This window comes from Oryctolagus cuniculus, chromosome 11 (assembly GCF_964237555.1).
Source record: "Oryctolagus cuniculus chromosome 11, mOryCun1.1, whole genome shotgun sequence".
Classification (NCBI taxonomy): domain Eukaryota; kingdom Metazoa; phylum Chordata; class Mammalia; order Lagomorpha; family Leporidae; genus Oryctolagus; species Oryctolagus cuniculus.
Window position 1 is genome coordinate 115158709 of NC_091442.1, and position 273587 is coordinate 115432295.

Sequence of the window (273587 nt, forward strand, 5' to 3'; positions counted from 1 at the left end):
CTTGGGCCATCCTCCACTGCACTCCCGGGCCACAGCAGAGAGCTGGCCTGGAAGAGGGGCAACCAGGACAGAATCCGGCGCCCCGACTGGGACTAGAACCCAGTGTGCCGGCGCCACAAGGCGGAGGATTAGCCTATTGAGCCACGGTGCTGGCAATAATTCAAGTATAATTTTTAAGGAGCCTTAAATTTTAAATTTTTTGAAAGATTTATTTGAAAGAGTAACAGAGAAGAGGAGGAGAAAGAGAGTGACAGAGAGAGAGAGAGAGAGAAAGAGAGATCTTCCACCCACTGGTTCACTCCCCAAATGGCCGCAACAGCTAAAGCTGGGCCAGGCTGAGGCCAGGAGCCAGGAGCGGGTCTCCCGTGTTGGTGCAGGGGCCCAAGTACTTGGGCCACCGTCTGCTGCTTTCCCAGGCACATTAGCAGGGAGCTGGACTGGAAGTGGAGCAGCTGGAATTCAAATTGGAGCCTATGTGGGATGGCAGCATTGCAGGTGGCAGCTTAACCCACTACTCCACATTCCTTACTTTGATTCCATACTTGTCCAACAACTTCCTGCATATTCACCTTCAGCTTTATATAAACTTGTCCACCGAGTCAATAGGTTGCTGGTACAGGTCAGTCTTCACATCTGGTCTGTTTGACATTACATTCTGTTTTTCTTTGTTACTGGAATTCTCAGTGGCTTAGTCAGAATGAGAGGCATCTCTTTAGAAGCTAATCAATTGGGGCACTAAACAGCGGAGACCAAGAATGAAGGCCTGACCCGGGGCCATGGAACACCCACCCCACCACATGAGGCCTTGGGAAAAAATCCAACTAAGCCTGCACAGGTTGACACGCCTCTCCCTGTGCCTGCTGCCTTCCCACTGCATAGTCTTAGAAACGTTATTAAGTATTGCAATCTTCTATTGCTATTTCACTTTTCAAGAGTTTACATCTCATGTCCCTGAACACACTGTACATGCCTAGAGATAAACTCTGTCTAACCCCAAAGGGCCCAGCACAGTAGGCAGGGTGGACTGTTCCACTGATGGCTTCAAGGGAACCGTGCTTCCTGGAATTCAAGCACTGTGTTAGCTTTGGCTAATATTTGCTCTCTTGGAACCCAACTACCACGTCAGGAAGCTTGATACAGACTACTTGATCAAGAATCATCCGTCAGAGACAACATGAAGAGAGGTCACACCCTTTCAACCGTCCCTGCCAGGACCCCAGACACACAGGTGAGGCCATCCAGGGCCTCCAGTTAATCCTCTGGCGGAAGGCAGCTGCACGAGCGAGCTGTTTCCGTTCTTCCTAAAGGGATTCCTTTCCAGCGTCTATTAGGATGCGGCGATGGAACTGCTGTAGCACACCGAGGGTGGGAACAGACAGAAGGAAAGGCTCTGGTCCCCTGACGACACCCGGCCTCTGAGCTGACGGCTATGGAGCCGTTGACTTTTGGACTTCCTGTAGGAGGTGACGTATTTCCTTACTCAAGTTACTTTGAGTTGGGTTTTGGTCATTTGCAGCTGAAGGCATTCTAACTAGTATACTCCTCAAGCCTGGTACAAGGGAAAAATCGGAGATGCCTGGCATGGTATCTAATAGGCACTTGATAAATTCAGCTCTGATGAGGAAGTAGAGGAGGCTTTGTGGAAGGAAGGCTGGCTGTTTACCCCCCGACCGTCCTCCAGTCCTCTTTAAGAGCAGAACTCAGGTTTTAGCTGGGAATTGAGCTGCCAGGAACAAAAGACTGTATTTTCCAAACTTCTTTGTGTGTAGGTATGGCCCCTGCGATGGAAGCACAAATGTTGTGTGGGAGGGCTGCTTCCCAGGAGCTGACTCAGATGGAAGGAACTTTTTTTGGCCCTTCTGTCTTTCATCGCTTTTTCTCCCCAGTTAGTTTCTCCGGGTAGAATTCCAGCTGCCATCTTAGGCCGTGGGCTGACCTTGACGATGGAAGTCAGTAGCTAAGGTGGCCAGGAAGACAGAGCCTGGGGTGTGGATGACAAAGCAGAACCTCCACAACAGCTCTGCACTGCCGAGCTTCAGATTTCTTTCCTATGAGAGTAAAATAGACCTCATTTTGGAGTTTTCCCTTCTATCTAGTCAAGTAAAATCCCGATTAATAGTCTCTTTAACAACGTCCATTTTAGCACCTGTGGGCAGGTGTTTGGCCTAGTGGTTAGGATACCAGTTGGGATGCTTGCGTGTAACATCACAGGTTCTAGGTGTGATGCCGACTTTAGCTCTGGGTTTCAGCTTCCTGTTCGTGCAGACCCGGGGAGGCAGTAGGGGTGCCTCAAGTGTTGGGTCCCTGCCACCCACATGGAAAACCTGGACTGAATTCCTGGTTCCTAGTTTCATCCTGTAGCTCCCACCTAGCCACTTCAGGCATCTGGGATGTGACCTAGCAGATGGAAATTCTCTCTCTCAAATAGACAAATTAAACCCTATTAATGAAAACAGATAATATGGATAAATAAAATAATAACAAACTATTAAAGACTGGTATGGAAGAGTACAGAAGAGTATGCATAACAAGGAAGCTCCCACCTGAGTGTTAAGCTAGTCCTTCCAGTCCCCTGAATCAGCACTGGGAGTGACCCCGTCAAAGCCCTGGATGACAGGTAAGAGAATACAACTTGGGCTAACTGAAGCAAGGTAACTTTATCCCAAGGACGTCAGGGGTCACTGGGTAGGTGGGGGCTGGAGAACCAGCCTGGGAATGGACAAGCGTCTGAGCTGCTCTGCAGTCAGTCAGAAGCCTCCAGGCGGGCAGCAGGAACGGCCTGCTCAGGTCAGCGCCGCTGCTGCCCGCCCTGCTGCCCCTGCTGCCCGTGCTGTCACGGCACCTGTGAGCGGCCTCGGACTCACGCTCTCATTCTTGCAGCTGTCACTCAGTGTCCAGTGTCTAGGATCTACTACATGAACTGGGGAACGGGGAGGCGGAAGGGAAACACAGTGCTATTATGGTGGGGAATGTTCACTGTTCAAACAAAGCGTGGACGCCATCGTCCTTCCAGCTGAGAGATGGCCGACTCAGCTCGGCGTCTCAGCTTCACTTCCACTCTCTCCGCTCGTGAAAGGAACCTTTTGGGGCTGGTCTAAGTTATTCTCTACTTTTTATTCTGATTTCCTGATTTTCTGTCCTTGTTTTTTCTTCTCTCTTTCAAAATGATTAAACAAGAAAGTTAGAGCTGGATGCTAGAGATCATCACCTTCAACCTTTTCATTTTCTTTTTTTTTTCTTTCTTTTTTTTTTTTTTTTTTTTTTTTGACAGGCAGAGTGGACAGAGAGAGAGAGAGAAAGGTCTTCCTTTGCCGTTGGTTCACCCTCCAATGGCTGCCGTGGCCGGCGTGCTGCGGCTGGCCCACCGCGCTGATCCGATGGCAGGAGCCAGGTGCTTCTCCTGGTCTCCCATGGGGTGCAGGGCCCAAGCACTTGGGCCATCCTCCACTGCACTCCCTGGCCACAGCAGAGAGCTGGCCTGGAAGAGGGGCAACCGGGACAGAATCCGGTGCCCCGACCGGGACTAGAACCTGGTGTGCTGGCGCCGCAAGGCGGAGGATTAGCCTAGTGAACCGCGGCGCCGGCCCCAACCTTTTCATTTTCTAAATAAAGATTCTGTGTTTCAGTGGCTGGCGCTGTGGCGTAGCAGGTAAAGCTGCTGCCTCCATTGCCAGCATCCCATATGAGCACCAGTTCGAGTCCTGGCTGCTCCACTTCCGATCCACCTCCCTACTAAAACACCTGGGAAAGTAGTGGAAGATGGTTCAAGTCCTCAGGACCCTGTACCTATGTGGGAGGTCTGGGAGAAGCTCCTGGCTCCTGGCTTCTGATGGGCCCAGCTCCTGTCCTTGCGGCCAATTGGGGAGTGAACCAGCAGACGGAGGATCTCTCTGTCTCTCTCCCTCTCTGCCTCTGCCTCTCTGTAACTCTGTCTTTCAAATAAATAAATAAAAAAAAAAAAGATTTTGTGTTTCCTCCATATCTTCAACTTTATCCAGTTTTTGAGTTCAGATTGTGTCTTAAATATCCTGGTATTGGACTCTTGACTGTATTTGATTTTTAAAAAATTTAGAGATACATTTGTTTTATTATTTGAAAGTCAGCATTACAGAGAGAGGGAAAGACAGAAAGAGATCTTTTATCTGCTGGTTCACTCTCCAGATGGCTGCAACAGTGAGGTTGGGCAAGGCCAAAGCCAAGAGCCTAGAACTCCATCCAGAGCTCCCATGTGGGTGGCAGAGGCCCAAGTACTTGGACCATCTTTTGCTGCTTTCCCAGGCACATAACCAGGGAGCTGGATTGGAAGTGGAACAGCCAGGACTCAATCTGCTGTTGATATGGGATGCTGGCGCCGCAGGTGATGGCTTACCTGCTGAGCCACAGTAGCAGCCCCTGTGCCTGATACCTCCTGTCAGGGTTCATTTCCCCCGAATTCAGGTTGAAGTCCTAACCACCCACATAAGGTCAGAATGTGACCTTATTTGAAAATAGGGTTATTGCAGATGTATTTAGTTAAGGTCATTATGGAGCAAGGTGGGCTCCCAACTGAATGTGAATGGTGTCCATATAAAAGGAAAATTGGACACACAGACATGTCCTCAGGGAGAACACCATGTAAAGTGAAGCCAGAGATCAAAGTGAGTCTTCTACAAGCCAAGAAATGACGGACTGCCAGGTACTACCAGAAGCTGGGGGAAGGCTCAGACCCAACTTCTACCTCACAGCCCTCAGAAAGAATGAACCTTGACCTGCAACTCATAGCCCCTGTATCTAGGGGGCAATAAATTTCCATCGTTTAAGTAAGTCACCCAGTTTCTGGTACTTTGTTATGGCAAGCCTAGCAAACTAACACAGTAACCTTCCTAATGTCCTAATCTTTACTTGACACTTTATTACTGTTCATAATCAGACATAATCCCTTCTCACAGGTTAGAGAACTCTGTCAAAGGTCACCTGTGACTCATCCTTGCAACTGTCACTCAATATCCAGTGTCTCCAATATACTACATAAACGGGGATGGTGACTCTAAAAGAAGCCAGAATGCTATTATGATGAAAAAAAGTTAACTGTTCTTTTCTCTCACTATATTCCATTTCACATCAAATCACAGCTTTTTTTTTTTTAATGTCTGTCCATCTCACTGCTACTACCCATCCCGTCCTTTATCGTTTCACAGCTGGAAGTTGCCCTACAGTGTCCCAGTGGTATTTCCTTCATCTATCTTTCCACCTCCCGCTGCCCCACGCCAACCACCTCCAGGGCATCACGGAAGCGTTCCTTTGTCCCGCTGCAAACCTCTCCCGCCCCTCGGCCTGCCTTGAGTCCACCGAAAGCAAGTGATGCTCACGGACCCTATCGCCGGAGCTCGCTTGGAATAAATGTCCTCTGTGGTCTTCATCTGGGTGGCCCTCACTGTCCCGCAGAATGAGTGCTCTGTGAGGAGACTTTGTCTAGTGAACTCCTCACTCCCTGCCATGTCAGCCTGGATCTGCAGACAGCACCTTGGCTCCAGTAAGGGGAGGGCCTGTTGAGAACAATAGCAGCGGCAGAACGAGCAAAGCAGGGACCGGAGTGGTGGGAGGGAAGTCCTGATGTTACCCGAGATCCTGGCTCCCCCTGTGGCTGAGGTCAGCTCTACCTTTCAAGTCTAGGAGCCCAGGAAATCCTTGTCTTGCATTTGCTGGTTTGCGTTTCTGTGGCTTGCAAACAAGAGTGATGGTCAAGAAGCTCGCTCTCTTGAGCACTGCCACCACCTTAGAATGAGGGGCCAGACTGACCTCACCTGGTGGAGAGCAGGACTGGAGAGCCCAGACGCTTCCGACGCAGACACGGCAGAGTGGCTGGGCTCAGGGAGGGTTCCAGCCGTAGCCACATGCCGCGTGGAAGCCAGCCCTCCACACAGGCCTTGGAGTCCTGGCTTCCAACCCTGTTGCCCACCTCTTGTAAATTCTGTGTTGGGGGTATTCAGCTTACTCAGGAATACTTTCTGATTCTCAAGTCTTAGGAATTTCAGGTCTTTGGGAGTCCTAATGTCAAAGGCCCACTTCCTCTCCAGAGAGCCTCATGCCAGGGAATCTCTAAGAGACGTCCAGTGTTTATTGAGGTTTATCAAGGATGACGTCAAAGCTATTTGGATTGTGCATTCCAAAGAAGGATGGTCAGCCAGGTGGCTGCGGGAGAGGCTCCCAGGACAAAGTTCATTCCACCACAGGGCCTAGAGAAGGAGCCACCACATGCCACGGAGGGTCCCCAGGGAAAACACCAAGGGGGTCGCGAGGCAGAAGACTGGGGCAAGGGGAGAGCACGGACCATGGCTTTTGTTAAGGTTTGGAGGGAAAAGCCAGGCAAGGCAAGGCAGGGCAGAGTAACCAGGTTAGGATGGGCCAGTTTGAATGTCTCCGCGGGCTCTAAATTACAGGGGTGGTCCTGGTTGCCTGGAATTAGGTCATAGAATGATTAAGGAGGAATACTGCCCCCTGAGGTGTATGGACCAGATACAGGATGTGACTGTGGACTGGTTAGTTTGCATGTCAAAGGTATGCTCCTGGCTGGCTTTGCAGTCTCTGAGTTGGCTAGTCCCAAATTAAGATTTAAGATTTCAAGACATCAGAATATATATAAGATAAAAAAATGTACAAGGTATCAAGTAACAATGTCTTTCCCTTCCTTAGGAAACCTATGCTTTTATATTTGCACACCCAAAGAAGCCATCTAAGTGATTTTGCAGAATATAGAAATATCTGTTCCTAGATAACTTTATCTCTATTTATTCAGAGAAACAGCTTCTGTGGTTTAAAAAAAGGGAAAAAGAAGGGGAAAAGCTTATTTCCCAGTACTGTGCATTGTGAACACTTCTGCTTGTCAAGTTGGTCTCCTCTGTGTTTCCAAACCCCAGCTTCTGCACCTTTGCACCTGCTGTCTCTGCCAATTTTAGATTTCTACTTTTTCTTAAGGGTCAACCCAGGACCACACTACTAGTCAACTACGTCATCGTTTGCTGTCTTATCTTTATAACTGTTTGTTAGTCTTTTAACTGTGCACCTCCTTGAGGGCAGGAGCCACACCTTCCTTCCCGCTCCTCCTCTTCATCATTTAGCATTTAGCAGCAGCCAAACACCTTCTGTTACAAATGGGACTTCCAATGCTCGGATTTTCATTTAAGTTGATACAACAGAAAACATTAAATCTTTTCGATGTCTGTAAGATTATCATTGTAAACATCATTAGTATTTTAATTTCTAAATAATTTCATCATACATACATTTTGAATACAGATTTTATTTTTAACAATCAGAAAAACAATATTCTTTTACACATTTCTAAAATCACTACTTAGAAATTTTACATTTAAATCAACTTTACTATTTTAAAAAATAGCTTGAATTCTGTATCTAAAACATAAAAATCATGCTTTGTAGCCTAAAAATTTTGTAACTAGATTCTCTTTATTTTCCAAGAGAATATGTGTGTACCAAAAATACATTTTTGGGGGCCGGTGCTATGGCTCAGCGGGTAAAGCCACCACCCAAATCATATGGGATGTCGGTTTGAGACCCGGCTGCTCCACTTCCAATCCAGCTCTCTGCTATGGCCTGGGAAAGCAGTGGAGGGTGGCCCCAGGCCTTGGGCCCCTGCACTCCCATGGGAGACCTGGAAGAAGCTCCAGGCTCCTGGCTTTGGATCAGCCCAGCTTCTGCTGTTGTGGCCATTTGGGGAGTGAACCAACTGATGGAAGACATTTCTCTCTCTCTCTCTCTCTCTCTCTCTCTCTGCCTCTGCCTCTCTGTAACTCTGCCTTTCAAATAAATACAAAATCTTTAAAAAATAAAAAATTACATTTTAAAAAAAGTAATTTCAACTTGTCAAAAAGCCAAATCATTTAAAATTTGGTTTAATTTAATATTTCTTATCTATTGCTATCAAGCTGATTTACAGCTAGATATTGTAAATAAGAAGAGAGTTTTTGGTGTGTGTCCCATGAGCACTCCTCCCTGAAACGTCCCTCCTGCGGAAGGCACCGGCTCTCCACGTTAGTGGTGCTGTACCCCCAGCAGTGTTCCCGGGAACGTCTGCAGGAGCATGGGGCACTGCTGAGTTTTTAGACTGTCCATCTGCTTCGTGGCTTAATTTGAAAAGCGTAAGTGAAGGCAGCAGGTATCTCTTTCTCAACTAGTTTTAAATTTGTGTATGGGTATATATATATATTCATGTATATATATTCAAGTGTATATATTTTAGATGTCATATATAATTCAGAATATATATATACATGCAATGTATAGTTATAAATCAGGAACTTTTAAGATTAATTTAAGATTTAAACCTCTCTTGCTGACTTTCCTTTAAAAAGAAGTGAAGAAAACAAACTCTTATTTCAAGATCTGGAATTCAAGACTGCCTTCCCGTCTCTTGAGCTCCTAATGAGCACTGAGAGGCAATCTGCATCAATTCACCACCTACTCCTTGGCATCCCCAATTCCTCCAGCAGTTATTGCGAAGGTGGCTTCATTTTCAGGCATCTCAGGGCTAACAAAATACAAGGGAACAGAAGTTTATAAAAAGCGCTATTTCTATAAATACTATAATCATGTCACAGGCATCATGCTCCCATCAGTCTGAGTCTCCAGGGACATCTCAGAGCTGGTACAGCTAAATGTGGACTCTATCCCAAGCTTGGAAATAGGCAAAAGGGGTAACCGGGTGTTCTTCAGTGTGGTCTCAGGCGTCACCTCGCAGATCCTTGGGGGCTTCTCTGATTTCACAGCAGTCTTTGTTTCTTTCTTTCTTTCTCTCTAAGATTTATTTATTTATCTGAAGGTCAGATACACAGAGGGAAGAAGAGACAGGCTGGGCCAGACTGAAGCCAGGAGTCAGGGGCTTCTTCCGGGTCTCCCATGTGGGTGCAGGGCCCAAGCACTTGAGCCACCCTCTGCTGCTTTCCCAGGCCATTAGCAGGGAGCTGGATCAGAAGCGGGGCACCCATATGGGATGCCAGCATTGCAGGCAGCAGCTGTACTTGCTACATCACAACTCTGGCCCCTGTTTTTTTTTTTTTTTTTTTTAATTATTTTTGAAAGGGAGAGAGAGAGAGAGGCAGACAGACAGGCAGAGATCTCCCATACACTAGCTCACAATAGCCATGGCTGGAGCAGGCTGAAGCTGGGAGCTGGTGCTCGATCCTTCTCCTGTGCAGGTGCAAGGAACCCAACCACTTGGGCCATCACTTTCTGCCTGTTAAGGTATGCATCAGCAGGAAGCTGGAATCAGGACTGGGGCTGGGCTCTAACCCAGGAGCTGAACTCTGATGTGGAGCTAAGGTCTAGAGAGGATGACATACAGTATACAAATTATCAATGGGACAGACCTATGTCCTAGTGGTTAAGATGCATTCTGGGACACTCACATGCAGTACGAGAGTGCCTGAGCTGAAGTCCCACCTCTGCTAATGCACAGCCTGAGAGGCAGCATTGATGGCTCAAGCCCTGGGCCCCGCCGCCCACATGGGAGACCTGAACTGAGTTACAGGCTCCTGGCTTCAGCCTGGCCCAGACCTAGCTGTTACAGGTATTTGGGAAGCAAACTAGCAGATGAAAGATCTCTCTCTCTCTCTCTCTCTCTCTCTCTCTCTAGTAAATAAAAATAAATAGAAAAATTATAAAAATAATGTGATACCACCATCCCATACGAGCTCCAGTTTGAGTACTGGCTGCTTCACTTCTGATTCAGCTCCCTGCTAATGCTCCTGGTAAAGCAGAAGAAGATGGTCCAACTACTTGGGCCCTGCCACCCACGTGGGAGACCTGGATGGAGTTCCAGGCTCCTGGCTTTGCCTGGCACAGCCCCTGCCATTGTGGCCATTTAGGGAGTGAATGAGTGGATGGAAGGTCTCTCTCTCTCCTTCTCTCTGTAACTCTGCCTTACAAATAAATAAATAAATCTTTTTAAAAAATCATTATCAGGGCCGGTGTTGTGGCATAGTAGGTAAAGCTGCTGCTGCAGCACCAGCATCTTATATGGGCGTCTGTTTGAGTCCTGGCCTCTCCACTGTTGATCCAGGTCCTTGCTAATGTGCCTGGGGAAGCAGCTGAAGATGGCCTAAGTGCTTGAGCCCTGCCACCCATGTGGAAGACCTGGACGAAGCTCCTGGCTTCAGCCTGGTCCAGCTCTGACCATTGCGGCCATTTGGGGAGTGAACCATCGGATGGAAGATCTTCCCCCACCCCATTATTCTTTCAAATAAAAAATCTTTAAAAAAATCATCAATGGGATGAATGTAAGCTCTGTGGGGGCAGGGACTTGTCTTTTTGTTTTATTCACTGCTTTATCTCAAGAACCTGTAACAGCTGATGTACAGTAGGTTTCTCTGTACAAATTTACTAAATTTATACTTCCTAATCAGTAGTTATATACATATATATACACATCTATATGTGTGTGTATATATACATCCATGTGTGTGTGTGTGTGTGTGTGTGTATTTAGGCCTAGAGTGTGAGACCAAAGTCAAGGTCTCTCTGGGTCTGATGGCCATCCTTACATCTGTCTCACTTTCTGGGAAATGTTTAAGAGCATTTTTAGGTAGAGATAGGGAAAACTGAAGTTTTAGTGGAGAAGACACATAAAGCTAATTCTGGCATACATGACATATAAATATCTACACTTTTTATGTCAATTAGAAAAAATATTAAAAAATCAACTGTCATCTGAAAAGCAAATGGAGTTAACCAAGTGAAAAGAAAGGAGACTAAATTCCCAAATGTTGCTCTTCTGTACAACATTTGTACTTAGGACTCTAGTTGGAATTGATGTTTCCTTATCTAGCTGCACTGGGTGCCTTCAAAGGTCGGGGACCATGTCTATGTGTTAACAGAATTCCTGAATCCCTAGTACCTAGCACATAGTAGGGACTTCTCAATCAATTGAAAAAATTGGGAGAGGAATTCAAACAGGTAGCATCTTCCAGTAGAATAATCATAGACTCTCAAGAGACAATTGTTTAATACCATATGTACAAGAATCTGAGGAAGAAAAGGAAAATATTTACCTGTCATAAATCTTGGCAATTCTCAGCTCTCCTCTTCCCTTTCGCAGGCTTATTCTTGTTGTTGAAGCATGAGCCAGAATGTGTCCCCCGATGGGTTTTTTGGGATCTGCCTGAAAGCTGAATTAATGAAACACATCTTCAGGTTCCATGACATTGGCTACACACAGCCACGTCTGCTATCACAATGCAGGCTTTCTGTGGAGGTGACAGGAGATGAGTAGATGCATATTCCAAACAAGCCTGCTCATCTAACATGGAGTAGGATGTTGTCTGGAACTGCTATACACCCCATGACCACCTAGTTCAGGCTTCTGTGATTCTTATGCAAATAGTCCATGTTTTGTTTGACTTTTTTTTTTTTATAATAAGTTAGTATTGAAAAAGCACAGGCGGCCCGCGCCGTGGCTCAATAGGCTAATCCTCCACCTTGCGGCGCCGGCACACCGGGTTCTAGTCCCGGTCGGGGCGCCGGATTCTGTCCCGGTTGCCCCTCTTCCAGGCCAGCTCTCTGCTATGGCCAGGGAGTGCAGTGGAGGATGGCCCAGGTGCTTGGGCCCTGCACCCCATGGGAGACCAGGAAAAAGCACCTGGATCCTGGCTCCTGCCATCGGATCAGCGCGGTGCGCCGGCTGCAGCGGCGGCCATTGGAGGGTGAACCAACGGCAAAGGAAGACCTTTCTCTCTCTGTCTCTCTCTCTCACTGTCCACTCTGCCTGTCAAAAAAAAAAAAAGCACAGGCCTAGACTAATTCTTAAACTTCAGCAAATTTTGTTTTTTTACAAAATGTAAACACTGAATTAATTCATTCATTTATCAAAAATATTTACATACCAGACACTATTCTAGACTAATGAGTAAGAAATACCCAACTTTCTCCATGAAATGGGACAGATTAAGAATTTCTTTCTTGTTCATTAACTGTATATTGGAATCCTTCGATGTTGTGCTGGTTATAAATCTGCAGTGAGAACAATCTTGGAACTATCTTTGTTATGGATAGGCAAAGTCTATTCTAATTTAGATATTGAAAAGATTAGCTCATACAGTGTCTTATGTGGATTCAAAAAATTATGGTGGTAAGGCAGTAAATTGAATCCAGATGCATATTAAAAGGACTATACGCCATGACCATGAAGGATTTATCCCAGGAATGCAAGGGTGGTTCAACATAAATCATAAATGTAATAAACCACATTAACAGAATGAAGAACAAAAGCAACTTGATCATTTGAGCTGGTGCAGAAAACAACCTGGGCTCAGAAGTCATCAATAAAAGGCTACACTCGATCAAAATAAGCTGTACTCAGCATTATGGCTTTATCTCTGAGACACTGTAGTTACAGAGTCAATTCAGCCTGTGCCTGCTCCATCAAAGTGCTCAGGTTCTGGCACTCTAAGCTTGCGGCTTGGTGTCTGAATACGTGGCTGACAGGTATGAGGTTAAATACACGGCTGGGGGCTGATGAAGTTAGACGGTCTCTGGTAAAGGGTTTGCTGAGATAAACTGCTGCTAGATTCAATGGTTCAGAGGTTAGGACTAGAAGATCCCTAGGTTGGATGGGATAGGCTAAGATTTATCAGGTCCACAGAGGAAGAAGAACATACAATTATTTTGTAGTGAATCGCTATCAAAGCAGTAGCAGTCAAGCGGTTAAGACTAACAGTAGTAAGGAAGTTGGAAGGTTGGTTTGCTACACCAGGCAGATGAAGGGGCAGTAAAGCAATAAAGTCATCTCAAGTCATCTCAGTTGGATGAAATGGCTAAGGGGCCAGCGCTGTGGCACAGCAGGTTAACGCCCTGGCCTGAAGCATTGGCATCCCATATGGACACCGGTTCGAGATCTGGCTGCTCCATTTCTGATCCAGCTCTCTGCTATGGCCTGGGAAAGCAGAAGATGGCCCAAGTCCTTGGGCCCCTGCACCCGTGTGGGAGACCCAGAAGAAGCTCCTGGCTCCTGGCTTCGGATTGGCACAGCTCCGGCCATTGAGGCCTTTTGGGGAGTGAACCAGCGGATGGAAGACCTCTCTCTCTCTCTCTGCGTCTCCTCTCTCTGTGTAACTCTGACTTTCAAATAAATAAATAAATACAAAAGAACTATAATTTACTTCATTATTATATTCTTTCTCGATCCATCTCCTATGCCCTATCAATAAGCTCCTTAAGAGCAGGCTACATTGTGTTTTGCTCTGTAGCAACCAGTTATGCCGTGGGTGCTCAAAAATGGCTTTTGAAATTAAAATATGAAGCGACAAAAATTCCAAGGAGACTATTGGGCTGCAGAAAGATAACGCTTTTACAGAAATTATGTAAAAATAAGATTGGACGAGTTGGAAATTTCAATCGAGGAGATAAAGAAGGGGTGGCCATTGTGGTGCAGCAAAGTTAAGCCATTGCTTGCTACACCCCGCAGCCCATATCAGAGTGCCGGTTTTGAGTCTTGGCTACTCTGTGCTGCCAAGCCAGCTTCCTGCTAATGTGCCTGGGAGGCAGCAGGTAACGGCCCTAGTACTTGGGTTCCTGCCACCCACTAGAGATCCAGATGGAGTTCCTGGCTCCCAGCTTCAGACTGGCCCAGCCCTGGCTGTGTTGCAGTCATCTGGGAAGTGAGTTAGCAGACAGATCTCTCTCTCTCTCTCTCTCTCCTTTCTTTCATTGCCTTTCAAATAAATAATTTTTTAAAAAGAGGAGATAAGAAAGGATGGTCAGTTTAACTTAATGGGCAGAGAGACATCAGAGCTCTGTAACTGCTTCTCACAGCGGATCTCTACTACTCGGTGTGCATGGTTAGCTCCATTTTCCCTTTCACAAAACGTCTGTGGTATCTTTGAGTCTTCTCTTCCATCCTTGTCTCCTCACCTCGGATGACATTGCCTGCTGCTTCATACAGAAAACAAGGGTTCTCAGGAAGACGCTCCCCTACGTCCTCCTCTGTCTATCTCCGCCTGCACACTCGTCTGCAGGTATCTTCCTCCTTCCCTCTGAAACCCTTCATATTTCGGGAAGCCGTCTCCTCAAAGCCTTTGCACAAGAGGTCCCTTTGAAACGAAAGCCCTTTCCCTAGCACGTGTTCTTCCACAGCTCCTCGTCCTTCAGGAGACACCTCCCTTGGGACCCTTTGTTCCATCCCCTGATCCTGCCATGGTGCATATTCCTCTATTAAAGCATGCGCCATTTTATTTTTAATTCATGGGTTTCACTCCCTTATTATATGCTAAATCCCTGTTCATCCTGTAACTCTGGTGCCTAGAAAAGTGCTATAACATAGTAGGTCTTCCATAGGATGAATACAGAGAAGCAAACTTTGGATGTCCCTGATCTAGGTCCTCCTGGACACAGATTTGTGACACATCCTTTAAAAAGTTATAATTCAAGGGACTTTTGAAGGCTGTTCTGACAGAAAGGCAAATTTAAAAAGAGACAGACTCCCTTGAATTGAAATATTCTTCCTTCCTTTATAGATAACCTAGGGAAGAGTGGGAAGCTGAAGCTATGATTTTTAGTGCACTGTTGTTAGCTGTTACCAAGGTAACACCCTACGGACAAAGGAGAACAGGTGCCACTGTGTGCCATTGATTACCCTAGTTGAAGAACTGAATGTTAACAATGTCATCCCCGAAAGGATATCCTTTGAATGAACTAAGGGGAAATAAATTACTGGATTTGCAAAAAGGATTGCAGGATTTGCTTAGAAACTTATAGAAGAGACATGGTGGCAGCATGCTGGCATAGCAGGGTAAGCTGCCGCTTACGAAGCTCGTATCCCGTATCTGAGTGCTGGTTTGAGTCCCGGCTGCTCTGCCTCCCAGCCAGCTTCCTGCTACTACACCTGGAAAGGCAGCGGATGTTGAGTCCAGTGCTTGGGCCCCTGCCACCCACGTGGAAGACCCGGATGCAGTTTCCCTTTCCTGGTTTCTTCCTGGTCCAGACCTGTTTGTTGTAGCCATTTGGGAAATGAACTAGTGGATGGAAGCTCGCTCGCACTCTCTCTTTTTCTGTTTCTGTCTCTGTCACTCTGCCTCTCAAATAAATACATAAAGCTTTTTTTTTTCTTAAAAAAAGATGTATTTATTTTACTTGAAAGTCAGCATTACACAGAGAGAGTAGGAGAGACAGAGAGAGAGGTCTTCCATCTGCTGGTTTACTCCCCAGTTGACCGCAACGGCTGGAGCTGTGCCCATCTGAAGCCAGGAGCCAGGAGCCTCCTCCAGTCTGGTTCTCTCATGCAGGTACAGGGGCCCAAATACTTAAATCATCTTCTACTGCTTTCCCAGGCCATAACAGAGAGCTGGATTTGAAGTGGATCAGCCAGGACTTGAACTGGTGCTCATGTGGGATGCCGGCACTGCAGGTGGCAGCTTTACCCACTACACCACAGCGCCAGCCCTATAAAGCTTTTAAGAAAAGATATTATGAGGCTGGCACTGTGGTGCAGTGGCTTAATGCCCTAGCCTGAAGCGCCGGCATCCCATATGGGCGCTGGTTCTAGTCCCGGCTGCTCCACTTCCGATCCAACTCTCTGCTATGGCCTGGGAAAACAGTAGAATATGGCCCAAGTCTTTGGGCCCCCTTGCACCCACGTGGGAGACTGGGAAGAAGCTCCTGGCTCCTGGCTTCAGATCGGTGCAGCTCTGGCTGTCATAGCCAGTTGGGGAGTGAACCATCAGATGGAAGACCTCTCTCTCTCTCTCTCTCTCTCTCTCTGCCTCTCCCCTCTCTGTAACTCTGACTTTCAAATAAATAAATAAATCTTTATAAAAAAAGATATTATGTGGATAAAAAATCCTCAAAACTGACTCATAAACTAAGAGGCTATATTAATCAAAATAGATTAAGTATAACCTATTCTGCAACATAGCATAATAGCTTTAGTTCTGAAATAATATCAAACCAATTTTGTTTGCTTCATCAAGGTATCCAGGATTCTGTATAATATTGAGTGTATGTTATGGCTTTTAACATTTCTTGTAGAGCTCTAACACTTTGATACTTTAACTAAAGATACAGACTTTTCCCTGGAAAGATGCATAAATGCACCCATATAAAATATTTTTTGTGTGGGGCTGGCATTGTGGCAGAGTGGATAAAGCTACCATTCGTGATGCCAGTATCCTATATGGGCACCAGCTCATGTCCCAGATACTCCACTTCTGAGCCAGCTCCCTGATAATGGCCTGGAAAAAGCAGCAGAAGATGCCCAAGTGTCTGGGTCCCTGTCTGGCTTTGGCCTGGCCCAGTGCTGGCTGTTGTGATCATCTAGGGAGTAAACCAGATGGAAGACCTTTCTCTCTGTCTCTCCCTCTCCCTCTGTAACTCTTTCAAATAAATAACAAAAGATTTAAAAAAAAATTCTTTTTCATTGAAAGTAAGTTTACGAGACTCATGACCTCCCTCTGGTGTATGCAAGTATTACTACTAATAATAACCACAACTAAGATTTAGAGTCTTTACTATATGGCCAACATTCTTTTAAGTCATCTAATTATTTCTCTTTGCATGGATTCCATATTTAGTAAATAATTATGGATTAAAATTTGGATTTATACAGAGGCCTATATACAGTGAGGGAATGCACTGGTCACATGGACCTCACATGTAGCTCTATTTTTCATTTTCAATAGACTGATCCTCTGGTTTTTCAGTCTTGTGAGTTTCATTCATGTGAGTCTGCCTCTGAGAGATGGACTGGTTCTCAAAAGGCTGACCAAATCAAATCTTTGCCTGCAGGCTGAGGGTCCTGAGCTGTGGTCAAGTCACTAGTGTAATGGGCACACCCCTGCAAAGCCTTTTGGATGACAGCATGCCAGGCTTTCCCCAAGCAGAAACAGCTCTGATACACTGTATGGTGTGTGAGCTCTGGAATTAGACTTGGGTTCAAATTCTGGCTTGTCAGCTGTGTGATGTCAGGAAAATTGTTTGAACGTCCCAAGTTTCTGTTTGTTCATTGTAGATGGACGACAGTAACTGTGCTTGTCTGGTAGGATAATTGTGAGAATAAAATGAAATAATTTACCTAAGGCATTATCCCAGGGCTACAATTATTATTATTCCTCTGCTTTCCTAATCCTGACTCAAAGGCTTATTACCTACATTTCCTTGGATTAGACACTTACATTTCTGAACCTCAGTTTCTTTCACTGCAAAGTGGAAACAAAAAGACCTTACCTTTTAGGCCTGATGTGAGGATTCAAGATGCTTTTAATATAGCTCTTTGGGAGTCTACTATATGCCAGGAACCACATCTAGTCATTTATGTACATAGCTCTACCCTTACAGTAACCTTGGCACATAAAAGATCCCCAATAAATGATAACTGTTATCACTAAACTAAATGATTCTGTTCAAACAGTTGCCCTTTCGAAGTTTACTTGAACTTCCCAACTTCCAGCAGCTATAACCAAGTCTTGGGGTAAAGTACAAGAAGGTGCAGTCACATTCCACAGCGCTTTAGAGGCCTTTAATTTACTTCTATTTCTGACCAAGTTAAAACAGCATCATCAAACCACCCACAAGCCTCCTTTAGCCTATTCTCTTATTTTCCCTTCTTTCACATTTTCTTCTCTTCCTTCCTCCTTTTCTCAGGAGACCGAGGAGTACAGAGAGGAGGAGGAAGAGTGGTGGGTGGATTTTGGCATAAAAAAGGACAGAGAAAGGTTATTTCATTTCTCTCCCTCTGGTTGAACAGCATACGGCACATTGTTGAAGCTGAGACCCAGAACAGCCTGGGCTGTCTACTTCCACTTAGGATGATGTGCTGATGAAACATAGTTATGGGATGGATGGGAAGAGAGCATGGTGAGACTCACAGAACGTCAGCTTTGAAGTCAAAGATGCCTGGGTTCAAATCCTGACTCCCTCAGTTGTAAGTTGCGTTGTGGGCAAGCACTAAGTTCGCTGAGCCTCTTCTTCCACTGTTACAGTTTAGGAATAATCATAACCCCTGCTTCAAACACTGGTTGCAGTGTGGTGCCTTAGGGGCCTGGGCAAGGGCAAACTTGAAGGACAACAGATACTCCTGATGCTTCCACTTGTAAGGGGTACGGATGGAATTTCTAAGGAAGGACCCATTGAGGAAAGAGAAGCTGATTGAACCTGTCCAACAGTGAGGAGGAGCTTTTGAGATGAGAGCAAGATGGGGAACAAAGAGAACTGTCAAATGTAAGAATTTTAGGGAAAGAGAAGAATTTTTTTTTTTAAGATGTATTTTATTTATTTGAAAGGCAGAATGACAGAGGGAGAGGAAGAGAGAGCGCTTCCATTTGCTGAATCATTCCCCAAATGGCTGTCCATCCAGGTCTCAGGGCCCAAGTACTTAGGCCGATTTCTGCTGCCTTCCCAGGCATATTATCAGGGATCTAAATCAGAAGCAGAGCAGCTGGGATACAAACCAGTGCTCCAATATGGGATGTCAGCATTGCACACAGAGGCTCATCCTCCTGGACCTCAGCACCAGCCTGGAATGCTTTTCAAAAAAATGATATTGGGGCCAGTGTTGTGTTGAAATGGGTAAAGCTGCCACCCACAATGCTGGCATCCCATATGGCCACCAGTTCAAGTCCTGGTTACTCTGTTTCCAATTCAACACCATGTTAATTGCATGGGAAAAGCAGAAGACAACCCTAGTGCTTGGGCCCCTGCTACCCACATTTGAAACCCAGATGAAGCTCCTGGCTCCAGGCTTTGGACTGGCCCAGTGCTGGCCGTTGCGGCCATTTAGGGAGTGTACCAGCAGATGGAAGATCTTTCTCCCTCAGCTTCTCTTTAACTCTGACTTTCAAAAAAAATTAATCTTTTAAAAAAGTTATGTTTAATAAGTTTTGCTAAGTAACACTTTATGTCTGCTCCCAAAATATGCAAAAAAAAAAAAAAAACTATACTTTTTTCAACATTTTGAAAATGGAATTCTGAGCTTTTTGTGGGGTGGGGTGCAGCCACATCTGAGATTTGTTTCATAAAAAGCACAAGGAGGCTCCAGGAGGCTGAGTTGCAGCAGATCACATGAGAAGTGTATGAGATGATACATGAAAGTACCTGGTGCGGGCCAACGCCGTGGTGCAGTAGGTTAATCCTCTGCCTGTGGCACCGGCATCCCATATGAGCACCGGTTCTAGTCCCTGCTTCTCTTCTTCCCATCCAGCTCTCTGCTGTGACCTGGGAAAGCAGTAGAAGATGGCCCAAGTCCCTGGGCCGCTGCACCCACATGGGAGACCGGGAAGAAGCTCCTGGCTCCTGGCTTCGGATCGGCGCAGCTCCAGCCGTTGTGGCCATTTGGGGAGTGAACCAATGGACATAAGACCTTTCTCTCTGTCTCTCCCTCTCACTATCTGTAACTCTACCTCTCAAATAAATAAATAAAATCTTAAAAAAAAAAAGAAAGTACCTGATGCATGTTAAGTAAGAAGTAAAAGCTCTCAGTTTTGGAGGGGAAGAATATGAAGGTCAAACAGTTTAAAAGACTTGCATAAGGTCACCGCATTAGTGACTCTGGTTCTGTGTTTCTTCTCGAACCGTATTACCTCTAATTTATGCTAGTGATGTCAAGTCAGTGACATCCTTAAAAAACCAACTGATTGCACATTTATAAGACTGCAAGTGGTCTAAGAAGACTTTTTAAGATTTTATCTATTTATTTGAAATGTAGTTAACAGATACAGAGGGAAAGACAATAGAGAAAGGTCTTCATTTGCTGGTTCACTCCCCAAATGGCCACCACAATGGCCGAAGCAGAATCAATCTGAAGCCCAGAGCCAGGAGCTTTCTCCCAGGGTCCCCATGGGAGGTCAGGGGTCCAAGTACTTGGGACATCTTCCGCTGCATTCCCAGGCCACAAGCAGAGAGGTGGATGGAAGAGGAGCAGCCGGGACACGAACTGGTGCCCACATGTGATGCCAGTGCCACGATCAGAGGCTTAGCCTACTACACCACAGCGCCGGCCCCCTGAAGACTTTTTTTTTTTTAGGAAAACAAATACACAAATGATATAGAGGGCACTATCACAATCTTATTTGTCGCTTTTCTTATTATTTGCCCTAGTGTAGTGCTTGAAAAGCTGATGCTTTGATTTTTATCTGTGGGCCTAGATCATTCCAGTTCTAAACTCCCTATCTGTAAGTCTCATCTAGAGTCTAGGGCTCTGCTGTATCATATGGCAACTCCTTGCCTCTATAATTTTGTTTCTTTTTAATACGATGTGCCATCAAGTAGAATGCATGGGATATAAGCCTCAATTATCGTCAGTGCACTTGGGGACTCATACCAATTATAGTGATATTTCTCTGACAGGCCCCAGGCGAGCTGCAGCTTGGAGTTACTCCACACTGAGAAACAAAGATATTTTCTTTATGGGAGGTTCTCTAATAGCATTTGAAATCCTTTAGTTTAAAACTGTCCTGATTTTTTTTCATCTGGATGTGGCAATTTTTGTGTTTTACAAGAAGACATGTATTTAATTTGTATTGTTATCATTTAATATCCCTCAGAATGTCCTAATTATAGTGAACCTTGTTTCCTTACGACTCAGCCAGGTGGAAGAGATAATGTTGTGAGGCGGATTCGCCCAGTGAACACAGCAGCCTTTGTTCCCTCCGCTTCCTCCCCTAGCTCACTTCGGTATGCATCTCCTCCCTGTTCCAGTGCTCTCTTCGATTATTTGCTTTCTTATTTGCTTTCTGACGTCTCTCTAGTTCTCCTTCCATTGTCTTATGGGGGTTAGTCAAAACGGTTTTACTCTTTTGGAAACTTTCTACAAATATAAGAAAAAGAACCCCTATTTGACCTAATTGCTACCGATGTCTTCTGCCTTCCAACTCTAGAGTGACAGTTTTCACCTCTTCAATGTTCCCTCCCTACACCTGAAGAACAGCATTCTTTTATTTGAATGCAACCCACTTCCTCCCTCTGAGCCAATGAGTCATTTTTTTCTCTTTAAATTGCACCTTAAAAATCTTCCATTTCTCTTCAGTTTAAAATTATTCTCTTTGTGGTGCTTTATGTCCTGTATATGAAAGATACCCCACAAAATGAGGATGGCCTTCCTTGCTCAAGGAGTATACTCCAGACCATATGTGTGACTTACCAAGATTTTACAATTTTGAACCAAACGGACATCATTTTTTTTAATGGAAGGCAATATTTTTGTCTCTTTCATTTGCTAGTGAATTCCCAGAATCTTGACATAGTATATTTTCAATAAATATTTGTTGAATAAATAAATGACTGATTTTCCCCTCCTCAATCTTTTTAACTTAATACCATTGAAATTTCTTCCAATAAAGTAGGAAATACTCATAAAAGTGTTTTGAAATGTGAGAGATATATAATACTGCAGAAGATGCAGCAATACTATTAGGGTTAAGTTTAGAAAATGCTTAAATAAAGAGAGATATTTTATTATAATTTATATAATTTATAGCAGCATACCAAATATCTCTTAATTATATATGTCAGTGACTCATTTTATCTGCCACTATCTGGATGCCTAGGTTTCAATGTATTATCACTCTGTATTGCAAACATCAGGATGATATAATTTAATAAATTATGTATCCAAGAATATTTAATGGATGTTAAAATAAATGAATGAAAGGTATTACAGAACAAGATATTTGCACAGTCTCAAAATATTGCCCCACAAATCATTTATTTAATTACAAAAGAAAATTTTGTAATTCTCTTTGACAATGCAGAAATTCTGTGAATACCATTTCATCACATGATCAAACTTAACAACACTAATAATGGAACAAACTACCATCATGTGCCTCCTGAGATGACAGATTGAGAAGACCATAATATCACTTATGTAGGTTTCCTGCCAAAAATGTTTAACATTTTAAATAATGAGGAGGAAAAATCAAATTGAGAGACATTGCAAAACATTTGGTCTGTTCTTCAAAAATGTCAATGCCATGAAAGTCTAACAAAGGTTGAGGAGCTCTTCTGATGCAAGGAGAATAGAGAGAGATGATAACTACATATAATGCACAATCTGTAACTGATACTAATTTGAAAACAAAGCAAAATAAAAAACTCAACACCATAAAATCACATTGTCAGGAAAGCTGGAGACTCTCGTGTTAGGCAGCACTGTTATGCTGATACTGAACTTCCTGAATGTGGTGATTGTGCTGTGGTTTCACAGGAAAATGTTCTTGTTCTTAAACGAGATACGATGAAGCAGTAAGGGATAAAGTGTTATGATATCTGCAAATAATTTTCAATGGTTTAGGAGAAAATACACCTCTTAAATGGTTCACTACAATATATACATATATATATACATAGTGTGTGTGTGTGTGTGTGTATGGAGAAAGAGGGAGAGACGAAGAGAGAACACAAAGATTTTATATACATACATGCGGGAAGAAAAAAGGGGCAAGCTGTTGCAATTAATGATCCTGGGTGAAGGATATATGGGCATTTATTGCACTACTCTTGCAACTTTTTTTCTGGTTAAAAACTTTCTAGGGGCAGGTGTTTGGCCTACTGGTTAACACAATGATTGGCATGCCCAGACACATGTTGGAGGTGCCTAGGCTTGATTCCTGGTTCCAGCTCCCAATCCCAGCTTCCTGCAAATGTGGACAATGGGAGACAGCAGGTGATATTTCGAGTTGTTGGGTCCCTGATGCCCACAAGAGATACCTGGATTGAATTCCAGCCCCCGTTCTGATCCAGCCCAGTCCTGGCCATTGCAGGCACTTGGGGTATGGAACTGTGGCTTGGGGCTTTCTCGGTTTACCTCTCAAATTGGGAAAAAAAAAACTTTTAAAATAAAAATTGTTTAAAAATTCTTTTTAAAAACATTATTATGAATTCAGGCTTTTTTTTTTTTTTTTTGGTTTATTGACTTCCATAATGCTCAAAACTTTTGACAGTGTCCATAAATGTTTCCTTGAATTTTCTTCTTTTACTATTGTACTTTATCTCTCTTTGTCTTTCTCTTCCCTGATGTCTTTCAAATAGAGCCTTCAATAGTTATGGCATGTGCACAAATACTTGAACAAATTCTGTACGCCTAGTATGGACTGAAGTTCTGTTTCTTCCAACAGGAGAATCCTCTCACTGGGCTTCCTTTATAAAGATACCTCATGTTCACACTGTAGAAAATCTGCTTTTTTTGTTTTGGGCTCACAGCCTATCAGTGCAATAGAAGGCATTGATGTATTTGGAATATAATTTCATTTCCCTAGCGTCCTTTTCTTATTATCCTCCAATATCCTTCAGCTTTAGATTAAAGAAGAGCTCAAAACACTGCTGAAAATGATTTACTTTTTACAGAGGTAGAGAAAATGGACTCTAGATAACAAATAAGTGGTTCAAAGGGTGTTACAAAAAAGCTTGTCAAAAATACACATTAACTTTTTTTTCTTTTTCACAGGCTGAGTTAGACAGTGAGAGACAGAGAGAGAGAGAGAGAGAGAGAGAAAGGTCTTCCTTCTGTTGGTTCACCCCCAAAATGGCCGCCACAGTCGGCATGCTGCGCTGATTCGAAGCCAGGTTCAGGGCCCAAGCACTTGGGCCATCCTCCACAGCCTTCCTGGGTGACAGCAGAGAGCTGGACTGGAAGATGAGCAACCGGGACAGAATCCGGCGCCCCAACCGGGAATAGAACCCAGAGTGCTGGCGCTGCAGGCGGAAGATTAGCCTAGTGAGCCGTGGCAAAGGCCCACATTAACTTTTAACTCAACTTTTCCATAAAATTTTGAAGCCCCTTCACATCTGCAATTATGAAGTGATATGCATGTGTACTAAAATTATGTGTGATAGATCTGTGCACACATCAAGGCTAATTATTTTGAAATTTTTTAATTCAAAAAATTAACTAATTAATTAATTTGAAAGGCAGACAGAGAGGCAGATAGAAATATCCTATCTTATGGTTCACCCTGTAAATGACCACACACAGCCAGGGTTGGGTCAGGTCCAAGCCAGAATCCAATAACTTAATCCAGGTCGCCATGTGGGTAGCAGGGACCCAATCACTTGAGCCATCACCAGCTATCTCCCAGGGGCCACATTAGCAGGAAGTTGGAATTGGGGCAGAGTTGGGACTTGAACCCAGGCACTGCTTTACAGGATATGGATGTCCCAAGCAGAATCTTAACCACTATGCCAAACGCCTACTCCCTGAAATTATTTTCTATTTTACACTCTAACATCTTGATATTAACCACCGTGAAATACAAAAGCAGAATAGGCTTACGTCATAGTCGCTCCCGGATCGGCAGTCATTTGATTGGTCACAAAAACAGCCACGTTGTATTCTGTATCAAAAAAAAAAAAAAAAAAAAAAAAAAGCTAAGAGAAGGGAAATACAAATATAAAACATTCATTGTAGATTTTGGTATTTAGAACATCGTACTATAGATTTATTTTAGAAACAAGATCACATTCCTGTTTTTCTCACTGATAATATAAGTCAACTTATTTAAAGTTATTGTTATTATTTAGGTTAGGATCAGTCTTTTTGGTAAAAAATATGTATTCCCATAAAGGTAATTTTATTTTTTTAAGAAGTATTGCCTCCTGACACTCTGAACGTCTCTGCAAGCACACCTAAAACACAGTCACAGATGCTACTCTGATAGAGCCATTCTATTTTAAAAATCTACCTTCTGAGATTTTTTGGAGTCGTGACAACATCTGGGCCAATTTTTGCTGCCTTTCAGCCAACTCCCCACGACCACTGAAATCCACTCGAAAAAGTGCCATTATTGAATCAATGATCTGCACAGGGTTGATGTAAAAATAAATAAGTTTATGGAATTGGAAGGAAGAAATTAATTTGGATAGGAATCAACAGAACAGTAATATGCTAAAGAGCTCTGTGAGTGAGCAATACTTAGAAGCTTGTACCAATAGCTTGAAGATGCCAGCTTCCTCATGGAACTTTGCAGCTACATAATCAAGTAGCTCCATCTGATGTTCACCTGGTGGGAAATACAGCGAGAAAATGTTCTAAGAGCTAGAAGCAGAGGCTAAGATCACTTATGTCCTTGGGAGCCATGCAAAAGAATCCTGGAAGGATTCTCTTAATGATTTATGACTTTATTAAATATGACAATTTATCAAAAAATGCTACTCTGCCTTTCACAGACAATGAATAAGAAATAATTTGAGGGTATTTTAATATCCAAGAACTTACCAGCTATTAAAATTTGTGGACTGAATTAATTTTATTTTAAAATAAAAAGATAAAAGGACAGTGTCAAAATATTTAGTATAATCAATTAGTAAATCAGTGCTTCCAACCTTATGATAACCCACACACCCAGCTGCATGGGCTCTTACTAGTATATGCACGTGCATAGAGTACGTTGTCCAGCACAGCATCATGGTCCACATTGAAGCGATCAGCAATGTCCCGAAGGCGATCCGGACGACTGCAGCAGCCAAGATTAAGGATTCAATGAGTCAATTGCAGAACAACTTAGACAACAACTACAAAACATCCTACCTTAAGTAAGTAAATTAAAAGAATGGTAAAACAATATACCTGCAGAGATATTCTAGAGGATGCTAATCATTACTTACAGTCTACATTATATTTTATTTTTCATAAATGCCTCAAATTCTCATAGAAATGATAACACTCATAGAAATGATGAGGCAGTAATGAATTTAAATATTAAATTTTGGGGTAGGCATTGTGGTGCACTGGGTTAAACCACCCTTTGGGACACTCACATCACATGTTGGAGTGCCTGGGGTCTAGTTTCATCTCCACTTCAGATCCAGTTTCCTGCTAACATGCCTGGGAGGCAGCATCTGATAGCCCAAGTACTTGGATTCCTGCCACCCATGAGAGAAGACCTGGATGGAGTTCTGGGCCCCTGTCAGCCTGGCCCAGTCTTGGCTGTAATGGGCATTTGAGGAATGAACTAGTGAACTCTCTCGTTTTGTCTATCACTCTGACATCCAAGTAAATAAATAAATAAATAAATAAATAAATAAATTTTAAAATAAATATTGAATTATCAGCAGGCATTTAGCCTAGCAGTTAAGACAAAACCTTTCTCCAGGATTCGATTCCTGGCTCTAGCTCCTGAATCCAACTTCCTACTAATGGAGATCCTAGGAGGAGGCAGTGATGGTGAGTCAAGCAGCCAAGCTCCTGCCGTCCATGTAGGCCCAGACTGAATTCCCAGCTCTCACTGCAGTAACTGGGGAGTGAACCAGTATATGGGATCTCTCTCTAATAAATAATTCAAAAAAAGTTAAATTATCAAATTTTACAATGCATGTAAGCTGGTTGGTATGGCCTATGTAACGTTTTACAAGTGAGGACACTGCCAGAGATTAGGTACATGACCGAAGATTATGCAGCAAGTCAGTTACAAGAGAAAAGCTAGAAACTAAGGTGTGTGAGTCTCTTTTGTTCTCAGTTCTATAAAAAATAGATCTATTCTAGAAATATATCACTGAGTTATAACTCAAGTCATTTTAAAGTGAAATAATTCGCTCTTCACACTTCTCATCTGTTCAGTATGAAATAGTTTAATATATCATTAATCATGTATTGCCAACAAATGATAAATACGACTGCAGGAACTAAAGCATCAAAACAGTAACCTCAAGCGTCCAGAAGGGTTTATCAACCCAGGATTTTGGTTTATATAGCGTTTAAAATCTACTGTCTTTGAGGCAGTCATTGTGGTAGAGTGAGTTAAGCCACCATCTTCAAAGCTAGCATTCCATACAGGCGCTGGTCCAAGTACCAACTGCTCCACTTGTGATCCAGCTCCGTGCTAATGTGCCTGGGAAAGCAGAAGATGGTCCAAGACCTTGGGGCCTACACCCATGTGGGAGACCCAGATGGAGTTCCAGGCTTCTGGCTTTGGCCTGGCTCAGCCCTGGCTGTTCAACCACTTGGGGCATCAATCCAAGTCCATCCTGGATGAAAGAACTCTTTCTTTCCCTTTCCTTGTAGCTCTGCCTTCAAAACAAATACATCTTTTTAAATTTTTTTATTTTTTATTTATTTATTTTTGACAGGCAGAGTGGACAGGGAGAGAGAGAGAGAGAGAGAAAGGTCTTCCTTTTTGCCGTTGGTTCACCCTCCAATTGCCACCGGGGCTGGCGTGCTGCGGCCGGCGCACTGCGCTGATCCGATGGCAGGAGCCAGGTGCTTCTCCTGGTCTCCCATGGGGTGCAGGGCCCAAGCACTTGGGCCATCCTCCACTGCACTCCCTGGCCACAGCAGAGGGCTGGCCTGGAAGAGAGGCAACCGGGACAGAATCCGGCGCCCCAACCGGGACTAGAACCCGGTGTGCCGGCGCCGCTAGGCGGAGGATTAGCCTAGTGAGCCGCGGTGCCGGCCCATCTTTTTAAAATTTTACTTTCTTCTAATTTTATTTCTTTCTAAATTTACTTTCTTCTAATTTTACTTTATTTTAAATTTTACTTTCTAGGGGCCGGTATTGTGGCCCCTGCAGTGCTGGCATCCCATATGAGCGCCATTTCGAGTCCTGGCAGCTACACTTTCAATTTAGCTCTCTGCTATGGCCTGGGAAAGCAGAAGATGGCTCAGGTGCTTGGGCACCTGCATCTATGTGGGAGATCTAGAAGAAGTTCCTAGGTCCTGGCTTCAGATTGGATCAGCCCAGCTCCGGCCATTGCAGCCATTTGGGGAGTGAACCAATGGAAGGAAGACCTCTCTCTCTGTCTCTCTTTCTCTCTCACTGTCTAACTCTATCTGTCAAATTTTTTTTTTAAAGATTTGTTTATTTATTTGAAAGGCAGAATTGCAGAGAGAGAGGGAAAGAGAAAGAGAGAGGGAACTTCCATCCACTGGTTCACTCCCCAAAACGCTGCAATGGCTGGAGCTGGGCCTGACAGAAACCAGGGGCAGGAGTTTCTTCTGGGTCTCCCATGTAGGTGCAGGGTCCCAAGGACTTGGACCATCTTCTGCTGCTTTCCCAGGTGTATTTAGTAGGGAGCTGGATAGGAAGTGGAGCAGCCAAGACCCGAACTGGTACCCATATGGTTTTACATGCTATGCCACAATGCCATTCCCTAATAACTTTTTTTTAAAAGATTTATTTCTTATTTATTTGAAAGGCAGAGTTATAGAGAGGAAGAGACAGAGAGGTCTTCCATCTGCTGGTTCACTTCCCAAGTGGCTGCAAGGGCCAGGGCTGAGCCAGACCAAAGCCAGGAGCCTGGAGCTTCTTCTTGGTCTTCCATGTGGGTACAGGAGCAAAAGCACTTGATTTTTAAAAAGTTTTTTTTACACTAGATTTTTTTTTTTTTTTTTTGGTGGACAGGTCAAGGAAAACAGGAGTTGGAAGAGGCAATGAAAAATGTTTTTCACATCAGTTTCTACAAAGCCTGGATACCATGCGATCAAGGGTATAAAGCCAAGTTTATTCTAAAGGGAAGTTCAGATTAATCTACATTTATTGACTGATAACCATATAGAATTTATTACCATATTAACTAATTATCAAGGCAAAGCATCCTGGAGGATATAAGACAATCTATGGCCTAGGTAAGTTTAAAACATAATTACAGACAAAATAGAAACATGAAAAGAAAGTATCAAAACCCAGCAGCAGACATGGGGACAGCAGAAGAATGAGAACCTTCTGTGGCCATTGCCATGGTTCCTCTGCCCCTCCCATTCTTCTCACTTCCTCTTGCATGCTGTAACTCTCAACTGGTCCTCTCTTTCTTGATAAAATCCAAATTGCCCAAACAGCTAATCTGCAAGAACAATTCCTCCCTGAGAATCTTCCTTAATCAACTATTTCTGAAACTAGCTGAACTCCAACAGAGCCCCCTTCCTAAAGCCCGTTCCAGCCTCCATCCCTGAGTTAGAAGTCTCCTTCAGAGACTTCCTGGGTCAGGAATTTCCCAATACAGTCTTCTTAAAACAGTTCTCTGGTTGGTTGTTTTGCTTTGTTTTCCTACACCAGTAGTTTAGACAGAAAATTCTATAGTAGGTCAAGAAGGACAAGGTTTTCTAAATTAGGTAACCAGAGAAGATCAGAAAAAGCAGGCCTTTAAATGATAGCCTTAAAGGATTTCTGTGACTCAGAAAGATGGGGATAAAAGGAGGAGATACCCAATAGGATGGAAATATCCCATGAAAATGCCCCTATGACCAGTCAAATTAACCTTCAAGTTCATTTGAGATTAGCTTGTGAAAGCAGGTATGGGTATTGTGGTACCATTTGTTAGGCTGCCACTTGCCCACATCTTATATCGGGAGTGCCTCGAATCAGGTCTTGGCTTCCCATCCAGCTTCCTGCTAATGCACTTGGGAGCAGCAGTACTTGATTCCCTACTACCCATGAGGGTGACACAGATGGAGTTCAAGGCTCCTGGCTGTTGCAGGCAATGGGGGAGTGAACAAGTAGAAGATACTGCCTTCTCTCATTCTCTCTCTTCTCGAACAAGTAGAAGATATCGCCTTCTTTCCTTCTCTGTCTCTCTTCTCTCTCTTTACGGAGATGCAAATATATATATATATATATATATATATGAATATTTTAAAGATTTATTTTATTTATTTGAAAGATAGAGTTACAGAGAAAGGTAGAGCCAGAGAAAAAAGTCTTCCATCCATTGGTTCACTCCCCAAAAGGCCACAAAGGTCACGGGCGAGCTGATCTAAAACCAGGACCCAGGAACTTTTTCTGGGTCTCCCATGCGGGTGCAGCGGCCCAAGGACTCCAGCCATCTTCTACTGCTTTCCCAGGCCATAGCAGAGAGCTGGACTGGAAGAGGAGCAGCCGGGACTAGAACTGGCGCCCATATGGGATGCCGGCACTGCAGAACAAAGCTTTAACCCACTGCGTCACAGTGCTGCCCTTGTGTGTGTGTGTATATATATATATATATTTTTTTAATTTTAAATATATATATATTTTAAAAAGAGTGAGAACAAAATAAAGGGATTTTCAGAGGGTTCAAAGTTTGCTATTTAAATTACTTTTCTGAAAGTACCTAAGTACTTACTCCAGTAAAACAAAAATATGGGAAAAGTTTGGGATGCAAGAAATCACCTTAACAAAGAAAACAAATAACTGTTGATGTATTATGTCTTCAAATTTTAATAACAAAGCCTGCTTAAAGGCACCGGGAGCAGATTAGAACAGACTCATCTCCCCCCCCCCCCCTTTTTTTTTTTTTGGCAGGCAGAGTAGACAGTGAGAGAGACAGAGAGGAAGGTCTTCCTTCCGTTCCTTCTGTTGTTTCACTCCCCAAATGGCCGCTACAGCAAGAGCCAGGTGCTTCTCCTGGTCTCCCATGGGGTGCAGGGCCCAAGCACTTGGGCCATCCTCCACTGCCTTCCTGGGCCACAGCAGAGAGCTGGCCTGGAAGAGGAGCAACCGGGACAGAACCCGGCACCCCAACCAGGACTAGAACCCGGGGTACCGGTGCCACAGGTGGAGGATTAGCCTAGTGAGCCACGGCACCAGCCTCCCTTCCTTTTTTTTTTTTTTTTTTTTAAGATTTATTTATTTTTTATTTGAAAGGCAGAGTTACAGAGGAGGAGGAGACCAAGAGAGAGAATCTTCCATCCATTGGTTCACTCCACAAATGACCATAAAGACCATGGCTGGTCCGGGCCAAAGCCAGAGCCAGGAGCTTCTTTAGATCTCCCATATGGGATGCTGGTGTCCCAAGGGGAGGCTTCACCTGCTATGCCACAATGCTGGCCCCATCTCCTTCCTTCTAGAGTGGCAACAGTGAGTGAGCGATGAGTCTGGAGAGATGCAGCCTTGTAAATGGCCTTAAAAACTTGTGTGGGTCTTCCCTATCATTAAGAAGAGATTCTTAGGAGGTAAAGCCGCCACCTGCAGGGCCACTGCCGGTTCAAGTTCCAGCTGCTCCACTTCCGATCCAGCTCTCTGCTGTGGCCTGGGAAAGCAGTGGAAGATGGCCCAAGTCCTTGGGCCCCTGCACCCACATGGGAGACCCAGAAGAAGCTCCTGGCTCCTGGCTTCAAACCAGCCCAGTTCTTGCTGTTGAGGCTATTTGGGGAGTGAACCAGTGGATGGAAGATTTCTCGCTCTCTCTCTGCCTCTGCCTCTCTGTGACTCTGCCTTTCAAATCAATAAATGAGTATTTTTTTTTCTTGAGGCCTGTGCTGTGGTAGAGTGAGTAAAGCTGCTGCCTGCAGTGCCAGCATCCCATATGGGTGCCGGTTCCAGTCCCCAAAGCTCCACTTCTGATCCAATTCTCTGCTATGGCCTGGGAAAGCAGTAGAAGATGGCCCAAGTGATCGGGCCCCTGCACCCCAGTGAGAGACCCAGAAGCTCCTGGCTCCTGATAGGCACAGCTCTGGACATTGTGGCCATCTGGAGAGTGTACCAGCAGAAGGAAGACTTCTCTCTCTCTTTCTGCCTCTGCCTCTCTGTAACTCTACCTTTCAAATAAAATAAATAAGTCTTTTTTTAGAAAAGATAATAAAATGAGTAAGTTATAATTTCCTCTCATGTGTTTGAAATGTCAGTTTTACATCAGACCCATGTAAAGAAGTAAAACTTATTAAATAGAAAGTGATTTAAGAGATTGAAAGTGATTTGAGAGATTGTTTTCCTCTTGATTTTTCTCATGGTTAGCTTATGGGATGATTATAAAAAAAAGATACATTGCAAACAAACTCTTTTGAAGTAACACTACTATATCATACTACCTCTGTACTATATCTGAAATCTGATATTGTTTTGTTCCTTTCTTCAAGGTTAATTTTGTTATTTGTGTTCTTTTTAGCCTCCATGTGAATTTTCAGATTTTTCTGGTTTTATGAAAAGTGCCATTGGTATTTTTGATGAGGATTACACTGATTATTGTGTTAGCAACTTATTTAAATAAAAAGGTTACAAAGTATTTTCTGTATCAATGAAGATAATTTTTCCTCCTGGGTAGCCACTTGCTCCTGGAAGTTGAGCCGTCACTGGGGAGCAATTGAAAATTAATATTAATTAGGATGAATAAATGTTGTACAAATGAATCTATAAATAAACACTATATTTATGTTGGTTGCAATTCTTTAGTAAAGTTAGTGAAGAATCACTGTCCTTTAATTTCTAAACAGCATGACATATTTTCATATTAGTAACCAGTGGTGAAATTATAAGTATTTTGCCAGCATAGTAGTAATTCAACAAAGAATTTCAGTATGTCTCACAATGGGAAATATTCATGAAAGATAGTTCTTCCAAAGAAATGGAGATATAATTTAAATATTCTTAATTTTCTAGAAGAAATAATCACAAATATAATTTATGCTATATAATGCATTTAAGTCACCTTTCAACTAGTGTTTGCCAAAAACTTTAAGTGCATTTATATTTTAGTTAGTAGTAGTTAATACTAAGGAGTTAGTTTACACCAGATACATGTATTATTTCTTTTATTTTTCAAAATAGCCCTAAATTTGGCACTAGGCTTATTGGCACTTACTGGAGAGGTGAAGCAACTTGCCCAGGCTCAGACAGCTATAAATGGCAGAGCCTACACTGGATCACGTATTTTGATTTTATGATCTTTCTTAAGCACTTTGTTAGGCTTAAATAAATTCAGTGCATTTTTGTAAAAGGAGATCTTTTTAAATTTGTCTTAGGAAAATTTGTTTTTAAGTCTCTCTTAGGGCCAACCTTACTCAATGGAAAGTAAAAGATTCTGAGACTGGCATTGTGGCGCAGTGGGTTAAGCTGCTGCCTGCAATGCTGGCATCCCATTTGGGAGATGGTTTGAGTCCCAGCTGCTCGGCTTCCAATCCAGCTTCTTACTAATAAGCCTGGGAAAGCAGCAGAATATGGCCCAGGTATTTGGGCCCTTGTCACCCTGTGGGAGACCCAGTTGGAATTCCAGACTCCTGGCTTCAGCCCAGTACAGTCTCAAGTTCCTGGCTTCAGCCTGGCCCAGCCCTAGCTGCTGCAATCATTTGGGGAGTGAACCAGCAGATAGATGGAAGATCTCTCTCTCTCTCTCTCTCTCTCTCTCTGTAACTCTTTCAAATAAATAAATAAATCTTAAAACAAAAAACCAGTAAAGGATTCTAAGACTCAATAGATTTTTTTTGTCATTCTTGTAGAAAAGATGGAATAGGGACAATTGAGAGAGTGGATACTTCTCCTTGCCAATACACTCCTATGCCCTTTAACCTTCTGTCTATTTCCATGAAGTGTTCATGGGCAGCACATGCACATCACCTCAAGCATCCCCCATTCAAAGACCAGCTCTGGTCTCTGTGTGACCACGGGCAGTTTTTTTAATCTCCCTAAGCTTGTTTCCTTGCAAGTCTGTTCAGACTCCATGAAATTATATGCAGTACCAGACACATAAGGGACTTTTAGTAAACGGTAACTGTGATGAGTTTTGGTGGTGGTGGTGTTGTCATATATCCTTACCGCAGAGGGTATGAGAGAGCTGAGTTTTCCCAGTACGAAATTCTGTGAATTACAGGAAAAAAAATAAAATAAAACCACATACTGTTAATTTTCCAGATATTTTCATGTCATAAAAATGGCCTCAGAATATTACTGTTTTCTTTTCCAACCATCAAATCTCACTCATAAAATATCTCTTCTATCATAAATGGATTCCACATGTATAAATAGCAATAATATAGGGGCTGGTGCGATGGCATAGCCACTGCCTGCAGTGCTGGCATCCCATTTGAGCACTGGTTCGAGTCCCGGCTGCTCCATTTACGGTCCAGCTCTATGCTGTGGCCTGGGAGAGCAGTGGAAGATGACCCAAGTCCTTGGGCCCCTGCACCCACATGGGAGACCCAGAAGAAGCTCCTGACTCCTGGCTTTGGATCTGCGTAGCTGCAGCCATTGCAGTCATCTGGGGAGTGAACCAGTGGATGGAAGACCTCTCTCTCTCTGCCTTTTTTTCTATCTCTGTGCAACTCTGACTTTCAATAAATAAATATTTAAATAAATAAATAGCAATAATATAAAATATTACAGTTTTTTTCCACAGTGCTGTCTTTTAGAATAAAAAATAATCTAAACCAAATTTTCCTTAGGAAGAGCCTGATAAATTAAAGTTTAAGACTCCTGTCATAAGAAAGAAAGCCTGGGCCTCCTCTGAACCGAGATCTTCAGGGGAAGTGGAGGTGCCCTCAAACAGGTGGCGTCACTCAGTACCGCAGAAACAAGTTCTCTCTAGAGGAATCCTGTTCACCTACTGAGGCCCACTCAATGCTCACAGACTGAAACCAGGCAACAGGAGATGGTGTGGTGGTACAGCAAGTGAAACCACTGCTTGTGATGCCGCCTCCCGAATCAGAGTGCCAGATTAGGTACTGTATGCTTCACTTCTGATACCGCTCCCTGCTCATGTGCCTGGAAGAGCAGTGGATGACCTAACTACTTGGGCCACTGCCACCCACATGGCATACCCAGATGCAGTTCCCAGCTCCTGGCTTTGGCCTGGACCAGCCATGGCCATTGCAGCATTTGGGGAGTGAACTAGCAGATAAAAGATCTCTTTTTATCTCTGTCTCTTCCTTTCTGCCACTCTGACTTTCAAATAAAATATTAAAAAAATCAAGCAACAAGCTTACAGCTATCAATAAAGAAGGTAAACCTGTAAGTCAGAGTCAACAGAAATAACAGAAATCAGATTTATTTCCCAACTCAGTAGAAAAAAATAACGACAAAACAGATTTAGTTTTTTATGACTAAGGACAAAGGACAACTAAGACTGAATTGTCAGATGTGGTATAAAATGAAGCTATGCATAAAACTGATTTTTAAAAAATAGAGGATATAGTTAGGGAAGAGAGAAGTTAATCTCTATGTTCCTGGAAGATGCACTGTCTAAACATAAGATTGGCTTCATTATTCAATTATCTTTTTTTTTTAAATATTTGAAATTCAGAGTTATACAGAGAAAGAGAGAGAGAGAGAAAGAGAGAGAGAGAGAAAGAGAGAGAGAGAGAGAGAATGGACTTCTATCCAATGGTTCACTCCCCAGTTGGCCACAACGGCCAAAACTGCGCTGATCCGAAGCCAGGAGCCAGCAGCCAGAAGCCCCCTCCGGGTCTCCCACGTGGGCGCAGGGGCCCAAGGACTTGGGCCATCTTCCACTGCTTTCCCAGGCCACAGCAGAGAGCTGGATTGGAAGTGGAGCAGCCGGGTCTCGAACTGGCGTCCATATGGCATGCCTGCAAGCAGGCCAGGGCATTAACCCACTGTGCCACAGCGCTGGCCCGTCAATTATCTTCTTCTTTTTTTTTTTTTTTTTAATTTATTTTATTTATTTGAAAGACAGAGTTACAGAGAGAGGCAGAGACAGAGACAGAGAGAGGTCTTCCATCCGCTGGTTCACTCTCCAGATGGCTGCAACAGCCCAGAGCTGAGCTGATCTGAATCCAAGAGCCAGGAGCTTCTTCTGGGTCTCCCACGTGGGTGCAGGGGCCCTAGAACTTGATCCATCTTCTACTGCTTTCCTAGGCTATAACAGAGAGCTGGATTGGAAGAGGAGCAGCCAGGACTAGAACCGGTGCCCATATGGGACGCCGGTGCTTCAGGCCAGGGCATTAACCCGCTGTGCCACAGCGCCGGCCCCTCAATTATCTTAAAAGGGGAAAAATTCTATTCTCTTCTATGGGAATCAAAGATAAAAGGATGGGAAATACCAATGAAACCCATCTGTGTGTGTTGGTATGCATTTTCACTGCAGTCCAGAGTGATTCCACAATTACAGTGACTGTATCATAAGTTCCCAAACAGATACCAAACACTATTGATTGTTTCCTTAATTATGTAGATATAATTTCATACAATAAATACTAAGGTTGTACCTACCTCCAAAAGCTTCTGTGATTGCCATGCTTTCAATTCCACCCCCTAGCAACTTACTGGAAATAGAAAGAAAGCATTAGTAACAGGAATCAAAATAGAGATAACAAGAAGGGGGAAAATATTAATATCATTAGTATCCTATCTAACAGTAATTCTAGGTTGGACAAACGGCATTCCTCATGTTCAGATCACAAAGTCTACTGTGAATGGGCAGGTGGATCAACAAAACAACTTGCGGGGCCATACTGTGGCATAGTAGGTGGGCAAAGCCACCATCTGTGATGCCAGCATCCCATACGGGCATGGGTTCATGTCCCAGCTGCTCTGCTTCTGATTCAGCTCCCTGATAATGACCTGGGAAAAGCAGAAGAAAATGGCCCAAGTGATCGGGCCCCCATCACCCATGTGGGACACCAGATTAGGCTCTTGGCTCCTGGCTTCCACCTGGCCTAGTGCAGGCCCTTGCAGTCATCTGGGGAGTAGACCAGTGGATAGATCTCTCTTTGTCTCTCTCTCTCTCTCTGTAAATCTTGCTTTCAAAATAAATAATCTTTAAAAGAAAAAAAAAAAAGCTTATAAGCCCTACTCTTACTTCTGCATGTCAATAGTAAATGGGTTAATAAGGTCCTTATGTCTCACTATGCTTTAGATTGAAATGTAATTTAGCGGGCCAGTGCTGTGGCATAGCAGGTAGAGCCATCGCCTGCAGTGCTGGCATCCCATGTGGGCGCTGGTTCGAGTCCTGGCTGCTCCACTTCTGATCCAGCTCCCTACTAAGTGCACCTGGGAAAGCAGTAGAAGATGGCCCAAGTCCTTGGGCTCCTGCACCCAAGTGGGAGACCTGGAAGAAGCTCCTGGCCCCTGCCTTCAGATCAGTGTAGCTCCGGCTGTTGAGGCCAGTTGGGGAGTGAACCAGCAGATGGAAGACTTCTCTCTCTTTATGTAACTCTGACTTTCAAATAAATAAATAAATCTTAAAAAAAAAAAAAAGAAATGTAATTAGAGGGGCCAGATCTTTGGCATAGTAGGTAAAGCTGCCATCTGCAGTGCTGATTTGAGTCCCAGCTGTTCCACTTCTAATCCAGCTTCCGGCTAATGTGCCTGGGGAAGCAGTAGAAGATGGCCCAAGTGCTTGGGCTCCTGCACACATATGGGAGAACTGGAAGAAACTCCTGGCTCCTGGCTTTGCCTAGCCAAGCCATGGCCATTGCAGCCATTTGGGGGGATAAACCAGTGTATGAAATCTCTCTCTCTCTCTCTCAACATGGTTGGCATATCTTACACAGACCAAATTTTTTAAAAGATTTATTTATTTATTTTAAAGGAAAAGTTAGGCAGAGGCAGAGCGAGAGAGGGAGAAAGGAGGAGAGAGAGAGATAGAGGTCTTTCATCTACTGGTTCACTCTTCAAATGGCCGCAATGGCCTGAGCTGAGCCGATCTGAATCCAGGAGCCAGAAGCTTCTTCTGGGTCTCCCACCCTGGTGCAGGGGCCCAAGGACTTGGGCCACCTTCCACTGCTATCCCAGGCCATAGCAGAGAGCTGGATCAGAAGTGGAGCAGCCAAGACTTGAACTGGCACCCATATGGGATGCTGGCAAGGCAAGCAACAGCTTTACCTGGTATGCCTCAGCACCAGCTCCACAGACCAACTTTATGGACACATGTCAGAATAGAAAATGTTCAGGGGCTGGCACTATGGAACAGCGGGTTAGTGACCAAGTGTTTTAGTGTTTAATGTTCATGATATGAAAAGATATAAAATTAAGTCATGAATTCATTCATTCTTTAATGCAATAAATATTAATTGTGTTAACTGTACTAAAACATAGTAGATACACTTTGAAAATTGTAAAAGCCTGACTTTTGAGATGTGATCACAGAGCAAAGTTTTAAGAGATACAGATAATCCAACAAATTTACATGTACATGCTTTAAGAGAGCAATTTAAATGTAAATTGCACAATGTTAGGTTATCCACAAATGTATTTTAAGGATTTATTTATTTGAAAGGAAGAGTTACAGAGAGGTAGAGGCAGAGAGAGAGGTCTTCCATCCACTGGTTCACTCCCCAAACGGCTGCAAAGGCCTGAGCTGGGCCGATTGAAAGCCAGGAGCCAGAAGCTTCTTCCAGATCTCCCATGCAGTTGCAGGGGCCCAGGCTCTTGGGTCTTCTGCTTCCCCAGGTCATTGCAGAGAGCTGGACTGGAAGTGGAGCAGTGGGGACTCGAACCAGCACCCATATGAGATGCCGACATTGCAGGTGGCAGCTTTACCTGCAACACCACAGCACTGGCCCCACCACAAACTTATTGAGGACTGTAGACTTCAGTGAGGAAAAGAATATTCTAGATGCTGACCTGAATAATTTAAATCTAAAGAACATGGGTTGAGGGGCCGGCGCTGGAGCGCCAGCATCCCATGTGGGCGCTGGTTCTACTACTGGCTGCTCCTCTTCTGATCCAGCTCTCTGCTGTGACCTGGGAAAGCAGTGGAAGATGGCCCAAGTGCTTGGGCCCCTGCACCCAGGTGGGCGACCAGGAAGAAGCTCCTGTCTCCTGGCTTCGGATAGGCGCATCTCCGGCCGTTGCATCCGTCTGGGGAGTGAAACAGCGGATGGAAGACCTCTCTCTCTGTCTCTACCTCTCTCTGTAACTGTGTCTTTCAAACAAATAAAATACATCTTAAAAAAAAAAAATAATAACATGGGCTGAGAGATCACCCCATTTGGAAGGCACGCACTTGGAGATCTTACAGGCCTAGCAAGATTTTAAGAGCTTTTATGTCCCTTCTCAGCTTGAGAAAAATCGCCCTGAAAGGCTATAGCTCTACCAAATCCCAGAAGAAATCTCTGATTGCTATGCAATCTCAATCAATCAAAAAGGTAAACCCAAAATTTAGCTGGAGGGGTACACCAAATTACTTGAAATAACATAATTGTTTATTTTGTGAAACTTGGTAAAATTTAGAATGAAGTGTAGAAATAGTATTTTTAAAATATTCCAGCCGGCACCGTGGCTCACTAGGCTAATCCTCCGCCTTGCAGCGCCGGCACACCGGGTTCTAGTCCCGGTGGCCCCTCTTCCAGGCCAGCTCTCTGCTGTGGCCAGGGAGTGCAGTGGAGGATGGCCCAGGTGCTTGGGCCCTGCACACCATGGGAGACCAGGAAAAGCACCTGGCTCCTGGCTCCTGCCATAGGATCAGCGCGGTGCGCCGGCCGCGGCGGCCATTGGAGGGTGAACCAATGGCAAAGGAAGACCTTTCTCTCTCTCTCTCTCTCACTGTCCACTCTGCCTGTCAAAAAATAAAAATAAAAATAAAAAAATAAAATAAAATATTCCTAGACACATACCAAACCCAAAGATTACTATTTTCATATTAAATTTGGCAATAAGTGATTCATATTTGGTATTTGAGAACACTTTTTTTTTTTAATTTATCTGAAATGCAGAGTTACAGAGAGAGAGAGAGAGAGAGAGAGAGACAGACAGACAGACAGAGAGAGATCTTCCATCCACTGGTTCACTCCCCAAATGGCCTCAACAGCTGGAGCTGGGTCAGGCCAAAACCAGAAGCCAGGAGCTTCATCTGTTTCTCTCACATGGGAGGCAGGGCACCAAATACTTGGGCCATTCTCCACTGCTTTCCCAGGCCACCAGTAGGGAGCTGGATAGGAAGTAGAGCAGCCAGGACATGAACCAGCACCCACACGGGATGCTGGTGTCCTTAGCGACAGCCCCAGTTGCTATGCCACAATGCCAGCCCCAAGGACATTCATAATTTAAGCACATTTTGTCTTCTTATAATAATAGTTAGCCTCTGATAGGTTAAATGATATGTTTATAAATAGTATTTCGACATGTACGAGTACCTAAAACTCACTGTACTTCTAGATTTACTAAAGACATTTAGATATTTGGGAAGATTTTACTTGTTACTAGTTAGACAAATAAGATTTGTAAAGGAAATTGTGAAAATTGCTGGTGCTAAAATAGAGTCACTTATGCTAAACTCTAACAAAACAGAATCAGAGGAGGTCATGAATAAGCAGGCCCGGGGCCAGTGCTGTGGCGTAGCAGGTTAAGCATCCACCTGCGGCGTCCACATCCCACACAGGCGCTGGTTCTAGTCCTGGCTGCTCCACTTCTGATCCCGCTCTCTGCTAATGGTCTGGGAAAGCAGCAGAAGTGCTTGGGCCCCTGCACTTGCACAGGAGACCCGGCAACAGTTCCTGGCTTCAGATCGGCCCAGCTCAGCCCGTTGTGGCCATTTGGGACTGAACCAGTGGATGGAAGATCTTTCTCTCTGTCTCTCCCTCTCTGTAACTGTGCCTCTCAAGTAAATAAATAAAGCTTTAAATTAAAAAAAAAGAGAGAGAAAGAAGTCCTCCTGCAAGGCTTATCATGAGGCATTCCTGCAGGTAGACTGGTAACGATGTATCGATTTAGCTCAAGAACTTCACCAAGATGCAGTATTCCAGATAAGCCGCTTGCACAAGAACACTCGCCTAGAGGATGGTTGTCTCAGCCAATCAGCTAACACCAGTGCCTGTAACGAACTCCTGTAACCTTTGGTCTTTGTAACCCTGTTTTCCAGCAGCTCACAGGGACTTTTTATCTTTTAAAAAAAGTCCCCTTTCCTCTGAGGCTCTGGCTACACGTTATGGCCCAGCATAGCTTGTGTACTCTGTAATTCCAAATGTATTTGTTTATTCTAGAGAGCTGATCTGAGTTTCTTTTCAGGCTAACAAAATAAAATATTCTTAATGTATAAGTGTGATTTAAAATGTTTAAAGGAGTCTAGTTAACCAAATTATAAAAGTCCAATTAAAGATTGGTAGATTTATAAATGGACTTAAAGCTTAAGGGAAAAATGTATAACATTTTAATTAATCAAATAGTAATTTTAAAAACCCAACTTTTGAGTGATCTTTTCTGTATCTGCATCAACGACACTAGAAAATTTACAATGGGGGCCGGCGCTGTGGTGTAGCAGGTAAAGCCGCTGCCTGCAGAGTTGGCATCACATATGGGCGCCAGTTCGAGACCCAGCTGCTCCACTTCCGACTCCACTCTCTGCCATGGCCTGAGAAAGCAGTGGAAGATGGCCCAAGTCCTTGGGCCCCTGCACCTGTGTGAGAAACTGGAAGTTCCTGTCTCCTGGCTTCGGATCAGCTCAGCTCTGGCTGTTGCAACCATTTGGGGAGTGAACCAGTGGATGGAAGACCTCTCTCTCTCTATCTTTCAAATAAATAAATAAATCTTTAAAAACAACAAAAAAGAAAACTTACCATGATAGTAATCAGTTTTTTAGCCTGATAGGTTTTTTTTTTTTTAAGATTTTTTTTTTTTTTTTTTTTTTTTTTGACAGGCAGAGTGGACAGTGAGAGAGAGAGACAGAGAGAGAAAGGTCTTCCTTTTGCCGTTGGTTCACTCTCCAATGGCCGCCGCTGCAGCCGGCGCACCGCGCTGATCCTGGCAGGAGCCAGGAGCCAGGTGCTTTTTCCTGGTCTCCCATGGGGTGCAGGGCCCAAGCACCTGGGCCATCCTCCACTGCACTCCCTGGCCATAGCAGAGAGCTGGCCTGGAAGAGGGGCAACCGGGACAGAATCCGGCGCCCCAACCGGGACTAGAACCCGGTGTGCCGGCGCCGCAAGGTGGAGGATTAGCCTATTGAGCCACGGCGCCGGCTGTTAAGATTTATTTATTTACTTGTAAGACAGAATTACAGAGAGAGGGAAAGACAGAGATCTTCCATTTGCTGGTTCACTCCCCAAATGATCGTAGCTGGTGGAGCTAGGCTGCTCTGAAGCTAGGAGCCAGGAGCTTCTTCTAGTCTCCCACATGTGTGCAGGGGCCCAAACACTTTTGTCATCTTCCGCTGCTTTTCCCAGGCACATTAGCAGGTAGCTGGATGGGAAGTGGAGCAGCTGGGACTTGAACCGATGCCCATATAGGATGCTGGCGCCACAGGTGACAGCTTTACCCACTATACCACAGCACTGGCCCTTCAATGGTTCTTAAGCTACCATGTAGTAGAACAATTGGAGAATATCAAGTTGTCATTTGATCAAATGTTTTGTTGATCCAGCTGATTTTGAAAATTTTACTTTGAGATGTCCCAATAATTCTCCCTTAGTTGTTACTTGAAAAAAAAAAAAAAAAAGGTTCTGTGATTTTAGAAGTCTGAGAGCACGCTGAGTCACACAGGTATTTTTCACTCCAGGACTTTAGAGCCTTTACTCAGCCAGCATGAAGAATACAGAGGAGACTGTATTTCCCAGACTTCTTCCACTCAGTACTTGTTTATTCATTCACTCAACAAACACTGATTACCTGATGTGTGCCAGAGACTGTTTTGTGTACTTGGCAAAGAATAAAAGACAGAAATCTTTCACCCATGGAGCTTTCATTCTACTGGGAGATCAGCCAATAAATGTAAATAAGCAAAATGTGTGGTGTGTCAGATGTTATTAAATGGCATCAATAAAAATAAGACTAGAAAAAGATATAAGAAATACAGCAGATGAAGGTGTGAAGTTTATAATTTCAAGTAAAGTGGTCAGAGTAGACCTCATTAAGAAGTGAATAATAAATATCAAACATAGACAAAACCAGTATAATGAACCATCATGTACCCATCACTTGGTTGCAACTATCAACTCAGGGTCAATCTTTTTTCATATAAACCTCCAGTCATTTCCATCCCTTCCTATACTATTTTAAGTATACATGAGATAACATCTCATTTCATCCTAAATATTTTAGTATGTATGCCTAAAAGACAAGTACTCTTATTTTAATTTTTATTTGAGAGAGTGAAAGTTCCATCTACTGGTTCACTTCTCAAATACCTACATGGTACCAACTGGGGCCAAAGCCAGGAACAGGATCTCAGCCCAGGACTCCAATATGAGTGGCAGGAACCAAATCACTTGAGCCATAACTGTGCCTTCCACAGTCTGCATTAGCAGGAAGCTACAATCAGGAGCAGAGCCAGGTATTACATCAAGGCACTCCTGACCAGCTTCTTAACTGCTAGGTCAAATGACCACTCCAGAGCTCTCATTTTTAACATAATCACACTATAACTACCATACCTAAAAATCAGTAATTCCTCAAACCAACTATCTACTAAGTATTCAGTTTCCCAACTGTGTCATATGTGTTGCTTTTTGTAGGATGTTTGAATCAGAATCCATATAAAATCTATACATTATGATTACATGATATCTTAACTTTCTTTTAATCTATGTATCTTCTTTTTCACTCCATCCCTTGTATTTCCTTGTAATCTGTGTGCTGCATTTTGAAAGAGCAAATAGGAATTGTAAATGGATTATAGTTAGGGTGTGAGGGGAAAGAAAGATGCCACAAATGACGCCGCAGTTTTACATCTGAGGACTGGGAAGGAGTCAGATCTGAGTTGAGGGACCTCTAGGAGGAGCAGATTTAGGGCAAAGATCAGAAGTTTGGTTTTAGACCTGTGAAGTCTGATCTGACCCACAGGCATATCTGACTATGAAATCCTTTTTTCTTGGAGGCCAGGGTTTTGAGGAATACTTTGTGGAGATTGATTTTGTTTTAATTGATCTTGGCAATTAGTAAGGAAAAAAGAAACCCAGATTCTAGTCAATTTGCATTAGGAAGATGATGACTATGTCTTAGAAATAATATGATAGTAAATGAAAAGGAATGTTAAAACTGCTGCTGGGCCGGCGCTGTGGCTCAATAGGCTAATCCTCCGCCTTGCGGCACCAGCACACCAGGTTCTAGTCCCGGTCAGGACACTGGATTCTGTCCTGGTTGCCCCTCTTCCAGTCCAGCTCTCTGCTGTGACCCAGGAGGGCAGTGGAGGATGGCCCAAGTGCGTGGGCTCTGCACCCGCATGGGAGACCAGGAGAAGCACCTGGCTCCTGGCTTCGGATCAGCGTGGTGTGCCGGCTGAAGCGCGCCAGCCACAGTGGCCATTGGAGGGTGAAACAATGGTAAAAAGGAAGACCTGTCTCTCTCTCTCACTGTCCACTCTACCTGTAAAAAAAAAAACAAAAAAAAAAAAAACAAAAAAAAACCTGCTGCTAAAAAACAAACATTGGATCATTGCTTTTTAAAGCATTCAATCTAATAACTATTCTTTAAATGAAACCTAAAAGTAAAAAGAAATGACCCCCATCAAGGGAGAAGGAACGAGAGTGAAAAATTAAACTGATTTCTTAAAGTGGTCTGTAGATTATTACAGGCTGATTCAGGAGCTATTTGTGTTTTGGACCTGAATTTCTTATAAGTAATCTAATCCCATTCCTACAGTCTGGAATTTGCTTCAGTTTGCATTTTCAAAAAAAAAAAAAGAAAAGAAAAAACTAAACTACTTTGAAAGAAGAAGCTATTTCTAGTACTTATAGTAGAAATAACAACCAGTTACAGGAAAAGGAACATGGTATTCCAAAAACTGCTTGATGGTTATAAAAAAAATGTGAGATACACACTCAAACTCCTGGCTCCCAGTGGTGATATGGAAAACCATCTTCCTCTTTTCACTATACTCAAATGCAGTCAAGAATCCTGGTTCCTACAGAAACATAGAAAGGAAAGTACAAAAAATGTGTAAGATGATGGTTTTACTTTCAGAGACTGACAAAAACTATATCCTCAATTGTCAATATGAGTACGGTTCATTTGTCTTTTTTTTATTAATTAGAATTTTTTTATTTGAGAAGCAGAGATACAGAGAGAAACAGACGGACATCTCTCTTCTGCTGGTTCATTCCTCAAATGCTCACAACACCAGGTCTCTCATGTGGATGGCAGGGACTCAATCACTTGAGCCATCACCTGCTGCCTACCAGGGTCTGCAATAGCAAGAAGCTGGAACTGGGAGTAGAGCTGGGACTTGAACCCAGGTACTCTGATACAGATGCAGGTGTACCAAGCAGCATTTAAAAAAAAAAATGGGGGTAGGGGATAGAGATCTTCCGTCTGCTGGTTCACTCCCCAAATGGCCTCAATGGCTGGGGCTGGACTAGGCTGAAGCCAGGAGCCAGGAACACCATTTGGGTCTGCCACATAAGTAGAACATCCACTGCCTTTCCAGGCTCTTTAGTCCCATAGCCAGGACTCTGGTACCTGGATATGGGATGAGGGCATCATATGAGGTATCTAAAGCTGCTACACCACAACACTGTTCCCACAAGCAGCATCTTAACTCCTTTGCCAACAACCCACCTTCATCCGTCTTTGAAGGCAGTATAGCAGGGTCGTGGTTAGGAACACATGCTTTGGAACCATCCTATTGCTCTAATATATAATATAATATTATATTATATATTATATAAAATAATATATTTCTAATACTTATTAGCTGTGTGATGTGGAGTTAAACTACTTAATATTGTATTTCAGCTTCTTCTTTTGGGTTAAATAGAGATACAATAGTATTTCTTAAATAGGATAGCTGTCAAGATTAAAGATATTTACACCATTGATCAGAACATTTTACTGAAGGATTCAGCTGATTTTGTTTAACACCATCTTTTATTTCTAACTGTAGAAATTTCAAGGGGCACAGAAATTCCAGTGTTCACTGTTCACGTGACAAAGTTTCACATGATAGACTACTTATTCGCTGAATTACTGAGCTACAGCTGATGCAGTGGAGAATCTAGTGAAAATGGGCCCTGCTTGGGTCTGCAGTGTGTGTTGTTTGACAGCATCACAGTGGCTCTCAAACTCTGGAGGATTTGGGAGTGGGGGTGGCAGCAAGCCCAGGCCCTATCCTACTTCAGTGACCATCTGTTGGCTGGCTTGCTTGCTTTCTTTTCTCTCTCTTTGATTCTGAAATACACCAGTGTTTAAAACCACTGTCCAATGAAACCAGCTTTCTTCTCTCATTCTTTCTCTCTGTCAATCTCTTTCTCTTTCCTTAAGAATAAACAGCTTTAGATAAGGGAGGATAAGACTCTGGGTGTTTAAATGGTGCTTAAAAAGGAGGGGGAGTCTTTTCTTTGAAAACCAGGTTTAGTTTTAAACCTTTATAGGAGCTATAAAGTAGCGGTTTCCCTAACTCTGGGTGCTGCTCCAGGGATTCCGCAGCCACCCTAGCAGTTGTGGAATTGACCTGTGAGTACACTCAGCTACAGCCACTGAGCCTGATTCAGGGTAGCTCATTTCGGTACTCGCCCAGTTCAGAACTACCTCCACCTGTATCACTCTGTCTTGATTGTCTCTGAAGAAGGAAACCAAATGGTTGTCAATGAAAGCGGCTCTTAGACTTGCTAATGGGATCCTCACACAGACTTGGAGAAATGGAGAGGTTTGTTCTTCTGCAAAGGAGGAGGCTTGCAGACTTCCGTCCTGTGCTTTTTACTGCCAGAGCTGGTACTTTAGTGGTCTCCCAAAGCTCTACACAGGAGCCTGGTCAAAGGCATGTGTGTTTCTGTCTGTCAGCCTAGAGCTGCAGGGCCCCTCACCGTTCATGGGCCCAGCTAGGAGGCAGGGGTTACTTTAGCTCTGCAGCCTCATGGAGCATATTCCTGGTATAATATTTGAGGAGGCCATAAGGATAAGGAAGGTAGAAACAAACAAGTTGAAAAGGAGAAGGAAAGGCAAAGAAAAAGAAGCCAGAGACATAATTTAGAAGGAGACCAAAAGAAAAGCTTCCGTTAAAACAATTACCTTCGTTAATGTTCTAGGTCTCTTAACCTCCACCTCTATCTTTCAGAAATGAATTGCTATTGCTTTGAAACTGAAGTGAGAAAAAGTTCACATGGGGAGACTATGTCGTGAGCTACAGGGACTCAGAGTTCCGACAGCAGTTCCTGGTGTTCTCTTGAGGAAGGCTATGAAGACTCACAGGGTCATTCTAAAGTGGCAAAGAATGGATTTTGCTTACAATCAGTTTGTTGGCTGCCTCTTTAATTTTGTCCACTTTGGCTTCAGAAAGCCCTTTGACATTGGATAGGGCTCTTCTTGTTGTCATTTGTATCCCTTTGATGGTACAGATTCCCACTGACTTTAGTTTCTTAATGTCAGCCACGTTCTGCAAATAAAAGAATGGGCACAGCAGATTGATGAAACGCCAAGCTGAAAGGCTCCCATACTATGTCATGCGCTTTTGTGTCCACCTCCCTCATCAGGATGCCAATTTTATACAAGCAACCAGGTGGAATCCGCCCACCACGTAGCCAAATGTTCTGGAAATATCTAAGTCGAACATACCCAGCAGGTTGCCAAATGTTCTGGCTGTGCCCTGATTTCCCAAGAATGTTACTGAGTCCATGGCAATGTAACGAGGAATTCAAAATAAAAGTCTGTTGGTGGAAAAGCTAACAAATTTATCACACATTTCACCCCCTCAGTTCAGCTCCTTTCTTCTACAGTATTTCATTTCCAACATGTTCTTGTAAAATTTTTTTCATCTGCCCCTGGAGAATGCAAATAACTACATCACCAAAGGACCAGGATTTTCTCTTGTTTCTATTTTCTAAAATCAACTGAAAGAGATTAAATATGAGGGCTTCAAAAGATAATGTCAACAGTTTTACTACTACTTGATTACAGTTGAAATCCATCTAGTTGGCTACTCAAAGTCCAACATCATTTATTCAGTCACCTGGCACACAGGATTACATTTTCCTTTTAAGTTTTATTTATCTGAAAGGCAGAGTTACAGAGATAGAGGGAGAGACAGAGAATCTTCCATCTGCTGCTTCACTCCCCAAGCAGCTGCAACAGGCCGAGCCAGGAGCCTGGAACTCCATTCAAGTCTCGCATGTGGGTGGCAGGGACACCCTTGGGACACCCTCCGCTGCTTTCCCAGGCACACTAGCAGGGAACTGGATTTGAAGTGGAGCAGCCGGGACTCAAACCGGCACCCATATGGGATGCCAGCATCACAGGCAGCAGCTTAACCTGAGGTATCTCAAAGCTGGCCCCAAGAACTACATTTTCTGTTCATGAAAACAGTACATATAAGGAGCTAGGGAATGGGTGCGGAGGGACTTCTGAACACTCGCAATTGATCAGTGGTTCCTACCCAGGGCAATTTTGCCCTCTAAGTTACACTTGACAATGTCTGTAGACATTTTTTGTTGTCACACCTGGAAGGGTACTACTGGCATATGGTGAATAGAGGCCAGGAATATAGCTAAATGCCTGGAATGAACAGGACAGCGCCCCACCCTCACCCCAAGTGTCAGTAAGGCTGATGCGGAGAAAAATGAATTGGATGATTAATATAGCATTGAAAAACTACTTACAATTCCATGCTTCTGTAACAGGTCAATGTCTTGAAACAAAGATTCCTATAGGAGATGGAATAGAAAAAAATTGTTTTAATTTTGCATATCTGTTTCACATGTTTAAAGAGTTAATTCAAAACTATGAGTCACTCCAAAACTGTCTCAAATTCCACATCTCTAGACAGATAAAAGATCAATAATTTTTTTCTAAACACATTGTTACATAATTCAAAGCACCAATATTGAAAGGGCTGGGAAGACAATTACCTTTGTCATAGCCTCCCTAAAACTTTAAAACTGTTACCCAAAGGAGTGGGACAATATTTGACATTTTAAATATGTCTTCTCAACTTTCTTCTCCTGCAGAAGAGTGTGTTACTGGGTACAGTGAACACAGGTACCAGTATGGCCATCCAGTTGTCATTAACATACTCTCATAGCAGTTGCTAAGTAGCTAATCTTAGCACCCCTTGAGAAACAAGTTGTTACATACTTGTAATATATAACTATGTCTTATTTCTGCTCTCAGTTTCTAAAAACAGTAGCTAACAGACAAGGAACTTTTTTGAGCAAGGACTGGATGTCTGCATTCTCATCATACCTCGTCATCTTGCAATCCTGGTTCTTCCAGCACAATCTGATCCTCCTTCATAGTGAAAGGTGAGCAACTAAAAAATAGTCAATTCTGGGAAAATAAGAAATATTGTTTACATAGTCAGATTGGACAGTAAAAAATCCTTTGCCCAGAGGCTGCTTTGATTTTATTTCAAAGTCACCAAGGAGCAGAGAAGCACAGTAAGCACAACATTGTTTGGAAAGGCCGGGCTGGCCTATTTTCTTCCTGCTGGGCACGGGGCATTATTTCTGTTGTGGGTGTGGATGCGAGGGGCGGTGGGGATGAGGTTTATTTTGTTTCTTCTCTTTTTATTTTGTTTCTTCTCCAGTGAATGGAAGCTCTCTTTTTGTTTCTCTTGGCCTTTCAGATAAAGTGAAACTTAAAAAATTTTTTTAAAGATTTTATATTTATTTATTTCAGAGGTAGAGTTAAAGGGAGAGACAAAGTTCTTCCATCCGCAGGTTCACTCCCCATGTGCCCGTAATGGCTGGAGCTGGGCCTATCTGGAGCCAGGAGTTAGGAACATCCTCCAGGTCTCCCACACAGGTGCAGGGGCCCAAGGACTTGGGCCATCCTCCACTGCTTTCCCAGGCCATAGCAGGGAGCTGGATCGGAAGAGGAGCAGCCGGGACTAGAACCAACTCTCATTTGGAATGCAGGCACCACAGGCAGAGGCTTAGACCACTGCACCAAGGTGATGGACCCTCAAAAATATTTTTTTAAAAAATATGGATACCCAGTGTTACATTAGAGCCCATAAAAGTTAAATAGATTAGGGGTCAGCACTATGCCGTAGCTGGTAAAGCCACCACCTGCAGTGCCGGCATCCCATATGGGCACCAGTTTGAGTCCCGGTTGCTCCACTTCCGATCCAGCTCTCTGCTGTGGTCTGGGAAAGCAGTGGAAGATGGCCCAAGTGCTTGGGCCCCTGCACCCACCTGGGAGACCTGGAAGAAGGGCTTGGCTCCTGAGTTCGGATCGGCTCAGCTCCAGCCGTTGCAGCCATCTGGGGAATGAACCAGTGGATGGAAGACCTCTCTCTGTCTCTGCCTCTCTCTGTAACTCTTTCAAATAAATAAATAAATAAATCTTTTTTTTTTTAAGTTAAAGAGTCTTTGATTTAACACGGTAGTTTTTTTTTTTTTAAATCTTAGGAAGCTACAAGACATAACTGTGTCCATTAGAATAAAATATGGCGCAAATGCCCATTCTTTCTGGTCTATTATATTTTCTCACTTAACACCAAAGTCGGGGTGAAGCCGGACAAAGGGGGCGCGTCAAGGCAGAGAGGTGCAGCAGCCACCACGCAGTGCCTGGGAACAGCGGGTTCCATAGAAACTTCTGGAACCCCGTCCCTCGGCTATGGGTGGGATTCCCTCCAATTCCACATCAGCGGACCTCGTGGAGGGAAAATCACTCCACGCACCTGCCCGCACCAGACGGAAAGGCCGTCCCGGTGCTTCTCAAGGAACCGACCTAGCGCCGGGCCGTGGGGCGTGGCGGGGCGGCGGGGACCCTCCTCTCCCCGGGGCGTCCCCCGACCCCCGATGCTCCCGTCACGGGGCGAGACCGCCAGGGTTCCACGCGACTCAAATACGGAGGCGGGAAACGGCTGAGATCCGAGATGCCTTCCGGGCCGCGCACGGAACGCGGGTCTCCGGCCCCGGCCCCGCGACCCACGCGACCCACGCGACACCAGCTCTCGGCGCGCTCTCCCAACGCGGAGGCCCCTCAGAGCCTCACGGCCTCTCCCTTTCGGCCACCCGCTCCGCTCAGACCCACGGTGGCCCCGGACTGTCGAAGCGAATCTCTTACGCCCCCCACTCAGGCTTTCCGGCCCTCAGCTGACAGGATTCTAACGCCGACCCAGAACGCTGAGGTTTGGCGCCAAAACGGGACTCGGGCCGCGGGGCGGGGCGCAGAGGGGGCGGGGCCGGGCCGAAGGGCGGGGCGAGGAAACGGGCGCAGAGGGAGGGGGCGGGCGAGGGCCGAAGGGCGGGGCGAAGTCAAAGGGCGGCCGTGGAAAGCGGCGCAGGGCGAGGGGGCGTGGCGCAGAGCGAGGGGCGGGGCCGAGGGGCGGGGCCCGGCCGAGGGGCGGGCCGTGGAAAGCGGCGCAGGGCGAGGGGGCGTGGCGCAGGGCGAGGGGCGGGGCCCGGCCGAGGGGCGGGCCGTGGGGAGCGGGCAGAGCAAGGGGGCGGAGCTGCGGCCGAGGGGCAGGGAGCCACCGGACCTGGCGCGGGGTGGCCAGCAGCGGGGGCCGCGGGGCGCCGCGCGGGAAGTGTGCTGGGGAGGAGGAGGGTCTCGGGGCGAGGAGAGAGCTGGGGCGGCCCTGGGGCTGGGGGAGACGTCGGAGGGGCGCTGGGCTGGCCGCCCTCGGGGAGGGGAGGGGCGGAAGTGGCTGCCGGAGGCCGGAGACCCGCGGGGCCGCCTTTCCTCCCCGCCAAGGCTGGATTCGCGGTTTTTTTCCACCTTTCACGACGCTGGTTCGGGGCCCGTCCCCACCGCCTCGGAGTCCCCGGTTTCCCTCTCTGGGGCCGACGCTGTCCACTCAGGATGGAGTGTTTCCTCCTGACTGGAAGTTTTTAAGTGGCAGGACGCCCTTGAGGCTGTCGGCGTTGTAGCCCCCTCCCACCGCAGGGGACTGTCCGCCGGAGCCCACCGGAGAGCCTGTCCTCGGTCCGTGAAGGGAGCGCCCCGCGGGAGGGCCGGCTCTGCTCGGGCCCCCTTCCGCAGGCCCAGCAGCTGCGGGGCTGGATGCGGCGAGCAGAGGAGCTGCCAAGAGCGCAGCGAGATGGTGTAGGGAGCTGCACCATATGTGGCTCGGTGTAGTGACAGCTGGGGAGGAGAAGTGTTCATAATATTTGAGGGTTCTGCGCCGTGCGCTAGCGAGGGAAACTGAAGTGAGCTCGGTGCTGACAGATCCACGGGGCGAGGATGGAAATCTGCTCGCTGCGTCGTCTCCGTGGGAGCAGCGGGTTCACACTGACGTTACATGCAACTTTATATATGGCGGGTCGCTGCCCTCTCGATGGCTGTGTGCAACCCTGCCAGTGTTAAAGCAGCAGCCCTCAGGGAGTTACGAAGTGCGCACGAAAGCCTTTCTATTCAAATGAGGACCAGAAAAGCTTAGTCTTTCATATCATGCAAAAATTCTGACTATGATGAAGGTGGCATTTCAAGTCAGCGGGAAAGTGAACTCAGCGAAGTTGGAACCCCATCTGGATGGAAAATAAAAGTAGGGCCGTATTTCACTCCTTATACCAAAATATGTACCACATGGATCCAAAGATTAAATATGAACAGCATCACAAAAATACTAGAAGAAAACACGGGGCAATGTACTAACATTTCAGAATGAGGAAAATATTTTTAAATACCATGCAAAACTCAAAAGTCATAAAAGACTGAAAATATGTCTACATCTAAAAAAATATCCCATGTGGCAAATGCTGTTTTCCTATTCAACATACAGAGCACAGCTAGCCAGATCGTGTCGGTTAGTAACCGGCAATACTCGCACCGTTTGCCCACTTTTTAAAATCCTTCAGGGAGTCCACAGTTTCTCCATAAAAAATTTAAATGTTGTGTCATCTTGATGATATTCTTTATTTCTTTATTTATTTATTTTTTGACAGGCAGAGTGGACAGTGAGAGAGAGAGACAGAGAGAAAGGTCTTCCTTTGCCATTGGTTCACCCTCCAATGGCTGCCACGGCCGGCACGCTGCGGCCGGCGCACCGCGCTGATCCGATGGCAGGAGCCAGGTGCTCCTCCTGGTCTCCCATGGGGTGCAGGGCCCAAGCACCTGGGCCATCCTCCACTGCACTCCTGGGCCACAGCAGAGAGCTGGCCTGGAAGAGGGGCAAACCAGACAGAATCCAGTGCCCTGACCGGGACTAGAACCCGGTGTGCCGGTGCTGCAAGGTGGAGGAATAGCCTAGTGAGCCGCGGCGCCGGCCTTATGATATTCTTAAGACATTAAGAACAGGCGACGGGATTACAATCAAGACCTGAATTTTAAACACTACACTTTACTGCCCCTCTGTGGACAGCCACCTTATAACCGAACCTGAGTAGAATGATTCCAGTGCTATGGACGCCTCTGCCAACAGGTACCCGTGGAGTTTCAGGGCCTTCAACCTGAGAAATGCTTTCGCAGAGAATTCAAGAATGAAGGCTCGTCACAACATAAGACTTTTCACTGGTAGATTTTCCCTGAAACATGTTGAATTCATTCAGAAAAGATTCCTGGATGGCCCGCTGTGTCTCAGGCGTGGTGCTGAGTGCTGGGGGCTGGGGAATCTACAACACGACCCCAGTCCTTGAGGGATCTGGAAGGAGGTGTGTGGGAAGTTCCGGGAAGTAGAGGGAACCCTAGAGAGTGCCTCCCCTGATACACAATAATCAGTTCCCTGTGGATGTTCTCACTTTTTTTTTTTTTTTTTTGACAGGTTATAGACAGTGAGAGAGAGACAGACAGAAAAGTCTTCCTTTCTTTGGTTCACTCCCCAAGTGGCCGCTACAGCCTGTGCTGCACCGATCTGAAGCCAGGAGCCAGGTGCTTCCTCCTGGTCTCCTATGTGGGTACAGAGGCCCAAGCACTTGGGCCATCCTCCACTGCCCTCCTGAGCCACAGGAGAGAGCTGAGTGGAAGAGGAGCAACTGGGACTAGAACTCAGTGCCCATATGGGATGCCGGCGTAGCATGCGGAAGATTAACCAAGTGAGCCTCGGCGCCGGCCCCTGTTCTCACTTTTCTACAGTCGTGGGACCGCGATGCAATAGCAAAGGGAAATGAGAGAGACTGAGTGCTCCAGAGAGATTTAGACACTTACGCGCCTTCTCTGGAGCCATTTGCTTCCATCCTAGAGGAAACAAAACTTAAAAACACACTTACTGGGTTTGGTGCTGTGGCGTAGTGGGTAAAGCCGCTGCCTGCAGTGCCGGCATCCCATATGGGCGCCAGTTCTAGTCCCAGCTGCTCCACTTCCGATCCAGCTCTCTGCTGTGGCCTGAGAAAGCAGTAGACGATGGCCCAAATCCTTGGGCCCTTGAAACCAAGTGGGAGACCCAGAGGAAGCTCCTGGCTTCAGATAGGCTTAGCTGTGGCTATTGGGGAGTGAGCCAGTGGATGGAAGACCTCTCTCTCTGCCTCTCCTCTCTCTGTGTAATTCTGACCTTTAAATAAATAAATCAATCTTTAAAAAAAAAAAAAAAGAAAAGAAAAGAAAAGAAAAACACACCCTCCGCTTGGAGACAGTTGCCGCGATTGTAAAACCTAAGGGCTTTCACTGCGCTCCCTGGAGAGTGTTACAGCGTCACGGTCTCCCCCATCCCTTCCCCGGGGCAGGAGACCAGGCACAGCAGCTGCCCTACCTGAACTGCTAGCCCCGTATTTCAGGGTTCTTTTCCTGTGGTGAAATCTGCCCCTATTGCATCACCTTGTGAGGGATGAGGCTGTGGGGAGCCAGAGCGAAGGTGCTCAGTGACCATTAACTGGTTACTCTCTGATCCAGTGAGAATACGTAATACAGGGGAACTTCAAAGAGTTTGTGAAAAGGGACCTGAAAGATGTTTATTTTCGTGGAAAAACTGAAGTCCTTGCATTAAAAAAAAAAGATTTATGTAGTTGAGCAGCAGAGTTACAGAGAGAGAGGGAGAGGCAGGGAGAGACCTGCTTGTTCACTCCCCAAATGGCCACAGCAGCCAAGGCTGGGCCACGAGGAAGCCAGGAGCTGGGGCCTCCATCCGGGTCTCCCACGTGGGTGCAGGGGACTAAGCACTTGGGCCATCCTCCACTGCTTTTCTAGGCCCATTAGCAGGGAGCTGGATCGGAGCGGAGCAGCCGGGACTGGAATCAGTGCCCATGTGGGATGCTGTAGTTGCTACTGCAGCTTAACCTGCTGCACCAAAACACCAGACTCCATAAGATACATTCTTTCTTTTAATTTAATAATTTTATTTATTTTAAAATATTTTTAAAGATTTATTTATTTGTTTGAAAAGCAGAGTTACAGAGAGGCAGAGAGAGAGAGAGAGAGGTCTTCCATCTGCTGGTTCACTCCCCAAATGGCAACAATGGCTGGAGCTGAGCCCATCTGAAGCCAGGAGCCAGAAACTTCTTCCAGGTCTCCCATGCTGGTGCAGGGGCCCAAGGACTTGGGCCACCCTCCATTGCTTTCCCAGGCCGCAGCAGAGAGCTGGATGGGAAATGGAGCAGCTGGCGCCCATGTGGGATGCCAGCACTGCAGGCGGTGGCCCCTTATGTCCCCATCAGACCAAATGTCCCTGGTTTCTGCCACTTACATCACCTAGGTGTGTGTCACAGTGGTGCCCAGCAGTGAGCACGGGGTTCCAGACGTGATCTGCGCAGTGAAGAGTAATGGGAGGGGCCAGTGCTGTGGCGCAGTGGGTTAAAGCCCTGGCCTGAAGTGCCGGCATACCACATAGGCGCTGGTTCTAGTCCCAGCTGCTCCACTTCCAATCCAGCTCCCTGCTATGGGCTGGGAAAGCAGTGGAAGATGGCCCAAGTCCTTGGGCCCCTACACCCGCGTGGGAGACCTGGAAGAAGCTTCTGGCTCCTGGCTTCAGATTGGCTTAGCTCCACCCGTTGCGGCCATCTGGGGAGTGAACCAACGGATGGAAGACCTCTCTCTCTGTCTCTACCTCTCTCTGTAACTCTGTCTTTCAAATAAATAAAATAAATCTTTAAAAAAAAAAAAGTAATGGGAGAGTGGAGCAGCCGGGACTCGAACTGGAGCCCATATGGGATGCCGGCACTGCATTTACCTGCTACACTACAGTGCCAGCCCCTATAATGACTCTTGAGTCCTTATAAATATTTCATAGTTTTGAAAAATCTTTGATCTTTCAACTAAAAATACCTGGTCAGCTATAAACTTTAATTGGAATCACATAACCAGGCTGTTAAAGCCTTGGGTTTGAGGACACAGGTCAGGATAACAGGGAGTAGAGGGCAAGCATTTGGCCAAGCGTTAAGACGTTTGCATCCCAAATCACCGTGTGGGTTTAAGTCCCACGTCTGGCTCCTGACTCCAGCTTCCTGCGTTCATGACGCAACCTTGAGAGGCAGTGGCGATGGCTCAAGTGGTGGGGTCCCTGCCACCATGGGGGACACCTGGGCTGCATTCCCAATTCCTGGCTTCCACCCCGGCTTCAGCCCCAGCCCATCTACGGCAGGCATGAGGGGAGTGAACCAGTGGGTGGGAACTCTGTCTCTATCAGATTAATTTTAAACAGTTTAAAAAGGAATGAGATCTGCAGCTGGGAACCAAGTAGAGCTCTGGGTGATATTGATGAGAGCAAAACACACTGCACGCACCCGCCGTGTGTCGGACACGGCGCTGAGGGCTTCGCACAAATGATCCGAGGCCAGCACTGTGGCTCGTGGGAAAGCCACCTCCTGCGAGGCCAGCATCCCTCGTGGGCACTGCTTCGTGTCCTGGCTACTCCACTTTTTATCCAGATCTCTGCTAATGGCCTGGGATAAGCAGCAAAAGATGGCCCAATGCTTGGGCTCTTGCCACCCACGTGGGAGACCCAGAAGAAACTCCTGGGTCCTGGCTTCTGGCTTTGACCTGGCTCAGCTCTGGCTGCTGCAGCCATCTGGGGAGTGAAACAGTGGATAGAAGATCTGTCTCTCTCTCTCATTCTCTCTGCCTTTCAAATAAATAAATCTTTTTTAAAGACACAATTGAGGCTGGCGCTGCGGCTCACTAAGCTAATCCTCCGCCTAGCGGTGCTGGCACACCGGGTTCTAGTCCCGGTCGGGGCGCCGGATTCTGTCCCAGTTGCCCCTCTTCCAGGCCAGCTCTCTGCTGTGGCCAGGGAGTACAGTGGAGGATGGCCCAAGTGCTTGGGCCCTGCATCCCATGGGAGACCAGGAGAAGCACCTGGCTCCTGCCATCGGATCAGCGTGGTGTGCTGGCCGCAGCGCGCCGGCCGCGGCAGCCATTGGAGGGTGAACCAACGGCAAAGGAAGACCTTTCTCTCTGTCTCTCTCTCACTGTCCACTCTGCCTGTCAAAAAAAAAAAAAAAAAGAGAGACACAATTGAGTGTATCACAGCTCACGACACCACAAGGTAGGAATTATTATGGCCCTGCTCACACGTGATGGGGCTGAGATGCCACACCTGGTAACTTGCCCGGCTCCCAGCCTGGCTCCCGTGGCCGTGCTCTGGCGGGCCCTGACTTCATTGTCCACTTATCTGCATACGCCTAAGCATACACAGGAGCGGCAGCCAAGCCAGACATCTGCACGCCTCAGTCCTGGGGGGTTCTTTAACCTCCCTGTGTCTTTGTTTCTTTGTCTGAAGACCAAGAATCCTAACAGTACCGAGAGTTGTCGTGAGAATGGAACGGGCTAGGACACATGGACTGGTGGACCGCTGGGTGCAGGATGGATCAAGCGTCGAGAGAGAGGGCAGAGAACACCAGGAGAACCGTGTGAAGGTCTGGTCAGGGTGATGGTGGCCTCAGGTACCAAGGGCCTCCGTGTGAAAACGGGTAACATTGTACTTCACGCAGTTATGGCGAGAAGACAATGAAAGAAGGTTTAGTAAAAGACTTAGGAGTGCCATAGTCAATGCCTTTTTTTTTTTTTTTTGTAATGTATTTTTTTAAAGGCAGAAAAAGAGAGAGAATTCCATTTGCTGATTCTCTCCCCAGGTGCCTGCAACAGCCAGGACTGGGCCAGGCTGAAGCCAGGAACCAAGAACTCCGTCTGGGTGTCCCACATGGGTGGCAGCGGCCCAAGCACTTGGATATCGTCTACTGCCTTCCAGGTGCGTTCGCAGGAAGGTGAGCTGGAAGTGGAGTAGCTGGGACCCTGTATGGGAAGTGAGCGTTCAAAGTGGCGGCCTAACCCACCATGCCACAGTGCCTACCCCGGGATTTTTTTTTAGAATCACGGGTAATTTTGCATATAAATAAAAGCAAAAGAGCAGAATATCTCCATCACCCAGCTTCAAGTTTGCTTCCGCCAGGGTCCAGATAGTATCCACATGCTACAACTGATTGCCGCCTTCTAAGTCTCTTCGGTCTACAGGTTCCCTCTTTTTCCTTTGCAGCGTATATGTTGAAAACACAGTCATTTTCCCCCGGGTTTTGCTGTCTCCTGTTGGTGGGTCTGCTGTGCTCCCCTCCTCTGCCTTTCCTCTGGTGGAGGCCGGAAGTAGAGTCTAGATGGGATTATTCAGTGAGACTGTCTCGTGGGTTTGTTGCTGTCCCTCATTGGGGCCATTTAATCAATGCCTGTATCTTTTAAGGACATCAGCAGACACGGATTCATCGGGGATTATACAACGGTGACATTTAAGTCTATCATTCTTTCATAATAGATGAAGTGTTTCTTTTTGTTTTATTTATTTGAAGGAGAGAGAAAAAGAGAGAGAGATCTTCCATCTGCTGGTTTACTCCCCTGCCGAAGCCAGGAAATTCTTCTGGGTCTCCCGTGTGGGTGGCAGGAGCCCAAACACTTGGGCCATCTGCTGCTGCTTTCCCGGGCACATTAGCAGGGAGCTGGATTGGAAGTGGAGCAGCCAGGAGACAAACCGGTGCCCATATGGGATGCCCGCCTCGTGGACGGCGGCTTTACCTGCTGTGCCACGACGCCAGCCCCCAAGCTGGTGTTTCTGAGGAAGCCTGCTGCATCTGCAGTTTGGTTACCTGGTGATGCCGCTCATGCGGGGATGGAATGACCGGTGCTCAGGCGTCCCCCGCATGGCCAGTGTTCAGGATGACGCGTCGGTTCCCTAGTGTTGTCACTTAGCTTCTTTCAAGGTGACGATGTGAAGTCACAGGAAAAACACGCTGGACGTGCCTCGGTCTGAGGCGATGCTCATTGCTATGGGCACTCAAATGTTCCTAGTACTCATCGTACCTTCTCCAAGCTGGTTTCTGAATCTTGCTGGTGGCTCCTTTGCTTTGCAGCGCGACAAGATGTTCCGGCTTCGACTCACGCGTTCCCTGCCCAGGCCTGGAACCCGTCGTGTCTCCAAGGATCCCTGGTCCTTTCAGTGCAAATCATATTTCTTCTTTTTTAAAAAAAGATTTATTTTGAAAGTCAGAGTTACACAGAGAGAGTAGAGGCAAAGAGAGAGAGAGAGAGAGAGAGAGAGAGAGAGAGAGGTCTTCCATCCGCTGGTTCACTCCCCAGTTGGCTGCAACAGCCGGAGCTGCGCCGATCTGAAGCCAGGAGCTTCTTCCAGGTCTTCCATGTGGGTGCAGGGGCCCAAGCACTTGGGCCATCTTCTGCTGCTTCCCCAGGCCATAGCAGAGAGCTGGATTGGAAGTGGAGCAGCTGGGTCTCTAACTGGCACCCACATGGGATGCCGGTGCTTCAGGCCAGGGCGCTAACCTGCTGCGCCACGGCGCCGGCCCCATATGCAAATCATATTCCAAGACCACAGTCTGGGTCATCGCCACTGAATGAGTCTTTATTTCTTGGTCATTTCAATGAAATATTAGAATATGAGTATTTTTTTAAACAACAGCTTTATTTGGTTACAATTGACATGAGAAACTGCACATGTTTCAAGCGTGCATTTGGGGTGTATAAACCAATGGGCTCTCTCCCATCCTCTCCATCCTCCTCTCCCCTCCCCTCTAGCCATCCTCCATGTCTCCCGCGCAACGCTTCTTTTGTTTTTGAGAGACAGCGTCACATACATCCATGCACAGCTCGCGCCTTCTGGTTCACCTCCCTAAATGTCTGCAACAACCGGGGCGGGGCCGGGCTGGGCCGGGCTGGGTGCTGAGAATCCCGGCCTCCTGTGCGAGTGGCAGCCACCCTGCCTCCCAGCTCCCAGGGTCCCCACTGGTAGGACACGGAATTGGCAGCAGGGCTAGAACTCAAACCTAGGGTGTTTTGTTTGTTTGTTTGTTTAGATTTATTTGACAGAGAGGGAGAGAGGGAGAGAGGGAGAGAGAAGCTTCCACCCTCTGGTTCACTCCTCAAACGCCGTAATGGCTGGGACTACGCCAGGATGAAGCAGGAGCTCAGAACTCCATGCAGGTGGCGGGAGCCCAAGCGCTTGGCCCACGCTCTGCTGCCGTCCCCGGCACGTGATCAGGGAGCTGAACTGGGCTCCAAGATGGGATGCCGGCATCACAAGCAGCGGTTTAGCCCACTGCGCCACACACCGGCTCCTCACATGGACGTACTTTGATGCGGGACGTGGGGTCCCCAACCAGCAGCTTCACCTCTACGCCAAATACCTGTGCCAGCTCCTCGTCCTTAATTTATAGCCAGTTCAGAATGAAGACTGCAGGACTCTAACTGAGCCACTTCCAGTTGCCGTCTGGTTTCCCCTCTTCCACGCAGAGAGCGCTGGTTCTCAGCAACACTGGGAAAGAGAATTGGAGACCGTGCGATTGCTCATTTGCTTTGTCCCACATCACAGTAAATGAGGCTGGCGCCGCGGCTCACTAGGCTAATCCTCCGCCTTGCGGCCCCGGCACACCAGGTTCTAGTCCCGGTCGGGGCGCCGGATTCTGTCCCGGTTGCTCCTCTTCCAGGCCAGCTCTCTGCTGTGGCCAGGGAGTGCAGTGGAGGATGGCCCAGGTGCTTGGGCCCTGCACCCCATGGGAGACCAGGAGAAGCACCTGGCTCCTGCCATCGGATCAGCGCGGTGCGCCGGCCGCAACGCGGCGGCCGCGGCGGCCATTGGAGGGTGAACCAACAGCAAAAGGAAGACCTTTCTCTCTGTCTCTTTCACTGTCCACTCTGCCTGTCAAAAAAAATTACTGCAAATGCTTTAAAAATGTTAGTTCCCTTTGACGTTGAACCCCTCTCCCCTTATAAACGGCAATGAATTCTTCCACAAAAATTCTCCTTCTGATAGATTTACGAAGAGCAAGGCCAGTCTTCCCGTCTTAAACTTCCTGCAAGACCCATGGTTATGAGCCCGCAGTAATTTCCAGAGGGGCGATCCTGGGCCCCACAGCCGTGTCCCGAGAGAGGAGGTAGCACAGCTCCTCCAAGGCCCGGGAGGCCTTCTTTCTGGGCGAGACTGACGGCAGAGGTAGACAGTAACCAGACGTCACACCTCTCGGTGACTGCAACCATATGGGGTGCGGGAAAGGCTGCTGGAGCATGCAGAGGGGCCCCTGGTGCCCTCCTTGCTGGTGGTGTATCAGGGAAGGCTTCCCAGAGGAGGGGACATGGCAAGCGGGGCCCTGGATGAGCAGCAGGAGTTAGTGATGTTGGGAGTTCACAGAGAAGGGGGGAGGGATTTTCAGTACAGAAGCAGTATCAGAAAAAGGGCCCAGAACTAGCAAAGGGCACAGCAGAGCTGCACGAAGAGCTGGCTGTGGCTGGAGTTGTACAGGGAAGGCCGGAGGGTGATGACCTGCGCTGCACGGCGCCTCGGGCCCAGCACGTGCGGCACGTGGCCAGCGCTGAGGAAGACAGCACTTTGCATCCTAATAATATCCAACAGTCACGGCTGTGGCGAGGACCCAGTAACATGCGCCGTGCCGAGGACTCTGCACGAGTGCTTATTCAGTCATCACGCCCTGCCTCCTGAGCCCGCCATCCCGTCTTTGTTCTCAAAAACAAACTCCCACAGCCAGCTACGAAGTCCGAAGTCCCCCATCGGTCACGAAGCCGGACGGGGATTCTGGGCCTGACTCTTGTCATGCCGAGGGCGGAGTTCTTTCCCTAGCCGCCCCCCTCCACCTTCTACCTGGGCAATGTTCTCCAAGACGGTCGCCCAGAGCGATGCTCAGGGTTCAAGTGAAGGTGTCCGCCTGCGGGAGACCCCAAAGTCCCGAGCGCCTGCTTCGTGCCAAGCAGCCAGCCGGTTCCCCAGCCTGGGCCATGTGGGGATTTGGGTAGAGGGAACCAGCAGATGGGAGCTCTCTGTCTGTCTCTCAAATGCATAAATTCATCAGAAAAACAAAAGGACGACAGTGAGCGCAAGCCTGAGCGAGCGAGGCGCATTAATTCCCGCTCACGTGCTGACTCTGGCCCACGGCAGGAGTGACCTTTAATATTCTGTGTGCACAGCCCGGGATCACCGGAATGTGCCCTGGTTGAGGTGATTTTTTTTTGTTGTTGTTGTTTTGCTTTGCTGTTTCTGCTATGGATTAAATCCGACAACACATGTGGGCTTCCCCTTAGGAGTTTCTCCCAGTTTCCGGACACGGAGTCACTCGTGTGAGCTGGCAGGGGAGAGGCTGAGGATGACCGCGTCCTTTTTCTGCACTGCTCTGGGCTTCTTGGTGATCTCCGCCTCTCTGTGAGTGAACACAAGGACACAAACACGATGCATAAACCAGTCTGATCAGGAGAGTGCAGAAGGGACCCCAGGGCCATGCAAACAGCTCAGAAATCAACTGCCCAGAGCGAAGCGCATCAGGGGCTGGGCCGGGACAGCCGTGCGCACTTGCACATCTGAACACATGCAGGGACTTCCACAGCCGAGGGACAGGATGCAGAAGAGCTCTGGCATATATGAGAAAAAAATAAAAGGAACAAAGCAGAAAAAATACAAACAAGTAGACAGACTTAGTTCCCGGGAAGGCGAAAGTTGTATAAGAACAGGAAAATAGGGGCCCATGTTGTGGTGTATTGGGAGTGTTGTGGGAGGCCAGCATCTCATGTGGGTGCTGGTTCGAGTCCTGGCTGCTCCACTTCTGACCCAGCTCTATGCCAATGGCCTGGGAAAGCAGCGGAAAATGGGCCAAGTCCTTGGGCCCCCTGCACCCACGTGGGAGACCTGGATGAAGCTCCTGGCTCCTGGCTTTGGCCTGGCCCAGCCCCAGCCATTGCCTCCATTTGGGGAGTAAACCTTAAGCTGCCACCTGTGTCACCAGCATCCCATATGGGCACTGGTTCAAGTCCTGGCTGCCCTACTTCCCATCCAGCTCCCTGCTAATGCACCTGGGAAAGCAGCAGAAGACAGCCCAAGTAGCTGGGCCCCTGCCACCCACATGGGAGAATGTGGATGAAACTCCGGGCTCCTGGCCTTGGCCTGGCCCCGCGCTGACTGTTGTGACCATTTGGGAAATGAGCCAGCAGATGGAATATCTCTCTCTGTTTCTCTTTCTCTCTCTCTGTAACTCTGCCTTTCAAATAAATAAATCTTTTAAAGAAAAAAGGAGACTAGCCGGCGCCGCGGCTCACTAGGCTAATCCTCCGCCTAGCGGCGCCGGCACACCGGATTCTAGTCCTGGTCGGGGCGCCGGATTCTGTCCCGGTTGCCCCTCTTCCAGGCCAGCCCTCTGCTGTGGCCAGGGAGTGCAGTGGAGGATGGCCCAGGTGCTTGGGCCCTGCACCCCATGGGAGACCAGGAAAAGCACCTGGCTCCTGGCTCCTGCCATCGGATCAGCGCGGTGTGCCGGCCGCAGCGCGCCGGCCGCGGCGGCCATTGGAGGGTGAACCAACGGCAAAGGAAGACCTTTCTCTCTGTCTCTCTCTCTCACTGTCCACTCTGCCTGTCAAAAAAATAAAAAATAAAAAAAAAAAGAAAAAAGGAGAGAAAAATAAACACAGTATACCCCATGGATTAGTTGGCCAGAGTGTTAATGGTATCACAATGCTGATAACAGCCAAAATTACTATATCAATCCATTGCAAGGATGGGAGATGGGACGTGTGTGTGTGTGTGTATGAGAGAGAGAGAGAGGGAGGGAGAGGGGGGAGGAGAGAGCAAGAAGGGGGAGGGAGAGAGAGAGCAGTGGGAGAGAGAGGGAGAGAGTGAGCCTGGAGAGACAGAGATCCCAGTCCTCATCTCTAATGCCTAACACTGAGAAATCGAGAAGTGGCTAGAAAAGCTTGGTATTCAGACATGTCGCTCCCCCTCTTCGTGGAGGAACGACACTAAACCCTGCGCTGTTCTTTTGTCTGCTCGGCCCTCCCCGGGTTTGCTGCTGGTTCTTCCCGGGTTGGCTACTGTCCTTCCACCTCCGTGGAAGGGCGGTTCCCCCTGGCCACTTTCCCCACTTCCGCGGGGGAGCGGCACACCGCCGGCCGGCTCTCTCGGGGGCTGCACAGGTGTTCCCCTTAGATGTTCCTCGTGCATGCCGTCTCTCTCCTCCTTTATAGTCCTCCTCTGCCAATCCCAACTTGGCTGCCCACACACCGAGCACGCTGCTCTCCTCCAATCAGGAGCAAGTCCTACAGTTTATTGGCTGAACTGGAGGCAGCTGTGTAGAAGCTGTTTTCTCCTCTCCCAGCACCATATTGTGGGAGAGCAGATGCATAGAATAAGTCTTAATTCCAGTAACTTAGTCTAGTCCCAGTTGCTCCCCACAAGACACACAGAGAGCAAATCCTCAAACAGTCATTAACGAAGTGGAGAGTTGTTGCTGGGGTCCAGGGGAGCAGTTTTTGGTAACGAGCTTTATAGAACAATTATTTAATAAGCTTTTCTATTACATGTACTCTGCGTCAGGCGCTGTTCCAAGGGCTTTATGAATATCCAGCCAATGCCATCCTCATAACGCCCTGCACTACACCAACTGTTATCGTCCTGCCGTAGAGATAAGGAACGAGAGACACAGAAGGGAAGAGCTAGAGGCTGCGCAGCGAAGCAGGTCGTGGAGATGCTGGGATTAAAGCCCCGGTAGTCTGACCCCAGAGCTGTCTCCATCGACTGCTAAAACACGACATGGATGACGTTAATTAGAGTAAAAACAGAAGGGGCTGTTTGATGCAGTGGTTAAGTGCACAGCTCGGGAGGCCTGTGTGCCATATGCCTGGTTTGAGTCCCTGCTCCTCCATTCTTTTTTTTTTTTTTTTTAAGATTTTATTTATTCATTTGAGTGGCAGAATTACAGACAGAGAGAGGGAGAGACAGAGAGGTCTTCCATCTGCTGGGTCACTCCCCAGATGGCTGCAACAGCCAGGGATGAGCTGATCTAAAGCCAGGAGCCAGGAGCTTCTTCTAGGTCTCCCACACAGGTGCAGGGACCCAAGGACTTGGGCCGTCTTCTACTGCTTTCCCAGGCCATGCAGAGAGCTGGATGGGAAGAGGAGCAGCCGGGACACGAAGCAGTGATCATATGGGATTCCAGCAACGCAAGTGGAGGCTTAGCCTGCTACGCCACAGCGCTGGCCCCCACTCCTCCACTTCCAGTCCAGCTTCCCACTAACGTGCACCCTGGGAGACAGCAGGTGATGGCTCAAGTATTTGAGTCCCTGCCACCCACGTGGGGGACTCGGATGGAGTTCCTGGCTCCTGGATTCAATCTGGCCCATCCCTGGGAAAATGCTGGCACTTGGAGGATGAACCAGCAGATGAAAGATCTCTGTCTCTGTCTACTTTTCAAATAAAATAAAATATTTTAAAAGCCAACCTTCCTGCTGTGGGGCAGGTTTGTGTGTGTGTGTGTGTGTATGTGTGTGTGTTCCAATCCAGCTCTCTGCTGTGGCCTGGGAAAGCAGTGGAGGATGGCCCAAGTGCTTTGGCCCCTGCACCCACGTGGGAGACCTGGAAGAAGCTCCTGGCTCCGTCTTTGGATTGGCCAAGCACTGGCAATTTGGGGAGTGAACCAGCGGATGGAAGACTTTTCTCTCTGTCTCTTCCTCTCTTTCTCTGTAACTCTACCTCTCAAATAAATAAATGAATAAAATCTTTAAAAAAAAAAAAAAGAAGAAGAAGAAGAAGAAGTGGAGCATCCTGGACTCCAAGTGGCACCCACACGGGATGCCGGCACCAAGAAGGCGGCTTCACCCGCTACGCCACAGCGCCGGCCCCTGCATCGGGACTTCTAAAAGCGATACCTGACCATGTGATTCCCTGTGTAACATCTTCCAGGGGCTCCTGGTGACTAGGAAAACACAGGGTGGTGTGGCGTGGCATGGCGTGGAGTGGCGTGGGAACCCCTCCCCAGCTGTGCAGGGAGTGTCTGCAGGCTCACCTCTCCTGGAAGCCCTGGTGCCTGTACCTGACTCCCGGCCACACCTCCTCCGGATCTGGCCTGTGGCGACCCCACTCTGCTCCGCCCACTCTTCCTTTGTGGCCCTGTCCCTGCCAAGCAAACCTTGTCTCCCATGTTCTAGGCTCAGGCCCGGGGCGCCACTCTGTTAGGTGTCTCTACAGGGCACCAGGCTTCTGCCTCTCTCTTGCCACTTGGCCACCAGCATCTCCAGGGCTGGTGACACGTGTGTATTCCCTCTGCCACCCGTGGACACCAGGGGCTGCATCGCACCCACTGTGATTTTCCCAGTGTCTGCGCCGGGGGACTTTTGAACCCTCTTTAAATCCAGGCCCTCTGTGTAAACCCGCGGATAACCCTTGTGGCGTGCGGTGTGCACTTCGATGCGAGGTCCTGGTTGTGGCACGCTCGGCTCAGGGCTGGGCCCAGAGGAGACAGTGGGTATGGAGTCCCGGCTACCATACTGCAGTGTAGTGCTGCTATTTATGTATTTTAAATAAAATAATGAGGGGCAATCAACGCAGGGCCCCGAGCACCTAACTCCCCACTCCTGCCTTCCAGGAACACCTGCTGGGGCGAACGGGGACCCATCCCTCAGCCCTGGGGCAGGACTTCCTGTCCTCACCTGGACTCAGAGAGGTCGCGGACTTGATAGGGGCTCTCCTTCCAGGGCAGGGAGTGCATCGGGCTGTCGAAGTGAGCGGGGAGGAGGGTCAGACTCTGTTCTTCTGCCCTTTCTTGCTCTTTCTTTTCCTTCCTGTGGGGAAAACGAGAGACGTCAACAAAAATCTACTCAGAAATTCAGTGCGCTTCCTTCAGAGAGTTTACTGGAATCGCTATTATTATTGTTTTTGTTATTATTACTATATTTTACTTGAAAGGTAGAGAGACAGAGAGAGTGAGAGCGAGAACGAGAGCGAGGAGAGACCTTCCATCTACTGGTTCACTACCTCAAAGCCAGCAACAGGCTGGGCCAGGCCGAAGCCAGGAGGGAACTCCATCCAGACCTGCCAGGTTGGTGGTAGGGACCCAGGCGCTTGCGCCATCACCGCCGCCTCCTAGGGGGCACAGTGGTGGGAAGCTGCTCTGGAAGCAGAGCCGCTGAGACTTGAACCTGGCTGTCCAGTAAGGAGTCATCTAGTAGCAGTTTAACCACTGCAACCAATGCTCATCCCCTGGAATTTTTAAAAAATTAAAAAAAAAATTTTTTGAGAGGTAGATAGAGAACGCCTCTCCATTGGTGAGCAACGAATAATATCACTGAAGAATTTTTAAAAGAGGGGCCAGAGCTGTGGTGCAGCAGGTACAGCCACTGCCTATGACTCTGGCGCCTCCTACTGGTGCTGGTTCCAGTCCCGGCTGCTCCTCTGCTGATCCAGCTCCCTGCTAATGCACCCAGGAAAGTGGTGGAAGATACTGCAAGTGCTTGGGCCCCTGCACCCGCATGGGAGACTCAGAAGAAGCTCCTGGCTCCTGGCTTCGGATTGGTCCAGCTCCAGCCGTTGCAGCCATTTGGGGAGTGAACCAGTGGATAGAAGACCTCTCTCTCTCTCTAACTCTACTTTTCAATTTAATAAATAAATCTTTTAAAAAATAAGGGTTGGAAGATGAAATATAGGCCGGCGCCGTGGCTCACTAGGCTAATCCTCCGCCTTGCGGTGCCAGCACACCGGGTTCTAGTCCCGGTCGGGGTGCCGGATTCTGTCCCGGTTGCCCCTCTTCCAGGCCAGCTCTCTGCTGTGGCCCAGGAGTGCAGTGGAGGATGGCCCAGGTGCTTGGGCCCTGCACCCCATGGGAGACCAGGAGAAGCACCTGGCTCCTGCCATCGGATCAGCGTGGTGCGCCGGCCACAGCGCGCCGGCCACAGCGGCCATTGGAGGGTGAACCAATGGCAAAGGAAGACCTTTCTCTCTGTCTCTCTCTCTCACTGTCCATTCTGCCTTTCAAAAAAAGAAAAAAAAAAAGATGAAATGTAGACGCTCTCTAGAAAGGAGGACAGAATGACACGTCGTGGGGCGCTGAGGCAGGTCCAGGCTCTCAGCCCGGGGCCTCTTCCTGCTCCTGCTCCCTCCACCACGAGTGGACCCTACCCCAGCTGCAACTCTGGCCTGCGAGAGGCCAGTGGCCACTCTTACACACAGGCCATGAGCAACGCTCCTGCTCCACACAGGCCGGTGTGGACCTCACAGGCTTCCATGCCCGCATTGCCTCCGTCCGCCACAAGTCCACACAGGAGCATGGCCGCAGGGGATGTGTCCCAGGGCCCTGCAGGCGCCCTGGTGGCCCTGAGGCTGGGTCTTCCAGCCGGCGTGCTAGGGGTAGCACCCTGCCAGAGACAGCGCCGTTGTGGTGCAGCTGCCAACTCGGACTGTGTTTTCAGGCTCTGTGCCTCCCACTTTTTTTTTTTTTTTTTTTTTTTTGGACAGGCAGAGTGGACAGTGAGAGAGAGAGACAGAGAGAAAGGTCTTCCTTTGCAGTTGGTTTACCCTCCAATGGCCGCCATGGCCGGCGCACCGCGCTGATCTGAAGGCAGGAGCCAGGTGCTTCTCCTGGTCTCCTATGGGGTGCAGGGCCCAAGCACTTGGGCCATCCTCCACTGCACTCCCTGGCCACAGCAGAGAGCTGGCCTGGAAGAGGGGCAACCGGGACAGAATCCAGCGCCTCGACCGGGAAGAGAACCCAGTGTGCCAGCGCTGCAGGTGGAAGATTAGCCTAGTGAGCTGCGGCGCCGGCCTGCCTCCCACTTTCACGCGTGAATCTTCAGGATGTTATCTGTGAGGCTACGTGGGGAAGGGAACCAGGCCCACAAGCCTGAAGGACTTCCTTGGATATTTTGCACAATACGTTCTTAGGCTTGTGGTCCTTATTCCCAAAGAACACGCTCCGGACCAGAAGAGAAAGCATCGGGTAAGTTTTCAAACATTTTGAGATGACAGTAGAGACCCAGCATACCCAAACTGAGGGAGTGCAGCACCAGCCGGGCTCAGAGGGGCGCTGACAGCTGCGATGCGACATCTGACAAGAAGACCCGAACCATTGCCTGCTCTCTGTGACTGAAGGAGCCAGGAGAGAGGAGTGCAGCAGGGACTGGAAAACAGCACTCAGTGAACGAAACAAAAGGTCGGGGTTTTGAAACCATCAACCAAATTAACAAATCTTCAGGTCAGCTGACTACCAAAAAGGTGCAAGTTGATTCAGAAATGAAAAATATTTATTACCAAAATTACAGAAATAAAAGGAAAAATTCCAGAAGTAAATGATCAAATATGAGAACAAAAAATTGAAATTCTGCATCGACTCATGACAAGAGCACTGAATCAGAAAGCCTGCTGACAAGGGAAGCCCAGACTCCAGGGCGTCACTGAACTCTTCCAGATGCAGGAGAATGAACGGGGCTGGCGCCGTGGTGCAGCAGGTGAAGCTGCGCCTGCAGTGCTGGCATCCCATATGGGCGCTGGTTCGAGTCCCGGCTGCTCCACTTCCAATCCAGTTCTCTGCTACGGCCTGGGAAAGCAGTGGAAGATGGCCCAAGTCCTTGGGCCCCTGCACCTGTGTGGGAGACCCGGAAGAAGCTCCTGGCTCCTGGCTTCAGATCAGCGCAGCTCCAGCCTTTGTAGTCATCTAGGGAGTGAACCAGAGGATAGAAGACTTCTCTCTGTCTCTCTCTGCCTCTGTAACTCTGCCTTTCAAATAAATAAATAAATCTTCTTTTAAAAAAATATGTATTGTGTAAAACAACAAGAAGAGGAAACACCAATTGTTCTCAAACTCTTCTAAGAATCAGAATAGGCAGGAGACCTCCTGACTCACTGGACGTGGCTGGCACTGCTCTAGGACCTCATAGCAGGGAAACAAAAGGAGTGCACAGCTCCCTAAGCTGAGAGGTCTCCCAGCACCAGTAGAACATAGTAGTAAATCACACCTCAGGAAACCAGGAAGACAGACCATGTTTCTGTGTCACTGTTCAGTGACGTACAAAGCCACAGGAATCAGCATGGCATGAGGTTTCTCAGCAGCAAAAGGAGAACACAGGGAAAAAACTGGAAAGTCCTGTGGCAAACTGGATTCTTAGAATTTTATTCCCTCTGAAACATCTCTCATATACTACTCAAGAAAAAAGGCATTTTAGGCATGCAAAGACACACGTTTCCCACAAACCTTTTCTTTGGGACCTACTACAGGATGTGCTCCAGCAAGGTGAGGGAGTAAAACAAGAGGAAGACATGTGGCCTGGGGCTCCACCCAGACAAAGCTGCTGAAGGGAAGACCAGGTGATGGACACGTGACCTGGGACTCCAACCAGACAAAGCTGCTGAAGGGAAGACCAGGTGATGGACACGTGACCTGGGACTCCAACCAGACAAAGCTGCCGAAGGGAAGACCAGGTGATGAACACGTGACCTGGGACTCCAACCAGACAAAGCTGCCGAAGGGAAGACCCAGGAGATGGTGAACAAAGTCCCAAGGTGGGAGCTGGAAGCCAACCTACAGCACAGCAGCCCAGACTGGACGAGGTGGAGGCCTGAGCGGGAGAACCTCATGATGGGGAAGAAAAGAAAAAGAGGGCAGAGGGCGTGTGTTCTCCCTCGTGGTGAAGACGCCAGTTCAGACGCCTGCATCCCATACTGGAGCACTTGGGGTCAGAGTACGTGTGTTCACTACCTGGCTTCAACTCGGTGTCCCAATAACGCAGAGAGCGAGGAGTGATGCCTCAAGTAACTGGGTTCCCGCCACATACACAGAAGATCCACACAGAGATCCCAGCTCCCGCCACGTACACGGGAGATCCACAGAGATCCCAGCTCCTGCCACATACATGGGAGATCCAGAGATCCCAGCTCCCTCCACGTACATGGGAGATCCACAGAGATCCCAGCTCTCACCACGTACACGGGAGATCCACAGAGATCCCAGCTCCCGCCACATACACGGGAGATCCAGAGATCCCAGCTCCCACCACATACACGGGAGATCCACAGAGGTCCCAGCTCCCGCCACATACACGGGAGATCCACACAGAGATTCCAGCTCCCGTCACGTACACAGGAGATCCACAGAGGTCCCAGCTCCCGCCACATACACGGGAGATCCACAGAGATCCCTGCTCCCGCCACGTACACGGGAGATCCACAGAGATCCCTGCTCCCGCCACGTACACAGGAGATCCACAGAGGTCCCAGCTCCCGCCACGTACACGGGAGATCCACACAGAGGTCCCAGCTCCTGCCACATACATGGGAGATCCACAGAGGTCCCAGCTCCTGGCTTCAACCTGGCCCTGTCCTGGCCACAGAGCATTTGGAGAACCATTCACCAGATGCACGCTCTTTCTGTCTCTCAAATAAATAAATAAATAAGAGGAAGGAGTTAATAGACTATCTGATATACTATAATACATGATACACTTGAGTATACGGAAGATAACGCTGCATAGTTTTTGATAGTTCTCAGCAACCTGGGAAAATAATTATCAATAGATGATCTCAAAAATCAAAAAAAAAATCAAGAAGTACTAGGTGAGCACATTATGCAGAACAACAGAGTGAAGTTTCCAGGAAAACAGCTCAAAGGGTCGAAGTTGAACTTCTGCGGCAGCCCAGGGGCTGCTGTGTGGCCTGGGGCTGACTCTGACCCGCAGACGCTACGTGTATTCATCTGACGAAAATGCAGGTCTGCCGCTGCTCCTGCTGAAGCCCCGGATGGCTGCCCACGGGCGGCAGGGGGTGAGCAGGCCAGGCCCCTGCTGCCCCTGCCCTCCCGCGGACTCTTGGACTCTCCCCGCCTGGCCGGGCCCAGCAGGGGTGGAGCGTCCCGTCCTGCCTTCTGCCTGGAACGCCCGCCCTCCTCGCCCCTCCCAGAGAAGTGAGGCCTCCCCGCCCTATTCCCTTCCCAGGTCCCCTCAGGACTCAGGCACCTTGGCCGCAGGTACCTGCGTGTGCGACCCTCCCTCCCCTAGCCCGCAGCCACGAGGGCAAGGTCCACGAAGAGCTGGGCTTCTCTGCCCCTCTGTTTTCTGTTTAGTGAGGGGGGGTGCTGATATCTAACAGTGTCTGCATGAACTACGCATAAATAAAGTAGGCGTGTATTCTCTGGGGCTTCCCGCCCGTCCTAGCCCATGTCAGCGGCTGTGCCCTGTGTCCTCTGGCCACTCACAGCACCGCCCCCTCCCCAGTGCAGAGTTGGTCCAGACAGGCGATGACCCAAGCGAGCCATCAGAGGCTTTAACAAGTCTTGGTTTACAGAAGCGGAGAGAGGATGTCTGACTTCTTTTTGTGTTTGGCACTGTGAGGATAGAGACCTGGGGCTGCCCAGGGCCCTCAGATCAAATAAACCTGGAACTGTGGACCGGAGCCCCTAGATTCTCCATCGGCTTCCGAGGCTTGATGTGGCTTCCGGCCTCTGGGATGAAGAGGGCTGTGAGCTACACAGACCCTCCAGGACGGGGCCGCAAGGGGCCGTGAGCCAGGCGGGCTGTCCAGGACGGGGCCCCAAGGGGTCGTGAGCCAGGCGGGCTGTCCAGGACGGGGCCCCAAGGGGCCGTGAGCCAGGCGGGCTGTCCAGGACGGGGACCCAAGGGGCTGTGAGCCAGGCGGGCTGTCCAGGACGGGGACCCAAGGGGCCGTGAGCCAGGCGGGCTGTCCAGGACGGGGACCCAAGGGGCTGTGAGCCAGGCGGGCTGTCCAGGACGGGGCCCCAAGGGGCCGTGAGCCAGGCGGGCTGTCCAGGACGGGGCCCCAAGGGGCCGTGAGCCAGGCGGGCTGTCCAGGACGGGGACCCAAGGGGCGGTGAGCTAGGCGGGCCATCCAGCAGTGACTGCACCAGCAGCTCTGACCACCATGAAAGAGGTCAAGTGAGGCAGACGAGAACCCAGGGACCTGTCGTGACCCGGTGCCCAGGTTCTCCGACTTCCTGCGTGGCCCACACTTCTGCTCCTCTCGTGGATTCCGTGCGAACAAACCTTAAGAGAAAGGCAGTTTCCGCGTGGTGACTTCCCCCAGGCTTCTTCTCAGGTTGTTCCTCGCTGAAGGACGAGGGCGGGAGGAACCTCTGGCTCGCTTTCTTTTTCTCGGCCGCTCTCTTATTGATGTTCTTCACCTCCCTGGAGAGACCGGGCAGACACGTACGGGAAGGTCAGTCACTCCGACCCCGGGAAGCACTGCCGGCTCCCTCCATACACAGACGGCCAACCCGCGCGGGCTCAGGAATTAGCCGAGCACACGGCAGAGGCCACGGTGACCCCTAGGGCTAGGAAGCGGCCCCTGCATTCCAGAGGCCAAGGCTCAGACTAGGGAGCCCGGGGAGGAGATCCACGCGCACTCGGAGAGGAGGCGGGCTGCACGCTGTGCCCGCGGACGCATCTCAACACCGTGATGCCAGAACCTGCGCCGTGACGAGGCCGGAGTGCCCACAGGCCCAGTGCTCAACAGAGTGCCTGGTACACAGGAAGCGCTCAAAAACCGTCAGTGGCTGCTATGGCCGTAGGAGGAGGTGTCCAGTCAGCGCGTCCACGGGACGTGCAGCGCTCAGCAGGAGCGCCGAGCCGGGGACGCGCAGCACCCAGCAGGAGCGCCGAGCCGGGGACGCGCAGCACCCAGCAGGAGCACCGAGCTGGGACCATGCAGCGCCCGGCAGGAGTGCCGAGCTGGGTGCTGCGTCTGTTGGCCTTTCAGACACGAAGAGACGCTTCCTCAACCTAGCACCAGCTTAGGGCTATTCAAAGTGGACAAAACAGCGACAAAACATTCCAGTGAAGGAAGATGTCGTCATAGGCTTGTCTGCCACTATAAGACAGATGTGAAAAGAACGCCATGGGAGGCAGGTGCTGCAGTGCAGTGGGCTAAGCCTCCGCCTGCAGCGCCGGCATCCCCTGGGGGCGCTGGTTCGAGTCCCTGATGCTCCACTTCTGATGCGGCTCTCTGCTAAGGCCTGGGAAAGCCACGGAAAATGGTCCACGTGCTCGGGCCCCTGCACCCGTGTGGGAGACCTGGAAGAAGCTCCTGGCTCCTGGCTTTGGATCGGCGCAGCTCTGGCCGTTTTGCAGCCATCTGGGGAGTGAACCAGCAGATGGAAGACCTCTCTCTCTGGGTCTACCTCTCTCTGAAACCCTGCCTTTCAAATAAATAAAATAAATCTTAAAAAAAATGCTCGAGCAAGGGCTGGCCCCTCAGGTCCCGTCAGCACCTCAGGAGGTTCTCTCGCAGCGCCTTCAGGTAGCTATCGAAATAGCTCCACTCGCTGCGGTAGAGCCGGTTCAGCTGGCGCATGTTGTCCTTCCGCTTCTGCATGCTGTTCAGGGTCAGGCTGATGAGCTCGGCGTAGGTCAGGGTGGACCCAGTGGCTCTGGCTGTCAAGGAAGAGCCCAGACTGCACCGTGCGGGCTGCATTATTAGTGGCCTGAGCCTAGTGCCTGGGCAGGAAGGAGCCGGGATGGCAGAGAAGGGGACATGCCCTCAGTGTCTGGACAGGGTGCGGGGGATCTGAGCAGGAAATGACCCTCCAGCTCTTAACCGCGGCCAGTGGCCTGCCGGTTCTCCACCGTGGAAGTGCAGTGCTTCTCCGGCCCTGCTGTGGGAAAGGAGGCCCGGGAGGGGCTTCTTCAGCCGCCACCTGGAAGTCTGTGGCCCTGGGGGGGACAGGAGACGGTTCCAAGGTTCCTTCCCTCTTGGGCCCAGTGCCTCCTCCTCCGCCTCAAGGCTGCACGTTGAAGTCTCTCTGCGCCGCCCTCCCCGCTCCTTCTGACTGCACAGGACCTCGGCTACACTCACCACCACCTGCGGGACCGCAGCCAAGACCAAAGGCGTCCTCCACGCCTCTCCCCTCCCACAGCAGGGAGAGTCCCGCCCACGTCAGGGCTGCACACCACTGGACCACAGCGCCCCTGGTTAGGGGTGAGCAGGTTAAGGCACTGAGTGTGAGGCGAAGCTGCGCACGCTCAGCTCCCAAGCTGTGTGTCCCCCACGCAGTTCTTTCCACCGCACCACCCTGCGGCTAGGGCACAGCAAGGCGACGTGCGGGAAAGCCCCTCTACGCCAGGCAGCACTCAGAACTCTGAGTCGTTATCATTCGCATCTTACAGAAAAGGGCGTGTGTGCACTTGGAGATGTGAGGTTCCGCCCTGGGCGGTCACCAGTGCCGAGGAGCTCCGCGCAGCCGTGGAGCGCGGCGGCACCCGCCTCCCCCTGCGGGCCGGCCCTCCGCAGGTACTTCTCCTGTTTTATAGATGACAGACACAGGTGCGACTCATCTAAACTCAGGCCCGTCTGCTTGGGCCAGCACACCAATCTGATGCCGCAGAGTGCAGGTTCTCGCGCCTGGGGGACGCTGTTAGGGCTCAGGACACCAACACACGCCACACTCGCTGCCGGAGCTGTGGGCTTTTTACCAAACCTTTACAATCAGTGGCACTGGGGCCAGAAGTGTGCTGGTGGGCCTGTGTGTGTGTGTGTGTGTGTGGTGCTAGAAACACACACGTGGACACCAAAGCTCCCATCAGTACACACTCTGGGATTGGTGAGCACGCGGGAAGCTTGGTTTTGTTTCACAGAAGTCAGAATCCCTGGTTAGCCCATTCATACTGGAAAATGCACAAAGGGGCATTCGGCTCGCCCAGCGTCTCCCAGCCGGTTCATGCGGCCGGCTCTGGATTTGGGAGCAGGACGAGCAGGACTCTGACATGAGGCCCACAGCAGCGGCCTCCCACGGCGAGCACCCACTCGGTGCCAGGCGCCGTGCTAAAGCCTGGAGCCCTCTCCCCTAGCCTGGCCTCCGGGCTAAGGACACGGCGGCCTGGAGCGACCCAAGGATATGGGAGCAGCGTGGTCCTCTCCCTCCTGACCACCAGCACGTCCATGCCATGCTGCGGCAGCGTGCAGTAGGTCTGCAGGAAGTGCACAACCAGGGGGCTCTTCCCGTACGTGTTGAAGAGGTTCCACGTGAGAGGCGGGCTTCTGCAAGCAGGGTGAGACTGGGGAGGCAACAAAGCAAAGTGTAAGGACACGGCCCCTTTCACAGCACTTACCAGGAAGCAAAGGCGCTGCTGCTGGCAATGCTGACAGCCGCAGCAGAGCGCTGGATCGAGTCCTGCCTGCTCCGCTTCCAACTCAGCTCCCTGCCAATGTGCCTGGGAAGACAGCAGAGGACGGCCCTAGTGCGTGGGCCCCTCTGAGCCACGCAGGAGACCTGGATGGAGTTCCTGGCTCTTGGCTTCCACCTAGCCCAGCCCTGGCCATTGCAACCATCTGGGGAGTAAGCCAGGGGATGAAAGGTCTCTCTCATCTCTCTCTCTCTAAAGATTTATTTATTTATTTATTTGAAAAGCAGTTAGAGAGAGAGAGAGAAGGAGAGACAGAGAGAGAGGTCTTCCATCTGGTGGTTCACTCCCCAAATGGCCTCAACAGCCAGAGCTGGGCTGATCTGAAGCCAGGAGCCAGGAACTTCTTCCTGGTCTCCCATGTGGGTGCAGGGGCCCAAGCACTTGGGCCATCTTCCAGCTTTCCCAAGCGCATTAGCAGGGAGCTGGATCAGAACTGGAGCAGCCAGGACTCGAACCAGCACCCATATGGAATGTCGGCACCATAGGTGGCAGCTTTACCCGCTAAGCCACAGCGCCCCCCCCCACTTTAAATAAATCTTTAATTTTGGGGGAAAGTTTTTTTTATTTATTTGAAGGGCAGAGTGACAGAGGAGGAGGGAGGGAGGAGAGAGAGAGAGAGCAAGAGAGAGCAAGCGAGCGAGAGATTGATATTCCAGATGCTGATTCACTCCCCAAATAGCCACAATGGCCGGGGTGGGTCCAGGCCAAAGCCAGGAGCCAGAAACCCCATCTGGGTCTCCCACGTGGGAGGCAGGGGCCCAGGCACTTGGGCCGTCATCTGCTGTCTTCCCAGGCGCGTTAGGAGGGACCTAGATGGGGAGCGGAGCAGCCTGCACTCAGACTGCTCCACCCAGGATGCCAGCAGCGCTCGCTCGCAGCGAGTTTGACCTGCTGAGCCGCGGTGCAGGCCTCCAAATGGCAATTCTGTACAAAAGAGAAGAAACGAGACGTAAAGGCGCTCGCGTCGCTGCCGCAGGAGCGCCAGTCCTAGGAGCCTCCGAGGGAGCTGCCACAGTCCCAGAGGTGCAGGTCCTAGGCGGGCGCCGCAGACACTCACTGCCCAGGACCTGGCGGACCTGAATGTGCACTGCGAAGGCGCTGATATCTTTACCCAAAGGCACAGGTGTCACTGCCAACATGACAGGAAGCATTCCTAACAGTCAACCTTTAAAAACCGGGGTGCAGAACTAGGTAGATCATTTTACACATGAAGGTCCTTCAAAAAGTTCTCGGAAAATGTAATTAAGGGGCCGGCAGGGTGGCCCAGCAGGGTAAGCCACTGCTTGCAACACCAGCGCCCATGCATCTGGGAGCGCAGTGAAAGACGGCCCAGGAATTTGGGCTCCTGCCACCCTGCGGAGACCTGGATGGCGCAGTGGGCGCCTGGCTTCAGTCTGTCCAGCCCTGGCTGTTGCGGGCACCTGGGGAGTGAATCAGCAGATGTAAAATCTCCCTCTCCCCCTCCTCCTTTCACATAAGTAATTAAGTGTTTTGTTTTGTTTTTATTTGACAGGTAGCATTACAGACAGGGAGAGAGAGAGACAGAGAGAAAGGTCTTCCTTCCGTTGGTTCACCCCCCCAAATGGCCGCTACGGCCGGCGCTGTGCCGATCTGAAGCCAGGAGCCAGGTGCTTCTCCTGGTCTCCCATGGGGTGCAGGGCCCAAGCACTTGGGCCATCCTCCACTGTACTCCCGGGCCACAGCAGAGAGCTGGCCTGGAAGAGGGGCAACCGGCACAGAACCCGGCGCCTGTATGGGATGCCGGTGCCGCAGGCGGAGGATTAACCAAGTGAGCCACGGTGCCGGCGCCAGTAAATAAGTGTTTTTTAAAAATCTTTTAAAAAGTACTTTTTGAAGAAAAATGTTTATTTTGGTGCAAAACCTTTTGAAATCCACATATAGTTTTTTTCATGTGTCTTCCAGGAATTAAAAAAATACTGCTATTTTGAATATAAACAATTCTATGAAATGTCACTTCTTACAAAGATGAATGAGGGACGAAGGACATTTATAAAATTGTTAAAGGAAGGCCGGCGCCGTGGCTCAATAGGCTAATCCTCCACCTTGCGGCGCCGGCACACCGGGTTCTAGTCCCGGTCGGGGCGCCGGATTCTGTCCCGGTTGCCCCTCTTCCAGGCCAGCTCTCTGCTATGGCCAGGGAGTGCAGTGGAGGATGGCCCAGGTGCTTGGGCCCTGCACCCCATGGGAGACCAGGAAAAGCACCTGGCTCCTGGCTCCTGCCATCGGATCAGCGCGGTGCGCCGGCTGGGGCGGCCATTGGAGGGTGAACCAACGGCAAAAGGAAGACCTTTCTCTCTGTCTCTCTCTCTCACTGTCCACTCTGCCTGTCAAAAAATTAAAAAAAAAAAAATTGTTAAAGGGGCTGGCACTGTGGCACCGGGGGTTATGCCGCTGCTCACAACGCTGGCATCCCACACTGTGCCAGTTAAGGGACCTGGCTGCTTTACTTCCTGCTAACACCCCTGGGAAGGCAGCAGAAAATGGCTTGGATCCTGCTACCCATGTGGGAGACCCGGATGGAGGTGGAATTCCTGGCTCCTGGCTTTCCCCTAGCACAGCTCTGACTGTTGTGGCCATTTGGGGGGTGAACCAGTGGATGAAGGATCTCTCTGTCACGCTGCCTTTCAAATATATACTTTTTTTTTTTTACATGGTAACAATATATTCAGGGCTGGTGCTGCGGCTCACTAGGCTAATCTTCCGTCTGTGGTGCCGGCACCCTTGGTTCTAGTCCCGGTTGGGGTGCTGGATTCTGTCCCGGTTGCCCTTCTTCTAGTCCAGCTCTCTGCTGTGGCCCAGGAGGGCAGTGGAGGATGGCCCAAGTGCTTGGTTCCCTGCACCCACATAGGAGACCCAGAAGACACTCCTGGCTCCTGGCTTCAGATTGAAGCAGCTCTGGCCATTGCAGCCAACTGGGGAGTGAACCAGCGATGGAAGACCTCTCTCTCTGCCTCTCCTTCTCTCTGTGTGTAACTCTGACTTTCAAATAAATAAATCTTTTAAAAAAAAAAAAGTCAAAAGATTAAGTAGCGGGACTGGCTCTGTGGCACAGTGGGTAAAGCCGCCACTTGCAGTGCCGGCATCCCACAAGGGAGCTGGTTCGAGTCCTGGCTGTTCCACTTCCAATCCAGCTCCCTGCTGTGGCCTGGGACAGCAATGGAAGACGGCCCCAGTGCTTGGGCCCCTGCACCCACGTGGGAGACCCAGGAGCGGCTCCTGGCTCCTGGCTTCGGATTGGCCCAACTCCAGCTGCTGCGGCCATTTGGGGAGTGAACCAGCGGATAAAAGATCTCTTTCTTTCTCTCTCTCTGCCTCTCAGTAACTGTCTTTCTAATAAATAAATATTTAAAAAAAGATTAGATAGGAGGCATTTTTGCCAAAATATGACCAAAAAAATTGAGCTTCTGTAAACGAATGGCGAGATCAGTGAGAGACTACTAACTCTAGACGGGGAGATATTTCCACTGCTGAGAACAGGGGAGAAACAGAAAGGCACGGAGCAGCGCTCATCGGGGCCCGAAGGCTTGTGAACGCGGAGAGAGTTTTAGCGGCCCCGAGCATTAAAGCGCTCACAGGGGCAGGCGCAGGCACCGTCCACCCAGCCCTGGGGGCCGCGCCCGCTCCCCGGCATGAACCCCGTCCTTCATCTCCTTTCCTCTGTGTTACATGTTTCTCGTTTCCTAAGATCAACAAAACGCCTTGCTCAGGCGACACAGCCGGACGGTGGCAGCACTGGGCTGTGTAGGCGTGTCCGTCCGTCCATCTCTTCCCCCAAGCCCGGCTATTTCTCCGAAGTTTCAGTGCCAAGTGCTGAGGGCAACCAGGCGACGGTTACAAATACGCAGACAGGTCAAAGGTCCGGGAAATCTACAACCTCACTCTTAGTGCCCGCGCTCGGCCTGGCTCCCTGGCCAGCGGGGGCTTTGGGGAGGTCTGCAAACCTCTCACCCTGCTCACAGCCCTCAAGGCCTTTCCCCACCGCTCAGGACTGAAGATGCCACCGGTACAAACCACCACGGCCGCATGGCGGGAGGTGGGGGGAGCAGACAGGTTCCCCAGGGCCAGCCGTGGCTGGGACTGGGGTTCAGGGCTCAGGCTCAGCAAGGCACAGATGCGCGTGCCGGTCTCTGTCCATCACGTACTGGCTGTGTGACCCTCAGCACCGCTTCCCTCGAGGAGGAACGGAGGACAGCGAGAGGCACTGCCTCAGCGACGGTGACAGTGAAGTAAAGCAGAGCTGCGCCCCGGGCTCTGGCACCTGGTGCGGAGCAAGGCTACCGTCGTGCCTCGGGAACCTGGTGGCACCGCCTCGCCCCACTTAACAGAGGAGGAAAGTGAGGCCCAGTGTGCTCTTCGTCACACGCAGGCTCTGAGTTCCAGGCAGGCGACTTAAATCCTGGGGAAATGCAGACATAGCGCTTTGTCCGCGTGCCTGCCTCCTGCAGGAGTTACCACAGGCAGCCTCCTGTGCCACCTGAGTGGGGAACAGCCCGTTCTCACCGACGCCCATGCACAGCGCGAGCCTCCCGCCTCGTCTCCGACCCCTCCTGACTCCCCTCTGCTTCCACATCTCCAAGCACGTTTATTTTTTACATTTATTTCTAAAGATTTATTTTATCTATTTGAAAGGTAGAGTCAGTGAGAGAGAGAGAGAGAGAGAGGGAGAGAGAGAGAGAGAGAGGTCTTCCATCCACTGGTTCACTCCCCAAACAGCCACAACAGCTGGGGCTGGGCCAGGCCAAAGCTGGGAACCAGGAGCCCCTTCCAGGTCTCCCATGTGGGTGGCAGGGACCAAGCACTTGGGCCATCCTCTGCTGCTGCCTTCCCAGGTGCATCAGCAGGGAGCTGGATTGGAAGTGGCGCAGCCGGGACCTGAACCGGTGCCCATACGGGCTGCCGGCACTGCAGGCGGCAGCTGCAGCCCCTCCGCCACAGCGCCGGCCCTTGCTCACCTGTTTAGAAAGCGCGTTCTCGTATTCTCGTGCTTCTGTTACCTTCTTGACTTGCGGTGAGGCTTTCCTTGATTGCAAGATGTGAGGACGATGCTCTGTCAATGTGATAGTAGCAATAATAACAATAATACGATAACAATACATCCCACTGGAGCTTCCCACCTGCGTGAGCAGACCTCCACTTCCTGCCAGAGGGAAAAGGCCCGGATGCACTGAGGCCCTGGCTCACGCTGGAGGAGGCAGCTCTGGGGAATTCACACAGTTTCTCCTGCACTTTAGCCACATTCACACCTGCAGGCCGTGGCTCTCTTCAGGCTCATCCGTCTGCCCACCCCTTGTCCGTCATCCACCCGGCAAATACGTGCTGGGCATCTCTGGGCGTCAGCCCGGGGTGGGTGCAGAAACACTCTCTTCAAGGGACCCACAGTGTAGTGAGGCAGAAACGGCACGGGTGCGACATGCATGCTACAGCGTGGATATCTGTGTGCGTTCCCCAAAAGTCCATGTAGAAGCCTGGTCCCCAGGGTGGCAGGACTGTCACATGGCGGCACCTGGAGGGAGGGCCCTACGGAGTGGGGGACGCCCCTGGAGGAAGTTCTCACTTGACCTGTGGAGTTCTGAGAAGAGGGTTGGCACAAAGCCCGAGTCTGGCCCCCCCACTCTCTCTGCTTCCTGGCTCGCCCTCCACCCTTCCTCCACACACTCTGCCATCCACCATTGCCGTCCGTTGGCACTCACGGAAGCCAAACCAGAGGGGCCACCTGATCTTGACCTTGAAGCTCTAGAATTGTGAGCTAAGAAACCTTTTCTCTTTACAAACTGAGTTCTCACGTGTGTTCTGTTGTAGTAACTGAACGCCAGCCTCTATAATTCAACAACACCGAGTCAGATGCCATGACGGAATTCCCTACAGTAAAGAGTAAGGCAGCGGGGTGCTCAAGTCTTCGGAAATGCTACTCAGGAGTGGGTGTTTGGCCAGTTGAGATGCTGTTAAGGGGCCGGGGTTAAGCCACTGCTTGAAATGCCAGCAACCCATACTGGGGTGCCAGTTGGAGCCCCCAGTACTCTGTCTCCAATCCAGCTCCCTGCTCATGCACCCAGGAAGGAAAGGGGGAGGGGGAGGGGAGGGGAGGGAGGGAGGGGATAGCGAGGGAGAGGGGGGAGGGAGAGAGGGGAGGGGGGAGGGGGATAGCAAGGGAGAGGGAGGGAGGGGGAGGGAGAGAGGGAGAGAGGGGGAGGGGGGAGGGGGATAGCAAGGGAGAGGGAGGGAGGGGGAGGGAGAGAGGGGGAGAGAGAGGGGGGAGGGAGGGGGAGGCAGAGAGGGGGAGAGGGAGAAAAGGAGAGAGAGAGGGGGAGAGGGGGAGAGGGGGAGAGGGAGAGAGGGAGAGAGAGGGAGAAGGAGAGAGGGAGAGGGAGAGAGGGAGAGAGAGAATTCTCTATCTGCTGGTTCACTCCCTGACTGGCACAGGAGCCAGTGCTGGCCCAGGCCGAAGCCAGGAGCTGTGGGTTTGGGGGCCCGGGACTTGCTCTCTCAGGTCCATCAGCAGGAAGCTGGATCAGAAGCGGAGTAGCCAGGACTCGACCTGGTGCTCCAATATGGGATGCCGGCATCACCTGCGGCCCCTCCGAGTTCTTCAAAGCACCTGTGACAGTCACTCTGGGCTGTGGTCTGGGAGCTCCTCCCACGTACACACACACAGCACGGGAAAACGCCCGGCCACCCAGACACCTGCTCGCAAACGCTCACAGCGGCACGGTCCCGACAGTCCCCAAAGGGCAGACACGCATCACGACGTGGAGGGACGGCAGCGCTGAATGCTCGCTGGGCACAGCTCTCCCTTTCAGCCAGTGAACACATCGTCCGGTCTCCCTTGGTACTTCCTCCTCGGCCCATGGGGTCACTGAGTGTGTGTCTGGGGGCTTGAAGAATCCCCCCGATACTCTCCTCCATTTGAACCTGGCTGCACACTTTGGCGAGGAGCCCAGGCTTTCCCTCTTTTCCAACGGCCTTCCTGGGACACGATTCACACACTCACTCCCTCGAGAACACGGACAGCTCACGTTTCCGGGAGAACGACGGCGTGTGCGAAGCCACCCGGGAGGATCCCGCGGCGTGGGCTCCACGGGACGCCGGGAACCACAGGGCCGGACCAAGGGGGCTGATGCCCCTCCCACAGAGAGGCCCTTCCCTGAACAGCTCCTCGAGCAAGCTCCCACACAGCAAGCCAGTATTTCCTCTGTGCAGAGCCAACCTGGAGCCACAACCCGGAGCCGGCACCGTACAATCTGGCCCCGTCCCCGTACCCAGAACCTGCTGGGATCATCCGAACACCATCACCCCAAGCTTCGCCTGTGAGGGCTGTGGCCTCCGCTCCCATCGCCCCCTGCTGCTTCCCGCCGAGGCCCTGGCCGGCCTGCCACGTGTCCCAGTCAAGCCACGGTTGGCTCAGTGCCCCGGGCCCCTCTGTGCTTTCCCTCGCAGGCTCCGGTGCGGATCAGCTTCTGTCTCTGCCAAGCGCTGGCTTCCGGTGGGGGAGAGGGGCGGAGCAGTCATGGCATCTTCCACTTACTTTCCACGCGTGCCGGCCGCCTCTCTCCTCCACGGAAATCAGCGTGGTCCTGAACGTGGCCTCACAAAAATGGAGCTTGTGACAGTGCAAACACAGGCCCAGGTGTAAAGGGGGGGGGGTGCAAATTAGGTGCAAACAGACGTCCCCTCTCGGGAGTGCTAGTACCTCTCCCGGTGTCAGGTGGCCCCGAGCCGCCTCCGGACTTCCGCACGGCCGAGAACGCTTTCTCGGGGGTTGGCTTCGTGTTAGAGAATCGTGGGGGAGAAAACAGAAGAATAAAGTCAGTAAAACGGGCAGTGAGAGGGATACATGCCATTGTCCAAGACGTTCCTCGTTGTTCTTAGCAAAGGGACACGCAGGCGCTCCCGGGGCACTGCAGGGACAGGCAGCAGATACGGAGACCACAGGGGCTGGGACGGAGGCAGACGCGGTGGGTGGGTGGGGGTCCCAGCCGTCGCTCACGACTGGTGATCTGGGGCGAGTCACTGAAGCCGTCTCCTGCCTCCAGCTGCTCGTAGGACTCGGTCAGCCCGCGCACAGAGCATAGTGGGCCTGGGTAGGTGCTCCCTTGCCGTCCCTGATGACGTGACGCTCGCCACACCTCCTTCGGTAAACACCACACCGGGCAAAAGCTCCCAACGTGACCGCCCCCAGACAAACCCTGAAACCTGGTCCTCACTGGAGTAGCCCTCAGCTGAGCGAGGGACAGGACAGGAAACAGATGAAGTCCACCAAGGGGTGAGAAGTATCACCCACGTGGTAGCTTGAGGGGAAGGGTCTTTGAAAAGTTTGTAATCTGAAGAATTACATGTAGATTTCCAAAATGTTTTGCATCAAAATAAATATCTTTTCATGCCTTTTTATTTTATTTTTTGATAGGCAGAGTAGACAGTGAGAGAGAGAGAGACAGAGAAAGGTCTTCCTTTTCTGTTGGTTCACCCCCCAATGGCCGCTGCGGCTGGCACTCTGTGCTGATCCGAAGCCAGGAGCCAGGTGCTTCTCCTGGTCTCCCATGGGGTGCAGGGCCCAAGCACTTGGGCCAGCCTCCACTGCACTCCCTGGCCACAGCAGAGAGCTGGCCTGGAAGAGAGGCAACTGGGACAGAATCCAGCACCCCGACCGGGACTAGAACCCGGGGTGCCGGCGCCGCAGGCGGAGGATTAGCCTAGAGAGCCGCGGCGCCACGCCAGTATGCTGGCTGGAGCAGCTGGGATGTGTCTGCAAGGCGGGGAACGGAGAGGCGGCTACAGGCAGGTCTGCAAGGAGTTCTGAGGTGAAAGGACAGCGGGGATGTTGGCGCAAAGGAAGTCGGCTTGTCCTGTATTATCATTTTAGAAACGTGCTGGAGCTGCATGGTGGGTTAAGCTGCCGCCTTCAACGCCAGCGTCCCGGTGTCCCGAGAATGCGCACTGCTGGTTCCAGTCCCGGCTGCTCCACTTTGAATCCAGCTCCCTGCTAACGCACCTGGGAAAGCAGGGGAGGATGCACCCGTGTGGGAGACCCAGATAAAACTCCTGGCTCCTGGTTTTAACCTGGCCCAGCCCTGGCCGGTGCAGCCACTTGGGGAGTGAATGAGCAGATGGAAGATCTCTCTTTCTGTAACTCTGCCTTCCAAATAAGTAAGTCTTTTTAAAAATGTGTTTGGGACAGAGACAACGAGCTAGGTGAAGGGGACGAGCGAGCAACAGCGCCATCTGCTGGTTCGCTCCCCCGAATGACTGCAATGGCGGGGACTGGGTTGAGCTGAAGCCAGGAGCCAAGAACAGAGTCCAGTTCCCCCACGGACGTGGCAGGACCCCACCTGCTCTGGAGCGGGGCACACCCTGAACTCTGGTACTCAGATGCAGGACACGGACCAGTGTCTTAACCGGCAGGCCAGACACCCGCCCCAGGTTTTCTTTTTAAAGATCAGGGTCGAGGCCGGCGCTGCGGCTCACTAGGCTAATCCTCCGCCTACGGTGCCGGCACCCTGGGTTCTAGTCCTGGTTGGGGCACGGGATTCTGTCCCAGTTGCCCCTCTTCCAGGCCAACTCTCTGCTATGGCCCAGGAGTGCAGTGGAGGATGGCCCAAGTCCTTCGGCCCTGCACCTGGCTCCTGGCTTCAGATCAGTGCATCGGCCATTGGAGGGTGAACCAACAGCAAAAAAGGAAGACCTTTCTCTCTGTCTCTCTCTCTCACTGTCCACTCTGCCTGTCAAAAAAAAAAAAAAAAAAAAAAAAAAAAAAAGGTCAGGGTCGCAAGAGCACCCTGCTCATTGACGGGGCACGGCCGAGTGACGAGTGACGTGACCTGCCTGAGCCATACGGAGGCCAGTAAGAGTCCTGGCTGCTCCACTTCCAATAAATAAAATAGAATATTTTTAAAAATAATAATAATTTCCAGATCTTCAAATCTCCTTCTGCGCTGTTTTCTGAAGGTGAGTGTCCTGAGAGTGAGCAGGTGTTCACGCCAGCCCTTACTCCATTCCACTTCACCCGTCCAGGCCTCCCTGGGTGACTGCTCCAGGGTGAAAACACCCCCACGCTTCACCAAACATGGCAAGGTTGCTCTGACAAGGACATAAGCAGATATGCTACTGGTTAAGAAATGCATTAGAGGGGCTGGCACTGTGGCGTAGTAGGTTAAGCCTCCACCTGCAGTGCCGCCATCCCATATGGGTGCCAGTTTGAGTCCTGGCTGCTCCACTTCCAATCCAGCTCCCTGCTAATGTGCCTGGAAGAGCAGTGGAAGATGGCCCAGGTACTTGGACCCCTGCACCCATGTAGGAGACCCAGAGGAAGCTCCTGGCTCCTAGCTTTAGATCAGCCCAGAACCAATGGATGGAAGATCTCTGTCTATTTTTCCCTCTCTGTAACTGTGCCTCTCAAATGAATAAATAAATCTTTAAAGAAAGAGGAAGGAGAGAGGGAGGAAGGGAGGGAGGAAGGGAGGGGCACATTAGAGGGGCCAGTGCTGTGGCACAGCCCGTTAAGCCGTGTCCTGCATGCTGGCATCCCATATGGGTGCTGATTCAAGTCCTGGCTGCTCTACCTTTTTTTTTTTTTTTTTTGACAGGCATAGTTAGTGAGAGAGAGAGAGAGACAGAGAGAAAGGTCTTCCTTCCGTTGGTTCACCCCCCAAATGGCCACTACGGCCGGTGCGCTGCGCTGATCCGAAGCCAGGAGCCAGGTGCTTCCTCCTGCTCTCCCATGCAGGTGCAGGGCCCAAGCACTTGGGCCATCCTCCACTGCCTTCCCGGGCCACAGCAGAGAGCTGGCCTGAAAGAAGAGCAATCAGGACAGAATCCAGCGCCCCAACCGGGACTAGAACCTGGTGTGCCGGGTACCGCAGGTGGAGGATTAGCCAAGTGAGCCGCATCGCCGGCCCTGGCTGCTCCACTTCTGATCCAGCACTCTGCTTTAGCCTGGGAAAGCAGCAGAAGATGGCCAAGTGCTTGGGCCCCGGTACCCATGTTGGAGACCCGGAAGAAGCTCTGGGCCCCCGGCTTTGGCCTGGCAGCCCTGGCCATTTTGGTTATTTGGGGAGTGAACCAGTGGATGGAAGATCAAGCTCTCTCTCTCCTTCCTCTTCTCTCTATACATCTCTTTCAAAAAATAAAAATATTAACAGCAAGATAAAATTTGAATGTCTTTTTTTCCTATTAATCTGCCTTTTGGGGCCAGCTCTGTGGCACTGGCATCCCATATGGGCACCGGTTTGAGTCCTGGCTGCTCCACTTGCAATTCAGCTCCCTGCTAAAGCACTTGGGAAAGCAGTGGAAGATGGCCCAAGTGCTTGGGCCCCTGCACTTGCGTGGGAGACCCAGAAGCAGCTCCTGGATCCTGGCCTCAGGCTGGCCCAGCCCTGACTGACAGTCATTTGGGGAGTGAAGCAGCATATGGAAGATCTCTTTCTCTGTGTCCCCCGCACCCGTCGTAACTCTGTCTCCTCCGGGTCTCCCATGTGGGTGCAGGGGCCCAAGGACTTGGGCCGTCTTCAACTGCTTTCCCAGGCCATTAACAGGGAGCTAGAGCAGAAGTGGAGCAGCAGGGACTCGAACCAGTGCCCATATGGGATGCCAGCGCCTCAGGCCAGAGCGGTAACGCACTGTGCCACAGCTCCAACACCCACCCTTTTTTAAAATGTCCTTTTTTTTTTTTTTTTTTTTTTTTTTTGACAGGCAGAGTGGACAGTGAGAGAGAGAGACAGAGAGAAAGGTCTTCCTTTTTTGCCGTTGGTTCACCCTCCAATGGCCGCCGTGGCCAGCACACCGCGCTGATCCGAAGGCAGGAGCCAGGTGCTTATCCTGGCCTCCCATGGGGTGCAGGGCCCAAGCACTTGGGCCAGCCTCCACTGCACTCCCTGGCCACAGCAGAGAGCTGGCCTGGAAGAGGGGCAACCGGGACAGAATCCGGCGCCCCGACCGGGACTAGAACCCGGTGTGCCAGCACCGCAAGGCAGAGGATTAGCCTAGTGAGCCGTGGCGCTGCCCTTAAATCTGTCTTTTGCCTGTGTAATGTGCAGGGCCCCAGAGGCTGAGCGAAGAGGACACAGCGAAGATTTTCTCCTCCCCTACAAGAGCCTAAACTGGGAAGGAAGGAGGAGCCTGCACCTCCCAGACAGGGGTTGGCAGCGACTATCAGAGCCCGACAGGCAATCCGTGGCTTTGCAGGTCATAAAGTGTCTGCAAACATCTGCTGCTTCTGCACACAGCCAGTGAATGCCTGGGGCAGTGTGCCAATAAAGCTTTACTTACAAACAGGCAGTGAGGGGCCAGCGCTGTGGTGCAGCGGGTTAACGCCCTGACCTGAAGCACTGGCATCCCATTTGGGTGCTGGTTTGAGAGCAGGCTGCTCCACTTCTGATCCAGCTCTCTGCTGTGGCCTGGAAAAGCAGCAGAAGATGGCCCAAGTCCTTGGGCCTCTGCCACCCATGTGGGAGACCTGGAAGAAGCTCCTGGCTCCTGGCTTCGGATCAGCGCAGCTCTGGCTGAGCAGCCATCTGCAGAGTGAACCAGGGGATGGAAGACCTCTCTCTGTCTCTCTCTGTCTCCCTCCCTCTGCCTCTGCCTCTCTGTAACTCTGCCTTTCAAATCAATAAATAAAACCTTTAAAAATAAAAAAAGAGCGAAAATATAACCTGACATTGATCATTTCATAGAAATATTGACAGGGGTCAGTGCTGTGGCGCTGTGGGGTAAAGCCCCAGCCTGCAGTGCCGGCATCCCATATGGACACCGGTTTGAGTCCCAGCTGCTCCTCTTCCGATCCAGCTCTCTGCCATGGCCTGGGAAAGCAGTGGAAGATGGCCCAACACCTTGGGCCCCTGCACCCACGTGGGAGACCCAGAAGAATCTCCTGGCTCCTGGCTTTGGATCAGCTCAGCTCCAGCTGTTGCAGCCAAGTAGGTAGTGAACCATCGGATGAAAGACCTCTCTCTCTCTCTCTCTCTCTCTCTGCCTCTCCTCTCTCTGTGTAACACTGACTTTCAAATAAATAAATAAATCTTTAAGAAAAAAAAAAGCTGTGACTTGTGGCAATGAGCTCGCTACCAATGAAACCTCTCTGATCTTAGAGTTGAGAAATGCTGACGGTGGCAGCAGTGGTGGGCGTGTACCTGGGCCAAGAGGCCGTCTGTAGGGAGGGAGTGTGCTGTTTGCAGGGACTGGGAGGGCGCCAGAGGGTGGAGGAGGGGCCCTGCGGGTCACCCTACTGGGACGGCAGGAGGAAGCCCTCTGGGGCACCGGAGGCTGGGAGGATGGTGTTCAGGGAGGGGGCGAGGGGGGGAGGGTTGGGGTGCCTGGCTCCTCATTTGAGAAGACTGCAGGGGTCCCCAGGAGCCTGCGAGAGACCAGCGGGTTCCCCTGCAGCAGTGACAGGAGCTCAAGCTGTGGTGGTGGAGGCGGCAGGACCCGGGAAGACCCTGGGAGGGAATAGCACAGGGCACGGGGTGGGGGAGGGGGAGGGGGGGCAGGTGTCAGGGAAGACCGCCCCTGAGGTGTGCCTGGAGGACCACGGAGGCAGAAGACACCAGAGCCCGCCGCCCCGCAGCCTCCAGGGAAAGGCCGGGTCTCTGCCTCTCTCCTCCGGCGCTGCATTCGGGTGGGCGCCCTCGGTGTTCCACTCGACCTGGCGGCCTTCGGGGCACCCATGGGGAAGGTGGCAGGGTGGGGCGGGGGTGCAGGGCGTGTGGGCCCCACGGGGGTCCGGATCGACACCTCCCCACTTACCTGAGGGTACTGGGGTTTTCTGCTCTGGGTTGGCTTCCGGGAAAACAATCTCTTAGAAGTGAAGAAAGAGTACGTTCTTCCTAAGGAACGGGAAAGCTGATCTTCAGTTCCTTCTTGCCGCGGGTCAGTGCCGTGGGGTGGCCAAGACTGGGGACCAGGAGATTTGAGACGCCCTCCCCGTCGGCCAGTCACACGCACCAGCAAGAGGACCACCGAGAACCAGCCTCGGGCAAGCCAGAGCCCCTCCGCAGGCTCCGCCTGCTGGGTGACCCTGGGCACCCTAGCCCGGCTGGCCCTGTTGAGGCACAAGGCTGCTACGTGCCTGGCCGGGCTGATGAGCTAAGGAAAGCAGAGAGCGCACGCAGAACCCTGGGCACCCAACCCACAAAGAAAAAAATCATTTCAGAGAAAAGACAAGCAACTCAGGACCCCGCCAAATGGAAGTAAATAAATAAATGTGGGACGAATGCTTAACTAGAAACGGCGGGGAGTGGGGAGCGGGGGGGGGGGGGGGGCACGCGCGCGCCTCACCCCTCATCAGCCTTTTTCTCTGTAGCATTAACTCCTCTCTGCGGAATCTCTCTGGATCCAGCTCTGAGTAGTTCCAGCCGGCGTAGCCCTGTGGGCAAGGATAGGTGCCTGGGAGGAAATCGAGAGTGGTCATGCACGCTTCGCCCTTCGCCACAGGGAGGGCGCAGAGGCAGACAGAGGCCTGGACGCCATGGTGCAAGACAGGCTGGCCCTCTGGGGACCAGCCCCACCCCATAGCGGCCTTGTGGCCGTGGACGAGGCGCCTCCTCTCCAGGAACCTACTCAGAGCCCACGGCTGTGAAGCTGGGCGACTGTACGCGGGAAGGCAGTGTGGCCTCTGCCCATTGCACCTGCGCCTGCCGGACCAGGGGCTCCCTGAGGGCAGGGGCTGGGGCTGGCACATAACCAACGGGCTCAGCAGGCGCTGGCTCCGGGGCACGTGTCTCCCGGGACGTCTGCGCTCACCTGTGATCCACAGGCTCATCGTGTTGCAGACGCAGGACTTGAACTCGTGCGTGTTGAACCAGGACTGCGGGAAGCAGCAGCAGAAGCTGGTGTACAGCGCTCTGCTCAGGAGCGAGGGCAGCCTCTGCGGGCGGGGCGGGGCAGCGCTCAGCGTCCTGGACACGTCCGCGCCCAGAACACTGTCCCTTCTTTCAGAAAACCCCTCAGCCAGCCGTTCCCGACGAGTGCCTCTGCGTCTCCTTACCCTGCCGGAGGCCACTTCCCCAGGACCGCGCTGGGCGTGGCCAGCGACCTCCTGCCCTCCCTGCCTCTCCTCAGCTCCGTCTGCAGCGTGGCCAAAGCACAGCCACGGCGGTGACGACACATTCGGCCAGTGTGTCCAGCACGGTCTCCCAGAGGTACCGGCAAGCACTATGCACTTTTAAAAACTTATTTGTAAGCTGGCGCCGTGGCTCAATAGGCTAATCCTCCACCTTGCGGCGCCGGCACACCGGGTTCTAGTCCCGGTTGGGGCGCCGGATTCTGTCCTGGTTGTCCCTCTTCCAGGCCAGCTCTCTGTTATGGCCAGGGAGTGCAGTGGAGGATGGCCCAGGTGCTTGGGCCCTGCACCCCATGGGAGACCAGGAAAAGCACCTGGATCCTGGCTCCTGCCATCGGATCAGCGCGGTGCAACGGCTGCAGCAGGCGGCCATTGGAGGGTGAACCAACGGCAAAGGAAGACCTCTCTCTCTCTGTCTCTCTCTCTCACTGTCCACTCTGCCTGTCAAAAAAAAAAAAAAAAAAAAAAAACTTATTTGTAGGCCGGCGCCGCGGCTCACTAGGCTAATCCTCCGCCTAGCGGCGCCGGCACACCGGGTTCTAGTCCCGGTCGGGGCGCCGGATTCTGTCCCGGTTGCCCCTCTTCCAGGCCAGCTCTCTGCTGTGGCCAGGGAGTGCAGTGGAGGATGGCCCAGGTGCTTGGGCCCTGCACCCCATGGGAGACCAGGAGAAGCACCTGGCTCCAGCCATCGGATCAGCGCGGTGTGCTGGCCGCAGCGCGCCAGCCGCGCTGGCCATTGGAGGGTGAACCAACGGAAGGAAGACCTTTCTCTTTGTCTCTCTCTCTCCGTCCACTCTGCCTGTCAAAAAATAAATAAATAAATAATAAAAAAATAAAAATAAAAAAACTTATTTGTAATATTCTGGGAGTTTATTTATTTATTTATTTTGACAGGCAGAGTGGACAGTGAGAGAGAGAGAGAGACAGAAAGGTCTTCCTTTTCCATTGGTTCACCCCCCAGTGGCCGCTGTGGCTGGCTTGCAGTGGCCAGCACACCGCGCTGACCGAAGCCAGGAGCCAGGTGCTTCTCCTGGCCTCCCATGGGGTGCAGGGCCCAAGCACCTGGGCCATCCTCCACTGCACTCCCGGGCCACAGCAGAGAGCTGGCCTGGAAGAGGGGCAACCAGGACAGAATCCGGCGCCCCGACCGGGACTAGAACCCAGTGTGCCGGCGCCACAGGCGGAGGATTAGCCTAGTGAGCTGCGGTGCCGGCCCCAAGAGTTTTTAAAGCATTTTTGATTCACACCAAAAGGAGATGCTGAATTATTATTATTATTATTATTATTATTATTATTTTAGGGCATATTTAAATGTGCCTATTTATTTGAGTCACAGAGAAAGAGACAGGAGACAGACAGATTCCTGGCTGCCGGCTCAGTCCCCAAATACCTGCACCAGCAGAGGCTGGACTGAGAGCGTGGCTAGGAGCTGGAGACGCCAGGTCTCCCTGTGGGAGGCAGGAACCCAGTTCCCTGAGCAGACACTGCTGTTTCCCGGGGCTGCGCTGGCAGGACTGGAGTCAGGAGTCGGCCGGAACCGAGCTCGGGCATTCGGATCTAGGACATGGGCATCTCAGCTGCTGAGCTAAACGCCCACCCCTCATTTGCATTTGAAGAGAGAACCTGTAGATAGAGGAGGAGCTCTCTCTCTCTCTCTCTCTCTCTCTCTCTCTCTCTCTCTGCTGTTCCCTCTCTCTGTAACTCTGCCTTCAAATACAAAAATAAGTACTTAAGGAAAAAAAGTCTTCTACAACTGCATCCCCAGAGGTGACCACTGCTAGGAGTTGGGTAAACAGGGCTCTAGACAGTTTTCCCACTCACAGGCCCGGATGCGTACACATGTATGCATCTATTTCTTGGACGCAGAGTGGTGGAGCTGCTGTATGAACTATCGCCGCATCTTTCCCGGCCCTACACACACAGAGGGCTCTACCACGCCGCCTGTGACGCTGCGCTGCCAGCTGCCACGCGGATCCATCCTAACTCGACTCCTAAGGGAAAGAATGTGTGGGGCGTTCTGGAGTCCGAGTGAAGAGCAACTCAGGGGATCCTTCTCCCAGCAGTGGTGGGCGCTCACTTTCAGCAGCGCCTCTTCGTAGTGGGACCTGGGATGCTGGACGAGCAGGACGGCGTAGCAGCGCGCCGTGCGATCAAACAGCTTGTCCTGGATCTCCTTGTTGGGCTGCCAGGGACAGAGATGGGGCAGGGGTTGCTAAGCCTCCGGGGACACTGAAACAGCCTCAGGGCTGGGGGTCCACCAGGACTCCTATCCCCCCTCTCCCCCTGCCCTCGACCACCCTCAGAGCCCTGCCCAGCTCCTCAAGTTCAGCTGTGTAACAGCGGAAGCACGGGGCAGACGGTGAGAGTGTGGAGGGCGTGGGGTGACAGGTGAGGCCGTAGGGGAGCCCACAGGCTCGGAGGGGCTCGTGAGGCATGTGAGAGAGGCTGGACTTTGTTCCACAGCAAAATGTAACTTAAGCAAGGGGGAGGAAGATCAGCCCTGCATTTACCTGGTACCTTTCATGAAACAGCCACCAGAAGCTGTCCAGCCACATGGCTCTTGGGAGAGGAGAAGAGAGAAACTTCTTTAATTCTTTATCTGAACAGAAAGACTTGAAAAGAAACAAAATTCACATCAATATTCCTTTGGTTCTGGTTCTCCTCCCCCCGCCTCCAGACCACCTTACAATTTCCCCATCTCCAGTATGCACTGCATGGGTCACACGGACCCCCACGGACCCCCGTGGGCCTTGGCAGGCTCCCTTCCCACGACTGCCAATGGACCACACATAGGATTCGCACACAGAACTTATCTATGGGCCACCGTGTGATCGGAACGGCTGCGAATGGGACCCGTGACCAAAGCAGTCAGAGACCACTGCTCTGGCGGAAGGAACTGAGGTTCTGGGGCTCCCCGCTGGGCTCAGGCACACATGAGTGTGTGGCCCAGGCGTGGGAAAGGGGGACAGCTGTGTCCGACCCAAGGCGGGGGGCAGGGCCAGGCGCCCGGCTGGGTGAGCTGCCCGCCCTCTCTCCTTACCTTGCCAGTGATGGGGTTTTTCTCAGCCCGGACCACGTTGCCCACCATGTCGCAGAAGCCCACCCCATTGGGAAGCTCGTTTGGCCTGGCGCTGTCAAAGGCTGGGTACTGGTACAGCTCTGCCAGCAGGTTCTTATCTGCTGTTTTCTGGTGCAGAAAGGGGCCCATCAGTCTGCTGGTTCAAACAACAGGTGAAGACCGCACTCGGCAGTCCCTGTCCCTGGTGCTGAGGGCTGAGGGGGAGGGAGGAGAAAGTGCCATCTGTCCACAGCGGACAGCGATGCTGGACGCTGGTCATCCGCTTCCAGTGACGCTGCGACAGCCGGGCAGAACGCACAGGAAGTAGGCACCCTGACCAAACACTGGGCACGTTTTCTATGTGTCTGTACAGGCTTTGAGTAAACACCTGCAAATACACATAGGAGGGTACTCCAGAACGTTCGTGGAAAATGACGTTAAGAGGGCAAACAAACAAAAAAAAAGATTGAGACCCATGCATAGTTTTCTCATGAAACGCACTTCCACACACTTTCTGAAAACCCCGTGTGTGACTCGGACCGCAGTGTGTCTGAGTATGTGATCTTTCCCGTTCACTGAAGCTGCTACTTTTCACGTAGTCACAGCAGCTCTGAACTGCCATTGAGGAAGGCACACGATCGGCCAGCTCATGGGGAAGGTGTGCTGTCATTCAGTTAGCTGCTCCCTGAGCACTGTCCTTCGTAACTCACAGCCTGCACTTTCCCTCCCCGTTTTGGGTTATTTATTTAGCACGAATGTCTCAAAATTGTAATTTGAATTAAAGAATGTGTCTATCTTTGTGATTCTTCATATATATAATTATTAAAGTGATTTTTAGAGTAAAACTAAAACATGATGACTTACAGAAATGTAAAAGTCAAGCAACATAGACAGCCAACTCATTACCATCACCCGCAGGGAATTCTGGGGGCCATCACTGTGGCATAACCGGTAAAGACACCGCCTGCAGTGCTGGCATCACCTGTGGGCACCGGTTCAAGTCCCAGCTGCTCCTCTTCCCATCTAGCTCTCTGCTATGGCCTGGGAAAGCAGTAGAAGATGGCCCAAGTCCTTGGCCCCCTGCACCTACATGGGAGACCCAGAAGAAGCTCCTGGCTCCTGATTTCGGATCAGCACAGCTCTGGCCGTTGCAGTCATTTGGAGAGTGAAACAATGGAAGGAAGACCTCTCTGTCTCTCCCTCTCACTGTCTGTAACTCTACTTCTCAAATAAATAAATGAAATCTTTGAAATAAAAGGAATTCTGTAGTTTTCCGCCGTGACCACCATCTAGACACCAGGTCCCTTCCTGCCCCGCAGAAGCCGGTCAGACACAGCCTCACCCTTTTCGTCAGGAAAGATCGGGCATTCTTGAGGTCCAGGTCTTTGCAGAAATCCTCCACTTTCCTTTGTCTCTTGCCTGCAGAACGGAGGGAGAGAAATAAGAAATGAGCAGCGCCAGGGTCCGTCCTGGGCTGGGCGGGAACTGTGATGGGGGCTTCGCGCTCTGCCTGGGCTGCCCTGGCCGCTGGGGCTGCGGTCTCCTCCCAGCTGGCTGAGACTCCTCCCTCCAGCTCCGACGGGGCCACTTGCTCCACGGAGCAGCAAGGGCTACACACGCTGTGGCTTTACACTCGGGCCGCCTGCCCCAGGCCTGTGTCAGGGGACGTCGGGAGGACCTGGGGGGACTGGGCACACAGTGCCTGGTGCCGCGTGCCACGCAGTAGGTGGTCTCTGAAAGGTGCTGTCCTTCCTTCCTTCCTTGCTCAACGGCAGGAAGTGAGATTCAAGGCTCTTTTAGAAGAAGCCTTGGACTCCTACCCAATACTAAACAATAATAATGATAATAAAGCAAACACCAAACCCCACTAAAAACCACCGAGGCCATGAGAAAGGAGGTTTGCCTCTGTCTCCTGGGCTGCTGCGCCTTTTCTCTCTTACAGCCTTCTTCTCCAACTCAAATTTCTCAATTGCCTTCAAAAATCGGAAAAAAAAATACACACACAACACAATGAGACATTAGGTCAGGCAGAGGGGCCGGGGACTAAGTCTTTTTCTTCTTGGTGCCTGGAGGCCTCTGGAGCTAAGTCTCTGGCCAGCCTGGCTGCCCCGGCTAGTGGTAGGGCCTGGGGCCATCGGTGTCACGGACACCATCTCCCCGAGTGCCACCAACCCACCCCAGACCCCAGCCTGGCCCTGCCGCGCTGCCCCTCCTCCTGGCCACGTCTCTGAGAAGTGGAGGATTTGCAGCAGGGTTGCAATCATGGCCCTGTGCATCACGATCCCTCTGTAAAAGGCGGCTGGCGACACCTGCCTTCCAGGCCCTTCCAGGGGTCAGAGGTAACGGGATGTGCTGGAAGCGCTGGCACGCAGGAGCTGCTCAGTGCCCCGCAACCGCTGCTGCTGCCCATCGTCTCACCTTGAGCTCCGCAGACGGACTTACCTGGCCTCTGACTCCTCCCCACCCCCTCAACCCCCCACCCCCTGAAAGAGAAAGAAAAAGAGTGTCAGGAACCCCCCAGGGTGCTCTGACTGCGAATCACCCGCCCCAGCACTGGGCACGGATGACGTTAACACAGAGCTAGAATTCTAGGTTCCGGCAACCGAGGGCAAGAACGTGCTACCTGGAAAGCCAAACCGGCACACGTGGAACCATGAGCGCGCTTAGCTGCTGCGCTTAGGGTTCCAACAAGTGAGGTTGGCGTGGCTGGAAGAGTCTCAGAGGACTGCCTGGAGGAGGCGGGGGAGGGGGTGGTAAATGATGAGGGGGTGGTCTCAGCTTGATAAACCACAAATGGACTGGAAGTGGATCATCCAGGTCTCAAACCGGTGCCCACATGGTATACTAGCATGGCAGGCGGTGACTTTACCTGCTATGCCACAGTGCCAACCCCAGGAAGCACATTTTATGAAAAAAGCTAAGCAAGGATTTAAAAATAGTTTTGCATCCAAACAAGCTTAGTTTTGAATTCCATTTTTCCATGGCTGTTTTAGACACATGCTTGTATTTATCAAGATTAAACATTTCACTAGAGAGCTGAATTCTGAAAAAACACTTGTAAATGAATCCCAAGACACATCTCCGGGGATGGGTATTGGTGAGGCAGTGTAGGCGCCACGTGGGACGTCCACGTTCTGTATTTATCTCCCAGTTCCAGCTTCCTGCTCACGGACACCGTGGAAGGCAGCAGCTGATGGCTCGAGTGCTTCAGTCTCTGCCACGCACAGGGGCAGTGGAGACCGCATCGCAGCCCCCGGCTCAGCTCGTCCAGCCCTGGCTGCTGCAAGCATCTTGGGCGTGAACCAGGCAGATGAGAGAACTCTCTTTTTGGTTCTCTGCCTTTTAAGAAAACAGCATAAATAGTTTTTTGGAAACAGACACATATACAAAAATACATGTTCACTGCAACAAAAATACCGTGGAAATACCATGATCAACAAGACACTGTCACGCCGCCGTCTGTGACGCTGGCATTTGAAATCAAGCCACGGCTCCAGTTCTGGCTACTCTGCTTCTGATCCAGCTCCCTGTTAATGCACCCAGGAAAGCAGCAGATGATGATCCAAGTACCTGGGCCCTGGCCACCCGGGGGGGCGGGGGGGACCCGGATGCGGTTCCTGGCTCCTGGCTTTGGCCTGGCCCAGCTCCAGCCATTGTGGCCATTTGGGGAGTGAGCCAGTGGAAGGAAGATTTCTCTCTCTGTCTCTTTCTCTCCTCTCTAGTCTTCAAAAATAGGAAACTGTTCAAAAATAGGAAACTGTTAAATAAATTGTGTCATATCCAAACTAAAGGATATTATGTGTCCATTAAAAGGATGATTTGGGAAAATAGTATCGACTTTGAAAAGAAAAAAATCTCCAAGAGGTATTTACGCTAAAAATAAGGGAATAAATAAGAGAAAAGAAAAGCAGTTTACAAAACAAAATTTATGTATGATCCTGCTTATGGGAAGGAAGGACAGACGGACGGACGGACAACGGCCTGAAGTTGTGAGCCTCGTCCTTCAAATGCAAAGTTCTGATCAGTGGTGACGGCCAGGGCAGGAAACGGGGCTGATCAGGCTGACCTTCACCTTCTACCTACACCCCTGCAGACTGCTTGAATACTTTAGAGTAATGTATCACCCTGTAATGTACGCTTTTAAAAATAAAAGTTTGACTCAAGAGCTGAACTGACCCCAAAAGTCAGTACTGGAAAATCTGGGGTTAGGGTGAAGTGGAACACCAGACGCGGGGGCAGAGGAATGTGGCAGGAAGCAGGATGCCGGGAGACAGCAGGCATTTGGGGCACCTGCATCCCATAATGGGGGGCCTGGGTTTAAGTCCCAGCTCTGCTTTTGATCCCAGCTCCCTGCTAATGAGCAGTCTGGGAGGTAGCAGGTGGGTGCCCGCCACCCACGTGGGAGGCCCCAGCTGAGCTCCTGCCTCCGGGCTTTGGCCTGGCTGGCATTTGGGAAGTGAATCAGCAGATGGGAGCTCTCTGCCTCTCTCTCTCTCACAAGTCAAGTGGGCAACGGTGAGAGGGTTAGGGGTGTAGGAGCTGTGAACTGGCAAGGCAGCGCAGGAGCAGGGCCACAGTGGACCAAAGCAGCAGAGGGAAGTGACGGAAGCCGAAGAGGAGGAGGAGAGCCAGGGAAGACCGGTGGGCCCAAGATCAGGCCAAGGGGCGCCCAGGGAGGGCCTTCCATCTGCACGGGCCACAGATGACCTGGGCTCGCGTCTGGTCTGTGATGAACGTGTGAAACCCACCACGTGTACACCCCTGATGCCAGCTGACCCAGGCAGGCAGATGGGATTAAATCGGTTAGATTTGTGAGCTGGAGACCACGCCTTCACCCTGCTCCCTTTCGTGGTCTCACGCCCCTACCTGACCTCACGAGGACGCCCACCTGCCAGTCAGACTACGTAACCACTCCCTTTTGGTAGTGAAGGAAAGACCAGAGCACAGTGCGCCTGCCCTTGTCCTGGGCCTCCAGGCGTGCAGCCTGCTGCCCACCTGCTCTCTGCTCTGTGTCCTGCCCGCGCTACACTACCTGCAGCTGAACCGAACCGCACGCTTGCTCCACGTGGCTCCCGCCTGCTCTCTTATTTCTAGACTTCTCCCCCTCGATAAAGCCTGCACTTTCCTGCGTATTTCTCTCACTGAATACATGCTAAAAACTGTACCGTGTTGCCTGTTCCATTTATAAGCAGCAGATGTTTAAAATTCTTATCTAAATATACGGCAAGAACCCTCGACGTTTTGAGTCAAGGTCTCCGATTTCACCCCCGGCCCAGGAACGGGGGCGTTCAGTGGGGACTGCAGCAGCGTGGCGGGCCCACGCCCTGAGACGGCGGCCGCTGCCCTTGGCTCCGACTGACGGTGGCCGCCTGGAAAAGCTGGGCCTGGAAGCCTGCTCGGGCCACCTGCTGCAGATCCACGAAAACACGTGGGGGCCCGGCCGTGGCCCTTAGTTCACGGGGTCCCCGGAGAGCAGACTGGAGTCCTCCGCCTCCCCACAGCGCCCGCACTGGGAGGGGGCAGGCAAAGTGGCTGAGCGGCCAGGGCCCGTGGGGCCGCAGCAGTGGGGGAGTGGACCCCAGCAGTGACCTGAGGCTTGGCTGCCATGGCTTTGTCACTCCCGTCTCCACCGTGGCGATTCGTGGAGCTGTGCCTCAGGTCGCTTAAGCACAGTCGACGAGGAGGAGGAGGGCTGGCCGTCAGCCTGGCAGCTGGAACGCCCGTGCTCCGCACCGGAGGGCCTGGCCTAGTCCTGGCTCTGCTCCTGGCTCAGCTTCCTGCCAAAAAGAGCAGGAGAGGTGGCAGTGGTGGCTCAATACTCCCATGGGGGAGGCCTGGACGAGTTCCTGGCTTCAGCCCTGTGCAAGCACTTGGGGAGTGAATCAGTGAATAGGAGCTTCGGCTGTCTCTAGTCCTCTCGCTGTCTCTCAAACGAATACATTTCTTTTAAGATTTTATTTATTTGTTTGTTTGAAAGGTAGGCTTACAGAGAGACGGAGAGACTGAAAGGAAAGTCTTCACTCCTTAAATGGCCACAATGGCCAGGGCTGGGCCAATCCAGAGCCAAGAAGCCAGGAGCTTCTTCCTGTTCTCCCACATGGGTGCAGGGCCCAAGCACTTGGCCATCCTCTCCTGCCTTCCCGGGCCACCGCAGAGAGCTGGCTCAAAAGAGGAGCAGCCGGGACTAGAACCGGCGCCCATATGGGATGCCGGTGCTACAGGCAGAGGCCTCGCCCACCATACCACAGCGCCGGCCCCTCAAATGAATAAATTAAAAAAAAAAAAAAAAGCACACACTTGCCAAAACCCAAGATAGCCAAAAAGGCAGAGGAGCCCCACAGTGTCCTCCCACCCGCGGGAGGGGCACCTCTCGGCTTGCCTGTGACCGTTAGCACTCCTGCCTCCCCGTGAGCCGTGTGCGTGTGTGAATCATCGGCGCTTAGTTCGTTTCACACTACGCTTCGGGCCGCCCGTTCTCGGCTGGCATACAAGGCGCCACTCAGTCCTAGCAATAAGTAAAAAGCTGACCAAACTGGGAAATCCGAGGAGCCAGCAGGAAAGCCCAAGCTGTCCGCTGAAGTGCAGGAGGCTCTGCGTGGACAACACTGAGTCAAAACCCCAAGGGGGCACAACAGTTAACTCCCACGGATCCGACCCCCAAAGTAAAAAGCAGAACTACGTGAAACCCCCAGAGGATGACACGGAGCAAACCCAGGTGAGCCTGGCCCAGGCAATGACTTCTGATCAGCATCAAAGGCACAACCCACGATGGAAGGAATTCATAAACTGGACGGACTCCACTGAACGCAGAACTTGCTGCTCTTCGAAACACACAGTCAAGAGAATGAAGTGGCAAGCCACAGACTAGAAGAAATTATTTGTAAAGCACATGTCCAGGGCTGGCATCGTGGCACAGTCAGTAAAAGCCACTACCTGGGGCCGGTGCTGAGACGTAGTGGGTAAAGCCGTGGCCTGCAGTGCCGGCATCTCATATGGGCGCCAGTTCAAGTCCTGGCTGCTCCACTTCTGATCCACCTCCCTGCTAATGCACCTGGGAAAAGCAGCAGAAGATGGCCCACATCCTTGGGTCCCTGCACCCACATGGGAGACCTGGAGGAAGCTCCTGGCTCCTGGCTTCTGATCGGCTCAGCTCCAGCCGTTGCAACCATTTGGGATGGAAGATCTCTCTCTCTCTCTCTCTCTCTCTCTCTCACACACACACACACACACACACACTCACTCTCTATCTCTGCTTCTCTGTAACTCTGCCTTTCAAATAAATAAATAAATCTTAAAAAAAAAAAAAAAAAAGCCACCACCTGCAATGCTGCTATCCCATATGAGTGCCTGTTCCAGTCCCAGCTGCTCCACTTTCGATCCAGTTCCTTGCTAAAGTGCCTGGGAAAGCAGTAGAAGACGGTCAAGGTTCCTAGGCCCCAGCCAAGCATGGGGGAGACCTGGATGGAGTTGCAGACTCCTGACTTCAGCCTGGCCCCAGCCCGGGCCGTGGTAGCCATTTGAGAAGTGAATCAGCAGATGGAGATCTCCCTCTCAGTGTCCCTCCCTCTTTCTGTAACTCTGCCTTTCAAATAAATAAATAAATCTTAAAAAAAAAAAAAACAAAAAAAAAAAACAAAAAAACACTATCTAGGAAACAACTGTTATCTTAAGTGTACATGCGACCAGTATCGTGGCATAGTAGATTAAGCTGCCTCCTACGGCACTGCCGGATGCTGATTCAAGTCCTGGCTGCTCCAACTCCAATCCAGCTCCCAGCTAATGTATCCGTGAAAGCAGCGGAAGAGGATCCGAGTGCTTGGGCCCCTGCCACTCACGTGGGAAACCCGGATGGAGTCCCAGGCTCCTGGCTTCAGCCTGGCACAGCCCTGGCTGTTGCGGCCATTTGGGGAATGATCCAGCAGATAAGACAGGAAATCTCTCTCTGTGTCTCACCTTCTCTCTCTGTAACTCTTTCTTTCAAATAAATAAAATAAATCTTAAGAGACTAAAACTCAACAATAAGAAAACAATCTGATTTAAAAATAGGCCAAGACCTTCAGGGACATCTCTTTAAAGAAGACAAACAGCTGGCAAACGAGCAGGCGGTGAGATCCCCACAGATGGGCCCCCTCGGAGCGGGGTGTGGACAGTGGAGGAGGCCCCCTGTGCTGGGGGCGGGGCGGGGTGTATAAGGAAACTATACTTTCTGTTCAATTCTGCTAGGAACTTAAAACTGCTGTAGAAAGTAATAAAGTCTATTACTTAAAAAAATTAACTTTGGGTCCAGCACTGTGACACAGCAGGTGCCATCCATAGTGCCGGCATCCCATATGGGCGTGGGTTCAAGTCCCGGCTGCTCCACTTCCAATCCAGCTCCCTGTTAATGTGCCTGAGAGAGCAGTAGAGGATGGCCCAAATCCTTGGGCCCCTGCACCCCACGTGGGAGACCTGGAAGAAGCTCCTGGCTCCTGGCTCTGGCCTGGTCCAGCCCCCACTGTTGCAGCCATTTGGGGAGTGAACCAGAGGACAGATCTCTCTCTCTCTCTCTCTCTCTCTGTAACTCTGCCTTTCAAATAACTACATCTTTTTTTAAAAATTAACTTTGAGACCTCAATTGTGCAAATGTGCTTTTGAACAAACGGAGAGGCCCCCAGGGCACAGCCGCACCCTGAAGAGGCTGGGAGCCTGGCCGGCACGGCTGTGACTCACCAGGCGGCAGGTCAGCAGGCTGGGCAGCAGGGCGACCTCCGCGATCCTTCTGTTCACCTGCTGCATGGAGCCGACCAGGCAGGCTGGGAGGTGTGGGCTGAGGAAACTGCAGTGACGGCGTGCGCGGCGCGGGGCAGCCTGGGGAGGACCCGGCCCCCGCCAGGTCCGCAAACACTCACACTTCCCCATCCTGTTTTAAATGAGCTGCTTTATAAACTGTCAACCCGGGTTGACTGTGCACCACAGACACCTTGGAAAACATAAAAAGGAAAAAAGACCTAATGCCACCACCCTAACAACCGTGCGAAGCTGGAGAGACTTCCTTCCCATGCTTTGGGTCTTTTCATACGAGGGAAAGTTCACAGGAAATGTGCATTCTGAAAAAGCCATGCACGGATTCCAAGTTTTTTGCACCAAAATTAACTCGTCTTTTAACCCTGTTTTGGCATGAACTTCTGGAAGTACCCTGTACATACTTCACAGGACTCCAATGCCAGTATTTGCCTGTTTCTCTCCTCCGATTTCTTTTCCACTCATTACTGTGAGCCCTCTCCATGTGGCTAAGCAAGATCGGCCCAATGACCCCATCGATCGGCAGGCACCTGTTCCTCGGTTGTTGAACGCTTGTTTGCAGTGAGCGCTGCGACGCGCCTGGCGGGCAGAGAATTCCCACATCTGGGGAGTGTTTCTTTAAGAGATTTTCAGGTGCGGGTGACTGAGCCGGAGGGGGTTCCGATCTTGCTCGTCACTGCTGAAACCTGCCCAGGCCTCCTGTTCCCAGCTGACCTCTGCGTCTCACCTGCTCTGCGAAAGCCCCGTAATCCCGTCGCCCTCGCTGCGTCCACGCACGGCCAGGCTCGCGCGCACTTCCATTACTCTCAAGTGTTCTCACAGACCGGAGGGCACTCGACAGAGAAGGGCGCTAGGAGCAGACATGACAAGCGGCGGGAAGTGGAGCGGGCGAGCACACCAGGGACAGGACAAACGGCCGAAGTGGAACGGGCTAGTCGGGGCGAGACGCGTGTGGGATTAAGAAGAGAGAGGGGCGTGAGGAGGAGGGCAGCAGAGGCAGGCCCCGAGGCAGGCGCCCGGTCGCGACGAGGGTTCTGGAGAGGCATGGGCGGCGAGGGGTGCGGTGACACGCGTGCCTTGAAGGTGAATGAGCTCTGAATGAGGTGGAAAGACCTGGGTTATTTATAACCCGAGAGGGATCTGTGTTGGACACGCACCCAGGCGCCCTAGAGACACAGCTCTGTGGTCCTGGAGACGGTTCCAGGCCAGACGGGACCCCGGAAGTCAGGTGCCGGTGGGGCCTGGGTGACATCAGAAGGCACAAACTCTGGGCCCAGGGAGAGGAGGCCAGGCGGACAGGACTGAAACGAAGAGGCTGGGCCTCGCGCTCACTTGTCTGAGGGCGGCCGGCCCTGGCTTCCTGGGGGCCAGGTCTGACAGTCCCAGCTAACAGAACTCTGGAAGGCAGGAGGGGAAGGGGAGACACTAAGAGACGCGCTTTCCCCTTTTTCTTTCCCATGCTTTCAACAAACACTTCCGGGGCTGCTTCCTTTTAGGCTGAGTATCCAGAAAAAAAAAAAAAAAAAAAGAAAGGAAGGAAGGAAGGAAGGAAGGAAGGAAGGAAGGAAGAAAGAGAGAGAGAAAGAAAGGAAGGAAGGAAGGAAGGAAGGAAGGAAGAAAAAGAAAACTGAAGCCAAAGCGCCCTTCCTTCAGTCTCACATTCTTTCAGAGGACAGGTGGGGCTTAAATGGTTGCAAACAAACTAATGAAAGTGTAAGGGATGGGCTAAGAAGCCGTCTGTACTGTAGACGTGAGCCCTGATCCCACGCACGCGCGCACACACGCACACCTGTGACTCAGCTAGGTGTGTTTTGTGTAGCCACGGCCGCCGCCGGCCAAAGGATACAGGGTGGGTTGTTCTCCAGGTCCTTCCTCACAGCTTCCTTGATTGCATTCCGAGTGGCCAGCGAGATGGTCAGGTTCTCATCCATGGGGATCATGGGCAAGGTGGTGACGTTGATGTTGTCCGTCTTCCGGAAATGCTCCATGGCCCAGGCTGTGTGAACGGAAGTTCCTCTCTCACAAGTCTCTCGTTCCCAGCCTCGCTCTCTGTTGACTCAGCCTCCTGCAAATCCCACCGCGGGCAGAAGCTTCTGTGGAAACACCAGAGGGAAAGGCCCCGTGTGCTCCCCGCCCAGCAGCGCTGGTGGCCAGGCGTGAGTCGGGGCACACAGGCAGGGCCGGCGTGCGTCTCAGATGCTCATCTGAGAATTTCAATGCATTTGGACTTCCCACCTGCCGAGGCTGGCTCACCCCACCATTCACGATGAAGTTGTTCTAGTTTTCAAGATAAGGAGACTTGGGGGCCGGCGTTGTGGCAAGTAGGCTAAGCTGGCTTCCCATATGGGAGCTGGTTCCTGCCCAGGCTGCTCCTCTTCCCATCCAGCTCTCTGCTGTGGCCTGGGAAAGCAATGGAAGATGCCCCAAGTGCTTGGGCCCCTGCACCCGCGTGGGAGACCTGGAAGAAGCTCCTGGCTCCTGGCTTTGGATTGGCCCAGCTTTGGCTGTTGTGGCCATTTGGGGAGTGAACCAACGGATGAAAAATCTCTCTCTCTCAGTTTCTCCCTCTGTCTGTCTGTAACTCTACCTCTCAGATACATAAATAAATAAAATCTTTTAAAAATAAAATAAAATAGGGAGACCCGAGATGCTGAGAAGGCCAAGGTTCCACTCTCCCGACAAGTCAGTTTCCACATCAGAAATGAAATCAAAAATTGTTTTGCCTCTCTCAGCCTCAACTGTAAAAGCAAGAGATCTGGACTAGGTGACCCAAGGCCCTCCCCAGCTCCCAGCAGCTCTGACCCCAGGCCCCGGCCCCATGGGCACAGCACGATCCACCCGGGCTTTCTGCTCCGGCTCCGCTGGCCCCAGGCCCTGGCTCCTCCTCGGCCCTGATCCCCGTGGCCTGGCTGTTCATCTGAGTCCTGGCCTGTCGGCCGGGGTCCAGTCAAACCGTCTGGGGGCCCCCAGTGTGACGGGACTTCCTGTAAGGGTTACTTACATCCTGCCCTCAAGAAGCTCAAACCTAAAGGGAGCAGGGAGTTTGGTGGAAAATCTCAGCAAGGTTTCCTCTCGAAAGGCCCTCCTTGCCTCTTCTCTGGGTGGGGTCCTCTCCCAGCCACGCCTCCATGTGCCCGGCCCACTCAGTTTCTTCCCGCTGCCCAACCTCGCTATGCTGTCCGTGCCTCCGTGCCTTTGCCCGTGCCGTTCCCACCGTCAGTCTGTCTCCGGGAAAGGTGCTATTCCAGGCAGTTAGCGCCACACGGCCTCTGTGAGGCCCAGGGCTCCACCTTCACCTGTCACAGCATTTACAATTGAAACTGCGAGGACTGGCGTCTACATCTGTGGCCATCACGCAAACTACCCCTTGGGGACTGGGTTCACTCAATGTGTGATTCCTTTTATTTTATTTTTTTAAAGATATATTTTATTGATTTGAAAGGCAGAATTACAGAGAGGGATAGAGACAGAGACAGAGAGAGAGAGAGAGAGAGAGAGAGAGGTCTCCCATCCGCTGGTTCACTCCCCAAATGGCCACAATGGCTGGAGCTGAGCCGATCTGAAGCCAGGAGCCAGGAGCTTCTTCCAGGTCTCCCACGTGGGTGCAGGGCCCAAGCACTTGGGCTATCTTCTGCTGCTTTCCCAAGCACATCAGCAGGGAGCTGGGCTGCAAGTGGAGCAGCCAGGACTTGAACTGGCGCCCACGTGGGAGGCCGGCACTGCAGGCCGGGGCTTTAACCTGCTGCGGCACAGCACAGGCCCAGTGAGTCCTTTAGATTGTCTCAGCATGCTTCTTTCTAGTGCAGGGAGGCTGTCCACCCTGGCCTGCAGGTCAGCTGGCGTGCGGAAAAGGGGGCCCAGGCCCAGGTCACTCCTGTTTCCTGCCCCCTGCTCTTGGCCCCCGGCTAAACAGGCAAAGGGGAGGACAGAAAGAAGGGGCAGGCACACTTGGGACTTGTCAGCCCCACCGCCCCCAGGACTGGAAAGCCACAGGCCCTCTGGGAAGCCAGGCTTAGGGCGCCTGTCAACAGGTGCTGGCTTTGGGCTGTGGTTATTACTCTCCCGCTGGGAGAAGGGAGTCGCAGCTTCCGGGGGGAAGTGTTGCACATGCATGCTGCACTTTCCTGAAATTTCCATGGTACCATGTTAGGACACGAGTTCTCTGTCGCTCCCTGGGGGAGCGAGGAGGCCCGGGAGCACACTGGCTGCGTGCGGCTGCCCGTGCTACCTGCTACCTGCTGGGGGCGGATGAGCAGATAAGAAGCTGGGGTGAGTGCGGAGCCGAACCAGAGCCGCAGCTCTGCTCCTGACCCCAGCTTCCCGCTAACGCTCCCTGCCAGGCAGCAGGGGAGGGCTCCTGTCCCTGAGTTCCTGCTGCCCACGTGGAAGACAGCAGCCGGGCTCCTGGCTCCTGGCTCTGGCCCCGCCCAGGCCTGGCTGTGGTGGGCACCCGAGGAGTGAACCAGTGAATGGAAGATCCCTGGCAGTCTCTCTCTGCCTTTCAAATACAAACAAATAAACACATAAATATCTGTAGGAGAGAAAACCTGCCCTCAGGCAGTGCGTGTCCTGGCAGGTGAGGTTTGGATCGCACTGTTTAGTCTCCAGGTCCCGCACGTCGACCAAGGCTGCCTTTACAGTCGGACTTCCGGTCACTCAGCGTCCACCGCAAGCCAGCAAGTGCTCCCAGGGGGACAGCGTGGTAAGCCAACCCTGACTAACGGGCTTATGTCTGCTGGGGGAGGCACACAGTAACGAAAAAGCAACCTAAGGCGCCAGCGCTGTGGCACAGCAGGTAAAGCCACTGCCTGTAGTGCCGGCATCCCATACGGGTGCCGGTTCTAGTCCCTGCTGCCCCACTTCTGATCCAGCTCTCTGCTGAGGCCTGGGAAAGCAGCAGAAGATGGGCCAAGTGCCTGGGCCCCTGTATGCGCATGGGAAGACCCAGAATAAGCTCCTGGCTTTGGATTGGCCCAGCTGTGGCCATTGTGGCCATCTGGAAAGTGAACCAGCAAATGGAAGACCCCTCCCTCTCTCTGCCTCTGTCTCTCTCTAACTCTGCCTTTCAATAAATAAATAAATCTTTAAAAAAAAAAAAAAAAAAAAAGAAAGAACTTTAAGAAGACGTACAGGAAACCTAGACTGAGCTCCAAGCTCCTGGCTTTTGCCCAGCTCTGTGTTTCTCTCTGACTCTCAAACAAACAAAAAACCCACTTATAAAAAAATAGCCTGGCCGGCGCTGCGGCTCACTAGGCTAATCCTCCGCCTTGCGGCGCCGGCACACCGGGTTCTAGTCCCAGTCGGGGCACCGGATTCTGTCCCGGTTGCCCCTCTTCCAGGCCAGCCCTCTGCTGTGGCCCAGGAGGGCAGTGGAGGATGGCCCAAGTGCTTGGGCCCTGCACCCCATGGGAGACCAGGAGGAGCACCTGGCTCCTGGCTTCAGATCAGCGCAGTACGCCAGCCGCAGCGGCCATTGGAGGGTGAACCAACGGCAAAGGAAGACCTTTCTCTCTGTCTCTCTCTCTCTCACTGTCCACTCTGCCTGTCAAAAAAAAAAAAAAAAATAGCCTAAACAATTGTGAGTTACAACGTGAATCGCTACGGATTGTTAGCTGCTTCAGCAGGGGAGGCACGCAGCCCTTGGGATGAAGGCGTTGGAGGAAGCGCAGGGGTTAATGAGATGGGGGGGCGGCGCAGGGGTTAATGAGATGGGGGGGGCAATCCCGTCCCAGCGGGAGCAGCTGGACAGTGCGGTCCATCACAGTGGCCTGGCGTGATGTGGCCCCGGAATCTCGAGAGCGCACTGCAGGAAGTCAATTTTTAATGAATTTAAACCTAAAAACCGAGGCACCGAAGAGGTGCGAAATGTGAAATATTGAATACGTAGTGAAATGATGTCTGGGACACGGGTGTGAAACACGACGCTCTTTCCCTGGTCGTCACTGCACGATTCCAAACGACGCGCGCGGCTTGCTGCGCGTGAGTCCCGGGCAGGGCTCGGCTGCTTCGTGCAGATTTTGGAGCCAGGGCGCCGGCCGCGCGGTGTCGTTGGGGGACACAGAGCCCTGGGGTCCCGGCCGTCACCCACGACACTCGGCAGCCGGTCGGGGAGCGCCCATGGGTGACGGAGGGTCTTCACTCCAGGAGGCCTCGCGCCTTGCTCGCCAGGAGTCCCGCCTGCAGAAGCCGCTGGGCGTCCGCACGCGCGTGGGGAGCCGCAGGCCCGCGCAGGGCCCGCGGGTCTTACCTGAAGGAACCGGCGGATTCCGACGCACCCGGGGCGGGACACCCCGCAGAGCTCCGGACCGGCGCCCGTCGCCGCGGCACCCGCGTGCACCTGCACCCGGCGCTGGGGCCTTCTGCCTCGCGGTCGGGCGGCGCCCATTGTGCCAACGTGAGTCTCGGCGTTTACCTGGCGACGGCCGGCGCCGGCGTCACCACTCTCACCTTCCCCTCCACAATGCCGGGGTCGCCAGTCCCGCGGGGGCCGGCGAGACGCCGTTACCATGGTGACGGCCAGCGGGTTTCTGGGGGACCGGACCAATGTGTTTGTGGGGACGGTGAGAGCAGTCCTTCGTCCTAGCTGTGACGCAGGGCGTGTCAGTGGCTCCGGAAGACATTTGCTTTGTCTATGTAACATAAATCGGGGTAGACTGCGAGGGTCTCTGGTGCTTCGTACGCCCGCGTTAGGGACCCCGCCGCGCCGGGCACCCCCGTCTTTCCCTGATGGTGGAGTCCGGGGCGGGGCCGCGCGTGCGCGCTGCCAGGAGAGGCGAGCCGCCGGTGGTCGCGGCCGGTGACGGGGACCCGAGCACGACCCTGGCGGGAGGTCTCGGGGTGCGCTTCGGCCCCGACTTCTGGGGAGCGTCAGGTAGGTCTGAGAGTCCGGCAGAGCCGAGCAGGGAGGCTCCGAGCGGGGCTGCCCGGGAGAGGGGCGGCGGGCGGGAGCGGGGAAGGGGCAGACGGAGGCCGCCCTGCCGTGTCGCGAGGGGCGTCCCCCCACCCCGCCCCGTAAGTGGGACCCCGGTGAGGACGTTCCTGGAGTCGGACGGCCCGGAGCCGCGAACTTGGCTGGGGGTTGGGTACGCGAGCCCGTCGAGGCCCCTCGGCGTCCGGCTGGAGTTAAAGACAAGACCGCGTGCCCGTGGCCCGCCGCGAGCGTTGTGTGGTGGGAAGCGTGGGTGTCCGTGGATCTGCAAGGCGGTGGTGGGAAGCGTGGGTGTCCGTGGATCTGCAAGGCGGTGGTGGGAAGCGTGGGTGTCCGTGGATCTGCAAGGCGGTGGTGGGAAGCGTGGGTGTCCGTGGATCTGCAAGGCGGTGGTGGGAAGCGTGGGTGTCCGTGGATCTGCAAGGCGGGGGTGGGAAGCGTGGGTGTCCGTGGATCTGCAAGGCGGTGGTGGGAAGCGTGGGTGTCCGTGGATCTGCAAGGCGGTGGTGGGAAGCGTGGGTGTCCGTGGATCTGCAAGGCGGGGGTGGGAAGCGTGGGTGTCCGTGGATCTGCAAGGCGGTGGTGGGAAGCGTGGGTGCCCGTGGACCTGCAAGGCGGTGGTGGGAAGCGTGGGTGTCCGTGGATCTGCAAGGCGGTGGTGGGAAGCGTGGGTGTCCGTGGATCTGCAAGGCGCCAGCGCAGACACAGCCGCCTGTGGCGCGGGTCCCCGTGCAGGGGCGTCCGGGCCGTGCTGAGTCCTCTCCCCCGGAGTGTCACCGCCGGCGGAGCCGCCCCGGGCCCCTGGGTTCACCCGTCTCCTCCCGCGCAGTGCCCATGACCCCAGGGGTGAGGGGCCCCGGTCAACACCCCTCGAGGTGCAGCAGCGAGGGGTGGGTGAGCGTGTTCCGGGGGCCGGGCTTCCTTGTGGCCCGGTCAGCGGCGCGGGCACCTGCCCCTAGCCCAGCTCGCACCCTGGCAAGAACAGCCCGGCGTGTTTTGCCTTCTTTAGGCGTCCCCAGGAAGGGCAGGGCAGACTTTTCAACTTTTCTGTTGTTGTCCATGAATAGATTTTCATGGTAGGGGTTCATGAAATACAGAAGTATATGTTGTTTGTATCGTACCTTATGAAATTGCCACTTGCGGCCATTTGTAGACCCATGAAGCGGCAGGGTCATCCAGGTCACTCCCCGTTCCCTTCCCAGCCTGAGCCACTGGGAGACTTCGATGTGTCCTTTCTGATCTTCTTCTGTTTTTTTCTTTATATGTATATATAATTGCATTTTTTGTCTTCTCATATGGGATTATATTATACAAATTGTTCTGCGACTTGCTTTCTAAAGATTTTTATTTATTTGTTTTTATTTGTTTGAAAGGCAGAGTTAAAGGGAGAGAGAAATTTTTGCATCCTCTGGTTTGCTACCCGGATGACTTCAACTGCCAGGGCTGGGCCGGAGCTGGGCCAGGCCAAAGCCAGGAGCCGGAGCTTCTTCCGGGCGTGGGTGCAGGGGCCTGAGGACTCCGGCCATCTTCTGCTTTCCAGGCACATTAACAGGGAGCTGGATTGGAAGTAGAGCAGCTGTGTCTTGAGCCGGCACTCACATGGATGTCAGCGTTGCAGGCAGAGGCTTAGCCTACACTGCCGACCCCGACTTGCTTTCCTCGTGTCGAGGTGTGTGGGAAGTCTTTCAGCTGTCAGCCCTCACACGGCTCACTGTGTGATTGCTGCCTGCTGATCCACATGGGAAGGGGCCACAGTTTATTTGGCCCCTGCCAACCACAGGTGCTCATTTTGGATTGCTTCTTATTTTTCTTTTTTAGTTATTTTTTCTTTTTTCTTTTTATTTTTTGCCAGGCAGAGTTAGACAGTGAGATAGAGAGACACAGAGAGAGTTACAGACAGTGAGAGAGAGACAGAGAGAAAGGTCTTCCTTCCATTGGTTCACTCCCCAATGGCCGCTATAGCCGGTGCCGCGCTGATCCGAAGCCAGGAGCCAGGTGCTTCCTCCCGGTCTCCATGCTGGTGCAGGGACCCAAGCACTTGGGCCATCCTCCACTGCGCTCCCAGGCCACAGCAGGGAGCTAGACTGGAAAAAGAGCTATAAGGACTAGTACCCAACGCCCCAACCGGAACTAGAACCTGGGGTTCCGGCGCCGCAGGTGGAAGATTAGCCCAGTGAGCCGCGGCGCCACCCAGTTATTTCTAATTTTTATTTAATTTGTTTGAGAAGCAGAGAGAAAGTACAACAGAGCTCCCCATCTACAAGCTCACTCCAGATGCCCACAGCATCCAGGGCAGGGCCAGGGACCCAATCACCAAATCCTGCTGCCTCGCAGGGCGCTGGCAGGAAACCAGGAGCAGGGCCAGGACTCAGACCCAGGCCTCTGCCAGGGATGCAGGCGCCCCGAGTGGCAGCCTCACTGCCAGGCCAGATTCCTGCCCCTCCTAATTTTTTTTTTTTAGGATTTAGTTGTTTATTTAAAAGAGTTACACAGAGGAGAGGCCGAGAGATGGAGGGAGAGAGAAAGAGAAAGAGAGAAAAAGAGAGGCCTTCCATCCACTGGTTCACTTCCCAAATGGCCGCAACGGCCAGAGCCACACTGATCTGAAGCCAGGAGCCAGGAGCTTCTTCCGGGTCTCCCACACGGGTGCAGGGGCCCAAGGACTTGGGCCATCGTCCGCTGCTTTCCCAGGCCACAGCAGAGAGCTGGATCAGAAATGGAGCAGCGGGGTCTTAAACTGGCACACATAGGGGATGCTGGCACAGCAGGCGGCGGCTTTACCCACTACACCACAGCGCCGGCCCTCTGCCCCCTCTTATTTTTAACTGTTATCAACAATAAAGAACATTTGTGTATGTCCAAGTCGTTCTGGAGGATAAAATTTTAGAAGTAACTTTGCTGTCTAAAATATGCACATTTAGGGCCGGTGCTGTGGCATAGCAGGTAAAGTCGCCGCCTGTAGTGCCAGCATCCCATATGGGCGCCAGTTCGAGACCCGGCTGCTCCACTTCTGATCCAGCTCTCTGCTGTGGCCTGGGAAAGCAGCGGACGATGGCCCAAGTCCTTGGGCCCCTGCACCCGTGTGGGAGACCCGGAAGAAGCTCCTGGCTCCTGGCTTCGGATCGGCGCAGCTCCAGCTGTTGCAGCCAATTGGGGAGTGAACCATTGGATGGAAGACCTCTCTCTCTCTCTCTCTCTCTCTCTCTCTCTCTCTTCCTCTCCTTCTCTCTCTAACTCTGACTTTGAAGTAAATAAATAAATCTTTTTTTAAAAAAAGTGCACATTAAAAATTTTGCTAAGTCTGCCTAGTTGCTCTTGAAAGAATTATCGCAGCTTAGGTTTTACGAATCGTTGTCACCGGTGTGATGCGTAAATGCTGCTTCTCAGGGCGCGCCTCGCAAGTTAGCGCAGACAACTTGATGTGTACCTCTAGCCAGCCGAGCTCGCCTGTGCAGCTTGGAAAACTGGTCAGCTTCTCGCTGATGTGAAGAGGAAAATCCCTCCCTCTGGGGCCGGCGCCGTGGCTCACTTGGTTAACCCTCCGCCTGCAGCACCGGCTTCTCATATGGGCGCCAGGTTCTAGTCCCGGTTGCACCTCTTCCAGGCCAGCTCTCTGCTGTGGCCCGGGAGTGCAGTGGAGGATGGCCCAAGTGCTTGGGCCCTGCACCCCATGGGAGACCAGGAGAAGCACCTGGCTCCTGGCTTCGGATCAGCGCAGCGCCAGCCTTAGCAGCCATTTGGGGAGTGAAGCAACGGAAGGAAGACCTCTCTCTCTGTCTCTCCCTCTCATTGTCTGTAACTCTGCCTCTCAAATAAATAAATAAATCTTTAAAAAAAAAAAAAGAAAAGAAAAGAAAATCCTTCCTCTCGGGGGTGCTGTGACCAGTGAAAGAAGCGTGAGCCCCTGGGTGTCCCAGCCAGCCCTGACCCACAGCTCACGCGCGGGACGCGACACTGGGTTTTGTTACTTTACCCTGGTTGTTCTGTTTGTTTTTGTTTTTTATTTTTAAAGATTTACTTTATTTATTTGAAAAGCAGCGTGACAGGGAAAGAGATCTTCTATATCCACTGATTCACTCCCCCAGTGGCCAGGGCTGGGTCAGGCCCAAGCTAAGAGCCAGGAACTCCATCTGGGTCTTCAGCGTGGGTGCAGGGGCCCCAGTCCTTGGACGGTTCTCTGCTGCCTTCCCAGATGCGTTAGCAGGAAGTGGAGCAGCAGCTGCACCCACAGTGCCCACGGCGCCAGTCCTGCTGTGCACAGCAGGTGAGACTGCCGCCTGCAGTGCCCGCATCCCATATGGGCGCCAGTTCGAGACCCGGCTGCTCCACTTCCAATCCAGCTCTCTTATGTGGCCTGGGAAAGCAGTGGAAGATGGCCCAGGTGCTTGGGCCCCTGCACCCACGTGGGAGACCCGGAAGAAGCTCCTGGCTCCGGATCGGCGCAGCTCCAACCTTTGCGGCCATCTGGGGGAGTGACCCAGCGGATGGAAAACCTCTCTCTCTCTCTCTCCCTCCCTCCCTCCCTTCTTCTCTCTCTGTGTAGCTCTGACTTTCAAATAAATAAAATTAATTAACAAAAAAAAAGTCTTCCTGGAGATTGTTCCCATTTTCTTCTTGTTCTGCCTTCTCGGACACAAGATGAATCCATCCCCCTTGCCCCCTGCACCCCCTGCAGAGCCAGTGCAGGGCCTTGTGGCCCGTGTTGGGTGGTAGCAGAGCTTCGGCCGCCCTCATCCCCGTCATCTCCATCATCTCCATCACTGAGCCAGGAAAATTCGGATTTGCCAAGTCCTCAGGTGCTGTGCCCAGGTCCAGACGCCGTCCCTGTCAGGGTGGGGAACCAGCTGGGCACTGACAACACCACTCACCGGCCATACAAAGTCATCGAGTGAAAGTTAGCCTGCTGCAGAGTTACTGACCTTTACGTCCTTGGCGGGGCCCGACGTTCCCAGCCGCGGCCCTGGGTTGCTGGTCTGCAGTTCATCACAGCACCCATCTACCAGTACGACCGTGGTGAGCACCCCCAAAGACCGTACATGTTCGTGTGTACTTCTGTAGTACATATTACCAAGTTCCCAACAGCCCTCCAAGCCTTAACCACTGATCTCACCCACCTCGGTGGGAATAACAGATTTCCTTCTGTTCCCATTGAGTACGTGTCTTGCTTGCTGTGGTGGAGTCATACTGTGAACTTTTCTTTAGATATATGAGAAGGTATCTTTTTTTTTTTTTTAAAGATTTATTTTACTTGAGGGGCTGGTGCTGTGGCGCAGCGGGTTAAAGCCCTGACCTGAAGTGCTGGCATCCTATATGGGCACCGGTTCTAATCCCAGCTGCTCCACTTCCAATCCAGCTCTCTGCTGTGGCCTGGGAAAGCAGTAGAAGATGGCCCAAGTCCTTACACCCCTGCACCCACATGGGAGACCCGGAAGAAGCTCCTGGCTCCTGGCTTCGGATCGGCACAGCTCTGGCCATTGCAGCCATCTGGGGAGTGAACCAACGGATGGAAGACCTCTCTCTGTTTCTACCTCTCTCTGTAATTCTGTCTTTCAAATAAATAAAATCTAAAAAAAAAAAAAAAAAAAAAGATTTCTTTTACTTGGAAGGCAGAGTTACAGAGAGAGAGCAAGCTTCCATCTCTGGTCTATTCCTGAAATGCTTGCAACTCCCAGGGAAGGGCCAGGCCAAAGCCAGAAATCAAGAGTTTCTTCCGGGTCTCCCACGTGGGTGCAGGGGCCCAAGCACTTGGGCCATCTTCTATTGCTTTCCCAGGCCACAGCAGAGAGCTGGATCAGAAGTGGAGCAGCCGGGGCTTGAACTGGCGGCCATACGGGATGCTGGCGTTGCAGGTGACAATTGCTATGCCATGGTGCCAGCCCTGTGAATTATCTTCCAATGATAGTTGATGTAAAACCTTGTTTTGGATCGTCTTGAGACATCCCTGTTCCACATTTTGGCCAGTTTCTTGTGAGATATGATTAACTCGTTACCGGTTTTATCACATATTGTGAAGAAGGACTTTATACCTAAGAGCAAGAAAAGTGCTCTGCTATTCTCTTTAAAAGCAGTCTTTTTAAGCTACTGTGTGTCATAAGGTAAAGTTCTCTGGTATATGGGAGAATGAACCCTCACCCCCGTCTCATACCGCATACAAAAGGTGTCTTCAGGTGGATTGTACTCCCCAATGAGATAGGTAGAACAATAAAATTACCAGAAGTTAACATTAAAAAATCATCATTTCTTAAATGGGAGATAAAACACTAATTTAATAACAGTAAATTGGATTTCATTGAAATTAACTTACTTGGTCAAAAGAAATCAATAAAAACAAATAGATAAGTTACAGATTATGGGAAGACAATTCTGTACATATATACACAGAGGAATAGTGTTCAGCATGTGTAAATAAACCTTACCTGTCAATCAGAAAATGACAAAAAATGAGTAAGGAAAAGACTGTAGAAAAATAGCAGAAGGCTGAATAAGCATGTCACTAAAGAGAATATCTGTCCCATGACCTGAATGTGAAAAATACGGGGCCGGCGCTGTGGCGCAGCAGCTAAAGCCGCCCCCTGCAGTGTCGGCGTCCATGTGGGCGCCAGTTTGAGACCCGGCTGCTCCACTTCTGATCCAGCTCTCTGCTGTGGCCTGGGACAGCAGGGGAGGATGGCCCAAGTCCTCGGGCCCTGCACCCGCGTGGGAGACCCGGAAGAAGCTCCTGTGCAGCTCCAGCCATTGCGGCCATCTGGGGAGTGAGCCAGCAGATGGAAGACCTCTCTCTCTCTCTCTCTCTCTCTCTCTCTCTCTCTGCCTTTCAAATAAATAAATAAACCTTAAACTAGAAATACATGTTTATTTAAAAAAAGGAAAAGAAAAATACATGAAAAGGTATCCAATTTGATTTGTTATTGGGGAAAAGCTATTAAACATTACAATACTGCTACAAACCCACAAGATCATCAAATGAAAGGCACAAAAAATGTCGGACATGGACAAGGCCACCTCATGCGTGCAGATAGGAATAGCAGTTGCGGAGGAAAGCGGTTCGGCAGTCTCCTTATGGCTGACTCAGTGCTCTGTGACGCCTGACCCTCTGCCTGTTACAGAACAGGGAGTTTAAATACGAGTGCAGAAGCGCGTGTCCAGGCCTGTTCTTAGCAGCACTGTCTTTGATAGAAAAGCTGGAAGCAGTCCCGGTATCTGTCACTGGTAGACAGCTACGTTGTGAATGTTCTGGGAAGACAGCACTGCACAAGCCACAGCCGCACAGGACAACAGGGGTGAACCTCGCAGCGGGATCTCAGGTGTAGGCAGTGGTGGGCCCCGTGGGGTGCAGCAGTGTTCTCCGCCAGCTGCAGGGTGGGCCCCGTGGGGTGCAGCAGTGTTCTCCGCCAGCTGCAGGGTGGGGGTGGGGGTGGGGTGTGTGTGTGTGTGTGTGTGTGTGTATGTGTGTGGGGGGTGCAGTGTGTATGGGGTGTGTGTGGTGTATGTGTATGTGTGTAGGGGGTGGTGTGTGTGGCCAGTAAACCCGAAGCACTGCACACAGAGCTTGTAGACTATCCTGTATTTACGTTCCACTTAGAGAGCTGACCTCTCCCTTCCGCCCTCCCACTGAACCTGGGACTGTCGGTACACCTGCGTCACCGGGCCGTGTGAGCCACAGTAGGTCACAGTATGCTGATAGCAAACACACAGGGGCCAGTGTCAGCATGGCCTTGTTGGGGGCTTACCCCTTCCTCTGGACAGCTCACCTCCCAGACGGGGCAGGCAGCCGTCTGCCGTACGGCCCGAGGGGTCTGGGCATGACATATAAACATAGCTTTGTGTCTTCATGTCCAGTCTGTGGTGGCCTTGCCCCAGGAGTGATTCTTACCAGCACGCAGGAGTAAGTAGGGCCGGCACCCCCTGCTCCAGACCTTAGAGCTGGTGACGCCAGCCCAGGCTGAGCCTGCCTGCAGTTGCCATGGACTGCAGCGCCACTCCGACCTGGGCCGAAGACCTCAGCCTTGGGGTTTTTTTTAGGATTGTTTTTTATTTATTTGAAAGGCAAACTGACAGAGGAAGAAAGAAAGAGATTTTCCATCTACTGGTTCACTCCCCAAATGGCCGCAATGGCCGGGGCTGGGCCAGGCTGAAGCCAGGAGTTTGGAACTCTGTGGTCTCCCACATGGGTGGCAGGGACCCACGTACTTGGGCTGTTGCCCTCCCAGGCACATAGCAGGAAGCTGGACTGGAAATGGAGCAGCCAGGACTGAAGCTGGCACTCAGGTGCGGGACGCTGGAGTTTCAAGTGATGGCTTAACTCCTCCTGCCACGACACTGCCCCACAGTCCATGTGGGTTTCTAAAATTTTTTATTAATTTTCATTTTATTTGAAAGGCAAAGACCTCCCATTACTGGCTTAGTGCCCAAACACCCTTGCAACAGCTAGGGCTGGACCAGGCCAAAGCCAGGAGCCAGAACCCCATCCCTGCCATCTGCCATATGAGGGGGACCGAGATACCAGAGCCATCACCAGTGCCAGGGTGTGTTAGCAGGGAGCTGGGCTGGAAGTGGAGCCGTCGGGGCTGGAGCGAGGCTCTCGGATACTGAACTCTGTCCCGAGGCAGCTCAGTCACTGCCTCAAAAGCACCCCTGCCTCCGTCTTCCTACGCCTCCCCTGGCGCCTGCCAAAGGATGGCTGGGAGTTAGATGAGATGCTGTGCGCTGGGCCTGGCGTCCTGCCTGGCACTTGGCGGCAGACGGGACACTTTACCAGGATTTTAGGTCATCGAAGCAACTGTTGGTGCCTGGCTTTGCTCACCCAGGAGAAGGGAGCCTCGGCCTCTCGCTCCGCCGACTGAGGATGCCGCTCTTCGGGAATACCTTCAGTCCCAAGAAGACGCCGCCTCGCAAGTCTGCTTCTCTCTCCAACCTGCATTCTGTGAGTGTGGCTGCCCGGCTCAGCTTGGGTGCGGCGGGACTGCGGGACCCCACAGGGCCCGAGGGAGGGGAGCGGGCGCTTGGGGGCGATGTGAAAGGGACAGCCTTTGAGTTCGTTGCTGCTACTGCTGCCGTTTCTGAGGTCCTGTTTGGGGGTGGGGCTAGAGCTTGCTCAGGACCCAACATCAGACAGTCCAGCTGAGGGTGATTTTTGGCCCCAAGCGATATCGTCCTGAGATTTGGCCAGGAATTGGTTGGAGCCACATGTGAGGCTCAAACGCACGCTCGAAGCATGAAGATGTGCACCACAGCTCCGACAGCAGTTTCAAAAGACGGTTCTAAAAAGTGGGAGCACACACACACACAGAGGCCCCAAATACACTAACACATATATACATACACAGGCCCTGGTTACACTCAACATAGACACACACACAGACACACACTCATGGGCCCTGGATATACCCAACACATACACACACACACACACACACGAGCCCCAGATACACTCAGCACATATACACATGGGCCCTGGATACACCTAATACATACACAAACACACACAGGCCCCAGATACACTCAACACATATACACACTTGGGCCCCAGATATACCCAACGCATATATGTACATACACACACACACAGGCCCCAGATACACTCAACACATATACACACTTGGGCCCCGGATATACCCAACACATATATGTACATACACACACACACGGGCCCCAGATACACTCAACACATATATACATGGACCCTGCCTGGATACACAAACCCCTGTGCTCTGCTGAGGCTTCTGGGCCCCTGGACCAGGTCCTGGTTTGTCGGCTCCACCACAACCCTCCCCCACCACTACTGGCTCCCACCAGCACAGCTGGTCGTTAGCATGGAAGGGGAGGGGCAGTGGAGCAGCAAGGCGGTTGGGGCTGAACGTTAACCCCAGCTGTGGGCTTTGAGTCCATTGCCTCTGGGTCCAGGAAGAATCCTGGTGGAGGGCGGCCAGGGCTGAGCGTTCTGGAAGCGGGCCAGGCAGAGGCCCAGGATCTCGGTTTCTGCCACCCACAGGCCTGGAGGCTCCCTCTGCCCCCCGCCGTGTGTCAAAGACGCAGGTGCACATGGCAGTCTCTCTCTGACACCCCCGTCCCACCCACAGCAGATGCCGCGTGAGGCCGTCTGCCCTGTGGCACTTTACGCTTGCTGACGGTAGCTGTCAGCCGTGGTGGGAAGCAGACCCCCATGGTGCTGTGTGTGGTGAGCGGTGGGCTTCACGGCCCCCCATCACTGCGGGATGCCAGTGTCCCAGAGCCAAGAGGGCACCCAGGGGCACAGGCACCCAGCGCCCTTCCTGCCCTTGCCCACCCAGGCTTCGCACACACCTCCTTTGTGGGTGTCACTCCCTCTGTCTAGAACGTTCTTCCCCATTCATCAATTCAACGGCTGCTGTGCCCTCTCCTTGGCACTGGACATAAAGAAGTAGATCAAGAAGAGAGGAAAAAAGCCAAATCCTTGTCCTCACAGAGCAAATGTTTTACTGGGGAAGAGCACAGAAAATGAGTAGGTTTATATCAAACAGCAGTGCGGGGTGAGGGGCAGAGCTGGCATGGGTGTGGAGCTGTCATCCTGGGTGGGCCGGCCAGGAAGGCCCGCCCCAGAGGAGCCATGGGCACCGCGTCCCGGAAGGCCTCCCGCACTGAGCGCTCAGGTCTCAGCGGGACGAGAGCTCGGCAGGCAGAGGTGACGAGGTGACGAGGTGATGACGGCCCTCGCTGAGGTCCAGGACCCAGCGCCGCCTTGGACTGTGCCGGCGCCCACTGAAACTCGGCGGCTGCTCCTTGCGGGTTGGACTGGGGCCTCCCCCATGACACCCAAGCAGGTGATTGCTGATGACACATTTAGGAAGGACTGTCACACTCTTAAAGTCACAGTGTGCTTGTGTGAGGTGTGAAACAATCCCACTTGCAGATGTCAGCGAAACAGCTTCTCTGGAACACATCAAGTGCATAGCAGTACACTTCTCTCTGGAACACATCAAGTGCATAGCAGTACACTTCTCTCTGGAACTCATCAAGTGCATAGCAGTACACTTCTCTGGAACACATCAAGTGCATAGCAGTACACTTCTCTCTCTGGAACACATCAAGTGCATAGCAGTACATTTCTCTCTGGAACTCATCAAGTGCATAGCAGTACACTTCTCTCTGGAACACATCAAGTGCATAGCAGTACACTTCTCTCTCTGGAACTCATCAAGTGCATAGCAGTACACTTCTCTCTCTGGAACACATCAAGTGCATAGCAGTACACTTCTCTCTCTGGAACACATCAAGTGCATAGCAGTACACTTCTCTCTGGAACTCATCAAGTGCATAGCAGTACACTTCTCTCGTTAGCATGCTTTGTTCTGCATTATTTGGCTTTTCTGGCCTTTGAAAGAGCATTCCAGGTGCTAGATAATGACTAGAGAAGAGAAAGGCGTTCTTGGGGACGAGGAGCTGGGACCGGGCCCCGCTCTGGTGTTCTGCAGCCACCACGCAGTGTCTCGCCCGCAGCTGGATCGTTCGACCCGGGAGGTGGAGCTCGGCCTCGACTACGGGACCCCTACCATGACCCTGGCGGGGCAGAGCCTCAAGTTCGAGAATGGCCAGTGGATCACAGGTGGGCTGCATTTCCTGCCCCTCTGTGCTGCGAGATGACAGCGGGGGACTTCCCTCTCAGCCTGGGGTTCTGTGCTTCCTCGGGGGTCAGAGGTTGGCGGAGCCGTGGACCGGAGGGAGGCCCAGCGCCTTCGCAGGCGGAACCAGCAGCTGGAGGAAGAGAACAATCTCCTGCGGCTCAAAGTGGACATCCTGCTGGACATGGTGAGGAGGGCCTGGGGGAGGGGCCGCCTCGGCTCTGTCCTCGGACCAGCCGCTGGCCTGGGGGAGGGCTCCCTCGGCTCTGTCATCAGGACCCGCCGCTGGCCTCAGGGAGGGGCTCCCTTGGCTCTGTCCTTGGACCAGCCGCTGGCCTCAGGGAGGGGCTCCCTCGGCTCTCCTTTCGGGAGGGCTCAGCCTCCAGTCTTTGGATCTGGCTCGCGGTCCCTCCCCTCAGGCAGGCAGGCAGTGAATGGTTGCGGCAGTCCGTCGGTCCCGCTCAGCACGGGGGAGAGGGATTGTGTGGAAGAGCTGGGCAGAGCTGAATGTGACGGTGGACAGGAGTGGGGGCTGGGATGCAGGCTTCCCGGGAGGGGAACAGTTGGCTCATGGCTTGGAGCCGTCCCTTACCCAGCGAGCATGCGTCGAACCCCAGCAGCCCGCTGTGCCTGGCTGTGCCCGGCTGTGTCCAGCTGTGCCCGGTGCTGCGCGTGAAGGCTGCTGGGGCTCAGAGCGTTCCTTCTGGAGCTATGTGCCTGGGTTCCTGGCCCAGCCCCACCACCAGCAAACCACTCCGTGCCCTCATTTCTTTCCTCTCTCTCTCTCTCTCTCTCTTTTTTTTTTTTTTTTTTTTTTTTTTTTTGATTTTTAAAAACTAAGAGGAAGAAGCAGAGAGAGCGTGCTTCTGTTCTCTGGTTTACTCCCCAAAGCCCAAGGCCAGAGCCAAGAGCTGGGAAGTGCCCCAGGCCTCCCGTTGACTGCCTCTTCCACTGGAGGCTGCGGTCAGGAGCGGCAGCCGGGAACTGAACCCAGGCACTCCGGTGTGACGCACGGCAGCCCCCAGGGACTGAGGCGTCTCCGTGCCTCGCTTGAGTGTCTTCTGCCTTCTACAGTCCATTAAAGACGTGCTGATGAGGAAAGCGGCATTCTCGGTAGCGCACTGCTCCCTAACCCCATTCCGTGGCCTCACTCGGAGCTCCGATCTAGCCGATCTAGCCGCAGCATTGCCCCGTGTGCCCTGTGCGCCCCGAGGCCCGCTGTGCATCACACAGCAAGTGCCACGCAGTCGTGGGCGGACACAGTGTTGACAGCCGACACCACGACTGTTCTTTTTAAATTTTTTTTTTTTGCTTACTAATTTTCATTTTATTTGAAAAACTGGGAGCCAGAGAGACAGAGATCTTTCATCTGCTACTTTACTCCGCAAACGCCTGCAACAGCCAGGGCTGGGGCAGGATGACGCCGGGAGCCTGCGACTCTGCTGGGTCTCCATCGCTGCCGCCGCTCAAGGTGCACATTAACAGGAGGTGGAGCTGGGCTTCGAGCCCAGGCGTCTAGCGATTAGCAGCCGCACCAGACACCCACCCGCGATTCTCCGTATTCCTCAGGCGCTGTGGTCCCGGATCATGGCCCAGCTTCCCAGCCCAGAGAAGGGGCTGAGAACTCCCAGGGGGTGTGGCCGAACGCGGGAGGCCTTCCCCCGGCGCACAGGCTGGCCGCACGGAGATGCCCCTCCCAACCGCGTGCCTTTTCCTCGCAGCTTGCAGAGACCACTGCCGAGTCCCACGTGATGGAGAAGGAACTGGACGAGCTGAAGAGCGTCAGCCGGCGGAGAAAGTGAAGGCGCCGCGGACGTGCTGGGGAGCAGGGAGCACCCCGCTGGCTGCGGGGGAGGTGGCGGAGCAGGTTTTTGGGTCTTTTTTATTTTTAGCCAACCTAGTGGACTGGGTGGGCCCTTGGAGAGAGTATCATTCAAGGGCTCGGCCAAGCGCTGGCCCTTCGGGGCAGCAGCAGGTAGGCGCTGTGGGTTCCAGGCCAGGGCAGCGCTGTTCCAGACGCACTCTGGAGCGGCCCTGCTGCAGGCGCGCAGGCGCGCAGGCGCGCAGGCGCTGTTGTGCGGAGCGGCTGGCGTTCCCGGCTCACCCTCGCCACTGGCAATGGCCGCACCCGTTCTAGAGGGCTGGGAGCGGGGGTCTCCCTGCCGCCCGGGCCACTCTCTCCCCGCCTTTGAAGACCTCGCTCCCCACACCCACAGCCGCCTCCGGCGTCCGCTTCCCTACAGCAAGCCCCAGCCTGCCACGGCCACTCTGTTCCTGTGCTGCTTTCTTTCACACTACTTGTTTTTTATTAAACGGTGGTAAACACTCCCACGGCCACAGTGACTCAGAGAGGAAGCCTGGGCCGCTCGGGGAGGGGCGCGGCCTGGGCTGCGGCTCCTGTCGCCCGCTGGACGGTGGGATGTGCAGGGTCCGGGGGAATGGCGCCGTGGCGGGAGAGCACGGGGTTTCACCTTGTGTCTGGGGCCGCCGGGAACAGAGGGCTCTCCCTGCCCTCCTGCTCCGGGAGTTAGCGCCGGCCTGGGCCTGCAGACTCCTGCTGGTTGGTGGGAGCGTCGTGCTGGACCCTCTGGGTGGAGGACAGAACCCAGCTCGCGGAGTCAAGTGGTGGGCATGGAGCTGGGAGCACGGAGCCCAGGGCTTGGGCGGGGGCAGCTGCTGTGGCCAGCATTTCCGGGGGCTGTTACCTCCCAGTGTTGGTGGTAAGCCCCTGGCTCCTGGCTCTGGCCTGGCCCAGCCCTCCTGACCGGTGTGGCCATTTGGAAAGTGAAGCGGTGGTTGGAAGATGCTCGCGTGCTCTCTCTCTCTCTCTCTCTCTCTCTGCCTCTGCTTCTCCTTTTCTGTAACTATTTCAAATAAATAAATCTTTTAAAAAATTAGTTTCTTTTGGCACAAAAAAATTTTAAGTCCGTGCATTTTTTTAAAAATTTTTACTACTTATTGGGGCCAGCGTTGTGGTGTAGCGGGTAAAGCTGACACCTGCAGTGCCGGCACCCCATATGGGCACTGGTTCAAGACCCAGCTACTCCACTTCCGATCCAGCTCCCTGCTAATGGCCTGGGAAAGCAGATGGAGTGCTTGGGCTCCCGCACTTGTGTGGGAGCCCCCGAAGAAGCTCCTGATTCCAGGCTTCAGCCTGGCCCAGCTCTGGCCATTGTGGCCATCTGGGGAGTGAAGCAGTGGATGGAAGATCTCTGCCTCTTCCTCTCTCTCTGTAACTCTTTCAAATAAATTCACCACTTAAAGATGTTTTTCGCTTATTTGAAAGGCAGGGAGACGGAGCTCCCATCTGCTGGTTCACTCCTCTGACGCCCACAGCAATCAGGACTGGGCGCCAGGGCGCAGCCCGGAGGCAGGAGCTCCAGCCGGGTCTCCCGCAGGGCGGCTGGGACCCAATTTCCTGCGCCACCCCCTGCTGCCCCCAGGATGGGATTAGCAGGAAGCTGGAATCTCAGCAGAGCTGGGACTTGAACCCAGGCACGCCTACAGTGGGGCACAGGCATTCCAAGCAGCGTCCTGAGCACTACACCAGACGCTTCCCCGTTCTTTCATAATACACATTTCCCAAGGACTTCCCCCAGACCGGAGACCGCTCTGGCCCCGGGCTCTGCTCTGCACACCCGCTCTGCGTTCCCCTGGGCCCCACCCCCTGCAGCAGGCACTCCCAGGAGCACAGTGTGGCCCCAGGCCTGCGGCACAAGCAGTGGAGCCTGTGTGATTCCCAGCCCACTGTGGAAGTGGGGCCGGGGCCGCCTCGCCTTAGGGCCAGCACAGCACTCTGGGGGAAGCAGAAGAGAACAGTCTGCAGCTGCAGCCCGTGACCGTGACTGTGACCATGACCGGCCTTTCTGTGCAGGGGGAGTGTCCAGGGCAGAGGTAGAAGGGTCCAGCAGACACAGCGTGGCAGCCCTCAGGTGCCAAAACAGGCACACCAAGGCCAGCACCTGTTCCTCGTCCTCCTCATCATCTTTCTGGGGAAGGAACTGACCCAGCGAGGTGACAGGGCTGGACGCCAGGGCATCGCATGGGGCGTACTTGTCACCACGATGCAGGTCCTGGACTGGCACCACCACTGCCAGCCCTACCTTAGGGGCCTGGGGCCGGGGCCCTGCAGATGCCGGCGGCTTCGCAGGGAAGGATTCTGGGCAGGGGAGCGAGCCGTTGTCGCGTGCGGAGAGAGGGGTGCGCGGGAGGAGGTGCGCCGCAGGCCCAGGGCGGAGAAGTTCTCCCGTGCGGATGCAGACTTTCAGATGCGTCCACCTCAAAGCCGCTGTCAGGCAAACCTGCCACTAATGGAAACAGTGCAGGTCTCCCAGATGTGCCGGTGTCATCACCAAGGCCACTGTGCTGGGCGGTGGCGCAGGGAAGGACCGTCACAGAGGAAAGCCGGGCAAGTGTCCGTCGGGACAGCTGCCCAGGTGCCGGCTGACGGGCATGCTCTGGGGGAGGGGCTTGGCTTCATAGGTTTCTCGAAGGGGTTCAGGCCCGCCTCCCCAGTTAAGAACTGAACTGGGGCCGGCGCTGCGGTGTAGCGGGTAAAGCCGCCGCCTGCAGTGCCGGCATCCCATGTGGGTGCCAGTTTGTGTCCTGATTGATGTTTTTTTAAAAAAGATTTATTTATCTGATGAAGAGAGGAAGGAGAGGCAGGGGCAGAGAGAGAGAGACCGTGCACCTGCTGGTTCACTCCCCACATGGCTGCAACAGCCAGGCTGGAGCCAGGAGCTTCTTCCGTCTCCCACACTGCTGGGGGGGCCCAAGCACGTGGGGACATGTTCTGCTGCCAGCCTTCCCAGCACACCAGCAGGGGGAGCTGGGTCGAGAGTGCAACAGCCGGGGCTTGAACCAGCGGCCTGTGTGAGATGCTGGTGCTACAGGCAGCAGTTCCACCCACTACACCACAGCGCTCACCCCGCGCCACGTCTGATCCAGCTTCCTGCTTCCTGACGCAGCTGGGAAAGCAGTGGGGACACCAGCACCCACAGGGGATGGCAGCACCACAGCACAGGGCCCCTGAAAATAGGCTTTTTAACACAAGCAAACAAGAATGGGATTCCTAAGTGTGCTACAGCGTGAGGAATCCTCAGAAAATTACCATGCCCGAGTCCACACCACCCAGGCCCGGAACCTTCCAGAATCCTGGGAGTCACTCCCCCTCCTCCCAAATGGAATCACTGCTGACTCCTCACCGTGGGTTGGTGTGTGCCTGCTTTGGAACCTGAGTGGAATCAGACAGCTGCTACCCTTCTGTGATGGGAAAGCCTGCAGTGGGAAGAGGGAAAGGCCGGAGCTCAGGAGGGATCGCGAGCCCCGTGTCCCCTGCAGGCGCCACACGACAGACCCCTCGCTTCCAGGGCACGTGTCAGGGGAAGGTCTGACTGTCCGGTCCTTGGGGTCGGAGTCCATGGCCGACTGGCCCCAGGTCTGCATCAGGTCACCCTGGCACTCACGACCCAGGGAGCACAGTGCACAAAGCAGCATTTGCGTCCATCATACAGGCCAAATGCACATCCCCTCGCGCTGGGAGGGTGTGGGGCAAAGGGTATTTCTGTCCACTATTGTGAAAGTACAGGGGGACTGCGAAAGGTTCACAGGAAAGTAAAAGATTTGGTGCAAAAAATGCAGAAATGCATGCAGCTTTTTCAAAATACGCATTTTCCATGAACTTCTGGAAGCCCGTTCATATGCATGGATTTCAAAAAAAATTTTAAAGATTTACTTGAAAGGCAGAGCAACGCGGACAGAGGTCCTCATCCATGGGTTTACTCCCCCAAATGATGGCACCAGCCAGGGCGGGCGCAGGCCAAAGCCAGGAGCCAGGAGCCCCCTCCGGGTCTCCCATGTGGGCGCAGGGGCCCAAGGACCTGGACCATCTTCCACTGCTTTCCCAGGCCATTAGCCAGGAGCTGGAGCGGAAGTGGCGCAGCCGGGACTCGAACCCACGGCGGCCTTCTCCCCGGCCCGTTTTTCTCGCTTGTAGAATGGAGATGACAGCTCTACGTCCAGGTGTTAGGGTTAGAGCGCGGACACTGCCCACTCAGACGCACGCCAGGGCCCGGCACTCAAGGGTCAGCCTTCATTTGAGGCCTCTGGCCGTGACCTGACGCTTCCCCCCAAACCTCCAAGTCTTCATTCCCACCGAGTAACTCGGCGCCCGGGGACAAGATCCTGGACCAGGGTCTGTCGAGGCGCGGTCCCGGGGAGGCTCGCCAAAGGCCCACGCCACACCGCCCCGCGGCCCCCGCAGCCTTTCCCGACGCCGCCCGCCCGGGCGCCGGGGAGCGGCCGAGCGGAGGCGCCGCTCTCTCCCGCCGCGCGCGTCTCGATTCCCGGAAGGGCCGCTCTGTCCGCCGCCGCGCCGCGCTCGCCTCCTCCCTTCCGCTTCCGGTGTCCCCCACAGCCATGGCCGCTGCCGCTGCTGCTGCCGCCGCGGGCGCCGGGGAACCCCTGTCCCCGGACGAGCTGCTGCCGAAGGGCGACGCGGAGAAGACCGAGGAGGAGCTGGAGGAGGACGACGACGACGAGGTACCAGGGCCCCGCGGGCTGCGGGGCGGGGAGCGGGCCTGCCCGGGGGTGCGGGCCCCGCGTGCTGCCGCAGCGAGGCGAAGGCGGCCTCGGGAGGCGGGGTCGGGGCCTTGCGGGGCCCGGGGCTGCGCCTGCTGCGGGGGTCCGGCGTCTCCCGGCGCCGCTTCAGCCCAGACCCGCGTCTCCTCCACCGCAGCTGGATGAGACCCTGTCGGAGAGGCTGTGGGGTCTGACCGAGATGTTCCCGGAGAGGGTCCGGGCCGCAGCCGGAGCCACTTTTGACCTCTCGCTCTTTGTGGCTCAGAAAATGTACAGGTAAGGGGCGAGGACGAGGCGTGCCGGGGCCGCCTGCCGTGCTGCGGGGGAGCGCGGGCTTCGGACGCATCGGGCCAAGGTTCCAGTGACCTTGGGCCGGGCGCCCCTGAGCTCCCCGTGGGCATTCCGACCCGGCAGGGGCGTTGCGGGCTCACTTGAGGTCCGAGAGGCGGGTGGCGTGTGAGCGGCTCTGTTAGCATTCGGCAGAGAGCCGGGCGGTGCCTGCGCTCGGGGCAAGCGGAGGAACACGCCGCCGCGGGTCTGCATCTCCCCGCGCTCCCTCTGCAGGTTTTCCAGGGCAGCCTTGTGGATCGGCACCACCTCCTTCATGATCCTGGTGCTCCCTGTTGTCTTTGAGACCGAGAAGTTGCAGATGGAGCAGCAGCAGCAGCTGCAGCAGCGGCAGGTGGGTCGGGCCGGGCCGGAGCCGCGGGTGGGTGGGCCCCGGGAGCCGGGGGTGGGGTGGGGTGCAGGTGGGCCCCGGGAGCCGGGGATGGGGTGGGTGGGCCAGGCCCCGGGAGCTGGGGATGGGGTGGGGTGCAGGTGGGCCGCCGGGGTGGGGTGGGTGGGTGGGCCCCGGGGGTGGGGTGGGTGGGTGGGCCGGGCCACGGGGTGGGGGTGGGGTGCAGGTGGGCCGCCGGGGTGGGGTGGGTGGGTGGGCCGGGCCACGGGGTGGGGGTGGGGTGCAGGTGGGCCGGGGTGGGGTGCGGTGGGGTGGGGTGCAGGTGGGCCGGGCCACGGGGTGGGGGTGGGGGGGCTGGGCCCCCGGTTGCCACAGGGGTGGGGGATGGGCTGGGCCCACCTGCCTGCCTGTGCCCGGCAGGTGTGGTGAGAGTCAGAGCCCCAGGCCTGCACCAGGCCTTACACTCTTTTTCTCTTCCAGATCCTTCTAGGGCCTAACACAGGGCTCTCCGGGGCCATGCCAGGGGCTCTACCCTCACTGCCTGGAAAGATCTAGATCGTCACTGCTGTCTGAGCTGTCTGGATGGGAGGCGTTTGCAATTCCAGTGTTTGAACTGCTGGGTTTTTATTTTTTCAACTCTGGCACATTGCTCTAAGCCTGGTGGAGAGAATCCCCCTCGGGGTCTCCTGAGACTCCCACCGTGCAGCCGTGCTCAGCTGTGCTCTGTCCTCACTGACAGCGCCGCCCACCCCGCCCCTCACTAAGCCGCTCCCAGCTGGAGGCTGCCCTGGCCACCGCGGGCTGGACGGACCCCGGGCACTGGTGACTCTTGCTGTTGGTAGAGAACGGAGATGCCAGGGAGGGCCGTGTCCGCAGCGTGCGGCTGACGACGCGTTCCAGCTGCGAAGCGGCCGCCGTGAACCCCGTGTGGGGAGAAGAGGGGCCTGCGGACGGAGCGGAGCTCAGCTCCTCCGCGCGTCCTGCCGTTAGATTTGTGTGTGTCAGGCAGTGCTCACTTTTTGTATTTAAATATTAAAAATGATTCCAGCCCAGAGTGTGCCTGTGCACCTGAGGAACTTGAACTGGGAGTGTTTCCAACGTCGGAGCTACGTGCCGTCCTGCACTCCCACCTGAGCCAGCTCCTCTCACACGGGGCGACCTTGGAGATTTCGTTTTTGACCAAGCAGTCTTCTTATTTAACTTGAAAGGCAGTTAGATTGGGAGAGAGAGATCTACCCTCTGCTGGTTCACTCTCCAAATGGCTGAACGGCCCGGCGGAAGCCAGGACCCAGGAACTCCGTGTGAGTGTCCCATGTGGGTGGCAGGGGCCTTCCCGGCTGCACTAGCAGGAAGCAGAGCAGCTGAGACTTCAACGGGCACGCGCACACGGGTGCCAGGGTGGCAGCTGGCGGCCCCAAGCGCCTTCTTAATAGCAGTCTGCCCAGAATTCAGTCACTTCCTGGCTCACCAACATAAAAGATTTAGAACTAGGTACTTGTGGTCTACAATAACTTGACATGGCTAGGGCATAGTGGGTCAAGGTGCGGCCTGGGCACTGCTACACTACATGGGCACCAGTTTGGGTCCTGGCTGCTCTGCCTCTGATCCAGCTCCCTGTTCATGTGCCTGGGAAAGCACGGAGGATGGTCCAACTACTTGGGCCCTTGCACCCACGTGGGAGACCTAGATGAAGCTCCTGGCTTAGGATCCTCCCAACTCTGGCAACTGTGGGCATTTTGGGGGTAAACCAGTGAATGGAAGCTCTCTGCCTCTCCGCCTTTTAAATACATATTTAAAAAATATATTTGTGGGGAATACAGTGCTGATTTTCAGTTTGTTTATTTGAAAGACGGGGAGAGATTACATCTGCTAGTTCATGCCCCAGATGGCCACCACTGCTGGAACTGAGCTGAACCAAAGCCAGGAGCTTCTGGGTGTTCCATGTGGGTGCAAGGCCCAAGGACTTGGGTCATCCGCTGCTTCCTCAGGTGCGTTAGCAGGGAGCTGGGTCCGAAGTGGAGCGGCTGGGGCTTTAACCAGCACCCATGTGGGATGCCAGTGCTGCAGGCTGGGGCTTTAACCCGCTGTGCCACAGTGCTGGTCCCAATAGTGCCGATTTCTAACGTTGGCTATGAGGGGGAGATTTGCACAGTTTTTTATGACCTGGTTTTTAGGCAGAACAAACTCCAGTGCTGCTGCACTCCACCAATGCCCGCCGCCTGACCAGGGTCCTAACCCAGGCCAGACACCCACTTTGCATTTTTTTAATGCTGAGACCAGGCACACCACCAATGAACACCATGGTGATACCCTTCCTAAGCCTTCAGTGGGTTGTTTACTGGGACACTGCACAATCTGCAAGGCAGTATGGTTCCAGATTTAGACAGCAGCTGGACGCCCACCTAGGCCGTCTGACGACCCTGCTGTGTGGTCTGGGTGTGCTGATGCAGGATCCCGTCTGGTACAAGCTGTGCTGGGCAGGCGGGGCCTTCAAACCGGGAGGCCCACCGTTTGTGAGCTCCCCGGGAGCTGCAGAGTGCCTCAGGGCGCTTCGCAGTGTTCAGATGAGTAGTGCCTGGATCTGCAGGTGAGGGCAGCGTGGTGTTGCTAGCCTCCTCAGAGGACGATTCCCCTGCAGTGGCATCATACTAAGGCTTTTTCTGAACAGTTCAGGCAGGTAAGAGTTATGTACAGAGTTTTCCATTTTTAATATTTGGTTAAACAAAATACATCTTCTGTAAACAAACCCAGCACAAGGCCAACAAAAAAGGGGAACAAAAGCAAAACCAGCCTAGGGGTGCCCCTCACTGGGCATCAGGGCCGGGCCTCCCTCCCCTGCAGGAAGTGGGCTTCCTGCCCTTGGGCGTCAGCCTGGGTCCCTGTTCCTAAGCACCAGAATCGGGCATGAGCAGAGAAACCGGCCCTAAAGTCAAAGCGTCTGCATGTCCCATCGGCGCGTGGACTCTGCATGCACGGGGCTCCCGGGAGGTGCCGTCTACACAGGCCCGGGCAGGGCGTGCAGAGGAGTTTCCTCTCCAGGAAATGGCTTACTATCGCCGCCGGCGCCAGTGGACCCCAGGGCCTGGGTGGGCTGGGGTTCTGGCTGCGGCGGCTGGAATGTTGTGCAGGGCAGGAGCTCCCTGGGTGCCAAGCAGGTCTGCTGGAGGATGGGACCACAGCAGTGGCCGAGGGCACAATGCGACGGCTGCTTGTGGCTTGTCACTCGGCATCGGACACGGCCAGACGGCGCACGTGCAGAGAAAGTGCTGGTGTGGACATGCACTCGAGTTCGGGGGAGCCACGGCCTGAGCCCCACGCCGGCTGTGCCAGCGGCCGCTCTCGGGCCTCCTGAGACCGAGCTGCCTCTGGGCAACCACAGGCGCCCTGGGGGTCCACTTACTTCCTCTCCTGTTTTCCAAAGTTGAGGGAGAAAAGTGGCCTACAGCTATTTCCGGAGGTAGGGGCGGGTCAGCCAGCGGCCTGTGCCGCACAGAACCACCAGCGCCAGGCCCCTGCCTCCCTGGCAGCTCCGGCTTCTACCAATCCTGGCTGCCGTACTGCGTGTGTTCTTCCTTCACCCAACTCCATCCCAAATTAGTAGGGTTTGATGCCAAAAGCAGACTTATTTTTTCTGATTTTGCCAGAAGGGCCATCTGGGAGGACTGTCTGGCCCCACAGCCTCCTGAGTCCATGCGGCGGGATGGCAGGGACAGAAGCGGGTGCAGGGCAGCAGCCACCGTGCCATGCCGCTCCCGGCGTGGCCCCGCCACCTCGGGCCTGGCCTCCCCTGCGGGCGTGGGGTCTCCGTGACCTTCTCGTGATAGGATCGGAGGCGAGCTGGACGACCCTTCAAAATGGGGCAAAGGGCGGGAGACGGCCTGGTGCGGCCGCTGGGGTTTGGAGACGTTTCCTGAGAGACCCCATGCTCTGGGTCCTTCGAGCCGGTCACGGCTTTGTGTTCCCTCGTCCTCAGACCCGCGGGTGCCACAGGGGAGGTGAGGCGGAGGCGGAGTCTGGAGCGGTGGCGCCTGAGCAGAGCCGGGGCGAGCCTGAGTGCCTCTTCCTGCTCGCCTTGCCTTCCAGGAGCACTGGAGGCTGGGTGGCTCTCACGGCGCCACGCGTCTGTCCTACTGCACTGCCAAATCCGAAGGGACCCCATGAGATGCTTGGGGGGCAAGGGCAGCCCCACTGTGGAGGCCACAGCACATCCGAGGACTGGAGGGCGGGGCCAAGGTGAGGCTGGGTGGGGCTGTCACACAGGACTGGAGGGCGGGGACAGGTGGGACTGAGGACTGGAGGGTGGGGCTGTCACACAGGACTGGGGGGAGGGGCCGGGTGGGACTGAGGACTGGAGGGTGGGGCCGGGTGAGGCTGTCACACCAGGACTGGAGGGAGGGGCTGTCACAGGACCGGAAGGCGGGGCCAAGGTGAGCCTGGGTGAGACCTTTACACCAGGACTGGAGGGCGGGGCCAGGTGGGACTGAGGACTGGAGGGTGGGGCTGTCACACAGGACTGGGGGGCGGGGCCGGGTGGGACTGAGGACTGGAGGGTGGGGCTGTCACACAGGACTGGGGGGCGGGGCCGGGTGGGACTGAGGACTGGAGGGTGGGGCCGGGTGGGGCTGTCACACAGGACTGGAGGGAGGGGCTGTCACAGGACCGGAAGGCGGGGCCAAGGTGAGCCTGGGTGAGACGGTTACACCAGGACTGGGGGGTGGGGCCAGGTGGGACTGAGGACTGGAGGGCGGGGCTGTCACAGGACTGGGGGGCGGGGCCGGGTGGGACTGAGGACTGGAGGGTGGGGCTGTCACACAGGACTGGGGGGCGGGGCCGGGTGGGACTGAGGACTGGAGGGTGGGGCCGGGTGGGGCTGTCACACAGGACTGGAGGGAGGGGCTGTCACAGGACCGAAAGGCGGGGCCAAGGTGAGCCTGGGTGAGACGGTTACACCAGGACTGGTGGGACTGAGGACTGGAGGGCGGGGCTGTCACAGGACTGGAGGGCGGGGCTGTCACACAGGACTGGGGGTGGGGCCGGGCCGGGGCTGGCTGGGGAGTCACACGTCTGCCCTCCAACTCTGATGGGCTTCCACCTCTTCTGGCACCACCAGCAAAAGTTCACAGTTCTTTCCTCGCAAATGATGCTTCAGAAATTTCCTAGGGGAATAAAAACAGATGAGAAGGGCAATGAAACGCTGGTGACCTGCACACTCCGCCACACCCGTGGCCGTCCTGCAGGCGCTCCCGCGGCCACTACTGGGGCTGCCCCTCCCGGTCAGCGCTGCCCCTGAAGCCTGGCCCTCCTCACGCGCCAGCCAGCAGCTGTCGCTCAGAGCTCTCTGAAGGTCTGTAACTGCTGAAAGTAAGTTTCCTCCTCTGTTCCCTGCCTGACTGCCTGGCTGCCTCGCTCTGACAGCAGTGATCCTGACCCAGCTAAGGGAGAGGACCCGAGCGCTGGTCCTCCGGGCTGAAAAGGACAAGCACCAACGCCCGATGGGCTGTCCAGGCGGGGAAAGCGACGCCACGTGTCCGGCGACCTCCCAGCACCTCAGCCCCACCGTGGTCCCCACCTGAGCTCGCTCTCGCCTCCGATCCACTCGGGCGTCTTGAGTTTGGAGTCGAGGTTGTAGTAGGCCCCGCCCACCTCGCGAACACAGACCCAGTGCTGCCTTTTGAGGGGCAGCTTGAGCGGCCCCCAGCACAGGCTGGAGGGCAGGTTCAGGATGAAGCCCACGACGTTACCGAGCGCGATGACACTGACGTCCCTGCAGAAGAGAGCCACGCTCAGGCCGGAGCCTCCCGGGCCCTCCCCACGCCGACCCAGAGCCCTGGGGCTGAGGGCCGGCTCTGCAAGCCGCAGCCCCGAGTCAGGCCAAGCCGGGCGCATGTTACCTGCGCTTGTCCCACCAAACGGCTTCGTAGCCTTTGGTCTGAAGCGCTGCCATGATGACGTTCACGTCGTAGTTGCCATTTCCCAGCATGCTCTTCTTGTGGGGCGTCACCATGGTGTTTGGGGACAACCTACAGATGAGGCAAGAGGCAAGCTGAGACCTGAGGTCCGCCCGGCCCCTCAGGGCCGTGTACTGCCCTCTGGCGGGGCACTGACCTCCCTCCCAGTGCCCATTCAAACGCAATCTTGCCAGTTTCTCTTTTGTTTTCTGGATTATTTTTAAAAATTTTAATTTTATTTGAAAAACAGAGCTCTTCCACCCACTGGTTCTCTCCCTCAATGTTCAGAGGAGCCAGGGCTGAACCAGGCCAAAGCCAGGGACAAGGATCTCCCACAAGGGTGGCAGAGACGCAGGTCCCTGTGCATTAGCAGGGAGCTAGAGAGGACGCAGGCCCCCAGCAAGGCAGGCATCCCAAGCAGCTCCCTAGGGCCTGGCACAAGCTCACCAGGAGCCTGGGCTCCTACTGCCCTAGAGGTCACCTCTCTTCTTCCGCAGAACTACCAGCCCGCGGCGTGCCTGCCACTCTGCAGTCAGTGGGCACATGAAGGAGTGTCCCGACGAAGCCGCAGCCCGCCAGCCTTCCAGGCTTCTTCCTGCCTTGACATGGACCATTTCACACTGGGAAACACTACCTGATGTTTTCATTCGTGTAGGTAGTAACTGTTGATACTTCCATTTTTTACACTTTAAATGCTACTTTAAACATTTTTTATTTATTTGAAAGACAGAGTTACAGAGAGACAGGTAGAAACAAAGAGAGACGGAGGTCTTCCATCCCCAGATGGCCACAATGACTGGAGCTGGGCCAATCTGAAGTCAGGAGCCGGGAGCTTCTTCTGGGTCTCCCACACGGGTGCAGGGGCCCAAGGACTTGGGCCATCTTCCACTGCTTTCCCAGGCCACAGCAGAGAGCTGGATTGGAAATGGAGCAGCCAGGACTCGAACCGGGGACCATATGGGATGCCAGTGCTGCAGGTTGGGGCTTTAACCCCCTGCACAACAGCACCAGCTTCAATGCTACTTTTTTTTTTTTTTTTTTTTTTTTTGACAGGCAGAGTGGACAGTGAGAGAGAGAGACACAGAGAAAGGTCTTCCTTTTGCCGTTGGTTCACCCTCCAATGGCCGCCGTGGCCGGCGCGCTGCGGCCGGCGCACCGCGCTGATCCGATGGCAGGAGCCAGGAGCCAGGTGCTTTTCCTGGTCTCCCATGGGGTGCAGGGCCCAAGCACCTGGGCCATCCTCCACTGCACTCCCTGGCCACATCAGAGGGCTGGCCTGGAAGAGGGGCAACCAGGACAGAATCCGGCGCCCCGACCGGGACTAGAACCCGGTGTGCCGGTGCCGCTAGGCGGAGGATTAGCCTAGTGAGCCACGGCGCCGGCCTCAATGCTACATTTTTAAAAAAGATTTAATAATTATTTGAAAGTCAAGAGTTACAGAGAAAGAGGGAGAGACACAGAGAGATCATCCATCGCCTGGTTCACTACCCAGATGGCTGCAATGGCCAGGACTGGGCCAGGCCAAAGCCAGGAGCAAGGAGCTTCTTCCAGGTCTCTCATGTCAGTAGGAGGGCCCCAAACGGGCCATCTTCTGGTACTTTTCCCACGCCAGTAGCAGGAGTTGGATCAGAAGTAGAGCAGCCAGGACACAAACCAGTGTCCATATGGGATGAGGGCATTGTAGGTGGTGGTGTTGCCCACTACATCACAATGCCAGCCCCTTCTTTAAATGCAATTTAAGGCCTGCATATTTGGCAATCTTTAATCATTAAATACTCAGTTATACATGGGTTCAGACAGCTAACATAAAAGTATAAACGGAGGCCAGGTGTAAATGGAATGTAGAGGGGCTGGCATTGTGGCATGGCAGGCTAAGCCTCAGCCTGCCACGCCAGCATTCCATATGGGCACCGGTTTGAGTCCCTCCACTTCTGATCCAGCTTCCTGCTATGGCCTGGGAAAGCAGCAGAAGATGGCCCAAGTCCTTGGGCCCCTGCACCTGTGTGGGAAACCTGGAAGCTCCTGGCTCCTGTGTTAGGATCAGTACAGCTCCGACCGTGTGGTCAATTGGGAGTGAACCGGAAGATGGAAGACCTCTCTCTCTCTCTCTCTCTCTCTCTGACTCTGACTCTGACTCTGACTTTGAAATAAATAAATAAATCTTTAAAACAAGAATCGACTTTAGTCCAAGGATGGCGATTTAAAACTTCTCCACACACAGCAACAGTGTGGAATCCTCAACCACACCTCTGCACTGTCTTACGAGCCTCCGATCGTGGCCACGTGACCCACACTCTCCTCAGGACCCCGCTCATCTCGTCTCTGACCTCCTGCCGCACCCGCCTTCTTCCTGTCCCTGGAACACACCACGCTCTGTCTCCCTCTGCACGCAGTGTTCCCTGCTACAGTCTGCTTCCAGTTCCCCTGGAAGGGCGCGCGAACTTTTCTCCACCAAGGGACACCCGATACGTGCAACATCATTTGCAGGCCGTATGAAATCATCAACTTAAAAACTAGCCTATATCTGTGCTGAATTTTGAGTTGGGCCTGCAGGTGCCTTGGAGAGCCAGACCAAATGGTTTCCTGGACCACCCCCGCCCTGGATCCTCACTCGCTTTGCTCGTTACTCTCTGGGTCTCAGCTGTTACTGCCGCAACCTGTACTGCCCTGTACTGCCCACCAGCCCTGAAGTGTCTCCCAGGGCAGCCTGTGTGTCCACTGCTTCCGGTGCAGCCCGTGGCTGCTGCCGGTCTTGTCTCTCATCTGTCTACACTGGACCGGGCCCTGCGTCACCGGGGCCTCAGAGGGCCTGGCCGTGATGCAGACTCAGGGAGGTGTGCTCCAAGTTCTCTGTTTCTGTCATCCTCTCTCCCTATGATTAGGGTTGTTTTTTTGTTTGTTTGTTTGTTTGTTTTGACAGGCAGAGTGGACAGTGAGAGAGAGAGAGAGAGAGAGAAAAGTCTTCCTTTTCCGTTGGTTCACCCTCCAATGGCCGCCGCTGCCGGCGCGCTACGGCTGGCGCACCGTGCTGATCCGATGGCAGGAGCCAGGTGCTTCTCCTGGTCTCCCATGCAGGTGCAGGGCCCAAGGACTTGGGCCATCCTCCACTGCACTCCCTGGCCACAGCAGAGAGCTGGCCTGGAAGAGGGGCAACCGGGACAGAATCCGGCGCCCCGACCAGGACTAGAATCCGGTGTGCCGGCGCCGCAAGGTGGAGGATTAGCCTAGTGAGCCGCGGCGCCGGCCATGACTAGGGTTTACACTCTCATCTCCAGGGCTAGCAGTGGGGCTAAGCGGACACCACACCTCACTCTGCAACCCAGCGTTCTTTTACGTTACTACTTTCGAGAGTGACGACCTCTCTGTCAGGCACTGTACTAGTTGTGTTTGGCTGTACCTCTTTAAGCCTCACAGTAAAACCTTGAGCATAGGTCATAACAACTGAGACTTGGTGGTTTTAACTGACTTGCTGATGGAAGTGGGCAGGCGTTGTGCTACAGCGGGTTAAGCCGCCGCCTGTGACACTGGCATCCTATACTGGAGTGCTGGTTGGAGTCTGGGCTGCTCTATTTCTGATCCAGCTCCCTGCTAACGTGCCTGGGAAGGCAGCAGTGATGGCCCAAGTGCTTGGGCCCCGGCACCCATGTGGGAGGCCTGGATGGAATTCCTGGCTCCTGGCTTCAGCCTGGCCCAGCCCCAGCCATTACAGTCATCTGGGGCGTGAACACACAGATGGAAGACTTCTCTCTCCCTGTCTCTTCCTCCCTCCCTGTCACTACTTTTCAAATAAATAAATAAATCGAAAAAAGCAGCCGTGACAGAGCTAGGATTCAAGCTTGCGTTGTTTCCAATTTACACACAAAGACCCGGGAATGGAGGTGGGGCTGCACCAGCTGAGCCCCTGCAGCTAGGCCAGGTCAACAGGGCAAGGCTCTCCCTCGCCTCGGGCACTCAGGTGAAGTGAGAAAGCTGAGGGCAGGCCTGCTTCCCCTGCACCCTCACTGCTTCCCGTGAAGTCTCTGGCAAAGGCTCCGACTCCAGCAAGGCTCCCGGGCCCTGACTCCCTGCAGGGCTTCCCCCCACACCCTAACTCCCTGCAGGGCTCCCCACCCCCCTGCCCTAACTCCCTGCAGGGCTCCCCCCCAACTCCCTGCAGGGCTCCCCCCCCACACTCCCTGCAGGGCTCCCCCCGGCCCTGACTCCCTGAAGAGCTTCCCCCATTCCCCGCCCTAACTCCCTGCAGGGCTCCCCCCCCAACTCCCTGCAGGGCTCCCCCCACACACCCTGACTCCCTGCAGGGCTCCCCCCCACACCCTGACTCCCTGCAGAGCTCCCCCCCCCCCCGCTGACTCCCTGCAGGGCTCCCCCCCCCACCCTGACTCCCTGCAGAGCTCCCCTCCCCGCCCTAACTCCCTGCAGGCTCCCCCTGCCCCCCACCCTGACTCCCTGCAGGGCTCCCCCCCCAACTCCCTGCAGGGCTCCCCTGGCCCTGACTCCCTGCAGAGCCCCCCCCTGACTCCCTGCAGAGCCCCCCCTAACTCCCTGCAGAGCTCCCCCCCACCCTGACTCCCTGCAGGGCTCCCCTGGCCCTAACTCCCGGCAGGGCTCCCCCGCCCTGACTCCCAGCAGGGCCCCCCCGGCCCTGACTCCCTGCAGGGCTCCCCACCCCAACTCCCTGCAGGGCTCCCCTGGCCCTAACTCCCGGCAGGGCTCCCCCGCCCTGACTCCCGGCAGGGCCCCCCCGGCCCTGACTCCCGGCAGGGCTCCCCCGCCCTGACTCCCGGCAGGGCTCCCCCGCCCTGACTCCCGGCAGGGCTCCCCCGGCCCTGACTCCCTGCAGGGCTCCCCCCGGCCCTGACTCCCTGCAGGGCTCCCCCGGCCCTGACTCCCGGCAGGGCTCCCCCGGCCCTGACTCCCTGCAGGGCTCCCCCGGCCCTGACTCCCTGCAGGGCTCCCCACCCCTGACTCCCTGCAGGGCTCCCCCGGCCCTGACTCCCGGCAGGGCTCCCCCGCCCTGACTCCCTGCAGGGCTCCCCCGCCCTGACTCCCGGCAGGGCTCCCCCGGCCCTGACTCCCTGCAGGGCCCGTGCTCCCCAGCGTGGGCCTGCAGGCTTCCCAACAGCGGGGGCAGCGGGCATCCAGCAGGTCAGGACAAGGCGGGCTGAGTGACGCAAGTCAGCAAGGTTTCCTGCGGGACTCTGTGCGTCCCTGACGTGCTAACCTTCCCGTAAGTCTCTAGGAAAGGGGGTTACGTGAGTGCTGCGGCGTCCGTCTGTCTGGGGGTGTGCGGTACAGGAGCTCAGATTCGCGCCCCTTCCTGTCTGTTCCCTCTGCCTCCGTGCTAACTGGAATCCTCCACCCCACACCTGGGCTTCTGAGAAAGGTTCCTGAACTGATCTTGCTTCAAACTCCCCTCCATCAATTCGGCCTAGATGTCCCTGCCGTAACTCCCAAGGGCGTCATTTCACTCCACTACGTAGGAACTGGCAATGGCGCCAACTCCAAGCCTCTCCGCTCCCCCAGAGCTTCTCAGCATCCTGCACACTCCAGGAACCATGACAACATTGCCTGTTTTAGTATTTTGCATATTCCAGGCTGGTGCTGTGGTGCAGCGAGTAAAGTCGCCACCTGCAATGCCTGGCATCCCACATGGGCGCCAGTTCATGTCCTGACTGCTCCACTTCCAATTCCAGCTCCCTGCTAATGGCCCTGACTCCCTGAAGTAGAAGACGGCCTAAGTGCTTGGGTCCCTGCACCCATGTGGGAGACCAAGATAAAGCGTCTGGCCTTGGCCTGGCCCAGCTCTGGCCGTTGTGGCCATCTGGGGTGTGAACCAGTGGACAGAAGACCTTTCTGTCTCTCCCTAACTCTTTCAAATGTAAAGAAATAAATCCTCAAAAAAAATACAAAATAATTTTTTTTCTTTTTTTTTTTTATTTTTCTTTTTTTTTCTTTTTGTTCTGTTTTTTTTTTTTTGCTTTTTTTTTTTTTTTTTTTTTTTTTTTAATTTTTGACAGGCAGAGTGGACAGTGAGAGAGAGAGACAGGTGAGAAAGGTCTTCCTTTGCCGTTGGTTCACCCTCCAATGGCCGCCGCTGCAGCCGGCGCACCGCGCTGATCCGATGGCAGGAGCCAGGAGCCAGGTGCTTTTCCTGGTCTCCCATGGGGTGCAGGGCCCAAGCACCTGGGCCATCCTCCACTGCACTCCCTGGCCATAGCAGAGAGCTGGCCTGGAAGAGGGGCAACCGGGACAGAATCCGGCGCCCCAACCGGGACTAGAACCCGGTGTGCCGGCGCCGCAAGGTGGAGGATTAGCCTATTGAGCCATGGCGCCGGCAGGCAAAATAATTTTTAAATATATCAGATGACTACTTCTACAGCTTCTTCAGGTTGTCCATGGAACCTTTCCTGACCGCTCCGTGAAACAGGAGGGAGGCTGGGAGGACCACACACATCTGAGTTCACAGGCAAGCACCACAACACCGAGACGTAGCCTCCAGGCCCGGTACCTCATCTGCAAACATGGGAACAACTCCTCTTACTGGCCACTAAATAACTCGGTTGTTTTCATACATGGCCAACCCATAAGCAAGTTCCCGGAGCGAAAGGCACAGCTCCTCTGCCCTGAATCCCTGAGGCAGGCACAGGCAACTGGACAGCACGCACTGGCCAAGCCCACCGAGCTGAAATTAGCTTCCTGCGCATTCTGGAGGAGCCAGTGGGGCCCGGCGCACTTGCCACGCCAGTACTTCCACTTTTACTTTAGCCATCTAGTGCCAAGTGTGCTAGCTGCCTTTATACACGTTTTATCTCTTAGCCCTTCCAACAACCCTGAACTGTAAACAAGGAAGCTGAGGAGCAAGGTCACGGTGACTTGCACAGTCACGCACGGTGAGAGGCAGGGCTGGGACTCAACCTCTACGCCCACGACGGCCCTCACCAGTCCACTGCTCCCGGGGAATTCCTCGCGACCCAGACTTTTAAAAGGAAGTCCCCTCTGCAAACCTCTGTTCAGGACTGTCAGACGATTCCCACAGAAGTCCTGGGCTATGAAGAGAGCCTCTGATTTTGGTCATCACAGCCAGAGGTCAGAGCCACGAAGACCGGAGGTGATCTAAAAGACGGGACCGGGCAGAGGTACGCGCAGTAGCTAAGACGCTGCTTGTGTTGCCTGCGTCTCAGTCTGGATCGCCTGGGTCTCAGGCCTGGTTCCACTTCCAATCCTAGCTTCCTGCTAACGTGCACTCACTGGGAGGTCCCTGCCACCCACACGGGGGACCCAGATTCAGGTCTGGACTCCTGGCTTTGGCCTGGCCCAGTCCTGGCTGCTGCAGGAATCTGGGGAATGAAGCAGTGCATGGAAGTTACCTCCTTCTCTCACTGTGTGTGTTTGCCTTCCATGCACAATGAAACAGTATGAGATTCTAAAGATCAGACTGAGGGGTCTGAGCGCCGGCTACTTTGTTTCTGATTCAGCTTCCTCCTAATGTGCAGGTGACCTGCCCCGCACCCACACAGGAGAACCGGATGGGGCTCCTGGCTCCTGGCTCCTGGCCTGGCCCCGCCCTGGCTGCTGTAAGCACCTGAGGAGTGAATCAGCAGAGGCAAGACCTCGGGACCTAGTCCAGGTCTCCACTACTGTCTACACCCTCCGATCAACCCTGATCCTCCCGCGTGATCGCTGCCCAGTGATGACTCTGGATTTTAACGAAAAGGGAGATGAGGAGGCATTTCGCAAGATCCTTTTCCTCCTTTTGAGCAGGTACAAACAGACATGAATTAAAAACTACGGCTCGGGACTTCCTGCTACGTTCCTGAATGAAGTACTGATCACCGGGCCACGCACACGCAAGTGCTCTGTGGTGCTGGCTGTTACTGCCGCTGCTGCGGCTACTGTTACTGCTATTGCCACTACTACTATACTACTACTATTACTACTACGACTACTTCTACTTGTGTCTGGCCCCTGGACAAGACATTCAAATCTTCAGAGTCCAATACTGAACAGTTCCCCTTCTCAATGTATAACCACCACACTTCACTTTTTAAATGTGGCCCCTCCCACCCGCTCAGGTCCCTTCAACAGGGAGGCTGGACTCTCCCCTCCCACGGGGATGCTGCGTGCTCACCAATATCCTTAAGCTTTTTGTTCCTATCAACATGCATTATGGATTTTTTTTTCTGCTACCATACTCGTTTTCACCTAGTTAGATTTTAGTATTTATTTATTTGAAAGAGAGTTACAGAGAGAGAAGGAGAGACAGAGAGATCTTCCATCCGCTGGCCCCTCTTCAAATGGCCGCAATGGCCAGGGCTGTGCCAGCCAGAAACCAGGAGCCCAGAATTCCATCCAGGTCTCCCACCTGGGTGGCCAGGACCCAAGCACTTGGTCCATCTTCCACTGCTCTCCCCAGACACATTAGCAGGGAGCTGGATGGGAAATGGAGCAGCCGGGACTTAAACCAGTGCTCATACAGGAAGCTCGTGTCACAGGCAGTGGCTTAACCCACCGCGCCACAATGCTGGCCCTTAGTTACGATTTTCATAGCTACTTTATTTGAGGGACGAATGCTTAGCTGGCTGCAAGGACATGTGATCATGGAAGAACTGGGATGAGCCTAGTGAAAATAGCTGGGGCTTGAGCACTTTCAAAACAGCCCACCAAAGCTACTCCTGCATTGCTTTATCCCTAGGACCCTTTCTCTCGCTCTTTAAAACTGACTTATTTATTAAATAGGCAAAGGGACAGAGAGATCGAGTTTAAGTGGCCGCAACAGCGAGGTCTGAGCCAGGCTGAAGCCAGAAAGCTATCCTGGTTCCCACCCTGGTGGCGTGGGCCCAAGCACTTCGGCATCGTCCACTGCCTCCTAAGGCACCTTAGCAGGAAGCCGGATCGGAAGCGGAACGGCCACACTCAGAATGGCATTCAGATACGGGATGATGTGTCACACGTGGTGGCTTACCCCTGCCCACTGTACCATAACACCATCCCACAACCCTTCTTTTTCAAAGCTCAGACATGTGATAAGATGTATGAGGTCGAATACCTACATCTAGACACGTACACAATGACCTCGTCCAGTTTGATCTTTCCTCCAATTTCACAGGTTGAAACAGATCCTCCTCAAGCCAGGCTTCTTTACTGTTACAGATGTGACCGCTACGCTTCAACTCCGGACCAGGGGGCTGGTGCTGCGGCACAGTGGGTAAAGCTTCTGCCTGCGACACCAGCATCCCACACGGCCACTGGTTTGAGACCCGGCTGCTCCACTTCTGACCCAGCTCCCTACTAACGCACCAGGAGAGGAACGGAAGATGGCCTGAGTGCTTGGACCACATGTGGGAGACCCAGATGGAGTTCTAGGGTCCTGGCTTCAGCTTGTTGCAGACATTTGGGGAGGGAACTGGCTGAGGGAAGATCTCTGTCCCTAACTCTGCCTTTCAAAAAACCTTGGGGGCCAGCCCTGTGGTGCAGTGGGTAAAGCTGCTGCCTGCAGAGCTGGCATCCCATATGGGTACTGGTTCTAGTCCCAGCTGCTCCACTTCCAATCCAGCTCTGTGCTATGGCCTGGGAAAGCAGTAAAAGATGACCCAAGTCCTTGGGCCCCTGCACCCATGTGAAAGACCTGGAAGAAGCTCCTGGCTCCTGGCTTCAGACTGGCCAAGCTCTGGCCATTGCAGCCATTTGGGGAGTGAACCCGTGGATGAAGATCCCTCTCTGCCTCTAACTCTCTGCCTTTCCAATAAATAAAAAAAGACTTTTAAAAAAATCCAATAAATCAATCTTCAAAGAAAAAATATCATGAACCAAGGCTCTTTAGCCCAGATCTTTCTCGGTTCCTATTATTTCTATTTCAAACATGAGTCGCCGTCTATCTAAAACTCCATTTCAGCTCCGCTCCGCCTTTGCATTTCTCCTTTTATCTGGCCACAGTTCAACTGCCGAGATGGACTTCCTCCCAACAAACTGCCCAACATTTCTCCACTCAGCGGGCGTCTGCGAATCGGCGCGGAACTGGGGATCTGAGCACTCGCGCAGCTGGACGCGCCAGCATCGCTCCCTTCCCTGCAGCTCCAAGCACATTGCCTTTTCACTTTCAAGCTGCTCCGAATCCCACGGCTCTCGCTTCGCGGGGCCAGCGCCCGGCTCTGCTGCAGACCCGAGAGGCCCCGTCCTACCCAGCCTGTTTCTCCGCAGTGCCTGGCAGTGCCTGGCACCCTGCGGGCAGCTGGTCAGTGTCTGCTTAACACATTCCCCCCTCCCTCCCTCTGGATTCGTCTCACCCCTGTCGCTCTGCCCGTCCACACAGACTTTCTCCACACCAAACACCCGCCACGGAGCTCCACGAGTGGGACTCTTTCGTATGGCTTTGCTGATGGGCTCGGGCGATCTTACACTGTGCTGAGAAGGGATTCGGGATGCAGTGCAACTCGCCAGGGTGCTGAGGGGACAGGACCCCGGCTCCCTGCGGTGTCGGCAGCTCTGCAGCCTCCCTCCCCGGAGGGAAGACCCAGTTCAATTCCTGCTGTCTCCACAAACACGCGGGGGTCCCAGCTGTGCAATGCACGTTCAACCGTGAGTGGTCTCACCGTGCCCAAAACTTCCCTAGTGAGCACCACTGGATACACAGAATCTCACCTTCCTGGTGGTGTCAACTAAACCCTCCGTCCCCAGGATCAGCACTGGCAAGGCTGTCCCAGGACGGGTCTGGGTACTCCAGTCGCCAGCACACTCAGGTACTCACTCTAAGTCCTTCTCCGCAGTTTTCCATCAGCGAGTAATTGGCAAACCCCCACTGAGGAGCAGAAGAGCTACTTGGGGCTGGCCACCAGACACCGTCTCGAACACCCTGGTCCTCCCTTCTGCTCCTCTCCGGCACGCGACCTGGTGACCTGGGACAAATTCTGTTCCTCCCAGGGCTGCATTTCCTGAAGAGTTAACTCTGCCTACTGCCAGATAATACCCGTGATGCCAATGACACATTTTCCCTGCCAAGGCTGTGGCACTACTCAGGTAATTACTGGCACTGGGTAATAATTACTCTTGTAATTTTGTCAGCTCGCTGCGATTCTTTTAAGAGAAGCTCTGTGGTTGTCTCAGGGTAAATGGTTCGCTCGGATGCGTCACACCACCCCAGCCAGGTGGCTTCCAGCTGGCGTTTGGGTCCTGTGCGGCAACAACTGCACCTCCCAGTGAGGGGAGCCAGAGGGGGTCCTCGCGGCCAACACGCACAGCGCCAGGAACCCCGAGGGTGCTGCACCGGGGACCCGCAGGCCTAGCCCTTCCGGCAGGAGCCACCCCCGCCGGGCTCAGTGCCCGAGCTGCTCCCGACTGTCGACGTGCCGCTGCGCCCGTCCAACCCTGCGGGCTCTTTCTCAAACCCTCCAAAGACTCACAGGCCATCAAAGCCAAGAGAAAACAAGCCACACACCTAACTACCTGCGGGCGAGAAAGGCCATCTAGAATAACCCTGGGAGGAGCCAGCATCTGGAGTCGGCTTCCGATCATAGCTTTGTGGGAAACAGACGGCGGAAGCGTGAGCAGCAGCCCGGGGCCTCCCGGAGGGCTGAGCCCCACGCACCCGAGGGTCTGTGGAGCCCAGCACAGCCCACCTGTGATGACAGCTGACTGTGTGCAGACACCCTGGCCCCCCTCGACGCACGCGCCGGCGGCAGGACTTGAGAGGCACCGGGCCACCACAGCAGTCACCAGCAGGTACAGATGGGAATCCCACCCTGGCTCAGTCCCGTCAGGTTCCTCTAGGCTAAGCACTGAAGCGTCCTGAGTTCTGCCTTAGGTAAAAAGGAACTAACAGTGCGTGTAATACGTGGGAGGGTGCCTGCAAAGATTTTTTTTTTTTTTTTTTGACAGGCAGAGTTAGACAGTGAGAGAGAGAGACAGAGAGAAAGGTCTTCCTTCCGTTGGTTCACCCCCCAAATGGTCGCTACGGCCGGCACACGGTGCTGATCTGAAGCCAGGAGCCAGGTGCTTCTCCTGGTCTCCCATGCGGGCGCAGGGCCCAAGGACCTGGGCCATCCTCCACTGCCTTCCCGGGCCACAGCAGAGAGCTGGACTGGAAGAGGAGCAACCGGGACAGAATCCGGAGCCTCAACCGGGACTAGAACCCGGGGTGCTGGCTCTGCAGGTGGAGGATTAGCCAAGTGAGCCATGGTGCTGGCCTGCAAAAATTCTGAAGTCGAATATGCATGGAGCCCTAAGAAGTTCACAGAAATAAATACTACAAAACATTATGCATGCATTCAATTTTCTTTGTACCAAAATAGACTTATCTTTTAAACTTTCTGAAGCACCCTGGGGTGCCCACGGGACCGATGGGCAGACCACCCAGATAACACAGGAGAGGCGGCAGCCAGAGGTCATCCTCCCCACCCTGCGTGCTCCCGGGCTTCTAAGTGCAGCCGTCCCTCCAAGCCTGCGGGTCTGTGTCGCTGAGACCCTGGCTCACCCACCCGAAGTCACAACCACCAAGCACAGAGACGCCGGGAAGCGGTCCCTACCTTTGGAAGATGTCCTGCAGGGTCTCCCGCGTGAAGGCCTGGCCGTCCTGGAAGACGTTGTTGAGGGCGTGGAGGGCACAGAGCTCCCGCCGCTGCTTCTCGTGGTAGATCTGTGCGGGTGCCGCCTGGGGCAGCTCCAGCGACTCCGATTTGGCTTTGTCTCCTTTCCATGGCACGCAACTCATGTTTTTCGTTTTCGGTTCCGGAGAAAGCTGCCACCACCCCTCTCCCCTCCAGAGGAAGATGGACCCACTCAGTCCACCCAGGATTCCTGAGGTCCACCTCACTCCCCGGGGCCCATGACTTCTGCTTTGTCACTGGGAGAAAAGGTTGCAAGCAAACGGATAAAACACCAAGTCCACCTCTTCTCTCTTCTCAATAGAAAAATAACTTTTGGTTCAGTTTATTTCGCCGCCACTATCAAAGTGCAGAATTTTTTTTAAAAAATCATATAAAAAACTGTTAAGCCCTCATTTCGGTTTCCCCGCCCACCCCACCCCCCCGCCCGCCTCTCCGAAAACCCCGATTTTTCTCGCTGTGTGTTTTCCTCCCTGCAAATGCCCACCAGGCCTCAACACCGGAGGGCCGAGGGCAGCCGGTCGCGTCGCTCCTTTTCTTCCATTGCGTTCCAGCCGCGACGCCACCGACGCAGGAGACGAGGCCTGGCTGCCGGACACCGCGCCCAATTCCAGGGGCTAGCGCGGGCCGGGCGGCGTGGGGCCGACGGCTGCGCTGGGGCCCCGGGGGCGCCCCGCCATGCCGGACAGCCCGGTCAGCGCCCCCCGAGGGGTGGGGCTCGCCGCCGTCACCCCAGCCTCCCCGCCCGTCCCGGGAGTGCGCGCCCGCCCGCCTCGGAGCCCTGTCCGCGTCCGGGCCCTCGCCCCGCGGGCACAGCGCGCCGCCGGCCACTCCCTCACCGCCTCGGGCCGCCACCCGGAGCTGCAGGCCGCCACCTGGGCCGCGGGCGGGCGCGCGCACCTGAGCCCGGCGTCGGCGGCCCTCGCCCGGCGCGCGCTCCGGAAACGCCCTCCCGCGTCGGCCCCACTCCGCCCCGCCGCGGCGTCACGTCTGGCGTCACTGTGACGTCAGCAGCGCCGGCCCCGCCGCGGCCTGGCGGTCCTCCGGCTCGTCCCCGGGCCTCGGCGCTGTTCCGGTCGCCGCGCGACTCCCCTCGCCCCCCGTGCGCCTCCGGACCGGGCTCGCGGCCGCGCGCGCTCGTGCACCTGGGCTCGCTCCTCCCGCGCGGACCCTGCTGTGCGTGTTGGGCGCGCGGGTTGCCTGGTGTCCCGGGAGCGCGTGACGCGGTCGGGCCCCGCTGCCGGGGGCGGGGGGTCGCGCTGCGGTTCGCCCCGGGGTGGCCGCCGGGGAGCCGCTCTGCCCGGGGCTGGACGCCTTGCGTGGGGCGGAGGAAGGCGGACCACGCGCGGGCTCGCGTGCACTCGCCCCCGCCCCGCCCGCGGAAGGCACCGGCGTCCACCCCTTGGGATCTTTTCAGATTCCTGGTAAAACAATAAAAGCCCTCGCCCTTCCCGGCTCTGTCACTTCTTTGGCCCTGCTCCAACGCGAGTCTTTAGAGCTCATTACACCGAACAGTGTTCTCATTTACCATCCCTGAGTGCCTACCGCTGGGGAGAGGGTGGCTCTGCCCTGCCCGGACTTTTCAGTTATCTTCCCGGTTTGTCATCTGCAAGCCGCCTGCGGGCTATGGGTACATTTCCGTAAAATTACTGGGGGCTTGCAATGCAGCAAGCACTGTGTCGATATACACGTATGTAAACGAAGTACTCCAATTTTTTTCTTTAAGATTTATTTATTTGTAAGGCAGAGTTACAGGGAGAGAGAGAAAAATGTCTGACATCTGCTGGTTCACTCCCCAAATGGCAGCAACGGCAGGAACTGGGCCGATCCAAAACCAGCAGCCAGGAGTTCCACCCGGGTCTCCCACCCGGTGCAGGGGCCCAAGCACTTGGGCCATCATCTGCTGCTTTCCCAGGCCATTAGCAGGGAGCTGAATTGGAAGTGGAGCAGCCAGGACTCGAACCTGCGCCCTAATGGGATGCCAGGGCAGTTTGCTGGCCCCTCCCCCAATTTTAACATTCATATTTCTACTCCCCCCATATTTTTAAAGAAGAAAAAAATCGAAGCTTAGAGAGGTCCATTAGCTTGTTCCGGGTCACGTATGTCTGTGGATCCGGGATTTAAACCTATGGTAACTTTTCAAAGAGGATGTAAAGGTGGAAAGTCCCTTTCTAGAACATTATTCTAGGACTTCCGCATTCAGTCCGGGAGGCACCTACTCTGAGTATCTGGGCAAAGTCCTGCAGTGAGAAAGTGTGTGTTTTCAGGTGTCAGGAGCACTTTCTGAACGTGAACTCTTTCTGGAAGAGCCAGTGGTAAAATAGCAATCTGAGGAATAGTGAGAGCGTGTTTTTGCTAACCTCTAATCTTAATGCAACCCGGCACCCATAGTCACCAAAATGGGATTGCTCCCTACCGCCAACCATTGTGTGTTTGTGTGTGTGTGTGTGTGTTTGGTATTTATTTGAAAGGTAGAGTTACAGAGAGAGAGGTCTTCCATCCTCTGGTTCACTCCCCAAATGACCATGGCTGCCGGAGCTGAGCTGATCCGAAGTCAGGAGCCGGGAGCTTCTTCCGGGTGCAGAAGCCCAAGTCATTGGGCCATCTTCTGCTTTCCCAGGCCCCAGCAGGGAGCTCATTCGGAAGTGGAGCAGCCAGGCCGGCGCTGCGGCTCACTAGGCTAATCCTCTGCCTTGCGGCGCCGGCACACCAGGTTCTGACACCTACCTCTTACCAGATTTCTGGGGAACATAAGCTGCACCTCGGTTCTTGAATCTGGCAGAGAAAGGATTCTGAGCCAGTTGGAGTGAGGCGGGAAGCAAAGTGTATGAAGCAAAGCAGAAACACACTCAGGAAAGACCAAGGCGGGCAAGCAGCCCCCACTTGTCGTCTGGGCCTTTTTTTTTTTTTTTTAAAGATTGATTGATTTATTTGAAAGAGTTTACAAAGAGGTCTTCCACCCGCTGGTTCACTCCCCAAATGGCCACCACGGCTGGAGCTGGGCCAGTCCAAAGGCAGGAAGGAGCTTCTTCTGGGTCTCCCATGTTGGTGGCAGGGCCCAAACACTTTGCTGCTTTCCCAGGCGCATTGGCAGGGAGCTGGATTGGAAGTGGAACAGCCAGGACTTGAATCAGCGCCCCCATGGGATGCAGGCTTTACCCACTACGCCACAACACCAGCCCCTCATTTTCTGTCTCTTGACTGAGAGGTGGAGTATTCCTCCCGCGGGTGGGATTTCTGTAGAATGGGGAGGGTGTTACCTGGAAAGAGTGAGGAAGTCGGTTTTAGTCCCTGTATGGTTGGCCCAGATCTGTCACGGTGATTTGGGGATTTCTGTGTAACAGGGGGATTCCTAGAAAGAGTGGGGAGTGAGGGAGGTCTATTTCAGTCCTGAGGTGGCTGGACCAGATCTGTCATGGCACTGTCGAAGGTGGAGTCCTCTTTGGGGCAAGGAGACGAACGACCTGATCCCACTGTGTTTGGCCCGGCCTTGATTGCCAGGCTGCCGGCCCTAACCGCCTGCTCTAACTGGTCCACCTGGAGGTGGGGTTAGGGGCCACAGATGAGCGGTTCCGGCCCACAGGATTTTCTCTCACTGCAGACGCCCTGACCTCTGGAATTCTCTGACTGGCACTCTATGAACTGGGGCTCCCATGCCCCCGTCCTTGGGTCCAATTAGGACAACCCACAGAACTCAGGGAAACACTTTACACTCACCGGTTCATTATCAAGCGTGAGATTGACAGCCAGGTGGACGGGAGCCTGAGGGCGGAGCCTCCACGTGTCCCTGGGCTCAACCCACCCTCCCCCAGACCCAGACCCCCCCCCCAGCCTGCTGACCTCTGAGAGGCCCCACTCAGTTCCTCTCGTTTTAATATAGAAGTTTCTTCACGTAGGCATCGTTGTTAAATCCTTGTGGTCAGCTGGACCACCTGCCCCTCTCCCCGCCCTGGAAGTTTTCTCGGGGTGGGGGGCTGAGGTCCCCACCCTCTAATCCTGCCTTGATCTTTGTCCGGCCTGAATCCTGGAGTTACCTAGGGGGCCCAGTCCTATAATGGGATACAGGGTCCAGTGCCAAATGCACATTTCACAATATCACAATTATTGTACAGTACGGTGCCTTGATACTTGGCTTTGCCAACAAGCCACCTCATGGGACACCTCATGGGACACGACGGAGCAGCGTGTAGAAAGTTGGGGAGCGGTGTAACCGGGAAATAAGCACCCCAGAACTGTTCCCGAGACTTTGGAGTTGGTTAACTTCTTGTCCCAGCTGTGTTCGCGCCCAGTAAGCCTTGACGGGACACGGTTGAAAACACCTGCGGTGCAAACCCCGGCTCCGGTGTCGCCAGGAGGGGCCCGCGCCAAGACAGCCTGGTTTGAAACAGGAATTTACGACACAGAAATGCGCGCTCTGGGCGTTTCGGGTTGGGGTTTCCCACAACTGTTGACACTCTGGGAAAGCAGCCCTTAGGAAACCACCTGGACACGGCGTGTAGATGCCCGAGGCAATGAATGGAGACTTCTCCCTGAGGTCAGCGCTTAATTAATCGCCTCGCTCTGGCTGCTATAGTATTACAACTCTTGGAATACGCCGCATCGATCGTACTATTAGCATTGCCCGGAGCGTGCCAGCGCCTCGGACATCCTGTTCCAGCCAGCATCTCCCTCACGGAATTGGGCGGGAGTCTGCAGTTTACTATCTCCGAGAGCCGAGGCCCGAGGCGCGGGACCTATCCGCGGACCGGATTGGACCGTGGCCCTGTCCATCATCGGAAGACGCTCGCCTCCGGCTGTTTTGCAGGACTTGGAAGCTGAGCGCCGCCTCTGGAAAGCGGGAGAGTGAAGGGGGGCGGTGCGAAGCGACGTTGTCGCTGCTTCTCTTCTCATTGGGTGGCTGCTGCGTCAGTCAGACTCCGCTCTGCTCCCGTTGGCGGGAAGGCGCCAGGCGGGTAGCGTGTACAGCCTGCTGCCCCAGCCCTCGGTGGGCTCCAGGCGCGTGACGTCGCAGACATTTGTTGTTGGGGTTTGGGCTCATTAATTATTCATTAGGTGCCTTGACAAGGCCGCCGTGATTGGTGATTGAGAAGGCGGGTCGATTGTTTCTTAGCTAGAGATAACGTGTCGCCCTCTAGGCGGCAGAGGTTTCGCATACATTATTGCTGCGGGGCGTGGCCTGCATAGATTAGTCAAATGAGGCCGGAGGGAGGGAAGCCGGCTGCGAATTAGCCTAAGTTATTAAAGATGGCGGCGGAGCGGAGTCGCTCCCCGATGGACTCGCCGGTCCCGGCCTCTATGTTCGCCCCCGAGCCCAGCTCCCCGGGGGCGGCCAGGGCCGCGGCGGCCGCCGCCCGGCTCCACGGCGGCTTCGACTCGGACTGCAGCGAGGACGGCGAGGCGCTCAACGGCGAGCCGGAGCTGGACCTCACCAGCAAGGTAGGCCCGGGCGGCGGCGGCGGCGGGGGCTGAGGGGGCCGGGCGGCGGGCCGGGCGGACTCCGGGGCGGGCGGACTCCGGGGCGACGGCGGGCCCGGCCGGCTGCCCTGTCCGCGGGCAGGGCCGAGCGGCGAGAGGGAGCCGAGCCCGCCCACCTGCGCGTCTCCGGGGCGCGCGGGAGCCGGCGGCGCGAGGGGCCCGCCTCAGGGTCCCCCCGAGACGCCCACCCGGCCTCCGGGCCGACCCCCGCCCTGCCGGCTCCCGCCGAGAGCGCAACCCCTCGGCTCCGCCACGTGGAACGGGGGCGCCGGGCGCCGGCAGCGCGCCGCGCGGTCCCGGTCCCCGCGCCGACCCCCGGGAATGGGACCCCCGGGCCGAGAGCGGTCCTGGCCCGGAGTGGGGCGCGGGGAGGACAGGTGGGCGGGACTGGCCGCCGCGGCCACTCCTGGTCTCGGGAAAGGAAACAGAAAGTAGCCGCGCAGCCGAGGGGCGTCTGCTTGGCGCGCCCACCCAGACCAGGTGGGAGTGGGCCTCGCGGCGTGCGTGGGGGCCGTCGCGAAGGGGCGTCTTTCGGCGAGTCTTCCGGGCTGCCGTGCAGGGAGGCAGGGGCTGGCCATCTGCTCGGCCCAGCGGGGAATGCAAAGTAAGTTTAAGATGTGGCCGCGGAAGGAGCGAGTGCCAGCCGGGGAGACGGACAGGCCCGAGCTCCCCTCCCTGTCCCGCCGTGGGACGGGCGCTGTGACCTTGGGGCAGGGTCTTAGCCTCTCGTCTCGGCTGCCTGGGCTTGACAGAGTGCCTGGCGTAGGGGCTGGGGGTGCCGGGTAGCTGCTAACTCGTTGAGCCCACCTGCCTGCTGCGGGATAGGTGATGGAGAGCAGCGCCTGTGAGTTTTCATAGCTTACCGGGCCCTGAGGCGGAGACGGGTTCCCCACAGCCGGAGCAAGCCGCGTTCCAGCTGTTGCGTCTCCCTGTGGGCTCGGCTGAGCCCTCGGAAGCCAGCTAGCTCCCGGCTGTCACAGTGGTCCTTGTGGCCCTTCTAGTGTTGTAGGGAGGGAGGGTGGCCAGGCTGGGAGAGAGGCGGCCGGCTGTGTGTGTGTGTGTACGTGTGTGTGTGCATGTGTGTTTGTGCACGCGTGTGATACAGTGCGACCAGGCAGCGTGCAGGCAGCCATCGCAGGGTCCGAGGAGGCAGCTGACCGGGCGGTGCAGGGGAGGTGCTGGGCGGGAGCTGCAGGGCAGAGGTGAAGGGGCATCCTGGGCAGGGAACCCAAGGGAACAGGTGCGGCGGGAGGGAAGGGACGGGCGAGTAAGTTGATTCCCGAGATTAGAAGCTAGAACCGGCCGGTACAGTCGAGCGCGGGACCCATGCTCGGGACGGAGCCTCCAAAGGCAGAAACAGGTAGTGGACAGTGGCAGGACCCCACTGGGAAGGCTTCCCCGGGAGTGCTCAGGTGACCACGAGCTGTGGGCAGGGGCTTTCCTGCTAGTACATTTGCTTTTTGTGGGGTTTTCCGATTTTGAGATGTGTTCACCTGCTAGTGCACTCCCCAGACGCCCACAGAGCACTGGGCCAGGATGGAGCCAGGATCCAGGAACTCAGTGGGTGACAGGGGTCCCAGTACTTGGACCTTCATGCACGCCTGGCTTTCCCAGGCGCCTTAGCGGGAATCTGGGTGGGGAGCAGGGGCTCTGGGAGTCAGACCAGCACTCCCACACAGGATGCCAGCGTCCCCAACGGGGGCTTGGCCCGCTGTACTGCAACACCTGCCCCTACCTTTGTCTTCACGGTGGCCTTAGATACCAGTTGTTGCATCTCCATTTTGCAGATTGAGAAACTGGGACTTGGAGAGGTTAAGTTCTTTGTCCAAGGTCACACCCAGGTAGTTAGAGGCTGGGGTTTGGCATGCCTGTTGGTAAATGGCCTCCCCAAGTAAACAGCTGGGGCTTGAAGGCCCTGGGCAGAAACCTGCACGGTAACAGTGCTGGTGCTCACGCTGGTGGCACGGAGGTGTGTTGAGGATGAGACTGGCAGGAAGTCCTCACTGCTGGTTCCCAGATTATCAAGATGGCCAAGGCAAGATGGCACAGAGAGCTGTTGGTCTGGGAGCCACCGGCCTGGGGTGGAGGTGATGGAGGCTGGGCCTGTCCTGTGGGTGTCCGGGTCAGCCTGCAGGGAGTGGCCCTGCCGTGTGTTTTACCCACAGGACCAGGACCAGATGCTCAGGCCCAGTCACTTGCCGCCCCCGCCCCCAGCACAGAGGCAGGCTGTCGGTGCCCTCTGCTGTGGGTGGCAGCCCAGACGGGCCATTTCAGTGTAGACGGCTCAGGTGAGGGCTCGGGCTCAGAGGCTGCCCGCGGAGAGACGCAAGGGTGTGAGGGCCCGCGTGCCGGGCGTTGGTGAGCTTTGGCTCTGGTGCTCTCGGAGGAGGTGTGGTCCTAAGGCTGTTGGTTTCTTTTCTAGCTGGTGCTAGTGAGCCCTACCGCAGAGCAGTATGACAGCCTGCTCCGGCAGATGTGGGAGAGGATGGACGAGGGAAGCGGAGAGACCATATATGTCATTGGGCAGGGATCAGGTGAGCGAGCTTTCCTTACTTTCCTGATGTGAACATTCCTCAGCGCACCTTCTCCCTCCTTCCCAACCTTCCAGCCGCCGAGTGTCCGTTGCAGCGATTTCTCAGACCGCAGAGCACAGTGAATGCTCCTGGCTTCCACCTGCAGTACTCCCCATTGCGTGAAAGGAGGGGAAGCAGACGCAGGTCCCAGTGAGCCCAGAGTGGGCGGCCCTGCCCCTACAGCGAGTCCCGGTGAGCCCAGAGTGGGCGGCCCTACCCCTACAGCGAGTCCCGGTGAGCCCAGAGTGGGCGGCCCTGCCCCTAACAGTGAGTCCCAGTGAGCCCAGAGTGGGCGGCCCTGCCCCTACAGCGAGTCCCAGTGAGCCCAGAGTGGGCGGCCCTGGCCCTAACAGCGAGTCCCAGTGAGCCCAGAGTGGGCGGCCCTGCCCCTAACAGCGAGTCCCAGTGAGCCCAGAGTGGGCGGCCCTACCCCTACAGCGAGTCCCGGTGAGCCCAGAGTGGGCGGCCCTGCCCCTAACAGTGAGTCCCAGTGAGCCCAGAGTGGGGCAGCCCTGGCCCCAAACAGCGAGTCCCAGTGAGCCCAGAGTGGGGCGGCCCTGCCCCTAACAGTGAGTCCCAGTGAGCCCAGAGTGGGCGGCCCTGCCCCTACAGCGAGTCCCAGTGAGCCCAGAGTGGGCGGCCCTGGCCCTAACAGCGAGTCCCAGTGAGCCCAGAGTGGGCGGCCCTGGCCCCTAACAGCGAGTCCCAGTCTAGAGTGGGCAGCCCTGGCCCTAACAGTGAGTCCCAGTGAGCCCAGAGTGGGGCAGCCCTGGCCCCAAACAGCGAGTCCCAGTGAGCCCAGAGTGGGGCGGCCCTGCCCCTAACAGTGAGTCCCAGTGAGCCCAGAGTGGGGCGGCCCTGCCCCTACAGCGAGTCCCAGTGAGCCCAGAGTGGGCGGCCCTGCCCCTACAGCGAGTCCCAGTGAGCCCAGAGTGGGACGGCCCTGGCCCCAAACAGTGAGTCCCAGTGAGCCCAGAGTGGGCGGCCCTGGCCCTACAGCGAGTCCCAGTGAGCCCAGAGTGGGCGGCCCTGCCCCTAACAGTGAGTCCCAGTGAGCCCAGAGTGGGGCGGCCCTGGCCCCAAACAGCGAGTCCCAGTGAGCCCAGAGTGGGGCGGCCCTGGCCCCAAACAGCGAGTCCCAGTCTAGAGTGGGGCGGCCCTGGCCCCTAACAGCGAGTCCCAGTGAGCCCAGAGTGGGGCGGCCCTGGCCCCTACAGCGAGTCCCAGTCTAGAGTGGGCGGCCCTGGCCCCTAACAGCGAGTCCCAGTGAGCCCAGAGTGGGCGGCCCTGCCCCTAACAGCGAGTCCCAGTGAGCCCAGAGTGGGCGGCCCTGGCCTCCGGGCCGCTTGCAGAGCCGTTGCTGCTGAGTTCCTGCTCGTCCGAGGACTCCGGGGTTCCTGAAGCTGGCCGGAGAAGATGCCCAGAATCCCTCTCCTGGCCAGCTTGTCTGGCCCCAGACCACACCAGCTGTTCCGTCTGGGTAGCGGCGATAGTGCGGTCTCTTCTCTCCCCACGAGTTCCCGTCAGACGTGTGGGCTTATCGCCCTCTGGAAGGCTCCGGTTCTTCACCAGAATGGCGCCCCGTGTTTCGGAGGAAGTCTCGCCCGTGGCGGAGCCCGGAGGATATCGCGCTCCGTTCCCCCTGCTCGCCGCTGGTTTCCGCCCCCTCGCGCTCGCTGGGACGTTATCTCTGCTGATGGCAGGCTGCTTGCCCAGTGTAGATTGTGAGGAGGTGGCCCTCTTGTGCTCTGAGTTCAGCATGGGGGAAATCTCAGAACCACCCCTTGATTGTTTGACGTTCTCCTTCACTGTCTTCTGAGGCTTGACCCTGTTGCAGAGTTGTTTGGGATACTTAGACTCTGCTCCCTACAGCTCAGGCGCAGGCAGCCTCAGCAGGAGAGGGCCTGGAGGAGGGCTCCTGCCCAGACGCTGGCCTGCCTTCTCTGCCTGCCCTCCCGTCCTTGCCGCCGCCTTCCCGGCCACAGGTCTTAGCGCGGAAAGAAAGCGTGGTGGAGAGACAGGCAGACGGGTTACGGGGAGGCGTTGGCTGCGCCGTCACGTGCCGCACTCGGCAGCCGGTGTCAGGTCAGAGGAGGCCCCTCCCTGGTGGCAGAGGACGCGGGAGCCTTTTGTAAAGCTCTTTGCACGCGTGTCCGGCCTGCTTTCGTGTGAGCCGTCAGCAGTCGCGCGTGCCTGTGGAATTCCAGAAGCCACTTGTGGGTCAGCCCTGCTCTCTGAAGTCCCGGGTTCCTCCCCTCACCCTTTAATGTGGACCCAGCGCGTCGTCCCCGCCTCGGCAGCGCTCGGCTAATTAACCCTCCCGGGCAGAGCAGGAGCCGGCAGACGCTCATTACGGCCCCCACACACCCGACACTGCCCTGCACCCACCGGTGGGGTGCTACTAGGTGCAGTGACTCCTGCTGGAATCGGGGGGGGGGGGCTGTAACTGGTTAAACAGGACTGCAGCGGTGCCAGGCCCCTGGAGCCTGCTGTGTCGCTCACTGCCTGAGTGGTGGTGCTTGGCCTGTTTATCTCACCCTCCTCTGAAGTGGGCGTGATGACTCCTTCCCCACCCTACCTCAGAAATTGGATATTCAGCTTTTTTTTTTTTTTTTTTTTTTTTTAAATTCTAAGCAGTGTAGAGCACTGTGGTCTTTAAGTACATAGTCTCTAAATTTAAGGTCAAAAATTTGGGAGGCGGCAGTGTGGCCTAGTAGTTAGGGCCTGCAGCCTGGCAGATCTGGGTTTCTGTTGATTTTTCTTGTCTCAATGTGGGGATAATGATAGGCTCTGTCCTCTGGTGTAATAGCGAAGACTGAATGAGAATTCAAACGTTAGCTAGCAGTAGTAGTTGCAGTAGTAACTTTTTTTTTTTTTTTTTTTGACAGGCAGAGTGGACAGTGAGAGAGAGACAGAGAGAAAGGTCTTCCTTTGCCGTTGGTTCACCCTCCAATGGCCGCCGCTGCAGCCGGCGCACCGCGCTGATCCGATGGCAGGAGCCAGGATCCAGGTGCTTTTCCCGGTCTCCCATGGGGTGCAGGGCCCAAGCACCTGGGCCATCCTCCACTGCACTCCCTGGCCATAGCAGAGAGCTGGCCTGGAAGAGGGGCAACCGGGACAGAATCCGGCGCCCCAACCGGGACTAGAACCCGGTGTGCCGGCGCCGCAAGGTGGAGGATTAGCCTATTGAGCCACGGCGCCGGCTTTGCAGTAGTAACTTTTTAAAAATTTCAGGGCCAGTGTTCCGGCCTAGTGGGTGAGCCTGTGCCTGCAGCACTGGCATCCCCCGCGGGTGCATGTGTCCCAGCTGCTCCACCTCTGATCTGGGAAAGCAGCAAAAGATGGTGCCAGTGCCACCCACGTGGAAGACCCAGAAGAAGCCCCTGGGCCCTGGCTTAGGCCTGGCCCAGCCCTGGCTGTTGGTGGCCATTTGGGGAATGAACCAGTAGATGGTAGATCTCTCGGTCTCTCCCTCTCTGTAACTCTGCCTTTCAAGTAAATAAAGAAGTCTATAAAGCAAATTTCTGTTTTTATTTTATATGAGAGAGAGAGAGAGAGCGCTTCTATCTACTGAAATGCCCACAAAAGCCAGGGCTGGGCTGATCAGACTGAGAGCAGGAGCCCAGAACTGTATCTGGGTCTCCCGAATCAGTGGCACGGGTCTGAGTATTGAGGCATCGCCTGCTGCCTCCCGGGGTGCACATTAGCAGGAAGCTGGATGGGAAACAGAGCTGGGTCGAGCAGGCACTCCGACACGGCGTGCGGGCGTCCCGGGGCTCCAACGCCTCACTCCCAGTCACCCCGCGGGCGTCCCGGGGCTCCAACGCCCCGTTCACACTCACCCCGCGGTAGGAAGGGCCCCAGGTTGTAGTTGACATGCTGTGACATTTCCTTCAAAAAGAGCCTGTTCATTCCTCAGGTGCTGAGTGCTGACCTTCGAGGAGCCGTGGCCTGGATTAGAAGTTCCGGGAACGTAGGGGACATGTCCAGTGTCTGTGGGGCGGTCGGGAAAGGCTGCACAGAGGAGCTGCCGCTTGGGGCCAGGCCAGAGAGGAGCAGGCTCCCAGACCAGTGGGGTGGGGCAGGCAGAGGAAACTGCTCGCCGGGCCAGAAGTCCTCCAGTGAGGCGGGAGTGTCGGGAGGAGAGGCCATCAGGAGGCAGGGCCGGGGTGCTGAGGGCCCGAGGGTGCCGTGCCCAAGGAGTCAGACGTCTCCCCTAGAGTCTGGGTGGCTTCCGCAGCCTCGCGAGCGGGGAAATGCCGCGGGGTGGGCCCCAGGGGCTTTCCTGGGCCTCTGTCTCCATTCCCTCAGCGCAGTGTGCAGTGTGCAGTGGGAGCTGGAGCAGGCAGAGGGTGCTGTGAGCGCCCTGGCGGACAGGGTGGCGGCGGAGGGTCCCTGGGGTGGAGCAGGCCCTGAAAGGGCTGCTCGGCCTGATGCAGAAGGGGTGGGGGTTGGAGAGGGAGAAGGCGGGGTGGGGTTAGCCAGTGCTGACTGCACAGCCCTCCAGCCCCGCGGCTCTCGGCTCACTCCTCAGCCCCGCTGCTCCCTCTGTGTGCATTTATTTAATAAATGAAAAGACTTGTTTGAGAGGGAGAGACAGAAAGACAGATCTTCCATCCGCTGGTTCGCTCCCCAAATGGCCACAGCTAGGTTCATCCAAAGCCAGGAGCCAGGAGCTTCTTCTGAGTCTCCCACACCGGTGTAGGGGCCCAATGACCTGGGCCATTCTCTACTGCTTTCCCGGGCCACAGCAGAGAGCTGGATCAGAAGAGGAGCAGCCAGGACTTGAACCATTGCCCACGTGGGATGCTGGTACCACAGACAGTAGCTTAACCTACTGTGCCGCAGTGCCAGCCCCCCTTTGTTTCACGTTTGATAAACATTTGAGGGCTCAGTAAAGGAGAGCATCCCTCTTGGGGCACCAGGGAATGAACAAGATGCCGTCCCTGTCCTCAGGGTGTGTCGTGGGGAGGCCGTGTATGCAGGCCGCTGCTGCCCAAGGCAGGCCGTGGCGCACTCGTGAGGGAGACTCAGCACGGTGGGGCCTCTGAGCACGCGAGCTCGGACTTGGCAGGAGCGGCGCAGGAGTGGCGTGCTCGTGGGCTTCTAGGTCGAAGCTCAGCACAGGTGCAGCGCTGGGCCATGCAGGAGCTGGGGGCAGGTGAGGGCTGGGCCGTGCAGGGAGCTGGGGTGAGCACTGCGGGGCCTGGGGGACGCTTCGCAGGCTCTGGCCGGGAGGGGACGGCAGCGCTGGGCTCTGTGGGAGTGTCCGCGTGTGGGTCTTGCAGGCTGCAGCGAGGGCAGAGCCAGGTCAGCTAAGACAGCCGAGGGTGTCCTTTGCCGATTCCCACAGACAAAGGCCCGAATGAGGCTGGTGGCTGTGGGTCAGCAGGAAGGGTGCACAGACAAGAGGATGGGCACACTCAAAAGCTTCTGTCAACAGACTGGCCCGGTGAGGCTGTCGAGCTTGGGTGGCCGGAGGGGTGGAAGGACACTGCCGCTTCCTGGCTGGAGGGGGGGCGAGCTCCCGGGGCCACTCTGCTGCCACCCGGCTCTGAGACCCCTCTGGTGCACTTACCCCACCGTGCTGCCTCCCTCGGCCTCGGGTGAGGACACAGCACTTAGGAAGGGGACAGCGTCCAGGCTGTTGGTTGCCAGGGTGGGGTGGTGGTGACGTCTGGACGTGGGACTCAGAAATTACTATCCAGGCAAGAGAAAAGTGGATTCCTGCGCCCCGGGACGAGGACTATGTCAGACACGAATGTTTTTGTAGCTTTGAAAATGACAGGTGGCGTCAAGGGGGAGGTCCCTGGGGACCGCCTGGGCACGCCTGCTTTTCAGGGCAGGAGTGGGGACAGTGTGGGAGGCACTTCAGGGGCTGGCGGTGGAAGGCCATCGATGAGGTCGGAGACGGCCTTCGTCCAGAGGGCAGTGGTGAGGAGCGGGCAGAGTCGATTCCTCGAGGTGTTTGATGGGGCAGGCAAGAACAGGAGACAGTTCTGTGGGTAATCAGGGATGAGGGATATTTGGCTTCTCTATGTTTAGGGGTGACCTGAACTCATTTGTCGGGGAGGAAAGACGAGGAGCAGGGAGCATCCTTGGTGCTCCGAGGCCTTTGGGGGTGCTGAAAGAGCAGGCTGGCTCAGGGACGCAGGCTCAGGCTGAGGGACTAAGTCACGTGGGGCGTGCCTGACACAGGGTGTCCTGCAGGAGGCACGTGAAGACTGAGCGGCTGGTCGGCCTGTCCGTCTGTCTGCCTCCCTCGTCCATTGTTTGAGCTGCTCGCTGGACATGTCACCTGAGCCGTCACAGCTGCAGGTCCCTCTCTGATAATTCTTCCACCCTTGCCATTGCCCGCCGTCCCTGTCTTCCTCATTTCTCCCTTCCGGAAGACTCCCCCCGCCGGTCTCCCGCCTGCTGCTTCCCTCTCTCTGTCCGGAGAGCTTCCTGAACCACAGGGAGCCCTGCTGTGACAGCCCCGCCTCCTCCACCAGCACCTCCTGAACACACCGAGCGCTGCCAGGCCCCTGTGTGTGCCAGGGTCAGCCACACTCCGGGCTTTGCTCCTCGGCCAGGATGTGCGTCCTCCTCTCTGCCAGCTCGCCTCTCGCCCCAGACACCCAGCAGGGCACCGCCGGGCGGCCCTCGCGTGCCCCAGGCCGTGCGCTTCGCCTCGCCGGTCTGGATGCGTGGCACGGCACTTGCACTGTGTTGCCGTCAATTCCTTCCCCGTCTCTCCTGCGCAACTGTGAGCCCACGAGGGCGCCTGGATGCCCAGTGCCCGGCATGGGGCTGGCACAGAGCCGAGGAGGGTCTCGGAGGTTACTGCCGAACGTGTTGCCTGGCGCCCCACTCGGTGGCCACGTCGTGGCCCTGCCCTGCCCTGCGCTGCACGTGCCTCCGTTTTCCGTAAGGCAGAGCTCGCCGTGTTCTCGGGCACCAGGCAGGGCCTTTGTCAGCGGGGTGTCCGGCTGGTCGGGGTCCCCTCCTGCTGACGTCTGGGCTCTTGTCACCAGATGGGACTGAGTACGGGCTGAGCGAGGCAGACATGGAGGCCTCCTACGCCACGGTGAAGAGCATGGCCGAGCAGATCGAGGCCGACGTCATCCTCCTGCGGGAGCGCCAAGAGGCTGGGGGCCGTGTTCGGGATTACCTGGTGCGCAAGCGAGTGGGAGACAATGACTTCCTGGAGGTCAGGTGAGGAGGCCGCCCGGCTGTGAGGCAAGGGTGGGGCTTCACAGAGGGCGTGGCAGCTGCAGCCCTTCCCAAGGCGAGGCCAGCGTCCAGGGTCCAGCGTCCAGGGCCGTCCTAGCTCCCTCCGTGTCAGCACTGACGAGTGGCGAGGGCCCGGCCCGTGTGCTTCCCATCAGCCTGTGAGGCCGGAGCCTGGGCGGGGAGCACTCTGGCTCTTCTGGGGGTGGCTACCATGGGGCCCTGTTCCTCCTGGGTACTGCATGTGCCGGGAGGCTCGGGCGAGCCAGGATTTAGGGGCCGGGGGCTCTGAGTTCGCTCTTCACCTCTCGCCCACTGACTCTCACGGGTGTGTGGGTTCGTGTACACACAGGGTAGCGGTCGTGGGCAACGTGGATGCTGGCAAGAGCACGCTCCTGGGGGTCCTGACGCACGGGGAGCTGGACAACGGCCGCGGCTTTGCCCGCCAGAAGCTCTTCCGCCACAAGCATGAGATCGAATCTGGCCGCACCAGCAGCGTGGGCAACGACATCCTGGGCTTCGACAGCGAGGGCAACGTGGTGAACAAGCCCGCCAGCCACGGCGGCGGCCTGGAGTGGACGCAGATCTGTGAGAGGTCCTCCAAGGTCATCACCTTCATCGACCTGGCCGGCCACGAGAAGTACCTGAAGACCACCGTGTTCGGCATGACTGGCCACCTGCCCGACTTCTGCATGCTTATGGTGTGTGGGGTGCTGCCGAGCCGGGGCTCAGGCCGCCTGGTGGGGTGCGGGGCGGGTGCAGGCCTGTTGGCTTGGGCTCTGACACTGGCTGGGGGAGGCAGGATTTGCAGGGCGCCCGGTCTTCTCGAGGCACCAAGCTCGCGCGCTCCCCACACGGGGCCGGGAGGGGATCCTCTCGAGAAAGCCCAGGCGTCATTGGCAGACATCGCGGCGTGGAGGAGGGACTCTCCGAGGGCATGGGCTGTGAGGAGGCCGCTGTGGGTGGCACCCTCAGACTGGGGAGCCTTGAGGAGGTGGAGGAGAACGTCATGGGAAGGTACCCAGAGGGCCTGGGGTGGCCTCTGCCAGCGCTGGGGAGGAGAGGGGAGGCTCAGCCGGCACACAAGCCCTTGGTGAGAGGCGTCTATGCCCGGCACTGCCAGGCCTGATGACCTGGTATGAACAGGCCGGCCCCAGGGCTCCTGTGGAGCTGGCAGACTGGCGAGTAGGCATTTAAGCAGCTCACCATCACCGTGTAGGTTAACTGGGACGGGAAGGGACAGAGGCGCTGCCTTGGGTCATCTGTGCCCTGCCCGTCATCCTCTCTGGATGCACACAGCTCCACGGGCGGGGGTGACAGCCAGAGGGCCAGGTCTTCCTTTGGCGAGTCCTTTCCCGGCCCGGCACTGTTTCCCGGTTCCCCTACTGCCTGCGTTACGTGTAGTAAACACGAGCATCTGCTCCAAGCAGACTTGATCAGGGCGCCCCAGACGCAGCTTGTCGGCACTCAGACTGGGGGTGCAGGGCAGGGCAGCGCCCGTCGCCCGCGGGCCCTTCCCTGCTCTCCCTAGTGGGCGAAGGGAAGCTGCTCCCGGGGAAGGGGGCTTCACAGAACATCCGTAGGTGTTTGGTGTTGGGGCAGTTGTTCGATGGATATCAAGAAGGGTATGCAGGCCAATTTATTGTTTATTTTTAAAGATTGCTATGTATTTGAAAGGCAGAGTTACAGTGAGAGGTGGGGAGACAGGCAGAGAGGGAGAGGGCTTCCATCTGCTGGTTCACTCCCCAAATGGCTGCAACAGCCAGGGCTGGGCCAGGCCAAAGTCAAGAGCATGGAACTCCATCTGGATCTCTCATGTGAGAACAGGGACCCAAGGACGTGGGCATCCTCCCCTGCATTCCCAGGTGTGGTAGCAGGAGCTGGATTGGAAGTAGGACAGCCGGGACTTGACCAGCGCCCATAGGAGGAATGCCTGGCTCCACTCCCAATTCCTGCTTCCAGCTAATGCACACCCCGGGATACAGCAGATTCTGGTTCAATACGAGGGTCCCTACCACTCACGTGGGAGATCTGGACAGAGCCCCTGGCTCCTGGCTTTGGCCTGGCCCAGCCCCGGCTGTGGCAGGCATTTAGGAAGTAACCAGCGGACAGGAGTGATTGATTTCTCTCTCCCTCCCTGCCTTCCTCCTTCCCTCTCTCTACCCACTTCCTCTCTCTTTCCCTCTCAAGTAAATCACATTTTTTTACAAATAAAAATATAATTTACAGTATGTAGACGGCAGAGCAGTAGACCACTTACCAAGGCTGGGAGGAGAAAGCCCTCTGGATTGGATTGGAGAGGAGGTTGACGGGAAGGGGAGCTCGGGAGGAAGACTGGGGAGGGGTCTTGGTGTGGGAAAAGTGAGCAGGGTCAGCCGGGAGAGCAGCGTCACTGGGGGAGGGTCCTGTGCAGGGGGGGGGTCAGACGGAGCACACAGGGAGGCGACTGTGTGGGGCGTGGCGGGAAGGGCCCGCAGGGAGGCGACTGTGTGAGGTGGCTCCCTCTGCCTCCCCAACTTCCTCCCGGAGTCTCCTGTGTGTGGGGTCCTGTCCGTGAGGTTCCAGGCTTTCAGAGTTGGAGGGGGGGCAGAATGGACAGCAGAACCCGCAGCTTAGAGTCTGCGGAGGCCGACACTTTGTGTGCGTGGTGGACATGTGCGTGTAGATGCCTTTCTTCTGGTGGTTTTGAAGCCAGGAGCTTCTCCTGGTCTCCCATGGGGTGCAGGGCCCAAGCCCTTGGGCCATCCTCCACTGCTTTCCCAGGCCACAGCAGAGCTGGATCGGAAGTGGAGCTGCCGGGACTGGAGCCAGTGTCCATATGGGATGCCGACATCTCAGGCAGAGGCTTAACCCACTACACCACAGCGCCAGACCTGATAAAATAAATCTTAAAAAAAAAAAAAAAAAAAAAAGAAACATCTTGGAGATTGTCCCCTATCAACAGATAACATTTTTTCTTTATTTCATGTGACACACTTTGTACATGTGTCCTAATTAGTCAGTCTGTAGGCCAGGGCTCAGAAGTATTTGCTGTTCCTGGAAGCATAGTAGCAGTAACGTCAGCTACCATTGCCTGAACACGGAGTTCATGTTAGTTGTGTGCTGGACCTTTGTGTACCTTGCGCCATGTAGTCCTCCAGTGACCCCTAGCGGGAAACTGAGGGACAGGGTTGAGCTGAACCCACCTTGATGATGCGGCTGTTGACTTCCCAGACAGTCAGGGTCTGTCCTTTCTACGGTTGACAAGTCTGGCGTTGAGTCGGAGGTTCAGTGCACAGGGCCCAGCCCGGCCCGGCCTTCTGAGTCCCCGTGCCATCAGCAGCACTGCCTGTCTCTGTGCTGACAGCTCTTTCTGTGTTGGGGCAGGTGGGCAGCAACGCTGGCATCGTGGGGATGACCAAGGAGCACCTGGGCCTGGCTTTGGCACTCAGTGTTCCTGTCTTTGTGGTAGTCACCAAGATTGACATGTGTCCTGCCAACATCCTGCAAGGTAAGTGAAGCGCCCTGCTGGCTCAGCCTGTCTGTCACCCCTGTGCAGTGTCCAGCTGTCACCCCTGTGCAGTGTCCGTCTGTCTGAGCCATCATCCCTGTGCAGTGTCCAGCTCTCACCCCTGTGCAGTGTCCATTTGTCTGTCACCCCTGTGCCGTGGTCTGTCTGGGCCGCCACCCCTGTGCAGTGTCCATCTGTCTGGGCTGTCACCCCTGTGCAGTGTCCGTCTGAGCTGTCACCCCTGTGCAGTGTCTGTCTGTCACCCCTGTGCCGTGGTCTGTCTGGGCCGCCACCCCTGTGCAGTGTCCATCTGTCTGGGCTGTCACCCCTGTGCAGTGTCCGTCTGAGCTGTCACCCCTGTGCAGTGTCTGTCACCCCTGTGCCGTGGTCTGTCTGGGCCGTCACCCCTGTGCAGTGTCCGTCTGTCTGGGCTGTCACTCCTGTGCAGTGTCCGTCTGTCTGTCACCCCTGTGCAGTGTCCGTCTGTCTGTCACCCCTGTGACGTGGTCCGTCTGGGCCGTCACCCCTGTGCAGTGTCCGTCTGTCTGGGCTGTCACCCCTGTGCAGTGTCCGTCTGAGCTGTCACCCCTGTGACATGGTCTGTCTGGGCCGTCACCCCTGTGCAGTGTCCATCTGTCTGGGCCGTCACTCCTGTGCAGTGTCCGTCTGTCTGTCACCCCTGTGACGTGGTCTGTCTGGGCCGTCACCCCTGTGCAGTGTCCGTCTGTCTGGGCCGTCACTCCTGTGCAGTGTCCGTCTGTCTCACCCCTGTGCAGTGTCCGTCTGTCTGGGCTGTCACTCCTGTGCAGTGTCCGTCTGTCTGTCACCCCTGTGCAGTGTCCGTCTGTCTGGGCCGTTACCCCTGTGCGGTGTCCGTCTGTCTGTCACCCCTGTGCAGTGTCCGTCTGTCTGTTACCCCTGTGATGTGGTCCGTCTGGGCCGTCACCCCTGTGCAGTGTCCATCTGTCTGGGCTGTCACCCCTGTGCAGTGTCCGTCTGTCTGGGCCGTCACTCCTGTGCAGTGTCCATCTGTCTGGGCCCTCACCCCTGTGCTGTGGTCTGTCTGGGCCGTCACCCCTGTGCAGTGTCCATCTGTCTGGGCCGTCACTCCTGTGCAATGTCCGTCTGTCTGGGCCGTCACCCCTGTGCTGTGGTCTGTCTGGGCCGTCACCCCTGTGCAGTGTCCGTCTGTCTGGGCCCTCACCCCTGTGCAGTGTCCGTCTGTCTGGGCCATCACTCCTGTGCAGTGTCCGTCTGTCTGGGCCGTCACCCTCTGTACCTCCCTGGTGTTCTGCTGCCTGGGCTTCAGCCCCAGGTCTTGTTCCTTGTCTTCTGCTCAGACGCTAACCTGTTTCCATCAGCCCAGACTCTTGTTCATCTTGCCAGACCGTTCAGTTCCTGGTCTGAGTAGGGCCTCGCGTGATTCCCTCTGTTCCTCCTGGTCTGAGGTACAGGATCCTTGCGGTCCCTAACTGGCCCTCTTTGCCCGTGGCCCCAGCCGAGGGAGCTGGGCTTTGCGGTGTGAGCCACACGAGCTTCCCCCGGGCTGCAGGACGGCCGCGGCTGTGGACTGCAGGGCCAGAGCCGTCCTTCGGGGTCTCGGCGCCCTTTGTCGGATGCGACTCATTCCCGGAAGCAGCACGTTTGGGGACGCCCACGGCCCTCCTCGGGTCCCCTGAGTTCCTCGCTTACGGGATGTGGGCTCCTAGAAGTGCTGGAGCCGTGTCCCGGTCCCAGACGCGGGGCCCCGTGAGCAGATTCCTTCCGGCTCCTCCAGCAGCCTGTGCCACCGAGGGTTGCGCCCAGGCAGTGTGGCCTTCAGCCTTGGCCCACCTGTCTGGCCCCTGGATGCCTGGCCAAGGCCCGGGCTGCGCCTAACCCTGCTGCGCTTGGCTCGCAGAGACCCTGAAGCTCCTGCAGCGCCTGCTGAAGTCGCCCGGCTGCCGCAAGATCCCCGTGCTGGTGCAGAGCAAGGACGACGTGGTCGTCACCGCCTCCAACTTCAGCTCCGAGAGGTGAGGCGGGGCCGCCTCCCGGCGCGGCCTCGGGGGCTCCGGGCCCTCCCTGTCAGAGCTCGGAGGCAGTGGGAGGCTCCTGTCTGCCCGGGTGGCTTCAAGTGCCCAGATCCCGAGGCGCTGGCCGCCCCGAACTGGAATCCATGTGTGTAGAATGGGCGGACCGGGACCTTCCCCAGGTGGTCTTGCGAGTGTTAGAACTGGCGTGTGTGGAGCCCGCGACGCCGAGCCGTCTGCTGGGGGGGGGACGCACCGTGGCTTTCTGGCTCCTCATGCACTCGGTGTGCAGCATCTCCCTAAGCTGGCATTGGCTCGTTCTGGAAGTGGTGTGGGCTCTTCATCAGACCTGGAGGACCGGCGCCGCCTCGCACGGCCCTCGGCCTTCCTCCCTTTGCCCTGGGAAGCTGGCCCGCTGGGGACCTGCATTCACCCTGCTGCTTTGGCCAGAGCCCCTGCCTCTGAGGAGCGGAGCTGCCTGACGTGGCCTGGCTTCCGGGTGCGTGCCCAGCCCCGTGCAATCGTCAGTACCACCAGCTGGCCAGCAGAGGGGGCACATTGAAGACCACCCCACTTCCACTAAGAGCCCATTCTGTGCAGGCTCTTTTCTACCAACTTTTTTTTTAACAAGATTTATATATTTGAAAGCAGTGTGACACAGAGGGAGAGACAGGGTGGGAGGGAACTTCCATCCCCTGGTTCACTTCCCAAATGGCTACAAATAGCCAGGGCTGGGCCAGGCCAAAGCCAGGAGCCTGAAACTCAGTTGATGTCTTCCAGATGGGCGGCAGGGACTTGAGCCCTCAGCCACTGCCTCCCGGGTGCATTAGTGGGAGGCGGGATTGGGAGCAGAGAAGCCAGGGCTCAAACCAGCGCAGAGATGCTGAAGTGGCAGCTTGACCGCCGCGCCACAGTCTGCTTCCTGGTCTCAGGGAGGTCAATTCACCCCACACAGGAGAGATAGGGCCCATCTAGATGACTCTGGAAAACCAGACGCAGTCATGTGGGACAGATACAGAAAGCTGTCGGGACTGCAAGGAGGGAAGTGTCCACGCGGGAGGGGCTTCCTGGGAGAGGCGTCCTGGAGATGCGCTCTGCAGACCCGCGGGTTTGGTGCCGGATAGGAGGGGGGAGCTCGGGACGGAGGATCGCGTGAGCAAACCCTTGGGGGCCAGACCACGGAGGGCGGCTCTCACAGGGACTCGAAAGGGACGTCTGCAAGGAGCCCAGGAGCCTGCGTGTGCAGGGGTGCAGGCGGCCCCTCTGCCGTGGAAGGTGGGCCGTGGTGGAGGGACAGAGAGCGGGGGACAGGTGTCAGGGACAAACTGCTCGAGAGGAGACGGCCTGGGAGCAGGTCTGGCCGGGAGTGGCTGGGGTGGAGCCCCCGCCCCCAGGCGGGTGAGGGAGAGGTGGGGGCGGCGGCGGTGCAGCTGCTCTGGGGCCTCGTGCGACGTCCACCTGTGCCGGGGCAGGAGCTGCCCCTGAGCGCCCTCTCCTCCCCTCTCTTCTCCTGCCGCTCAGGATGTGCCCGATATTCCAGATCTCCAACGTCACAGGCGAAAACCTCGACCTGCTCAAGATGTTCCTCAACCTCCTGTCGCCCCGCACCAGCTACAGGGAGGAGGAGCCCGCCGAGTTCCAGATCGACGACACCTACTCCGTCCCGGTGCGTGGCTCGGGCGGCCGCTTCCCCGGGCAGCCGCGGTGGGCCGGGCCGGCCGGGCTGGACTCACCAGGTCAGCGTCTCCTCCTCAGGGAGTGGGGACGGTGGTGTCGGGCACGACGCTGAGGGGCCTGATCAAGCTCAACGACACCCTGCTGCTGGGCCCAGACCCCCTGGGGAACTTCCTGTCCATCGCCGTCAAATCCATCCATCGGAAGCGCATGCCCGTCAAGGAGGTGCGGGGCGGCCAGACGGCCTCCTTCGCCCTGAAGAAGGTGAGCGGCCCGGGTCCCAGGGGCCCCCGCCTCCCTCGTGCTGGGCTCAGACAGCCGTTGACTTGCCTAAGGCACACAGGACGTGCTCAAGGCTCGAGCCAGGACGTGGCAGCAGGACACGGCCCTGCTGTGGGCTGGGGTCTACGCCAGATGCCCTCCCCAGTCAGCCCCTTCTGTCTCCTGGGGCTCGGGGAGGTGCCGGCTCTGGGGCACCTACCTTCCCGCCAGCCAGATGAGCCAGGAAAAGGGGACCTCTGTGCGCTCCGGTGCTAGGTCCCACTGCCGTCCTTCCTCCCCGACCCCCACGGGCAGCTTCCAGGCTTCCGCCAGGGGCCTGTCCTGTGCCATCGGCCCCCGGAGGCCTGTTGCCGTGGCGGCAGTGCCAGGGCTGGGCTCCCTCTCTTGCAGATCAAGCGCTCGTCCATCCGGAAGGGCATGGTGATGGTCTCCCCGCGCCTGAACCCCCAAGCCTCCTGGGAGTTTGAGGCCGAGATTCTCGTCCTCCACCACCCCACCACCATTAGCCCGCGCTACCAGGCCATGGGTAGGTGTTTGGGTGCTGAGCGCCCCAGAAAGGTGCCCAAGCCCCGTGGTTGCAGCTGCAGCCGAGGCCCCGCGAGGCACGCGCTCTCACCCGGGGCACAGCCCTGGGAGTCCTCACGGTGCCTCCTCCACGGGTGTGCCGAGTGCGGCTGTGCGCCCAGGAGCTGGGAACGAAGGTGGCTAGGGCAGGTGGCACAGTCAGCGTGCAGGGGCCCGGGCTGTCTGCAGAGCCTGGGCAGGGGGAGAGAGTGCCAGCGAGGGAGCCCCTCAGAGAGAGCCCCGTCCCCGCCGCGTGAGCCCCTCCCAAGACCACGGGACCGTGAGCCTGTCCTCACCCGTCCTCACCCGCTGGCTCCCTGGCAGTACACTGCGGGAGCATCAGGCAGACGGCCACCATTCTGAGCATGGACAAGGACTGTCTGCGCACTGGGGACAAGGCCACTGTGCACTTCCGCTTCATCAAGACCCCCGAGTACCTGCACATCGACCAGAGGCTGGTGTTCCGGGAAGGCCGCACCAAGGCTGTCGGCACCATCACCAAGGTAGGGCCAGCGGCCGTGGGCACCTGAGGAACCCTGAGGGATGGCCTCGCCCCCGGGGGCAGGGGCGCAGCGCTGACGCGTGCCTCCTGCTGTCCCTGGGCCTCCTGTCCTGGGCTGTGGTGGAGACGGGAAGAGAGACGGTGGGGGTGGGGCGTGGCGTCCTCCACGGTGACCGGTAGGAGCAGCGTCCTCTCCCAGCTGCTGGGCCTGTGCCAGGCTTCCCCCGCCCGCCAGCACAGGGCATCTGGCCGGGGTGGGCCTGTGCCGGGCTTCCCCCGCCCGCCAGCACAGGGCATCTGGCCCGGGTGGCAGGAAGTGACGGGGAGTGGGTGTGCGTTCCCCTGAGGCTTGAGATGTCGGTGTGTGCTGGAGACCTGCCCACGGCCCTCAAGGGGCCTTTCCTCCGGTGACCCTGGGCTGTAGGGGGCGGGGGTCACGTCCTGGGAGGCCTGTAGACGTGCTCCGTGGGGAGGGTCATGTCCTGGGAGGCCTGTGGCACACACTCCCTGGGGGGGTCACGTCCTGGGAGGCCTGTAGATACACTCTGTGTGGGGGGTCACGTCCTGGGAGGCCTGTGGCACACGCTCTGTGTAGGGGGGTCACGTCCTGGGAGGCCTGTGGCACACGCTCTGTGGGGGGGGGTCACGTCCTGGGAGGCCTGTGGCACATACTCTGTAGGGGGGTCACGTCCTGGGAGGTCTGTGGCACACACTCCGTGGCGGGGGGGTCACGTCCTGGGAGGCCTGTGGTAGGCTGCTGTGCCTTGGGGCCACCTCCCTTTCTTTGAGATTGAAGTCAGGCCATGAGGGAAGATGTCCTGAAGGTTTCTGAGCACTGATGAGACAGCCGCTCGGTGTCTTTGGGAAGCCACAAGTTCAGACTTGCCCCAGACCGGGCCTGGCCTGGGAGCTGGGCTGAGCTTCCCTGCAGGAACAGCAAGTGTGGTGTCGGCCCCGGAGTGGGGGGGTCCTGCGCGCAGGGTGGGGGCAAGGACGCTTCTCCACCCCCACTGCCTCCGGCCCGGCCTTGGCCACAGCCTTGCCCTGGCCGGGCCAGGCGGGAATGAGAGGGTGGGGTTGCGGCCTGGGTGCCGAGCTCGCCTGCTGCCTGCCGCCCCCGCCTCACCCTCCCTCCCTTGGCTCCCGCAGCTGCTGCAGACCACCAACAACTCCCCCATGAACTCCAAGCCCCCGCAGATAAAGATGCAGTCAACAAAGAGGGGCCCCCTGACCAAGCGAGAAGAGGGGGGCCCCTCCGGCGGCCCAGCTGCAGGGGCCCCTCTGCCTGGAGACGAAGCCGCTCCCCCGGGGGCCAGCCAGTCCAGCGGTCTCCTGCCTCAGGTGCGTGTGGGCCCCTGGTGGCCTCGGGCCAGTGGCGGGGGTGTGGCTGTAGCTGGGAGGAGGCGCTGGCACCAGGGCTCCGGCCCGCACGTCCGGCGGAGCTGTTCTCCCGGAGGGCAGGGGCTTCCGACTGAGATGTGGCCCACACAAAGCTCATGCAGTTGGTGTAATGAAGTAGAGAAGGCGCAGGTCTCCCTCTCGTGGGCGGAGAGAATGTGGCCTGTGCTACGTACAGCAGGGGGAGTCCCTGCCCCTGGTGTGCACGCCTCTGCGGGGAGGTGGCCTGGGCCCCACGTTGGGGACTCCCTTCCTCCTCACAAGGAGGCGTCCCTGTGGCTCCTCTCGTGCCCCTGTCACCAGTGGCCAGTGCGGCTCCCACCCTGCTGTACTCCGCTGAAAGACCCTGCACCGCTGCCACGCGTGTCCCTGCTGCCCTGCAAGGCGGCCTGATGCTGCGGACGGGCAGTGCTGAGCACGGGGGCTCCCGCCTGCCGTGTGCTTCTCACGGCCCGTTTCTCTTTCAGCCTAAACCCAGCAGCGGGGGCCGGCGACGAGGGGGCCAGCGCCACAAAGTGAAGTCCCAGGGGGCCTGCGTGACTCCTGCCAGCGGCTGCTGAATCTGCACCCGGCCTGCCCACCACCACGGGAGCCCCCTCTGGCCACCGCTCACCAGCTGGGCGCAGCTCGGCCCGCCCCGCCCCCAGCACCCCCGTTTTCCAGGGGGCTGTAATTTATACGCTGAGGCAGGGGCCCGTCTCCTGCCCTCCTCCCTGCCTCCTTCCTCACTCACTTTTTTTTGTACATCTGGGCCCTTAGTTTTTATTCTTTTTATTATATATTTCTGTCTCTGTTTAGCATGTGTGTGTGTGTGCGCGCGTGTGCGTGCGGTGCGGTGTGCAGCTGGCCAGGGCCCTGTGTCTTTCCCCTTCCTCCCCCGTGGCTGGCCGCCAGCCTCTGGGGGCCGGCCCTGCCTGTCCGTCCGTCCGTCCGTCCGTCCATCCCTGTGTCTGTCTGGGTGAGAATCCTCAGGGCCTTTCGAGCGTGTCAAGAGCCCACAGAGCTTCCCTGCCTCGCTGTTGCCTCCTCTCGGCACCCGGACGCCCCTCCATGGAGCCGGACTCTGGGCTCAGGGGCTTCTGGGAGTCGGTGTCTGCTGCTGCCAGAGCAGGGACCCAGCAGGCAGAGCGTGGCTTCCTTTCTCTCTCCCTCGAGCCGGTAATGCCAAAAGCGTCTCAGTTGTGACCTGGAGACGTGCAGACAGGAGTGGCCATTGGGTTGTCAGCCACTTCCGGTCCCTGACTCTGACCTGGGACATTGACCCAAAGACGGCTGTGGGATTTCCCTTGGAGACAATCCTGTTTGCCTGGCTGGCCCTGGCTGCTCAAGCCTCGTCCAGGAGCCCAGTCCTGCTAGGCTGTGGCTTTGGCTGGGTTCTGGGCGCTGGTGACTGGGACTTGCGCCTGCTCGGGGTCATCTTTTCTGGCACCTCCTGTTGGTGGGGGCGGGGTGTTCTGATAGGCAGACTGGAACCCCTCCATCCCCACCATGTGGCCCCACAGCCGCTGCAGGCACAGGGACAGCCCGAACCTGGGCTTCTGAAGCCCCAGCTGGGGTGTGGAGAGGACAGCGCAGCAGCCTCGCGCGGAGAGGGGGGTGGCGCAGGCCAGCAGAGGTGCTGCGTGGAAGCCCCAGCTGAGCGAGGGCCAGCGGATGGGGGCCGTGCTCCTCTGCCGGGCAGACCCCCAGCTGGCTGGGCCTCCCTCAGCCTCGCCCGTGTGCTGTCCCAGCCCTCTGGCTTCCTGCTTCCCGACTGCCTGTCCCCTTTCTCTACTTCCAAGTGTTTTAGTTACCACTGACCGTGGCCATGGACTGAGCAGACCAGCATTCACAATAAAAGTCTGTTCCAAGTTGACAGTGTCGTGTTCCCTGCCCGGCTCCCCAGGTGGAGCAGGGCACGGCTGTGAGGAGCCCCTGGCGGCTGCAGGCCCCTCCACAAACTGCAGGACGCGGGACAAGCCACCAGGCCCTGCAGCAGGGTGGGCGTGCGGATTCTGAGAGCCTGAGGCGGGGGCAACGTGGCGTCTGCGTGTGCACTCTGGCCTTGCTGCTCGGGAGGGTGGGTCCCACTCTGCTCATGGGACCTGCAGAGCTCCCCAGGGCTCCATCCTCCCCGTTTGGACCAAAACACCAGCCATTTGTAGTTGATGCAGAACAAAGCTGTGACCAGGGCCCTGCGGCGGCAGGGAGGGGTGGGGCGCCTGGAGCCCCAGGCTCGCCGTCAGGACCCTGCCCTGGCAGAGCGAGGAGAGGGCCTGGGAGATCGGAACACGTGGAGGGAACGTGCCTGCTGGGGGCTGAGCAGACTGGCCTGGGGTCGGAGGTCCCGCCTGGGGCTGTCCGCTCTGCTGAAGGTGGTCCTGGCTGCAAGCAGGGGGCAGGCACAGGACCTGCTTGCTCCTGGGGCCCTGAGCCCAAAGGCTGCACCTGCCCCTCTCCTGAGCAGGTTCCTGCCTTGCATTTTCTCATAGTCAGGGCCACAGGTTCAGGGGCCAGGTAGGGAACGGCCCCGAACCAAGTCAGGAGCTGCGGTGGGCCACAGCAGCCGGCAGGTCGCGGTTCTGCTGGGGACTCCGGTTCCTGCGGGTGAGGGTGCCGGTGGGCCAGGAGGGGCCCAGCTGATGGGTGAGGGGCCACCCTGCGTCCTGCCACCCCCTGAGCCCGGCAGCCCTGGAGCAGGCCCGGCCTCCGGCTGGGTTTCTGAACTAGGAGTGAGTCTGGGGACATGGATTCACATGGGAAGTCATTCCCTCAGCTGTCCCAGAGCAGCCTAGAGTGACAGCAGAGACGCACCTTCTGTCCGCCCTGGGCATCACGCGTTTATTTGTTTTCTTTTGCATAGGCATAAATTAGAATCTGCAGATAAAAAAATGAACGAACAGTGCAGCATTTGTGACAGGAGAGCGCGAAACAAGACCTGGTTGTCGGGCGGGGGCTGTGCTGGTGCCAGCCCTGGAGGATGACGGGAGGCCAGGGCCACCCCGCACGTCCCCGGCTGTGCCCACAGAACGGGGCTAGGATCAAGCCCTTAGCTTTTCAGTAAAAAACAGACTTGGAAAAATATACAGGCAGCAGAGCCTGCTGGTCTGAAAGCCCTCTCCCCTACCCAGGGTGACCTGCGCGGCCGCCTCCCCAGGCCCTGTGCCCCTGCCGGCCGTGGAGAAGCAGCGCTGCTCGCGGCTCTGGCAGCCTGACAGCTCCGCTGGCATCCTCACTGCACAACAGCTCCGGAGGCCCCTGCTCCCACCCTGGCTGCTCGTGGCCCCAGAGCAGGCCTGGGGTCGCAGGCAGGGATGGGACGTAGTATTGACAGAAGAGCATCTGTGTGGTCAGCAGAGGGGACTCCGGCTGGCCGGGGCCACTCCCACACACAGGCAGCAAACCTGGGAGGCTCCCAGGACACGGCCCCTCCGAGAGACCGTTCACGACCGCCCCCACTTGGCACAACTCCAGGCTTCGCGAGAAGCCCCTCGGGGCCCGTGGGCCAATGGCACAAGTCCTGTGGGAGGGGCCGGCAGCCCTGTGTGAGTGTGCAAGTGCGTGGGCGAGTGGCCAGGCAGCACTACTCAGCCCGCAGCTTTGGCACCCGCTTTACCTGCACCCCTGGGTGCCAGCCCCTCCGCCCTGGGCGAGGGCAGCTGGGCCCGACCTCCCAACTCCCAGTCCCCCCACGATATGCTACATATATACACCCCTGCGCGCAGCGTGTGGAGGAGGTGTGGAGAGCCGCTGGCCCCTGCGGACCGCCTCTCCTCCCAGAAGTCAGCGCTGGTCAGATGTGTGCGAGGGTGGGGCTGCTGCTCACCCTTCCCAGGGCAGGGGTGCGTGCTGAGAGGGCTGTTTGCAGGCACGAGGAAGGCGTTAGTGGGCAGGCTCCCCGTGCACCCTGAAGCGGTAGATGCAGGTGTACTCGGGGTGGCCCCAGTTGGTCAGGATGCGCAGCTCCACCACCTGGTACGAGGCCATCGCTGGGGCCTGGGCAGAGAAAACAGGTTCAGAGCTCCCAGCCTCCTGAGGCCTCGGCGCCGCGGGGCGGGGCGACGCGGGGCGGGGCGGGGCGGCCCAGGTGCTCCCATTCTGCCCCTCCAGGGCTCCCAGAGCTGCTCTTCCGCTCCCAGCCATGGGGCCGGAGCCCAGGCTTCCGCTCCCCACGGAGCCACCGGCCCCCACGAGCTGTGTGAGGCCCAGGCCTTGGGCCACCTGGACATGGGCTGGGTGCCCGGGACCAGCACGATTCACCCAAACTGGGCCGGACCCACCCATGCTCATTTTAAGGCTTCAACGGCCAGAACGGCCACAGGGAGGGCTTGCTCCGGGCGTGTCCTCTGTTCGCGAAGCTGGCGCGGAGCCTGGCGCTTGCCGGGTCCTCCCCCCCACCTCCCCCGGCTCAGCCAGCACCTGGGCCGGAGCTCTGCTAGTTGGCACCACAGGCACCGTCAGCTCGGCGTCCAGACGGCTCCGGCCTGCATCAGCCCCTCGGCCCACTCCCAGCTGGCCGTGCAGCAGTCAGGAGCCGGCCCACTTTGCCCTCCCGACCCCCTCTGGACTGCACCCCCGCAGCCACTCCCTGACCGTCTCCCTGGCTTCCGGCTTCCATGCAGCAACCTTACCAAAACGCCCAGTGCCATCCCCGCCCCTGGTTGGCCTGCCTCCCTGCCGCTGCCCCAGCCCTCGCACTGGGCCCCTGCTGTGGGTCCCCGCCCCACTCAGCTTCGTCTGCATGTTTTGTTCAGGGGCAGGTGCTGGGGGGCTATGGTGGCAGCGAGACCAGGAATCTGGGTTTCTAACTCCAGCCTCAGACACCGCCTGGGGCCCCGGCCAGCCACATCCTGGCACACGCAGGTCCCTCCCAGGGTGTCCTCTGCAGTCCTGTCCCCCTGGTAACCCCAGCCAGCCGCGGGGCTGTGCTGGCTGCAGGGCGCGTCCCTGGCCCTCACCGAGCCCCGTGCCCACCCACAGGACAGACCCTGTACCTGGAAGTAGAACGTCTGAATGGGCTCCCCGTCCTGGTCGTAGGTGAACTTGCCGAGCAGGGTCCCCTCCTGCTGCAGGTCCTCGTCGAACCCCTGCGAGACGGCGCGGCCCATGTGGGGGGCTGGAGGGCGGGGGGCCCTCCCACCACTCGGGTTAAGCGTGTGATGCTGTGGGGCTGGGACGCGTCCCTTAACACGTGCCTCAGTCCCTGCGGCAGCTGGGACTGCCGTGCCAGCTCTCAGCCTGGCTCCACCTCTTCCAACTCCAGGGCCCGCCCTCCCTCCCGGCCAAGAAGCGACCCCAGCAGGTGAAGACCCCCGCAGGTGGTACTCACAAAGACAGCAAAGTCCCTGGGGGCACTGGAGATGGTGCTGTTGGGTGACAAGGCCTTGGGCACGTGCTCTAAGGTGACAGCCGTCGGGCGGATGCGGGCAGAGAGGCGGACCACAGCGAAGCCCTGGGGGCCCTGGAAGGCCCAGCAATTGCCCGGGTGCACGTCGGGCTGCAGGGGGAGAGGCCACGTCAGGGCAGGGCCTGAGTCCAGCTCTGGCCGAGCCAGGAGGGGACAGTCTGCCAGGGTGCTCAGTGTCTACCTGGAGAATGACGCGGGGCGACTGGGAGTGGTACCACAGAGGGATACCGAAGAGGCTGAGGAGGGCGGTCTTGGTCTCGTAGGTCTCGGAACATCGGGTGCTGATGACACTGGCCCCTGGGACGGCAGAGGGGCAGGGTGGGCGCCCGCCGGGGAGCAGCCTGGACGGCCAGCCTCGGGAGCCCCAGCAGGGAGGGCGGGGGCAGCCAGAGGGCACTCCCCCGGCCCGTCTCCCTGCTAAGGACGGAGGGCAGGTGGCCCAGGCCTCAGCCCTCGCTTGCACCGTTGTGCCGCTCGGCACAGAATGCCTTCCCCCAGCAGGGACAGACTCGCTGCGCGTCGCGGCTGGTGATTTCTGCTGATCCCCAGCCACGCTTGCTCAGCAGGTGCCAGGGGCCCGGCCAGGGCTGCGACCAGGGCTGCGACCAGGGCTGCGACCAGGGCAAGGCGGAGCGAGGACACGAGCACGCACCTCCCGACTCCAGGGCGTAGTCCACCATCCCAATGCGGTCCTCGCTGTAGCGCTGCAGGGCCTGCTTCACGATCCGGTGCACCTGCTGAAGCCCCGCCCCAGGACGCAGTCACAGCGCAAGCAGGCTCGTCTGCCCCCCCCCCCCCGTGCCCCACAGCCGGGGCCGGGGACCCCCAGGCCGGCACCACGCCAGCCCCCAAGCACACATCCGAGCCTGCTGTGTGTCACTCGTGTCCTGGAACGTGGCAGGGGCTGAGCCCCCGGGGAGGAGGGCAGCCTGTGTGTGTGGCAGGCCGGGGGCACTCCGTCCTCACCTCCTCAGTCACCCCGATCACGCCTTCTCTCTGCAGCGTCAGACTGAGGGCGGCTGCGGCCTCCCTGGCCGACGTGCCCTGCGTCTCCGCCACCTGGGCCAGGATCTTGCTCTCCAGCTCTCGCAGCTGAGCCTGGAGCTCCTCCCTCTGCAGCAGCCCGGTGCGGGCTCCCCCGCCGCGGTGAAGGAACTGAGTGATCCAGGCAGGGACCTGAGACTCCACCTGGGGGCGGGGCAGAGCTGTGGGGGAACCGTGGGGGCCGCCGTGGCAGCCCAGGGGTGGGAGGCACAGCGGGACTGCCTGGGAGAAGGCCGGCCTGTGCTGCGCCCAGTTCCCAAGGGAGGCCCAGGGGCCAGGGCCCCGGCTGCGCAGACCCCAGGAGACGCGATCTCGGGGTGGTGTGGACTCACGTCGTCCCGCACGGCCTGGAGCCTCTGGGGCAGCAGGCCCACCTCGTCCGCCACGGAGCTCTGCTTCAGGGCCAGGGCCTCCAGCTCGTGGCGCAGGGAGACCAGCTGGCCCTCCAGCCGGCCCAGCTCCTTCAGGGTGCTCTCCTGGGCCGTCCTGGTCCCACAGAGGAGGAGGGGAGGACCCCCTGGTCGGCCCCAGGTATGGGAGTGCTTGCCCGCCACCCACCCACACGGGCTTGCGTGTCCCAGGGCTAACCCTGATCCTGTTCCCTGTTCACGCCCAGAAGCCGTGATCTCCTCTGCAAGTGTGGACATCCGGGCCTGAGACGGCCACTGCCACACGGGCACCCGGAGGAGAGGGGATGACAAATGACCCCACGAATCCCATCCCATGGCCGTGCCCACCTCCCACCTCGGCGGCCCCCTGTAACCTCCGCTGCGCCTACAGAAGAGGGCTCTGAGCCAGGCCTCAGCCCTGACCCCTGCGGCCTCCAGCCCTGCCTGGGGGATGGGGGAGGGGGTGGGGAGCAGCAAGCCCGGGCTTGGCCCCTACCTTTGCCACTCGGACTTCAGCTGCTGGACTCGAGCCTCAGACTCCTGGAGGCACAAAGAAGGGAAAACACGAAGAAACACTGAGCCCCGAGGAGCCTGTCGCCCAGCAGGGGAGCCGAGCTGGCAGGGGTCAAGGCCCCTGTGGGGTCCCAGGCAGGCTCCGCCCCAACAGAGAAGCAGGGGACAGGGCCCTCCCCAGCCCACGCCCCAGGGGCCCGGGGCCACCACGCCCACCGACCTGGGCGGCCTGCACAATCTTGTGGAAGAGGTCCTCCACGTCCCGGTGCTGCTCCGCCCTCAGGACGGCCAGCTCCTCCTGCCAGACACAGAGGGGTCAGCACCCAGCACCAGGGCAAGTGGCCCTGACCTCTCGGTCCCACCCGTGGCGTCACCTGCAGGCGAGCCGCGGCGTCCTTGCGCAGGTCCTCCTTCAGGGCGGCCTCGCGGCGGCTCACCAGCCCATCCAGGAGGGCCAGGGTGTCCTCCTGGCTCAGGCCGCCGCCGGCCTGGCCAGCCGCCCCCTGCCGCAGCTCCAGGCGCTCCAGCCGCACGGCCTCCTTCTGCCAGGTGGAGGAGAACTCTGCTGCGAGGGCCTCCAGGCGCCGCTCCAGGGAGTGCACGTGGGACAGCAGGCGCTGCTCAGCCTGGTGGGCAGGGGGAGAGGCAGGGGTGAGGGTCACAGAGCTGGCCCCGCGAGTGAAGGCATCCGGAGCGCCAGGCAGGGGTGTGAGAGGAGGGCTCCCGGGACACCCTGGAGCTGGTCCCAAAAGCAGGAAGGCGGTCCTGGAGAGGGTCCCAGTGCAGGCACAGTCCTAGGAGAGGCCGGGGGGCAGGGGGGCAGGGGGCAGGGCCCACACCCGTGTAGGTGTGGCACAGCAGGGGCTGGGGGCCCAGCAGTGGCCTCTCACAGGCTGGCGCACATGCCACAGGTGATGGTGGCTGGAAGGGGAAATAGAGAGGATCGAAGAGAGTTCTTTTCGTCGGCGGGTGGCATTGACAGCGCGTCACGGGTTTTGAGAACCTTGCTGGCTAAACAACAGAACCTGTGCCAAGAACTACAACCCCAACCGCCGCCTGCGCGCCAAAGGGCAGAGGGCACCAAGCGCTGGAGGTTCTGACACGGGTGCGACACGCTTGGCAGGGCTCAGAAAGTGAAGCAGTGGTGGGGCCGCCCCTGCCACCTCGTCCCTGTGTCCCTGCAAAGGTGAGCAAATATGAAGGCGTGGCCCCGCTGGACTCCGCCCCCTTTACAGATAAGGTGGTTATGAAACGGAATTGCACTTCACACCTTAATGACTACCAAGGAAAAGTCTCGGATGTATCTTACCACCACCGAAATCGTGGTCAGGACGCAGCCGCAGAACAGATGGCGAAAACCACGAGGCCACACGCAGTACGGCAGGGATGCCCGCCCAGGCCGAATCATCCCAGCGCGAGGATAACGGCTCAGGTTTACCAGGCCATGCGCTCACCCCCGGCTCTGGCAGCGCGTCCGTCAGCTTGCTGCCCCCACTGGCCACGGCTGCCCTCCTCCCTGGAGGGCGCAGCCAGGGCCCGGTCACCTTCAGGCTCTGCCTTGTGAAGCTGCCGCTCTGCACGGGACCCGCAAGCGCGCCCACCAAGGTTTCCTCTGCCTGCGTCTGGCTGTGCCCAGAACGCGGCGCAGGTGCCAGGGCTCCGGCCTCTGCCTCACCTCCTCTCCCAGAGCCTCGCCCAGCGGCCGTGAGAGCAAGTCCTGGCTGCCCGGCTGGGCGACCAAAGTGCACGTTGACAGCGGCCCCTGCAAGGGTCTAGACCCAGAGGCTGCCGTCAACGGCAGGTGCACGCCTGCCCTTGCTCGGACCAGAAGGGCCACCCGGACACCTGGCTGCCGACTTTGCGGTGCCCGACGAGGCCACGTGCTCCTCTCTGTCATATTTAAATGCAGGTAACCCCTCCACCCCATACCCTGATCAGCAGAGAAGGAGGTGACCCAGCTGGGCCAGTGGGTTGACAGGTGTAGGGCAGGGAACTCAACAGTGAAGCTGGGCCGGAGGCTCCGCCATGCCCACCATCGCCTAAGCGCCTCGGAGCTCTGGGGACACTGACACAGGACTGCCTCTGATGCCCTAAAAGCCCAAACTTCCTGGAAGATCCCCGCCTTGGGCTTTAAGGCCACGGCTGTGCGTGCGCGGAGGGACCCCAGAGCAGAAGAGGGCGCACACCGAGGGCACCAGCGGAGCTCACCCACACGGGCGCCTTTTCAGAGGCGAGAGGTCCCATGGACGCGGAAGTCAGAACCGAAAGTGCATCTCCCGGGCTGGCCTGATCCAGGCCCCGCCGGTCAGGACCTGCCCGCCGGGGCTCCCACATCCCAGCTTTCCCCGGACCCGGTCGAGCGCCTGGGGAGGCGGACGCGAGTCCTGTCTCCTGCTCCTTGCTGGCCAGCAGTAGGGCCCTTCGCCTACGAGCAGCGGGCAGCCAGGTGCGACCCCCAGATACCCACCTGGAAATGGGGGGCGGCGTCTCTGGATTCCCACACCTCCTGCTGCCTCCTGCCGTCCCTCGCCGCCCACCAGGAAACCACAGCGGGGTGGATCGACTGCAGCCCGAAGGGGTAGAAATACCAAGCACCTGGCGGGGCGGGGGGAGGCTGGGTTAGCTGGGCCCGGGCCCGGGCACACACCAGGAGGAGGCAGGCCAACCTCCCCGGGCCTCTGTGGCCTGCGGCCTGTGAGCGGGAGAGGGCTGCCAGGGCTGTCATTCTTGGCCCCCGCCCTGGCCGTGTTGCTGCAGACGGTGAAACTTGGGAGACAACAGCTTCCAGGAACTGGGGAGGACCTGGGGGTGGAACCTGGGGCCCTCCCAAGGTGGTTCTTTGCTGGGCTGTCCATCAGAATCACCCAGGGTGCTTGGAACACATGGCATCTGGCCACGCCCCCAGAGAGGGCGGGCTCTAAAAGCTGCAAGAGCTGTGAGGCTGGTCCCGCCCCTGCACGGGAGCCTGTGGTCACCCCAGACCTTGCTTTAGGAGACATCTGCTTTGTGATGTTCCTCCAGGGCGGGGAGGAGGGGGAGAGAGACCCTGACAATGCCCGGCAGCGGAGGGGCCCCCACCCTGGGAAGACGCCACACTGGCCACTCAGGGCAAGGGGAAGCACAGGCCCACTGGGCTCGAGGCCCCAGATGGGCAGGGCCTGGCGCACGCTGGCCCTGCCTGGGCAGGCCTCCTGGCCCCTCTCCGTGCGACGTGACCGCGACACTGGCTGGGCCAGCCTGGACGGAGCGCTGCGCCGCCCTCCCTGGCGCTGCCCAGTTTCCACTGGAGATGAACGAGCTGTGCTTAGAGTGGGGAACGCAGGAAGGAAGCCGGCGTTCGGGGGTGTCCTGCCCAGGTATCGGTAAAGGAGACGGAGTCGGATAACCCCGAACCCACAAGACCAACGCTCCGAGTGACACACTGAGATGTGGCCTTTAGTTATAAACTGCTGCGATCACTCAAATGAGCCCGGGGCCACACAGGCGACTCAGAGGGAACCGGAAAACAGGTGAGGCTGTCAGACTGAAGCCGAGCACACAGCCCCGGGGGCAGCTGGGCGCAGGGCCGGTCCGGACCAAGGAGGGACTCATCCTCCTGGCCACGCTGTCCCTCCGTTTTTAACAACAGGTCACGCCCAGAGACCACGCCCTGGTTTGGAATGGAGGGAAGGTGCCACTAACAGCCGCGTCAGGGTCCCTGCCTTTCACCCAATCACAACGGTCCTGGGGCGGTCCCTGCCCCGCGGGGGGGGGCACAAAGGGTGTTCCAGAGACAGCCGCCAGCGCGGCACGGCTGCTCCAGCCCGGGCCCAGCTCCGCGATGGCAGCATTCACCTCTGCTCCCCACTCCCCCGCCCGCGCCCGTGCCGGAGCCCGAGCAGGGCAGGCTCACCGTAGGTCAGGCCGGTCAGGAGCAGCAGCAGCAGCAGGAACCACAGGAACGTCTTCAGGGACGAGAAGCGCCTGGGCCGCCAGGGGCAGAGAGGGCAGGGTGAGGAGGAGGAGGTCAGGGCCGGGGGCAGAGTGGGCAGGGTGAGGAGGAGGAGGTGGGGGCAGGGGCAGAGTGGGCAGGGTGAGGAGGAGGAGGTGGGGGCAGGGGCAGAGTGGGCAGGGTGAGGAGGAGGAGGTGGGGGCAGGGGCAGAGAGGGCAGGGTGAGGAGGAGGAGGTGGGGGCAGGGGCAGAGTGGGCAGGGTGAGGAGGAGGTGGGGGCAGGGGCAGAGTGGGCAGGGTGAGGAGGAGGAGGTGGGGGCAGGGGCAGAGTGGGCAGGGTGAGGAGGAGGAGGTGGGGGCAGGGGCAGAGTGGGCAGGGTGAGGAGGAGGTGGGGGCAGGGGCAGAGTGGGCAGGGTGAGGAGGAGGTGGGGGCAGGGGCAGAGTGGGCAGGGTGAGGAGGAGGAGGTGGGGGCAGGGGCAGAGTGGGCAGGGTGAGGAGGAGGTGGGGGCAGGGGCAGAGTGGGCAGGGTGAGGAGGAGGAGGTGGGGGCAGGGGCAGAGAGGGCAGGGTGAGGAGGAGGTGGGGGCAGGGGCAGAGTGGGCAGGGTGAGGAGGAGGAGGTGGGGGCAGGGGCAGAGAGGGCAGGGTGAGGAGGAGGTGGGGGCAGGGGCAGAGTGGGCAGGGTGAGGAGGAGGAGGTGGGGGCAGGGGCAGAGTGGGCAGGGTGAGGAGGAGGTGGGGGCAGGGGCAGAGTGGGCAGGGTGAGGAGGAGGAGGTGGGGGCAGGGGCAGAGAGGGCAGGGTGAGGAGGAGGAGGTGGGGGCAGGGGCAGAGAGGGCAGGGTGAGGAGGAGGTGGGGGCAGGGGCAGAGTGGGCAGGGTGAGGAGGAGGAGGTGGGGGCAGGGGCAGAGAGGGCAGGGTGAGGAGGAGGTGGGGGCAGGGGCAGAGTGGGCAGGGTGAGGAGGAGGAGGTGGGGGCAGGGGCAGAGAGGGCAGGGTGAGGAGGAGGTGGGGGCAGGGGCAGAGTGGGCAGGGTGAGGAGGAGGAGGTGGGGGCAGGGGCAGAGTGGGCAGGGTGAGGAGGAGGTGGGGGCAGGGGCAGAGTGGGCAGGGTGAGGAGGAGGAGGTCGGGGCCGGGGGCAGAGTGGGCAGGGTGAGGAGGAGGTGGGGGCAGGGGCAGAGTGGGCAGGGTGAGGAGGAGGAGGTGGGGGCAGGGGCAGAGTGGGCAGGGTGAGGAGGAGGAGGTCGGGGCCGGGGGCAGAGTGGGCAGGGTGAGGAGGAGGAGGTGGGGGCAGGGGCAGAGTGGGCAGGGTGAGGAGGAGGAGGTGGGGGCAGAGTGGGCAGGGTGAGGAGGAGGCTGTTGGGGCGCCAGGTTCCTCAGGGGTGTGTGTGTGTGTGTGTCCCTCAAGGTGCCTGCTGAGTCCTGGCCCAGGGCTAGGGGGCACCCTTGAGCCTTGGAGCTTTCCCACAGGTGCAGGGATGGTACCCTTTTTACACTGAATTTTACTGATGTCCCAGAAACTGTGTGGTCTTTGTAACACCCCAGAAATTCTCATAGACAAGGCCTTCGAGACAAACAAACCGCTTCTGGTGACCACGGCCCTGTCCTCGGCCCTCAGCAGAGCCGCCCACGGCTCGTCCTGCCCTGGTCCTGGCCAGAGGGGCTCCAAGTCCCCCTGCTGAGCAGTGGCTGGGTGGGGGGGGTCAGCAGGAAGGAGAAGGCCGCTCCCTGCTCCCTGGAGAGACGGGACTGGCTCCTCCGCCTGGGGCTGGGGTCTCGCTCACCTGGTTAAAACGAAGACGTCCAGGAGGGAGGCGGCCGTGGTCAGGCGGTACCAGGTGGTGCCGACCCACCAGTAGACGAGTCCGAACAGCCGGCCTAAGAACGACACCGGCAGGTGCCCGCTTCACACGGGGCCGAGAGCTCCCCGGCCCCGCCTGTCCGCACAGTGGGTCTGGGGCCCCGTCCTCACCCACTTCCTCCGACCCCACCTCCCCGGCTGCTCCAGCAGCTCTGGGCTCCGGGAGATTAGTCCAGAACAAGCTGCCGACGACCCTCCGGCAGCCTCTCTGGATCCGACCCAGAGGGGTGGGCGAGGGGACGGAAGCGACCCACCTGGGGAAGTGATCACCACCCACAGGAAGGAGCCCGCCCGGGAGACGGCGCCCCTTAGCCGCGACCCCGAACTGCGCTGGTAGGCATCGGAGCGGCCTGCAGGGAGAGGCGAGAGGGGAGCAGCTCCCGGTGAGGAGCCCTGGGACGCAGACGTCACCCCCGCGTCCCCCGCGAGCAGAGACCCTGTCTGTGTCCCAGCACCGCCAGGGCCTGCACGCTGGACGCCCGCCATGCGGGCAGGCAGGAGGCATCAGTCACGCGCTGAGCACCCACGGGGGCAGCCCCCACACTTGCACACAGCGCCCGAGCCCCAAGAGCCCCAAGCCGGAGGCGCTGGCCTGGGGCTGCTCCCACACCGGGGGCCCAGGGTGAGGCTGCAGAGCACTGGGTGCAGAGTGCACGGGGTCAGGTGCAGGGCTGGGGGGAGGGGCAAACGCCTCCTCCTCCAGCCCCCCCCCCCCCCCGCAGACCCCGTCTGCCTACCCATGAAGCTGCGCCTACCCCCGAAGTCATCCTCAGAGGAGTAGCCCGAGGAAGAGCCCGGGAAGTCCTCGGCCAGCCCGTTGACCTTGCTGCTCTCGGTGCCGCGCCGCCGCCTGTCCCGCAGGTCCTCACCTGTGCGGGAAGAAGCAGGCGCTCTCCTGGGCTCCCTGGAGGAGGGGCTCGGAGGTGGCGAGGCCCGCGGGGGCAGCCCGGGCCACTCACCCCAGTAGGGCTCGCTGCGCAGCTGGCTGTCGAGGAGGGCGCTCCTGGCCAGGGACGCGGCCCGCGGGCTGCCTATGTAGGACTCGCGCACCAGGGACTCGCTGTAGTAGGAGGTGTGCGAGTCTGAGGAGGGGCCCAGCTGCGGAGCTGGCGACAGCCGCTTCGTGTTGCTGGACTTCCTCTTCAAGGTTCTGCGGGACAGCCACAAGCGGAGAGCCAGGCGGTGGGGAGGTGAGTCCAGGCGGGAACAGGAAAGCCCGCGCCCCTCCGCGGTGCGCGGGTGGCCCGTTGCTAGGCTACCAAGTCCCGCCCACTCCTGTGTGCCAGGGCAGGTGCTTCCCCTCTTGGGAAGCCTGGATTCAAAGCCAAATCTGGGGCTGGCGCTGTGGCGCAGCGGGTAAAGCCACCACCTGCAGTGCCAGCATCCCATATGGGTGCTAGTTTGAGTCCCGGCTGCTCCATTTCCGATCCAGCTCTCTGCCATGGCCTGGGAAAGCAGTAGGAGATGGCCCAAGTCCTCGGGCCCCTGCACCTGCATGGGAGACCTGGAAGCCCCTGGCTCCTGGCTTCAGATTGGAGCAGGTCCGGCCATTGTGGCCATCTGGGGAGTGAACCATTGGGTGGACGACCTCTCTCTCTGCCCCTCTACCTCTCTGTAACTCTGCCTTTCAAATAAATAAATCAATCTTTAAAAAAAAGGGGGTGGCCGGCGTGGTGGCATAGTGGTAAAGCCGCTGCCTGCAATGCCCACATCCCATATGGGCGCAGGTTCAAAACCCAGCTCTCTGCTATGGCCTGGGAAAGCAGTAGAGGGTGGCCCCAGGCCTTGGCCCTCCGCCCATGTGGGAGACCCGGAAAAAGCTCCTGGCTCCTGACTTCGGTCTGTTTCAGCCAACTGGGAAATGAACCAGCGGATGGAAGACCCCCACCCCCACTCTGCTCTCCTTCTCTCTGTAACTCTGACTTCCAAATAAATAAAAAACCAGATCTCCAACCTCAAAACCAAAGTTTTCCCCATGCTTCTTAAAGGATTAATTTCTACAACCCCAGGAAACCTGGACCAACCAGCTCAGCCTCCTGGCCAAAGCCCTGGGGGCTGCAGCCTGGGCTTCCTGTCTGCAGAGGGGCCGGCCAGCGAGAAGGGCGAGGGCTTGCTGCCCTCCTCAGCGGCGAGCCGATGGGCTGGGCCCAGGAAGCCCGTCTTGCCCTAAGGGGTTCCTGCCAGCCCCACAGCTTGTGTTTTCGGCTTATGCTTGCGGCTGCCTCTCCCCACTTCCTGTTCCCCAAACTCGAGGGCAGCAGCTCTGTCTTACAGTGGGTGGGCTTGGGGTGCCGGTGTGAAGAAAGGTAGAACTCCCCCTGCCCAGGAAGGTGGCTCTGTGGGGCGGGGCAGGGGACAGGTGCGGCGCCGCCCGCCCCTACCTCAGAGGGCTGTCCTTAAACAGCGTGCTCTGGCTCCCCGTGGCTGAGCTCCCGCCACTGCTGCTGCTGCCGCCGTCACCGTCGTCATCGCCCTGGGAGTAGCGCGACAGGCGCTGGCTTCGGCGCGACATGATGGGTGGGGCGACGAGAGTCTGTGCAGAGGAAGGAGGGCCGCAGGTGAGCCCCTCCCTGGAGGAGGGAAGCAGAGCCTGGCAGCAGAGAGCACCCCGCACAGGCCCTGGGCACCGCCTGGCACCCCATGGCCTCGAGCTCCACTTGGTAACCGTGGAGATTCTCGCGTGGGACTTTGCACAGGGTTGACGCTGAGCAGAAGCCCCAGCCCACGATGGTACCTGGCTCTGGTCTCCCCCAACCTCTCAGCAGCGACACCCCCCGCCCTGGGGCCCCAGACAAACCTGCCCAGTCACCCCAGCTCCAGCCCCGGATGCACCGTGCTGAGCTGACACCGAAACACTGTGCTAACGCCCGCTCAGTACCAGGTTTCCCCTTCCTAGCAGGGCGGCCACCAACACTCCCATTTGCAAGGGAGGAGCCGGGGACGGTGAGGCTCCCGCCGCCCAGGCTGTCAGCGACAGAGCCGGGGCTGAGCTCGAGGCTGCGTCTTTCTCTCCTCCACGAAGTTTTCAAGTTGTTTGGGAGGTGACAGGCTGCACACAGTCATCGCATAACAAGTATCCGCTAACAAACCAGCAGCGCGGGCGGGTGCCATGGAGGTCCCTGCCCGCCCACCAATCACCACGGGGCCAAGAAATCCAGCTCCGGAACTGACCGTGTGGACAAAAGACCCAGCAAGAGCAAGATGGAGAAGTCTTCCAGCTCCAAGACTCGGCGTCTGTCACCCGCCTGTCACCGCGTGTGCAGGGAGGCCGAGCGTGGTCCCTGCTACAGCCCAAGCCGCTCGAGAGTCCTGGGACTTCAGCTGCTCCTGGCTGCTCTCTAATGACCAGTTCTCGGCCGGAGGGGGCGGGGGCGGGGCGGACCTGGAACCAGCACGCCTGGTTCGTCCAGCTGCAAGCCCATCTCCACAAGCTCGTGTCTCGGCTTGCTGCTCCTTCCCAGTGAGGGTGCCCACCTGGCACCCTGCCCTGGGTAAAAGGGCCCACTCGGTAGTAGCCAGAGCAGGAAGTTGGCCTGGCTCCCGGCTCAGTTCCATTCCTTATAAGGTAATCGCACCCCACCCCCGCCCTCCCCCACCTGAAGGCCCCTCCTCTTAACCCCTGCCCTGCTGCAGTGGACGCAGCCCTGGCCCGCGGCCTGGGGTCCCTGGTGAGGACCGGCTGCCTGCACCCTCCCCGGCTCCCAGCCTCTCAGCCTCCCTCGCACCATCCTGGGATCACAGAACAGTTCACCATTCAGCTACAGCTTCCCGGGCTTAAAAAAAAAGGGGGCCCAGCGTCCAAAACAAGAGGCGAGCCTGAGGAGCTGTAATCTGTGCACACACCCGGGTTACGAAACGCTCACACAAAGCAGGCGTCCCCACCTGGGAGCCCACCGGGCTTCCCCCATCACGGGCGATACGGAGTTTCCGCCCCATCTCGAGGCTTAGCCTAGATCCTGGGCACCGAGCTGAGGGGGCCTCGCAGGACACCTGCCGAAGGGCCCGGGCACTCCCACCCCACTCCCCCTGGGCTGAGCCCCGGGAGCTGTCACCCAGCCGCCGCCCCCGCTCCGCGCGCCGTCACACCCCGCCCTCCTCTGCTGTTTTGTTTTGTTTTGTTTCTGAACTGAACGAGACGGGCCTCCCTCGCGCTCCCGGAGTCCTGCCTGGCGGGACAGCAGCCGCCTGGCACTGCCCTGGGCCGGTTTGGGGCAGCCGGGGCTCTGCCCGGGGAAGTCCCGCCCGGAGACGCCGCCCTCCCCGCTGACCAGTGGCGCGGCGGGCCGTGGGGGCGGGGGCGGGCGGGAGATGAGTCAGGCGCCGGCCGGGGCACCGCGGGGCCCTCCGCACCCGCCCAGGGGCGTGCGCCCGGCCGGGCTGGAGCCTGGCCCAGCTTGGCCCGGCGACGGACCAGCAGGCCTGGCAGCTCGGCCCTGGCCGGAGCGGCCCTCGGCTGACCCGGGGTCAGGCCGGGCGCCGGGCCCGCGGGGGAGTGCGGAGCGGCCCTAGCACCCCCGTTACCTGGTTCGCGGCTGCTCCGTGCGGGGCCGGGGGCGTCCGAGGCCCGCGGCGCCACGGGGCGCGCCCCCTTCCCGCGTCGAGATGGCGCGGGCCGCGCTGAACGCAGGTCCGAAGCGGCGGCCGGGCCGGAGCGCGCAGGGAGCGGCAGCGCGGAACCCACAGGGGCTGGCGGGCTGGCGGGCGGACAATGCGGCCGACCGTGGCCCGCGCTGCGCGAGTGGGGCCGGGCTGTGCGCGCGTGGCCCAGTGTGTATGTGTGCTGCTGTCAGTCAGCGCTGACAGGCTTCAGCCCATTGGCCAGGCCCCGCCAGCCGTCGCCGCCCTCCGATGCCGCCCATTGGCCGGTTTGAACACAAAGGCTCCGACTCGCCCCGCCCTCCCCATGGGCCCCGCGGCCCCGCGCGCCGGGCCGGGAGTCTGCGCGGGGGAGGCTGCGACCCCGGGCCGCCGGGGCACGCAGCTGGGGCCAGCCTGGGACGGGAGTTCTGCCGGGTCTGACTGGCTGAGCCTTGGATTCCAGGTCCGGGTCCTCGGATCACCGGAGACAGCTGGGGGTGTCCCCTCGTGGCCCTCACCCGATACGCGCGGCGCGGCCCGCGCCCCCCAGCGCCCCTCGGGCTGACTGTACCAGGCCCTGATGTCGGGGTCTTAGAAACACTGGGGGATTGCCCAGGAAGGCCCGAGAGGAAGGTGGGAGCCTGCAGACCCCCTGCCCAGTGGCCGTGACGTGCCAGGGGCTTGCGCAAGGGCCCCTTACTGCCCATTCCCACGCCCACTTCCAAGCGAGGACAAGGCTCGCGGAGGTTTAAACGGCTTACTTAAAGCCACGCGGTTAGAAAGAGGCGCAACTTAGATCAGAGGACCCCAAGACGCACGTGATGGTGTTTAGGGGATTCTGGGTTTGGTGAGGCTGGGGGGGGGGGGCGGGGCGTTCCCCAGATTCAGTGGAAGGCAGGCAGGGCTGGCTGTGTGTTCTCCTGCCTGACCCAGACTTGGAGCGGGTGACAGAGGGGACACCTGGCTCCGGGGCTCCTTGGCTTGGCTCCCACCTGCCGCCTCTGTGGCCAGGTCCCTCCCGCGAAGCTCTTCCGGGGAAAGTTGAAACAGGGTTGCTTCACTTCTCACAGAGAGGAAACTGTAGAAATGACAAAATCGCGGGGCAGGCACAGGCAGGCGCTGAGGGCGGGGTGGCTGCCTCTGGGCCTCCCTCGCCCCATTCCCAAGCGGGTGTGGGTGTTGCCCACCGTCACAGCATCGTGGAGACAGGTGGCTGGCTGGCGCTGCTCCTGGTCCTGGACTGCGAGCCCCCTGCGGCCTGGGGCGCCCCTGTCCCTGAAGAGAGGGTGCAGACCAGGTGCAGGGGCCACAGCCAGCGAGGCCAGGGGCCCTCTTGTCCTCTGAGCCCCTGGTGCTCCCCGGTCCTGGCCCAGCCACTTCCTGTGGAGTCTGCGTTGCGGAGCCTGCTCCTCTCCTCCTGGAGGGACAGGATGCGAGGCCCCTGTGCGCTGGGCGGCGGGAGGCGGTGGGTGGGATAATGCTCTCCGCAGAGATTAGGTGCTAATCCCTGGGATCCGGGAACGTGACCCAGCAGATGTGATTAAATTAGGGGTCTTGACTTGAGGAGATTATCCTGGATTATCAGGGTGGGCTCTCCATGGAACCGCAAGTGTCCTTTCAAGAGGGAGGCAGCGGAGAGGGGAGTGTGGCCGCGGAGGCCAGGCTGGGGTGAGGCAGCCCCAAGCCCTGGGCTGTGGACAGCCACAGGCAGCTGGACAAGGCAAGGACAGGGCCCTCCCCGGAAGTGCCCGGAGGGTGCTACGGTCCTGCCAACGATTTGGGCCCGGCAGTGTCGATTTCAGAGATCCGGTCCCCAGAACTGAGAGAGAATAAATCTCTGTGGCCCTCAGTCGCCAGACTTGTGGCGATTCGTGACAGCAGCCACAGGGGACTTATGAAGAGCTTCTGGAAAATTCTGGGCCTTGGCACTCAAGGCTCTTGTGGGCGTACCTGGGCCTCCCTCTCTGATGACCGTGCTCACAGCCTCCTGAGCCGACACACGGCCCGGTCCCCCTCTCCTGGCCTCTCGCCTCCCCCCTGCCTGCTGAGTGTCCACACCGTCCGGGCCTTGCTCTCGGCCCAGCTGCCCTGCACCTGCCTGGCCCCTCCCACAGGCCTCTTGGCTTTCCCACTGTTCTTTTCTTGCCCCTCTTTCCCTGTCATTGTGCCACAGATGGCAGCAGGGAGGGGGACAGCATCGCAGGGCACCCACTGACGCAGGGCCACGGGAGGACTTGCTTTGTTGCCTGGCGCTCTTGCCTCCGTGGCCCATTCCCCCGTAAAGCAATCTCTACGATCGTATGTTACCGCCACGTTAGTAGAAAGGTGACCACAGGGGCCGGCGTTGTGGACTAGTGGCTAAAGCCACCACCTGCGATGCCAGAATCCTGTATGAGCACCGGTTCAAGTCCCGGCTGCTCCACTTCTGATCCAGCTTCCTGCTAATGGCCTGGGAAAGCAGCGGAAGACGGCCCAAGTGCTTGGACTCCTGCCAACCACATGAGGGGTCCGGATGAAGCTCCTGGCTCCTGGCTTCCACCTGGCCCAGCCCCAGCCCTGGCAGCCATTGGGGAGTGAACCAGCGGATGAAAGAACTCTCTCTGTCTCTTCTTCTCTCTTTATAACTCTGACTTTCAAAAATAAATAATCTTTAAATACAAAAAATAATCCAACCTTCATTCAACATTCATTACTACATTTAATGTTTCCTTGATTTTATTTATTTATAAACTTTTATTATTTTCTTTTTTTTGAGAGAGATCTTCCATCCACTGGTTCACTCCCCAAATGCCCACAACACCTGGGGCTGGGGCAGGATGAAGCCAAGGAACCCAGTCCAGGTCTCCCACACGGGTGGCAGGGACCCAAGTACTTGAGCCATCGCCTGCTGCTCCCAAGCTCTGCATCGGCAGGAAGCTAGAACTGGGACCAGAGCCAGGACTCGAACTCAGGCCTCTGATGCGGGAGACCTGGGAAGCAGGTGCCCCAAGATGCAACCTTCCTTTGATTAAAAAAAAAAAAAAAAAGACTTATATGAAAGGCAGAGTTACAGAAACAGAGAGAGAGAGAGGTCTTCCATCTGCTGATTCACTCACTAAATGGCCACAACGGCTGGAGCTGAGCCAACCTGAAGCCAGGAGCCAGGAGCTCCATCGGAGTCTCCCACGTGAGTTCAGGGGCCCAAGCACTTGGGCCATCTTTCACTACTTTCCCAGGCACATTTGCAGGGAGCTGAATTGGAAGTGGAGCAGCCAGGACTCAAACCAGCGCCAATCTGGGGTGCCCATGTCACAGGCATGAGGGGCTGCAGCTGCGGCGCAGGATGGAGAAGTTGGCCCCACCCTGGGGACCCCGAGGAACAGAACCCGGTGAGGGCCACAGTGTGCCCCGCCCAGCCTGCCGGAGGGTCCCGCTGAGCACCACGGCCCCTGCTTAGTCCAAGGCTGGTGAGGGACCTGCAGCCCAGGTGCCGAGCAGGTGCGTGGCTCGCTCACTCTGTGAACCGGGGCGAGGTCCTTAGCCTCTCAGCCATGTTCCTCGTGGCCGAAATGTGCGTAGTAGCAACTGTCCCGTCCGCCACACTGAGTGACTGTGACCCTGGCCAAGCCCACAGGTGCCCTAGGCTCCGGCCCCTGTACATGAAGGTCAAGTGTGCGGCCGCAGGGAAGGCTCGTGGAAGGGGCCAGGGTTTAGCCTCCTGTGGTTACAACACCTGCAGCCCCTTCAGAGAGCCGGGGTCCCATTCCCAGCTCCAGCTCCAGGTTCCGGCTCCCTGCCAAGGCAGACCCTGGGAGGCCGTGGGGAGGGCTAAAGTAGTTTGGTCCCTACCAGGTGCGTGGGAAAACTGGATTGTGTTCCTAGCTTCCGGCTTCAGCCGTAGCCATTTTGGGCCTTTGGGGAGTGAACTGGTGGATGGGAACTCTCTCGGCCTCTCAGATAAATAAACACAAACTTTTTAAAAAGAAACACTGAGCACATGTAGAACTGTTAGCAGCCGGGGGCTGTGGTGGACAGGGGACGGGGTTGGGCCCAGAGTCAAGGTCAGGTGGCTTCCAGGCTCTGGTGGACTCAGCTGCGAGCCGGGGGCCTCCCCCACGGACACGCGGCCAGCGGCAGGCCCAGAACAGGCCCTCAGTTTGCTGTGTGGGAGGAACGCGAGGGAGGGAAGAGCCTCGGGTCGCCTGCCTGCTGCCCCTCTGGGGGATGGTGGCGTCTGTCATTTACCCATCACAGGCAGACCTCGGCGGGGGCGGGAGCCTTCCTGGCTGCAGGACCGCACTTGGCAGCCATCGGGGCTGGAGCCTGGGAGGACTTGCCTCTCCCCCCACCCCCAGCAACTCCTGGGGCTGTTTCTCTGATGATCCCACGTGGGCGCCCCGCCCGGCCCCGCCACGCCCAGGCCTGCCAGGAGGCTCCGCGGTAACATTCTTTCATCCTGGAGCCCGAAGAGCTCCGTCAGCCAGCGGCGGTGGTCAGCGCAGGTGCACAGTCATGGGAGGGGGGGCAGGCACTGGATTCAGCTTACAAGTGGGTCAGCGGGGTGCCAGGGACACACGCGGGGCCTGACCACAGCAGACACTCCCAGGCGGGCAGAGACCGGCCCAGACGCCCGAGGATGACCGTGCCTTAGTCATCGCTGTCCCCCACGCTCCTAATAAACGCTCAGTGAGCAGCTCCACGCAGCCACGTCACTGCGGCTTCCGGGGCTTCAATCGCCCGCCCCGTGGTGGCGTGGCCTCCAGGTGGCTTCAGGCCCCCGGGACCTTGCTCCAGAGCGGCCCCCACACCCTCTCCCTCACCCACGCACTTGCTCAGGCTGTGCCTGGGCCGCGATGCCCTTTCCTCACTGCTCTCCCGGGTGACCTCCCGCCAGCCGCCAGCGGCAGGTTCCAGTGTCTCTCCTTCCGTGGGAGCAGGGGCTGCAGCCCGCACGTCCCCCTCTGCAAGCCCCGGGCCCTCTGTGTTCCAGGAGGGGCACTCGCCACCGAGGGCCGCACGAGGGTCCGGGTGAGTATAGATTGTCACTCACGGCTGCCGGCGCCCCAGGGAGGGTGGCCAGGAGGGGCCGTGCGCTCAGAGACTCCCAGGCTGACACCGAGGGACCTGCCAGGGTCTGGGAGGCCGTCCCTCCTGCGCACGGACCCCCGGGCACTTCACAGCCCCGCCGGCTGCCCTGGGCGGTGCGCGGCGCAGTCAGGGCACGCTCCCTGAAGAACGTCGCGGGCAGCCTCTCGTGCCGCGCAGCCAGGATGACCTCAGCCGCGACCCAGGTGTGGTGCTCAGGCGCCCACCTCACCACCTGACAGTTAGCACAGTGCCCTGGGCTCAGGGCTCACCGTGGTGTTTTTTTTTTTTTTTTTTTTTTTTTTTTTTTTTTTTTTTAACTTTAAAAGCACTTGGGGGCCAGCGCTGTGGTGTAGTGGGGGTAAGCCTCTGCCTGCAGTGCCGGCATCCCATACGGGCACCGCTTCGAGTCCCGGCTGCTCCACTTCCGATCCAGCTCTCTGCTACAGCCTGGGAAAGCAGTGCCCTGCTTGGGCCCTGCACCCACATGGGGGACATGGAAGAGGCTTCTGGCTCCTGGCTTCAGATCAGCTCAACCATTGCAGCCAACTGGGGAGTGAACCAGCAGGTGGAAGCCCTCTCTCTCCCTCTCTCTCTCTCTGTAACTCTATCTCTTAAATACATAAATAAATATTTTTAAAGTTTTATTTTATTTATTTGAAAGACAGAGTTACAGAGAGAGATAAAGCCAGAGAGAGAGAGAGAGAGATAAAGTCTTCCATCTGCTGGTTCACTCCCCAAATGACCGCAACGGCCAGAGCTGAGCTGATCTGAAGCCAGGAGCCAGAAGCCTCTTTCAGGTCTCCCACACGGGTGCAGGGGTCCAAGCACTTGGGCCATCTTCTGCTGCTTTCCCAGGCTGTAGCAGAGAGCTGGATCAGAAGTGGAGCAGCCAGGACTTGAACCCGTGTCCATATGAGATGCCAGTGCTGCAGGCTGTGGCTTTAACCCGCTGCACCACAGCACTGGCCCCAATAAATAAATATTTCTTTAAAAATGTAAAAGCACTTGTTTATTGAGCCCATGCTGACTTCTTGCCTGTCCAGGGGCCCCGTGTCTGGTGGTGAAGGCAGGCACATGGCCAGATGGTTACAACACCAAGAGATGCGCCCCAGAGGGACCCTGGGCTCCAAGATTTTCATGGGTCCCTTCTTCCTCAAAAAATGTAAAATTTATATTCTGTAACTTTGTTGATATAAATACAAATATAATTCTGGCTGGAATGTTTTTGTGTGTACCTTTTTTTAAAATTTGTTTATTTGAAAGGCAGAGTTAGAGAGAGAGGGGAGAGAGAGATCTTACTTGCTGGTTCACTCCCCAGATGGCTGTGATGGCTGGGGCTGGGCCATGCAGAAGCTACGAGTGCAGAACTCCATCTGGGTCTCCCGTGTGGATGCAGGGGCTCAACGACTTGGGCCGTCTTCCACTGCTTTCCGAGGTGCATTACCAGGGAGTTGAATTGGAAGTGAAGCAGCTGGAACTCAAACGGGAGCCCACATGGGATGCCGGCATCCCACAACGTGGCCCTCCATATCTATCTTCTGATTGAAAAATATTATAGCACTTGCAAAAAAATCTTTAAAAAGGATTTTAAAATTTATTTGAAAGGCAAAGTACAGAGAGATAGAGACAGAGAGAAAAAGATCTTCCAACCACTGGTTCGTTCCCCAAATGACTACAACAGCTAGAGCTGGACCAAGCAGAAACCAGGAGACTGGAACTTCCTCCAGGTCTCCCAGTGGGTTCAGGGGCCCAAGCACTTGGGCCGTCTTCTGCTGCCTTCCCAGGCCATTAGCAGGGAGCTGGATTGGAAGTGGAGCAGCTGGGACTCAAACCTACACTCATGTGGGATGCTGGCTTCACAGGCAGTGGCTTTAACCTGCTGGGCTACAATGTCAGCTTCTCTTTTATTTTATTGCATCAAGAATTATCCAATCAGATTCTGTGACCTTGACCCTGGGGTTGAGCAGACAGGAGCTCGGGGTGGGGCCCCAGCATGGAGGGAGGTTTTGAGGATTTGTGTGTCCAGGTGGAGGCCTTGAAAAACCCTTTGAGGGAGGGGTAGTGGGGGGCTGGGGTCAGAGGTGCAGGTGGCAATCTGCCAGTGGGGTCACATCCTGAGCCCCTTCGCCTCTGTCCTCACAGCACCCCTCTGAGGTTGGGAGCACTGATCGGGCGATGTGGGCTCAGAGCATGGAGGCGCGGGGGCCTGGCAGAAGGCCAAGGTGAGCCCCCCAGCCAGCCCCGTCTGCACCCTGCGCTGGTGAGCCATGTTGTGCCCACATGTGGCCACTAGAGGCCGCCCTGCACCGCCAGCTGCGTTGAGACAAGCCTGCTGCCGGGCCGAGCCAACAGCAGTGCCTCACCTCCTGGCCTTGAAGAGGGCCTGCCCCGGCCGGCACACCATGGGCAGCTAGGGCTGTGAGCCGCAGGGTGGACATGAGGTCAGAGAGATACGTCAGACCCGGAGCAGGGCAGGAGATTGGAGGTGGCCTTGAGCATGTTTGCGGCCACAATGTTCTCGGGGGGCCCAACTCATGCTCATCCTGGTTGACGTGCAAGTGGAGGTGGCGGAGGGGCAGGTGTTCCGGGGGGGTGGGCCCTGGAGCTCCACCAGCTCGGCTTGGACCTTGTCCATCCCAGGACCCCAGACCCCCGAGGGTCAGGGCCCAGCTGGGAGGTGGAGGGACCAGGCCACGCTGGCCCTTGCAGGCCAGGTTGAAGACGGGGGTCTCGTCGGGGGGCAGTGGGACTTTTGGGCTAGGGGTTAAGCCGGATTAGGCTCCATGGCCCCTGCTGGGCGAGGCAGAGCCGGGAGTGGGGTCAGGAGCTGCTCCTGTGCCAACAGCGCAGTGCGAGGCCCCCGAGCTGGGAGAGGAGGCCTGTCCCCGTGGCATCACCAGCTGGCCAGCCCTCCACGGCTCCTGCTGCCGGCCCAGTCATACCTGTGTGCCGCTCCCAGCCCGCCTTCAGCTCTGCCCACTCCCCACTCCTAACTCCTTAGCCCTAATGCCTGGACCCCACCTACTGAAATCCCTTCCAGGCCCAGCTCCGAGGCCAGTCCCGGGCACTGCGGCCTCGTCTCCTCCGGGGCCCCTGGCACCTGTGGCCCATGGGACTCAGCTTGCCACATCAGTGGAGGTGGCCCCAGCCAGCTGCTGCCTCAGGAGCAGGCGGGAGGGAGGGAGTCTGGGACCGAGGGGCCTGCAGCCCCCACCTGCCCCGGCTCACCTGGCGGGACAGGCAGGAGTGGCTGCTGTCCAGCCATGTGCACAGCCCCGTCCCGGCTCTGGCCTCCTGGACGCTTCTCAGGGGAAAGGCGGGGCTTGGCTCCCATCACTCAGGCACAGGGTACCTGAGCCACCATGCAGGGCGCTGAGCTGAGGCGGGCAGGGAAGAACAGACGCCCCCCATGCATCCCTGATCCCACCTTCCATGGGACGCGGCACACGGCTCTCCCAGCTCAGCGCCTCTCTCTATCCTGGGGCAGCCGGGCTTGCTGTGGGGACACGACCACCTCCTCCAGCGCCACCCGCTTCTACTCCTAGTTTTTAGAAAGCATTTATTTATTTCAAAGGCAGAGAGGACAGTGAGAGGTCTATTGGTTCACTCTCCAAATAGCCACGCTGGCCAGGGCTGGGCCAGGCTAAAGCCAGGAGGCTGGAACTCCATCTGAATGGTCTCCCATGTGGGTGCAGGGGCCTAAGCACCTGGGCCATCTTCTACTGCCTTCCCAGGCCATAGCAGGGATCAGAAGTGGAGCAGCCGGGACTCAAAACGGCACCCATATGTTATGCAGGCAGCAGCTTAACCTACTGTGCCACAGCGCCAGCCTCTGCAGAGCCATCTCTTGTTGGCCCCCACCAGCGTGGCCCCCTCCCTCTGGCTGCCCAGGTGGCCTTGTTTGTCTTCAGCTCTCCTGCGCACACCTGTGGCTCTGCCTCACTCGCCTCCTCTCCTCCTGGCCCTCAGGTCCCAGGAATGGCGCTCTGCACATGGAGCTGTCCTCGCCGGTTCCCACGTTGGCCTAACTGCAAGTTGTCCAGGGTGCACCATTTGTGGTCCCAGCAGAACCCGGCACAAAGACTGGGGGTGGGGGCACGCTGTGGCGTGGCAGGTAACCTGTGGTGCCAGCATCCCCTATGGGCACCAGGTCAAGTCTGATCAAGTTTCCTGCTTAAAAAAAAAAAAAAAATTAAGAAGTTCCCTGCTAATGCGCTTGGGAAAGCAGCAGCAGATGACCCAAGTGCTTAGGCCGCTGCCACGTGGGAGACCTGTGAGAAGCTCCTGGCTCCTGGCTGTTGCGGCCATCTGGGGAGTGAACCAGCTGGTAGAAGACCTCTCTCGGGCCGGCGCCGTGGCTCAATAGGCTAATCCTCCGCCTAGCGGCGCCGGCACACCGGGTTCTAGTCCCGGTTGGGGAGCTGGATTCTGTCCCGGTTGCCCCTCTTCCAGGCCAGCTCTCTGCTATGGCCAGGGAGTGCAGTGGAGGATGGCCCAGGTGCTTGGGCCCTGCACCCCATGGGAGACCAGGAAAAGCACCTGGCTCCTGGCTCCTGCCATCGGATCAGCGCGGTGCGCCGGCTGCAGCGGCGGCCATTGGAGGGTGAACCAACGGCAAAGGAAGACCTTTCTCTCTCTGTCTCTCTCTCTCACTGTCCACTCTGCCTGTCAAAAAAATAAATAAATAAATAAATAAAATAAAAAAAAAGAAGACCTCTCTCTATATAACTTTGTCAAATAAATAAATACATCTTTTTTAAAAAAAAAATAGGTGGGAAGGTTTGATGAGTGAACAAATGAATGCCCGGCACTTATTGAACACCAGCTGTGTACCGGCCCCTGTGCTAAGCCTCGGGAAGGGGTGCGTAACTCAGGCCCCTGGCTACCGGGAGGGCTCCAGACTTGAAGAGCTTGCAGGGCAGGGAGCTGCTGCGTGGCGGGGCTCTGCAGCCGGGCTCCTGCTGGGGTCCCTCCAGGAGGCCCTGGGGACCGGCAGACTGCAATGGGGACGTCTCCCGACGGGTGGGTGCTCACGAGCTCGTGAGTGCAACATGCGCTGAGTGACGGCGGGAGACACCAGCAGCACAGGGCCACCTCCCGAAGAGCCTGCAGCTGTCGTCAGGGGCCCGGGGCCCAGGGCCAGGCTGGTCCTTCGCTCGCTGCCGCCGACCCTGCAGCTGCCTCTCTGGGAGCCCCCGACAAACCCGAGGCCTTGTGTGCGGGGCCTGGGGACTGGCAGAGGGCAACTCAGCCCGGCCCAGTCCCTGCAGCCCCATGTGTCTGGACGCCCTGTGCTTCCTGGGGAAGCCTCTGCACGCCCGTGGTGCACATCCATCCTCGTCAGTCAGGGCGCAGTCTCCGTGCACGCCAGGTCCTGTGCTGGGCACCGGGGTGCGTGCAGAAATGAGACACGGTGGCATCTGTTACGTGGGCAGGTGTGCACAGCACGGGGGGACATAGTGACTGCCAGTACAGGGGCCCAAGGGGTGCAGTGGGGGAGGCGGCCTCCAGGAGCCGGCGTCACTCTTACCATGTCTGTGAGCCGTGTCGTGCCATGGAGACCCCACCCCCCTGGTCAGGGTACACAGGAACCTGGACCCCCCGCCAGCTCCCCTGGCCGTTTTGAGGCTAGATGAGTACATAGGGTGAAGGGACCGCGTGGGCGACACCAGAGTCCCCACACGCACCTGCTATTATGAGGCAGGGGGTCCTGCCTGGCTCAGGAGGAGCTCACAGGGTCTGGGACCTGCCTGGGACCCTCACTGGCTGCAGGTAATAAACCCACCCACCAGCTCAGCCGGTCTTCGTGGCCCAAGCCTCAGAGCCCAGATCGGCCCTTCCGGCTTCGCGGCAGGTTCAGGGTCACGGCCGCCTTCCCCCATCTCCCCGGTGCCTCCAGAGACTGGGAAGCGCGTGGGGGACGAGACCCAGAGCAGAGTGGCTGCAGCCCGGGCGGAGGTCTCTGAGCTGGGCTTGGGCGAACACCGGTGCCTGCTGAATCGGGGAAGAGGGGGCCCCGACAGGCGCGCCTGAGCCGAGCCGGGCCTGGCACGCTCCGCAGGGTTATTAATAATAATTCACATCCTGAGCCGCCTGGCTTCCCGGCCCCACCTTCGTCAGGACTGAAGACGGCAGCTGGCTGTGCGAGGCGGTTGCTTTAAATACGAGGCGAACAAAAGGAAAGTGGAGCAAGGTGGGGGCTTGGGCTGGACTGACAGCCCCCCAGCGGGGGGCGGGGGCGGGGCAGGGCAGAACCGACCAAGGAAGTGGGCGCTGCTGGATGCCTTCGCCACTTGTCAGGGTGGGTGCGCACTGGGACCCCCACAGCCCCTGGGGCCAGTCCTCTGCCCGCCTGTAGGGTCCACGGCTGGAGAGGCGGGAAGTAGGTCAAGCGCCACCCCGGAGCCAAGGCCACATTAAATATTCATCAGGCAGCAGCTTGGGCGCCAGGCCCACTTCCTGCCAGGGTTCGCCCCCCACCGTCCCTCATGGCTGCCTCGCCACCCTGGGCCCCCACCCCGGCTCTGGCTGCGTCCCGCGGTTCTGCCATCTGCGCAGTCCCCAGTGGGGCCCACGGCTGGGACTCGGCCTCCAGATGTGTCTGGACCGGACTGCCAGCTGCCCCCAACTGAGGCGTCGGCTGGGTGCGGGGTGAGGACAGCGGCAGGACAGGCTGCTGGGGACCAGTGTTGGTGCTGAGGTCTGGGCAGAGGGCAGAGGGCGCACCCGGCCGCAGGACGGATGGGCTGAGGCGCAGCAGCCAGGCCCGGGGGCCGTGGGGCCGGGCAGCCCGGCTCCAGTGCCAGCTGGGGGCGTCTTCCTAGTGGGACCCGGGGCCAGATACTGTTGTCCTCCAACTCCCAAACGGGGCCAGGTCAGTTGAGGACACGGCATCATGACCTGGAGGGAGGGCGCCCAGTGTCCGGCGACCCCCACCCCTCTCCTCTTTCCACCACAGCCTCACCTGCCGGCTCTGCTCCCTCCACAGTGGTGAGCTGCCCTGCATAGCCCGGCTCAACCCTCCCCAGAAACGCCAGGGCCTGGGGCACGCCACCTCCTCCAGGAAGCCTTCCCCATCCCCCTGGGCAGCGACAGCTGCTCCCTCCTCTGAACCCCGATTCCCTGAGCCCCACGTTCTCTTTTCTTAAACTCCTTCCCCGTGTCCTGCTTTTCTGCTCCTCGGCTGGTCCCGCGCCCGACTGGGAGCTGCCGGCCCGCAGAGATGGGGGCTTCGTCACTGGCAGGTCCCTCCCCTGGTCAGCGAGGCCGGCACAGGGAAGGCCAGGTGTCCGTGGCTGGCGTGGGTCTTGGGGGGTGGGGTGGGGGTATCGCCCCCGGGTCCAAGCACAGGAGTGGCTGGGGAACACCTGCCACGGTGCTGTCACCTGACCCGGCCCCCCAGGGACCTCACTACCCTCTGGGCGCAGCGGTACAAGCTCTGGACTGGGGCCGGGAGGGTGCTTGCCACCAGGGGCACCTCTAAACTGCGTGCCCGTGAGTCCCATCCTGTGCCAGGGGCTGGCTGGCGGCACCCTGCCTAGCAGCGGCAAGAGAGGAGCACGCAAAAAAATGACACAGCACGCATGAGGTGTGGCTGCTCCAGACACAGTCCTGCCTCCCAGGGACCCTGGGGGTGGGGCCTTTCACCCCCATTTCACAGACACAGCCACTGAGGCGCAGAGAGGCTCGGAAGAGCAGGGCTGGGCCCGAGCCAGCTCTGTGGCCCTCAGCACCCGCATGCCTACCCAGCACCCCGGCTGCAGGCTCAGCCAACTTCACTTTTTGGCACCCGCGTGCACAGACGAAAGCAGAGAACAGATGCAAGCAGGCGGTTAATCAGCCGGAGCTATTCCAGGCCGCGGCGCCCCCGCCCCACCTCCCGCACCACCCCCGCCCCGCTCCCTTCACGCCCATCTGTGCGGCTGGCCCACCTCCCCAGCAGCGCGCAGCGTGCCTCAGGGTTCCAACCAGGACGGGCCCAGGGTCAGGCAGCCGGCCCCCACCCGCATCCCAGAGGCTGGCTCCAGCCGCGGGACCAGGCGGCCAGCCTCGGGGCAGTGACCACGGCTCTGTCCCACTGCCCCCGGCTCAGAGCAAGCTCCCCGACCACAGACCCCTGCCTGGCCGCGCCACCGCATCTGTCGACAGCTCTCTAACGCTGGCTCCTCAGCTTTCCACGGGTGGAACCGGGCCAGGGGCTGGGACTCCCAGGCCAGCCCGGGCGTGGGGCTGCCTCGGCACTGTCGTGCCTGGGGTTTCTGGGTCTAAGGCTCGGCGTCAGGGGCCAAGGCCAGAGCTACGGGGGCGTCACAGACCCTAAGCCGCTGCTTGCTCCTAGCGCTCTGGTAGAACCCTCACCCTGCCCTGCGCGGGGCTCGGTGCCCCTGCCTGCCCACACAATGTCCCGTCCTGTGTCCTAGCGTGTCATCTCCCACACCCAGCGGACACGACTGGGCAGGAGTGGACTGAGCGTGGGATCTACGCTTTTCCAACCCCACACCCCCAGCTCCTAGCACGGGGTGCTCAGGGGCGCCGGACGAACATCTGCTGGACCTGACAGCAGGGGCGGTGCCGTGGCGCAGCAGGTAAAGGCGCTGCCTGGGACGCTGGTTCGAGTCCTGGCTGCTCCACTTCCAATCCAGCTCTCTGCTATGGCCTGGGAAAGCAGAGGAAGATGGCCCATACAGGAGACCCAGAAGCAGCTCCTGGCTCCTGGCTCCGGCTTGGCCCAGCCCTGGCCATTGCAGCCATTTGGGGAGTGAACCAGAGGATGGAAGACCTCTGTCTCACCCCCTCTCTAACTCTGCTTTTCAAGTGAATTAAAAAAAAAAAAAAAAAAAAAAGAGCCTGACGGTATCCCAGTGTCCACGTGGCCCCAGCCCTGTGACACAGTGGTGAGGGCCTGGGCCAGGCTGTAGGACCCTCACTGTTCATCCAGAAACATCTCTGTGTTCCCAGGATGCGCCCAGCCCTGAGGACACCAGTCGGTCAGGAGGCCGCAGATAGAGGTCCGTTTTTGGTCATTTTAATTGTAAAAACCAAGACATGTATATAAATAAGACCGCTGTGTAAAATACGGTTCACCCTCTACTAAAACCCTTCTCCCCACACTCAAAAGAATCTAGAAAACCCGGTGGAGACGAGAAGTACAAACGAGCGAGTGGTCCCTGACGGCCAGCTGTCCCTGCCGAAGCTGCCTCCTGGCCAGGCGTCTCACGGGGGCTCGGTGACGCCGAGAGCGGCTGGGGCAGTTGCGCGCACCGGCCCCAGCCCCGGCCCCGGCTCACAGCTGTGCGCTCCAGGCGGTGCACGGGGAGGGAGGGTGCCGAGGCCGGGGGCTGCGGCACTGCTGGTCCGGGAGACGCGGTGGGTGCCTTGCTCAGCCCGGGCGGGGCTGGGAGGGCTCGGTCACCACATCCCCAGAGACGAGAGGAGAAGCTGCCCGTGTCCTCGAGAGCCGGCAGTGCCGGGGACCCCAGGGTGTGAGGGGAGCGGGCCACTGGCAGGTCGGCGGGAGGAAAGCCCCATCTCCCCCCCTCCCCTGGGCCTCAGAGGGCTGCAGCCTGGGAGTAGAGCCGCCCGCGGACTCACACCCGGGGCACGGCCTGGGAAGCCCGCACGCAAGACGAAAGGACGAGAGCGCGGCTCCCCCAGGAGAAGCAGGGCGCGCGCGGGGCGTCAGGAGCACTTCCACACGCACACAGCCAGGGTGCCCCCGAAGTACAGGTACAGCAGGTTCTTCACCTCGTGTGTGATCTCCAAGCCGAAGCCCTCGCCGATCACCACGTGCCAGGAGGAGCCGAACTTCTTGTCCATGGCCTCCTTGATCATCCGGGCGGCGCTCTGGAAGGGAGAGTGCTTGTCAGGGGGAGTGGGCAGCGGCCTGCGCCGGCCCCTGGCGAGGGCGGTCTTGGCAGGGCAAGGCCTGCTGGCCCAGGACGGCAGACCGCGGCTCACGGCCCCTGCAGAAAGGGCTTCCGGACGTTCCCGACAGGAACCTGGACGCTGCGTCGCCGGGGGCGGGGCGGTCAGCATCAGGTCTGACAGCCGGGCTGAGTCCTGCGCTGCACCTGGGCTCCCGGCTGTGTGAACGGAGAGGTGGAGCCCGCGGCTGTGCCCAGGTGTGAGGGCTCTGGCTACTACCCACGTCACTGCCAGCCGTGGGGTGCAGTGGGCCCTAGGGAGCAGCGGCTGCACCTCCCAGCCACAGCACCAGCCCTCCGCTTCCTGCTCCCCTTCTCGCAGGAAACTCCACCTGCGCAGCAGGCAGTGTGGCTCGGTGGTTAGCCGCTGCTTGGGACACCTGCACCCCATATCCGAGGGCTGGCTGGAGTCCCGGCTGCTAACTTCTGGTCCAGCTCCTGCTAACGCACCTGGGAGGCAGCAGGTGGTGGCCAGGTTCTTGGGCCCCTATCTCCCGCACAGGCGGCCCAGACGGCATGCCGGGCTCCCGGGGTCAGCTGTGGTGAACCTCTGGGAGTGGGCCGCAGTGGGGAGGGCTCCGACCTTCTCTCTCCCCTGTCCCTCCAGTGAGGCTTCGGTGTGACCAGCAGTGCCCCCTTCCTCCAGGTGGCCCCCCAGTGCCTCCTGCCATTGTCTCCACAAGTGACCCTCGCAGCGAGGGGCACCTTGGCCACCCCCAGGTACAGGGTGGGAGGGCTGGGCTCATCCAAAGGGCCCTGAGCGAGGCGGGCTGCAGACGGACGCGGGCTCTCGCTGCCAACGTCTGCTCCGCACAGCCGCCACACACTCACTTCCATTTCTCTCCCCTGTACCCATTGGGGCGCTCCCGGCTCAGAGCCTATGGGCCCCACCCTGGCACCTGGAGCAGCGTGCGGCACAGAGATGGCTCTGAGTCTCTGTGAGTGGACGGACGCACGGATGAGGCCTCGCCAGGCTTCCGCTCCCCACGGGGACGGAGCCCTGGGAAAGGTGCCCTGTGCCCCCGACAGGACCACGGGCAGGGATGGCGTGGAGACCCCTCCGGCTTCCTCCCCCGGGCTCGCCCTAACTGTGACTGCCGCCCAGGAAGCCTTGTGCACGCTGCCGGCCGGACGCTGGGGCTGGCAGCAGGGCCTGGGCCCCCCCGTCTCCCACGTCACCCCAGGCCGACGGCAGTACCTCGTTGTTGTTGGAGAACTTCTCACAGGCTGTGACACAGAGCTCCATGGTCTCCACTCGCATCTCCTCTGGCATGTCCGAGTGCTAGAGACAGACAGGGGACAAACGGAGAGGGGCTCAGCCCGTGACCTGCCCTGCCTGGCCTGCCTCTGTCCCAAGCTTAAGACGTTGCCACCCAGGTGCTGCCTGCCACAGGCCTGGGCAGGCGGCCCTCACTCTGAGCGCAGGCCTGCAGCGGGGGCGCTGGGCACGGCTGGGGAGACGGCTCACCACGGCCTCTGCCCTTGAAGTCGGGCGGCACTGGCCACGCTCCAGGTTCCTGGTTCGCCTCCCGCCTCCTTCTGGGGACCCTGCCTGCTTGCAGCCACGGGGGGCCCTGGGCCCTGCCGCCCCCAGTCCTGTCTGACGTCTCCAGGGCAGGCTTCACGCACGTTCACGCCCAGCTCCGACCTCTTCTCTGGCTCAGCACACGTTTTGATAACCCCGCTTAGTGGCTAAAAATAACCTAAAATAAATAAAAATAAATCCCACAGCCCCACGCCTCCTCCGCCTTCCCTTTCTTGGAAGCCACCATCATTCTTTTCTCTCGTTGTTTAGGAAAAAAAAAAAAAAAAAAAAAAAAAACAGCCTCCGCGAACGTCTTCCTCTCACCCCAGCGGCCCGGGCACACGCGGGCCCCGCCCATGCCTCCCTCCTGCTCTGCAGGACCTGGGCCTCCAGGCGCAGCCCCCTGCTCCCCCATCTCCTCCTGGCGCCCGAAGTCCCTGCTGGAGGGGCCCTGGGAAAGCACGAAGCTCGCATCCCTGCGCTGCCTCCACGGCGCCCCCCTGCACTCCGGCCAGGACTCCCTGTGCCGTGCTGACCCCCGCGGCTGGCCACTGGTCTCACGCGCGGCAGCTCGCTGTCCCCTCGGGCTTCCTGGGCGCGCTGGCTCGGCGTCGAGAGCGCCTGTCCCCAGAGCCTGGCTCAGCCCGCTGCCTCGCCCTCCAGGAGCTAACCTCTCCTCCCGCCCACACACCTGCTTCGTTTCCTTTGGAGCACTTGGCCTGCGATCGTGTTGCTTAAGCACTGCTCTTGTGGGGGCCAGGCCTTGCCGTCCGCTCACTGCTCTCTCCCGGGGCCTAGAACCACGCCAGCATGTAGCAGGTGGTCCACCAAAATGGTGGTGCATGAACGGGAGAGTGAGTGAGTGACTCCCTCCTGGATGTCGGGATCGGGGCCAGCAGTGGGGCACCGGGGGTACCCCCCGCTCTCCAGGCTGTGTGGCCCTGCCGGCCGCCCCCCGGGCTTACCCTGACCAGAGGGAAGGTCTGCAGTCGCTTATAATCGGCCTCGTCTTTCTTCCCTTCGGTTTCCCCCATGATCCTTCCACTGTGGCCACTGGGAGGGCGGGGGGGCTTGGCGGAGGCGCTGGGGCTGGCAGGGGACACTCAGAGCCTCGGGAAGCCGGCCCTGCCAGCTCGGAGCGAGGAAAACGTGGTTCCCCGAGGGCGCTGCAGAAAACAGGAAAAGCCAGGAGAGGGGAGTTGGCTCTGAAAGCACACATCACGAAGTGGAAATGTCTGGTGACAATCTGACACCTCCCGTCGTCACTCCTCCGCAGCCTTTTCCAAATGGCCAGCAAGTCTGCCGGCGGAGGATGAGTCACCAGGAGGTGCTGGGCCCGGTGAGGTACACACTGTCACTGCCGAGACAAACACTGACTGTGGGCCAGGCCAGGATGCAGCCTGGAGCTGGCAATGAACACGCGCTCGGCACGTGGTCCCCGCTTCCCGGCAGCCACGGCGAGCGCGCCACACGGTCAGGTCAGGGCGGCACACAATCTGGGTTTTCTTGCAGGGGCGGGGCCCCCTCCGCCTCTTCAGTGGGTGCACGGGACCTGGCACGGGAACAGCGCCGCCCCACACAGCCCTCGGCCAGCAGGCTCTCTGGCTGCTCCTGCCACTCCCTCTCCGGCCACCCGGTCCAGCTGGCTGGCCCGGGAGCTGGGAGGCTGAGTGCTGGGCCTGGTTTAACCTCCTGGGCCTCAATTTCTCCAGAGTAACCCAGGGACAGTCACGTCTGCCGCACAGGGCTGCCGGGAGAGCTCCGAGAACGGGTCTGTGAGCCACGCAGCGGGCACGCGCGAAGCGGCGGTGCCCTTGCACCGGTTCTCAGTTGTCAAGGAGACGGCGTACACGGCACGAGGGGCGTGGATCCTGAGTGACTGGTGGCACTGCAGGAAATCCTGCCGCTCAGCGTCTCTCCGTCAACGAGCCTTCTTCTCAGAACTGACACACAGGAAATTATGTATCTACTAGACAGGCGTAGAGACAGACAGACAGCGCTCTTCCATCTGCTGGGTCACTCCCCAAACGCCTGCAGCAGCCAGGCCTGGGCCAGGCCGAAGCTGGGAGCCTGGTCTCCCACCTGAGTGGCAGGGACCCCTCCCCGGGTGCACACTAGGGGAAGCTGGACGGGAAGCAGTGGAACAGGGGCTCAAACGGGACGTGGGCGTTCCACGCAGCGACGTGACCGCCGTGCTAAACGCCTGCCCCGCGCCTTTGCTTTCTCCCCAACTTCAGCGTTTCCCACATTTGCAAGTAGATTTGCTTGCACACAGCCACCGCGGCCCACGTGCCTGTAGCCCCCAGCAGGCAGGGGATGGCTGGGGCACTGACGGGGTCCCTGGGTGGCAGCCACTGCTCTAGTGGCTTACACAGCTGCTTAGTGCAGCGCCCCCGGGGGCAGGGGGCAGGGGGCAGGGGGCAGGGGGCAGGGGGCAGGGGAGGGACGGAGGCACGAACCGTCAGGTCAGTGGCCTGGGTCGCTCAGCTTGCCAGTGGCAAAGCTGGGGTGTAGATCCCTACTCCCTGAGCTCCCGTGCACACAGTAGGGCCCTCAACCCGACTGCTGCAGCTCACCTGGACCCAGCAGTGAGGTCAAAGTCTGGTCTCCCCTCCGTGCACCGCGGCGGGGTCACCCGCAGCCTGGCCCGGACTCCTCCCCAGGGACGCTGCTCCTTCCTGGCCCCCAGGAGACAGCTGGCTCCTCCAGCTCCTCAGTGTGGGCATCAGGACCACGCGGATATTAGCAGCTTTTGTTTGTCTCCACGAAGGAGCTGGCCAGTTACCAAGCGCAGACTCATCCCTCTTTCTCGGCAGGCTTCTCATGTCCCAAGCCCCAGGGAATCGCGCTGGCGGGCCCCTCCCCCACCCCACCTACAGCCTCCTCTCCAGGGTCACCAGGGTGTGACGGGCAGGTGGCCGCTCCCACCTGAGCACTTCAGTTCCACTCAGCCCCCTCCCAGGGCTACAAGGTGCCGGCGTGGGGGAGGCAGCCGGGCCCACGGCTGTGCTCACAGCCAGGTCTGTGCAGCTCGCCCCATGAAGCAGCCCCAGACCTCAGAAGTGTTCCCAGAGCCCACCCTTCAGGGACGAAGCGGGAAACACCCCTGGGACAGCTATGGGGCGGGGCTGGGTAGGACCACCCGCCAGAACACTCAGGGACCAGCCCCAGTTCTGCGGCAGAAATGAAGTCTGCTTGCTGCCTGCCTGGTAGCTCTGGGCAAGCACTTTAGCCTGAGCCTTGGTTTCCCTGAATGAACCAGGACACTGAGCGCCCCACCCCACCACCCAAAACCTGGTGCAAGCCCCAGGGGGTGCTGGTGGGCACAGCGGAGCTGCCGCAGCACGGTGCGTTGTTAGCCAGGCCTCGGCTGCACTCGACCTCGTCTGCTGGGCCAGTCCACAGCGGCGAGCAGCTCACCCTGGCCACTTCCCCTACGCCTGGGGAGCCACAGGTGCGGGGCTCACAAAAGGGGCGGGCACACTTGTGAGCTCCAGACACAGGAGGGAGGAGGGTTTTTTATGACGCTGCGTCATTCAGTACAGAGGCAGACACCCAGCCCCGGGTCGAAACCCTGCTCTAAGAATGCCGCCCAAAATAGCAGCGCTGGAGCTCCTAATAACCTTATCAATCTTCCCTGCAAGCGGACCTGGGCCTGCAGACTGCAGGCCAGGCCCGAGACAGCCCTTTAATAATTGACGCGCGGCCAGGGCCAGGGCCTCGAGTCCGCCCGGCACTGAAGCTCAGGCACACGCCGCCCAGTGCACTCTGGAGCACGAAGCCGGGGCCGGCCTCGGCCTCCCCTCTGCAGTGGGGCCCTCTGTGTGTTGACACGGCCTCACCCGGAGCCACAGACATGGCCGGGGCCAGCCTCGACCTCCCCTCCCCGGTGGGTCCCTCTGTGTGTTGACATAGCATCTGGGAAGAATCCTTGGGACGGGGAGGCTGTGTGGGAGGGAGGACAAAAAACAAGTGCATTCTGGGAAATAAGGCCAAAGGTACCTGCCAGCCCCTGGGGTGGGGGCGGCCTCACTGCTGGGAACAGCCCGGGCCCTTCTGCCTGGGCTCAGTACCCCTCAGAGCCCGGCACAGGGCTGAGAGGCCGCGGGGCGGGTCCAGGGCACATCGTGGCAGTTCTGGGTGGCTGCGAGTCGCACCTTGGTTCTCAGATGAGCGCTTCCCTGTCTAAGCCTCAGCTTTCTCACCTGGGAATTAGGAGTCAGAGGAGAGACTGACAGGAGATGGAGGGACGGGAATGCCGGGTGCCAGCCAGCCAGAGCAGCCGGTCGTAGCCGGTTCCCTCTGTACCCCAGCCTCCGCATCAGTGCCCAGCAGAAGCAGTGTGGCCCCCTGTGCCTTCAGTCCTCACCGCGCCCTTCCTCCCAACGACCGCTCACACGCCAGGCGCCCGGAGCTCTGAGAGGTTTCGTGGCTGGCCCAGGGCACAGCAACGGCAGTGCCGGGATCCGAACCCAGATCTCCTCTTTGACTCTACCATCTGTGCTTTCTCCCTCGGCACAGCGAACAGGAGACGAGACAGTCACGCAATATCTGTCCTACTCAGCGCCGGCGGCCTGCCTGCACCTGCCCCCCGCGTCACACAGAGCTGGCGAGGAGGGGAGAGGATTCGAAGGACGTGGACGCACATACTCCAGACATCAGTAGTGAGGCCAGGAAGCCACGGGGGCACGGAGCCCCCAGAAGCCCGGCTCTCAGGGCAGTTTAAAACGCGGGAGGCAAGCACAGGGCTGCCATTTTTAATTCTGCTAAGAGCGAGCACCACAGACGCGTGTCTGCACGGGAGGGAAGGATTCAAGCCGGGGCAGAGGCTGCAACGCACAAAACTCTGCTTTGGGATCTTTTACCATGGCCTTGCTTTTCCTCAGTGTCCCGAGGCCCCGTGGAAAGGAGGGGAGCGAGGGAGAGGAGAGAGGTGGAGGGAGGGGAGGTGGGGGGAGCGGGAGGGAGGGGGGAGGGGAGAGGTGGAGGGAGGGGAGGTGGGGGAGCGGGAGGGAGGGGAAGGGGAGAGGTGGAGGGAGGGGAGGTGGGGGAGCGGGAGGGAGGGGGGAGGGGAGAGGTGGAGGGAGGGGAGGTGGGGGAGCGGGAGGGAGGGGAAGGGGAGAGGTGGAGGGAGGGGAGGTGGGGGAGCGGGAGGGAGGGGGAAGGGGAGAGGTGGAGGGAGGGGAGGTGGGGGAGCAGGAGGGAGGGGAAGGGGAGAGGTGGAGGGAGGGGAGGTGGGGGGAGCGGGAGGGAGGGGAAGGGGAGAGGTGGAGGGAGGGGAGGTGGGGGAACGAGAGAGAGGTGGGGAAGGAGGGGAGGTGGGGAAGGAGGGGAGGTGGGGGCAGCAGGAGAGAGGGGGAAGGGGAGAGGTGGGGGGAAGGAAGGTAGGGGAGCAGGAGGGAGGGGAAGGGGGAGAGGTGGAGGGAGGGGAGGTGGGGGAGCAGGAGGGAGGGGAAGGGGGAGAGGTGGAGGGAGGGGAGGGAGGGGGAAAGGGAGAGGTGGGGAAGGAGGGGAGGTGGGGGGAGCAGGAGAGAGGGGGAAGGGGGAGAGGTGGAAGGAGGGGAGGTGGGGGAGCAGGAGAGAGGGGGAAGGGGAGAGGTGGGGGAAGGGAGGTAGGGGAGCAGGAGGGAGGGGAAGGGGGAGAGCTGGGGGAGGGGAGGTGGGGGAGCAGGAGGGAGGGAAGGAGGGGAAGGGGAGAGGTGGGGGGAAGGGGAGGAAGGGGAGCAGGAGGGAGGGGAAGGGGGAGAGGTGGAGGGAGGGGAGGTAGGGGAGCAGGAGGGAGGGGAAGGGGAGAGGTGGGGGGAAGGGAGGTAGGGGAGCGGGAGGGAGGGGAAGGGGAGAGGTGGAGGGAGGGAGGTGGGGAGCAGGAGGAGGGGAAGGGGAGAGGTGGAGGGAGGGGAGGTGGGGGAGCAGAGAGAGGGGGGGGGGGAGAGGTGGGGGGAGGGGAGGTGGGGGGAGCGGAGAGAGGGGGAAGGGGTGAGGTGGGGGAAGGGAGGTAGGGGAGCAGGAGGGAGGGGAAGGGGGAGAGGTGGAGGGAGGGGAGGGTGGGGGAGCAGGAGAGAGGGGGGAGGGGAGAGGTGGGGGAAGGGAGGTGGGGGAGCGGGAGAGAGGGGGAAGGGAGAGTGTGGGGGAAGGGAGGTAGGGGAGGGGAGGGAGGGGGAAGGGGAGAGGTGGAGAGAGGGAGGTGGGGGAACGGGAGGGAGGGGAAGGAGGAGAGGTGGAGGGAGGGGGAGGTGGGGAGAGCGGAGGAGGGGAGAGGGGAGGGCGAGTGGAGGGGGGGGAGGGGGGGGGAGGGGGGAGGGGAGGTGGGGGCAGGAGCAGGGGGGGGAGGGAGGTGGCGGGAGGGAGGGGGAGGAGAGGAGAGGTGGGTGGGGCAGAGGCGGCGCCGTTGCCAGTCTGTGTGGCAGTTCCCTGTGCTTACGTGTTAACACCCGTGATAAACGGTGCTGATTCACACACACCTCACAGACACCCTCAGATTTGGATGAAATCCCAAATGTTTGTCAAGATACCAGCGAAACAAGAAGCCAGGCTCCCGGGGAGAGCAGATCTGAAGGGCGGGACTCGGGGGGACACTTTCACAGTATGCCGGCCTCAGCACTGGCCACCTTCTAAAAGCTCATTCAAAACTGCTAACCGTGGGTGACACCTGGCAACTGATCACGACCTACGGGGGTGTCCTGAGCTCAGACGTCACGGGCTGGTTGTCCTGGGGCCCAAGTCCAGGGTCTGGCACGTGGCAGAAGTCCAAAAACCACCGGGATCGTAACTGAACGGCGGGGCAGGGCAGGGCCCTCTGCCTCCCCTCACCAGGAGGGTTCAGCGACTCTCACCCGAAACTGTCAGCTGGGCACTGCTGTCCCCATTTCACTGATGACCACACAGGCTCTGCTGGCAAACGCTAGGGCCAGGACCCCAGCCCAGGTCTGGATGCCTTCAGAGCGTGCCTTCCGCAGGAGCCGGGCAGGAGGGGCGGGGCGCTCAGAGCATCTTCCGGGAGCGAACGAGGCTCTCTCGCTTGCCTGGAGGACGGGATTTAGCACAGCAGGGAGAGACAAGGCTGGGGGAAGGGGCTGAGACTGGGTTGGAGAAGGACAAGGGTGCCCTAAATTGCAGCCTTAAGAAGTGTGGGTATGGCCGGCGCCGCGGCTCACTAGGCTAATCCTCCGCCTTGCGGCGCTGGCACCCCGGGTTGTAGTCCCAGTTGGGACGCCGGATTCTGTCCCGGTTGCTCCTCTTCCAGGCCAGCTCTCTGCTGTGGCCCGGGAGTGCAGTGGAGGATGGCCCAGGTGCTTGGGCCCTGCACCCCATGGGAGACCAGGAGGAAGCACCTGGTCTTCCAGGCCAGCTCTCTGCTGTGGCCCGGGAGTGCAGTGGAGGATGGCCCAGGTGCTTGGGCCCTGCACCCCATGGGAGACCAGGAGGAAGCACCTGGCTCCTGGCTTCGGATCGGCGCAGTGCGCCAGCTGTAGCAGCCATTTAGGGGGTGAACCAACGGAAGGAAGACCTTTCTCTCTGTCTCTCTCTCACTAACTCTGCCTGTCAAAAAAATAAAAATAAAAAAGAAGCATGGGAGTTGGGAGCAGGCATCTGGCCCGGCGGCAGGATGCAGGTGGGGATGCCTGCGTCCCCAAAGTCCAGTTCCACTCCTGACTCCAGCTCCCTGCCCACGCACACCCCGGGAGGCTCAAGTCGTTGGGCCCCTGTATGGCTTCAGAAATAGGGGATGGGAGCGCCTCATGGAGGAGAATCAAAACCATGGGGCGACTGCCTGATGCAACAGGTGTGGCAGGGTGATGGGTGACGCCCAGGAGGGCGGTGTGGCTGCGGCAGACGGGAAACCAAGCAGAACCAATGGGGGGGGTGTTTGGCTCAGCTGTTAGGGTGCTGCCTGGGACACCCGCATTCCGTATCAGAGCGCTGGGTTCCAGTACCGGCTCCACTTCTGATTCCAGCTTCCTGCTCATGCCCACCCGGGGAGGCAGCGGGTGATGGCTCAAGAACTTAGGTCCCTACCACATGGGAGACACAGGCTGGGGTCCAGGCTCCCGCCTTGGGTCCGGCCCAGCCTTGGCTGTTGCGGGCACTGGGGGGTGAACCGGTGGACGGAAGATCTCTCTGTCTCTCTGCTTTTCAGATGAACAAATACAAACTTTAAAAAGAGACCTGTTGGGTAGAGAGAGGAGCAGGTTGGCTGGACTTTAGAAGCACTGAGTTCAAGTTGCTGCTGGTTCCTAGTCCACTAGGGACAGAAGGGAAGCCAATGAGTCCAGCTGTGCCACCCACAAAGCAGTGTCTGCCGCCCATCCCTCCCCCACTCAGACTGGGAGAAGCATCCAGCTTGGCAGGTCTGAGGGTCAACGGGAGAAATGACAGGTGGCGACACGGTCCAGAAGGGGCGGATGTGGGGACGCAGGAGGCAAAGGCAGGAAACCGACGGACACTGAATCTGCCCTGCACTCGACGGCCAGTAGCCCCCGACTTCCAGATGCGCGGCGGACACTGATCTTACGCGTGCGCAGACCCCTGCCCGGGGGCGTGGGGTCACTAGCTACAGTCTGGGACCCAACCGGGCTCGGCTACACCGGACAAGCGGGGTAGACCGGCAGCAGCACAGAGCGCCAGGCTCCAAGAGGCCTCAGAGAGCCCCAGTTCGCGGGGAAACTGAGGCCCAAGCGGAAGCGACCAGCCTGCAGTGCCGGTGCGTCCTCAACTCTGCCAGCCGAGCCGTCCGCGCGCCGGCGAGGGGACCACCCGCCCAGACGCGCGAGGCGGGGTCCCTCCGCGGAAAGCGGGGGGGTCGAGGCGCCGCGGGGAGCCGGATCTGGGAGGCGCGAGTGCGCGAGGCGGGCGGGGAGGCGGCAAAGCGCCAGCGACGGAGCTCTCGGGTCCCCGACGTCGGGGTGGACAGCCTGGGGCTGAGGAAGCGCAGGCAGAGGGCTGGGCCGGGGCCTCGGCGGTGGGCGAGGCCTTGCCCGCCCCGCGTGGCCTCCCGCCCTCCCTGCGGGCCGGCCCTCCCCGCTCGGCGGCCCGCCGCGCCCAGGGACCTCACCTGCTCCCGCGGGGGCCAGAGCCAGGGCCACAGCCAGAGCACCCCCGCCAGGGTTGTCAAGGAGCGAAACAAGAGTGTCTTAGCAACCAGTAAGGAAGTACTGCCCCCTCACCGGAAGTTGACGACAATTTCACTTCTTACTGGTGAATGAGGATGTCAATCAGCGTTGGAGGTCCCTACAACGGGAGGGTTCGCGCGGAAGGGGCGTGGCCTAGGGGCTAGGGAGGCGGGCCTTGGCGTATAGTCGTCTTCAGCGTGCCGGAGGAGTGCGGTCGGAGCGAAGTTGTGTTTGCAGCGAAACCAACTTCGAAAAGCGTTATTGCCTTGGGAGTTTCGGTCATTTCAAGTAACAGATGCAACCTGTTAGCATCTTGACACTGAGCTGCTACGCTGTTGGACGCTCCTACGCTTCACTAGCGTTTAGGGAGGGCTTTGTCATTCCTGTCGCTCTCGCTCGACGCCTGTAGGGCACGGCGTCAACCATCGCACCTGACCTGTCACCTGTCGCAGGAGGGGCGACACCCCCTGGCCGGGTCCCTGGGCGACCCGTGTTCCCTCCCGCTGCCCCCAGACACAGCGGGTCCGGCCAGCCTGCCGTCTCCCTGGTAGGGAACTTAATCCGAGAGTCTGAACCCAGCGCGCACAGGGCGAGACCTGCGGACTCCAAGCTGCGGGTGCTGCACCCACGGGGTCTGTGGGGGCACCGCGTGATTTAAATGTTCACCGCGAGGCCACCTGGGGGCGAAATCCCACTGCCACACTCACTGGCTGCCAGCTCCTGGGAGCTCGGCCCTGGCCGGGACCTAGGAATTCAGAGAGGAGACGGGTGAGGTCTGACAGTCTCAAGAATCGCAGGGAGCGGAGGCGCCGCGTGCTGGCTGTCTCCAAGGAGGGAGCCCCAAGCCGGGGTGTGGTGCTGGGGCTGGCTGATGGGAGGAGGGACCGCAGAGTTCCCTGGGGAACTGTGCAGGAGGCCTGGGTGCAGAGTGAAATGTGCAGGTGGGTAGGCGGGTAGCAGGAGGGCTTTGAATGGGGGGGGGGGGTATTGAGTGCTCCAGAGTGAGGTGAGAATGGGGGGGGGTAGGTGTTGGAGGGTTTTGCAGAGAGCAGCGCAGCAACATGGTGGGCCCGGGGTTATGGGGGGAGCGCTGTGGGGGTGAAGAGTGGTCGCGATTAGGAGTGCATCGTAGACAGCAGGCAAGCACAGTGGGTTTGATCCGGGGTCTTGGCAGCTTGAAGTGTGCTTAGTCCCTGCCTCCCTGGTCTGTTCTGGCCCGTGGGATGCGCGGATCAGCCTCCAGCTCGCCTCGAGCCTCCTGCCGGTTCTCTGGGAGAGGGAAGATGGCCCGTGAGCGCAAGGACGCTCTTGCCTTCTCCTCTCCTCCACATTTCTCCCCAGAGGGGTCCGCGTGGGCTGTCTTCTCGTTCTCACCTCCCGTTCGCTGTGCAGCCCACTGCAATCTGGCTTCCACTCCCACCACACCACCAGATTCCCCTCTCCCTGGTTACCAGGCACCTCCTGAAGCACGGAGCCCCAGACACCCTCCGCTCCGTGGCCCACGCCCACCCGCCTGTCCCCCGCCCCCGGCTCTCACGGGGGCTCCAGGCGGTGAGGGGCAGGGGCGTGGGCTTCTCGCAAGCGCCGCTGGTGCACGGATGGCCGAGAACAGCCGTGCCAGCCTCACAGGCCGTCTTCTGTGGGGACCCCCTTCTTGGGCTCTTCTGCCTTTGCTCACCCCCCACCCCTGTGCCTAACCTGACCCTGTTCCCCTCACCCATGCTTCCTCCACCCAGGTCACCCCCGAATCAAGCAGGGTTCCCCTGGTCACACTCCCGAGGCGTGTACTGGGACGGAAGGAGGGCTGTGCACGTTGGAAAAGCCGGGCCGTGGGTTCCGAGCACTCGTCCAGGGCGCTGCCGCCTGCATTGATGCCCTTGGGGACCTCGTCCACACGCACGGTTGCCATTGTTGGCGTCTTCCTGGGTTCTGCTGGCTCCTGTGTCTCCCTCCTCCGTCCCCTTGCTGTGCCAGCTCCTTGCCTCCTGCCCCAGCCGTGCCAACTCCCAGGTTCCCACACTGACCGCAGCTGCTCCCCTCCCAGCACTCGCTCTGTCCCTCTCCTCCGCTTTCCCTCCTTTGAGCCCAGAAGCTCTGTCCCTCCTCGTGCACGGTGGACGCCATCACTTGCATCTGGCACAGGTTCCTGTCCCTGACCTTCCCCACTCTTCTGAACCTGAGTTTCTCTGTCTTCCCCGGAAGAGCCGCGGCTGTCCTTCGCACACAGGACCCGACAGAGGGCAGGTGCGCAGCGAGCGTTTCATGAGTGAGTGAATGAATGAGTGAGCGAGGTAGGGGCTGGTCCTACCTCTCAGACTCAGCTCTTGTCAGTCCCCAAGACCCAGCCTGGGTCCCAGCTGCCTCCCTGGGTGTGTGCCCGTGCTGCTGATGGTGGGTGGCGGATACCCTGGCTCCAGTAACAGGGACCAGAAAACCGTGGCTGTCACAGGTTCAGGTTTGGCCAGAGCTGGCAGGTGTGGGTCTCAGCCACCTCAGCGGGGGCCCTGAAGCCATCCCAGGGTGACAGGTGCGCCTCCAGCATCTCACTCGCATTCCAGCCTGGAAGAGAAGGACAACAGGACAAACAGTGACTGCCGTGGGTCAGTGTCCTGGAGACCTCCTCTCACATCCCCCTGCTCAGAGCGCTGCCACGTGCTGGCTTCTGGCTTCAGAGGGGCTGGAGCGCGTATTTTAACTGCTCGTATTTTCACCTCCAATTTCTTTTTTTTTTTTTTTTTTTTTTTTTTTTTTTTTTTTTTTTGACAGGCAGAGTGGACAGTGAGAGAGAGAGACAGGTGAGAAAGGTCTTCCTTTGCCGTTGGTTCACCCTCCAATGGCCGCCGCGGCCAGCGCGCTGCGGCCGGCGCACCGCGCTGATCCAATGGCAGGAGCCAGGAGCCAGGTGCTTTTCCTGGTCTCCCATGGGGTGCAGGGCCCAAGCACCTGGGCCATCCTCCACTGCACTCCCTGGCCACAGCAGAGAGCTGGCCTGGAAGAGGGGCAACCGGGACAGAATCCGGCGCCCCGACCGGGACTAGAACCCGGTGTGCCGGCGCCGCTAGGCGGAGGATTAGCCTAGTGAGCCGCGGCGCCGGCCCTTCACCTCCAATTTCTGTCACTTCAGGCCCGCGCGGACCTGCCCTTCCCCTCTCCACCGAAATGCTCCCTCTGCTCCACATTTATTTCTCTTTTTTAAAAGATTTATTTATTTATTTATTTGAAAGAGTTACACAGAGAGAGAAGGAGGGGCAGAGAGAGAGAGAGAGGTCTTCCATCCATTGGTTCACTCCCCAGATGGCTACAGTGGCTGAGGCTGGGGGCCAGGCTGAAGCCAGGAGCCAGGAACTCCATCCAGGTCTCTCACATGAGTGACAGGGTCCCAAGCACTCAGGCTTCCTCCGCTGCCTTCCCAGGTGCATTAACAGGGAGCTGGATGGAAGTGGAACAGCCGGGACTCAAACCTGGGCCCACGTGGCAATGCTGGCATGGCAGGCAGTGGCTTAACCTACAGGGCCACAGCGCTGGCCCCTATCTGATGGATTTTTAAAAAATATTTATTTATTTATTTGAAATATTCAGAGTTGGGAGGAGAGACACATAGAGATCTCCCATCTGCCGGTTCATTCTCCAGATGGCCACAAGGCCAGGGCTGAGCCAGGCTGAAGCCGGGAGCCAGGAGCTTCATCCAGGTCTCCCATGTGGGTGGCAGTGGCTCAAGCACTTGGGCCATCCTCCACTGTATTTCCCAGGTGCATTAGCAGGGAGCTGGATTGAAAGTGGAGCAGCCAGGACAGGAGCTGGTGCCCACATGGGATGTCGGCACCGCAGGCTGTGCCATAGCGCCAGCGCCCTGATGGATTTCATAATCCCCGTGCCCAGGTGAGCGTCTGGCATAGAGTCATGATACTGAATGTTTGGAAAAGCCCTTTAGACCACAGGGAGTTCAAGGTCACTGCTCTCGGGCCTTGGGTCTTGCCTGCTCCTCACAGCCGGAGCTCTTTGACCAGCAGGCCCCTGTGGGGGCAACCAGGAGGAGGAGGGGAGGGGCACACCCTCTCTGCAAGGCCCTGCTGCGAAGCCTCCATCCCATCGTCAGAAGGCAGGGGAGGCTGGGCCCGGCCGAGAGCAGGCCGCACAGCTGGGGTGCCCGGTGGGTTCTCCCTCTGAGTGAGACTGAGGAGGAGCCACTGGAGTCCCATGAGCGGCTGAGGGGAGTCCAGCTGCCCCGGCCACTGGCGAGCTCCAGGAGCCCAGTGAGTCGCCTCGGCTTCCTGAGCCCTGGCCTCCGTCCCCGGCGAGCGGGAACAGCTGCGGCTGACTTGCAGGTGTCAGGTGAAGGGATGAACTGAGCTGCAGCCCTGGCCCTGCCAGGCAGTCTCTCTGTGGCCTGGCGTCCAGCTCCCCGTGCAGGAGGAGGAGGCGCTCAGAGCCGGGCTGGGTGACGCCTTAGCGAGAAACTGGGGCAGAGAATCCGGCACTGCACGCACGGCTGGACTTGAGGGTCTGACCCTGAGACTCTGGGGAGAGGCTTCTCTGTTTCATTTATTTCAAAGGCAGAGTGACAGAGAGAGAGAGAGAGAGAGAGAGAGAGAGAGAGAGAGAGAGATCTGTATCCACTGCATCAGTCTCCAAGTGGCCACAACAGCTGGGGCCAGGCGGAAGTCAAGAGCCTGGGACTCCATCCGGGTCTCCCACGTGGGTGGCAGGGGCCCAGGTGCTTGGGTCATCTCCCGCTGCCCTCCCAGGAGCATTATTAAAAAGCTGGATCGGAACCAGAGCGGCCAGCACTGGAACCAGCACTCTGATGCCTGACGCGTGTGCCCCAGCGCCGGCCCCAACGTGTGTGGTTTTTTTTTTTTTTTTTTTTTTTTTTTTTTTTTTTTTTTTTTTTTTTTTAATTTTTGACAGGCAGAGTGGACAGTGAGAGAGAGACAGAGAGAAAGGTCTTCCTTTGCCGTTGGTTCACCCTCCAATGGCTGCCGCGGCCGGCGCGCTGCGGCCGGCGCACCGCGCTGATCCGATGGCAGGAACCAGGAGCCAGGTGCTTTTCCTGGTCTCCCATGGGGTGCAGGGCCCAAGCACCTGGGCCATCCTCCACTGCACTCCCTGGCCACAGCAGAGAGCTGGCTTGGAAGAGGGGCAACCGGGACAGAATCCGGCGCCCCGACCGGGACTAGAACCCGGTGTGCCGGCGCCGCTAGGCGGAGGATTAGCCTAGTGAGCCGCGGCGCCGGCCCCAACGTGTGTGTTTATTTAGTCCTTTGCAGTTCTATCAGATGGGAACGTCTATTGGCTTGAAGTGTTTTCCTCCTGTGAGTTTTCGGTTCTGCTTCCAGCTATGTCTGCTTACGTTTTGTTGAATGCCAAACCTTGTGTAACAAAAATATCGCGTGAGAGTTTGGATGCTGATGCGGTGTTCCTCCAGGAAGGGTTTACTTCTGCTTCTGCCAAGCTGTCGCTGAACGGGCAGGCACCTTAACTCAGTGGTGAACGAGCGCTGGGGGTTGGAACTCAGCGGGGGAGGGCTGGAACTCAGCGGGGGTTCGGGTGCCCCCCAAGGCGCCATGTGTTACAGTGTAACCCCCGTTGCTAAGTAGGTGGACCTTGATCCGACTGTGGGATTTGGAAGTGGGAGCTTCAGGAGCCGCTAGGGTTAGTCAGGGTCGTTAGGATGGAGCCCCGTGGTTGAATCCTGGTGGCTTTGTGCCCAGAGGGAGCGGGACTCACAGACACATGCCCGCCTCCTGGCACATGAGGCCCTGTGCCACCTCGGGCCTCTGCCAGTAAGATTTTTTTTTTTTTGACAGGCAGAGTGGACAGTGAGAGAGAGACAGAGACAGAGACAGAGACAGAGACAGAGAGAAAGGTCCTCCTTTTCTGTTGGTTCACCCCACAATGGCCGCCGCGGCCAGCGCACCGCACTGATCCCATGGCAGGAGCCAGGTGCTTCTCCTGGCCTCCCATGTGGGTGTAGGCCCAAGCACTTGGGCCATCCTCCACTGCACTCCCGGGCCACAGCAGAGAGCTGGCCTGGAAGAGGGGCAACCAGGACAGAATCCGGCGCCCCGACCGGGACTAGAACCCGGTGTGCCGGCGCCGCAAGTGGAGGATTAGCCTAGTGAGCCGTGGTGCCGGCCCCATTATAGTCTTGAACCGTGGAGCAGTACCATTTCTATTTCATCCTACTTTGAAAGCGCAGCTCTTTGGGGTCCGGTTAAAGCCTGGGACGTCCACCAGAGCCTCGTGCTGGACTTGGGTTCCCAGATAGAAGCTCTGCATCTCCCTGCCGTCTGATTTCTTGAACGTGTTAGCTGGCCGCTCGACTGCCCCGTGGTAAGCGGGCAGGTGCACAGAAGGAAGCAGCGGCCCCAGAGGTCAGGCCCCCCCCCTCTGAATGTCTCCCCAGGATTCCTGTCCCCGAGCTCCAGCCTGTCCTGGTACCTGCTTGTGGCCTTTTCTAGAAGTCTTGAATACCTTGTTGGGTGGTTTTTTTTTTTCCTACATTAAAAATATTTATTTATTTGAAGGCAGAGTGACACACACAGAGAGAAACAGAAAAATCTTCCACCTGCTGGTTCAGTCCCCAAATGGCCACAACAGCCAGGTCTGGGCCAGGCTGAAGCCAGAAGCCAGGAACTGCATCCACGTCTCCCGTACTGGCAGGGGCCCAAACACGTGGGCCGTCTCCTGCTGCCCTCCCAGGTGCGTTCACCGGAAGCTGGACTCGAGCCGGCGCCCTGACATGGGACGCCAGTGTTGAAGCAGTGGCTTCACCTACTGTGCCACAATGCCGACTGCTGTTCTTTTTCTAGAATTTTCTTGGTGAAAATTCTGCGGCAGAACCGCCCTGCTTCAGCCTTGGCAGCGCTTCGACATCCAGGAGGGGCCGACTTTGCAAGGAGAAGACGCTTACTTAGGTTCTGCAGGTGCAAAGCTCAAACAGCGTGGGGCAGGCCGTGGCGGGTCTGGTGGCAGGAGCGCCCGCATCTCTCTGTGTCCCCGTGGTCCCCGTCCCTCCCCTCTGAAGCCACCCGGATTGAATCTGGGCCCTACCTCAATGACCTAGCCCAGTGCAGTCATTTCCCAAGGCCCAGCCGCTCCACGCCGTGACTGGATGCCGTCTGCTGCCGCCTGGGCCTGTTAACCCGAGACTCTGGGGACTGCACTCCTGCGCTCAGGCCACCCGAGGCCACCTCAGAGACTTTCATTCAATTTCCCACGACTTTCCTGAAGGCCCCTCACGGCAGAGGCTAAGGTACGTCTGGGGCTGACACTTCCCAGGGGTGTGATCTCGGGCAAGGCCCCTCTCTGGGCCTCGGCTTGCTCGCAGCGCTCCCCACCGTGCACTGAATAAACCAAGCACCTACGGTGGGCCGGGTGCTGGTGACAAGTGCAAGGCCTGTCCCTTCCCTCCCAGAGCTGACTTGACATTCAGGGGAACATTGAGTGACTCACAACCAGGGAAGCAATGAGGTCTTCGCCCAAGAGAAGTGCACGCCGCAGTACGAGTTAGGGGACGGCTGGGCGGCTGGGGCTGTGGCGCGGCAGACTGAGCCGCTGCCTCTGACGCCACCGTCCCATGTGGGCGTCAGTTCATGTCCCTGCTGCTCCACTTCCGATCCAGCGCCCTGCTAATGCTCCTGGGAAAGCAATGAAAGATGGCCCAAGTCCTTGGGCCCCTGCACCCACGAGGGAGACCTGGATGGAGCTCCTGGCTTTGGCCTGGTCCAGGCCTGCCCATTGAGACCATCTGGGGGGTGAACCAGTGGGTAGAAGCTGTCTCTATTTCTCTCTCAAAGGATGGCTGAGAAGGTGACCCCAGCAGGTTTGGACCCAGGCCAAACAGAAAAGTCTTAATTCTTGAGTCTGGGGCCCAGGGAGAGGACTTGGCAAATGGCGGTGGCGAGTGGACAGGCAGCGGCTCACGGCCACAGCACAAGCTTCTGGGATTTCCGAGACCTGAACAGGAAAACGGGGCAAGGCTGCTGTGAGCCGGGGGCGGTGCGCTCCGGCCGAGGGAAGAAGCGGGGCCGCGGGAGAGCGGGAGGAGGCGGGGCCGGGACCACCCAGGGCCGGGCAAGAGGAGGTCTGGACTCTCTTCTAGGGTGCGGGGAAGCTCTGGGGAGGTTAGTGCGGAGGAATGGCAATATTTTGATTACAATGTGAGAGAGGACATCACAGTTGTGTGCTGGAGACACAGCGGCGGGCATGGAGAGGGGTGGACAGGGTCTGGGCACCTGTCACTGGTGGAGCCCGCAGGTGATGGATCGGACAGAGGGCCAGGGAAGGAGAGGGCTCCCTGAGCTGCCCTGTTGATTTGTGCCCACTGACTGGGGGAAGGGTAGAGCGGATCGAGAGTCTCGTTTTGGATACAAGAGCGTCTTGAGGCTCCTATTCCATAACCTGGATATGCAAATGCCAAGTTCGGGGAAAGTTCTAGAAGAGAGTCGCGATTTGACTTTTAAAAAATTTTGTAGACAATTTATTTTCCTTTTATTTGAGAGGCAGGGATTGTCCATCCACTGGCTCACTCCCCAGACTCCTGAAACAGCCAGGGCTGGACCAGGCTAACGCCATGAGGAGCTGGGAATCGAATCCAAGTCTCCCACATGGAGACAGGAACCCAGGTAACTGAGCACTGACTGTTGCCTCTGAGGGTGTGCGTTAGCAGGGAAACTGGAACCAGAGCCGAGGTGGGCCTTCAACCCGGGCTGCTGTGTCAAACCTGCTGCTCTGACCCCCAACCAGGGGTCACCGTTTTGAAAGTCAAAGATGATGGCTGAAGCCAGGGGCCTGGGTGGTATTTCCTAGGTAGAGCGTCCAGGTTGGGAGAGAAAGGTTCCTGGGGGACAGGTGCGTCCGCGAGAGCTAGGGAGCTGAGGAGTAGGCGGAGAGGGGCTGAGAAGGAGCAGCCAGTGAGGCGGGGCCGTGGTTTCAAAGCCCGGCCCCAGGCCCAGCGGCCACAACGTCGCCGGGCACTCGCCAGAGCTGCCGGAGAGTGAGCGAGTGGCCTCTCAGCGGCAGCGAGGCCGGCCCCAGCGGAGAAGCAGCCAGGAGAGAGTGCGTGTGGAAGGCAAGAGCAGGAACCTGCCAGGAAGGGAGCACGGCTAGGTGAATGCCCCGTGCGGCTGGGCGTGCGGCTCCACGAGCCCGGAGGGCCGCCCTCCGTCTGGGCAGGGGGACACAGCTGGCCTCGCCAGGACTGGTTTTGGTGGAGGACCACAGCAGCAATCTGGCGGGGAATGGCAGGGTGTGGGTGACAGAGGAAGGAAGTGGCGGGGACTGTAGAACCACGGTGCAGCGAGGGCCAGTTCAGCACGGGTGGGCCCTGTCAATCAGGACCGTGTTGGGCTTGGCCAGTTCCTGGGAGATAAGTGCCAAGCCCCGGGAGAACCCGCCTGGAGTCAGTGCCTTCGTGAACCTTGGTTCATACCTGATAGTTTATGCTAAGGAAGTCGCTTATGGCAGGGGCCTGTTTTGTTTTGTTTTTAAAGATTTACATATTTATTTGAAAGTCCGAGTTAGAGAGAGAGAGAGGGAGGAGAGACAAAGAAAGAGAGAGAGGTCTTCCATCTGCTGGTTCACTCCCCAAATGGCCACAAGGGCCAGGGCTAGGCCAAGCTGAAGCCAGGAGCCAGGAGCTTCATCCGCATCTCCCATGTGGGTGGCCGGGGCTCTAGGACTTGGGCCATCTTCCATTGTATTTCCCAGGTGCATTAACAGGGAGCTGGATCGGAAGTGGAGCAGCCGGGACGCAAACTGGCACTCATATGGGATGTTGACATCACAGGCAGCGGCTGAACCCACTATGCCACAATGCTGGCCCCAAGTGCCCGTTCTTATTTGCCTGGAGCCCTGGGTCATGCTGTATCCGCTTGGCCCCTGTGGGCAGGGACTGGAGACCGAGTGGTCAAGGCTGTCATTCGGATGCTCCTCAGTACAAACCCGGACTCCACGGCTCAGCGTGCATCCCTGGTGATGGCTCTCTGCGTGTGACACCATCGCTGCTGGAAGAACCAAGCGCCGCCCTCAGACTCGGGCGAGGACGCCGGAGGCTCGCTCCTGGTCTCTCCTGGCCTCTGCCTCAGGTGCCTTTGTGTTGCTGGTTTCCATCTGTGTCTCTGGTGCAATAAGCCCTACCTGCAACAGCTTTTCTGGGTTCTGGCTCCTTCTGGGGCATCAGCAGAGCTGCTGGTGGTCTCAGGGACCCTCGGCACCCCTGCTCTTTCAAGCAGTTTGGTAGGGAAAGGGGCAGAGAAACGGGTTGAAAGCTGGGTGAGGGCCTTGGCTGAACGCGGGGATTTTTTTTAAAGATTTATTGATTTATTTGAAAGTCAGAGTTACACAGAGGGAGAAGGAGAGGCAGAGAGAGAGAGAGAGAGAGAGAGAGAGAGAGAGGTCTTCCATCTGCTGGTTCACTCCCCAACTGGCCGTAATGACTAGCACTGCGCTGATCTGAAGTCAGGAACCAAGAGCTTCTTCCGGGTCTCCCATGTGGGTGCAGGGGCCCAAGGACTTGGGCCATCCTCCACTGCTTTCCCAGGCCACAGCAGAGAGCTGGATCGGAAGTGGAGCAGCCGGGACTAGAACCAGCGTCCACATGGGATGCTGGCACTGCAGGTGGCAGCTTTACCTGCTACCTTGGGGGTCTTGTTTAAGAGGTACAACTTCGGGCGGACCTGCACGCCCACTGGCACCACAGAGTAGACAAGGAGGCCCCGGGCCTTCAGGAAGGTGCAGTGCACGGTGCCTCGGAGAGGAGCAGGGTGGCTCTGGGTGACAGGAGGAAGCCAGGGGGCGGGGACAGGGCCGGTCTGTGGTGCTCTGGTCCCCTGTGCTCCTGCAGGGACGGGGAGGAGCACGCGATGTCACAACGCTGCTGAACAAGACCTCCCAGGGGGCGAGTGGGTGCTAAGACCGCAGGGCGGGGGAAGGGCCCTGAGCCCCCCAGCCGTGAGCTTGTGGGGAAAGCCTGCATACGCTGGCCCCCCCAGCTCCTCGGCCGCTGCGTTCGACCACGCAAGTGCAAGCCGGCTCTCCCAGGGTCACTGCCAGCTGAGGGAGACAGACCAGGCGTGTCTGCCGCCGGCTGAGTTTTGCTCGGGCTCCGTCACCAACAGCGCCTTTATTTTACAGCAAATCTGGACTCGCGCTGGAGGAGACTGGAAGCGGCGCAGGAACGCGGCAGCCACCTCGGGAGACGTCGCGGCTGTCCTGTGGGCAGAGCCCGTGCAGCCACCAGCCTCCTGGTCCTCACGGACTGAAGTCGGTCCGGTTGGGAGCCTGGGAAGCTTTGGGAAAGGCTGGGGAGCCCTGTCCTGCTGTGACCCCCGACCCCTGATGGGGGGACCAGGCCAACAAGAACAGTGACAATATTGACAGAGTAAGCGGACGGGGCCGTTGAGCTCCTGAGATGGTGTGACAGCAAGGACCCTGCCAGGCATGGGTGGGGCAGGGGCCGGGCGTGCCAGAGCAGTCCAGGTGGGTGGGGGGGAGGGGAGGGCTTGACACCCACCGGAGCCCTCTCTCTGCCCTACCCCTACCTCCCCAGGAACCCCACAAAATGCAACACTGGGGGTGCAGGCACACGGCCGGGGCAGATGGACTCCCAGAGGACAAATCAGGGACCCAGATCCCAGAACTGGGGCGCACGGTGGGGATGGCATGTTGGAACGAGGTCACCGCCCAGTTGCTGGAACTGGGGCACTTTCCATGTGGGACTTGCGTGCTGCACACACCCTGGGAAACGAGCCGCGTCCGAGCCTGCGACCGGACAGAACCGGATCGGGGTGGGGGGCAGTCCAGGGGACCTCCTTTGCCTCCCCACCACCCACCCAGGGCCACCCCCTCCCTGGCGAGAAGACTCTCAGAGTAAACCGCGTGTTTATTTTGATCATTCAGATTTACAAAAATGAAAGGTAACAAAACCAGGACGTGGGTCACGCGCACACACACACACGCACACACACGTGTCTCGGGTCACTTTATGTACAAAATCGGGCGAGAAGAAGGCGGGGGAGGCGGGGGCAGTAACGGCACAGCAGGGGACAACTGGACATGCTCACTGCCGGCCGGAGCCCCTTCCCCACCGGGCAGGGGAGGGGGCCGGGGGAGGGAGGGCCCTGGGGGACGGACAGGCAGCTGGGAGGAAGGCGTGAAGACTCCGGTGTGCTGGGGCCAGCTGTAGGGCAAGAGGGGCCCCGAGTGCTGGAGGCCCGAGCGCCGTGAGAGGGCTGGGCTCCTGTCTCTGCAGGGGTCACTCATCCTCTCTGGGTCACAGCTCCTCACCTGCCAAACGAGGACCCCCCCACCCCGACACCGCTGCGAACCCAGCTCCTGCACAGTCGGGGATGGCGAGAGGCACCGCGGCCACAGCAGCTGTGAAGCACCTGGACGGGGGCTTCCTCCGTCCCCCCCGGGGCTCCTGGGGGTCTGGGGGTGCTCAGCTTCCCTTCCCCTCTCAGCTCCCCAGGAAACTCCAGTGGAGTCAGAGCAGGGCGAGGGGGACACCTGTTCCTTAAGGAGCTTCACCAAGGGGCCCACCCCCCACCCTACCCGCTCCCCTGGGGCTGACCGGGCGGGGCCTGGATGTCGCCTGCTCTGGGCTCTGTCACTTGCTGGCGCGTGCCCTCAGCTGTGCAGTGGGGCTCAGAAGACTCCCGGCCTGCAGCTGTGTCGTGAGAGTGGGCTCGGTGACGCCGGCTCAGTGCCTGGCACGTGCCAGATGCCACGACAGGCACGACACAGGCTCCCCTCTCACGAGCCAGGGGCCGCTCGGGGCGCGCTGAGCAAAGCCCCAGCCCCTTTCCTCGTGGGAGCAGCCGAACGGGAAGTGTACACATAATAAGTGTGGGGGGGTGTTGGGGGGTCTTTGGAAATCAGGAGCCAGGCCCCTCCCCAGTGACCCCCACACCAGGATCTCCAGCTGTCTCTCTGGCCAGGGCGACTAAGGTGGGGAAGGAGCTCAGACCCCACGGGTCATCGTCACCGTGACAAAGCACAAAGGACTTGGGGTGATGCTTCTGGGGGGGGGGCTCAAGCGACCGAGCCGCTGCTGGCACCTCCCTCCTAAGACCCGGACCTCCCCAGGCCGCCACAAAAGCTACCTCCTTCTGAGGAATGACAGAAATAACAGGAAAGCTCCGTGCCCCCCAAGCCCCAGCCCCAGTGCTGCCGTCACCCCAGCAACAGCACACGTCATGGTGCTGAGACGCTTGACCCAGCACTTGCGCTGATGTCATTGGCTGTCTCCCAGGCAACCTAGATGGCAGCAGGTTCTGGCTGGGGCTGCTGTGTCTCTTCATCCAGGGGGAGTTGGACCGGAGATGCTGCGTGATCTATGTGTGCTCTCGAAATGGAAACAGGAGCTGGGGGCCGGAGGCGACAAGGCTTGGAGCAGCGTCCGTGGCACCGGGCCCCACAGCCTGCTGCTCCTGCGTCACGGCTCAGGCTAAGTGGCCGCAGGGAACGGAGACAGGGAACAAAAAGGGGGGCAGGAGACGCCAGGGCCCGCTTGGGCCAGGTAGCCTGCAGCTGCTCAGACGCCTGCGAGGCGGCCGGCAGCAAGAAGGGACATGTGCGTCCTCAGCCGACCACCTGCCCTTCCTGCCCCACCTCCTGGGTGCCAAGGTATTTGGAAGCTGTTGCACGTGCCATGTTGGGAACACCCTGGCCCCTCAGGTTCCCCACTGAGGTTTGCAGTCCATGTGTGAGGTTGGTCTTCCTGGAGCCTTGCTCTAGCCCTTGACCCCCAGGGCCCGCTGCTGACCCTAAGCGGTGACTGGCCTGAGCGCATCTACTGCCCTGTCCTAGGACTTGCTCCTGCAAAGAACCTGGGCCTCCCTCACTGCGTCCACCTGGAATCAAGGACCATCTCCCGCTCGCTCTGGAGAGCTCTCGGCAGGAGGCCACACAGCAGGTCAGCCAGGGCTGGCTGGGAACCAGGGGCTCCTCCCTCCCACCCAGAGCTCCGCCCACCACTACACACTCCTCCCCACTTTCTCAGCTTCTTCCTGGCTGCCCCAGGGGTGCAGAAGGGGGCAGGTAATGTGGCCAGAGGTGGCACCTTCCTGGACAGGGAGCTCTGCCTTATGCTGTTCCCAGCCCAGGCTGGACCGGGCACAGAGCAGAAGGGGTGACCATGCCTGTGGGCACAGCTGCGGGTGGGCACAAGGGGGTAACTGTGGTCCTTGGGCCTCCTGGGGTCTTGGTCCCTAGACCTCCAGACTGGAGCTGGGAAGGGAAGGGCCTGGAAACAGGTGGGGCTGGGCCAGGCGCGGAACCAACACTCAGACCACTGCACACAAAGCCACAGGGGAAGGGGGAAAGAGCAGGGGCGGGGAAGGCGGGCTCCATCCAGATCCTGCTGCCCTTGCCTGCAGCCGGTGGACAGACGGACGCGTCATCTCCACCTGTCCACAGCCTGGGGGGCCCGGAGGGGGACAGCAGTGCACAGGGCCACGGCCAGCACTGAGCAGGTGGACCCTCCCCAGACACAGCCATGGAGCTGCTGTGGGGGTTGTGGGCTCGGGTGTGACTGAGGGGATGGTGGGGGTGGCGGGAGCCCATCGGGGCACCACCAGGAGGGCGGCAGAGCCTGGCCTCCCCCAGCTCAACCTGTTGTGGATGAGGGGCTGGCTTCCCTGGTGGGGTGAGGGGACGCCCACCGCGGGGCTTGGTGTTCTGGAGGGGTGGGAAGAGGGGCGGGCACTGGAGGCAAGACCAGGGCAGGGTGGGTGGGAGAGAGTGTGGTCCCCCTGGAGGCCCCGAAGTGGCGGGAGGGAGGGGCCCTGGCCGAGGTGGTCCTCAGGCCTTGGCCTTTCCCTGGCAGACCTCTAGGGCGGCCTTGGTGGCGCCCCCGAAGGTCTCCACCAGCCTGTCCTCCCAGGGCACGACGTTGCCCCGCAGCGGCCCGGTGCAGTTGGCCATGCCCAGGACCTGCGCAGGCGTCAGGGTGTGGTCCCACAGGTTGAACTGGGCAATGTCTCCAACGAAGGCCTGGGTGGCATCAAAGCGACCACCTAGGGTATCCTGGCCGAGAGAACAGCAGAGAAAAGAGAGACGTGGCGTGAGGGAGCAGATAAGACAGGCAGGCAGACCCAGAGCCTGGAGCCCCACCCCCAGGGCAGGTCTCAGCTCTCTGCGGCCTCAGTCTGCCCATCTGCAGAGTGGGGAGGCAAGACACAACGACCACTGCTGTGGTCTCGGTTCCCTCTGCCCCACCCCCCAGGGGCTCTGTGGGGGGCCTCCACCCTGACCCCGGCCCACACCATACCTGCTCCTGGCCCAGGATGAGGATCCCATGAGGCTTGATAGGGTGCCAGGCCGCCAGGTTCTCACCGGAGCCCCGCAGTTCCCCGTCCTGGTAGGCAGACCACAGGCCGTCCCTTGTGGTCCAGGAAATGCAGATGTGGTGCCAGCCGTTGTCCTTCAGGCTCAGGGGCAGCTGGGCGACCTGGACACAGGCCCCCAACCCCAAGTCAGAGGGGCCACGAGCCCAAGGCTGGAGCAGTGGGGCGGGGCATGAGAGATCGGGGTTCTTCCTCCCGGGGTCCGGCCAAAGGCCTGACCCTGCCCTTCCTCCCAGTCCAGCATCCTGCCTGGACCCCACGCCCTCTTTCCCCATGACCTCCCCAGGGGGCTTCCTGCAGACCACACACAACTCTGCAGGGTGGTTGTCAGTGATTTTAGGGAGTTTATTCCCTCTCTCGTAGGCCTACAGGTCATGTGGGGTGGGAGTGGCACCTCACACCGTGCCGGGCACAGTGAGCCTTAGACTCAAAGCCTGGGCACCAGCCCTGGCTCTGGCTCTGTGTGACCTTGGGAGGCTGCTCTCTCATCCCTGGGCTTCCGTGAGTGAGGTTAGACAAACGGTGGCAATCACAAAGCCGCTGCCTGTTCCTCCACCCAAGGCAGACATGACTAATCAATCACGAGCCTAGACTAAGCCCCAGATTCTTTCTCCTCACAGAGCTCTGGGAAGTGACTGCAGATGGATCGGAGTTGGCCAAGGAGATGAGAGCTACTTGCTCTCCATGGATCTTGTTCTCTCAAAGGGCTCCTTCGTAAGTTCTGAGCTCATGATTTAATGTAACACTCTCTGAGGTCTACTTGGTGCCAGGTCTTATCCTGGACGTTGGGGATTTGGTCCCAGCCTTTACTGAGCTGTGTCTGCACAGGAGGGAACAATATACAGGACAAAATAATAAGACCACGGGGGTAGGTACAGAGGCTGTGAAGGTCTGGAGGAAGAGGGAGATACGGGGTGAGGGCCAGTGCTGTGGCATAGCAGGTAAAGCCGCCACCTGCAGTGCCAACATCCCATATGGGCACCAGTTCGAGTCCCAGCTGCTCCACTTCTGATCCAGCTCTCTGCTGTGGCCTGGGAAAGCAGTAGAGGAGGGTCCAAGTCCTTGGGCCCCTGTACCCATGTGGGAGACCTGGAAGAAGCTCCTGGCTCCTGGCTTTGGATTGGTGCAGCCTGGCTGTTACAGCCATTTGGGGAGTGAACCATCAGATGGAAGACCTCCTCTCTCTCTCTCTCTCTCTCTCTCTCTCTCTCTCTGCCTCTACTTCTCTCTGTGCAACTTTTTCAAATAAATAAATAAATCTATTTTTTTTAAAAAGAGGGGGATATAAGAACACAGGCCATCTGGAAGGATCACGGGATCGGATCATTCCACACAGGAACAGGATGGACAAAGTCCTAGGGGCTGGAGCGAGGAGCGGGGAGGGGCCTGTGTTGTGGTGCGGCAGGTAAAGCCACTGCCTGCGACCCCAGCATCCCTTATGGCTGCTGGTTCACATCCCAGCTGCTCCACTTCCCTTCCAGCTCCCTGCTAATGGTCTGGGGAAGCAGCAGAAGACGGCCCAAGTGCTTGGGTCCCTGCACCCATGTGGGAGACCTGGAGGAAGCTCCTGGCCCAGCTCTGGCGGTTGCAGCCATCTGGGGAGTGAACCAGCAGACAGAAGATCTCTCTCTCTCTAACTCTAACTCTGACTTTAAAAAAAATATAAACAAACAAATCAATAAATAAATAAATCTTAGGGAAAAAAAAAAAGGCGAGGAGCAGGGAGCAGCTGACTTAAAAGAACTGGAGGAGGGTGCTGGCCTGGGCGGCAGGGCGCTGTCCAGGGTGCTGAAATCCTTCTCGGACAAACTGGGCCCCGAGGGCAAGACCAAGGATGGCAGCCAGGGGGTGATGAAGGGAACAGGGTGGCGGGGCCTAGGTGTAGCCCAGCTTCCCTAGTGGTCTTAGGGCTGACGGGGCCTTAAGGGAAATTTACTGCCTCCCGGGCCCATCTCCTTCCTTCTCCTCCACAACACCCATGAAAGTCACCCCTGTTGAGCACTCCTAGTGGCTCTGAGAGGTCACATGTGGGTGTGGCCTGTGTCTTCACTTTCTGGGGGTCTCCAAATGTCTGCAGGACCTAGAGCAGTGAGGCAGGCAGAGGGAGGGACTTCAAGGGGCATTGGGGTGGTTAGATGCTTCGCTTTCCCCCCAAGGATCATGTCCATGTCTCCCCCGTCTCCAGGCCAGGGGAGGGTGTGGGGGCAAGAGGCTGGGCATGAGAAAGATGGGTAGAGCAAGGGAAGGGTTAGGAGATGGTTTCTAGAGCCCAAGACCCCAAATCACGTCATCACTCCCTCCATCTGTGTGGCCAGGTTGCATTGTTTCCTGACTCCAAGCCTCAGTCTGCAAAATGGGGTACTGAAGGCACCCACACCCCAGTGCTGTGGGGAGAATCAGAGGAGACAACATGAGAGAAGTGCTCATGAGCCCGCTTCTGTCGGGGTTCGCACTGGGCCAGGACCGCTCAAAGCCCTCAACGTGCACCGAAGCCCTTGTTTCTCACTACAGCCCTGGCGGCGGGGATAGGACCACCCCCGAGACACAGACGAGGAAGCTCAGGCACAGGATGGGTAAACGGCCGTTCTAGGGTCACACAGCGGGTGAGACGCGGACCCAGGGCTCAAACCCGGCATCCAGGCTCCGGAGCCTGGCCAAGGCACCGCTCTCCCCTCCACTGCAGGGAAGGGCAAAGGAGCTTCCAGGGGGCAGAAGGGCAGAGAGGCCACCAGCGCCCCCCGCAGGAAGGCCCTGCAGCCACTGCCTGTCTTTGCTCTGCGTCCAGGGGCAGAGCCTGCAGCCTCCGGAGCTGGGTCCCTGGGGAAGTCACTTCATCTCTCTGAGCCTCACTCCCTTCTGCTATTGGATTTTCAGCCTCTCTTCAGCCAGCCTGGTGCCTGGGTCCTCCCAGAACCCCGCCTGTCACATGGCAGTTGCGTGAGATACACTGAGCAGAGGTACTGAGCAGGACAGTTGAAGGAGGCAGCCCGTGGGTGGGGCCCAGGGTGAGGCAGGTGCTCTGGGAAGGAAGGCCCGCCTGTCTCGCCCCCCCACCCCCTGCCCGTCCCTGCCCAGCCCCCTCCCACCTTGTCATTGACGAGCAGCTCCATGGGATCCGGGCCGGCCTCCAGCAGCACGATCTCGTTGGCCTGCCCGGGCACCGAGTAGGAGAAGGGGGTGCCCTGGCCGGGGCTGCCCGCCCGGGACCGCAGCCACATGCAGGCGGTGAACGCGTACAGCTCGGGCAGGGCTTTCCGCACGCGGGCGTACATGTAGTTGTTGCGGATGGGGATGCTGATCTTGAAGGCGTCCGGGGGGCTGTAGGCTGAGGACCCTGGGGGGCAGGGAGAGGGATCAGGGTACAGGGTGGGGCGCACGGGGCACACTCTGGAATGAGGGCTAACAGCTCATGGGCACTCCCACATGGCCAGGTCCACTCCGCCTCTGTACTGAGGGCCCTAGTTGGAGCCCAAGGGTTCCGAGTTCAAATCCTGCCTCCACCGCTCATCAGTGGTGTGACCTCCCACAAGTTGAACTTGACCTCTCTGGGTCTTGGTAAAATAGGATCATTTACTCCGTCCAGGGTCGTGTGAGGGCAGAAGGGAACAGACTATATATAGAACCCAGTTCACAGGAAATGCTCAACGAACGTTGGCTATTAATATCCTTTTTTGGGACCGGTGATGCCTACAGCACCAGCATTCCACATGGGCGCCAGTTTGTGTCCCGGCTGCTCCACTTCAGATCCAGCTCTCTGGTGATGGCCTGGGAAAGCAGTAGGAGATGACCCAAATGCTTGGGCCCCTGCACCCACGTGGGAGACCCAGAAGATACTCCTGGCTTCCACCTGGCTCAGCTCCAGCCATTGCAGCCATTTGTGGGAGTGAACCAGCAGATGGAAGACCTTTCTCTCTGTCTCTCCCTCTCTCTGTAACTCTGACTTTCAAATAAATAAATAAATAAATAAATATTTTTAAAAATCCTGTTTTGGGAGCTTGTTGCCTCTGTAATGGGCCTTATGCGGTGCTTTCTATTGGCGGGCATGGCTCTAAGTGCTTTTGCACACATTACGTCATTCCTCGTAACTTTACACAGTAGACACGATTGTAATCCTCGTTTTGTAGAGGAGACTTCGACAGCGAGGTCAGGCAATCTGCTCAAGGTCACACAGCTAGTGAGTAGCAGAGCTGAGATCTGAATGAAAAAACCTTGGGACTCCCTGGCTTTCAGGGTGTCCTGCAACTCAGAATTTCTGGGATTCTGTGTCTTGAATATCGGGGGCTTCTGCAGGGGGAGAGAGGGGGTCACCTCCTAAGTGGAGGGGACACACCTGCCACACCCACCCCAGGGTGGGCGCCCTGGGCATGGCCATCTGCCGCCACTTAGTCATTCCAGACTCCCTGGGATGCCCCCACCCCTAACTCACCGGGGAGGGCTTGGGCCAGGACTCCCAGGCCTGGATGAGATGCGGGGGGTGGGGATGGTGGAGATGACTGTGTGACGCCTCACGGTGAGAGGCAGGGGCTCAGTGACTGCTCCTCTAAACCCATTACATGGACCAGGAAGGGAAGCGACCTGCTCAGAGGTGCAGCCCAGTGACTGCCCGCCCCCACCCCCTGCCCTGCAGCCTCTTGCCAAGGCAGTCCCTGCCCCCTCAGGAGACCCTGTGTCCAGACGAGGCTGCCTCTCCTGCCCCTGATTGGCGGTGTGACCCTGGGCAAGTCACCTGACCTCCCTGAGCCTCGGTCTCCTCACTTGTGAAAATCGCTAGAGCTTGTGAAGATTAAATCAGCAGATATAGCAAGAACTTGGCCCAGGGGCCGGCACTGTGGCTTTGTAGGCTAAGCCTCCGCCTGCAGTGCCGGCATCCCATATGGGCGCCTGCTTGAGTCCCGGCTGCTTCACTTCCGATCCAGCTCTCTGCTGTGGCCTGGGAAAGCAGTGGAGGATGGCCCAAGTCCTTGGGCCCCTGCACCCGCGTGGGAGACCCAGAGGAAGCTCCTGGCTCCTGGCTTCAGATCGGCCCAGCTCCAGCTGTTGTAGCCATTTAGGGAGTAAACCAGCAGATGGAAGATCTCTCTCCCTCTGCCTGTAACTCTGCCTCCCAAATAAATAAATAAATAAATATTAAAAAACAAAACAAAACAAAACAATGTGGCTGAGTCCCAGGACACAGAGGAAGCATCAGAAAGTGGGAACGGTTAGCGACGACTGTGGCAGTGATCAGTAACACCCCCACCGTGCTGTCCGGCTGGCGGTCCCCAGCCTCCTCCCCCGCACATCCTGCCAGGCCGCAGCCTCCTGAGGACCCCGAGGACCCAGTCGGAGGCAGCCTTTGTGCGCCGCGCCCTCCGCGGGCCCGCGACCCACCGTGCTCCAGCTCCGCCACGCGGTCCAGCAGGGTCTCCAGCTCCTTCTCCACCTCCTGCCGCTGCCGGTGGCTGCTGTGGCTCAGGGCCGCGCGCTCCTTCTCCAGCGCCAGCACCTTGGCAAGTAGCTGCTCCTCCGCTGCGTCCACCTTGGCGTGCAGGGCGGGGGGCGAGGCGGGGGCGGCCGAGAGGTTCACCCGGGCTGGGAGCTCCTGCTGCTCGGGAAGGGGGGGGGGGCGTGTGAGGTCCCTTGGGAGCAGGCAGGGAGGAGAGGCACAGGGCGCTGGGACGCCCCCACCCCTGCTGGGAGACCCCAGGTGAGCCTCAGCTTTGCCTTGCGCCAGATGGGGACGGTGCCAGCTCCACCCCAGCCGGAGGCCGAGCACCGGCAGGCCTGAGGGGGGCACGAGCTCAGTCACCCGCCACATTTCGCTAGCGGTGCTGTGTGCCAGTTCTGGGATCCACCAGGCGGATCCAGGTGGTTCAGCCAGAAGCAGGTTGGTAAGGTTGCAGACTCTCAAGTCACACAGCCCAGGGTTCAAGTCCAGTGTGGGAACCAACCTGCTGTGTGACCCTGGGGAAATCCCAGGCCTCTCTCAATTTGTGTTCTCATGGGACAATTGCATCCTTTTGGAAGAGCTGTGCAAAGGATTACGTGGTACATTGATAAGCAAAAATGGAGCCCGCTCATTGCCACACTGTCCAGGCAGAGTGTTCCAGGACGGGCACCGACACCCTCTCTGCAGCCCAGGACGGATGAGGACAGAGGTTTAGAGCCCCCCCCAGCCTGTCCCAAGACGTCAGAGGGCAGGAGAATTGGGACAGGTGCCAGTGGGGTGGGCGCTCTCCATCCCCCTCCTGCGAGAGGAAGGGCAGTCCCTGCAGAGAAGTCGCGGAAGCATCAGCAGATTAATAATTCAGTGAGCGACCAGGAGCCAAATCTCCGGCATCTCCCTGGCTTCCTCCCTCTTCCACGGACCCCACTGACAAGGCTGATGCTTCCCCACTCCCCAGGGGCCTGGGCAGTTCCCGCTCAGCCTGGCCCTGGGCCCTGCGCCAAGCTTAGGCCCCAGACGTGAGCTCATTGAGCGTTCACTGAGCACCTGCTATGTGCCGGGCACTGTCCCAGGTGCTGAAGACAGAAAACCAAGAATACATTCTCTGAGCACCGCGCGCGACGCGGGGCTGAGCGCAGGGGGCCTCCAGCCTCACTGGCCCCACCCTGGCCTCGCCGGTCACTGGTTGGGTGACGCTGGGCACATCGTTGAGCTTCTCAGCCCATTTTCTAGTCTTGTGACAAGGAGATGAACAATCCCTTGCATCAAAGGGCTGGGGGCAGAGTGTGCCGGAGACACGGGAGCCGCCGCCAAGGACAGTGACGGGGCCTGGCACCAAGGGCTTGGGGGATGGGCGCTCGGCTGTGCCCCGGCACCCGGGGGTGGGGGCGGCTGGGGTTGCCATCTGGCACCACCGTTCCTCTTGCACATCCGGGGACCTGGAAGGTCCCGTGTGCAGGACGTGGTCAGGATGACATGACGGAGTGGAGGGGAGGGGTCCGGCCCAACTCCTGCTCCAGAGTGGGGGCCAGGGCGTGGCAGGGAGACCTGAGGGGGGTGCCCCAGCACGGACCCCACAAACACTCCCTTCATGAATCTGCTAACATCCACGCCGTGGGTGGCACTGTGTCCCTCTCCCCAGGCAGGGAAGCCGGGGGCAGTCACCTGAGGCCACGTCAGGAGAAGGCGGCAGGGCCAGGGCTGAGCCGCTGCCCCGGCTCCTCTCACCCCCGCTCAGTGCCTCTCGCCACCCGCCCTTGCCGTCCCTCTGGGGGTCCTCTCCGTCCCCAAGCTCTGACGAGGGACTCCCCTGAGGAAAGTGACTTGCCCCAGAGGGCTGGGGGTCTGGAACCAACTCCCACCCAGCTCCTGCCGCCTGCTGGAGGCGGGGAGCCACGAAGGATGAGTGGAGGCTGGGAGACGGGTGGACAGGGAGTCTCCGAGGTGGCCCAGGCTGGCTCGGGGAAGGGACCCCAGGGAGTAGCAGGGATGGGGCTCCCACCACTTCATCCTCCACCACGTCCCACACAAGGTCACAGCCGCCCAAGCTGCCAGATGCCTGCTCGGCCCACTGTGCAGGGGTGGAGGCCAGGGGAGGTGGGCGTGGCAGGGGTGCAGCAGCTACACCGCCCTTCGCTGTCTCCAGGGCTCCTCCCAACTCCCAAGGTGCCTACAGATGCTGGCTCAGGTGTGGACCGAGCCCAAAGCCTCAGTTTCCCTGCCGGTAAAATGGGGACAACAGGCCTCACTCTGTCCACCTCCAGGACCGACGGAGGAAAAGGGTGGGAGTAAGAGGTCCTGGGGGGCTCACGAAGCCCCACTGCAGGAGCAGATGGGGCCCCTGGCCGCGGACTGCCCCTAGGCCCACCACACACGGCTGGGCCTACCGGAAACCCTGGCCCAGGCAGACAGCTCCCGGGGGCCTAGGGCGGGGCTGGCAGGGGGCCAGGCAGGGCCTCTTTGCCCCCAGCACTGCTCTGCACTCAGCATGTCCACCTGGAATGAGACCGAGCGCCAGGCCCACGCGTGGCACCTGACACGTGTGTCCTCGGGAACCTCACAGCCGCTCGCTGGGGCTGGCTCTCAGCACCGCCATGTCACGGCGGGGGAGCCAAGGAGGGAGCCCTCCAGGACCGGCCACAGCGCTAGGACACCCCAGGACCGCCACCTTCCTTCTCCACCAAGCATCCGCCCAGCCTCCACAGGAGGGAGCACAGGCCCCGAGGGCTAGCAGCACGGGCGAACGTGGGCAGCGGGTAGCGGGCAGCGAGGGAGGCGCACCAGCTGGGCTTCCATGACAGCCGTGGCAGGGAGGAGGGGGCTTGGCCGCCCCAGGGTCTGCATCAGTAGAACACGACTCCCACCCGCTTCCCATCTGCCGCAGGCCGGGCTGTGACGCGTGGCCATCCCTGCCCCCAGCTCCAGATGGAAAATGTGGGCCCAGGGTTCCAGGCCCAGTGCAGCCACGCGTGTGCAGGGCTCCTTCGTGCTCCGTCCCAAGCATGCCAACAGCGGCACAGGCCCTGTGTGGCCTTCCCACCCGCTCTCTGCACCCTGGGAGGCCCATTTAACAGATGGGGGAACTGAGGCCCAGAAAGGTGCAGCTGCCTGCCGAAAGCCACACAGCGGGGGCCAGCGCTGTGGCGTACAAGGTTGGGCCTCCACCTGCAGTGCCAGCATCCCATAGGGGCACCAGTTCGAGTCCCGGCCGATCCACTTCTGATCCAGCTCCCTGATAACGCCCTGGGGAAGTTGAGGGTGGCCCTGGCGCTTGGGCCCCTGCACCCACATGGGAGACCCGGAGGAAGCTCCTGACGCCTTCCCTGGCCCAGCCCTGGCTGTTGCGGCCATTTGGGGAGTGAACTGGTGGATGGAAGACCTCTCTCTATTTCTGACTTTCAAATAAACACACAAAAAAGCCACACAAACTGCAGCGGGGCCCCCCTGATTCTGGAACCTGAGCCCATTCCTCAGTTCTGTCCCGGCAGTGTGGTCTCAGTCTATCAGTCTGCTGAGTGGGCACAGGGCTGGCTGTCCTGCCTCCCTCACAGCCAGCACAAGTCCCACGCGAACACTGGGAAGGCTGGGCGGGCACAGCGCAGATGGCCTCAGGGAGGGGCCAGGGCCGGCATGGAGAGGACGTGGGGAAAGCCCACCCCTTGGCCCCCGCAGGGTCAGCTCCCTTCCTGCAGGAGGCCGTGGGAGGCCAGGACTTCAAGGTGGGCGTGCTGCCCTGTGCTCCGGGGCCAGCGGGGAGGGAGGGGGGAGTGAACAGGCTCTGGGGGCAGCAGTGTGGGCCGCAGCCTCTCACTTGCCCCCAAGTCCTGTGTGAGCCCCCCCAGGCTCACAGCCCAGCTCCACCAGCCAGGTGACCTCGTGGCTTAGAGTGCCGTGCCTCGGCTTCCCTATTTGCAGAAGATCCGCCACACTACTGTCTCATGCCGTTGCGGTAAGTTCTAAACCCACAGCTACAGCGCTCTTGGAGCAGCTGCCAGCTGCGGCCACGACACCGCCCGGGTGCCCCTTAGAGGGCTCCTCCTTCCCGGCTCCAGCCCTGAACCTTCCCTGGCGTCGTTACGCTGAAAGAAGCGTCCCGAGCAGCTGGCACCGTTACTGCGAGGTGTGGCGCATTCACCACGGTGGTGCCTGCGTGCGGGAGACCCAGGGAGGTGAGAAACGCGAGGAACCTGGGGCGGGCCCAGCACCATTTCAGGACCCCGCGACAGACGCGCTGGGGTGGGGAGGTCTCAGAGGGGCCTCAGATGTCCAGAAAGTTCTGTCGTTGAACCTGGGTATGGACCTGGACGGTGTAGCCCCTCTACCTTTTGGACAATAATCCACAATGATTAAAAAAAAAAACAGGGAGGGGGCAGCACTGTGGCGTAGCAGGTGCGGCTGCTGCTTGTAGTGCCGGCACCCCATATGGGCGCAAGTTCGAGTCCCGGCTGCTCCACTTCCGACCCAGCTCTCTGCTGTGTCCTGGGAAAGCAGAAGAGGATGACCCAAGTCCTTGGGCTCCTGCACCCGCGTGGGAGACCCGGAAGAGCTCCAGGCTCCTGGCTTCAGCCTATCCCAGTCCTGACTGTTGTAGCCATTTGGGGAGTGAACCAGCAGATGGAAGATCTCTCTCTCTCCTCTCTATTCTCTCTCTCTCTCTCTCACTTTGATTTTCAAATAGAGGAATAAATCTTTAAAAAAAAATCCGGGGGGGGGTGATCCCAAAGCAGAGTCTCTGATGGCAGATGTAACCCCGCCTCTCCCCCGCCTCCCCCAGCCCCTCTGCCTCCCCCTGGTCCAGGCCCCCATCCCTTGCACCGCAGCCCAGCTTCGACTCCAGCCCTCAGCCACACAGCAGCCAGAGGCCACCACAGAAACTGCAAATCCTGCTCAAAAATCTCTCACCAGCCCCCACCCCCACCGACACGGTCCTCATCCCCCAGCAGGCTACGGTCACTGCTGTCGAAGTCCCTGCCAGCCCGAGGCCTGGGCGATGCTGTCCCTGCTGCCACAGATGCTCTTCTGGGCCCTGCCCCCTCCGCTGCCCAATGCCTGCTCCCTCTCTGACGGGAGCCCCCCTGAAGGGAGAGGACAAGAGGGCACAAGAGCGTGGTGGCCGCCGACAGAGAGTCTCATGTCAGACAGGTCGCGTGCTCAGCCCCTCTGACCCTCAGTCTCCTCATCTGCAAAGTGGGCACAGTAACAGTGCCTGCAGTGTCAGCCACCGATCTGCTTCTCTGCTCTTGCTGAGAGGCAGTAGGGGCCCTGGAGGCCCACCGCGGACTAAATGCCCGCCCACAGAACCTGGGCCTCGGAGTCCTCGTCTGTGAGTGCAGCAGGAGTCCTGGGGTGCTGCTGGTGGGCACAGCGCGGGCAGGACTCTCAGAGGCTCCCCGCGCCGGCCACGGGCAGGACTCAGGACAGGGGTCGGCTGGGGCTCAGGGCGGGCACCTAGGAGGGGCGGGGTGGGGAGCCCACGTCGCCCCCTCCTGGAGGCCGCTCTGTCTCCATCCAGCCTGGGCAGGGACGGGGAGGGAGAGTGTGGGGCAGAGGCCAGGTTAGCGTCTACGGCCTTGGTCGCCCAAACGGGCGAGGGAATGGGAAGGGGGGCCCTCTCAGGGGGCTGCCACGGCGGGGTGCATCCCACACACCCTCCTGGGTCCTTCCAGCCCCAGCCACCCTGGACGCGGTCACGTGGGGCGCCCCCTGCCGGTCCTGGCTGCCCCTACACCTTCTGGGTGCAAAGCCGGCCTGTGGTCTTGACTCAGCCTGGGCTATGCGGCCCCAGGGCCCCGGGCAGGTCCCTCAGCCCCAGTGCGCTTGGAGCAAGCAGGGCTTCCACTTGGGGTTGGCAGCCCCAGTGCCTGTCCCCAGATGTCCAGGGGGAGGATGTGGCCAAGACTACGACACCAGGCTCTCCCCTGGTCCCCCCCCACCCACGGGCCTAAGCTGGCCAGTGAGCCCAATGAGAGGTGCTCCACGCCACGAGTCATCAGAGGAACACAAACGGGAACCGTGCGAGCCGGCCGCTCTCCCACCAGAGCGGGGAATGCTAATACCCACCCGAGGTTGGCCAGGTCTGCACTGGGGGGGGGGGGGTGAGCTCCGGCAGCCACTGGGGACGTTTGGCATGGCGTGCCGATGCTGCATCCACGCCAGGCCCCACTCCCGGGACAGATCCCCGAGACGCGAGGGCTGGCGGCCACCAAGAGACCCCGCAAGGCCATCACAGCAGCTTTGCCTGCCACGTCGGGAACCACGGTGTCCACCCACGGGAAAGCGGCTGGAGGAACTGGGGACATCCGTGCCACGAAATGCCACACAGCAGCAGATAAACCACGGATGTGGGCCACACGCTGGTGTCACGGACTCCACACCCAGGGGGAAAGCACCAGACCGGCGGGAGGGTGCCGTCGACACCGGCATCCCACACGGCCGCTGGTTCGAGTCCCGGCTGCTCCATTTCTGACCCAGCTCCCTGCTAATGCGCCTGGGAGAGCAGTGGAGGACGGCCAAGTGCCTGGGCCCCTGCACCCGCGTGGGAGACCCGGAGGAAGCTCCTGGCTCCTGCCTGGTCCAGCCCTGGCTGTTGTGGCCATCTGGAGAGTGAACCAGCAGATGCAAGACCTCTCTCTGTTTCTCCTTTTCTAATTCCAACTTTCAAATAAGTAAATAATAATAATAATAATAATAATAACAACACACACGAGTAAGGCCCTGCCTTTGCCTGAGCGGCTGTCCAGGGCGCAGCCGCAGGAAAGGGAACCTCAGCAGGACACCTTCCCACTTGGCAGATGGGAAGACTGAGGCACAGTGGCCCCCCCGAGAGGCAAGGCTTCTTTCTAGAATAAAGTTCCCACCAGCAGCAGGAGCAATGGGGCAGGGCCTCCCCAGGGAGTGCCCACCAGGAGATGGGGGAGGGGCGTGGAGCCTGCAGGTGGGTGGAGCCTGGGTCCCGTCTCCAGTGCCAGGTGGGTGGAGCCTGGGTCCCGTCTCCAGTGCCAGCGATCGCGGAGCTCCAAGGATCATTCCATTTCGCCCACCAGGGAGGAGCTGCTTTTTTATGTCCATTCCACAGGTAGGAAAGTGCGGCTGAGAACATGAGGTCGCTTGTCTAAGGGCCCCGGGAGCTGGAATTTGAATGCAGGTGATCTGGGTCCCAGGTGGGTGCTGGGAAGACCACCCCACGCTGTAGCTCCAGGCTACAGCCCTCCGTCAGGGCTGCAAGCCCATACCTCAAACAAGAGGCCAACAGACAGGAAGCCTCCATTCTGCCCCTCGCGAACCCCTGCACTGTCCACGGAGCAGAAGTTTCCAGAATGGGCAGCAAGGTCACTGAAGTGCATGGGCGACCGACAGGCACCAAGAGATCCGTGAGCCACTCTGCAGCGCCCCCTGAGACATGGAGGCTGGGGACTGGGCACACGGGGGCCCGGGGCTGCACCCCACAACCAGTTTCTCTCCAGGAAGTTTATAAGGTTGAGGCCAAAGGGGCCCTGGCCAAACCCACCCCTCCTCCCACCCATTTTACAGGTAAGGAAGCTGAGACTGAGAGGAGAGAACCCCGCCCTGCACCGCCCAGCCATCCTGGTCCCAAGAGATTTGAGGCTGGCGGGAGGTCCGGGGAGCATGGGGGAGCTGCCCCATTTTGTAGACGGAAAGGAGCCAAGGCAGTGGGTGGCAAACCAGTGCCCGATTCCTCATCCCCCAGATTCTCGGACCCTCTTTGTCCTCATCTACACCGGTGGACGCTGCTAAGTGCCAGCCCAGAGCTACCCGTAGGCAGCAGGCCCCGCCCTCACCTGGTGTCTCACCTCCCTGAGGGTCTAGAGTTAAAGAACCAGGGCTCTGGGGCCAGACACCAGCACGGTCCCAGCCCGGCTCCACTGCTGTGTGACCCCGGCCCGTTCCTGACCCTCTCTGAACCCTTGTTTCTGGGTAAAAGGGGCGGGGGTAGAAAAGTACCTGCCCCAGAGAGGTTTAATGAGGATTAAACGAGATAGGGCACCATCCTGGCACATGGGCAGTGCTCAGACAGGGTGAGGCTCCTGTGCTCACGGCACAAGTCCTGCCGTTCCCGGACCCAGCGTCTGCCCGGAGCACCATCGGGCAACTCCTCGCCACGACTCCCAGTGCTGGACATGGCGGCGCGGCCAGCCTGTGGGGCTGCCTAGGGGTGCGGCTTGCGCTTGTTTGTTGGAAGCGCTGTGTAAAACAACCTCGGAGTTTCACTGCACCCAACTCCGTGTGCAGACGGAACTCGGGCATGCCCGCGCGGCCCGGCTCCCTTGGAAAGTGGTTCTTGGCCACAGCCACGAGAAGTCAATATCCTCTGACCCAGTAATGCCACCCTAGGGATTCCGCCTGCAGGAATAAGTCAACGGCCTTAAAAAGAAAACAACAAGCGGCGGTCTGCGCGGACTGGACCCGGCCTGAGCATCCAGCGGGGACCGGAGGAGGCAGCCCTCAGCCCCAGCCCCCGGCTACTGCGGGACGGAGCTGCGCGAGTGAGCCCAGACGCCACAGCGCTCACTAAGGTGGCAGTCACCCCGCGCCCCCGTGCGGACGGTGGAAAGGGAGAAAATGGGGCAGTTAAGTGGGATTTCCCCCACAAACCTCTCGGCTTTTCTCCAATGAACAACAATAACAGCAAAAATAAAAATACAGAAAAGACAACGCCTTCCAGGGTGGCTCCCGCCGACCCAGCGGGGTGGGAAGGCGAGGGAGAGACACACCAGGCAGGAATGGGCAGGGAAGTGTGAGAAATACGGGTGGAGGACAGCGACATCAGGGAAGGCTTCCAGGAGGAGGTGTCCCCAGAGCAGACTCCTGTGTGAGGAGCAGGTGATGTGCTGGGGGTGAGTCAGGCAGAAGCAAAACAGAACTGAGAGTTGGACCAGACCCCCGGGGCGGCCTGGGAGCAGGCTGAGGGGCTTAAGGAAGATCCTGGGGCTTCCTGGAGGAGGAGGGTGGGGGTAGGACAGACAGGCTGCAGCAAAGGTGCAGATACCACTGGGGAGGAGCCCAGACAGCTGCTCAGAGCACACCCAGGATGGCAGAGGTGTGCATTCAGGTTGGGGCACTGAGCTTGGGGGCTGGCGGGACCCCCGAGGGAGGGCACTGGACCTACGGGCCTGGAGCTTGGGAAAGAAACCTGCGTTGGAGAGTGAGGTTTTGTTCGGGGCCCCACAGTGGCACGGAACCACGGGTGGGCTCACCAGCGGAAGTGAGGAGACAGCCGAGGGCCCCAAACCATTGAGGGGGAAGACGGACAGGTGGGAGAGAAGTGAGGGAGAAGACAGACAGGTGGGAGAGCTGTCTAGGAGCCCAGAGACGGGGACCCGGAGGACGTGAGGATCGGACAAGGGCCGCGAAGTCCCCGTTCAGCCGCTCAGCTTTGGGCATGGCGGCAGCGTGCCACTGTCAGGGAGGCGCACGGGGGAAGCCAGGGCTCCCCACGCCTGGAAGGCCGCCCTACTGCCGAACGCCAGCTGCCAGGATCCCCCAACCCCAGGAGGCTCACCGGAGGGAGGGCCACCCTGCCAAGGGCCGCAGGTGCTGGCGGCGCAGGTGCAGGGCCAGCGCGGCCCTGCCAGCCCCACACGTGGGAGGAGCCACCTGTGCCATCTGGGCGTGGGGGCTGGGGCTACCGCAGGCGAGAGGAGCGTGGTGCAAACCGGATCTTGTTTCTATGCACTAATAAAACCTGTGTTCTAAGAGGGGGCTTCGCTCCCCTTTTGGGCTGTGGCTGTGCTTGAAAAATCAGTAATATTGGAGCCTAATAATAAACATGGCAATGGCTGAACCGGACTGAGCCCAGGGCCAGGCCAGGCCCTGTCTGCCCCCTCCCTTGGGTTGACTCACTTAATCCCCCCAGCACCCCGACGAGGCAGGTGCAGCTGGTAGCCCCATTTCACAGACGAAGGAACTGAGACCCCACTTCCCCATGGACTTTGCGCTTTCCCCTGGTTATCCTCCGTTCCCGGCTCTGTCGGCATAGAAACCCCAGCTCCCCAAAGCTGCAGCGGGGCAGAGGGGTGCTGGCCTGGCTTGCCCCCTGCATCAGCCACGCACCTGAGCCGGCTTTCCCTCACCTGTAGGAGGGGCCATGGCCGTGCAGCCTGTGGGGCACAGACTTCCTGGAGGACAGCTGTGCCCCAGGTAAGCCAGACCCCTCGCCCCACCCTGGGTCTGAACCATCTGGAAATCAGTGCACAGCCAGGGGTAGGGGGGCGCTCAGTGCCTCCACCTCCTTGTCCTGCTCAGTCTGTCTCAGGGTCTGACCCCCACTTCCGGGAACCCTGGCTTTGTTCTTACGGGGAAGAAGGTGGCCGTGGGGCTCCAAAGGGCAAATGACTGGCCCAGGGTCGCTCTGTGCAGGGCCCCGAGGCTCAGCCAGCAAAGACTGGGAAAGGTGAGTGCGGGAGGGGGAGCAGGAGGGGCCCCCTCCCAGGGCAGCGGGTCAGAGGCTGGGCGCAACATCTGAGCTGCTGGCCTTGGGGGGGGGGGGAGCGGGGCTGTCGTGGGACACTCGCGCCCTGCCCTTCAGACCCCAAGTCTTCCCGATAGCCATCTTTACCACGTGACCATGGAACGAGTGTAGGGCTGGTGCTGCCCTGGGGATGTCCACAGCAAGGGAATAGGCTGGAGAGGCAGTGAGTGGACCCTGTTAGGCCCATTCTGCAGACGCGGAAACTGAGGCTCGGAGGAGGCGCCCCTGGAAGGAAGAGGATCCGGAGCGACTTTCTGGCGCGCCCCTGCGCCTCAGTCCCTGCGCCGGACACCTGCCTGCGTTCGCTACCCGCATCCGTCTGCCCGCCCGTCCCGGCCACGCACACGGGGCACCAGAGGCTGGGAGACCCGCGGCGGCGGCCCCTCCCACCGGCGGCTCCCCCGACGGCGCGCCGCGCGGCGCTCACCTCGATGCGGTCGATGCGGTCCCGGAGGGCGCGCACCGCGTCCTCCAGCTCCAGCAGCAGCGCGGGCGAGTCCCAGGGCCCGTCGGCCATGGTGTCGCGGCGGGGCCCCGCGTCCTGCAGGCCTCGCGGCAAGCCGCTCTCGCAGCGGCCCAGCTTGCGCGTGAGCTCGTGGATGGTGTCCTGGTCGGCGCGGATGCGCGCCTCCTGCTGCAGCGCCGTCTGGCGCAGCTGCTCGGCCGTGCTCTGAAGCAGCAGCAGCTCCTCGCGCTCGCCGCCCGCCGCGCCCCCCGGCTCGGCCCCCGACGGGCAGGCGGCCGCCAGCGGCGTGCACAGGAAGCGGCTGAAGAGCGGCCCCGGCGGCAGCGGGTGCGCGCTGGCCGCCGGCGCCCCGGGCAGCGCCGGGGGCCCGGCCGAGCCGCCCGCGCCGTGCAGCGCGCTCAGGCTGCGCTGCGGGCCCGGGGACGCGGCCGAGGCGTTGTCGGGGCCGCCGGGCAGCGCCCGCGCGGGGCTGGCCGCCAGGGGCACGCTGGCGATGATGCAGATGACGGCACCGAGGAACGCCAGCATGCCCGCGGCCAGCAGCACGGCCAGGAACTTCAGCGTGAGGCGGGCGGCGGGGGCGCGCGAGGCCCCCGGCAGGTGCGGCGGCGGGGTCGGGGCGCGGGGCCCGGGGCGCGGGAGCCGGAGCCGGAGCCGGAGCCGGAGCTGTGGCCGCGGCTGCTGCTGCCGCCGCTCTGAGCCCGAGCGGCGGGAGGAGGAGAAGGCGGCGGCGGCGGCGGCGGGGAGGGGGAGCGGGAGAGGCGGCCCCGCCCCACTCGCTCCCTCGGGCGGGCCGTGGCCCAGCCCCGCACCCGTTGCGTGCCGGGCGCCCAGCTGGGGGCGCCGCCGGGAAGGCGGCGAGGGGCGGGAGACGGCGCCCGGGATTGGATCTCGCTACCGCGCAGGGCGCAGAGGGCGGTGCCCAGGTGGCCGCGCCGCGGGGCTCCCGGGCGAGCCCACTCGGGTCCTGCGCTCTGGCGTCCCCCTGGTGCCCACGGTGGCCACAGCTGCCGGTGCAGGGGCACTTTCCTGCGTGCGGGGCCCCGCGCTGACCGCGCTACCAGCTCGCAGGCTGTTCAGCCTCCTGTGGACAATGCCCGCGATACGCACACGGGGAAACTGAGGCCAGGGAGGCAGCGCTGCCCAAGGGCACCCGGGCTGCCGGATGGGGATGGAGTGGGAGCCGGAGAGGAAGGCAGGCCAGGCTGGGGGCGGGATTGACCTGCCTGTCACCTCCCACCTGCACCTGCCTGAAGGGTCACTCCCCTCATCCAGAAAAAAAAGTTTTGACTCCAGGGGTTCCAGAAAATTCCTCATGCCGAATCCCTGGGGAGGGGCACAGCAGCCCCTGTTAGGCGGAGGAGCAGAGGAAGCCTGCTGAGCCCTTAGACCAGGCACAGATGGCACCGTGGGAATGGGAGTGGGCCGTGCTGTGGGGGTGCTGGGGGAGTGTTTGACTTTCTCCTGTCAAGGATGTCTCTATATATATTTTGTTAAAAATTAACTTGGCAATTAAAAAATTAAAAAAAATTCGACCGTTCTTTGCAATCCAGTTCCGGCTCTGACGTTCCACGGTGCCATTCCTGGCTGGTGTGGGTGCCCAGGCTGTGGGTGCTCCTGCTGCAGCTGGGAATGGGGGCCCTCTGGAGCGAGGCAGCAGGAGACCCTTGGGAGCCCTGGAGGTGCGGGAGTCACTGGGGGTCCTGGTGCATTCCGCTGCATTAAGCAGGGAGCTGGATCGGAAGCGGAGCAGCCGGGGCTCCAATCGGCGCTCTGACACGGGCTGCTGGCATCGCAGGCGGGGGCCTAACTCCCTGCGCTACAGTGCTGGCCCCCTGGAATGACTTGGCTCGTGCTGCAAGCATGTTGCTGCCCTGCTTATGAACCGGGCAGTGCTCCCCAAACCGCTTAAGACGCAAAATTCCCTCGCGGTGGAGGGCATGGATTCTGCATGAGTTCTGCAGCCAGAGGCTGAGTTCACACCCTGTCTCTGCCTGTTCCCGGTGTGTGACCTGGGACGAGTCATTTCATTAATTGTGGGGACAGTTACTGCGCCTCTCGTGTTTCTGCAAATCCTGCTGGCAGTGGTAGCTTTTTTGTTTCATTAATTTTTATTTGAAAGAGTTACAGAGAGAAAGGGAGAAACACAGAGGGAGAGGACAGGGAGAGGGAGAGGGAGAGGGAGAGGGAGAGGGAGAGGGAGAGGGAGAGGGAGAGGGAGAGGGAGAGGAGAGGGAGAGGGAGAGGGAGAGGGAGAGGGAGAGGGAGAGGGAGAGGGAGAGGGAGAGGGAGAGGGAGAGGAAGAAGGAGAGGGAGAGGGAGAGGGAGAGGGAGAGGGAGAGGGAGAGGGAGAGGGAGAGGGAGAGGGAGAGGGAGAGGGAGAGACCTTCTTTCTGCTGGATCACGCCCCAGATGGTGGTGACCACCAGGGCTGGGCCAGGCTGACGCCAGGAGCCAGGAGCTTCTTCTGAGTCTCCTACGTGGGTGCAGAGACCCAGTGGCTTGGGCCGTCTTCTGCTGCTTTCCTGGGCCATTAGCAGGAAGCTGATGGGAAGTGGAGCAGCCCTGGCGCCCGTATGGGATGCTGGCGCCACAGGTGGTGGCTTTACCCACTATGCCACAGCGCCATCCCGCGGTGGCAGCTTTTGTCCAGGGCTGTCCTTCCAAGGACACCTTCGTGGCAAGTGGCCATTGGGGGTGGGGGTGGGGAGCCTGTGTCCTGGTGGACCGCAGGGCAGTTTGCTGCCAGGAGGATAAAGATGGTGTTTCTGGGGCGGAAGTCAGGCAGTTTTGCTTATAGCCATTGTAATAAAGGATCGGCCTTTCCTAGACTCATGGCTCCTTGGCTGTGCTGCAGACCTACTGTGTGCGGGATCCAGCTGGCTGCCCCTGGGCTGCCCTGGGGCCCGCTGTGCCGAGTAATGAAGTCTTTTATCTCTGACTCAGTCCTCTGCCAGACTCCGTGGTAGGCTACAGTAGGGTGGCTTCTCAGGCCTTCCTGACAAGCTCTCCGAGCCTCGGCTTTCTGATCTGTGAAATGGGGACTGATGGTCATATGCACTTTGTCCCTGCACCCATGTGGGAGAGCAGGATGGAGTTCCAGGCGCCTGGCTGCAGCCCAGCCCAGTCCCAGCCATTGTAGCCACTTGGGGAGTGAACCAGCGGAAGGAGGATTGTCTCTGTCTCTCTCCCCCCTTTCTCTATAACTTTGACATTCAGATAAATAAATAAATCTTCAAAAAACATTTAAGAACTATGATAGACAGGGATAGGAGATATGGGGGGGGGGCTTGGCAGATGGGCATACCCTGAGCTGAGACCCGAATGGCCCGAGCAGGAATCTGGGGGAGGTGACGTGTTCTAGGCAGAGGGGACAGCTAATGCAAAGGGCCGGAGGCAGAAATGAACGCGGTCTGTTCTCAGAACGGCAGGGACACCGGCGGGCTTGGAGCCCACTGAGCTCTGGGGGAGGAGGGGGGAGGGTCTTCAGGTTCAAGGAGAGCCGAGGGGCTGGCTGCCAGCCACCCGGACGGCCTCTGGCGGGAAGGAGCCTGTGTTTTTGGGAGTTTTTTTCTGAGCCTGGGTCACAACGATAAAAGAACGGGAGCAGGGGGAGCAGGTGGGGGCGGTGCAACCATCCAGGGCGAGGGGTGGGGCCTCGGAGGGCGGAATGAGGAGAGCCAAGGACTGTGGGTTTGGTTTAGAGGGCACCCAGGCCCCCCAGGGAAGCAGGCCTTGAGGTGGAGCTGGGAGTGTGAAGGGGTTCGTGGGGGTGAAACCTGTGAAACAGAAACAGGAGAGCAGGCAGAGCTGGACTGGAGGGTCTCGCACTCAGTCAGCAAAGCCTTGCTCATCCCGGTAGGGAGCTCCGGGGCCATCCCGTGCGCCTCTGCGGGCTCCGTGTCGGCTGGGAGCTGTCTCCACACAGCAGGACGGAGGGCAAAGTAGGAGGTCTGCTAACCCCAGCGCAGGCAGCCGGGCGGTGAGTTCATCCTGCAGGAGCCGCGTGGGGACCCTCCGTGGTTGCCACGGCCACCCCTTGTACAGCCAGGATCCTACCTGCCCGGTGGGGTGCCCCGCAGTCCCCTCACTGGGGTTGGTCTCAGGCCCCCCCGCCACTGTTCATGCCAGCCTTGCTCTGGGTCCTTGCCTCTGCCATCCCACCTGCTACATTCACTCCCCAAATGGCCATAACGGCCGAGGCTGGGCCAGGCTGAAGCCAGGAGCCAGGAGCTTCTTCCCAGTCTCCTACACAGGTGCAGGGGCCCACGCACTTGAGCCAACTTCTGCTGCTTTCCCAGGCGCAATAGCAGGGAGCTGGATGGGAAGTGGAGTGGCCAGGACTTGAACCCACACTCCTGGTGGGTCATAGGCAGCTGCTTAACCTGCTGGCCTGAAAGCTCCCCCCCCTTCTAAAAGATGACAGGCCAAGGGCTGATTGGGCAACAGGTGCTTTCAGCCACAGGTGCGGGCACAGCAGGGCTCACGTGACCCACTCAGCCCAGTGGCCTGGGGTTTTGCCCAGGCTGGCACTGAAGCCCTGCACCCAGGCCAGCTCTCCATCCTGGGAGTCAGGACTGCTGGTTGCCCTAGCGGTCTCCACACACAGTCAGAGCCGGTACAGAACGCACACCTTTCTCTCCTCCACACCCCCCGACACCCCGTCACAGGGCTGGCACCTGGTGCACAGCCTCATCTCTGTCTCAGGGCCCACCCTTGTGGGTGGTCAAGTTCCCAGGGGGTGAGTCTCCTACCTGACCTCTTCCGCCCGGGGAGCGTGCTTGGGAGCCAAGGGGCTTCTTGCTTAGGGGGTGGGGAATGAGGCTGGGACAGGGAGGGCTGCCTGTGTCTCCCCCTGAGCTGCCTCTCTCTCCCCCCTCTTTAAGGTGCCCACCTCCTGTGGCCATCTGGAGAACCCAGTGAGAGGGGCTGAGACACTGCCCACAGATCCACCTGGTCACTGAATGGCAGGAACCAGGCTGCCTACACCGCTTTGTATCCCCAGCCCTAGCTCCGTGCCCGGTACTCAGCAGGTGCTCAGAACAGATGACTGCCCTCCTTGTTTATTCCCAGTATACATTAGGTGCTTAGTAAGTGTTCATTTCCTCTTGGACTTCTTTACCTGTGATGTCCCCGGGGGACCCACAGAGCCTCAGTTGAAGTCCCCTCCCTTCTTAGTCCCTGCGGGCCCTGCCCTGAGCAGGGTCGGGTATCACAGGCTCACATGCGTGTCGGATGCACACACCCCAGGCCAGGGCCTTCCGGGACTGGGGGACCCAGGGCTCAGCTGGGGCCAGGGGTGCTCGTGGTGGTGCGGGAGAAGGGAAGGGAGGGAGGGAGGGGCGGGAGTTGCTTTCCTCGCTGGGGAAGCCCAGAGATTCCCACCCAGAGTCTCTGCCTCGCTGGAACAGTGAAGGGAGCCAGTGCCGCGCAGGTGGGCAGGAAGCAGGGACATCTGTTCGCACAAGGCGCGGGAGGGCCGAGAGGAGGAAGCACGCGTCCTCCCTGCGGGCGCGGGGACTTGGCTGGGGAGCGCGTGCCGGGGGCCAGGCCCAGGAGGGAGGCCAGGAGGGAGGCTGCTCATGAGGCTGCCTCTGCTCCCTGCGGCCGCGCCAGGCGGCGTGGCGGTGCCCGCAGCGGCTCCCGGCTCCCGGGCACCCTCGTCGCCCCTCCCCCTGGGAACAGGTCTGTTTCTCTCCCTGCTTCTTGCTGTAGCGGGCTGCACCTGTGCATCCCTGGAGCACCGTGTTCTAACGGTCTCTGTCCCAGAGAAGAAATTCAGAGGTCCAGCATTGGCCTGGGTGTCGCAGGTGGACAGCTGGCCTTTGAACCCAGGTGCTGTGAGCTCCTGCCGGGCCCCGGGAGCCCGCCCAAGCCCATCACCACTGCTGCGCCTCCCCCAGGGCTCCCGGCTCCTGTGGCCGCTGCAGTGGGCTTTAACTCGCGTTTTCCCCACGAGGTCATGGAGTTCCTGAGGTCTGAACCCACTGCGTGTCCAGGGTGGATCTGCTTGGCTTCTACGCGGTGGGGCTAGCGGAGGCACGGGCTGCCCCTCCCAGGCTTTGCCAGGGATTTTCCACTTGGCCGGTGTTAGTCTAACAGTGGAGCTCCAAGCCCCGTGTTCAGCTTCTCTCTCCCAGCTAAGTCTGCCCGACGCTGGAGGAGGAAGGAGGCTCGGTGGCTTCGTCCACCAAGACCCCCGCTTGCCCTCCTCCCCGCCCCTGCTAGGTGCCTCTGGCCCCGTCAGGGTTGGAGCTTCCGGGAGGGAGGAGACAGAGGCGGCTGGCGGGTCTGACCTGGGTGGTGAGAGGAGGGGTGTTCTCAGACGGGCTCAGGTGCCTGGAAGCTGGCTCTTTCTTGCCAGGGGCACTTTTGGTGGTTCTTCAGGGACCCCCCCGGCAGGGCGTGTCCTACCTGCAGCCCCTACCCAGGCAAAGCGGCTCCCTGGTGACTGCTGCTCCGATTCCCCTTCAGAGCCTCTTCCGGGGAGTCCACCCAACATGGGTGCCCCACTGGGTCACCACCCCTGCCCAGTCCCGCCCCATTCTGTCGGGCAGGGTCCTACTTCGAAGCAGCCTTCGACCGGCATCCTGGAGCCCTGTGTGGGCAGTGAGCCCACCCCTGCTCCATGGACACAGCACACTAGCTGGCCTCGCAGCTGCCCTTGGTCACCCATCTCCCCTCTCCCAGCACCTGTCGTGCTCCCTGGCTCTGAGAAGCCCCCGCACTTGGCTTGAGGTGGGAGGAGCAGTGCCACCGCCTGTCGGTACAGAGCCCCCTGGCCCAGGACCCCCCATACTGCCTGGCCAGCTTCCTTGGCTTCTTAGCTTTGTGGAGCGGGGGATAGGAACCAGGAGTCATTTTTTTCCTGGCCTCTTTTTTCCTGGCCTCCACTTTGGCCCAGGTCATTCTGTCCATCGTCCTCAGCTTTGGGGTTCTGGACCGGGCTGGCAAGACAGACGGGAGGGACCGCACTTCCACTCAGGGGTCAGTTAGTCACAGCGGCTGGCGGCTCCCACCAGGGGAGGCGGTGAGTCAGGCAGCCCATGGGGGCCGGCGCGGGGCAAGGGGACAGCTTGCCCTCGGGGGGCTGACTTGGGCTGTGGAGCATGAAGGCGTCCCATCGAGGCGCCGCCGAGAGCTGAAAGTGTGGACTTTGAAGTCGGCTGCATGACTTACTCATGGCGTCACCTGGAGCCAGTGACTCAAGCCCGTGGCCGGCCGTGTGCTCAGCACACCGGTTGGGGGAAGCTCCAATGCGTGGCTCAGAGCCTGGCCCGCGGCACACTGGGCAAAGCTCGTTACAGTCCCGTAAGGAAGGGGGCATTGCTACCCCTCCCCATTGTAGAGATGGATAAACTGAGGCTCCAGACAGATTAGCAATAGGCACAGGGTCCCTCACAGCCGGAAGTCCAGCTTCAGACCCACCTGCTGTGCCAGGAAGCTGCGGGGCCCCATCCGGGCTCCACTCGCTGGGGGTTTCTGAGCGAGTTCCGCCCTTCCTGGGCCTCGGCTCCTCGGCTGTGTTCCTGGAGTTGGCAGGATTTCGTGAGGCAGTCCTGACAACATCATTAGCTGCAGGAGACGTCAGCAAGTTCCTGGCAAAGGGAATGAAAAGCTAAGTTCACTTGGGTGAAAAAACATTGGAAATCCATGCTTAAATTTTCACCATTCACATTCCCCATACAACGTGAGCAACAGAGAGAGACAGACAGGGAGACACAGGTAGAGTGTGTTCACCCTCCAAGTGCCTGCTACGGCCGGGTCTGGGTGGCGGCCCGGGCCCCCCAGGCAGCTGGAGTCAGAAGCCAGATGTGGGCGTGGAACTCGGGCACTGCGATGTGGGATGCTACCCAGACACCTGCTCCTCCACCCCAGTGAAATTATCGACGACCCCTCCTATTCTTAGGGTAATTCTCAGTTGGAGAGGCTAATTCGAGGAAGCCCATTTTACAGGTGAGGCTACAGAGAGGTGGCAGGGCTGGGAATGGGGGCAGGACACGAGGAGCTGGTAACCAGGGAGCTGGGACGCGGGCGGAAGGCAGAGGACTGCGCAGGCTGGGCTCGTGGGCCTGGAAGGTGTCCCCTCCTACCATCGCCTCCTTCAGTCCTCCCAACTGGGAGTCCTGCTCTCCTGTGAGGCTGAGGAGCCCCGAGGCCCCGAGGGGTGAGCGGTGGCCCCGGAGCCCCACCTGCCTCTGGACCAAGGTCTCCATGGCGTCTGCTGCTGACAGGTGGGCGGGTGGAGGAGCTCCTGGGAGGGAAACGGAGCAGCAGCCAGATCCATCCCACCCGCTAGGTTGGACTCCTGGGGCCCAGGCTGCGGGCTGTTGCCAAGGGAACCAGAGAGCTGCCAATCACACTAATGAGCCCCCCCACCATGGGGGCAGGGTCCATATTCTCCTTTTCCAAAAGAAAGGTCCCCGTTTCCTTCTCAGAGCTGGGGTAACTGGGGGCAAAGGGGGGTCCTGGCAGCTCTGAGTCCCCCCTTCAGTAAGGGGACGCCTCCCTTGGGCTGGGACTCCAGACCCCGAGGCAAGTCGGGCAGGAGGGAGTGGGGGGTCTTGTCTTTATTTCTCAGCACCCCCGCTGCCCGCCCTGCTGCCTTTGCTCTGTTTCTACTAGCCCGCCCTGGCTCTGCAGGCCCTCTTGCTCATAAAAGCTGGCTGCTGGTGGCTGTCATTTGAACGGAGGCTTGTGTCTTTGTCATGCCCTGAGCCCCTTCATCCTTTGGAACAGAGAGAAGACTTTGGTACCAAGTTGTCTAATGAAGGCCTTATCCCAGGGGGATCTGGGAGGGCTCTGAGGGCGCCCTGTTCCCATCCAGCCTCAGCTCAGACGGGCCGTGCACCTGCTGGTCTGCCCTCCGCTGGGCATTTGCACATCCATCCTCGCACCTCGCAATTCTAACGAGATATCAGAAGTTTGGGGAGAGAGCAAGATGCAGGGTAATGAGAGAGCTGAGTTACTGTCTAAATATCTGAGGATTCGTGTTTTTTGACTTTTGATTTATTGAAGAGAGGGAGAGTGGTTCATTCCCCAGATGCAATAGCTGGGTCTGGGCAGGGCTGAAGCCAGTAACCAGGAACTCCATCCAGGTCTCCCCATGGATGACAGGGGCCCAAGTCCTTACGCCATCGCCTGCTGCCTGCCACGGTGTGCACTGGCGGGAGCTGGGACCAGGAGCAGAGCGGGGACTGGGATGCAGCATGCCGATAGGGAAAGTGGTGTCCGAGCCAGCGTCTTTTTTTTTTTTTTTAAGATTTATTTATTTATTTGAAAGGTGGCATTACAGAGAGGCAGAAAGAGAGAGAGGTCTTCCATCTGCTGGTTCACTCCTGAGATGGCTGCAATGGCTGGAGCTGAGCTGATCCAAAGCCAGGAGCCAGGAGCTTCTTCCGGGTCTCCCACTTGGGTGCAGGGACCCAAGGACTTGGGCCATCCTCTACTGCTTTCCCAGGTCATAGAGGAGCAGCTGGGATTTGAATCAGCGCCCATATGGGATGCCGGCAGCGCAGGCGGCGGCTTTACCTGCTATACCACAGCGCCAGCCCGGTGAACCAGTGTCTTAACTGCCAGGACAAATGCCCGCCTCTCAATTGTTTTTCTTATTATAGTAAAACACACAACCTAACATTTACCATCATAGCTACTTGGACGTGTGCCGTCCCATGGAAGGAAATCCTCTTACAGTGCCACGCGGCTCTCACTGCCTCCAGAACTCTTCTCGTCTTGCAACACTGAGACCCTGTACCCACTGAGTGCCGCTCGCTACGCCCTGCTCCCCACCGCTTTTGGCTGCTCTAAGCACCCCCGATGACGGGGCTCAAACAGGGCTGTCTTCTTGTGCGTGGCTTAACTCACTCAGCCAGCCTGGTGTCCTCGGGGCTCACCCGTGTGGTCCCAGGGGTCATAATCGCCTTCCTTTCCAAGACTGAATAGAATTCCATTGACACGGGCACCGCCCCGCTCCTCCGTTCATTCACCAGGGGACACTTGGGTTGCGTCTGCACTTTAGTATTGCAATGACGCCGCCGGCAACCTGGGTGTACCAGTATCTCCTGGAGCCCCTGCTGTGTATGAACCCAGGAGTGGAAGAGCAGCTCCAAGGGTGATGCTATTTTTTTAAGATTTTTATTTATTTATTTGAGCGGTAGAGTTACAGACAGTGAGAGGGAGAGACAGAGAGAAAGGTCTTCCTTCCATTGGTTCACTCCCCAAATGGCTGGCAACGACCGGAACTGTGCCGATCCAAACCCAGGAGGCTCTTCCTGGTCTCCCACGTGGGTGCTGGGACCCAAAGACTTGGGCCATCTTCTACTGCTTTCCCAGGCCACAGCAGAGAGCTGGGTTGGAAGAGGAGCAGCCAGGACTGGAACCAGCGCCCATATGAGATGCCGGCGCCATAGGTGGAGGATTAACCAAGTGAACCACAGAGCCACCCCCCGCCCCTTTTTAGGACTTAACATACTGTTTCCCTCTTCAGCTGTACCATCTGATGCTCCAACAGAGCACAAACTTGCCGACTTCTGCACACCCCCCCCCATTCATCTTTTTTACCAGTGGCCTTCCTAATGGACGCAGGTGGTCTCTGGTTGCAATGTTGGTTGGCATCTCCCTAACGAGCATGTCCCCAGGCGCTGACTGCGGGCCACTTGGACATCCTCGTGGGAGGAATGTCTCCCCAGTCCTTAGCCTGTTTTTGAGACAGGCTGTTTCGGTGTTGTTGAGTGCCCCGTGTATCCGGGATGCTAATCCCTTATCAGAGATATGATTTGCAAGTATTTCTCCCACTGTGTGGAAGACAGTTTTATTCCTTTGATAGGGTTTGGTGAAAATGTAAAAGTTTTCATTCAGCCCAATTGATCTATTTTGTTGCTTGTGCATTTGGTATCCTAACCAAGAAATCGTCCCCAAATCCAATGCCGGGCAGCTTTTGCCTGACATTGACCTGAAGGTTTTGCACCTTGCACTGAGTTCTTCCATCCAGTTTGCGCTAACTCAGGCGTTTGCACGTGCATATCCAGTTTGCTCAGCACCGCGTGTTGGGAAGTTTATTCTCTCTCCATTGAAAGGGCTCAGCACCTTTGTCAAAAGTCATTTGGCCATAACTGCCGGGTGCGTGTCTGGCTCTCCCCCCCGCCCATTGGTCCTCACTGTCTACCCCAGCAGCAAACTGTCTTTTTTACCGCCGGCTACTGACTTCTACTTAACACGATCCGTGGCATCAGGGCTGCTTTATGCCTTACGATACACATGGTGATTTTTGAAATTCATTTCGCCCGAATAGGGTGAGCTGGGTGCAGACCTCCACGCCCCTGGATCCTGCAGGCTGCTCTCGTCCTGTGGCCGGCTTCCCCGGGCACCAGGCTATTCTGGACTGTGAGCGCACGTGCACCCGCATTTTCTCTGGGAGAACCCTGTGTGGTCCCGACCACGGGTCTGCCTCTCGAGACGGCTGCTTTTGCTCCTGGCCCGTGCCCTGCGGTGTAATCGGCCCCAGGTTGGGTTTAATTTTTTTTATTAATTAGACTTGCGAGCTCTTGGACCATGCGGAAAACACGAACTCTGAAGTCAGATCTGTGATTGGGGGTGGGGTGTGTGTGGTTTGTCTACACAGAGAATTCTGCTTCTCCCAACAGAGGACTTGCTGACCTCTCTCTTTGCAAATGGCTGGTCCCTCCCCCATTTGCTGAGGAAGTGCATCTGGTCTCCCCTGCCACTTCCTGTGCGACACGCCCCCCCCCCCCCCCCCCCCGCCCTCTGTGGCTCAAGTGACCTGAGCCGGGCTTTGCAGGCGGGGAGCCTGTGAAGTGTGTCCTCCCCAAAGCCAGCAGTGTGCAGACTCGGCACACAGCCTCACGCCTGGCTTGAGAGAGGGCTCAGCGATGGTTTTTAAAAGATTAATTTATTTATATGAGAAAGGATCTCCCATCTGCTGGTTCACTTCCCAAATGGTTGCGTTAGCCAGGGCCAGGGCTGGGCCAGGCTGCAGCCAGGAGCCAGGAACAACATCCAGCCTCCCACGTGGGTGCAGGGCCCCAGGCACTCGGGACACCATCCACTGCCTTCCCAGGTACATTGGCAGGGAGCTGGACTGGAAGCGGAGTCCCAGGTGGCGGCCTGCCCCGCTGCGCCCCATGCCCGTCTGGCAGGCCCTCTGACCTCTGACCCCCTCTTCTCCCAGACACGGCCTGGCAAGGATGGAAAAGCCAGGGAATCTTCAGCTTTTCACAAAACGACCGAGTAACTTGGCAGAACTAGACGTTCTCGCCCCATCCCGCCCTTACCCCCAGCCCCTCACTGACTCCCCAATCTGGGAGGCCCAGGAGTGGGGTGAGGTGAGGGCCGGGGGCCAGGCCGGCCCCGCCCAGCAGAGGACCTGTGCACGGCCCCCAGGCCACCTCAGAAGGGGTCTTTGTGCTCTGGGCCACTGCCCCACCCTTTCCTGTCCTTGGCACAAACCCTCTGATTCCTGAGATGCTGCCTGGGTCACCAGCAGACCCAGCTGCTCAGTGACAGTGTGACAGAGGTGACGCATCCCAGGAAGCACCCGCGGGGCCTCCGTGCGCCCAGGGTTTGGGGCCGGGACTGGAGCCCCGTGCTCCTCAGGCACTTCCCTGTCTGGCTGCTTCTGCCCCAGGAGACCTGCTCTCAACAGGGGCTCCCTGGGCACTGGGGAGGGCCCTCCAGCACTCCGCAGGTGTTCAAAACCCGGAGCACTGAACATGCAATTCAGGGAGCAGAACCTGGAGCAGGGGCCTGGGGGACTGCAGCCCGTCTGGGCAGCTCCCCCTGCAGTCGGTGCTCCGGCCACGGCCCCTGCTCCCCCGCCGGTCCACCTTCAGCGCTCCAGGCAGGGACACGCTCGCAGCCGGGGCCACTGGCAGTGCGGGGTCAGCTGGGGTCCCAGCTCTGCCTCCCAGTCCCGCAGGAGGAGGGCGAGGTCTGAGCTCACTGACAGAGAGGCCCAAGGGCCCGCTGAATGCCAAGGGCCACGCTGAGGGCAGGGAGCAGGTGCCCAGCGCCCAGCAGGGCCGGGGCCAGGTGTGGGAGCTGCCCTTGCAGAGGGGAGCCAGGCCCTGGGCAGCGCACCTCACCATGTGCGGGTCAGGAGGAGACGGGCAAAAGGGGGGCTGGGGGTGTCCAGAGAGCAAGCAGCAGGGAGACAGGCCCCTGGGAAAGCATGGGGTGGCTGCTTTTGGGGTCCACTCCCGTGGAGAGGTGGCCCCCAGCACCCAGACATCAGCTGTGACAGGCCCCAGTCTGAGCAAGTGTGTCCCACGATGGGTGGGAAGCCCCTGGCCTTCAGCTCTGCTCCCGCAGGCTTGACCCCAGGCCGGCCCCACCCCCCAGGGCATGCGGGAGGGGCTGCAACAGAAATGACAGACACACCCCTTGCCAGGGCTGGCCCTCGGTTCCGGAATGTGACAATTTATTTGGGGGGGTAAAGGAAGTCCCCCCTTTCCTGGCATGGATACAATACTGAAGAGCAGCAGAACAAAACGTACAAGACAGAAATCGGCACGACCTACCCTCCCCCGGCCCAGCAACGGCCAGAGCCCCCAGCAGGACGCAGGGGGTGGGAGGGGGGACCGCACCCTGCTCTGTTCCCGCCAGCCCTGCCCCACTCCCACCTGGCACCAACAGAAGCAACGTGGAGGCGGCCAGGGGCTGGATGGCTGAGAGAGAGAGAGAGAGAGAGAGAGAGAGAAAGACAGTGCCCCTCCCCCAATATAGAGCTATATATGTATACTTTATATATATAGAATCCATCCGTGCACAGTTCATTAAATGAGCTTTTCAAAAATTAAAAAAAAACATAAGATACATATTCCTTTAGGCCTTTGTGTTTTTAAATTAAAACCAACAAAAAGAAGTCTCTGCCTCCACTCTGACCACCTGCATGGCCGGGGCACCGGAACTCTTAGCTCCCGCATTGGCCTCGGGCCAGTGCGGCCCCGCCAGGCCCCCGGCCCCCTCCCACCCCTAGCTGATGCTCGGCACACAGTGGCGCTCCCAGTGCTGGCGGAGTGCTTACTCCTTCAAGGCTGGGGTGAGAGGCCCACAGGCCTCGGAGGTGGGGTCCTTGGCCCCCGCCCAGCCGGGTCCCCACCCTCGTCTGCAGATGCTGTGGGCAGGACAGGGGGCCGGAGAGACCCTTGCCCGGAGTTTGAGGCCCTAGCTCTGGGCTTCCCGAATCTGAGAGGAGATGCGGAGGGAGACAGAACTAAAACTTTAAAAAACACCGTCCTCTCCTCTCTGAAAAAGTGATTCCTCGAGCCGCACGCGCGCCCCCCAGAGGCCGCCTTGGGCTGGCGCACGGGAGCCCCAAGGCCACACTGACCCGCTGGGCCTGCGCTGTCCAGCGTGGGCGAAGTGCAAAAACAAAACAATAAAACCACACACAGAAAAGCGGGAAACGGAGCCTATCCTTCCGGGTTCCCAGAGAGGTCAGAATGACGGGCAGCAGCCCATGGACAAAAGGCTCTTCCTCTAAGCCGGCCCCCCAGCCTCCTGCGGGCTCCAGGGTCTGGGCAGGGTCGCACCATCCTCAAAGGCGGCTGGCCCAGCCCACTCCTGACCCCACCCCGGTGAGCAGCCTTGCTCCCCCCACCACGCGCTGAGAGCTGGGGACCAGATCTTCACCTGTCCCCACATCAGAGCACATGAAGCTCATTTTGACCTTGACCCCTCTGCAGGGAGAGAACACAGAAGAGACCACAGCTGGTGCTGCCCAACACACCCATTTCACAGACGGGCAAACCGAGGGTCCCAACCTTCCATTTCAAATGGCAGACCCCGGACCTCATCTGTTTCCTATGCCACGTGGGTGGGGAGGGGGGTGCGCTTAAGCGGAGCTGAGTGATGCCCCACCCAGTGTTGGACACGGGAGGAGCCTGGGATTTGGGGACCATGTCACGTACAAAAATAAAGCGAACCAGACTGCAACTTCGGCTGGATAACTAGGCAAACGGAAAAGCAGCAAGGCTGGAGAGGGGCCGGGAGGCTGACCTGTGCAAGTGGGTGGGGGCAGGGCGGCAGGTCCCTTCGGAGTGGTCACCGCCTGCGACAGCTTCTTCCCCCTCAAGGCTGCGTGCCCTCCTGGCCAGGGCGGCTTGGGATGTCTTTGGGGTGGTGGGGAGCGAGGAGGGTGGTAGGGAGCAGGCCTCCCTGGAGAAACCTGCCCCTGCAGCTCCTCTCCCCACTCCCTCCCCAGGGGCCAGCTGCGCGGCTTCCCTTTGAGCAAGGCTCGGGGTGGCAGTCGGGGCCGGGCCAGCCGGGCAGGCCTACCCGAGGTGTGCCCGCGGGGCCTGCGACACTAAGAGCCCCCAGGCGGGCCCAGGCCCCCACCCCGCTCCCCACCTGCCCCTCACCTGTGCAATCGCTGCGTTACTAGTTTTTCTTTAAATATCTTTCTCCCCTCCCCCCCGCCCCACTAGGAATACCACAATATTTTTGTCTATTTCTTTTTTTTCCTCTTTTTTTGCTTTTTTTTTTTTGCAAAACTAATTCTTTCACTTTCCTGTCATAAAATCACCTCTGAAAACACAACTCTTTACAAAAAAAGTCACGAATGACACGGACTCTCCGGAAAACACATTGCTATGGTCTCTGGAACACCTGTAGCTGGCACCCAGGCGGTCACGCGCTGGGGAGGGTGGGGGAATCACCTCCAGGGACAAGGCGAAATTCCAGCCCTTATTTGGGGGAAAAGCCGATTGGCACTTGGGCGGCCAGAGCCAACACAAAGGGCGGGACGGGGAGGGGGCCCTCCTGCCTGCCAGGGGCCCCCGCACAGGGTCTACAGCCTGGGGCCAGGGGCAGCGGGCAGCCCCCCAAGGAAGCTTCAGGACAGAGTGTCCGCCCCTCCTGGGACCACAGGTGCTTGCGACCTGCTGGGCTCCCACTCCTGCCTTTGCCCTCCGGGCAGAGGTACCAAGGGCTGCTGGCTCCGGCCACGCCCAGCTGAAGCCTGGGCAGTGGCCCAGGGGGCCAGCTGGAGACCGAGTCCCCTCCTGACGCCCGCCCTGCAGCTGGGGCTTTGGTCTCTGCGCTGGCATGCGTGGCTCGGCTCCCCGGCAGCAGAAGCTGCCAAGGGCAGCCGAGGCCTCCCGCTGCGCCGAGCCGGCTGGGCTGAGAGCCTCAGCGGTCAGAAGCACACGGAGCAGGTCGGAGATGCCGGGAGACCCTCGGGGACGGCTTCCAGGCCCTTTCTGTCCTCCCCAAACACCCGGGAGGAACGGGAGCCTTGGGATGGGGGTCTCCCCTGTCCAGCTCAGCCCCCAGAGCAGCAGAGGCCCACAGGTCGGGCGGACCACCCCCAGGAGCGGGGCAGGGGGCACCTCTGGGCCAGCCCCACAATGGCCAGACTGGAGCCAGGGCCCCAGGCCCTACCGAGGCGAGGGAGGGGCCGAGCACCCATGTACGCGTGGCCCCTGCACGAGCACGCGGGACAACACACCGGGGCACACACTGCCGCAGCAGGTTCTCGTGGCACCTTTGGTCAAGAACTGCAGGGCCTTCGATGCTGGGGTGCCCTGGCGGCCCTGGGGAGGGGGCTGAGGATTCTACTCGGGCCTCACCCAGAAGCCAGCAGCTTGGACCCCCTCCCTGGTCCAGCTTCAGAGGCCCCCGTTGATGCGGAGGGAGGGGTCTGCCTCCCCCCCTGTCCCCCCTCTAGTGGCTTTGCCAGATGGGCAGGAGGGGAAGGGAGCGTGGCCACCCGGGGTGGGGGTCTCCTAAGGGCCCCACAGCTGCCGGCTTAGCACCGAGATCAGATGCTGTACACGGAGGCGGGGAGCGAGCCGGGGAGGCACGGGGACGGGGTGTGGAAGGGGCAGGTGAGCCCCGCAGGCCTGCAGCTTCCCAGAGACCGCCCAGCAGGCCCCGCTGTGCGTGGGCAGGGACGGTGCCAAGAGGGAGCGCTTCTGGGTGCCCATGCCCTGCCCCCTGGCCTTCGGCGCCCACCCCCTGGCCTTCGGGGGGCTCCAGTTCCCAGCCCCATCACCCCCGCGTCAACACGGAGCCACTGGAGACAAGCAAAGCACAGGTAGCGAGGTCTGAGGGCGGGGACAGTGGGAGCCAGAGTGACTTCAGGCAGGAGGGCCCCCCCACAGCCCCCCTCCCGGGGAGCCCCCTCACTTGCTCCCCCCGCTGCCGCCCCCGCCGCCCCCCGCGGCCGCGGCCCCCACCCCCGCGGCCACCTTCTCAAAATCCTCGGGGTTGCAGAATTCCTTGATGGTGACCGTCAGGAGGTTGCTGGTGACATCGGTGACGACGACATTGGAGCAGGGGGACATCTCGGGGCGCCAGTCCCCGGCCTCCGGCTCGGAGGCTGTGGGCAGTGCCTGGCTGGCAGCTGCCGTGGCATCAGGGGCCACGCGCTTACTGGCAGCCGCTGCCTCGGAAGGAAGGGACAGGTCGAGCACCTCGGGCTGGCGCCAGTCGGGCGCAGGGAGGGTCTCGGGGAGCAGCTTGGGGGGCGCGTCGTCGGGGTCGGAGGAGGACTGAGGCGTGGAGCTGCGGGCGTCGTAGGGGGCGGCGGGGGCGGCCAGGAGCAGCCCGGGGCCCGGGGCACTGGCGGCGGCGGGCGGGGGCGCCAGCGGGGCGGCCGGGGGCTTGTAGAGCGCCAAGGCGCCCAGCTTCATGTGGCGGATCTGCGTGCGCAGGACGCTCTCGCTGAACTTCTTGCTCTTCCCGATGACGCGGTTCCTGGACGGCACCTTGGGGCGGGCGAGCGCCCCCGCGCCCTGGCCCGCGCCCGCGCCGCCCGCGCCCTTGTCAATCACTTTCAGGTTCAGGATGACGCGGCTGCGCTTGGGCTCCCGGGGCTTTACCTTGCGGTTGAGGATGCGCACGGTCTCGGAGAAGGGCGAGATGGGCGGGCGCAGGCCGGGGCTGCCCCCCTGCGGGTCCGGCCGCGGCAGGGGGCGGCGGGACATGCGGTGGCAGCGGCGGATGTCCTTCTTGAGTCGGTGCACGGCGGCGCTCGAGTGCAGCTTGGGCGTGGACGCGCTGGCGCTCGGCTTGACGGAGAAGTGCACGTCACTGATGCGGAGGGCCTCGGCCTGGGCCCGGGCCTGCGGGCAGAGCGGGGGCGGTGGGTGGGTGGGACCTCAGGGCTTCGCGCCGCCCCCTGGGGGCCCCCAGCGCCAGCCACCCCTCCGTGCAAGGACGGGAGAGTCAGCGGTACCCGGGAACCCCCTGCTTGGAGAGGTCCAGGGAGGCGAAGCTACCTGCCTGGGGCCAAAGCCCAGACCCTGGGCTGGCTCAGCCATGGGCACTGGGGGCACAGCCAGCCTGGGTCAACAGGACACCTAAAAAGCCAAGGCCCAACGCCCTCTCCACAAAGGACCCCGGCCCAGCCTGGCGCCGCCCTGCCAGCCACTCACTCAGTGCCAGCGAGGACGGGCGGATCCTCCCTCCTGACCCCACCGCCCGTCACCAGCACCCCTGGGTGTGATCCTGTGTGCCCAGGACCTGGCTCGGGAGAACGGATGACAACAGGCTGGAATCCAACCCAGATCTGGTGGGGAAGTCTCCCGGCGGGGACGGGCGCCCCCTACTGTCCGGGCCCAGCTGCCCTTCAAGCTCCAGACTGAGCTAGGCAGCGGCTCCCTCTCCCTGAAGGCACAGGGCAGGGCCTGGGTTCCAGCTCCACCCAGCCCTTATCGGAGCACACCCTGGGCGACAGAAGCTGTGCCGCTCAGCCAGCCCTGCCTTCCATCCAGGCACTAACGAGGCTGGGTCTCTGGTGCATCGCTGGGTGCACAGGGGGCCAGGCAATAGGGGCACCGACCCCCTTGTCGGGGAGGCTGTGATGGCAGAGCCCGGGGCAGGCAGAACCCTGGGCTGATACCACACGGCTCTGCAGGCTGACAGCCCGCGGCCGGGAGCTCCCCGCGGGCCAGGCCGGTGTGGCGAGAGCTGGGGACACAGCGGGGGTGTGCATCTGTGTTACAGGTCCTGGGACCCCCAAGGGACAGAGGAGGAGGACACAGCCCCCCAGATGGCCGGTGAGGCTCGGCGGAGTGGACTCTGCGTTTTGAGGTCTGTCCATTTCCCCATACTTAATCCTCTCCAGAAGAGGTCAGCCTGTATTTGGCCACACTCATTGGCTGACCGTGTGACGGCGTCTTTGCTCTGAGTGCTGCCTCCCAGCTCCCACCCCGAGTGCCACGGGGTGCCCACCTCCACCTGGGGCCGGCTGGAGCTGCGCAGCCAGAAATCCCTGTGGCCACAAGGTGGCAGCACACACGGCCAAGGCCGCCGGCTACCTCTGCCCCCCGACACTGGGCCCCTCCAACCCCTCCCCATTCAAAGGCAGGGGAACAGAGCCTCCTACAGGCCTGTCCCCAGGGGCCTGGGGGATCCCCAACTTCTCAGACTCCCAGGGTTTAGCACCTCCCCCGCATGCCAACTGACCGCTGAGCGAGTCCAGCAGTAGCTCAGCCTTGGGGTGTGGGTGACAACAGGCCCTCCCTCCTCCTAACCTGACCCACCACAGGGCACCCAGCACCTGCTGTGGGCAGGGCCGGAACTCGGCTCACGGGAGCTAGCATCTTCTGCCCGTCTCCCACGTTTCCACGAGCAATGCGTATTACTGTCGCCTCCAAAGGTTGTTGGTAAAAGGGATCGTCTTACTTCCTCCTCCTCCTTCCTCCCCGGATTGAAAATTCCTTGAACGCGGGCCCTGGATCTGCTGGTGAATCAAAGCTGACTGCATGGCCATTGGGTGGCAGGCCTGGCTCTGGGGCTCTGGGAGCTGCACACTGGGGAGGCTAGAGAAGCCCCCCCGCCCATTTCCACGCCACACTGGGGACACAGGGACCGATGTCGTGGGATCCTGTTCCCTTCAGGGTGGCACTTGGCAGCCGGTGCCATGAGGGTGTCACTGGCAGCTCTGCCACACTGCCCCCCCCCCCCGGGGAGGCACGGAGCCATGGGTTCCGCCCACCCTGCTCTCCACAGCCCCTGGCAAAGAGCCCCCACCACGCCCAAGGCATTCCATCTGCCCCTCCGAGTCTGCAGCCCCCATAGCTTCCTGTTTGTGTGCCCACGCACCCCCCACCCCCAGCCTGACACCTGCTCCTTAAAGCAAGGCGACAGGATGGGCCTCAGGTCGTCGCTTCCCCTGTCTGGGTCTTGATCTTTTCATCTGTGAAATGGGGCCCAGACTCCCCCCCCTCACACGGTTGTGGAGAGAATCCAACGAGAGGGGCCCACAGCCAGCTCAGGGACGGCATTTCGTGAACCAGCTCTCACGGTCGTTGCCGCGTTCGCCGCTAGAGGGCGCGCCGGCTGCGCCGAGCGGCTGTCACTCGGCCCGTCAGCCCCGCAGCTGCTCCGCCCCGCCCCGCACCGAGCAGCATCAGGGTTAGGGTGGCCCCACGGATCGCCCAAGGCGCGTGTCCCTCGGTGGCGGGCCGGGTCACAGAAGCAGGGCTCTCGGCAAACCAGCGTGTCTCTCACTCCTGCTTCAGGTCCGAATCCAACCCCGGCGCACGCACGGTCCTCGGGGGTGCGGGGTGGAAGCGGGCCCCTTCCCCCTGCTGGGCTCTGAGGGTCTGCGGTCTTGAGCCTCTTCTCTGCAGGGCCCTCCCCGTCCTCTGCAGCCCGCGGCCACGCGGTCAGCGCGTCGCGGCCCCGCGGGGAGACCCCGGCTCGCCCGCCCTCCCTTCCCAGCCCCCCTCTCCGTCTCTGCGGGTCCCCCCTCCGCAGCGAGGCCAGCGACCCGCACGCCCGTCCTCCTGGGAGCCCCCCACCCCGACGGCCCCGAGTAGGGGGAAACCGAGGCTCGGAGCCGCAGGGGCAGCGGCCAGGCCAAGACGACCAACTCCCGGGGCAGCGACCCGAGGTCAGGCCGCAGTGGTCCTGCGAGTCAGGAGGGGAGGCAGGCCTGGTGCGGGGCTGCAGGCGGGCAGGTGCAGGCCCGCAGGCGCCTCGCGGGCTGGGGAGCGGGGCCCTCGGGCCGGCGGCGCCCCCGGAAAGGCCCCCACAGAGCGCGCCCCCGCCCTCGGACCCTCGCACGCTGGGCTCCACGGAGCGCGCCCCCCAAAAGGCCCTCCGCATGCTGGGCTCCACGGAGCGCCCCCGCCCTCAGACCCCCGTACGCTGGGCTCCACGGAGCGCGCCCCCGCCCTCAGACTCCTCACGCTGGGCTCCACAGCGTGCGCCCCACCACCACGTCCCCGGGCCCCTCGGGGGAGCGCGCCCGCGCGGCCTCGGCTCCGTCCACCCCTGCAGGCCCCGAGCCGCGCGGGGCTGAGGCCCGGGAGGGGGCTGCTGGGGCCGGGCCAGCTTACCTTGAGCAGGAAAGTTTTGGGCTTGGGTCCCCTCTTCTTGGGCCCGTACAGCTCCCGCTCGCGCTCCCTGCGGCCGAGAGACGCCGAAGGTGACGCCGCGCCCCGCGCCTGCCCCGCGCCCGCGCCCGCGCCCCGCGCCCCCCACTCACTTCTGCTCGAAGGCCGCGATGAGCCGCGAGTCCAGGATGTTCTCTTCGGGCTCCCAGGTGCTGTACCTGCCCGGCCGCACGCACGAAACCGCAGTGAGCGCCGGCGAGGCGGGGGCGCCCCGCACCCCGCGGCCTCCCCGCGCCCGGCCCCGGCCCCGGCCCGCGCCACTCACTTGATCGCCCACCCCTTCCATTTCACCAGGTACTCGATGCGTCCCTGGAAAACAGAAAACAGCAGGACGGGGCGATGGGGGTGGGGAGGGCGCGGGGCGCGGGGCGGGCAGGGCGCGGGGCGCGGGGTGCGGGGCGCGCGGCCGCCGGCCTGCCCCGGGCGGCGGCTCACCTTTCGGATCCGCCGCTTGATGATGGATTCGGCCGCGAAGACCCGCTCGCCCACTGCAGACAGCTCCATCTTGCTCAGCGGCACCCACAGCCCATAATACTCCCCGCTCCCGCGGCCGGTGCTGCACCGCTCGCGCACGCGCCGCAGCGCCCAGGCCCCGGCGGGCGGGCGCGCGCTCGCGCTCCCCCGGCCAGCCGTCACGTGACCTGCGCGGCCCGCGCGCCGTGGCCGGGCCCTCCCCCTCCCCCGGGGCGGTTGCTAGGGAGACGGCGCGCTCGTGGGGCGGGGGCGCGCGCGGCTCTTAAAGGGGCCTCGCCCCGGGGCGGGGGTTCGGCTTGCGCGGGGCGGGCGCGGGGCCGGGCGCGGCACTGTCCTCGCGGCTCCGGGTCGCTGACGCCTTCTCCGCGCCGGAGGAGGGCGGCGGGGCCCGGGAGTGTCCGTGCCGCTGCGCGTCCCGGCGGCAGGAGCGTGCAAACGGTTAAATGTGATGCGGCAGAATTGCGTTTGCTGCCGCCGCGCCAGGCCTTGCGGGAATTTCTTTAAAACATTATCCTCCCCCCACACACCCCGCCTTATCCATTATTTATGTATTCGTGGGAGTGTGGTTTTGTAACCAGGGCGGATGAGTTAAAACAAAAAAACAGCACCGCAGGACAGGGGTGCGGGGACGAAGGCCCAGGCGCCCTGTGCGGGCTCCGGGGCGCGGGTCTCCTCGGGTGGCACCTGCCCTGGCCCCTCTCCCCCAGCCAAGCCGGGGGATTCCAGCCCCCCGCCCACGGCCGCGTCCCCCGAGGCTCCTCAGGCCGGGCCGCCATTGCTCCCGGAGACCCCGCTGCCCCCAGCCCAAGGCCTGGGGACCCTGAGGCTGCCCGGAGCCCACGCAGAGCGGCCCTGCAGCCCCAAGCGCTCCGCCCCCTAGCCCTGGACATGTGCTTTATCTTGCAGGACACCAGCATCATTTTTCTTTGTAAAAGCCATTTTTAAAAAATACTGATAAAAGAAGCAAGAGTCCAGGATCCGCATAAACCCCGTGGACACGGTGGGCAGCCCCGCAGCCCGGCTGGCGGCGCACGGAGAGCTGGCGGCGCGTCCTCAGCCTCGCGGGCTCGCGTGTCCACCCTGGTCTCCCTCGGGGACGCCTTTCTTGAACCCCGGGGTCCTCTCGTGCGGCGGGTGGGGGCGGCTCAGGGTCCAGGGCAGAGGTTTTCACCCTCCGGGCGGGGCCACACAACCACGGGAAAGGCGGCTTTTGTTCCCTGAGACCCCCGGGTCTGTGCAGTTCCCCCTCCCACCCAGGGGAGGACCCCTTTCCCCAGCGGGCTGCCCTCCTGGGGGGCGGGTGAGTGACTGTGACTGAATGGGTGTGGCTGTGGCTGTGTGTGTGACTATGAATGTGTGTTGATGTGAGTGTATGACAGTGACTTGTAGCAGTGTGCGTGTGTGTCTGGGAGTGTATGTGTGACTGTGTGTGTGACTGTGAATGTGTGTAGATGTGTGTGACAGTGACTGTGTGTTCCAGAGTGTGTGAGTGTATGAATGTGTGTGTGACTGAGTGTGTATAACTTGTGGCTGTGACTGAGTGTGACTGTGTGTGGCTGAGTGTGTGTGAGTGTGGTTGTGGCTGAATGTGTGTGTGAGTGTATGTGTGTGTGTGGCTGAGTGGGACTGAGCCTGAGAGTCTGTGAGTGTGTGGCTGTGGCTGAATATGAGCAGGACCAAGTGTGAGTGTGTGTGGCTGAGTGTGAGTGTGTGTGTGAGTGCGTGTGAGTGTGTGTGTGGCCGAGTGGGAGTGGGACTGAGCCTGAGTGTGGGACTGAGTGTGTGTCAGTGGGACTGAGCGTGAGTGTGTGTGTGTGGCTGTGGCTGAGTGGGAGTGGGACTGAGCCTGAGTGCGTGTGTGGCTGAGTGTGAGTGTGTGTGTGACTGAATGCGTGAATGGGACTGAGCCCGAGTATGAGACTGAGTGTGTGAGTATGTGTGAGTGTGTGTGTGGCTGAGTGGGACAGAGTGTGTGTGGCTGAGTGTGTGTGTGTGTGTGTGTGTGTGGGACTGAGCCTAGTGTGGACCGAGTGTGTGTGTGGCTGAGTGTGTATGTGTGAGTGTGTGTGGGACTGAGCCTAGTGTGGACCGAGTGTGTGTGTGGCTGAGTGTGTATGTGTGAGTGTGTGTGGGACTGAGCCTAGTGTGGACCGAGTGTGTGTGTGTGGCTGAGTGTGCATGTGTGAGTGTGTGTGGGACTGAGCCTAGTGTGGACCGAGTGTGTGTGTGTGGCTGAGTGTGTATGTGTGAGTGTGTGTGGGACTGAGCCTAGTGTGGACCGAGTGTGTGTGTGTGGCTGAGTGTGCATGTGTGAGTGTGTGTGGGACTGGGCCTAGTGTGGACTGAGTGTGTGTGTGGCTGAGTGTATATGTGTGAGTGTGTGTGGGACTGAGCCTAGTGTGGACCGAGTGTGTGTGTGGCTGAGTGTGTGTGGGACTGAGCCTAGTGTGACCGAGTGTGTGTGTGGCTGAGTGTGTGTGTGTGAGTGTGTGTGGGACTGAGCCTAGTGTGGACCGAGTGTGTGTGTGGCTGAGTGTGTGTGTGTGAGTGTGTGTGGGACTGGGCCTAGTGTGGACCGAGTGTGTGTGCCAGGGCAGGAGCAGGCTCCAGGATGAAGCGGTGGCATCGCTGGCTGGTTCAGTTGCTTTGTGCATTCACCAACACATGGGAGTCTTGTGTTAATCCCCCGGAGACAAAGGCACACACACACACACACAGAGGTACATGCACACACGCGCACACTCCACATGCGTGTGCACACACATGGTGACAGGCACCAGTGCTGAGCTGCGTGGGCTTCTCCCCATGTCTGTGAACAGTCACCAGCTACCGCGTGGGTTCACGTGACAGCCTGCAGGGCAGGAGTCCCACCCAGTGTCACCACACCGCAGTCCAGGCCGGGTGGGGGCTGGCCCCGGCCGGGAGCTCTGGGAGAGAATCTTCCTTGGCTTCGGCTTCTAGAAGCTGCCGGTGTTGTGGGGCTCATGGCATGGGCACCCCGTCTCTGCTTCCACCATCACGGCACCGTCCCCCAAGGTGCTCCCTCCTTTGGTTACAGTGGGGCCACCCAGAAGCCCAGGCTGGTCTCCCCATCTCAGCGCCCCTCCCTCAGTCCCTGCGGCCAGGTCCCCTGCCCCCAGGGGAAGGCGCAGGGTGGGTAAGGGAGGTGTTCGCGGTGCTGGGGTGTAGGCGGCCAGGATGCCTTGGCAGTGCGGGGAGGGGAGCAACCCGGCCTGCAGGAGACGCTGGGAGGACTTCTCAGAGGCGGGGACATTTGACGTGGGACTTGGAGAGGCATCTGGGGAAGGGACTCAACTGGAACAAGCAGCTCAGAGCACGGGTGGGGTGTTCTGGGGCCAACCTGCACGGCACGGGCTGTTCAGACATGGTACGTGTGTGTGTGTGTGTGTGTGTGTGTGTAGGGGGCTGGGAAGGGCCATGGGTGCCGCTTGAACTTGGACTTGTGCTCAGTGGACAGGGGCTGTGGTACCGGGCAGGTGCCTGTGCTTACTTTCTCTCCCTTGGCCTGGTGGCGGGCGGGCGGGCTGGCCATGTGCCACAGCGCCTGACATTTCACATAGGGGTCAAGGCTGGTTCCCTGGGCTGTGTGAGCCGCTGGCATTTCAGGGAACCGGAGCCGTTGGACACCAAGAATCAGCAGATTGGGGCTGGTGCCGTGGCTCACTTGGTTAATCCTCTGCCTGTGGCGCTGGCATCCCATATGGGCGCCGGGTTCTAGTCCCGGTTGCTCCTCTTCCAGTCCAGCTCTCTGGAGCTGGCCCGGGAGGGCAGTGGAGGATGGCTCAGGTGCTTGGGCCCTGCACCCCATGGGAGACCAGGAAGAAACACTTGGCTCCTGGCTTCAGATCGGCACAGCGCTGGCCGTGGCGGCCATTTGGGGAGTGAACCAATGGAAGGAAGACCTTTCTGTCTCTCTCTCTCACTGTCTATAACTCTACCTTTATATATATATATATATATATATATATATATATATATATATAAAAATCAGCAGATTGAGAGCGGGCTGACCCCACCCAGCTGGAGGCTTCTCCTTCCGGGTCTTGCTCAAGGCTGGAGTCTCAGCGCCGGGTGCTGGCCCGGCCTCTTCCTCCTCCTGACGTCTTGTCATTTGCCAGCGCAGCCTCGCACAGCCGGGCTCCCTCCGTCTCCTGTTGCTCAGGGCGCCTCTCGAGGTGTGGGGAGCAGAAGGCAAAGCCCCAGGGTGCTGTCCCGCCTCCCCTACACTGCTTGAGTGTGGATGGGACATCCAGGCAGTGGTGGCCAAAAATAGCAACAGCTAGAGCTTTGTGTAACAATGTTTCGCGGACACTTCTAGATGCTTTATATGGTTTAATCCCCACACCCAGGAGGCACAGGTGGTTCTTCCATTTCATTTCTGAGGATCCTGGATTTGCACTCACACATGGAAGACCAGGAGGGTGCTGTGTGGCACAGCGAGTTCAGCGGCCGCCTGTGACGCCTGCATCCCGTGCGCCAACTGCTCCACTTCTGATCCAGCTTCCTGCTGATGCTCCCGGGAGGGCAATGGGTGACGGCCACAGTGTGGGGACCCCGATGGAGTTCCAGCCTCCTGGCTTCAGCCTGCCCCAG

The 273587-nt window shown here is 57.7% G+C and overlaps 10 protein-coding genes and 3 long non-coding RNA genes across 33 annotated transcripts; 4 read left to right on the forward strand and 9 right to left on the reverse strand.

Annotated features, from left to right (window-relative positions):
* Positions 1-7259: 7259 nt before the first annotated feature.
* On the reverse strand, positions 7260-50598 carry DMC1 (DNA meiotic recombinase 1). 6 transcript variants are annotated; one of them, XM_051845925.2, is made up of 15 exons: positions 50484-50579; positions 49607-49732; positions 48654-48737; positions 48071-48115; positions 46705-46851; positions 44303-44385; positions 35823-35875; positions 33411-33452; positions 31879-31951; positions 25336-25427; positions 24901-24974; positions 24657-24771; positions 24248-24308; positions 11046-11162; positions 7260-8527 (listed from the first exon to the last, which is right to left on the reverse strand). In XM_051845925.2, the coding sequence occupies exons 3-15, from the start codon at positions 48702-48704 to the stop codon at positions 8458-8460; spliced, it is 1023 nt and encodes a 340-aa protein (XP_051701885.1). In that variant the 5' UTR covers positions 48705-48737; positions 49607-49732; positions 50484-50579; the 3' UTR covers positions 7260-8457. The 6 variants fall into 6 exon arrangements, with proteins under 6 accessions (XP_051701885.1, XP_008255261.1, XP_002711438.1 ...); XM_008257039.4 differs by lacking the exon at positions 49607-49732 and having other exon boundaries at positions 50484-50598; XM_002711392.5 differs by lacking the exon at positions 49607-49732 and having other exon boundaries at positions 50451-50588.
* An 8956-nt stretch (positions 50599-59554) lies between these two features.
* On the reverse strand, positions 59555-109054 carry FAM227A (family with sequence similarity 227 member A). 7 transcript variants are annotated; one of them, XR_011380283.1, is made up of 19 exons: positions 108819-109054; positions 104418-104664; positions 102500-102582; positions 95694-95763; positions 95133-95209; positions 93773-93919; positions 93243-93344; positions 92810-92914; positions 90414-90537; positions 89949-90056; positions 89418-89497; positions 83374-83446; positions 80639-80733; positions 75379-75692; positions 73754-73906; positions 72531-72671; positions 66198-66329; positions 61709-61927; positions 59555-60033 (listed from the first exon to the last, which is right to left on the reverse strand). XR_011380283.1 is itself a non-coding variant. In XM_070052935.1 (18 exons), the coding sequence occupies exons 2-18, from the start codon at positions 104557-104559 to the stop codon at positions 61840-61842; spliced, it is 1878 nt and encodes a 625-aa protein (XP_069909036.1). In that variant the 5' UTR covers positions 104560-104664; positions 108819-109054; the 3' UTR covers positions 59555-61839. The 7 variants fall into 7 exon arrangements, 6 of the variants coding, with proteins under 6 accessions (XP_069909036.1, XP_069909034.1, XP_069909035.1 ...); XM_070052935.1 differs by having other exon boundaries at positions 59555-61927; positions 75379-75536; XM_070052933.1 differs by having other exon boundaries at positions 59555-61927.
* A 133-nt stretch (positions 109055-109187) lies between these two features.
* On the forward strand, positions 109188-123424 carry CBY1 (chibby 1, beta catenin antagonist). Of its 4 annotated transcripts, none has more exons than XM_051845903.2 (6): positions 109314-109442; positions 116606-116803; positions 118307-118422; positions 120975-121080; positions 121171-121283; positions 122818-123424. In XM_051845903.2, the coding sequence occupies exons 2-6, from the start codon at positions 116728-116730 to the stop codon at positions 122896-122898; spliced, it is 492 nt and encodes a 163-aa protein (XP_051701863.2). In that variant the 5' UTR covers positions 109314-109442; positions 116606-116727; the 3' UTR covers positions 122899-123424. The 4 variants fall into 4 exon arrangements, with proteins under 4 accessions (XP_002711437.2, XP_051701863.2, XP_017197582.1 ...); XM_070052952.1 differs by having other exon boundaries at positions 109347-109442; positions 116676-116805; XM_002711391.5 differs by lacking the exon at positions 116606-116803 and having other exon boundaries at positions 109188-109442.
* Positions 119938-120995, reverse strand: LOC127491076 (uncharacterized). Of its 2 annotated transcripts, none has more exons than XR_011380286.1 (2): positions 120510-120995; positions 119938-120443 (listed from the first exon to the last, which is right to left on the reverse strand). It is a non-coding gene; the product is annotated as an uncharacterized lncRNA (long non-coding RNA). The 2 variants fall into 2 exon arrangements; XR_011380285.1 differs by having other exon boundaries at positions 119938-120477.
* Positions 123425-125415: 1991 nt separating the features above from the next.
* LOC138844441 (uncharacterized) lies at positions 125416-127381 on the reverse strand. The gene is made up of 3 exons (XR_011380289.1): positions 127251-127381; positions 126301-126373; positions 125416-126135 (listed from the first exon to the last, which is right to left on the reverse strand). It is a non-coding gene; the product is annotated as an uncharacterized lncRNA (long non-coding RNA).
* Positions 127382-127447: 66 nt separating this feature from the next.
* TOMM22 (translocase of outer mitochondrial membrane 22) lies at positions 127448-129408 on the forward strand. Its single transcript, XM_070052953.1, has 4 exons — positions 127448-127636; positions 127833-127951; positions 128240-128357; positions 128835-129408. The coding sequence occupies exons 1-4, from the start codon at positions 127514-127516 to the stop codon at positions 128907-128909; spliced, it is 435 nt and encodes a 144-aa protein (XP_069909054.1). The 5' UTR covers positions 127448-127513; the 3' UTR covers positions 128910-129408.
* A 1630-nt stretch (positions 129409-131038) lies between these two features.
* JOSD1 (Josephin domain containing 1) lies at positions 131039-147005 on the reverse strand. 2 transcript variants are annotated; one of them, XR_011380284.1, is made up of 5 exons: positions 146821-147005; positions 134246-134374; positions 133924-134118; positions 133346-133510; positions 131039-133087 (listed from the first exon to the last, which is right to left on the reverse strand). XR_011380284.1 is itself a non-coding variant. In XM_070052951.1 (4 exons), the coding sequence occupies exons 1-4, from the start codon at positions 147003-147005 to the stop codon at positions 133411-133413; spliced, it is 609 nt and encodes a 202-aa protein (XP_069909052.1). In that variant the 3' UTR covers positions 131039-133410. The 2 variants fall into 2 exon arrangements, 1 of the variants encoding a protein (XP_069909052.1); XM_070052951.1 differs by having other exon boundaries at positions 131039-133510.
* Positions 147006-152114: 5109 nt separating this feature from the next.
* On the forward strand, positions 152115-173928 carry GTPBP1 (GTP binding protein 1). The gene is made up of 12 exons (XM_008257032.4): positions 152115-152334; positions 154796-154907; positions 161963-162143; positions 162511-162859; positions 165525-165648; positions 167549-167663; positions 169182-169326; positions 169416-169598; positions 170007-170142; positions 170505-170683; positions 171832-172023; positions 172548-173928. Exons 1-12 carry the CDS (start codon positions 152143-152145, stop codon positions 172638-172640), a joined length of 2001 nt encoding a protein of 666 aa, XP_008255254.2. The 5' UTR covers positions 152115-152142; the 3' UTR covers positions 172641-173928.
* A 946-nt stretch (positions 173929-174874) lies between these two features.
* Positions 174875-189984, reverse strand: SUN2 (Sad1 and UNC84 domain containing 2). 5 transcript variants are annotated; one of them, XM_070052931.1, is made up of 19 exons: positions 189723-189981; positions 188373-188583; positions 187583-187734; positions 186161-186351; positions 185957-186070; positions 185456-185551; positions 185125-185218; positions 183305-183375; positions 181880-182007; positions 179787-180038; positions 179633-179710; positions 179396-179439; positions 178843-178996; positions 178433-178654; positions 178119-178203; positions 177648-177763; positions 177389-177556; positions 177054-177146; positions 174875-176055 (listed from the first exon to the last, which is right to left on the reverse strand). In XM_070052931.1, the coding sequence occupies exons 3-19, from the start codon at positions 187711-187713 to the stop codon at positions 175942-175944; spliced, it is 2151 nt and encodes a 716-aa protein (XP_069909032.1). In that variant the 5' UTR covers positions 187714-187734; positions 188373-188583; positions 189723-189981; the 3' UTR covers positions 174875-175941. The 5 variants fall into 5 exon arrangements, with proteins under 5 accessions (XP_069909032.1, XP_069909031.1, XP_069909029.1 ...); XM_070052930.1 differs by lacking the exon at positions 188373-188583 and having other exon boundaries at positions 189723-189984; XM_070052928.1 differs by having other exon boundaries at positions 185957-186351; positions 189723-189983.
* Positions 189985-203849: 13865 nt separating this feature from the next.
* Positions 203850-215458, reverse strand: DNAL4 (dynein axonemal light chain 4). Its single transcript, XM_051845895.2, has 4 exons — positions 215347-215458; positions 207260-207460; positions 205968-206051; positions 203850-204689 (listed from the first exon to the last, which is right to left on the reverse strand). The coding sequence occupies exons 2-4, from the start codon at positions 207326-207328 to the stop codon at positions 204525-204527; spliced, it is 318 nt and encodes a 105-aa protein (XP_051701855.1). The 5' UTR covers positions 207329-207460; positions 215347-215458; the 3' UTR covers positions 203850-204524.
* LOC103348389 (uncharacterized) lies at positions 213901-227300 on the forward strand. Its single transcript, XR_011380375.1, has 7 exons — positions 213901-213906; positions 214817-215435; positions 221932-222106; positions 222217-222659; positions 223204-224031; positions 225116-225492; positions 226541-227300. It is a non-coding gene; the product is annotated as an uncharacterized lncRNA (long non-coding RNA).
* On the reverse strand, positions 227271-255350 carry NPTXR (neuronal pentraxin receptor). Its single transcript, XM_070053193.1, has 6 exons — positions 255228-255350; positions 247096-248028; positions 236125-236338; positions 233841-234088; positions 230679-230858; positions 227271-230434 (listed from the first exon to the last, which is right to left on the reverse strand). The coding sequence occupies exons 1-6, from the start codon at positions 255348-255350 to the stop codon at positions 230210-230212; spliced, it is 1923 nt and encodes a 640-aa protein (XP_069909294.1). The 3' UTR covers positions 227271-230209.
* A 5198-nt stretch (positions 255351-260548) lies between these two features.
* Positions 260549-269127, reverse strand: CBX6 (chromobox 6). Its single transcript, XM_051845893.2, has 5 exons — positions 268935-269127; positions 268765-268808; positions 268592-268657; positions 268443-268509; positions 260549-265217 (listed from the first exon to the last, which is right to left on the reverse strand). The coding sequence occupies exons 1-5, from the start codon at positions 269001-269003 to the stop codon at positions 264276-264278; spliced, it is 1188 nt and encodes a 395-aa protein (XP_051701853.2). The 5' UTR covers positions 269004-269127; the 3' UTR covers positions 260549-264275.
* Between the last annotated feature and the right edge of the window lie 4460 nt (positions 269128-273587).

Bases quoted from the DNA above. Each gene is read 5' to 3' on its own strand.
- DMC1 (XM_008257039.4), bottom strand. From the start codon at position 48,704: ATGAAGGAGGATCAGATTGTGCTGGAAGAACCAGGATTGCAAGATGAC. The intron at 46,852-48,070 runs GTAAGTAGTTTT...TTTTATTTGCAG, and splicing joins TGTTACAGAAGCATGGAATT to AACGTGGCTGACATTAAGAA. The intron at 35,876-44,302 runs GTGTGTATCTCA...TTCTATTTCCAG, and splicing joins ACTGGGAGCCAGGAGTTTGA to TAAGTTGCTAGGGGGTGGAA.
- FAM227A (XM_070052933.1), bottom strand. From the start codon at position 104,559: ATGGAGCATTTCCGGAAGACGGACAACATCAACGTCACCACCTTGCCC. The intron at 93,345-93,772 runs GTAAGGAGAGAG...TTTCTTTTCAAG, and splicing joins AAAACCCCATCACTGGCAAG to TCTTTCTGTTCAGATAAAGA. The intron at 61,928-66,197 runs GTGAGGACAGGA...GTTCACTCACAG, and splicing joins CGCGACCTCTCTGAGTCCAG to AGAGGCGGAGATCACCAAGA.
- CBY1 (XM_002711391.5), top strand. From the start codon at position 109,298: ATGGTGGAGTCCGGGGCGGGGCCGCGCGTGCGCGCTGCCAGGAGAGGC. The intron at 118,423-120,974 runs GTGAGTGTGGCT...TCTCGCCCGCAG, and splicing joins CTCTCTCCAACCTGCATTCT to CTGGATCGTTCGACCCGGGA. The intron at 121,081-121,170 runs GTGGGCTGCATT...CTCGGGGGTCAG, and splicing joins GAATGGCCAGTGGATCACAG to AGGTTGGCGGAGCCGTGGAC.
- TOMM22 (XM_070052953.1), top strand. From the start codon at position 127,514: ATGGCCGCTGCCGCTGCTGCTGCCGCCGCGGGCGCCGGGGAACCCCTG. The intron at 127,952-128,239 runs GTAAGGGGCGAG...CTCCCTCTGCAG, and splicing joins GTGGCTCAGAAAATGTACAG to GTTTTCCAGGGCAGCCTTGT. The intron at 128,358-128,834 runs GTGGGTCGGGCC...TTTCTCTTCCAG, and splicing joins AGCAGCTGCAGCAGCGGCAG to ATCCTTCTAGGGCCTAACAC.
- JOSD1 (XM_070052951.1), bottom strand. From the start codon at position 147,005: ATGAGTTGCGTGCCATGGAAAGGAGACAAAGCCAAATCGGAGTCGCTG. The intron at 134,375-146,820 runs GTAGGGACCGCT...CCTCATCTGTAG, and splicing joins CTGCAGGACATCTTCCAAAG to GTTGTCCCCAAACACCATGG. The intron at 134,119-134,245 runs GTAACATGCGCC...TCTCTTCTGCAG, and splicing joins GTTTGGTGGGACAAGCGCAG to GGACGTCAGTGTCATCGCGC.
- GTPBP1 (XM_008257032.4), top strand. From the start codon at position 152,143: ATGGCGGCGGAGCGGAGTCGCTCCCCGATGGACTCGCCGGTCCCGGCC. The intron at 167,664-169,181 runs GTGAGGCGGGGC...CCTGCCGCTCAG, and splicing joins TCCAACTTCAGCTCCGAGAG to GATGTGCCCGATATTCCAGA. The intron at 169,327-169,415 runs GTGCGTGGCTCG...TCTCCTCCTCAG, and splicing joins ACGACACCTACTCCGTCCCG to GGAGTGGGGACGGTGGTGTC.
- SUN2 (XM_070052928.1), bottom strand. From the start codon at position 187,713: ATGTCGCGCCGAAGCCAGCGCCTGTCGCGCTACTCCCAGGGCGATGAC. The intron at 177,764-178,118 runs GTGCGTGCTCGT...CTGCCGTCCCAG, and splicing joins CTACGCCCTGGAGTCGGGAG to GGGCCAGTGTCATCAGCACC. The intron at 176,056-177,053 runs GTACAGGGTCTG...TTCTCTGCCCAG, and splicing joins TTCAGACGTTCTACTTCCAG to GCCCCAGCGATGGCCTCGTA.
- DNAL4 (XM_051845895.2), bottom strand. From the start codon at position 207,328: ATGGGGGAAACCGAAGGGAAGAAAGACGAGGCCGATTATAAGCGACTG. The intron at 206,052-207,259 runs GTAAGCCCGGGG...GTCTGTCTCTAG, and splicing joins AGACCTTCCCTCTGGTCAGG to CACTCGGACATGCCAGAGGA. The intron at 204,690-205,967 runs GTACTGCCGTCG...TCTCCCTTCCAG, and splicing joins AGTTCTCCAACAACAACGAG to AGCGCCGCCCGGATGATCAA.
- NPTXR (XM_070053193.1), bottom strand. From the start codon at position 255,350: ATGGAGACCTTGGTCCAGAGGCAGGTGGGGCTCCGGGGCCACCGCTCA. The intron at 236,339-247,095 runs GTGAGCGCCGCG...CTTCCCGAGCAG, and splicing joins ACCGCATCGACCGCATCGAG to CAGGAGCTCCCAGCCCGGGT. The intron at 234,089-236,124 runs GTGGGTCGCGGG...CCTGCCCCCCAG, and splicing joins CGTGGCGGAGCTGGAGCACG to GGTCCTCAGCCTACAGCCCC.
- CBX6 (XM_051845893.2), bottom strand. From the start codon at position 269,003: ATGGAGCTGTCTGCAGTGGGCGAGCGGGTCTTCGCGGCCGAATCCATC. The intron at 268,658-268,764 runs GTGAGTGGCGCG...GCGGCCGGGCAG, and splicing joins TGGAAGGGGTGGGCGATCAA to GTACAGCACCTGGGAGCCCG. The intron at 268,510-268,591 runs GTGAGTGGGGGG...TCTCGGCCGCAG, and splicing joins ATCGCGGCCTTCGAGCAGAA to GGAGCGCGAGCGGGAGCTGT.